General features: G+C 45.9%; 1 protein-coding gene across 4 annotated transcripts; it reads right to left on the reverse strand.

The window, feature by feature from the left end:
* Positions 1 to 685: 685 nt before the first annotated feature.
* On the reverse strand, positions 686 to 136,066 carry nfia (nuclear factor I/A). Of its 4 annotated transcripts, none has more exons than XM_039002147.1 (11): positions 135,113 to 136,066; positions 129,657 to 130,185; positions 53,840 to 53,902; positions 45,509 to 45,583; positions 34,325 to 34,442; positions 32,165 to 32,292; positions 15,405 to 15,583; positions 14,867 to 14,932; positions 13,237 to 13,402; positions 12,889 to 12,980; positions 686 to 816 (listed from the first exon to the last, which is right to left on the reverse strand). In XM_039002147.1, exons 1-11 carry the CDS (start codon positions 135,137 to 135,139, stop codon positions 802 to 804), a joined length of 1,458 nt encoding a protein of 485 aa, XP_038858075.1. In that variant the 5' UTR covers positions 135,140 to 136,066; the 3' UTR covers positions 686 to 801. The 4 variants fall into 4 exon arrangements, with proteins under 4 accessions (XP_038858075.1, XP_038858077.1, XP_038858076.1 ...); XM_039002149.1 differs by lacking the exon at positions 14,867 to 14,932 and adding an exon at positions 30,845 to 30,895 and having other exon boundaries at positions 15,420 to 15,583; XM_039002148.1 differs by lacking the exon at positions 14,867 to 14,932 and adding an exon at positions 30,845 to 30,895.
* Positions 136,067 to 223,721: the final 87,655 nt, after the last annotated feature.

A 223,721-nucleotide genomic window follows, 5' to 3' on the forward strand; every position in this document is an offset into this window, starting at 1 on the left:
GAGTGTGGGATAGGGGGGGGTGAGAGGTGATGGTGGGGGGGGGTGAGAGGTATTAACTGGTTGGTATCTGACCCAGCTAAAACCTCTACATCCGCGAGCCACCCGACCAGGGGCAATAACCCCCAACAAACTCAACAGAGTCCGGAAACAACAAGAGAGAGGGGGAAAGAGGGCAAAGACGGAGAGGAAACAAGAGCTTTGATCTTCCCCTCGTTTCGGCACATACACGTACACAGGACGCATAGCTCTCTGTGCCTTTCTCGCCCGCCGGACCCTCTTCAAAGTTCGGCTACGACGACGAAAGGTATAGGGAAGCTCTTTGATTTAGTCACATGATCATGCCCCCTCCGCGGCAAAGTGGGGTGGACGAGAAGAAAGAAAAGGAACAAGACGACGTGCACTTTCCCAGGATATATAGGCTGCTAGCTCTCTTCCAATAAACAGTTGAGGTGACTGGTACTATATATGAATATAGGCATATAAACCAACCATGTGAATGGGGGATATATATGGGCTATATAGATATATAGTGTATCTAGCGGTGAGTAGCTCTCCTCTTGTTTTCTGGGGGGGGGTGTTGTTGTAGCCATGCTGATGCTCTAGTCTCTCAGGCGCTGGGGGTGAGGAGACGGCGACAGATTGGGGGGGGGGGGGGGGGGGGGGGGGGGGGGGGCGGGCTGTTGGGCTTCTCTCTGTCAAACAGGTGAGCACGTTTGCAGGGTTTCAGGTTAGGTCGCACTCAGGGGAGAAAGTAGGGGGTCCAGCGATCTGTCCAGCGGGCTGCAAGGGGGTCTGGAGTCCCTAGCCCAGGTACCACTGCAGAACAGCGAGAAGGACAGAGGGAGAGAAGAAGAGCATACATTTCAGATGAAGTTCATTTAAGCAGACAGTAAGTCCTATTGTTATGTCCGAGTCTGATACGTCAGCCCGCGCAGTTCCTTTTTCTCAAGAGTCGTTGCTCTCTCTCTACTTAGTACCTAGTTGCCATGGTGTTCCTATACTCTCCAGCCAGCCAGCCAGTCACATTGTGCCTTCTTCTCTGAACAATTTCAGCCATGAAATTCAGCCCTACATGATCAAATAGCAACACCCACTGGATTCTCCAATTACATCAAATGAACTACAGGACAAAATACAAACCCTCCAACCCAAAAATACCTATGGGGTTGATGGTATCCTAAATGAAATGATAAAATATACAGACCACAAATCCCAATTGGCTATACTTAAACTCTTTAACATCATCCTCAACTATGGCATATTCCCCAATATTTGGAACAAAGGACTGATCACCCCAATCCACAAAATTGGAGACAAATTTGACCCAAATAACTACCATGGGGTATGCGTCAACAGCAACCTTGGGAAAATCCTCTGCATCATCATTAACAGTCGACTCGTACATTTCCTCGGTGCAAACAATGTACTGAACAAATGTCAAATTGGCTTTTTACCAAATTACTGTACGCCAGACCACGTATTCACCACGCACACACTAATTGACAAACAAACAAACTAAAACAGAGGCAAAGTCTTCTCATGCTTTGTTGATTTAAAAAAAGCTTTCGACTCAATTTGGCATGAAGGCCTGCTATACAAATTGATGGTGTTGGGGGAAAAACATACAACATTATAAAATCCATGTACACAAACAACAAGTGTGCGGTTAAAATTGGCAAAAACAAACATTTCTTTCCACAGGGCCGGGGGGGTGAGACAGGGATGCAGCTTAAGCCCCACCCTCTTCAATATATATATATATATATATCAACGAATTGGCAAGGGCACTACAACAGTCAGCAGCACCCTACTAGAAACTGAAATCAAATGTCTACTGTTTGCTGATGATCTGGTGCTTCTGTCCCCAACCAAGGAGGGCCTGCACCTAGATCTTCTGCACATATTCTGTCAGACCTGGGCCCTGACAGTAAATCTTAGTAATACAAAAATAATGGGTGTTCCAAAAAAGGTCCACGAATACAAATTCCATCATCTCGACACCGTTGCCCTAGAACACACAAAAAACTATACAGTTGTTGCCAAAAGTTTTGAGAATGACACAAATATAAATTTTCACAAAGTCTGCTGCCTCAGTTTGTATGATGGTAATTGGCATATACTCCAGAATGTTATGAAGAGTGATCAGATGAATTGCAATTAATGAACTGAATCCCCCCAAAACATTTCCACTGCATTTCAGTCCTGCCACAAAAGGACCAGCTGACATCATGTCAGTGATTCTCTCGTTAACACAGGTGTGAAGGAAGGAAACAAAAGGAAACGATTCCCAAACCTTCCATAACAAAGCCATTACCTACAGAGAAATTAACCTGGAGAAGAGCCCCCTAAGCAAGCTGGTCCTGGGGCTCTGTTCAAAAACACAAACAGACCCCACAGAGTCCCAGGACAGCAACACAATTAGACCCAACCAAATCATGAGAAAACAAAAATATAATGACTTAACACATTGTAAAAAATTTACAAAAAAAGAGAAAACTAGAATGCTATTTGGCCCTAAACAGAGAGTACACAGTGGCAGAATACCTGACCACTGCGACTGACCCAAAATTAAGGAAATCTTTGACTATGTACAGACTCAGTGAGCATAACCTTGCTATTGAGAAAGGCAGCCGAAGGCAGACCTGACTCCCAAGAGAAGACAGGCTATGTGCACCCTGCTCATTTTGTGGGCAGTGTGCGCATAACCTCCTGCCAAATGTATGACCATATTAGAGACACATATTTCCCTCAGATTACACAGACCCACAAAGAACACGAAAACAAATCCAATTTTGATAAACTCCCATATCTATTAGGTGAAATACCACAGTGTGCAATCACAACAGCAACATTTGTGACCTGTTGTCACAAGAAAATTGTAACCAGTGAAGAACAAAACACCATTGTAAATACAACCTATATTTATTTATTTTCACTTTTATACTTGAACTATTTGCACATCCTCACAACACTGTATATAGACATAATATGACATTTGAAATGTTTTATTGTTTATTCTACTTTTGTTTATTATCTATTTCACTTGCTTTGGCAATGTAAACATATATTGCCCATGCCAATAAAGCCCCTTACATTGAATCGAGTGTGTGTAGTGGTGGTGTTTACATCCTTCAGTGAAATGCCATATTTATTGCTCTCTCCATTGTTCACGTTTCCAGTGAGCAAGCGCCCTGACACCTCTCCCTCCGTTCCTCTCTCTCTCTCTCTTTCCCTTCTCCCCCTCTTCTCAACTTCCCTCCTCCCTGCCCCAAGTTGAAGCTCATGCTACCATTAGCAAGACCCGGCCCATGGATACCTCCCTGTGTATCCCGCTTTCTCCCTCTCTTCCCTCACTCGGCCTCTTTCTCCCTCTCTTCCCTCACTCGGCCTCTTTCTCCCTCTCTTCCCTGACTCGGCCTCTTTCTCCCTCTCTTCCCTCACTAGGCCTCTTTCTCCCTCTCTTCCCTCACTCGGCCTCTTTCTCCCTCTCTTCCCTGACTCGGCCTCTTTCTCCCTCTCTTCCCTGACTCGGCCTCTTTCTCCCTCTCTTCCCTGACTCGGCCTCTTTCTCCCTCTCTTCCCTCACTCGGCCTATTTCTCCCTCTCTTCCCTCACTCGGCCTCTTTCTCCCTCTCTTCCCTCACTCGGCCTCTTTCTCCCTCTCTTCCCTCACTCGGCCTCTTTCTCCCTCTCTTCCCTGACTCGGCCTCTTTCTCCCTCTCTTCCCTGACTCGGCCTCTTTCTCCCTCTCTTCCCTGACTCGGCCTCTTTCTCCCTCTCTTCCCTCACTCGGCCTCTTTCTCCCTCTCTTCCCTCACTCGGCCTCTTTCTCCCTCTCTTCCCTCACTCGGCCTCTTTCTCCCTCTCTTCCCTCACTCGGCCTCTTTCTCCCTCTCTCTCAGTTCTCCTCACTCCTCCTCCCCTGTCCCGCTGTGTTCTCCCTTGTCACTGTTCCGTGAGTTCGGAGCAGCCAGACGCTGCCGCAGACACTGTGCTACTGATTCAGAGGGAGCTCAGACACACACACACACAACGTGAAAACACACACACACATGCACTCTGATACACATGCACGAAAGCAAACAATATGAGCAAATAACAGACTAGCGTCTCTCCTTTTTGGTTCACTTACACGTGTACTCAAAACACAATGAATGAAATCATCTTGAACATGAAGTATTCCATATAGCGGAAAGAAGCATCAAACTAAGTCATGAGACTAGAGGGGTGAAAGGACCCAAGGCTAAAACGAAAGGCCTGGTGTTTCAAATGAAGGCATTGTTATAGTGTGTGCTTGTGCGTTGTGTATATTATGTGTGTGGTGTCTGTCCTGTGCGTTGTGTATGTTATGTGTGTGGTGTCTGTCCTGTGCGTTGTGTGTATTATGTGTGTGGTGTCTGTCCTGTGCGTTGTGTGTATTATGTGTGTGGTGTCTGTCCTGTGCGTTGTGTATGTTATGTGTGTGGTGTCTGTCCTGTGCGTTGTGTATGTTATGTGTGTGGTGTCTGTCCTGTGCGTTGTGTATATTATGTGTGTGGTGTCTGTCCTGTGCGTTGTGTATGTTATGTGTGTGGTGTCTGTCCTGTGCGTTGTGTATGTTATGTGTGTGGTGTCTGTCCTGTGCGTTGTGTATGTTATGTGTGTGGTGTCTGTCCTGTGCGTTGTGTATGTTATGTGTGTGGTGTCTGTCCTGTGCGTTGTGTATATTATGTGTGTGGTGTCTGTCCTGTGCGTTGTGTATATTATGTGTGTGGTGTCTGTCCTGTGCGTTGTGTATGTTATGTGTGTGGTGTCTGTCCTGTGCGTTGTGTATGTTATGTGTGTGGTGTCTGTCCTGTGCGTTGTGTATGTTATGTGTGTGGTGTCTGTCCTGTGCGTTGTGTATGTTATGTGTGTGGTGTCTGTCCTGTGCGTTGTGTATGTTATGTGTGTGGTGTCTGTCCTGTGCGTTGTGTATATTATGTGTGTGGTGTCTGTCCTGTGCGTTGTGTATGTTATGTGTGTGGTGTCTGTCCTGTGCGTTGTGTATGTTATGTGTGTGGTGTCTGTCCTGTGCGTTGTGTATGTTATGTGTGTGGTGTCTGTCCTGTGCGTTGTGTATGTTATGTGTGTGGTGTCTGTCCTGTGCGTTGTGTATGTTATGTGTGTGGTGTCTGTCCTGTGCGTTGTGTATGTTATGTGTGTGGTGTCTGTCCTGTGCGTTGTGTATGTTATGTGTGTGGTGTCTGTCCTGTGCGTTGTGTATATTATGTGTGTGGTGTCTGTCCTGTGCGTTGTGTGTGTGCTCCTGCACGTTGCTAGCCGCTCTTTTCCTGCCCGCCCAGGCCTGTGAGTGTGCTGGCTCGTGACTCGTTGAAATTCTACTGCCGGGCCCGCGCACGCTGCTGCTCGGCGGCAGAGAAGACTGGAAGGTTAGTTTTTAATCAATACAAGTTGCTGACGCTAGGACTTTCTGCCTCGCTCACTCTCTCTCTCTCTCTCTCTGCAGTGCAGCTCCTTCCCTCCCCCCATCCTTGTCTACTAGTAACTTTGTGTGTGTGTGTGTGTGTGTGTGTGTGTGTGTGTGTGTGTGTGTGTGTGTGTGTGTGTGTGTGGACAGTGGGGTAGTGTTACCACACAGTGGGCTGGTGCTGGTACTTGTGATTTAGAATACAAATACTCAGACACTGTCAGGGCACAGTACTACAAGCACAGAATGATTGAAAAAAATGGGGATGAGAGAGAGGGGGGGGGGGGTGAGAGAGCGAAGGATGACGAAAGAAAGCAAGAAACACACACACAAGTAGCAGACGGACACGTTCAATTGATTACCAGTGTGTGTCTTGTTAGTAGAACCAGAGGAAGATGTTATTGGGGACATGTGTTGCTCTGTTAGGCTAGACTGGGGTGGTTGGAGCTGGAACTGGTGCCCCAGGGCTCCACTATAACTCTAACCATTACACTGTGGTGTGTTCCAGTGCCCATAGGAATGCCCACCAGATGCCCGGCCGGGGATGAGCAATGCCATGTGTTGTGGGGCCCGAGCGGGCACAGGGAGGTGGGGCGAGAAATGGCCCTTTGTGACCCCCCATGTGCCACTAGTGACCGCACACACATGGGCAAACACACACATAGGCATGTACGTACACACACACAGAGATAGAGAAAGAGGGAGGGACTCCTCTGTGCCCGCTGTCCGTCGTGAGGGAGGCGAATAAAAGCAACGTTGTTTTTATTCGGTGGTCTGACGGAACACAAACTGGCGAGGAGCTCCACCGCAGGCAAGACCATACTTCAGTCATTCTCTCGTCCCCTCCATCCTTCGCCCTCTCTCTTTCACTCAATCCATGCCCCTCTCTTTCTCCCTCCCGTCTCTCTCTTTCCGTCCCTCTCTCCCTCCCTTTCTCTCCCTGAATGAGACATTAGACTGTAAAGACACAGACCTGGGTGTTTCTGCCACTCAGACACAGAGAGTGTTTGGAGATCTACAGGTATGTTGTGTGGTTACAGCCTGGGCCCAGATTCACAAAAACGGAAGAAGCTTCTAATGAAAAAATGTGCAATTCGTAAGTGCAATTCCTTAACAATATCTTAAGTTTGAATGATTTTCCTACGAACTTCTGAAATATATTCTTACAAATCTTCTTAAGATGTGTGTTGCTAGGCAACCGTTTTAGCTAGTTGTCTAGCTAGCAATGACAATCATGTTAGCATATTTCATACTGAGATTACTGTTCTAAAACATGTTCTTGGGTTTAAAATAATCAATACTGAAACTTTCAGATTAATTTTGTGAGTGAATTAAACATGTTAAATTGCTTTCATGAGCTTTTTCTCTCACTGCCCTTAGTTTGAATTTTTTGGTTTTATTATTTAACCAGGCAAGTCAGTTAAGAACAAATTCTTATTTACAATGACGGCCTACCCCGGCCAAACCCGGACGACGCTGGGCCAATCGTGCACCGCCCAATGGGACTCCCAATCACGGCCGGATGTGATACAGCCTGGATTCGAACCAGAGACTGAGAGTGACGCCTCTTGAACTGGGATGCAGTGCCTTAGACCGCTGCGCCACTCGAGAGTCCAGTTTAAGACAAAGGTTCAGCTGTCTTGGAATTAAGAACATTTGCAATACCTTTATTTTCAAGAATCTGACTTCTTCTTAACATTTTGCTTAAGGAGAAACATAAGAAAAAGCACGAGAACATTTCCAAGAACCTTTTTGAGGAATAGCAACTTTGCTTAACTTCCTTCTTAAGTCTATAGTTAAGGAAAAAATGGCAGTTAAGAAGAGATTTCTTCTTAAGAAGGTTTTTGTGAATCTGTGCCCTGCTCTTTTTTCAGGACATTCTTTCTACCTCCAATCTGGGGCTAGATAGATAGAAATCACACAACCAGACCAGTAAAAAGTGGTGGTGGTGGTGAGGGCAACTATTTAATAGGAGAGACAGCGAGAAGGGACGACAGAAAGAAAAAGAAAAAAATTAAAAAGAGAGAGAGGGAGACCTAGTCCCAGGGTTGGAACAGTAAATAACACACAGGCCCAGGGAGAGAGAAAGGTGGGGATTCCAACCCTCACACTCTAGCTCTGCAGCTGTTTGCTCCGGGGCTGTCTGTGTGTGCGCGCGCGTATCGGTGTGCGTGAGTGTGTGCACAGTACGACGCTAGCAGCAGGTAACAGACAGCCGCTCTGCGCTCATCTGTCTGGGTGTCCTATCTGAACGCCTTCAAGGTGAAGCTGGTTTTATATGGATGGGTTGGTGCACACACACACGCACAGACTGACAGACACACACACACTTGAGTCATCGAGTCAAGCATGGCGCAGTGTGGAGCGAGAGAGAAGCAGAGGAGAGAGGGGGAGTTAGGAGGAAGGACACACACCCGGGGAAAGAGTGTGGTGTGGGATCTTGGCCTGTTCCTTTAAACTCCCTTTCAATGGAACCAGTAATCTCATCACGTGGAGAAGTGCTGACTCAGGCCGCCGGGTAAAGTGCCTGCAGATGAGTGTCATCTCAGAGGAGTTCAGCCTCATGTAATGCAAACCAGCTCCCAGCACCCAGAGTGGTGCACTGATGAAACCACCTCTCCCTCGCGCCCCACATCCCTTCCCTCTACCCCTCTATTCCACCTCTCCCTCGCGCCCCACATCCCTTCCCTCTACCCCTCTATTCCACCTCTCCCTCGCGCCCCACATCCCTTCCCTCTACCCCTCTATTCCACCTCTCCCTCGCGCCCCACATCCCTTCCCTCTACCCCTCTATTCCACCTCTCCCTCGCGCCCCACATCCCTTCCCTCTACCCCTCTATTCCACCTCTCCCTCGCGCCCCACATCCCTTCCCTCTACCCCTCTATTCCACCTCTCCCTCACACCCCACATCCCTTCCCTCTACCCCTCTATTCCACCTCTCCCTCGCGCCCCACATCCCTTCCCTCTACCCCTCTATTCCACCTCTCCCTCGCGCCCCACATCCCTTCCCTCTACCCCTCTATTCCACCTCTCCCTCGCGCCCCACATCCCTTCCCTCTACCCCTCTATTCCCCCTCTACCCTCTCCGCCACCAGCCTCTTCTCTGCCAGCCCCGCCATTCTTTCCACCACTGTTTCCATCTCACTCATTCTACCTCCGTCTTCCCCTCTCTCCATCTCATCCCTTCTCTCCCCCCCCCCCCCCAGCCTCCACATCTCCCTCTACCCATTCATCTCCCCTCGGTCTCCCCTCCCCACTCGCTCTTCCCGTCTCTGTCCTTTCCTCTCCCTCCATCATTTACAGCTCCCTGAGGGATGAGCAGACACTCACCCTGCTGACTTATTTACACGCACACCTATCAGCATACTACAACACACTACACCTTACACTATGCCCGCGTTCCAAATGGCACCCTGTTCCCTTTATAGGGCACTACTTTTGACCTACTACCAGAGTATCCTGTGGGTCTCGTTCAGTGCACGCTAGAACCAACACCTCAAACTAGCTGACTATCAGTGAAATGACTAGTGTTGCAATGCTTCGTCATTAGCATTATTAGCAGCGTTAGCTATTCCTGGTCTGTGGATGCTGTAATATTAATGCCCCTACAGTTGCATTGATGAGTGATAGGTGGCTGTCTTAGACAACCCTATCAGGTCTGCTTATAAGAATACGCATCATAATTACTGTGGGAGAGTAGACAAGTCAGAGCATCTCCCCCTGCTGGTTCAACCAGGTAATGACCCACCCCCCAAAAAATCTAGATATTTACATAGTGACTCCTAACATGACTTTACACATGACACGCTGATTATGTTTATGGTAGCCCCAAAATAAACAATTTAAAGGGCGCAAACCTGTAACTTTCATACACATTTATCCCCTCAGTTTAAGTGTAGGGGCAGCCCTTAAGACTGGAAAACAGAAAGCTACAGATTGCACCTTTAATTCGTCCCCCCCAAACGTGTACTAATGTCCTATATTCAGAGAGAAGTGGCTGTGAGGCGACTGTCTGTGTGTGTGCCACCACAATGATGCTGGCTGGTGTTTGTGGGCCATCGCAGTAGACAAATTGACACAGAGTACAAGAGCCTATTAAAGGTCTTATCTGTCTGTTCTGTTCTGCTTGCCCTTTATATAGAGGGAATTAAAGGACTGGGCAGCCAGGGATACGGTCTCCGCTGCTCCAATTTACTGACCCCACACACACACACACACACACAAAAGCAGATGCACACACACACACACACACACGGCAAAGACAAAAGGGCTAGGCTTGGCAAACACATACACACCACGGGAAGGGGTCCGCACACAAACGCACACACGTACTTGCATGCATACTCTCTACATCCCGCTACACACTCCTATATCCAAAACTATAAAACTCCTTCTCTGATTGGAAACATTGCTTATGAATCTGAACTTCATCCCAGACCTATTGACACTATACATGAGGCACTTCATCAAGCCACTGCAGTCTATCCAACTGTAGACGACGGATGTGTGTGTGTGTGTGTTTGTGAATTTTAGCCAGCGTGAAACGTACGTGAAGTTTACTTAACCCTTTGTCTCTCCTTTGCAGGGCTGTGTGACTTGTCTGAGGAGTGGCGTTACTATGGGACTGGGGCTGTGTGTGTGTACCAATGTCTTTGTTGGATTAGCCTGGGGGTAAGAGGGTAAGGAGAGGAGGACAAGTCTGTGTGTGTGTGTGTGTATGTATGTTGTATATAGGGGGCGTATATGTCTACCCAGGATGACAAGGGGCGGGCCGTGTGTGTCTGGTGTGTGAGAACTGTATGATAGACGGGCAGAGAGCAGGGCATCACGGGGTCCTCGGTGTGGTGCTAAGCCCCGCGGTCTCAGGGCTCCCATGGTAGCCTCCACCCACCCCCCTACACTGCACTGACCCGCGGGCACTGTGCCCATCAAACACACACACACACACACACACACACACACACACACACACACACACACACACACACACACACACACACACACACACACACACACACACACACACACTCTTTATTAGGCTTTGCTTTAACACCTATCGCTCTTCTTTCATTGGCATTGCCTTCATCACCCCAAACTCACTCTCCCAAAAAGCTGCCAATGAGAGAGGGGGAAAGGGGGGTAGGAGGTATGGAGAGTGGGCACAGGCACACAAACAACGGCCCCTCAATCAACCGTCCCGACTGTACCCCCCTTTCCGTTTCCATGGCGAGCGGACTGGGAATGTTTACTGTTACAGTCACATCTCTCTCTCCCACTCTCCCTCCATCAATCCCTTCTTCCCTCTATCCCTTTCTCTCTCTCTACAATGGCCGCCATGGGTAACTTTTGTCCCCGGAGCCGCGGGGAGGTTTTGAAACTAGGAGCCGAGTGTTGGGTGTGTGTGTGTGTGTGTGTGTGTGTGAGGGTGTGTGAGAGACAAGTTCCCGCTGTGGGGGTCACACACTTTAATATAGCGAAGCCCTCTCTGTCCATCTCGAGCGTTTTTATGTCTGGGGCTTTAATATTGCGGCTCTATCAGACGACCCGCCCCCCACAGACAAAATTGACATTGACGGAACGCACGGCAGAGGGAAAATGGCCGCTTGCACATAGAGCCGCTAGTGGTCCAGTGGCTCGGCCTCTACGGGCATTTCTATGGGCATCTGAAGAACAGAGAGATTGCAACAGAGCTACAGCTGTGGCGAGAGAGCCTAGCTCTGCCCGTTAATGTTGAAGTCAATGAGAATATCCTTTTCTACCTTTTAGCAGGCCCTTTGTCATTCCGCAATAAAACAGGTTATGTATTAGATAAGACACTGTGTCCACTTAAGATTCCATGGCTCTTATGGTAAGAGTGGGGGAGTTAAAACCAATATCCCATACCATCATGACCACCTAATCATCACCAAGTGCGCTGAGCTTTCTGGCGAAAAATGGCGTCCTGAATACATACTCAAACAATGGCTCACAAACACCCAGATGGGGAGTGTGTGTGTGTGTGTGCGTGTGGGTATGCGTTTGTTCGAGAAACAGGCCTCAGAGTCCCAGTCCTCAGCGCCAGGCCAAATTAATAATGCGCAGAGCGCCGGATTGGCAGGCCTGAGCAAACACAGATAGATGTGCAGATTGGGCTGGAGGCTTAGTGGATAACCCCAGTGGGATAAGGAGAGAGCGAGGGAGAGAGAAAGAGAAAAGGGAGAGAGAGAGAGAGAGAGCACGGGAGAGAGGAAAAAAATTACAGAAAGAAAGAGAAAGAGAGGAGGGAGAGAGAGAGAGAGGCCGGGATGAATAAATAGATAAATAAATAAACACAAACAATAAATAACAGCAGCAGCCACTCGGCTAACCTCCCCTCCCTCCCTCCCTTCCTCTCTCCCTCCCTCCCTTCCTCTCTCCCACCCTCCTCTCTGGCGTTTATGACAAACACCTGCCTCCTCTCTTCCAGGGGGAAGTGTGTGTCTTGCGGCCTGTGACAGAGTCAATAAATCGACGGCCCCGCTCGCTGAGGGCCGCAGACGCGCCGCTTTGACACACACACACACACACACACACACACACACACACACACACACACACACACACACACACACACACACACACACACACACACACACACACACACACACACACACACACACACACGTCATCATTCCTTGACTTCTCTCCACCCTCTTCCCATCCCGCTTTTCTTTTCTCTGGCAGTGAGTCTGTCCTCTGTGGGTTGGTTGTCTGGCTGGATGTAACTTGGCTGATGCACGGTCTCTTGTGTATTGTAAGAGCTGGTTTCTCAGTTATGGTGCTGGAGCTGGTTAAGTAACGGTGTATACTGGTCTGTCTGGTTTGTGTGTACTGGTATATGATGGTATGTGAGTGCAGAAACTGGTTTCAGTGTACTTGTGTGTAGTGATGCGAACTACTGTGTAGTGATGTTTAGTAGTGTGTAGTGATGTGAACTAGTGTGTACTAGCGTGTAGTGACATTTAGTAGTGTGTAGTGAGGTGAACTAGTGTGTCGTAATGTGTACTAGTGTGCAGGGATGTGAACTAGTGTGTAGTGCTCTGTGTGTGTGTGTGTGTGTGTGAATATGCGCAGTGGTCAGTGTCTAGAGAGGGGGTCTCAGTCAGGGCCACACCAATTACAATCACCATAAATCACCTCTGGAATAAGTCCCCGTCCAGCCTAGACACTACTACTAGTACACACACACACACACACACACACACACACACACACACACACACACACACACACACACACACACACACACACACACACACACACACACACACACACACACACACACACACACACACACACACACACACTAGTCACCAAGTGTTAGCTTATCACACAGCTCCCTTGGGAACAGAAGCTACAGTATGTAGTGTGTGTGTGTAGCAGACAGCAGCCGTACAACACTGTAGGGTGTGTGGCTCACCTGGGGCTGCTGAGGGATATTTACAAAGCTGGGGTCTCGGGGGCCCACACTGACGAAGCGCTGGGCTGGGGACGTGCTCGGTGTGGAGTAGGCTGCAACGGGTCAGAAAGGTAGAGAAAGTCATGCCTCGGTCATCTATTGAGATAGAGAAGGTGAGTGCTTGCTATTTCCAAAAGGAGGAGGCTAACACAAGTAGCCAGGTGATACGTCTGTCTGCGTGTGTGTGTGTGTGTTTGTGTGTGTGTGTGTGTGTGTTTGTGTGTGTTGGTGTGTGTGTGTTGGTGTGTGTGTGTGTTTGTGTGTGTTGGTATGTGTGTGTAGGTGTGTTTGTGTCCAGTATCCACTCACTTGGCGAGGTGGGGGAGTTGCCCCCTCCCTCGGTGGAGGTGGAAGGTGGTTTGGAGTCTGGCACAGGCAGGGGCACAGGGCGTGCCATGGGGGGCGGAGGTGGAGGGGGCAGCATGGGGGTGGGCAGGAATGGGTTGTGGACCTTCCCCTGACTGCTTCCGTTGGGCTGAAAGAGAGAGAGAGATATAGAGATATATATATATATATATATATATATATATATATATATATATATATATATATATATATATACATACAGAGAGAGAGAGAGAGAGAGAGAGAGAGAGAGAGAGAGAGAGAGAGAGAGAGGGGGGGGGGGGGGGGTAGAGAAAGCGAGACAGAGAATACAAAGTAAAAACCAAGCAACATTGCACCTTCAAAACCTGAACCCACCACAAACGTACTCACACACACACACACACACACACACACACACACACACACACACACACACACACACACACACACACACACACACACACACACATACACACACACACACACACCAAACACGTGCGCGCAAACCTCCCAACAGGTCAGTGCTGTAACCTGTTACGGTATCACTATCAGAGTATCGGTCCTGCTTGTCCTCTAAACAGGCCCTTTGTGTGTGCACGTTCGACGGAGGACACGCGCACATTAAAGCGCTTCTTTGCGAGACACTGCTCAGCAATTTTCCCTGCTCCTGGTCATAAAGAATTCTGCTGCCGTACGCACTTTGCCGTTGATAATCTATTACCAAAACAGTGTGCTGGGGCTAACTCCCTCTCCCTCCCTCTCTCTCTCCATCCCTCTCGCGCTCTCTGAAGCATCAGGGCTAACTCCTCCACTCTCCCTCCTTCTCCTCACAGCCTCTCTATCCCTCTACCCCCCCCCCCTTCTCCATGTCTCTCTTCCCCCTCTCTTTCCTCTCTCTCCCTCCTAATCTATCCATCCCTCTTTCTCTCGCTCTCTCCACCTCCTCCTATCCCACCGTCTCTCGTTGTAGTGTCGGGGCCAGGCTGGAGACAGCAGGCAGTAAGGTCAGCTACCGTGCACTCCAGATTTATGCCTGGAAGGAAGTCACACCGGTGTGTGTGTGGGTCTAAGCGCGTGTGCAAATCAACTCGCCACTTGTATCAGATACGCTAAGTCGTTTGATATAGAATCCCGCGTCATGTTCAGATTTGATCGAGAACAATTCTGTAGCTCTGTTTTTGGTGATTTAATTACTATGAAAAGAGCCAGGTAAGACGGTTAATTGATGGCATTGGATATGTCTGTACCCTTATCCTTTACTGCTATTCAAAGCTAGAAGTTAGTCATGTACTGAGATTGTCGTCACGGCTCACTAAGCCTTTACACACACAGTGCTGTTCTCTGTGTGTGTGTGTGTGTGTGTGTGAGAGTGTGTGTATTGTGGGCAGTAGTACACGGAGAGATGGATTCAGATTAAATGGGCGAATGAAAAGTGTGCATGGGGAAACTGGCTTGGGTATTGATTCAGTGTCTAGACAGAAATATATCAACTATCTAACTGCAGACATCGAGTCAAACCCCCCCAGATACAGACACACACACACACCCACACAAACGCATTCCCACGCAAGTACATATACACACATACAGGCATACGCACGCACACACACACCTCCACTGCAGTGCTCTCTCTTCGACCACTTGTACAGTATTTCCCCCATGGTATTTCTGCATACTTCTAACAGAGAAAAAAATCCCCCATTAGTGTATATATATATATATATGTGTGTGTGTGTGAATGGACCAGCATGAATGTAGAGCACTATAGAGGGAGAAAGAAAACGACAGAAGAATTTAAACAGAAGAATCCAAAAAAAGAAGCAAGAGGCATCGAACAAGTCACGCACCCCAAATGCCACCCTAATCCCTATGGGCCCTGGTCAAAAGTAGTGCACTATCTAGGGCAGAGGTAGGCAACCCTGTTCCTGGAGTGACGCAGGTACTGCAGGATATTGTTCCAACTAGACACCACACCTGACTAACTAAGCTAATTGATCAGTTCAGTGATTTGCCTAAATTCAACAAACGAAGTGCCTGCGGTCCTCCTGGACCAGGGTAGCCTACCCCTGAAATAGTGAATAAAATGCCATTTGGGACACAGCCCAGGTGTTTGTGATATGTATGTACTGTAGAAGGCTCCTTGTTCTTACGTTAAGGAAGCCCACCTGTCCTCCCTGCTGACCAGAGTCGGGGCAGACAAGTTGGACAAACTCCTTGAGGCTCTCCTGGGGATGGTAACGGATGGCCGGGTGGGAGAAGTAGGAGCCGGGCTGCTGGATGATGGGCGACGTGGGGAAGTGGAGGCTCGACGGCGTGGCGTGGGGACTCGCTGTGGACGGGAGAGGTGGGGGGAGACAGCAAGTTTGTCATGTCAGTCAATAAGAGAGCGAAAAAGAGAGAGAGAGAGAGTCTGGTTAGGGAGTAGGCTAGAGAGATGGGAGGATGGAGGAGAGAAGGTGACATCATCTATCACGGTGGGGCTCCATGCACCATAGTTTGTCACACACCATTTAGTATGTCACTTCATACCATACATGTACCGCACATCAACACACGCACATCCAGACACACCCACATAATCACACCCACTAATTCCCAAACAAACAAACGCCAAGACACAAACACAAGCTGGGCTGTGCGTGTGTGTGTGTGTGTGTGTGTGTGTGTGTGTGAGACAGGCCTTTTTGACGTGGTCGTGACAGAGGGCAGGCGGCCCACGGTTCAGATGACAAGACGTCTACGGACCACAATGCCCCTCACTGTCTATCAAAAGGGAGGCGGGCCCTCCATGATTCAACCAAAGGCATACTTTGGGCCGCATTCCTTCACTCGCACAAGGGGAAAATATGGTAACCGTTTACTTGACACTTCTCAACATGATATTTGTCGCAAATTGGTATACAGTCATTGTAATTAGGCAATTTAGGCATTAGTGACATTTGTGATGTCCGCTGATGGCATTTGACTTTGCACTGTCACAACAGAAGTGTCGAGAGCAATTAGTCTGGAGGTGTTGGTGCCAAGTCTTAGTCCATGTATGTTTTGGATGTAGTCACCGATGATACAATTACATATTTCCATCCTCTAAGTTCCAAATCTGTGTGTGTGTGAGCATGAGTGTGTGTGAACACGTGTGTGTGATGTCTGCATGTGAGTGAGAGTCGGTGTGAGAGTGAACGCAAGCATGTGTGTTTGTGTGTGTGTGTGTGTGTGTGAATCATGCGTGTGTCTGTGTGAGTGTGACCGCATGTAGGTTTGTGTGTGTGTTGATCTGCATGTGTGTGTGAGATTCAATGCAAGTGTGCACGCGGGCTCAATGAATCGACTGGCACAGGTCTGCAGCACAGCACTGCACCTGTCCTCTACCCGGATCCCGTGGTATAAACTGACAGTGCTGTAATGGATCGAGGCTTATTAAGTATTTAATTGTAACCAGCACAATCTAATTAGGCTGCTCTTAATAGAGGTAATATTCAGTTATTGGTTATTAGTATAATGCCTGGCTGGGACGTGCAACGACGGGGGAGAGAGAGGGGGTCTTTAAGCCTGTGATGTATTACTGCTGGTTCTCTTAATAAGACTCTCTCTCTCTCTCCGCCACTCTGCCCATTTCCAATATCAGCAACAGAGACAGAGAGAGAGAGAGAGAGGGAGAGAGAGAGAGAGAGAGAGAGAGAGAGAGAGAGAGGGAGAGAAAGATGGTAAACAGAGAGAGAGGGAAAGAGAGAAAACGTACAGCTATTACAGAGACAGAGTAGGATAAAGAGAGATGGTTAACTAAGAAAGAGAGATGGTAAACTTAGTGCGAGAGAGAGAGAAAGAAAGAGAGGGAGAGAGAGGGCAGGGGGAGAAGCAGGGATCGTACAGCTATCGGAGAGAGAGAGAGAGAGATGGTAAGCTGATACTACATAAACATTGTTAAAGCCACAGCTCCCTGCTGCATTAATTCACTTAACTTTGCCGTGATTTATGGCTCTGTCAATAGAGGCTGACTGGAAACTGGGGGGACGCTCCCCCTCCGCCATGCCGCTATGTGGCCATTGTGTTTACAGTAATAATAGAATGGACCACGGCTCTCTCTGGGTGCATCCCAAACGGCACCCTATTCCCTACTTACAGCCTCAATAGAGTCTGACTGGAAACTGGACCCTGGGCAAATATAGTGCACTACATTGTGGATAGGGTGCCATTTGGGAAGCAGACTCCATGCCCTTCCTCGATCACTTTCCAGCCTGAGAGGCTGAGAGACACAGAAGCAGACCCCTCCTTTTCTCTTTTTGGCGTGCCCCGTCTTTTCATATTCCTGCCTTTTGTCTGGGGGGCTGGAATGTTGGACTTTTGAAGTGAGGGGTGGGGTCGGCGGGGGTGTGGGGTGGAGAGACAGGCTACGCGAGGGAGAGACCCTCGCTGTGCACTCCCTGGCTGCGCGAGCACACACACACACACAGACATAATGAGCATGTGAATGGGCACGCACACAGGCGGAAGAGTGGAGTGTCCAGACTCTACAATTGAATTAGCCTTGCTGTGCTGGGTGCTGAGGCAATGCTGCAGAAGCTGCAGGCAGGAGAGAGAACCACACTGACCTCACAGAGGCAGACACACCCATTCACAGGCTGACTCAGTCACTCCCCCTCCTCCCTCTCTCTCTCCCTCTCTCACAGACACACTCTCTCTGTCCCTGTCATCCTCTTGCTCTCTCACTCCATGCCCTCAGGCACCGCTCTCTTTCAGACACCTCTCCCCTGTCCCGTTCCCACCCTCTCTCTACCCCGACTCTCCTCCCTCCTCCTCTTTCCAGCTCACTGGTCTGAGACCTGTTCTCTGGCTCATGGCAATAGGTCATTGCTGAGCCTCCTCACAGACAGGGCAGTACTGGGTACAGTAACCCAGCAGCGCAAAGAGATCCTTTTATCGCCACAGCCTAATTGACAAAACTTAAGTATTGCCAATTTTAATGTTGGCTGCGTTCAAGGAAATGGCACTTACAAATGGAGATCCTTCAAACACCCTCAAACAAGGAAAATGATCCCAATCAAAGGTTTTAACACGTGCTCCACTAAGGCAGTTATTTATCTTCTCATTTTCCCTTGTGGTAAAAAACGATGTGGGTAAAACGAAGCGCAAACTAAAAGTAAGTATCTCGGAGCATCGTAGCACCATTCGGTACAAGGACTCGACGTACCCAGTTGCGGCCCACTAATTTGGAAGCGAATCCCTCTATTTCGTCCCTACGTTATATATCGGCATCAAACATGTCAACCTCCCTAGGAGAGGGGGTAACCTTGACAATTTATTGTTAAAACGAGAGGTTGCCTGGATCTTGAAATGCATTCCAGGTGACTACCTCATGAAGCTGGTAGAGAGAATGCAAAGAGTGTGCGACGCGGTCATTGAGGCAAAGGGTGGCTACTTTGAAGAATCTCAAATATAAAACATATTTTGATTTGTTTTTAAAGACCTTTGCTCCATTCGGTCTCAACCTAGACTTTGATCTGAATCCATTCTTGTGATTATTGTGATTTTGCCTTTCATTGTAAATGTTTGTAGGCCTATGTAGCCAAATTGTATCTATGATCGTATGCTATCCATTCATGCTTTTTATATGTTCTATTTATATACAGTACCAGTCAAAAGTTTTAGAACACCTTAATCATTCCAGGGTTTTTCTTTATTTGACTATTTTCTACATTGTAGAATAATAGTGAAGACATCAAAACTATGAAATAACACATGGAATCCTGTAGTAACCAAAAAAGTGTTAAACAAATCCAAATATACAGTTGAAGTCGGAAGTTTACATACACCTTAGCCAAATACATTTAAACTCAGTTTTTCAATTCCTGACATTTAATCCTAGTAAAAATTCCCTATCTTAGGTCAGTTAGGATCACAACTTTATTTAAGAATGTGAAATGTCAGAATAATAGAAGAGACTTTTTTATTTCAGCTTTTATTTCTTTCATCACATTCCCAGTTTACAAGTTTACATACACTCAATTAGTATTTTGTAGCATTGCCTTTAAATTGTTTAACTTGGGTAAAACGTTTCTGGTAGCCTTCCACAAGCTTCCCACAATAAGTTGGGTGAATTGTGGCCCATTCCTTCTGACAGAGTCAGGTTTGTAGGCCTCCTTTCTATGGGATTGAGGTCAGGGCTTTGTGACGGACACTCCAATACCTTGACTTTGTTGTCCTTAAGCCATTTTGCCACAACTTTGGAAGTATGCTTGGGATCATCGTCCATTTGGAAGACCCATTTGCGACCAAGCTTTAACTTCCTGACTGATGTCTTGAGATGTTGCTTCAATATATCCACATAATTCTCCTGCCTCATGATGCCATCTATTTTGTGAAGTGCACCAGTCCCTCTTGCAGCAAAGCACCCCCACAACATGATGCTGCCACCCCCGTGTTTCACGGTTGGGAGGGTGTTCTTCGGCTTGCAAGCCTCCCCCTTTTTCCTCCAAACATAACGATGGTCATTATGGCCAAACAGTTCTATTTTTGTTTCATCAGACCAGAGGACATTTCTCCAAAAAGTACAATCCTTGCCCCCATGTGCAGTTGCAAACCGTAGTCTGGCATTTTTATGGCGGTTTTGGAGCAGTGGCTTCTTCCTTGCTGAGCGGCCTTGTCGATATAGGACTCGTTTTACTGTGGATATAGATACTTTTGTACCTGTTTCCTCCAGCATCTTCACAAGGTCCTTTGCAGTTGTTCTGGTATTGATTTGCACTATTCGCACCAAAGTACGTTCATCTCTAGGAGACAGAGCGCATCTCCTTCCTGAGCGGTATGACGGCTGCATGGTCCCATGGTGTTTATACTTGCATACTATTGTTCGTACAGATGAACATGGTACCTTCAGGCGTTTGGAAATTGCTCCCAAGGATGAACCAGACTTGTGGAGGTCTACAATTGTTTTGGCTGATTTCTTGTGGAGGTCTTGGCTGATTTCTTTAGATTTTCCCATGATGTCAAGCAATGAGGCACTGAGTTTGAAGGTAGGCCTTGAAATACATCCACAGGTATACCTCCAATTGACTCAAATTATGCCAATTAGCCTATCAGAAGCTTCTAAAGCCATGACATATTTTTCTGGAATTTTTCAAGCTGTTTAAAGGCACAGTCAACTTAGTGTATGTAAACTTCTGACCCACTGGAATTGTGATACAGTGAATTATAAGTGAAAAAATCTGTCTGTAAACAATTGTTGGAAAAATTACTTGTGTCATGCACAAAGTAGATGTGTTACCCGACTTGCCAAAACTATAGTTTGTTAAGAAGAAATTTGTGGAGTGGTTGAAAAACGAGTTTTAATGACTCCAACCTAAGTGTATGTAAACTTCTGACTTCAACTGTATTTTATATTTGAGATTCTTCAAAATAGCCACCGTTTGCCTTGATGACAGCTTTGCACACAGCTTTGCACACTGGCGAGTCGGGCTAGTAAAATGTTGACGAGTCACTCTCTAGTTAGCGCCTGACAAGTGTGCTAATAAAACACCCCGTCACACTTGCAGTCTTACACGCACAGGCACAGACAAACTTGACACGTGCACACGCACACACAACTCAAGGAGGTACTATCTCCCCCATTAGAATCATAATCAATCATTGGTGTTTTTATACCTCCCGCTCGTCACAACGTTAGCTAGCGAGGCAGATTGTCTAAGTAGACTACCATTGACAGGTGTCACTTAGGCTTTGTCCATAATGCCCTAAATGGGATCTGGTCAAAAGTAGTGCACTATGTAGGGAATAGGGTGCAATTTTGGATGCATCCTTAGTTTCTGGATCACCGCCACTTATCATCGCTTACCCCGTCCAGTATATGGCCGTAGAGTCTGAGTGATTGACCGCTGCCTCTCTGGCCACTGACCAGCTCCTGTCCCACTGTGCCGACTGGCTTGGACCGGTCCAATGTCCATTACACAAATGGCCAGCGTCAATTAGGAATCATTATTTATTTTTGGGGAGACCAAACTTAAGTGTTCGAGAACGATTTCCAATTACTTGAATAGCCTTGCTCACATGTTGTGTTCCTCATTTATGTTCTGATTAATATTTTCCAGGGGAGAAATTGTGAGTAAACTAAGTTTCGCGCCCATGTTTCAGCTTGTCAACTAATGAGCCCAAAAAGGCTTTTAGCATGCGGAGGGGGGCTGCTCCTCTACCCCTTAAACCCATCTTTACTGTATTTAGTCCCCTCTTGACATCTAGCGGTCACACTACCGATCCTGGGGGACAGCTAGCCTGGTTAACACCCGACTGAATGCTGTACTCACCATTACCTCGTCAGCGCAACATTCAGTCTGCTTTAAAACAGGTTAGGGGAGCCCTGTCAATACTTCTTGTCATTCCCATCAATCACTTCATATCTGAATTATCCATACTGAACAAAAATGTTTCATGAGCTGAAATAAAAGATCCCAGAAATGTTCCACACGCACAAAAAGCTTATTTCTCTCTAATTTTGTGCACGCGTCTCTACATCCCTGTTAGTGAGCATTCCTCCTTTGCCAAGATAATCCATCCACCTGACAGGTGTGGCATATCAAGAAGCTGATTTAAACAGCAATATCATTACACAGGTGCACCTTGTGCTGGGGACAATGAAAGGCCACTCTAAAATGGGCAGTTTTGTCACAAAACACAATGCCACAGATGTCTCAAGTTTTGACGGAGCGTGCAATAGGCATGCTGACTGCAGGAATGTCCACCAGAGCTGTTGCCAGAGAATTTAATGTTCATTTCTCTACCATAAGCCCCCTCCGTCGTTTTAGAGAATTTGGCAGTACGTCCAACCGGCCTCACAACCGCAGACCACGTGTAACTACGCCGGACCTCCACATCCGGCTTCCTCTGTTATGAGCTGTTATAACACTGCTGATTTGAAAAGACTCCACAGGTGGTAAAGGAGAAATTGGGGTAACAGTGTTTAGGCCTGTTAGAGGGGTGGGTGGAGTAACCTGCCACTGCTACAGAGAAGGATGTATTCCTGACAGCAGACACACCACAGCTCATAACTCCCTGAATAAGCTCCCTCTTCTCTCCCTCTCTGAGGTTTATTTGGGCTTCGCCTCGTGAATGTACTAATGCCACAATGTTGGGACAACGGGGAGGATATCAAATATATCGAAGCAGCTGATATGCTGCTAGCCTGCTAGTACGCTAACTATGGGCTTTGTAGCCCCGTGCCCCCATGCCTCATCCATTCAACTCCAAGGGGACTAACTGTAGCTTGGAGGGGGGGGGGGGGGGGGTTGGGGAGGGCGAGGAGGTAGGGGAGGTTGGGGACAGCATCCCCAGCAGGGTCTCTGAGGGCCTTTCACTGGGGCTCTAAGCGAGGCCTGTTAGCTGTGACTTTAGCGCGTCATTATGGAGGAGAGATGAAAGTGGGGCTGGATGGACAGCAGGTCCTCCCCACACGTGCCCAGTGGGTGGGCCTGTAGCTAATCTGGAGGGGGTTCAGGGGGTTCCCCCCCCCCCCCCGGTCAAATATGTAAATTATCATGACGTGGGAGGGGATGGAACAGGACGGGAAGCTGGCTAAGGCTTCAGACAGCTGGCGGGAGATGGAGGGAGGGAGGGAAAGAAGTAGAGATGGAGGGAGGGAGCAGTGGGCTCCATTGTGGTCTGGGCCTACATGAGGGGCTGTATGGCCAATAGAAAAGTGCTACGGATTAGTTCCACTTTGCAAATCGAATTGGTTCGCTGGCTTTTTCTTCCCCCACCTACCACTTTGTTCTATTTTACCCCCACTGCCAACTTTTACTTGAAAAATATATTATACACTGAGCGCACAAACATTAAGAACACCTGTAAACAGTGACTGGTAGCAGGAATATATAAAATACTAGTAATGTTCTAGTGGTAATACACTGAGTATACCAAACTCTAAGAACACCTTCTTAATATTGAGTTCCAGAACAGCCTCAATTCGTCGGGGCATGGACTCTACAAGGTGTCGAAAGCGTTCCACAGGGATGCTGGCCCATTTTGACTCCAATGTTTCCAACAGTTGTGTCAAGTTGTCTGGATGTTCTTTGGGTGGTGGACCGTTCTTGATACAAACAGGAAACTGTTGAGCGTAAAAAAACAACAACAGCGGTGCAGTTCTTGTTACAAACCGGGGTGCCTGGCACCCACTACCATACCCCGTTCAAAGGCACTTCAATATTTTGTCTTGCCCATTCACCATCTGAATGGCACACATATATGCATGAATGGCACACATGCATATGTCTCAATTGTCTCGAGGCTTAAAAATACTTCTTTAACAAGTCTCCTCCCCTTCACCTACACTGATTGAAGTGGATTCAATAGGTGACATCAATAAGGGATCATAACTTTAACCTGGATTCATCTGGTCAGTCTATGTAATGGAAAGAGCAGGTGTTCATAATGTTTTGTACACTCAGTGTCTATAACCCACAGGTGGATTAATGAAGAAAAAAATATGATACAAAAGAAATCCCTCCCTTATTATGACTGAGGCGGGTGGTTTTCACGTGGAGAGATATTAACAGGTGGCTGTGTGTGTGTGTGTGTGTGTGTGTGTGAACCCGTGGGAGGAGGCTGCTGAAGAGAGTGCAGAGGGAGACAACGAAAGAAGAATGTTTTAATAGCCCTTTTGAAGACGAGAAGTCGAGCCAACGAACCGTGCGGCTCGCGAGTCTTTGTTTGCCAAATTGCGTCGCCCTGTGGCTACACCTACGTCTCGCGGCTCAACGGGTTCGGCTAACGTTTCAAAAGGAACGTGGGGCGTGAAGAAGGCGCTCCAACTATGATAAATCAATTACAGATGAGATTGGTACAACAGGGCGGTTAAAGTCAACCAAACAGACATGACAACCGGTTCGACTTATGAAGATGAATGAACCCCACCATTTTGGCCTTTTATGTGAGCGTAGAACACAACATCCTAAATGTGACAGTTATACTACTTACTGACACAACTTAATCCCCCCCAAGCCTCAACCTTTAAGCCCCAGTGGGTTTTAACGTTTTTTTTTAGGTCAAAAATATTATGGACATCAAGCCTGTAGTAATCATTCAAAAGTGCACTTTTTTGCAGACCCCCCCCGCAGATGGAAGACATCACCGAAACAGTGGTGTGTGTCCTTGTGACGACTACCTTCTCTCAGACAGACAGTGACGACAAGCTGGCTAGCTGCTTGACAACACAGAGAATTCAAAGCGCTCACTTCCCCGTTGATGGATGGTCTAACTAACATGTTCCATATTAACTGACGCACAGTTATCTGCATCTAGCTTAGCAGCGAGTACTAACAAAAGGGGAGACCTGTTGAAAAATAAGAAGAAATAAAATGGTGAATTTAAAAAAAGCCATATGAACGCTATAGGACGACACGTTCCTCAACTCATTTCTCAAGCTGTAACAACACTAGCCTGGACAAAGCAACAAGTGCAAACCAATGTTTGGATGACCCATATTTTCCCCCTCAAACAAAAAGCATTGCCTCGCTAAAGCAAATACTGCTGGTGGCCAGGACGGGAAACAAAGCTCCTGGACAACCACACTATACTGTAACGCTGTCCCCCAAACGGAACCCTATTCCCTTTAAAGGACACTAATTTGACCAGAGCCCTACGGCCCTATGCCATTTAGGACCCATCCTAATACTTGGCTTACTGTCGATATTAGTTCAAAAAGTAGCACTTACAGCTAATGATTTATGATGATTACTAATTTCAATGTTAGTTACTGGTCTCCTGAAACATTCATATTGTATAAACCTGTGGTCTACATTTATGGCTATATGGTAAGAAGTCATAATATATAAACCATATATAAACCAAACCGGGCCAAAGGGAAAGCAGCTTGCCTTGGTGAGGTAATCTGTGGATTACACTCACAGTAAAAATATGAGCTCGTGTTCTGACATGACCATTCCCGGCTAAACCCACAGCCGGCCATACATGCACGCACACACGCGCAAAAACACACGCACAAACACACGCACGGAACTAATCACCAAGTGGGAAAGGGGGGTGGGATCTCGCACTCAAACCCATAAAGCAGAAACTGAACAACAGTGTTTCCCAACTCCGGTCCTCAAGTATCCCCAACAGCACACATTTTTGTTGAAGCACCAGACAAAAACACCTGATTCAACTAGTCAAGGGTTTGATGATTAGTTGACAAGTAGAATCAGGTGGGCTTGTCTGGGGCCACAACAAAAATATGTTCGGTTGGGGGTACTCCAGGACTGGTGATGGGAAACACGGCTGTACAACACGCTTACAGTAGCAACACTACGTATGAGCAGAGCCACACACACAGCACCACCAGCAGCAAGGAGCACTCTGCTTCGTCTCTATCTCTACAGCCCTTATCTGACAGAGGCAGCTATAGGTGGTGAACTAGGGGGAGCCAGGGATGACACGGTTGGGGTGGGGGGGGGACCTCACCTCTAGGTCCTGTAATGACAGGCCGATGATGGTGTGTGAATGCCGTTCGGGGGGAGGAGGTGGTCTGCGAAGGCACGACAGGGCTGCTGAAACCACACTTCTCTGACTTCTTTAATGTGGTGGGCGATGGCATCCCTGGCAAGAATGATTGATAAGTGAAATTTAATAAGGAAAGGGCACGGAGACTCACAGGCTGGGTTCACAGGTGAGGGGGGAGGGGGGTGCAAGGGGGGTTGGCGAGGCGTGGGGGCAGACTAGGGGGTTGGGGGGAGGAAAGGGGAGTGGTCAGGGCCCAACGGAGCGCAGCATAGGCTACTGTACGAGTGGAGGCCAGTCTTTAAAGGGGAATACAGATATTTTTGTTTTGTGCCTTGCGTCGCAATTATTATTTTTTAAAGATATAGCCCAAAATCCTCACCTTTGTTGTTTGCAGGGTCCTCAATGTTAATCCGTCTGACAATGTTAGGGATTTGATGACGATACAGAAGCTAAGTTACTGTATTACTTTTGAGAAGCATAGCTCAGAGGCACATACGTGTGCATTGATTGCCATTTTGTAAGGAACTCTTTGCCTATTCAGTTAGAGTTTTTAGAGGAAAGTTGATGAAATTCCAGGAGACAGCACTAATTAGAAAATGTAGATTTAAAAAAAAATGTATCGAGTTGAGGTTAGTTGTTAATAAATGAATTATATCATTTCCATACCATAAAATGGGCAAAAATATATATAGAACGAATAGACATGCCTTATCCGTGGGCTGATGGGGGTTTAGGGTTAAGAGAGAGATGTGGGAAGAGGAGAGTGGGAATGGTAAAAATAGGGGAAGGAAGAATAGATGCTATAGTAGACAGGTAAGGTCCTAGTGGCAAAGCACACAGCATGGTCACACAGTCCTAATCCAGTGTGTACTGGGGCTTTGCTGGGTTAATGTGAGTAATGGGTTCAGATAGCATTTACCACAAGAGTTTAAGCCAAAGAGAATAGTCAGTAGAGAGACCATGCATGATAACGTTATTTGTATGGTACATATTCAGTCTCTACTGTAATTGGTTGTGCACCACAGCCAATCAAAGCTCTATCTGACCACACCCTAACCACACTGGATGCTTTCGTTTTACCTTGCCAGATGCACCAATGAAATGGTCTAAATTATGCAAACTCTGTACACCATACAAGGTAAAACTAATGCCCCTGATAAACACTAAATGGCTTTTAAAATATTAGTCAAAGAATAAAGATTTCCTAATAATTGTAATGCCTCTCATTTTTGTTATAGAAGAATTAAACATTCCTTCCGACATTCCGAAAAGATCATGCACCAAGCAGAGCTGGATTTGGCCTTTTTCTAGCTCGTCTTGGAAGCATTGGAGGTGGGATTTGAAGTCTCTAGATGAGTCTGTGTCAATGGACTGAGGTCTGAGTGTAAAAAGTGTGTGCCAATCTAGCCCTAAAAGACACAGAAGTCTTGGTTTCTCCAGCCCTGGCAGACTCCTTTCCTCTTTCAGGCAGTGAGAGAGGGAGATAAAGAAAGAGATGGAAGGACTGACTAGTAATTGCCCTCTGTTGGGTAAAGAAGGGTTTTTGAGGAAGGCTGTTTGATCAAACTGAGTTGGAAAGGGAAGGACTTAAGGTAGAAGTTGACCCTAACCATATATACTGTATATATATATATAGGATCAGATTGCACAGCCCCCAATCGTAACCTTAGCCATTTGAGGGGTAAATAATATCTGCTCTTGGACCAGTTAGGGGAAACTTCTCTGGGGTGGGGGCAGGTTGGAGGATGGACACACAGTCACAGTTTAGAGAACATCAAGAGGAGAGGGTTGGCTGCTTTCAACACAAACAGATCAGGTCATACTGACACCATACAAAGTATCCCAGCAATCACGAAACAAAAGGGTACACAGACAAACAAACACAGGTCTACAAACCCACATTCAACATACACATTCACTCAATAAAAAGCTCCACAATGGATGACAAGCACACAGCATTCACCTATCAAATCAATTGAAACGTATGTCTTATTAGACATATTGCTGAATGTCTACTTTGATCTCAAACACCTTCTCTAAAGCCACTGGATGTGCATATATATATTTGAAGCCCCAGCCTCATAAACAACACTAACAACAGTAACTGCAACTTCTAGAGAGAGAGAGCGGCAATCAAGCATGGGAAAATAACATCTGACGTTTGGGTGACCACCAAAGACGAGTTGCCCTTTTAGAATCCTGAGGAGGTTTGTGACCAATTGCCCCACGCATGGGCTGTCAGAACCATATATACCATGATCCCACGGGCTGTGTGGAGCAGAGAGATGAAAGACAGGGGAGGGATGGGGGGGGGTCAGACCAAACGTTGGCCGTGCTCTTTGAGGTGGAGAACTTTCGGAGAAAAATTCTTCTGCCCATTCATTACTATACCTGGCCCTTTGAAGTGGTGTTAGCAGCGGCGGCGGCTAGCCAGCTAGCTTCAGAGGCCCGCTGGGCTGGTCCCTCTCCAATAGGGTAGCATAGACCAAGCAATAGGGGAGGCTGGAGGGTCTGGAAGGGGCAGGAGGCTCAGACTTGGGCTGGAGTCAACAGGTTGATTTGTGGGCTATTGGCCAGGATCATATTCAAAGGTTTTCGGCTGTAACAGTAAGAGCCTATCAGTCCCTGTTCAGTGTGCAGGCAGCTATTGTAGACTAGAGTCTTCTTCATGTGCTAGGGAATGGGGTAGTGTGCTCAGGGAGCTCTGGGTGCACGTGATTCAAGAAGAGATAGAGATTCATGGAGGTATGCGTAAAGTGAGATAGAGGAGAGGGAAAGCGAGGTAGAGAGGGAGAGAGAGAGAATGAAGAGGAGAAAGTGGGTATAGGGGCTGAGACTGGGAGGCAAAACATCTGGACTGAGAGATTGCGTGTGTGTGTGTGTGTGTGTGTGTGTGTGTGTGTGTGTGTGTGTGTGTGTGTGTGTGTGTGTGTGTGTGTGTGTGTGTGTGTGTGTGTGTGTGTGTGTGTGTGTGTGTGTGTGTGTGTGTGTGGGGGAATGCAACTGTGTGTACTTGCTTGTGTGTTTACTTGCTTGTGTGTGTGTGTGAAGGGCCTGAAGTCTGAGAGTGAGTAATGAACACTTAAAAAGATTCTGTCAGGTGGAATCAGAGCTGGGCTGTACTCAGCACTTTCCTCATTCCGAGGCGTTATTACACATAGAGGGCCGCTTCTCTCCCTCCGTCTCTCTCCATCCCCCCTCTCTCCTTTGCTCTCTCCTTCCTCTGACAAATTGACAAGCCTGCTGGCTGGCGGGCAGGCGATTCTGTATCGAGCATCCGCCCCCTCCTCGTCTTTCTCTGCTGTCCATCCGTCTCCCCTTCTACCGAGGCCTCTTCTCCAGTAAGCATCAATCAGGCCCAAGCTATCCCTGCTTTGCCCCAACTCAGGGGTGTGCAAGTGGGCATGCACAGCAGCCAGACAGGCTATATCGGAGAAAGGTCCTTTACCCGAGCAGACAAGCAGGGCAGGTTCAGCCATGAATACAGACGGCCTTATCAATGCCAGGGACAGCAACGTGCAGAGTCATGTCTGCTCCACGTTGCTACAACGCCTTCTCTGATAGGTGGAGACATATCAGGAAGCGGGTGTAGGTAATGTTCAAATACAATGAAAGAAGATTATGCTTCCGAACTTTAACCTATCAAATATGTGGATTGAGTAAGTCTTCTTCTGGACATGTTTCACTGATGAAACAACTTCTTCCTTGAACAGTCAGTTGAGACATACAGCTCAGCGCATTGCTTAACCCCCTTCACACACTCCCAAGCAGACAAATACACACACACACACACACACACACACACACACACACACACACACACACACACACACACACACACACACACACACACACACACACACACACACACACACACACACACACTCCCTCCCTCCCTCCCTCTGACACTTAGCTATTGAAGCCCCGGCGCGACGGCCATGTGAGTGACGTGTTCCTGAGACCTGACGTGGGATACCTGGGAAATGGATGGCATCCCGTTCCGCGGGATGCACTTTCACGAGTTGCGGCTAATTATAACACTGTCCCCACCGTGGTGAAAGGGCCACACACACCAGACAAGACTTCAGCAGCTGTTGACGTGTCACACTTGTTCCAATGTCATCGAGTGTTTCAACACACACACACGCGCACAAAAACACACACACACACACACACACACACACACACACACACACACACACACACACACACACACACACACACACACACACACACACACACACACACACACACACACACACACACACACGTCTCGGTAACCACAAACAAACCAAAAAAACAAACCAACTGGACATCAACAAGAGCCAAATCCACCGTCAACAACATCGCAATGCTCAACAGGATGACAAAGGCAAAAGGAAAATGACACATGGGGGGGGGGGGGGGGGGGGGGGGGGGGGGAGGGGTTGGGGGGGTGGGATGAAGCTGGAAGTTTGGATGACGACGAAAATCGGAACCCCGAGCAATCGGGAGAATGCGAACAGGCAGACATGCGTAACGCGGACACTCATGTGTCGGCTTGTAATGTTCCAACTCGGGGTGTAGATAAACAAGGACACAGGCACCAAGACACATGTTCACGGAAAATGTATGCAAACACACACAGACACCACCCCGGTTTGTGGGGGGGGGGGGGGGGGGGGGGGGTGTAGCTACTTCACAATTCGCTCTGAATACATAGACAATATGTTCTGAAGTTGTTGACAGACACTTAAGATATAAAATGGGTGAAGTTGCTTGAATGTACATATCATGGTGCACGGTCAGGATTCCAATGGACATGAGCCCCATGCTACAGTACAGACACAGTGCAGGTATAAGGCCTAAGGTGTGCCGCAAGGATCTGTTTCAGTCCCATTATTTTTCGTCACAATCACACACAGTGAGGGAGAGGTGGAGGGGGGACGGTAGGTGGGGGGGAAACCTGGACAATACAAAACACCAACCACAAAGCTCGATACCACAACCAACTACAGAACCTCCTGATTTGGAGGGGGGGGGGGGGGGGGGGGGGGTGAGGGTTAGGGGTCTGGGGGGGGGGGGCAACAGAGGACGGGAGGTGAAATTGGAAACAGTAATGCATCTTTACCTTGTCTTGAGATGAACGAACTAGCTAGCGAGCCACGCAGTTTATATCCAGCTTTTGAGAGACAAAAGGAAAGGGGGGAAAGAAACAGGGGGACAAAAAAACAAACAAAAAAAGAGGCAGGGTGAATATAGTGAAGCGTTAGGAGAGAATATGGAGCATTACCTCATCAATTAAGTATGCATGTCAGTCCTGTTCCCATGATGGAATGCGGGCCGGGGGTCACGTTACACATACAAATCACACACACCCATTCACAAAAGCACACACACACACACACACACAAATACAAAAGAACACACTAACACACACAAACGCATACATACACACACACTGTACGCAAACATACTCACACAGCCTGTTTAACTCATACCTAGGACATGCACTCGTTGACGCCGTGTCGAATTTCTATCCTCTTGGAACACGAAACAGAAACACACACCATAGAAAAACGAACACAGACACACACAGACACACACACCATAGAAAAACTAACACAGACACACACACCATAGAAAAACTAACACACACCCCCGCCAGTCCTCTCACTCTAAAGAGGGGCCTCTGGGCAACTCCACCCTAAAATTCCCAAACCACAAACACACCCCGCACCACTCTCTTCATGGATCACAACATGTTAGTAATAGTATTCATGTCATCGTTAATACCATGAATGTGAACCATAAAATGAAGGGGGAAAAGCCCATGGCTCCACGGCGCTATTAGGTGACCCATAAAGTAAAAGCATCCTGAAATGATGAGCTTGCACATAGAGTAGGACACTGAACTTTCGAGAGGAAAGCTGCAAAATGGCAAATTGCCCATCAAGACAGATCGCCTTTGTAAAACAGTATATAAAGTCCAAAAGTGGTTCTGAAAAATGATTATGTGAGCCTTCGTTTTATGTAAGAATGGAAATCTTTGTTACCAACACGTGAGGTCGAGACAGACTCAGACAGACAAGGAAGAGACAGGACACGATTCTCCCCCTCACTGTTTAGACACAATCCGACATTCTCACCCTTCACAAACGCACAATCCTGCATTCTCACTCTTGACACACACACACACACACACACACACACACACACACACACACACACACACACACACACACACACACACACACACACACACACACACACACACACACACACACACCACTTCCTCCCAAAACATACTACATGTCTCTGGCTTGAAAGCAGAGAAGAAGAGCTATGTACAGCCGTAGTAGTAAGAGTAGGGAGGGTATCAGGGTAAAAGTGTGTTACAGGGGTGTTGGCATTAAGGGCAGGTCGGTTGGCAGCTTACAGCAGTACGTACCTGGTTCCACTTCGTGCCAGCTGCTGGCCTGGCTGCCGCTGCCCGGGGAGCGACCCTGGCCCGGGTAGTAGGACTCCTCTCCTGGACTGTCCACCTCATCCTCCATACACTTGATCCTCTTGGCCGAGCTGGTAGGAACACACACACACACACACACACACACACACACACACACACACACACACACACACACACACACACACACACACACACACACACACACACACACACACACACACACACACACACACACACACACAGGGACAAGGGTGAACGCCTGCTAGCCATGTTTCAGTGTTATTCAGAGGCCATTTCTTATGGGTCTCAACAGGAGTTCAATAACAACACGCCTGTTTAAAATCTTCACTCGTAAAATCATACATTCAGTCATGATCTAAATGTGTTGACAAGAAGTATATTGTCACGGGTGTCTTTATAGAAACACGGTGTGTGTGTGTGAGTACGTTTAAAGGCTCATCTCTTTGTGTCTGGTGCCCATGCATGTGGATCAACTTCCATGCTCTGCATCGGCCAGAATATGGTGTGTGTGTGTGTGTGTTTGTACATAGGGGTATCATCTGATGAATGCAGACATCCCCCGGAGAGAGAGGCAGGCCAGATGAATGTAATCCTCTTTAACAGTGGCAACTCTGGCCAAGGATCAAGAGCCTGGAACAGACACACACGGCTGGCCTGAGTCTACCAGGTTAGGTGTGTGTGTGTGTGTGTGTGTGTGTGTGGGGGGGGGGGGGGGGTCTGTATATGTTTGTGTTTGATGTGTATACAGTTAGGATGTAGCCTATGCAATTGGGTTAACGGGTGTGTCTGTGTATTCTGTCTGTATGTAAGCATGCATCCATGTGTCTGCGCACGTGTGTGTGTGTGTGTGTGTGTTGGGCTCCTACTTGCGGCCACACCGGGGCCTCCCATCAAAGCCTGTCCCACACTGCTCTCTGCTTCACACAGTATCACTCCACACATGGACAGTGGTTTGGTGCTGGTGTGTGTGTATATATATCGCTCTCTTTTAGCCAGGTGAGCTACCAGACCACTGTTAGGGGGCGTCTCAAAAGGCTCCCTATTCCCTAATATGATGCACTTCCTTTGACCAGGGCCCATAGGTATCCCATAGGGCTCTGATCAAAAGTACACCATATAGGGAATAGGGTGCGAATTGGGAAGCACCCCTAAACCAGTGAGTTGTTTCCCTTGCTGTTGGTTCTGACATTTCTTTGTGTGATGTCTGTTGGCAGGTTTCCCTCCTAATTGGATAATTATGGGCGGGGCACACACACACACACACACACACACACACACACACACTGCCTCCTTGTTGTTCAGCCGTGTTCGCTTCGGTAGGGAGGAGGCTGGACGGAGAGCGAGGCCGCTGGCTCACATGGGCTTGATGCACACGGGTGTGCGGAGACACACACACACGCGTGCGCACCGACGTGCGCACACATCCTCTCGCACACGCACGTGCATACACGTATGCAAACCCATGTGCATTTAACATGCACAAGTTTAACCAATGCACATGGAGAGAGTGTGTGTGTGTGTGTGTATGCTGGAGCGTACAGTGCAACACTTTACATTAGAAAGGATTGCTATATTGCAGTCGTTATGTGAGTACGGTACAGGAGATGGTAGGTTGGGGGTTGAGCCCAGTTCAGTGAGCAGTGCCTCCAGCCTCTGTGTGTGTAGCTGCTCTTTCAGACCTAACACGGTGCGCGGGCTGTCTCCTGAGTAACGGGCAGAGTCAGAATGGGTGTGTGCGTGCGTTTGAGAGAAACACACATAAATGCGCTCCTAAACACACACATTGGTATGAATGCACAAACGTGCGCATGAGCAAATACACACTGTGAGGTAAGGGTCTTACTCGGAGAATGAGCAAGCCCTGTGTGTGTGTGTGCACACTTGCGTGTGCATGCTTGTGTGTGTGCGTGAGTGTGTGTGCCTGTTTGCGTGTGTCCCTCACATTCTGTGTGTGCGTGAGGGTGTGTGCTTGTTTGCGTGTGTGTCCCTCTCATTCTGTGTGTGCGTGAGGATGTGTGCTTGTTTGCGTGTGTGTCCCTCTCATTCTGTGTGTGTGTGAGGGTGTGTGCTTGTTTGCGTGTGTGTCCCTCTCATTCTGTGTGTGTGTGTGTGTGTGGTTACCTGCTGGAGGAGGTGCTTGGTAAGGGCCGCCTCATGGCCCCGGGGCTCATGCTGTAGTAGGAGGAGCTGTCCAAGTCCGCCAGCGAGAAGTTAGGACCCGTCCCCGCTGCGATGGGGGCTAGAGAGAGAGAGGAGAGATGAGGAGAGAGGGAGAGGGATGGAGACCATAAGTTGTGTTACATTTCAAACGTGTTTTTTTTAACACCACATCTCCATAGTGGTTTCCTCTCCCTGTCTTCTTGTCATCTCCTTCATCTTCACTGAGCCCAAACACTCAGAATAGACCTGAGCAACACGGAGGAGTATTGGGAATGTGCTGATGAGAGGAGACAAGAGGAAAGGAAGCCACTTTTGACTATTGAGACGCGGTCGGTACCTCGTTCGCCTTGTTGCATCAAAGTGTCACACTTAAAAGGTTTCCCTTCCCGCTGCCTGCTCACTCACTCTCGTGTGTGTGTGTGTGTGTGTGTGTGTGTGTGTGTGTGTGTGTGTGTGTGTGTGTAGGTCACCGTGGGACTAGCTGGCATGCTATCGAGCGCCTTTTGTCAGCCAGTCCATAAAGGCAGGCGTTGGTGCCTCTTTATATTCATGGTGACAGGGACCACTATTTTTGATGAGGACAGCGCAAACGTGAGGCGGAGGGGATGAGGGAGGACGAGGGTTGCCGCTGCATACCAAACAGAGGAGAGGAAGAGGAGGAGAGGAAGAGAAGGAGGAGGAGGCTGCTGCTGTGACAGACACGGTAATGGTGTTCCTAATTAACATTGGAAGAGGACACTGGTACAGGGGCAAGAGAGAGAAAGGGAGGGCGGGATGGAGAGGGGGAGGGATGGAGAGAGAGGGAGAGAGGGGGAGAGAGGGAGAGAGAGGGAGAGAGGGAGAGATGGAGAATGGGAGGGGGAGAGAGAGGAAGGGAGAGAGAGAGAGGGAGGGAGGGAGAGAGAGGGAGAGAGAGGGAGAGAGGGAGAGATGGAGAATGGGAGGGGGAGAGAGAGGAAGGGAGGGAGGGAGAGAGAGGGAGGGAGGGAGAGAGAGGGAGAGAGCGTGATAGGGGAGAGAGGGAGGAGAAAGCGCAATAGTGCATGTGTCATCATAACGCAGCATCCAGCAAACATCTCTACCAATAACTACAAAAAACAACGTCCCGCGTAGTCATTCCAAAATTCCATCCCCTCTTCACCCTCCCTCCCTTCCTAATCCAAAGTGGCTTGGCGGGTTTATTTACGAGGCGGGCAGTAAAGCGGCGGGTACATTTGCATGGCTAATAGTGGGGGCCTCAGAAGTCATTTGTGAGAGAGCTAACCTGGGCACCGGGCTGCAGTAACTCAGCCTATAGCTCTGGTCTGGAGAGGAAGAAAGAGAGGGATGGAAGGAGAGCAGGAGAGTAGGGACAGAGGGGGGGTGTAGGGATGGAGGGAGGGAGGGGGAGAGGGGGGGTGTAGGGATGGAGGAAGGGAGGGAGAGAGGGGGGGTGTAGGGATGGAGGGAGGGAGGGGGAGAGGGGGGGTGTAGGGAGGGAGGAAGGGAGGGGGAGAGGGGGGGTGTAGGGATGGAGGAAGGGAGGGGGAGAGGACGGGGGTGTATGGATGGAGGAAGGGAGGGGGAGAGGTGGGGTGTAGGGATGGAGGAAGGGAGGGAGAGAGGGGGGGTGTAGGGATGGAGGAAGGGAGGGGGAGAGGGGGGGTGTAGGGATGGAGGAAGGGAGGGGGAGAGGTGGGGTGTAGGGATGGAGGAAGGGAGGGAGAGAGGGGGGGTGTAGGGATGGAGGAAGGGAGGGGGAGAGGGGGGGTGTAGGGATGGAGGAAGGGAGGGGGAGAGGGGGGGTGTAGGGATGGAGGAAGGGAGGGGGAGAGGACGGGGGTGTATGGATGGAGGAAGGGAGGGGGAGAGGTGGGGTGTAGGGATGGAGGAAGGGAGGGGGAGAGGTGGGGTATAGGGATGGAGGAAGGGAGGGGGAGAGGACGGGGGAGTATGGATGGAGGAAGGGAGGGGGAGAGGGAGGGTGTAGGGATGGAGGAAAGGAAGGGGGTAGAGAGAGGGATAAAGTGAGGGAAGGAGGGATGGAAAGAGAGAAAGGGATAGAGGGAAAGAGAGGGGGATAGAAGGAGAGGAAAGTAGGAGGAGAGTGATAGAGTGGGAAAGAAAGAGGGATATCGAAATAAAGGTATACAGCAAGGGCCCTTCCTTTGGAATCAGTGGGATAGAGGGATGAGAAAGAGAGGGAGGAAGGATAAAGGTGACCAGCGCTACAGTCTGTCTGACTGGAATGGAAATCAATCATAAAGGTAATCCGCAGTCTCTACCTCTTAAGGGCTTTATCAAGTGCTTTTTGCCTCCTGGAGGATTCCAAATGAAACCTGTAGCTATCAGGCCTGCATTGATCTCTCTCTCTCGCTCTCTCTCTCCCTACCTCCCTCGCTCGCTCTCCCTCTCTCTGACGGAGCCTTCCTCTCTCTCTCTCGTCTCTCTTTTCTCTCGTTCTCTGATGGAGCCGTTCTCCCTTCTCTCCCAACCTATCTGTCAGACTACCTTGGTTGTACCTTGCCGGTGCAGAAAGAAAGTTTAGCATTAGCGAACTCAATCAGCTCAATCTACTTATTAGCCACTTTAGTGCAAAGGAATGCGTCTCAGACGGTAGGTGTGTGTGTGGGAGAGAGAGACAAAGGCAAGCACACAAACTAGTGTACACTAGTGCCGCGACAAGGTGGTGCTGCTGTACAATTGGCCCATCTGTTTGCTAGCCCCTCTATTTATCCCTCCCTCTCTCCCTCCCCTCTCGCTCTCCAGTGTGGTCCACTACCAAAGAGGCTGCCATTTCCTCCCCACGCCCCCCTCACCTCACCGGTCTTCCCCCTCCTAACCCCCCCCCCCCAGTCCAGCCAGACACCGGGGATCTAAACCTCCACAAAAGCTGTGAGGGCTGTCTTTAGAAAAAAAGAGAAGAGGGAGAAAGGAGAAGAAGAAAAAAAAACTCTCCTTTGTTCGAGCGGATTTTCAAATTGAAGCATTTGACAACAAAGGCAGCAATCAACTTCAAACCCGGACATCCGCCCAGCAACTAGAGAGCGAGAGAGAGCCCCCGAGCCTCTCCTCCATCCCTCCTCCTCTCCTTTCCATCGCTTTATTGACGGAGAGTGTAATGGCATGATGGGATGAGCGAACGGCTACAGAGGGAGGAGATGCGAGGGAAAAGGAGAGAGAGAGAGAGAGAGAGGCCCTGACAGGACTTGAGTTTTTCTGCTTGGTCAGCGCCGCTGTGTTTTCTCTCTGTTGCTGCCCTGCAGACCTGCTCCTGGACTTAACACACACACACACACACACACACACACACACACACACACACACACACACACACACACACACACACACACACACACACACACACACACACACACCCGGTGGGGCTTCTCACACACACACACACACACACACATACACCCCCGGTGGGGCTTCTCACACACACACACACACACACCCACACACACACACCCCCGGTGGGGCTTCTCACACACACACACCCCCGGTGGGGCTTCTCACACACACACACACACACACACACACACACACACACACACACACACACACACACACACACACACACACACACACACACACACACACACACACACACAGTGAGCTACCGCTGTATTACTGGTACTGGGAACTGCCTTCAGATATTATTCATACCCCCATTACTTACTCCACATTTGTCGTGTCACAGCCTGAATTCAATTTTTTTTAATCTCATCCATCTAAACACAATATCCCATAATGACAAACATGTTTCTAGGATTTTTTTTTATTTATTCAAAATGAAATAAAGAAACATGTCATTTACATAAGTATTGACACCCCATGTCAGAATCCCCTTTGGTAGTGATTACAGCTCTGAGTCTTTCTGGGTAAGTCTCTAAGAGCGTTACATACCTGGATTGTACAATACTAGCACATTATCATGTTTAAAATTCTTCAAGCTCTGTCAAATTGGTTGTTGATCATTGCTCGACAGCCATTTTCAAGTCTTGCCATAGATTTTCAAACCGATTTAAGTCAAAACTGTATGTTCCGCCACTCAGGAACATTCAATGTCGTCTTGGTAAGCGACTCCAGAGTATCTTTGGATTTGTGTTTTAGGTTATTGTCCTGGTGAAAGGTGAATTTATCTCCCAGTGTTTGTTGGAAATCAGACTGAACCAGGTTTTCCTCTAGGATTTTGCCTGTGCTTAGCTCTATTCCGTTTAATTTTATCTTTAAAAACCTCCCTAGTCCTTGCCAAAGACAAGCATACCCATAACATGATGTAGCCACCACCATGCTTGAAAATATGAGTGGTACTGTAATCAGTGATGTGTTGTGTTTGCCCCAAATGTAACGTTTTATGTTTATAACAAAGTTAATTTCTTACAATTTTTTTACAGTTTTACTTTAGTGCCTTATTGCAAACAGGATACATGTTTTGGAATATTTTTTATTCTGTACAGACTTCCTTCTTTTCACTCTGTCATTTAGGTTAGTACATGTATTGTGGAGTAACAACAATGTTGTTGATCCATTCTCAGTTTTCTCCTATCAAAGCCATTAAACTCTGTAACTATTTTAAAGTCACCATTGGCTTCATAGTGAAATCCCTGAGGGGTTTTCTTCCTCTCCGGCAACTGAGTTAGGAAGGACGCCTGCATCTTTGTAGTGACTGGGTTTATTGATACACCATCCAAAGAGTAATTAATAACTTCACCATGCTCAAAGGGATAATCGATGTCTGCTTTTTTAAAACCCATCTGCCAATGGCTGCCTTTATTTGCGAGGCATCGGAAAACCTCCCTGGTCTATGTGGTTAAATCTGTGTTTGAAATTGTATATGTGGGGTACAGAGATGAGGTAGTCATTCCAAAATCATGTTAAACACTATTATTGCACACAGAGAGTCCATGCAACTTATTGTTAAGCACAGTTTTACTCCTGAACTTATCTAGGCTTACCATGACAAAGGGGTTGAACACTTATTGACAGAAGACATTTCACCTTTTCATTTTTTGGATTAATTTGGAAACATTTCCAAAAACATCATTCCACTTTGACATTATGGGGTATTGTTTGTAGGCCAGTGAATACTTTCTGAAGGCACTGTATATTTTAACACCCGTATTGAGTGCTGCTACTGTGGCACAACCACAAGAGCCATACCAGCTGCACTGCTTAACCCCATACACCCCTCTGCAAGTGCCAGTACCGCCAGTGGCTGTGTGTGGCGCCCAGATGGCACTGCCCACTGGCACAGGAGCTGGTTGGGGCATGGTGATGCTGTTGGGGTTGGCAAGGCTGGCACACCGTGTGGTGGACGAAGGGTGTGTGTGTGTGTGTGATGTGTGTGTGCATTAAGTATCCCCAGAGGTGGTGCCAGGGAGTGCCAGGGGGCAGACAGGGTGGCTGAGGGTGAAGGGGGGGGGGTGGATAGAAGGATGGCAGGATGGAGGAAAGGCCTTGCCAGCCCTTCTCTCTTCCATTATTAATTAATTTGCTCACCCTGTTCTTCCCAGTCATCTGGTCTCTGGGGGTCCATGCCAAGGCCCCATTGTGTGTGTGTGTGTGTGTGTGTGTGTTGGAGGGATCCCAGGTGGGCATGCCCCTTGAAATGGGTGCTGTTTGCCACTCTAATACTAGCACGGTGCCAACTAGTTTTTAGATAGAGTGTATGTGAGTGTACTCGTGTGTATTCAAGTGCTTGAGAATACGTGTGTGTGTGTGTGTGTGTGTGTGTGTGTGTGTGTGTGTGTGTGTGTGTGTGTGTGTGTGTGTGTGTGTGTGTGTGTGTGTGTGTGTGTGTGTGTGTGTGTGTGTGTGTGTGTGTGTGTGTGTGTCTATGGCGGCCACTATGAGCAGATGATCTGGAGGTGGACACCATTGGTCGAGGTGTGTGTTGCCCTGGGGCCGGATTCACAAAACATGACTTACGAAAAAAACTTAAGAAGCTGCTTAGGACAAAAAAATAAGAAGTTCATGATAGTTCGTAAATGCAATTCCTCAAAATGTCCTTAGGAATTTGTAGTTTTTTTTCCCCGGAACATTTCTTCGAACACACAAAATATCTTCTTATGTGGCATTGACATTAGTGACATGCTTGAAACTAATAAATAAGCCTATGTGACAGGGATGATAGGATTTGGCCCACTTTAACAAAGTGTTGGTATTTACATTTTATTACATGTATTTTTTTGCTTCATGTCTCGAGAATAAAAATGTTTTAGTTGGCTCGCGAACCCTTTATACACACACACAAAAAAAGTTATCTTACAGACATAGCCAGACTAACGTTAGCTACTGTACATCAAAATAAAAAATGGATAACCAAGGAAAGCGCAATAAAAACTCAAGCAAACAAGAGCTTGAAGTGATGCTGGAGGAAACAGCAGCCAGGAAAAGGTTGCTGTTGGGGAGACTTGATAACTGCGGGGTCACTGCGGACACCAAAAAGAGAGGATGGGCGAGAGTGGCCGAGTCTGTCTCTGCCGTCGGGGGAATGGCAAAAGAAGTGGTCCGACATCAAGGCGGCTGCTAAGAAGAAGGGAGCTGAGAGACCATTCACGTGGACCAGCTGGAGGAGAAGGTGTCGTCCATGATAGGAGAGATGGTGGTAGAGGGACACTGCAACCGGTAAGTTAGGTAGCTACCTTAGCTAGCCAACACGTCCCGACATTATAGCCAACAACATAGCTAACGACGCGTTAAGTAGATTAGCCAAGTTCTTCTTTGCAAATTGACGAGATAACGCTAGCTATTTAACACTTCTAGAATATTGTAATATATTGTTAATTACTAGCTAGCTAATGCACGTTTAATTTGTTTTCTTGCTGTATTTAAATATCTGGTAGCCAACTGTGTCCGTGGTGCAAGAAAACGTTCATGTTTACAAAAGTATCCATTCGTTTAAGACAAGGTTTTAGCTGTCCTAAAGCTAAGTACATTTCCAAGAAGAAATCCTAAAGCATCATTTTCAAGAATCTAATTTCTTCCTAACTTTTTTCTTCGGAAGAAACTTAGGAAAAACCTTAAGAACATTTCCAATAACTTTTTTGAGGAATAGCAACTTTGCTTAACTTTCTTCTTAAGTCTATAGTTAAGGAAAAAATGTCAGTTAAGAAGAAATTTCTTCTTAAGGTTTTGTGAATCCGGCCCCATGTGTCTATGTGGTGCCTCCTGGCACTGTCTCGACAGGGTGTCCTGGTCAAACTGGCACTGTCTCGACAGGGTGTCCTGGTCAAACTGGCACTGTCTCGACAGGGTGCCCTGGTCAAACTGGCACTGTCTCGACAGGGTGCCCTGGTCAAACTGGCACTGTCTCGACAGGGTGCCCTGGTTAAACTGGCACTGTCTCGACAGGGTGCCCTGGTCAAACTGGCACTGGGCTACAGAGATAAAGCCATGACTATGTGGCATGACAAAGTAGTGATACCACATTTGATTGGGAATGTCTAGAAGGACCAGTGAACTAGAATAGAGGAGCACTGTCTCAGAAGAGACAGACAGAATGTACGAGACATAGATAGGTAAGGGAGGAGAGAGAAAAAGGGAGGCATGGAAAGGAAAGGGCGGTACCCAATCTCCCAAATTACCCGGGCCCGGTATTGAACAGGCCAATTACAATTCCGCCCAAGTCACGACTACCAAAATAAATTAAAAAACGATGTAGCTATAACAGCTAACTTTATGAAGACTTTCATTTCGCTCTCTCTCCCCTCCCTCCCTCCCTCTCCCTCCTCCTCGTTTTTTTGTGTGGTGCTTTAATAGGATATTGATCGACAGAAGCAGATTCGATTGGGCCCTGCCACTGAATTGTGTAATGGGTGCACAAAGCCAAGGTCACACTGCCATATAGACGGGAGTGGGGAGGGGGGGGATGTCGCCCCATTCAATACCATGAACGACCTCTCATCTTCTGCACTGTGCACAAGTCAACCCCCCTCCCCCTGCCTGGTTCCACGCATGCACACACACACACACACACACACACACACACACACACACACACACACACACACACACACACACACACACACACACACACACACACACACACACACACACACACACACACACACAGGGAGACACAAACATCCACGCACACACACTAGCTCGGAGAATCGTAATGTCGACCTTACGTGCACCTCCACACTTTCACTGGGATTACGCTAAAGTGCATCAGCTTTTTGATGCCAACTGTTCCACAAAAAAAAAGAGAAAAAACACCAAAGTCATGGCCGTGCATTCTGTCCAGCACTCTATCTGGCCATATAGAGCAATCCCCTCAGAGAGACCCCTCGACCCCCACCCACACAGATACACACAGATACAGCTTTGCTGACTGGGTAGATATGGACACTTTGGGCCAGTGGCTATTTAAGGGAAGACCAGGCACCCTTCGACAAACCACGGGTGCTGTCAATGTTTTTGGGGGGGATCTTAGGACAATGTGTTGCATTCAGAACCTGGAGTGCACTCGTATGGACCTTGTCAGGAGGCAGGAGTCTCCTGTAGCTACAAGTTGTGCAGGGTTTTGTTCCAGCCCAGTAGGCCTGTCTCATGTGCACTGTGTCTGTGTATTAAAGGTTTACAGTATTCTTTGCCTGACCTGTTGATTGGCAAAGGCATTTTATTTGATATATTCAACACAACACTTCATACCATACTTGATTTATTATGTATTGGCATTTAGAAGAAAAAACCTTTCTAGACTGTTAGCTTTAAGGGCCACACACAGTCAGTCAGATGTACAGTAGCTAAGTGAATAAAGCTCCCTTGTGGCTATGTTGTGGCTGGTAGAGAGAGAGAGAGAGAGGGATAGCGAGACACAGCGAAAGAGAGAAAGTTTGTAAGAGAGAGAGAGAAAGAGAAAGAAATCTTCCAGAAAACATACGCCACCCGGTAACTTCCTTTCTTCTACCTACCCCCCCCCACCCCGTGTCACAGATGTTGGGATAAAAGCCCAGCTCTTCATAGAACAAGATCCATTATGCATATTCCTTAATCTTGTTAACCATCACATGCCAGGACTTCTGATGCGGGGGCCGCGCTGTGCCTGCGCTAATCAGACTAATATCACAAGCTAGTGATACACATACACCCCCCCCACACACACACACACACACACACACACACACACACACACACACACACACACACACACACACACACACACACACACACACACACGTCTCAATAGAACACAACCTATTGTACACTCAGGATCAAGAGATCCTTCTGGTTTCGTCCCAAACGGACACACACAACTCCACAATAAACGACTGTCTGATTGCTTGCCTGACACGTCACACACACACACACACACACACACACACACACACACACACACACACACACACACACACACACACACACACACACACACACACACACACACACACACACACACCACACACTCTACTCTCACGATGGGTCTGCCCTACCCTGTTCTCTGCCAACACAATGGAGGCATCTGGAGAGGGCCGAGACCTGGGTGCCAGCTCTGTGAGACTGAGAAGGGGGGGGTTTGTGTGTGTGTGTGCCTATGTGTGTGTGTAGGTTAAAATCCTAGTGGGGGGGGGATCCACACAGTGGGCCGACTGCCCAGGTCCGCCCTGTCTGGATCCCCTTGGCGCCCCTGTCTCCCCACCAACTCCCCCCCCCCCCGTCTCACCTCCCCCTGCATCTCCCTGACCATCCCCACTATGGCTGGTCCTAGGTGTGGTGCGGCCCAGCCCAGTATTGGGTCACGACAGTGTGTGTGTGTGTGTGTGTGTGTGTGTGTGTGTGTGTGTGTGTGTGTGTGTGTGTGTGTGTGTGGTGGGGTGGTCATCAATGCACCTTTGATCAAAAGGGGCTCCAGTCGGAGTGCTGACAGGCACTTTCAATGGGCTATTGTTAGCGGGGGCTATCGACAGGGCCGTATGGATTGTTCTGCACTCTGTCACTCTCCCCCCTCCCCCCCTCCCTCGCTCTCTATCCCCCTCTCTCTACCGCCCCGTGTTGCGCGGAGACGGCACTTTTTAAAGGTCACGTTTTTTCCCCTCCCTCTCTCGCTCTGCCTCTCCTCCCGTCTCTTTCTTTTGTCTTTCCCGTCTCCTCCTCCTTATCCGACGACGGCTTTCTTTTGCTCAGTACTCTGGCTCGCCACGTCCCTCACCTCTTTCTCACCCCTTCACTTTCTCGTGCCCCATTCTTCTTCTCCTAGAGGGCTTTTACATGCAGGTCCTACAGAGTCCCCCAGTCACCCTCCAACACGGCACACCAGTCCATCATTACGTAGGCCTTCTTGTCAGGTCTTGGGGACCAGCTATGATGCCACAATCAGTAGACGGGTGCCGTGTCTTGTTTTAGTTCACTTCCAGCCTTACCTGAAATAAAAGGGACTTCAGGGCGTGTATTGCAGCGGCTCAGGGTAGGAGTGCTGATCTAGGATCAGGTCCCCCCATGTCTTATTCCTTATGATCTGAAAGGCAACTGGTCCTATCAGTCCTTTGGGAATCCGGGCCCAGATCTTAGTTGATCTGGGTCTTTGCTTTTAGCTGACTGTCTGATATGGGAGAGATTTGGGGTTTGCTCTTAGTTCATTAAGAGAGTGGGGGGGGAGACTCTTCGTATTGGTCCTGATAAATTGCATTAGTGGGCCGGACCATATCGATGGCAGATCTGCAATCAAATCACAGCCTGCAGGGCTCTCTTTGTGGAGGGGGGAGAGAGAGGGAGAATGGAAGAGAGAGAGAGAAAGAGGGAGGGAGGGAGGGAGGGAGGGAGGGAGAGAGAGAGGGAAAGAATGAGAGAGAGAGGGGAGAGAGAGAGGGAGGGAAAGAGAGAGAGAGAGGGAGGGAAAGAGAGAGCGAGAGGGAGAAAGAGAGAGAGAGAGAGAGAGAGAGAGAGAGAGAGAGAGAGAGAGAGAGCGAGAGAGAGAGAGAGAGAGAGAGAGAGAGAGAGAGAGAGAGAGAGGGAGGGAGGGAGGGAAAGAGAGGGAGGGAGGGAAAGAGAGAGAGAGAGAGAGAGAGAGGGAGAGAAAGAGAGGGAGGGAGGGAAAGAGAGGGAGGGGGACAGGGAAAGAGAGAGAGAGGGAGGGGGGAGGGAAAGAGAGAGAGAGGGAGGGAGGGTCAGGGAGAGAAAAAGGGATAGAGATTAAAATAAGAAGAAGGAGAAACTTACTCTGTGAGACTCGCACGAGTTCGGCAACACTGAAGACCCCCGATGTGACGAAGCTGTCCTGGAAGCCAAGATGTCCTAAAAGTGAGAGAGAGAGAGAGAGAGAGAAAAGCACAAGGTGATGCTATTGCCAACAGAGGGATCGGAAACATGAAAGAGGAGGCATGGTACAAGGGAAGAGGTACAGGATTCCGCATGTTTCTTTTCAAACACACACCACGACATTCTCTCCTGTTACGCAACACACATGCACAAACACACCCACCCTTCCATGTCCCGGTGGAAAGAGAGGCAGTGTGGGGGAGGAGGGTGTGTTTAGGGTAACCCAGAGGGCAGGGCACATCTGGGGCCTCTGTCCCCATGGGTGTGTGTTTGCCTCCCCCAACACTACAGCAGGGGGCTCCAGGAGGGCCCCTAATCAAACTACTGGAGCATGTCTTGAGTTGGTACTAAACAAATTTGAGTGTTGAACTAAATCACATCTCCGCCCATCTTTCCAAGACTTTTTCCAAAACTTTGGACATGCTTTCCTACACTTTCCCCCTCACAACTCGTCTTCATTGTCCAGAGCTGTGTCCTAGACAGCACCCAATATCATTATAGCGCACTGCGTTGGACCAGGGCCCATAGTACTCTGCTCAAACGTAGTACACTATCAAGGGAATTAGGTACACCCACCACCATACAGGGCAGAGTGTTGGCGGGGAGACTGGTGACACTCTGGTTGGTGGCTGAGGAGACCTGCAGCATGTGGACCACTAGATTCATACATAAAGAAGACAACCGACAGAGAGAGTAGGGGGGGTAGAGGCAGAGAGATAGATAGATATTAAGAGGCAGGGAGAGAGGTAGACGGAAAGAGAGCCTCTTGCGTGAGAGAGCGATAATATATACGGCTCATTGCGAGCCAAACTGCTGACATTAGCTGAACGTCTGTGGAGCCACAGAGCACTCCTGCGCAGACGCCCCTGAGACTGAACGGGGGAAAGAGAAACAGAGAGGGAAAGAGAAACAGAGAGGAATAAACAGGACAAGAGGAAAGAAGAACGAAGGAGAGAAAGAGTGGGAAAAGAGTGGGAAAGAGAGAGAACGTGCAAACAAGAGAAAGAAGGAAAATGAGAATGTGAAAATTCAGAGAGAGAGACAGACAGAGAGAGACGGAAAGTATGTGTAGGAGATTTGAGAGAGAGCAGGAGGGAGGGAGAGAAAGTTTGAAAAAGAGTGTGTGCGCGCGCGCATGCTAGTGTGTGTACAATATATACGTGCGTGTCCCCTTGTGTGTCTATAGGCAAGTCAAATAGTGTGTGTACAGTATATATATACACGTGTGTGTGTCGTAGAGAAGTCAAAGTTTCCATGCAGCTTTGTATACTGTGAAACAACAATTACACAAAGCGTGTGTGTGTTCGAGCATGCACATGTGTCTGTCTGCCTGTCCGTCTGTGCAGAGAGCATAACACAGCCCCACTGTGGGATTGTAGGACACAGCGGCATAGCATAGCATAGCATAGCCGCAGCGCACTAGTTTGAGCTGCCGGTACAGGGAGCAGGAAGGTATATATATGCACTCGGCAGCCCGGGTTCAACAAGGGCATTTCCATGAGTGAGCGCCGGGCTTCTATATCTCAACAAGGATAATCACTCCCAGCTGTGTCCACTGAGACAGAGAGGGGGGGGGGGGGGGGGGGGGGGCTGAGAAAGAGAGTTAGAGAGAGGGCAGAAGAGGGAGAAGGGGGGAAAGAGAGAGAGAAATAAGAGAAAGAGAGGAGGGGAGGACGAGCAAGAGGTTCGGCTTTCATAAGAGCTGGGAGACCTAACCTCCCCTCCGACAGGGTGGGAGGGAGGGAGGGAAAAAGGTTGAGGCCTAAGTTCAACTGAGTTAGGGGAGAGAAAACGTGTCCCTACCAAACAACGACAAGTCAGAGAAAACTTTTGACATATCAACAAGTGCTTTTCTGTTGCTAAAATGTGTGTGTGTGTATTGTTGCTAAAACGTGTGTACATTGTTTCCAAAACGCGTGTGTGTATTGTTGCTAAAACGTGTGTGTGTGTTGTTGTTGCTAAAACGTGTGTGTGTGTTGTTGAAAAACGTGTGTGTGTGTTGTTGCTAAAACGTGTGTGTGTGTTGTTGAAAAACGTGTGTGTGTGTTGTTGCTAAAACGTGTGTGTGTGTTGTTGAAAAACGTGTGTGTGTGTTGTTGAAAAACGTGTGTGTGTGTTGCTGCTAAAACGTGTGTGTGTGTTGTTGCTAAAACGTGTGTGTGTTGTTGCTAAAACGTGTGTGTGTGTTGTTGAAAAACGTGTGTGTGTGTTGTTGTTGAAAAATGTGTGTGTGTGTTGTTGAAAAACGTGTGTGTGTGTTGTTGCTAAAACGTGTGTGTGTGTTGTTGCTAAAACGTGTGCGTTGTTGCTAAAACGTGTGTGTGTGTTGTTGCTAAAACGTGTGTGTGTTGCTGCTAAAACGTGTGTGTGTTGTTGCTAAAACGTGTGTGTGTTGCTGCTAAAACGTGTGTGTGTTGTTGCTAAAACGTGTGTGTGTGTTGTTGCTAAAACGTGTGTGTGTGTTGTTGCTAAAACGTGTGTGTGTGTGTTGCTGCTAAAACGTGTGTGTGTTGTTGCTAAAACGTGTGTGTGTGTTGCTGCTAAAACGTGTGTGTGTGTGTGTTGTTGCTAAAACGTGTGTGTGTTGTTGCTAAAACGTGTGTGTGTTGTTGCTAAAACGTGTGTGTGTGTTGTTGCTAAAACGTGTGTGTGTGTTGTTGCTAAAACGTGTGTGTGTGTGTTGTTGCTAAAACGTGTGTGTGTGTTGTTGCTAAAACGTGTGTGTGTGTTGTTGCTAAAACGTGTGTGTGTGTTGTTGCTAAAACATGTGTGTGTGTTTTGTTGCTAAAACGCGTGTGTGTGTGTGTTGTTGCTAAAACGTGTGTGTGTGTGTTGTTGCTAAAACGTGTGTGTGTGTTGTTGCTAAAACGTGTGTGTATTGTTTCTAAAACATGTGTGTGTGTTGTTGCTAAAACGTGTGTGTGTGTTGTTGCTAAAACATGTGTGTGTGTGTTGTTGCTAAAACGTGTGTGTGTGTGTGTTGTTGCTAAAACGTGTGTGTGTGTGTTGTTGCTAAAACGTGTGTGTGTGTTGTTGCTAAAACGTGTGTGTGTGTTGTTGCTAAAACGTGTGTGTGTGTTGTTGCTAAAACGTGTGTGTGTGTTGTTGCTAAAACGTGTGTGTGTGTTGTTTCTAAAACATGTGTGTGTGTTGTTGAAAAACGTGTGTGTGTGTGTTGTTGAAAAACGTGTGTGTGTGTGTTGTTGCTAAAACGTGTGTGTATTGTTTCTAAAACGTGTGTGTGTGTGTGTGTTGCTGCTAAAACGTGTGTGTGTGTTGTTGAAAAACGTGTGTGTGTGTGTTGTTAAAAAACGTGTGTGTGTGTTGTTGAAAAACGTGTGTGTGTGTGTTGTTGCTAAAACGTGTGTGTATTGTTTCTAAAACGTGTGTGTGTGTGTGTGTGTTGTTGCTAAAACGTGTGTGTGTGTTGTTGCTAAAACGTGTGTGTATTGCTGCTAAAACGTGTGTGTATTGTTTCTAAAACGTGTGTGTGTGTGTTGCTGCTAAAACGTGTGTGTGTGTTGTTGCTAAAACGTGTGTGTGTGTTGCTGCTAAAACGTGTGTGTATTGTTTCTAAAACGTGTGTGTGTGTGTTGCTGCTAAAACGTGTGTGTGTGTTGCTGCTAAAACGTGTGTGTGTGTTGCTGCTAAAACGTGTGTGTTGTTGCTAAAACGTGTGTGTGTGTTGCTGCTAAAACGCGTGTGTGTGTTGTTTCTAAAACGTGTGTGTGTGTTGCTGCTAAAACGTGTGTGTGTGTTGCTGCTAAAACGTGTGTGTGTTGTTGCTAAAACGTGTGTGTGTTGCTGCTAAAACGTGTGTGTGTTGTTGCTAAAACGTGTGTGTGTGTTGTTGCTAAAACGTGTGTGTGTGTTGTTGCTAAAACGTGTGTGTGTGTTGTTGCTAAAACGTGTGTGTGTGTGTGTTGTTGCTAAAACGTGTGTGTGTGTGTGTTGTTGCTAAAACGTGTGTGTGTGTTGCTGCTAAAACGTGTGTGTGTGTTGTTGCTAAAACGTGTGTGTGTGTTGTTGCTAAAACGTGTGTGTGTGTTGTTGCTAAAACGTGTGTGTGTGTTGTTGCTAAAACGTGTGTGTGTGTGTTGTTTCTAAAACGTGTGTGTATTGTTTCTAAAACGTGTGTGTGTGTGTGTTGCTGCTAAAACGTGTGTGTGTGTATTGTTTCTAAAACGTGTGTGTGTGTGTTGCTGCTAAAACGTGTGTGTGTTGTTGCTAAAACGTGTGTGTGTGTTGTTGCTAAAACGTGTGTGTGTTGCTGCTAAAACGTGTGTGTGTGTATTGTTTCTAAAACGTGTGTGTGTGTTGCTGCTAAAACGTGTGTGTGTGTTGCTGCTAAAACGTGTGTGTGTGTGTATTGTTTCTAAAACGTGTGTGTGTGTGTATTGTTTCATATGTGTGCAGCAGTAGAGGGTGTAAAGACGAGGATATCCTCTGGTCTTATCTCATGGCCTGTGGATTGTACAACAAGCCTCTTGTCCTCGAAAGACACCAGTCAAGCTTTGTCAAACAGCACGTAGCACCCGGACCCACGGGTCAAGGTTAACCAGGAAAAACCACACACACACACACACACACAAACACTTTCTCAGTCACACACTCGTGCAGACACACAAACATTTGCAAACACATATTTGAACACACACACACACACTTTCCCCTCACAGTCACACAGCGTGTTTTCCTGTGCTGACGACAGAGGCGGGAGGGGGGGGGGGGGGGGGGGCGTCGTGTCAGAGAGCTGGGTGAGGAGGGGAAGAGGGGAGACGTAAAGTGTGTGTGGAGTCAGCATTGTTGAAACCACAGCCTCTCTATTCTAACCGCCAGGGTCAAGTGCAGGATATGTCTAAGTTAGCGGCCAAAGCTGACGTTATAGTTACTGACGTTATAGCAGGGCCTAGGTGTGTGTGGGGGGGGGGGGGGGGGGGGGAGTACACCGGCTGGAGCGATGCAGAGCAACGTATGGCAGGCCATTCAGCGTTTACTTTTAGGAGGCACCCTGCGGCATTTTCTATGTCACACTGGGGTTGGGTGATCTACACAGTGTAGGTGGTAGGGGCTAGGTGTGTGGGGGGGGGGATCAATTTGGGATTCAGCAGTGGTGTGTTTAGGTCAGACGACTGTGTGACAAGGTAAAGTGTTTATTCTAGATGGGTTGGGCAAGGTGGTTGGCCTCTGGTAGAGAAATAAACTGCGGGGTAGGTTATGTTGAGACATGGTGTGCGCTGTATGTTATGTTGAGACATGGTGTGCGCTGTATGTTAGGTTGAGACATGGTGTGCGCTGTATGTTAGGTTGAGACATGGTGTGCGCTGTATGTTATGTTGAGACATGGTGTGCGCTGTATGTTAGGTTGAGACATGGTGTGCGCTGTATGTTAGGTTGAGACATGGTGTGCGCTGTATGTTATGTTGAGACATGGTGTGCGCTGTATGTTAGGTTGAGACATGGTGTGCGCTGTATGTTAGGTTGAGACATGGTGTGCGCTGTATGTTAGGTTGAGACATGGTGTGCGCTGTATGTTAGGTTGAGACATGGTGTGCGCTGTATGTTAGGTTGAGACATGGTGTGCGCTGTATGTTAGGTTGAGACATGGTGTGCGCTGTATGTTAGGTTGAGACATGGTGTGCGCTGTATGTTAGGTTGAGACATGGTGTGCGCTGTATGTTAGGTTGAGACATGGTGTGCGCTGTATGTTAGGTTGAGACATGGTGTGCGCTGTATGTTATGTTGAGACATGGTGTGCGCTGTATGTTAGGTTGAGACATGGTGTGCGCTGTATGTTAGGTTGAGACATGGTGTGCGCTGTATGTTAGGTTGAGACATGGTGTGCGCTGTATGTTAGGTTGAGACATGGTGTGCGCTGTATGTTAGGTTGAGACATGGTGTGCGCTGTATGTTAGGTTGAGACATGGTGTGCGCTGTATGTTAGGTTGAGACATGGTGTGCGCTGTATGTTATGTTGAGACATGGTGTGCGCTGTATGTTATGTTGAGACATGGTGTGCGCTGTAGGTTATGTTGAGACATGGTGTGCGCTGTATGTTAGGTTGAGACATGGTGTGCGCTGTATGTTAGGTTGAGACATGGTGTGCGCTGTATGTTATGTTGAGACATGGTGTGCGCTGTAGGTTAGGTTGAGACATGGTGTGCGCTGTATGTTATGTTGAGACATGGTGTGCGCTGTATGTTATGTTGAGACATGGTGTGCGCTGTATGTTAGGTTGAGACATGGTGTGCGCTGTATGTTAGGTTGAGACATGGTGTGCGCTGTATGTTATGTTGAGACATGGTGTGCGCTGTATGTTAGGTTGAGACATGGTGTGCGCTGTATGTTATGTTGAGACATGGTGTGCGCTGTATGTTAGGTTGAGACATCAATTATTATCTGGTACATGATTGAGCTATCGGTTGAGATTACCTGTCTGTTAGGTTGAGGTGACTTTTAGGAAGTGTGTGTCTGTGTGTGTGTGTGTGTGTGTGTGTGTGTGTGTGTGTGTGTGTGTGTGTGTGTGTGTGTGTGTGTGTGTGTGTGTGTGTGTGTGTGTGTGTGTGTGTGTGTGTGTGTGTGTTGGAGGGATTATTCCCTCTGCTGAGTACCCACACATGCACAACTCATCTCGACCCAGCGCTACAGCCAGCCAGCAGATGGACTTTGGCTCCCTCCCAAAAAAAGAAAACATTAAATCAAATAAATAAAACTAAAATATCACACGGGCATTATGGGAGGTGATGTTGGATATCCGCAAGAGAGGCACATGCAAGATGGAGCGACCTTCAGTTCATCCACAGGGGAGGGGGGGAAAAAAGAGAGAGAGAGCAGATGACATCAGCTACATATGGGCCAAGGGGTGAGAGGAGGAGGGGAGGCGAGAGGGAGGGGGGAGAGGAGGAGAGAGGGAGGGGGGAGAGGAGGGGGGGGGGGAGAGGAGGAGAGAGGGAGGGTGGAGAGGAGGGGGAGAGGAGGAGGAGAGAGGGAGGGTGGAGAGGAGGGCGGGGGATGAAAGGGAGGGGGGGAGAGGAGAAGAGAGGGAGATGAGGAGTGGAGGAGAGAGGGAGAAGAGGAGCGGAGGAGAGAGGGAGAAGAGGAGCGGAGGAGAGAGGGAGGGGGGGAATAAACAAGCTCCTCATCTGTCTGTCTGTGTTAATTGCTATAAAAAGTCCCAAACACAGGGCGGGGCGGTGTCACGCGCAAATAGGTCCCTCTCCCTATACTAAGTACCACTCCCAGCTATCTGGGGAGTGGGAAAGACATTTGTTATAAGGCAACGGGGTGTTGGCAGGGACAGTCTTAAGATATGGTCATGTTATAAAAGCAACACTAGACACGTATGAGAGAGATGGTCGACCCTCCCGTAGGTCCGAAACACACCCCTCCCTCCCCAAACACACACTCTCCTCATGGCTACGTAATGGCCTCTCGTCTCCCCCTTGGCTTTAAGGTGCTAGATGTTCACACGGGGTGTGAGTGTGTTGTAAATCGCCAGCTCCGAGCAGCCCGGGAGAATAGGGCTGGCTGGGCCACAACCACACTGCTTAGCGAAGGCAAAACATATGTCCGTGTGTGTGTCTGTGTGGTTGCGGCGGGCGGGGGGAAAGGGGGTGAAAAAATAAATAGACTCTTTCTCCCCGACAGCGTCCAGACAATTTTTGGCACGGATAATAAAAAAAATCCAACCGGCAGAAAGTACGGTAGTTTAAAATCGTACAGGAAGGTTAAGTGAACGTGAATAGAAGTGTACTTGTTTGGAACGGACCTGTGACTTTCAAAAAGGCATCCTTCCCATTTGAGACTTAAAATAAGAAAAATGTCCCATTGCCCGTTTGCACCTTTCAGTCAACAGAAAAATATGAAGACTTCCTTCCTCCCTTCAAGTGAACACTGCTCTGACGTGATTGGACACCGTAGGTCAAAGCAAGGACTCTACACGCCACACGGCTTTGCGCAATCCAGTCGTGTTGAGATCAGTGATCACTTCAAGGAAGGAAGTATTTTCAAAGTACTGGCTCGGCGGGCACTGGTTGGTGGTGTAATTTTACAGAAGGGCAGGAGTAGGAATGAAGACAGGTGAACTTATACACACACCTGTGTACTGGTCATTTTAGTAGCACGATTGCAGAAAAAGCACTTAATAAATCAAATGTGCTAGGATAGTACTAGTATACTACAGTAGTACTATAGTAGTTCTATAGTAGTACGATGTTGTCATTAGACTCTTACCGTTCTCAGGCTGGTCCTTGATATCAGACTCACTCTGCTGGTTGGGACTGTCTGACTGGCCATCTAGAGGGAGAGAGAGAGAGAGAGAGATACTGTAAGGGACTGGAGCAAGGGTCTCACTACTTAACTTTCATAAAAGACAAGATGGTACATTTTTAGTCGACAAGGAGATGCCATGGATATATACAAGGTAAGACAAGACTGCGAAACACGCAGAGTCCATAAAAAGACGCGGATGGGGTAAGATTCTTTGGTCACCATACACATAGGTCTCAATGCATTTGTCACCATAGTACTGTAACTGTGCATGTGAGTGCGGTCGGGGGATTGCCTACAGTCAGAGGGGTAACCCAACCCGCCGGGTGTGCTCTGTGTGAGTGAATGCTCAGGTGAAACCCTAGCCCCCGTGTCTCAAGCTCTGCGATCGATGCGGGCGTCTGTCTCCCCCCCCCCCCCTACGCATCGACTGCACACTGGCACAGCCTGAGCCACACTGTAGGAGACTGCAACCGTAGCTATAGACAGACTGACTGACAGACACAGGCCATGGGCTAAAGCTACTGTAGACTACTGGCTAGTCTGGTCTAGTGTGGTGGGTCGATGCCCCTCCTCCGCGGTGACATTGACTCTGCCTTCGTCTCATAGTACTCTACTGTACTATCCAGCGTGTCAGCGTCTTTACTGTACTGACAGTGCACTACGCTGTCTGTGGGTGTTGTGTGGAAAGGTGTGGTGGTGTGGGGTGTCGGAATGTTTTTCTGGGGCTTAGACTGACATGTTTTCAGATGTGGTGTAGGTCAGAGGTGGGGAAGGAGTTGAGGAATTTGTGGTTGGGAAAGGAAAGGGGGGAATAAGGCTTTTGGAGAGAATGCCCAGTGCGAGGATGTCACACTGTTGGCAAACACTCACTTATGGAAATTGGGCTGGCTGGAGACACACTAAGAAGCCGATGCCTGCCGCAACAACTCCATCCACGGCTCATAAAACAGGGAAAACCCATACATTTTATGGGCAATTTTTCTGCCCCGGCGCAAGAACGTCTAACAGCGTCATTAGCGGTGACAGCGACGATGAGGAAAGTGACGTGTAAAAAGCGCTGCTCTTGGTGCCGAAGAAGTTCGCTCCTTATGTTTCGCCTCCCCTTTTAATGTTTTTTTTTTTTACTGCTGCCAAAATGGCAGAGGAACATAACCTCTGGATGATTTAGCTGCTGCTGGGCTGTATCGATCCGACGGGCTGCAGATAAAATTGTTGGGAGTGGGAGAAATATTACCCATCTCCACTCTGGGAGTCGGGACTGAAGAGAGCCAAGCAGAGAGACAGAGAGCTATGACTCAAGGCCTGCTAGGCTGATAGGACGACGTGCCTGGTATTGCTGCTACACAGGCTGGAAGGCTGATTCACTGTAACTAGTTTGCTTGTTTTCTACTGAAATAGGTACAAGAGGTTTGCCAGAGTAGTGAAATAGATGCAAGAGGAGGTACTTGTCTTAACAACGCCGAGATAAAAATCGAACCAGGACCATGTTTTTTTGGCATAGAGTTTTATTTTCTCTCCCCCCCCGAAATGTTTTTCTGCTCTGTTGCTGGAGAGAGAAATCAGGCTGAGTTCGTTTTACACCAAATGTTTATCTCTAAAAACAAAGATTTTTTCAGAGGCAAGTGTTACCAGACAAGCTGATTGACCCCTTTGATCTGTCGGGGAGAGTGCAAAAGGTCCATTTCTCGAGGCAGCCAACGTCGCGGGGGAAACAACAAAAAAAACGTTCCGAACATACGTGACTGGAACGTCAAGAGGGGTAACGGGCAAAGAAAGGCGGCAAAAACGGCGAAGGGAGGACAGAAAGTCAAAAGTGTTGCTTGAAATACTAAAACAAAACAAAAAAGGAGAAAGGTTTTTGGCTGGTGGTTTCCCTCCACTAGCAAGACAAAGTAAACAATTTAGAGGGAACTTGTTTGCATTCTGCTCAGCGTTTGTGGTCTGCATCAACAGCTTAAAACAAAGGCAATCTGGAGGCCCGCGGAACAAAACGTCCCCCCAGCAACCGAACAGAGGCGGCTGAAAGCGGGGTGGGGTGGGGGTGGTTCGCCGGGGGCATAAGGCTAGTGGCTGGGTGCTGCTGGGTGTGGGTGGGGGAGGCACTTTCACACAGTCCACAGCCCCCCCACCCTAGTCTACCCCGACGCTCTCACGCGCCTTTCCCCCTCGCTAATTAAATATGCAAATGAGGCGTGAGACCCAGACTGTGTCTCACATCTGCATTTACCCCCTGTTGAGGGCCCTCAGAGCTGGGAGAAAGGGAGGACGAAAAATCTGGCCGGTTAAAACAAAACAACAAAAAAACACACTAAACAACAAACAACGAACCCCCCCCCCCCCCCCGCCACAAACAAGACCTATTCACGCAGCCTCTATACAAGTCCCTTAACAAGTCGCTCTTTATCTTTCTCTCCCTCCGCCTGAAGGGAAGGAGGAAAGGACTAGAGCCAGGTGTCTGGTATAGGGCTATGACCACCTCCCACCCTTCACTACTACGTCTAAGGGCTCTGAAGGGGTGGGCACTTGATGGGGGGGGACCGGTGGGGTACAGAAAGTAAAGAAAGCCAAAAGAACCCCCCTCCCCTCCCCACGCACCTCCTTCCAGTCCAGACAGAGGATGCACTACAGCCACCATAGATCAACGGTTGGATAAGAGACCGTTCATTATGGTTACACCGTTATGAATATGCACTGTCATGGAATTTATCACCCCTCACTGGAGGCATTAATACATTGCAGGATTAGTGTCACAGCTCCTTCTACGACGGGCCAATAACTTTCATACGACTAATTAACGGTCCGAGCTGTGTGAGGCTGTATTTTCACCATAGCAACCGACGGTTTTTACAACGGAGTCATATGAGAGAGAGAGAGAGAGAGAGAGAGAGAGAGAGAGAGAGAGAGAGAGAGAGAGAGAGAGAGAGAGAGAGAGAGAGAGAGAGAGAGAGAGAGGAAAGCCTGGGTCATGTTCATTAGTGCACACTGTAGCAAAATGTTTTGTAACAGAAAACAAGCATTTCTGATTGGACACTTTCAGGTTGTCCATCCGTGTTTCAGTCCGTTTGCTACCTAATGAATAGGACCTAGGTTCTAACTGTGGGTGCATACCGGTTCTCTATATGGTCTTTAACACGACCTGGCTAGACCAGTAACACTCTTAACCACCGAGCTGGTAAACTTTTACGAGCAGGCCCTCGTCTATTAAACGGACCAATGGGAGAGAGTAGATTACAGTAGAGTACGGTATACTACTACTAGAGTGGGAGTATATAGTGGTGTCTCGGGCCAGAAAGAGAGATGAGGAGAGCTGGGGGAATGTGTGTGTGTGTGTGTGTGTGTGTGTGTGTGTGTGTGTGTGTGTGTGTGTGTGTGTGTGTGTGTGTGTGTGTGTGTGTGTGTGTGTGTGGAATGTCTTGATGGCTGGTAGTTGAATTAGTGAACGAGTTGACACACTAATTAGATCGTTAGGGGACGGCCTCGCGGCTGCATGTGTGCTGACTGGTCTACTGATGCAACTCCTTGCCTCAGACACACACAATCCCAGGTCATCCCTATGTCTCGTCCCTCCCTCTCCACTCTAGCCTCTTTCGGTCCGCGCTCTCCCCGTCTTCTTCCAGATTTGTCTCTTTCCCTCGCTCCTTCGTCCTCTGTTCTACCCTCTCTTTTTCCTCCCTCCATCCCACAGTTCTCTCCCTCTCTTCAGTCTCCCCCTCGTTCGCTCGCAGTCTCCAGTCTCTCTTTCTTACCATCTCCCCCTCTGAGCCCTGGCTGAGAGGGGGACACCGCCTGGCCCGCTCCGCCCGCCCCCAGCGGCCGCTTCATTATGCATGCGCCAAACCCTCTGTACCTCTCCCGGGTCCCTCTCCCTCCCGCCGGTCCGCTTTCCCACCAAGTGCTCGTGCTGTAATCCAATTGTGTGTTAAAACCCTGCTTTCTAAAGGCCCTTTTACACACTGAGCCCAGGAACACGCATGCCAATAAAAGAGGAGGCAGAAACTTCATTTAGAAATACAAACGGCCCTTTCTGTCCGCTATCAATGGAAGGTGAAGCCACAGGGATTGGCTTATTGTTTTCACAAGTATCGTCTCCTCTCGTCTCACTCCCCGAGCTTTTTTCGCTTTTTTTCTCCACCCCCTCTCGCCGAGTTGAGCGTCAAGCCCGGGCTTTGTTGAACGATTGTGGCGGATTCGCCAAAACCTTCGGATTTAATTTGCCATTCCTGTAAACCTCTCGTCCTCCATCCCTCCCTCCTCTCTCCATCTCCCTGACACCCTCCCTTCCTCTGAATGAAATGGTACATGACCGGAGAGCCATTCCAGAACAATCCACCACCGGGACACTTGATGTGGGTTTTGTTATATCAACTGTAACACTGGTCCCAATCAACATGGAGATTAGTCGTGGGAAGTTCCAAGCAGCTACAGTACGTAAAACGTAAGCGGCCATTTTCGATCGTTCCTCTGAAATCGGTCCCTATAGGGTTAAAACTGAAGGCACGCTGAGGTCCTTTCAGTGCACGGTGTCAGCACACAGACGCTACTCATATCTAGCCTGCGCCAGGGCAAAGTAGAAATAGGAGAGAGCATATAGGGAGAGCCTGCCCTAGTGAGTTTGTTTCTGTCTGCGTTCCCTGTGTCCAGTGTTTGGCTAACCTCGACCTTCATCCAGGCTCCCTACGTCACTCCATATTTAATAAGCTCAGTGTTTACATAGAACCCTTCTGCTTCTCATCTACAGCACGGCCTCAATCCCACTCCTGTGCGTGTGTGCGATTGCTAGCGTGTGTTTGATTGTACTGTATGTGTTACGTGTGTATATGTGTGCGTTCTGCTGGTGGGTGAGTGCGCGTTATTCTTTGGGGCTGAGGAAGAGGGACAAAAGAGTATAAAAGAGTACGGTGGCTGTGTTTACAGATCCCGTCTGTCCTTTCAATCTAGACAGCCGGGCGTTTGAGCGCGAGCGTGTGTGTGGAAATAAAAACACTGACCACCTTGGAGGAGGAGACGGAGTGCGGAAGAGGAACAAGGGCATAAAGGGTTCTGTTTTCCTGTCGGCCTGAAAACTGGCCCTGAAAAAAAACCAAAAACGGGTTGTTCAGTAGGGCCCAAAAAATAAAAAAAATAAAAAGGAGCTTTCTAATTGGACAAGTTCCAGGAGAACCTTCCCGTTTCTAAAGGTTTCGAAACGTCTCTTGCCCATTGAACATAGCCCAGGCATCAAGAGCCAATGTTTGGTCTGTCAATACTGTACATACTGTACAAGACATAATAATGCCGTAGTAGTATAGTAGTAGTGCCGTAACGCCCCTTCCAAACCACTAAAGAACACACTCCACTGTGTGTTACTGAGTGTGTGAAGGGCTGGTGAATTCTGTGTGTGTGTGTGTGTGTGCGTGCGTGCGTGTGTGTGTGTGTGTGTGTGTGTGTTTGTGCGCAAGGTTTGGGCATAGGCATTAGGGAACGTCTCCAGTTGTCCTCTGTCTATTCTATTTGTTGCCGTTTCCAAAAGTGAAGGAAGGTGTGTGTAGGTTCAGGTCGTTCACTGTATGGTCCCGGTTGCTGCTGCAGCCCTGGTGAAACCGTAAGCACTCTGCTGCCTCTTCTCCAGTCTGCCTCCATTCCAGCCTGTCTTCACCTCAACATCTCTCCTTCGTCATCATCTATCATCTCCACCTCTCTCTTCACCCATCTCTACCTCTCCACATTCATCTCTACTTCCATCTACCCGATCCATCCCTACATTCATCTATACTTCCATCTACCCGATCCATCTCTACCTCTCTACATTCATCTATACTTCCATCTACCCGATCCATCTCTACCTCACCTCCTCATAGGTGCTTCAGTGTTCTGGGTCTGCCCCCCTGGACACTGGCTTACAAAGGCCCCTGTACAGGGGCTCATTGGGGGAAGAAGGGAACAATGCAGTGAAGGAGGTAAAGAGAAGGGGAGTGAGGGAAGCCTGGAGGAGGGCAGAGAGAGAGAGAGAGCGCTCCCTCCTAGCTGGCTCACTAGACCTCCCTGCTGCTCCAGAGGAAAACTGTGGGAAAAGTCAAACTCTGTGGCCCCGTAGGCTGGGCTATGTGGAATGAAGAAGGGGAGAGAGAGGGAAGATAGAGGGAGAAAGAGAGAGAGGACCTTGCTCACTCACTCCCTCCTTCCTCCTCTCCTCTGCTGTTATTCTGCCGTCGTTTCTAGGAAGAGGGTGGAAAAAGAAGGGGGGAGGCCGAGGAGGAGAGACAAGTTCTTGGCCTTTTCCCAGCAAGGCAAAAAAATAAAAAACAGCAGTCCAATCCCAGCATTCTCTAGGGGTCTGGTGAAACATACAGCCCTGGGGCCGCTTTCAATTTACTCTCTCTCTGTGTCTAATCTTCTCTCTCCCTGTCTCTCTCCCTCTCTCTCTAAATAGCAGGACTGTGAGAGAAAAGTCGAAGCTGTCATGGATCTGATGTGCTCTGCGACCTCCCTTAGCCCTGATGTGGAGAAATAGAAAGATTGAGGAAGGGTCAACTGTGCATGAGAGCCAAGTGTGTGTGTGTGTGTGTGTGTGTGTGTGTGTGTGTGTGTGTGTGTGTGTGTGTGTGTGTGTGTGTGTGTGTGTGTGTGTGTGTGTGTGTGTGTGTGTGTGTGCGTGCGTGCGTGCGTGCGTGCGTGCGTGCGTGCGTGCGTGCGTGCGTGCGTGCGTGCGTGCGTTTTACATGCTAGGAGGACTGGTGGGTGAGAATATAAGATAATAATGAAGCAGACACAAATAAAGCATTCTTAAAAAAGGTAGAGATATCGTTCGCTTTGATCAAACAAGCTAATGGCATGTGGTTAAATAAAGGTGAAATAAAACAAATAAAAAGAATGCACTGTGTACTGCTCTTTTCTTTAAACCCCCCCCCCCCCCCACCGCAAGTTGCCCAGTGATCATAGTGATGGAAAAAGCGTTCAGTAACCCCCCCCTCGCTCAAAAACACTTCCTGTCTTTGTCTGACTCTATACACACACACTCGCTCTCGCTATGGTAACAACTAACCACTGGAGAAAGCTCAGGATAGGTACAATAGAGGCTGCTTACAGCCCTACTTTCTACTGACAAATTGGCTCTGCGCCCTCGACAAAAGTAGTGCACCGCGTTGGGAATAGGGTGCCATTTGGAACGCGGAAAATACTGTACACATTCTCCCTGATAGGTTCCAACGGCGTAGCTATCGTGAGCAGGAGAACGTCGAAAAACACTGGAGATTTCACAGGCTCCTCTTGCTTGTCTGTCTCCCAAATGGCACCCTGTCCCCTAAATAGTGCACTACTTGTGGCCAAGCCCTTGTGTTCCGGGGAAGAGGAGAGGAGGAGAACGCAGACATCTTGAACTTCTCGTCATGTCATCTTTTCTACCCGGCAGCAGCCTGGGACAGCAGGAGTTGTCGTCGGTCAGAGGTTGTACAGTATTGAATCAAAACAAAGTGTTGTCAGTTTGATTGTCATTTGCCAGAGATCTAATCTTGGTGAGTACTGGGGAGGTCTGCCCCTCGGTGACACGGGAAGAAAGCCGGGAGAGAAAGTGTGTGTGTCTGTGAGCTGTAATTCACTGTTGTCCCAGGGCCCAGCTGACAGGCTCCAGCTGCAGTGTCGAGGTACTGTGTGTGTGTGTGTGTGTGTGTGTGTGTGTGTGTGTGTGTGTGTGTGTGTGTGTGTGTGTGTGTGTGTGTGTGTGTGTGTGTGTGTGTGTGTGTGTGTGTGTGTGTGTAAACAGCAGCGAGCCCGTAGTGCCAAGTTAGAGCCCCCCCATTCCACCTCCGCCATTTTACAACTGCAGGGAACGACGTGCTGTCTGAGACCAGGAAGTGTCAGTCACCGCCTCTCTGCTCTCCTACCGAGGAGGTCATGGAAAACATGGTTGAGAGGGAGCAGCAGATCTCTCTCTCGCTCCGAGTCCATACCCACTCTCGTCTCTCGCTCTTGAATTTCGCACCCAAAAATGTCCATTCTCCGCACTGAGAAGAAAAAAAAGATGGAGAGAAATTGAGGAGGGGTGTTGGGGTCTGAGGGGGGTACAAGACGGGAAATGATCACGCCACCTCAGGCCCCGTCCTCCCCCGCGGTGATCTAATCGAATTTACTCCTTGAAACAAACGGGTGACTTTGCACATAAACAAGTCACTCTGGGCCAGATGAGTCAATACATGGGACCTGGGAAAATAAACAGGAACCGGGGTGGTCGGGAGGGGAATGAGGAGCGACTGTACCGCCACCCTGGCAGGAACAACCGACACAAAACCAGAGCTCGCCTTGTGGGAAGGGAAGCCTCGACTTGTCTTCTCTCATCCCCTCTTCTTTCTCGCTCTCTGAAACAGTGGGAATAGAACATCTCCATGCTCATGCAGCACAAGCTAAAAAATACAGAAATGACAGGGTGAACTGCTTTGGCAGCCAACTTTTGCGCTGCCGCCTCCTCTGCCTCCCCTCCCTCTCCATTTTCTCTCTCTCTGTTACGCTAGTGCTCTCTCTCTCATAGAGAGAGTCCCTGGCTAGAGCTCCTGTCTGGAGCAGACTAGGGGAGGGAGGTTGGTGCCAGGGTTGAAGAACTGGGTGAGTGGCGATCTGCACCGCTCCACGGCAAACCCAGCCCAGCCGCTATCCTCTACTCAGCCCGCTAGGCTTCCTTCCCACCATACAGTGGGGCTTTCACACATGGCCCGCAGCGAGGAGGGAAGGGAAACCCCCAGTCACTGCACACAACATGCCCAGCCTGGCCACTCCTGCTGGGTCTTCCCCCTGCCTACACACTGCCCCACTACAGTCACTAGAGCCAGGTTTACCCACCCAAAACTACTGGGCTCTGCCTGACTAACACACACACAGACGCGCGCACTCATACACCTCATTAAACACAGCTCTATGCAACAAATACTACCTGAAAATGCCAATAAATATTATCAGATCGGGGGATATGTTTTGTGATATTATTGTTACAAAATAAAACAATTTCAGTTAGACTGCCTCTTGAGAAGAATTTGTGATAAAACATTTTTTGTTTCATATTTGAAATTTAAATAGCCTACCATGTCACATATCAATGACTTAACTTTATTATGAAATGTGCATTGTAAAACAATATATTCCTTATTGATTTTACAGACACTTTTTAATGAAATGATATGATATATGGTATGATTTCAAAAGGCTGTCAGTCAATATCGAGCCACCATTCATTTTCTTCTGCAGTTCATTTCAGAGAAGTCATAAATTACCAATATTTACATATGGTACCTCGACTCTCCAACTCTATGCATTTCAATACACATATATACACCCTTCTTAGAAAATGTGTGTGTGCATATATATATATATATATATATATATATATATATATATATATATATATATATATATATATATATATATATATATATATATATAAATAATGCAAATATTGCAATACCAATAAATCTACAATACACTATACTGCATTTTACACAGACAAGTACAAAATATTACTTTTGTTCACTATTGACCATAATGCACTATTTAGCATGATTATCGGAACGTAATTAATGCTCGCTAACGGATTCGCTACAACGGAGGAATTTGAGAGAAAACTTGAGGGTGTCAGATAAAGAAAACAGCCCTTAGAAAAAGGCTCAATGGTGGAGAGTATGCCAGTCCAATTGTCTGTCTGGCATATGCCCGCCAGTGCGTAAGGATCAGGGCTTATGCCAGCCAAGGCGCTGGGTTGGCATTTCAACCCTGGCAGACCCCTGTACTCGCAGCCAAATCGACAGCGAAAGAGAGAGGGGGAAAAAGAGATACATGCTTTTGTTCGGTTCTGAATGCTACGTCTGTACAACCAAAAGTGAAAACGCCAGTCTAATGCCTGGATCAGTGGTGTTTGTTTTTTTTTACATAAAAGACAAACAATTCGGCGACTGGTGGCAATAATGCATTTTTTTTGTGTCAGGTAGACAAAACGTGGGGATTTCTTTTTATGTGCCCCCCCCCTTCCTTAAACGTCATAGAAGAGTAGCCTGTTACCGGCGCGCCCAAACTCTCCTCTTCGCCCCTCCCAACCGCCTCCATTTTGTGAACATCTGACTGCCTCCATTTTATGGCAGCCCTTTCCTCTAAGAACGGCGCAAATACAGTGCTATCATCGATTCTCCAATATACAAAAACTGTCGCCCAGACGCTACACTCACAAATAAAATACTTGACGGAGATGAAAAGCATTGGCTTTGAATGAGTGCCATCGCTTGTCGAGCCGCCATTTTAAAGCGAGTCAGTCTCTCTCGCTCGTATTTGTCTTCATTCTCCTCCTTTCCTCTCTGTCGGTGTCTCTCTCTCTCTCTCTCATGCTTATCCTCAACGTAGCTGTTAAACCATCCTGCCAGGCAAAGCTATACTGAGAGAATCACGTTAGCTGCCTCCATTGTTGGATGACACAGAAGCAGTCGCTGCCAAGAAGTTTGCTGCCAAGTTCAACAACATTCAGATAAAAGACAGCGAGAGCTACAAAAAAAGGAAAAGGCACAAACACAGAACTCAGCAGAGCCCAGGACAGAATCTCCAGTGACAATGATGGCCGACATGTCATGGTATTAGCTCTAACGTTTACCATTGATACACCCCTAACCCCCTTTACACCTAATGCCCTGGCAGCCATCTTAAAAGCTTTGGCAACCATTTTGAAAGTGCTCGCTGCCTCCTTTGAACAGTTGCCATTCCTCATGCCACATTTTCACAACAAAAGATGCAGTCGGAATTACCACTTACGCTACCAAATACCGTGCGTTCACAAAAGACTACTTACTGTATGTTCCCAAACAAAAAGGTGAAAGCGTTTGTTTTCATTTGGAACAAAAAGGAATCTTAAGACACCTTTGTGTTACAGAACTCTGACCCTTCCCCAGAACAAACCAGGCAACTGATAAATGTACCATTTCCTGTGCAACGAGATACATTCAGCTCTCGCCACCATAGAATATCGAAATCGATATGAATTTTAACTTACTACAGCATCACTCGTAAGTCCCTTGAACAACAGGCCATTTAGATAAAGCTGTTCATAAAGCCACAAATAAAATAAACTACAGCTTGTATTGCTTCCGTTATGTCCATTGGCACACAGTACCATTCAAATTGGTGTGCCAGCTATCAAGTGGTTAAAGATTCACATTATTTTCTGACAGTAACCAGGTTTCCATCCAACCTTTTCATGCGAGTAAAGTACATGTCTGATTAAAAAAAAAGTCACGACAGGCCTGATGGAAACTTTCCAAATGGCGACAAAACAAAATACGCTAGGCAAGGTGGGATCTGTTAGTGTCTGTAAAATTAACTATGCGAGAAATGGAGGTCGGGAACGCCTCAACGCGCAAATATTGATATAATAAACCGTCATTTCGTAGTAATGGTATATTGTATGGCCCTCCCACTATGACTCAGGAAACCCTGCAGTTTGTTAGGATACAGATGAAATAAGTTATGGTGAACTTCACAGGGTGGTGAAAGTGCAGTGATGAGCTTGATGCTGCTTTCCAATAAACATGTAGTCTTACCCCGGTGACATAATGATCGATGCTTGGCTGTCGTTTGGCAAATACAAATAATCTCACTCTTTTGTCTATAATATTCTCATCATGAAGGCTATACACACATATATATATATATATATATATATATACATAAATATACACATATATATACACACACATATATATATATACATACATACATACACATACATACACATATATATATGCATATATACATACATACATAAACATATATATATGCATACATACATACATACATACATACATACATACATACATACATACATATATATATATATATATATATATATATATATGTAGGCTGTATCTGCGAGCTGTTGGCTAGACCAGACAGGGCAAATTCACAATCTAACCCACAGTATAACCCACAATATAACCCACAGTATAACCCACAATATAACCCACAGTATAACCCACAATATAACCCACAATATAACCCACAGTATAACCCACAGTATAACCCACAATATAACCCACAGTATAACCCACAGTATAACCCACAATATAACCCACTGTGAAATGTTTTGTGGACTACATCATCACGCCCAGGCTTTTATCCAGAACTGGTCAAGTTGATGGAAACACATCTCTGGTGGGAAAATGCCAATCTTGTTTCAATTTCGATTTGAGAATATTTACACGAAAATGTGTCACCAGTTGGCCAGAACAGAAATAGTGCTGCAGGTTGTCACGTCAGCATTAGTCTTGATTGAAAGACCCATATTAGGTTAAATGGCTCCGAGTCATGTACATGCTTCATTTCTTGTTCCCCAACACGCCTGTGACGCTCAAATTACTCAAACGAGCAATTACTTTATGCTATAACACTAAACACAGCATTCAGCAACATCACAGATATCTCAAAGTCATCCGTCTTGCTGTGGGGAAAACATTACCATTGGGTTTAGTGTGTAGACTAGCCAGGTACACAGTCATTTCCAGTATAAATGTATTTTTACTGCTTTGCTGGCAATTCATTCAATTGCCTATATGTCTATAGCACAGCATTAACACAAACAACACAAACTAATTTCCTTTAACTTGCCGGTATCCAACGTTTTAATTAAGCATGCCATAATTGTATTGTAATGCAATGTAACTTACAAATAAAATGCTGATACAATTTGCATACAGTACAAATTATATCAAAACACTATTTTTAGACATACGGCAGCTTGTCCATGGTAGATAGTATAAAAAGTCTGAAAACGGTCCATTAAACACAAATGTGACAGGCTGATTAGTAACCCTGGGAATGAAGTGGGATTAGGAGCTACCCCATGTGAACTAGGCAGCCATGGGTAGGTGATAGGAGGGAGTGTGTGTGTGTGTGTGTGGACCACAATAGGCAGGATCTAGAGAAGATACTCTCATTGTGCCCATCTCTGTTCCCTTTAGCTAGGTATGCTCTGGGGGGGGGGGTTCACCCATGGCCAGTCTTGGCACTCGGACTACTGCGGCAGTGGATCAATTAAGGGGAGCGTCCAGAATAATGGACGTTCAGGGGAAAGTGGATTAGGCCGGGATGGAACCTTGATGTGTGGGCGAGATATTGTGCTGGCGGAGTGAAGGACGCCGTGGGCAGTGGCATGATGACATAAACCAGATTGAAATAGTTTGGAATGCGATTGATGAATTGCCGTATTGATCCGGTTCTGCCTCACTTACCATAATTATAGCACTGTAATGGATGGCGTTACTGATGTCAGACGGGTTCTCTCCTCTCTTTTTGCTGCTTCCTTAGCCTCTCCCTCGCTCCCTCTCTGCCTCAAAAGTAGGTGGAACACCCTCAAAGCTCATTTGAACGTCCCAGTTTGATGGTGGAAGCGTTTGAATTTCGAGAAGAGGGGGTCTTCTCCCCTCAACAACAACTAGTGATAAATGCTACACATGCCTTGTCTGGTCTTCGTCTGGGAAATTAAATAATGCTTTTCATCCGATGCCACAATAGTTCCCTTCCCCCATGTTCCCCCCTGCCTTCCTACCCTCTTCAGTCTGTCTGGAGTGTCTCTTTGCGGGGCCGGCTCTGATCCCTTAAAGAATGCCAGCGAGGGGAGCAGATATCACCTCTGCAGAGACACAAAGTGCCGACTTTCAGCTGGAGAGAAGTGGAGCCCTTGCTACTCCCCCTCCTACTTCCCTCCTGGCCCCCCAGTCATTGATAAGTAGAAAACGGCCTAGAACAAGATTCCTCAGGCCCAGACAATGGGCTTCCTGTGAGGCTACAGTTACCCCGGGAGGGGAGACAGGAGAAGGAGGAGAGGAGGGGAAAGGGCATGAAGACGACAGGGAGGGATAGAGAGAGAACGAGAGGGAACAAAAGAGAAGAGCAGACAGTGCTTGTGTGGTAACTAACTGGGCAAGCTACTACTTGATACTGTTCGAAGGTTCAAAACCTTTGTCTGTGCTCTGTCTGGGGTAGGCCCATGAAAGAGAATCAAACATAAACTCAAAACAAAATAACCGAACAGTGAGACTTATTGTAGGTAACCTACCACTATTCTGTCCCATCGTGTGACCACCTGTAATTAGGAAATGAATTCAGCTGTGTGGCAGACTCAGTCCCACTACCGTTTCTGTCAAGGGATTCCAAAATGATATCTTAACTGTATATGAATATAACACAGACACCAAAGAGAAAAGCTGCAGCTTATAAGACACACTTCCACTGCTATATCACGTAGGCTATAGTCCATCTATACAGACTTATGATATATACCGCAGGGTCTACGTAAACTAACTCAGCTACATTTTCATTCAGCAGGAAAGACTAAGGTGGACTTTTCCTCTGTTGTTGTTGAGGTGGAGTATTCTCAGGTGGGAGGCCAGGTGTGTGGGAGCGCGTCTGTTTTGACATCTCCTCCCATGGAGAGGAGAGCCCTGTGCTGGTGAGGAGAGGAGAGGAGTGCGATCGATAGGGCAGCCAGGGGAGGGTGGGAGGGCCCTGTCTCTGGTTACCCCCCGTGGCCTCCCCCCCAAGGGCCACCCGTCTGAAGAGCTGCCCTGACCACCCACACACACACACACGTCCAGCCCAATGATGACGAGGCTTAACACAACGCAGAGCGATTCCCTACTAAAGCCCCACTAGAGCTTTATCTGGGCAGCAATCACCACATGAAATTCCTTAAAAAAATTGAATTTTCATATGGGTTTGACATGTTTATTTGTTTCGCATATACAGCTTCTTTTTTATGGTAGCAATTTGTATGTTTAACTGTAATTTGTCCGAGAGCAGTCAGCAGTCAGTTAATAACGTGGCGTCGTGGTCACACATCCAAGTGGTGATAAAGTTGAGACCGACAGTGAGGGGGAAAAAACGTAGCCTCATGCTTGAGTTCACACCACAAAACAAACGAAACACACAACAGACACTACGAGAATCGATGTCACAGTGGAAATAGTCATTTAATTGTAAATGTCGGAGAGAGTGGGCCTTGGATGTACTAACAGCAGATATATACATATGTGTGTATTGGCTGGGGCCACGCTTTGTGAGCTGTGGACAATGTCAGGCAGCAGCATCGACCGGCGAATCAATCCCTGCTGGGGGGAAATTGAGAGGGGATCTGCAGTAACGCAGGCTATGTTTTCTAGGCACTATCCTTGCTTTCTCTACCGGACTGCCCTGCAGGGCTGCCAACCGTGCACCCTCACCCTCACGCTCTTTTATTTTCTTACTTTCCGACTCACTCTCATTATGTTGTTACCCTCTCGTTTATTTCTCTCCCCCTTTTATTTTTCTCGTTCACCATCTCTCCTTTTCTCATGTTCACCCACTCTCTCTGTCAGTCAGTCAAGTAGCACAGCATGGGACATGGCATGGAGCGCTCTCCTCTCTCAGTCAGGATTCAGTCAGGATGTCTGCCTCAGATAATACAGGAATGAGCATATAGGCACTCACAGCACTGGAATGGAAGACACACACACACACACACACACACACACACACACACACACACACACACACACACACACACACACACACACACACACACACACACACACACACACACACACACACACACACACACTGTTACGCACACGGAGTTCCGTGTTTTGAAAACCCTTCATGTTTTCTCCTGTTTATCTTATCTGACCTCACTCTAATCGTGTTTATACTTGGTCCTTTGTAGCTCAGTTGGTACAGCATGATGCTTGCACAGGGTAGTGGGTTCGTGGAGATTCAATGGAGATTCTCCATTTATCTTCTTTGTTTGTATATGTGTCCAGGAAACTGGCCCATAATGCAGTGCTTTGGGCACTGGACTTCGAGGGTGTTCCAGGGTGGGCGCACTCTGTCTCCAGGATAGATTACGCACCTGCCATGAAGCCCCTCCCCCCCTCCCTCCTTCCTCCCTGCCACTTTACCAAAAATATCCTCAAATCGGCCTTCCTCTCCCAGCCCGCTTCTCTCCGGAGAGAGGCATTGCATCAGGTCATTTATCACCCGCCATTTCCCGCAGTAATCTATTAGTCTTCCAAGTGGGCGTACCTGAATCCTGTACTCTGGCCCTGGCACTACCTGTTACAGATGACCACCCGCCTGTCGGTTTGTCCGCTCTACCCGTCTGTCTGCCTGCCTTTTCCTGGAAATCCTCTCTCACGCATTTTCCCTTTTTTCCCCCCTCAGGACCCGCTCTCACTCTCACTCTCTCTCTCTTTTGATTTCCCTCTCTCTCTTTCTGGAATAGCTCAGATGAGAGACAGGCACAACAGAGATGCTTGTACAACCTCTTCGGAATCATGTCTAAAAGAGAGTGGCGTTCTATGATAATTCCACCTTAGAACTGGACTCTGCTCACTAACAGTCAAGTTCCATCTGATACATTGTACCCTGCTGCAAATTGTATGAAAATACTGATATTACAGCGTCAATGGGAAAATACATGTCTTTTTTATAATGCAATTTACTTATAAGCCTATCGGTGTCATTGTTTTGTTTGTTGATGAAACAATGGGAAACAAATTTGCATTCAAGCACACACACACACACACACACACACACACACACACACACACACACACACACACACCGAAGACAAAGCCCGGGCAGCAATGCCAATGTTTGTGCCCCTCGAGTGCCACTGGGGTTTGCCTGTTCCCAGGGTTGTCAGGCAGCCCAGTGCCCAGGGCCTGCGGCTGGGAGGAGAGGAGGGGGGCAAGGGGAGGAGGGAGCAGGGCCAGAGGGTGGGCGCGGGGTGGGTAGCGACGAGAAGGGGGGTGGGGGGGTGGAAGAGTTAGCAGAGCTCGCCCTAAAAAACAAAAAATCTCCAAAGTCAGGTGATAGGAAAAAAGGAACGCACAAAATGTCTCTGGAAATGAAGAACCAGGGATGAGTGAGGGACAGAGATGAGAAAGAAAGGAGAGAGACCACCACCCCCACCCAAATGGGCACAAAGAAAAATGTGTACGAGAGTGTGCGTGCGCCAATGTGTATGTCTGCTTGTTTGTGAGAAAGAGTGTGTGTCTGGGAGGGAGTAGAAGGGGACACTGTTTCCCGCTCCGTCTCCCCGGCCCTGCACACAGCCTGTCTCACTTCAAACAAAGCTATTGGCAGGAGAGAGAAAAGGCAGGCCGCTGCCACCGCCGTTTTTCCAGGGCCGCCCGACGTTCAAAGCCCGCGTGAAAGAGGGGCAGCAGCAGTAGTTGTCTGGAGGCTACACACACACAGACAGAGAGACAGAGAGAGAGAGAGAGAGAGAGAGAGAGAGAGAGAGAGAGAGAGAGAGAGAGAGAGAGAGAGAGAGAGAGAGAGAGAGAGAGAGAGAGCCCGGGCTGGCATACTTGGCTGGCGCTGTGGCCAGGTGGTCTGGGCACACTGGCAAAGACACTGGCACGACAACCTACCCAGATGGCTCCCCGGGCCCTTCTTTTTTTGAGGTGCCGTTCTCTCGCTTTCTTTCTCTCCCTCTCGTCTAGTCTTATTCTCCCTCTCTCTTCATCTGGTTTCACTCTCTCCCTTAGTCTCTCTTCCCTCTCACAAAAAATGTGCAGTGCACGCACTGACATATGCCCTCCTGAGGAAAAATAAAAAAATAAATCCCTGTCCTTGTGATTGAATTAATGATTAAGATTTGCTCCTGGGCTAAGGGGTGGCGGGCTCAGCAGGGGCAAGATGAGCCCGGGTCCTCCCAGAGACGTGCATGCGCATGGAGGCGGGCATAGAGGGTTGCCAGCTGCGCCAGGCTGCCTTTGTGGAGCCAGCCATGCCCGCTGCGCCCACTGCTATGACAGTGGGTATGGGAGAGGGAGACACCATCTCTATGCCACTCCCTACCTATACACCCCCCCCACACACACATTTAACCCACAACATACAGATACTGTATTCTAGTGTACTCTAATAAAGAATGGATCTGATTTGTATCATCAAAACACTATTATAATCTACAGTGGAAGAAGGAGCAGAGAAAGAGCAGGGAGACATTGTTGTGAATTCCCTGCCGCTGTGCTCTGGGTAGCTGTGGGCCTGCAGTGGGCTTCTGTGGCTGTGTGTAACGCTCCCCGAACATATGGAGGAGGATCCGCCAAGCCCCGCTTCACAGCTGTCTGCTCTGCGCCCCACCTCCCTCCTCATGCACTGCTGGCTGGCTGTACACACACACACACACACACACACACACACACACACACACACACACACACACACACACACACACACACACACACACACACACACACACACACCTGTGCACTGACACACACACAACTGTGCACTGACACACAGACAAAGATGCAACTGTACACAAAAACAAACCAATAAACACACACACACACACACACACACACACACACGGCTATGCATGGAGAAAAATCACCCTCCAAACTGTACAAGGACATGGCCCCACCCACATTAGTATACGTTAGCTGAAAAAAAATAAAAAATGGGAACGCTATAAAAACGCAAAACCACGTGTGACAGGCATCTATCAGCAGAGCTTCATATTCAACTGAAACACCGTCAAACATGCATCAAAAATCTATTCTTTTCCTGCTTCACGCAACATTTTGACAGACATGTAATGAATCGTGCTTTTGTGCGGTCGCCTTGAAAAAACAGAACAATTTAATTGCCCGTCTGGTTACGCTAACGACGGCTAAGCTAACAGTATTCAGATCTCCCTCTCAATCCGCCCTGTTACGCAGCAAAACGACGTACAGTAAACTGTACACAGTATCACACTCTGAAGAAGACAAAATACAATTGAAACGTGTAAGTGTGACATTGTCTTTTTTATCTTTCTTGTGGACATGCCATTGTGAAGATATTTTCATTCAGATTTATCTGAATTACCTTCGTCATAGAAATGACAAAACATTTTTTTTAAATATTTTCTATGCAAACAGAATAACCAGAATAATAACCAGAATAATAACCAGAATAATAACCAGAATAACCAGAATAATAACCGGAATAACCAGAATAATAACTAGAATAATAACCAGAATAATAACCAGAATAATAAATAGAATAACAACCAGAATAACCAGCTCCAGCCTAAGAGTTAACCAAGGCCCCCCCCCCCACGTCCCCTCCGCAACGTCGGCCCACCTCGGCCCGGTTCCGCTCGGCTCTACCTAGCCCCCCCGTTCGTTGGTCCAGTGGCGAGCACCCCCCCAAGGTACTCTACAATGTGCCATTATTACGCAATCATTATGTTCTTTTACACAGCAGAATCGTGCTACGCTGTGAAAGAGGCCCCTTTCTTATGGTGATCAGCGTGCCCAAAACGTTTCCTCGTGTTAGTTACCCATGCCAGCCCAGAATGCATCACACCACAACCAATTATGGCCCGGGGGGGCGCAATTGGAGGGATTCATCGATTAATGTGAAAGTAGGGAGTGAGTGGAATGTTGGTGTGTGTGTGTTAATGAGGAGAGAAAGTGATGAGAGGGAGAGAGGGGTAAAGAAAGAGGGGGTCAAGCTGCATCCCAAACACTCGGGGGGGGGGGCCTTCACGCCCCCCTCTGCCCGTCTCCCTCCCTGCGAGTGACCCAGAGCCACTCCATGGTGTGAATAGACGGCCGGGGTCTTTCAGCCCTCTCACAATGTTTGGACATTTTTCTTTGTCCATTACACTTATCCCTCTTTCAGCCGGCCTCCATATAATATCCCTTAGAGCGGGCGTCTTGTGAATGGAGATAATCTCCTCCACACTTACACACACAGACACAATTTACAGTAGAGTAGGGGGACTGTGAGACTGGGGACCACTGCCCCCTTGCAAACTCTCTCTCACTCTCTTTCTGTAACCTATGACCATGAACAGATGTCTGGCTTTTCTCTGTGGCCCTAGTTGGTTTGCTGTGGGTAAAGTCTACACTAGACAAACAATTGTAGGAGCTAACTCCTCCCTATAGCAGCCTATAGAAATGTAAATGGTTGTTAGGTATTAGACACAGGTGGTTCATTGAGTGTCATTCAGTGTCCTTCAGATTTGAGAGTCAAGAGGATGGGTTTGGGTTGGAGGTGGGAGGTTAGGAATAGGGGAGGGGGGGGGGGGGGGTGAGAGAGGTGTTGGAGAGAGATGAGGAGTTGTACTTTAGAGAAGGAAAAATGCCTACGGTAGTCATGATTGGCAAGATAATTTCTCCAAAGCAGGAGACAAAGTACACTGTATATTTTCAGATGAAATACCTCTGCTGTGGATTTTCTCTCTTGAGTTGATGCTAACGAGAGATACTGTGAATCATTTCCAACTATCAATGTAGAGAAAAGACTTCCGTAAAATATATATCGATCGGGGTGTTTGCTGAGGAACGTCTGCTTGTTTAGAAAAGGAAACCACTAATGCCCTTTTTGATATCAGATTGGATTTGTTTTGTGTTTTTTTTTCTACGGTTGGCTCCCTGGTGCACCAGAAACACCCCAATTACTCAAATCTTGTCTCCAAAACACTATCTATCTCTCTGATAATTTTCACTTCTGTGAAATCCTCTTGTAACCCCCCCCCCCCCCCCCCCCTTCTGATCCCCCCCAGGCCTAGCTAGCTTGAAGAAAATTATTTAAACCCACCACCCTTCTGAGGTTTCAATTTGGCATTGTCTCTCCCCCCCCCCCCCCCCCCCAAAAAAAAAGCAGAACATCGGCAGTTGGTTCTGAAGTTTCCCGGCTGCGGCAACAAACAGGGTAGAGGGAAATCGCATTCGGTCGGCAAAGTGGAACCACATCAAACAAGAAAGATGTTAATCCTGTCTGAATTGAGAACGCTAGCTGCCGTCCCTCTTTTCTATTAATAGTAGAGTTAGAGAGGAAGGAACATTATGGATTTCATTTATTTATTGTGTCAAACGTATTAAGACGTGCGAGTGTGATCGAGGTCCCTCTTGGAACATTAAAACAAAAAATAAAATCCTTCCCTTTTTTTCTTCTGATAACCTATTTACATATATGGAAATGTTGATTTTCACCCACCATTCCAACCTCCTCATTTTCACGCATGAAAGGTGCATTAACAAGCACTGTGGGAAATAAATGAGTGTATAATGTATATAAGACCTATATTTGCCATTTTGGCCTGTCTGATGTTGTTAATCTATTGGTGTATTAGCTGTAGTATTATATGGAGCAGTAGGAAAAGAATCCTCTGTTTTATTATTAAGAAATAAGGCCCAAGGGAGTGTGGTATATGGCCAATAAACCACGGCTAAGGGCTGTTCTTAGGCACAACGCAACCCTAAGCCGTGGTATATTGGTCATATACAGTATCACACCCGAGGTGACTTATTGCTATTATAAGCAGGTTACCAATGTAATTAGAACAGTAAACAAGTAGTTTTGCATCATACCCGTGGTATATTGTGTCATATACCACGGCTTTCAGCCAATCAGCATCCAGGGCTCGAACAACCTGGTTTATAATATGTTTTAATAATGTATATATCAAAGTATAGTATACTACTGTGGTCAGTAATTAGTGCCAAGATACCAAGCAACTGTACAGGGGCGAATGGGCTAATTAGAACGGTGCTTTCCACTGGCACAAATCTCTGTGTGTGTGTGTGTGTGTGTGTGTGTGTGTGTGTGTGTGTGTGTGTGCGCGCATCCCTGTGTGTGGGGATGGAAAGTGGCTGTGGGATGCAGTGGTGGTTGGAAACACCATTATATTCTCTCTCTCTCTCTGCCAGATACGGGCATGGCATCCCTCCACGCCATGCCACTGTGACTAGCCACAACGGAACCCGATCACAACGACCAGAGACTGGTCCTGGGCCTACATGCACCTAGCTGGCTGAGCCTAAATACAGATGTCCGACAATTGTTTTCAAGATAATCTACTCACGTTTGCATACGCTGATTCATACCCTGTCTATATCCGGGTTGCATCGGGTCTATAGGGACCAACATCACATGAGCACTAGCACTCAGTGCGCACAGGGAACAGCGAAGACGTCATTAAAAAAAAGGCAGACATTTGATGAATATAAAATGTTAATATCTTCAGCTGTGAGTACTGACATTTTTTTTGGGGGGGGGGGGGCTCAGCTACAGTTATTTGAATAATTCAGTGAATGTTTTGTGCACAAAAATGATGGCTAGCGTGTCTTATTAGGAATGATCAAATCTGACTTTTCTATGTGGCCGTGTTTGGAAATAGTCTTTCTGTGGCCGGTGTCAGTTAGACTGCAGTACTGAAACAAAACTGTAGGAGCAGTCGAAACCACGCTCCTCGACCCATTGGGTTCAACGCTCTCCTAAATGGAATGAGACGCCAACCTTGGTGCTAGCAGGAACCCCAACCCACCCTCACACCTCCTCACATGTCCAGTTCTCTTTCTCTGACCACAGGTCCCATGGACCGCAGTGTCACAACGGGTTAGGGGTTAGAGAGTAGAGGGGCGAGCATTTAATCCCACAGCCTTGCATTAATCAGCGGCACGCCACTCTTTACGTTTGCGGCAGAGCGCTAAAAAGAGAGAGACACTTTCCCCCTTTGCCAAAACCAATATAAACACATGCTATTACTGTGATTATCTGAAAACCGCTGCCTCTCCCCCTTTCTCTCCCTCCCTCCCTCCCTCTCTCTCTCTCTCTCTCACGTTTGCTCGCTCAGTGCTGTGGCTTATTGTGATACGGGGGGCTGCTATTACTGACAAGCCTCTACATATGTTTCTCATTTCTGTGAAGGATTTTAATTCCTAACAGCAGTTTACAGATCTCTCATTACCAAACTATGCTGGGAAGGGGAAAACAGCAACAATAAAAAGAAGTAAAAACAAGGGGGAAGAAAAATGCCTCGCAGGCCTCATCAGCCACAAGAGCCTTCTTCTCTCCTCGCGGCTGCCGCGCCCTCGCTGCTAACACGAGCCCCACTCAGAGCTGACTAGGAGGTCAGGGGTCAGCTAAGAGAGCTGGGCTGGGGAGTGGGGAGCCTAGCCAGGGGTTTAGCATTGTGTGGGATTGTGTTGAAACATTGGTGCAAGTGTGGGAGAGGGGCGATGGTCACGGAGATAGTGAGGCTGCTCAGTGTATGTGAATGCATGCTTGTGTGTGTGTCAGTCTTTGACTGTATGTGTGTATACACAAAGTTGTGGTGAGTGCCGTTGTGCGCTGAGTAGCCACAGACCCCCCCCCCCGCCGCCAACCCCTCCACACCATTAGCAGCAGTGGTCAAAACCTCGCTTTAGCCAGGCTGCTACAGTCATTACCCTGTCTGTCCCTGACCAGATAAATCACACGACACTCAGATCCTCCTCTCTGCTTAATTGGAGCCACTCCCTCCCACTCATTTGCACCCTGTGCTAATAGCCTGAGCGCTAAGTTATGAATCAGGTTTTAGGGGCGGCTAAGCTAAGCTGAACAACCCCCAGACATCAGCTAGCTGGGCCCGTGGTGTATTGCATTTTTCGGGAAACTGGCCAGTAGCCGCCATGTAATGGCCGCCCCCACGCCATATCGGCAACCGCCATTTTGTCTCTTCGGCTCTTGTTTTTCCCGCCCGACGCGGGAGCCGTTTGTTCCCTTTTGTCTTGCTTTGAGCGTGTGTGTGTGTGTGTGTGTGTGTGTGAGCGCTGTGTAGTTGCAGAGAGCGAGAGAGCGAGAGAGCTTCCTTTTGTTCGTCTGGCTCAGAGTAGAGGAGGGAGAGAGGCTTGCCAAGAGCTGTGGTTGAGCTCGCCGCCGTATTGCTATTAGACATGGTTAAGGGATGGAGCGAGCGTTGCAAGGACGACGCCAACACAAGCCATCCCCGCAGCAGCAGTTTGTGTGTGTGTGCTCTCCGCCCTGGGGTCTGCTGGCTTCTGTTAGGGCTCCACACAGCAGCTCCCTGATACTCACTGTACATGAACAGTTCATCTCTCAGCTCAAAGCGTACTGATGCGCCTTGATAAAGTCTACTGTAGTATCTCATTTTCCAGATTTAGAGTCCTCACCCATGACAGGGCTGTGAGAGGAGTAACTTATTGTGTTAAATCAAAGCACATTTTATTTGTCACATGCTTGGTAAACAGCAGGTGTAGACTAACAGTGAAATGCTTACTTCTCAACAATGCAGAGAGAAAAATATAGAGAGAAATTATAACACAAGGAATAAATGCACAATGAGTAACGATAACTTGGCTATACACACGGGGTACCAGTACCGAGTCGCTGTGCAGGGGTACAAGGTAATTGAGGTAGATATGTACATATAGGTAGGGGTAAAGTGACTCGGCAACAGGATAGATAATAAATATTAGCAGCAGCGTATGTGGTCAAAATAGTTTGTGCAAAGAAGGTCCATTAAGAATGTCCGGGTAGCTATTTGGTTAACTATTTAGTAGTTAGTATTAAATGTAGTATTGAATATCCTAAAGAAAGCATTGTTTATTATACCATGTGAACCTATCAATGACTGAACAGGCATGCCATAATATGCCTTGATGTGGTGAATCAGGTGTGTTAGTGCTGGTCTAGAACAAAAACATGTAATGTTTTTGTTCCCACTGGGAATGGATTGAGAAACATGCACAGAACGTTTAGAGAGTTGACCACAGAAGCCGACCACTTGGCCGTTTGTTTACAGCCACAACACAAGCACAAGGAGGAGAGGAGTGACATGGAAAGTTCCAGCCCAGAGGCCTTTAGAAACCTGGGCCGCCGCATTCACTAGACACCAAACGGAAGAAAACAGACAGCTCCACTTAGACTTCGAACCACTTCTGGAGAGAGCTGGGGGTTTGGAGGGGGGTCCTACTATGCAACTCCAATTCCATTTTGAACCGGGGTTAAAAAAATCTATCCTAACGACATTTCACTACACATGACTTCATCTGGAATTAGAGGGAGGGAAAAGCTAATTGGACTGGAGATAAAAATGGATCTGATATTGAAATGCACCAAAATAAAATATTGCCTCCCTGATGCATTGTTTAGTTAACAAGTATTGCACTGTCTGGCTTCCCGGCAAGAAATGTTCGGAACATTTCTAATAAATACACAAAGGACGGCAAAGTTGAGCACGAGCAAGTCTGAAACAGTCTGGGTGAAGAGTTAGTGGGATCGCTGGAAATTAGACATGAGGCAAGAGGGAGATATTCATTGATTAGGAAACCGCTAGCAACTGGTGGTGCAGGGATAGGCAAGGGGCAGTGTGTGTATCCACAGGACCCCAGGTGAACGTGCACACACACACACACACACACACACACACACACACACACACACACACACACACACACACACACACACACACACACACACACACACACACACACACACACACACACACACACACACACACACACACAGGAAAACACCTCATTAGGTTTTGGCTTGGTGGCTCTCCCGGAGCATTGAGGCATTTGTTACGCAGGCGACCCATTACATCATCATTTGTTATTTTGTTGAAATTTGGCACTAATCTCTTCATGCTTGGTTACAGGCCAGGGGAGGAAAAGGAGAGGAAGTAACAGAAAAAAGAAAGAAAGAAATTGGGGTGTCAGACCACTAAGAGAGTCTCTCTGCCCCCCCCCCCCTCACTCTCTTCACCCCAGCCCTATCCCTAGCTCTTGGACTCAGGCCAGGAAGGGAAATCCATGAAACATGAAGAATGTGAGCAGCGCTAGAGCTGTATGACCGCTCACAAAACTTTTCCTCCCGAACGAAGCTTCTACGCTGGAAAGCCAGCCTGTCCTGAAGCGAGAGGAGTTTGTTATACCCCATTCGGACCGGACCCAAAATATGCTTTCTAACTGTCATTGGAAACAAGATTCAGACTGAGGACATTTGAGCAGTCTTTCCAGAAAGGGGAGGAAAGAGAGGGAGAGAAAGAGGGGAAAAGAGAAGGATTGTCTGCTGCAGGAGACTGTGCTATCGTGGCATGATCACATGATCCTATGGCCACCTACGATTGGTCAGGAAGCGGAGCAAATCTATCCGCCATGTAAGGAGGGCTGAGAGCGACATTCTCTTTCTCCCTCTCTCCCTCCTCTCTCTCCCACTCTCTTGCTCCAATCTTAAAATGGCTGCCGTCGAAAGTGTGCCAAAAAGCAGGAAAACCTGCAGCTCTTTTCTTTTAAAGACTTATTTTCTTCTTTTTTTTTGACAAATTTTTTTTTTAGCGAAAAACTGTGAAAGTGAGAGTGGGGAAAGGTTTGAGTAGAAACAGATGAAGCAAGCTTGTTTTTTTTTTGTTCAGCGCTGGGCTGGCTGGTACGGGAGGTTGAGGGGAAGTTTGAAAGTGGGCCAGGAAAAAACATTAACTGTGCAGTGTCCGGGAGCCGGAGCCCAGAGAACCCCTGGACTTTTGGCTGGCAGAGGGACACGTGAACACACACACACACACACACACACACACACACACACACACACACACACACACACACACACACACACACACACACACACACACACACACACACACACAGGAGTTAACAGGCTCAGATCCCTTCAGGGGGGCTGACATCACAACCCTGGCTGGCCCAGGGGCAGCAGACCAGGGCAACAAGACACACCTACACACGCACACTCAAAGTGTACACACACACACACACACACTCGTAATAAATCCCCAACCGGCACTGGCTCAGTGCAGTTCAACGCCGCATGCATGAATAACGCAAATATTTGCCTGGAGGCTAAAGTTTGAGCAGAGCTGCCACCCCAGTAACTACAGTCACTGCCAGGCAGGTCACTACACTGGGTAGAATGTACTGGGACTGGGAGAGAGTAGCAAACCAACCCTCCGCTCACCGTATAAACACACTGCATATACAGACAAACGTCTGGTTAACAGAAAGCACCCAGTTAGCGACAGACCTCCAATGTGACTCTTTCCAAACGGAGGCAGTTGCACGAGGCAAGATGTCGACGCTCTGAGAGAAAGGGACAATGTAAAACACGAGACATAATGCCTTCACGTGTTCTGCTGTCGATAAGTACCGTATGAACATTTACAAGAAATTCGAGCCACTGAAATACACACCATAGAAGAAATAAAACGACACAACGCTCCAGAACCACTGAACGGTTCGTTTTCTAAAATTGACATTCAAATATAGCATATATGCCCTACCATTAAAATAACTCCACCGCAAATGGTGTTCTTATAGCATAAATCAGTGTGGCTGTACGTCTGTAGGGTGATAAAGGACGACAAGTGCCGTATGGGCAACACTCCTCATGATAATATGAGACGGCATGGGAGGGAGCGGGGAAACCACAATGTAAACATTAGGGCTGACCTAACATTACTTTTAGTTGGATTTTAAGCCCTACTGTACACTGTGCTGCCACCACTACTTACCAGATGGTTGCTACCTAGAGCTACCTTTAGCAAAATTCCGGTAGGTTCCCCCAAATCCCCTGGAATTTGGAGAAAGTGAGCAGAATTCTGCAACATGAGTTATTACTACTGCAGTAAGCAGAGACAGAAGGGGGATCCTTCTCCACTGAGCTCAAAACATCAGATCTCCAGTATGTTGACCCCGGCCAGCTGCTCTGTGCTACCAATGGAGGTATGGAAAGGAACCCAATGACTTTCCACTGATTAGAAGTCGTACTAGCTGGGAAACGTCAGATCTCCAGTTGACGTGTGGTAGACACAGACACTGGGCTTAAGTGTCCTAGGTCCACTGTCACCTCCAATGAGGATTTAAATGGGGCTTTGCTGACATAGCTCCCCGGTCCTCGGGGGGGGGGGACAAGATGGCCCGCGGGGAACCTAATCGTATCAGGGCCCGCTGGCTTCTGCTGGCTCGGCCAGGCAGCATCAGTGAATCATATGAAAGAGGATCACGGTGGAATGTTCTGTGGAAAGGATCACGGTGGATCCCTTTCGCCCAGCTGACCCTAGGGCCACAGGGGCCCAGGTCAAACTGATTGTCTAACCCAGCGAGCAGCCTAAGGACAGTGGAGAGAGGACCACTGCTGGGAGCTGGGGATGGTGGGGCTGGAGCTATTAAAAGAGGCAATTAGGAAACCAGTGCGGACGCTGGTTGACTCCCACTGGGCTCTTGGCTCTTTCACTTTTGGCTGTTTGGGGTGGAGGCGGAACAAAGGAGTATCTCTCTCTCGCTCTCTGGCCAGAGTGGGCAGTGCGGTGTGCACCCAGTGGACTAGTATGGAGAAACATGGTCAAACTCTGGTGGTTCTATCGTAAACTCCCCATGGCATCCAATTTCGGAAGAAAGCGGGTTGAGTAAAGAAACGGACATTTCAACCTTTCTGACGAAGTGGTGAAAGTGGGAGAAAAGGGAGAACAACAAAGACGGATGGTTTTGTGGAAAGGGGCGTGGCTCCCTGGATTGCTCTGGTCAGCAAGCCGCCCACTCGCACTTAAACACAGACAGAGGAGGGTGTCATCTCTCCCAGGGCAAACAGACCGAGCAGCAGCAGCCACTGATAGCCACTCTGAGAACCGTCTAGTCTCTTCAGTCTCTCTCCGCAGTAGATATGGAATCCCCCTCCGCATGACTGACAGCCTCCAAAGCCTGGTCGAGGCAGCCTCGGCTCCATCCTTCTCCATCTCTCAAACTAATACTATTGTTCTCGTTATTTTTGCGTTTCCCGAGCGCTCCGCTCCTGATGTGCGGTGGCACGCTGTTTATGACCCAAAACAATTGCTGTCTCTCACATCCATATTTAATGGTGACAGCTGAACAAATTACATATTTATGGTTTATAAGGGGGGAAATACCATCCGGATTCATTAGCTATGCAGGCAGGTATGGGGGTCCCATCTGTACTGGCATCTGTAAGGCGGGGGGCTGGCGCATACAGGCCAGGGCTGTGCCGGAGACCCCCTCCTTTCAGTGCTTGTCCGTCCCTTACACACACACACACAACACAAGTCACACGATACAGCCAAGCAGCTTTGTGGGACATCACAGTCTCGTGTCAGCGGCATGCTAAAAAAACGAGCGAGTGTGCGAGCAGGGCAGGCCAAGGGGTACGAGCTGGAGTGCCTGTTGATATGGCAAAGCCAGCTGAGAGGCTAGAGGTGCCACTCTGGTTGGAACAAGTAAGACGTTTGCTGCTCTCACAATGATCTTACATTCAGCTTAGCGATACAAAGACGTCGACACAGTACGTTATTTTTAACACCACCAGCTGGGGAGATTCCAGGTCTTGTACTCTGGATTGGGGAAAGCTACAGTAAGCTACCGAGCCTGTGGGGAACAAGTAATAGGGGGTAATTCTGATCAACCTAAACCTGGGATGATGGGGGCGGGGGGGGTGAGAGAGGGGGAGAGAGAATGAGAGAGAAAAATCAGGGAGGTCTACTCAGTATTCTGCGGATTAGTTGCTCCCCCAGCCACCCATCCCATTAAATCATGTACTCTGTGGAGTTTTCCTCTCACTTTCACCTTAATTAAGATTTATATTAAGGCAGTGTGGGCCCTAAAAACCTAATAATCAGGCGTCGTAAATCATAAGGGGAAATATCCACCATAGAAACAGGTTGACACAATTCTCTGTATGATTTTGGATCGTGGCCGTCTCATATTTGTCTTGACCATCTCCTTCTATGGACTCTGTTTGGTCTCCAATCCAGGGCCAGAATACCAAACGGGTACGTAGGGCACGTGCCCCGGGGCCCCCAACTCCATATGCTATCTGGGCCCAGGAAATTAGCCTGTTTGCACATTTCTCTCAGCCTCATGGCAAAATGTGAACAAAAGCATGAGATGCTATAAAAAACCCAAACAAATTCTCAGCCCCATGGCAAAAAGTGTAGAATTGTAGGAAATTAGCTTAAAAACTGCAAAATGTTCTCAGCCTCATAACAAAATGTGTAGAAGAGCATTATACAACAGATCAGTGCCCGGGACCCAAATGTGGTAGTCCGGCCCTGCTCCTGTCTTCAGCTGATTCAGTTGTTTTCCTTTAAGCTTAAGTTTAATGGGCGTCACACCAATCCCTCACTGCGATGATGTGACGACCTTGTGCCTCACTATTATCGTAAGCGTACCCCATTTAGCTGCTCGGTCCACACAAGAACTCCCAACCCATGTACTGTAGGCTGATAGTTCTGCTGGACAATAATGCCTTGATTCAGTTCTGTACCCAGAGACAACTGAGCAAAGCATCCAAATGTTTATGTACAACTGATGAACTCGATGACACCTTGTACAGAGTGGGAGTCAAGTTCAAAGCCTCCGCCGAGGACGTGACTCTCAGCCATGTCAATGCACGGTGTTGGTGAGGAATCTTGCCCGTACTTTACATTGTTTAACCGATGCAGTTCAGAGTCACCCCCGTGGCAACGAACCGCTGTAATTAGATATTGAGGCTATCGCCGATGTCTCTCCTAAGCCATCGTGATTTTGAATACCTGGAACTGAAATAATTTGGACGATTCGCGGGTTGGTGGGAGGAACAGCTGCTCTCCCTTGTAAAGTACTTACAGTGCAAGAGGAACGACTTGTTCCGGCACGCTAACAACCTTAGCAAGGATAAGGCGGCTGATCTGCCAGCGTTAGGCTCATTATTGTTGGAGAGGATTTGAGAGCTGCTTTTTCCTGTCTGGGGGCGAACCAAACGCAGCGGTTAGGCTCCTCGGGCTCCCCCACAGAGGGGGTTTTGTGGCTTACCTACCGACCTACAGATTCCCCTGGAATTCACTGGGGATGTTTTTTTTGAGTTGCCACCAGGTATGAAAGACGACAAGAGAGCACACAATGAGAGCTAAGGCAAATGGGATCGGGGAGTTTTTTGGGGGAGGGGGGGGAGAACAGCTTGGCTGTGTCTGGGTCGAGAAAGAGGCAGGAGGTCTAGTGAGAGTTTTCCAGCAGGCAAGGAAGGAATAAGGGAGGGAGTGAGGAGGTTTGGAACTGCCATGGCTGTGGTGACAGGAGGGGAGGTGTGTGGTTAGAAGATACTTCATCCTCCAAACCAGCTGCACAAGGGGAAGGCAAAACAAGGAGAGGGGGGAAAACCACAGCTCGTTTTCGACAAGTTGCTACTGCCTTTGTCTACTGTATGTCCCTGCCTCTCTCTCTCTCTCTCTCTCTGCCTCACATACAAAAAGCATACACTCGAACAGCCTAATTCAAACCATATAAGATTGCCACGTTTCCTCAGCTTCCCGTCCAATTTGAAGAGGAGCCATGTGAAATCGCACCTCGGTCCAAACTCTCTTTTCATATTGGAATGCAAATCTATTTAAGAGGGGCCACTTCACTGTTCTACTTTCATGAAAATATTCATATGTAAATAAATACATAATGATGCATGCTAAACATGTCAATCAATACATGAGTATACAAAAGTATAAAACAAAAGATTCATGAACAGTGCCAAAACGTGGCCATGTCTCCAATAAATCAATGGGTTAATCTGGTGCATAATCGGTTGCATCATAAAACTAGAGAGCAAAGAGAGGGAGTGATGAGAACGAGAGAGAGAGAGAGAGACTGTGCTCTCTCTGGGCTCGGGCCTGGGTGCTCTGCTCATTAAGATTCCCGCGGTACGGTGACTCAGCCCATTTTGATAATGGAGAGCCCCGGCCACCTAAAGATGGAAATGGCCATTTTTCAACCCCCCACCCCCCCAACCCCCTCCCTTTTATATATAAATTATCCTGAGCACTCACAAAGTAGGCCAGGAACACCGCAAGGTCATTCTCAAATCTTTTGGATGCCTTGGATTGGAAGAGGGGTTTTAATGGGAGTGCTGAGGACAGCGGGGTGAGCTGCAGCCATACATAAGAGACGGGACAGCTAGCAGGCCAGCCAGGCAGGCAGCAGAAATCTACAGCTAATTTCTAATGGGGCTCCAGTCATTTTCACTCCCATCAACTTGATGGTTATCGACTTATTTTTGGGAGGGGAGGTGGTATAATGCTTTCCTCAGGGAGGCAGGAGTTGGCAAACTTGGAAGAGGGCTTGAGTCTGGACTCCCTTCTGAAGTTGTGTTACCTGACATGCCGTGAGACCAAAATGAAAGCTGGATAATCTCGTCAAGATATATCAACCATGTTTACACACCTGCACGTGCATCTACATTGCTAGTTTGTGCAGGTTAGGATAGGGGACAGTGGGTGAAGTTGGGACATCAATAGGTAAAGACTGCCGGGAGGGGAACAGCAGGTGACGTCCAATCCCAAGTCCAAGCTCAGCTCCTGGAGGTTAAACCCAACCTTCATCCCACAGCCCTTCAGCTGGCCCTGTAAGCCTTGCTGTCCTGCCACCACCCCCCTGTAACCCTGCTCTGTTCTTCCCTGCTTCACTTTATCCTGAGGAAAGGTCACACAAACCCAGTGGCTCCTCTCCCGCCCCGCCACCCCGAGCCAGCTGACCCTCTATTAATCACATGACCGCCAGACCATATGAACTAATAGGGTGGCCAGGGCCAATCAGCGGCGAGGGGGAGGTAAAGAGGGATGGTGGGTAGGGCTGAGTGATGGCTAATCCAAGTGTGCGGAAGGTCCCAGTGCAACCGGATGTGGTCAGATGCCGCCACACCACCGGCCCTCACCGCCACCACCTTTCCCCCTCAGCCACTCCTTCTCTTCTTCTCTCATTCGCTAACAGTGACCTTGTGTGCACTGGAGGGAGGGAATGGGCGAGTGTGACAAGTTTGAGTGGCAGGAGGTTGGGTAGGCGGTGACAATGACGTCACCCTAACAAGATGAGGAATCCCCCGTCACTCTTTTGGGTGAAGTGGAGCGTCCACCTCCACCCTTTCGTTCTTCCTTCTGTCATGCTGAGGCTAATAGCTATAAATCAGACAGGATTGCAAGATTAGTGCTAGATTTCCTCCTTAATCGCACCTGTGTGCTTTAGGCAAGAGGGGAAACTAGAGTTGGGAGAGCAGCTTGTCTGCCAAACAATGAGCGACCTAAGGATCTCTCTTTGAGGACGACCTGAGGCGTCCCAAGGCCTTGTACAGTACCTTGTCAAACAGTTGTTTCCCTCCACCCCACTAGGTTACAGTCAACTCAAAATCCCTACCCCAAAACATTAGTTTTTTTTTTTTATACAACCGCCAAGAGTTAGACTTCAACCTATCAAAGTAATAGCTTAACGAACTGCAATGTCACACTTTGATGTCGAAGTATCTGCTAATGGTTGACAAGCATGTGCATTTAGGTTAAGTACCGTAAGCAGCATCCCTAACATCAAAATGATGGCCGGCCAAAGACTTAGCTGCTATTTACTGCATATGGAGTAATCCATTCCATCTGTCCTGACAGTGCCATGCAGCCGAAGGCTGTCAGAAGACCCGGGTCTGGGTGACGGTGAGATGTTTCAAAGCTCCTGTGGGGTAATGCTAAGCTTCACTTCTCTGTTTTAGACAAAATATCTTGACCTAACCGACATCTTTCTCCAGGGATACCTTTTCCTGGTTCCTGGGTCACTCAGTTTGCCAAGTGATTGGGTGGAATGCATCAAGAGTTTATTAATGTATCAATTGACATGTTCACAGTACCTTTTCCACAGGTAGTATTACTTAGGGTAATAAAGACAACCTCATACAATACTCTAACTGACGATGCTATTAGGATAGCTGAGCCTGGTACTGATGAGTGGAGAAGTGGTTAGGTCATGCGGCCAGGACCACGCTGACTTGGTGGAGTACAGTAGAGTAAGTGGCTGGTCAGATCCGTGACCGTCAAAGGGGGGCCCATGCTGTGGGCTAAAGACTGGGTGTGGTGAGTGAACGGCGCCTTAGATGACCGCTTTCTGTTGGGGGGAAATCAGATCAGAATCAAGAGCAGAAACCGAGTCTGTAAAGAGCAGCTCGCAGCTGTAGCCACAGCAGCTCTCCTCTCCCCCTTCCTCCCTCCTATCGCGGGTTCCATCTATCTCCAAGCAGCAAAAGCCACCAGTTGGATTACATCTCACACTCCTATGTGTGATCCCTACCGTAGGGTGTGTGCGTTGACCACGTCGCCTCCACTCGAGAGGGGGACGTTGGTGTTACTTTTGTAGGTCAGCCCACGGTGCCTTGCTGACAATTGGGACTCCTCTATGACAGTAATGGCATCCCTCTCCCTCTTCTCTCGCTCGCTCCCTCAAGCTCTTCTCCCATACGTATTGACCGATGGGTGAGGACGGCTGGATGTTGCTCCTCTCCCCCACGTTTTACCGTCCTGCGTCTGTGAGCGAATGCCTGGGATATTCACAAGACATTATTGATTCCTCTATCAGTGCTACATGGAGGTCAGGGATATTTCTCGCCCTTCTCCTGCTTTGGGCCAACCCCTCCTCATCCCTCCCTCCATCCCCATTGCCATGCATCCTGGCAGCTTCCTTTAATATCTATCTTAAGAGTTGACAATCTTTCGGGGCAATTAAAGCAATCGATACAGGCCTGAGAGGAGCCTCTTATCCACAGTAATAGCTTTCACTGAATAATAAATAACACTCTGGCCCAAACGACAGCAGAAACAGACTCACAGCTGCAGTTCACAGGGCTTTGCGCTAAAAGCCAAGTGCCTGGAGATTCCAGCTCTTATGAATCATCCAATGAGAGTTATCTGATAGGGGAAAATGATTTTTAAAACGAACAGAAGCTAGAAAAGGTTTATTATCATATTTTATTTCAGTTTCAATGAGGATTTGGAACCGGTTGAGGGAACATAACAGAAAACTGTGAGGGAAAAAAATATTTATTTTAAAAGCATGGTAACCAGTTAATAACGGTATTTTACGTTACAGGCTTTTTTTTCAGTCCCACAAAGAATCCAACAAAGCGCCAAAACAAAGCCCTCACTCTGTCACTCAGGAACGTATTCCAGTGTCTGCCTACCAGCTGGAAATCTTTGACAGTGTGTGTGCAGGCTACCTGCCCCTCCCCGAAGCATAGTCTACTGTAGCCGACTGGTGTTACAAGCGTGATTCAGAGATGAGGGAGAGACATTTTTACTTAGAGATGAATGGATTCACTTTTCCAACGCAATTTAAGGATCCTACAGTTATCACGATTAACATCGGATTTATAAACTACAAAAAGGCAAGATGTGTTTTTATTTGAATTCTGTTGCCGCTTTGCACACATAAGCTTATTAGCTAGCTAGCTCTGGTCCAACGTTAAGCCAACGCTCAGAAGTTCAAAGACATTTAAAGTTCCTTCATAGGAACTTTGGCATTAAGCCCACAGGTATAATTCTGTGGGCCTAATTCAGATAATGCATGTCATAAGATGCCCAGCACTTCAAGCCAAGCCTCCTCCTTCACCCCCTCTCGCTCGCTCCCCACTTGCAAAATGTCAAGGCCTACACTTTTCTGTCCAATGCATGTAAACAACTATAGCATGCCGGCTTTGCTGCTCCATAGCAAGCTGCTCTATCTGCAGTGATTGGTTAAATAATATCATGTCGAGCTAAATGTAAAAAATATATATATACAGTACCTACTCATTCAAGGGTTTTTCTATATTTTTACTATTTTCTACATTTTAGAATAATAGTGAAGACATCAAAACTATGAAATAACAAATATGGAATCATGTAGTAACCAAAAAAGTGTTAAACAAATCAAAATATATTTTATTTTTGAGATTCTTCAAAGTAGCCACCCTTTGCCTTGATGGCAGGTTTGCACACTCTTGGCATTCTCTCAACCAGCTTCACCTGGAATACTTTTCAACAGTCTGGAAGGAGTTCCCACATATGGTGAGCACTTGTTGGCTGATTTTCCAGCCTGGAGGTGTGTTGGGTTATTGCTCTGTTGAAAAACAAATGATAGTCCTACTAAGAGCAAACCAGATGGGATGGCGTATCGCTGCAGAATGCTGTGGTAGCCATGCTGGTTAAGTGTGCCTTACATTCTAAATAAATCACAGACAGTGTCACCAGCAAAACATTATCACATCTCCTCCTCCATGCTTCACGGTGGGAGCCACACATGCTGAGATCATCCGTTCCCCTACTCACAAAGACACAGCGGATGGAACCAAAAATCTCAAATTTGGACTCATCAGACCAAAAGGACAGATTTCCACCGGTCTAATGTCCATTGCTTGTGTTTCTTGGCCCAAGCAAGTCTCTTTTTGTTAATGGTGTCCTTTAGTAGTGGGTTCTTTGCAGCAATTTGACCATGAAGGCCTGATTCACGCAGTCTCCTCTGAACAGTTGATGTCTTTTACTTGAACTCTGGAAAGCATTTATTTGGGCTGCAATTTCTGAGGCGAAGTTAATGCTAATGAACTTATCCTCTGCAGCAGAGGCAACTCTGGGTCTTCCTTTCCTGTGGCGGTCCTCATGAGAGACAGTTTCATCATAGCATTTGATGGTTTTTGCGACTGCACTTGAAGAATCTTTTAAAGTTCTTGAAATTTTCCGGATTGACTGACCTTCATGTCTTAAAGTAAAGATGGACTGTCATTTCTCTATGCTTATTTTATTTTTTAAATTTTACCCCCTTTTCTCCCCAATTTTCGTGGTATCCAATCGCTAGTAATTACTTTCTTGTCTCATCGCTACAACTCCCGTACGGGCTCGGGAGAGACGAAGGTCGAAATGCGTCCACCGAAGCACAACCCAACTGCTTCTTAACACAGAGCGCCTCCAACCCGGAAGCCAGCCGCACCAATGTGTCGGAGGAAACACCGTGCACCCGCCCCCCTTGGTTAGCGCGCACTGCGCCCGGCCCGCCACAGGAGTCGCTGGAGCGAGGATATCCCTACCGGCCAAACCCTCCCTAACCCGGACGACGCTAGGCCAATTGTGCGTCGCCCCACGGACCTCCCGGTCGCGGCCGGCTGCGACAGAGCCTGGGCGCGAACCCAGAGACTCTGGTGGCACAGCTAGCGCTGCTCTCTATGCTTATTTGAGCTGTTCTTGCCATAATATGGCCTTTTACCAAATAGAGCTATCTTCTGTATACCACCCCTACCTTGTCACAGCACAACTGATTGGCTCCACAAATTAACTTTTAACGAGGCACACCTGTTAATTGAAATGCATTCCAGGTGACTACCTCATGAAGCTGGTTGAGAGAATGCCAACATTGAGCAAAGCTATCATCAAGGCAAAGGGTGGCTACTTTGAAGAATCTCAAATATAAAATATATTTTGATTTGTTAAACACTTTTTTTCATAGTTTTGTGTCTTCACTATTACTCAACAATGTAGAAAATAGTAAAAATAAAGAAAAACCCTGGAATAAGTAGGTGTGTCCAAACTTTTGACTGGTACTGTATATTTCAGAGGTTTAAAAATTAACCGAAAGGAACGATATAAACCAATAGTTTTTTGGGGTTCGAACTTTCTTTTGCTGTTTGGAACAGTGGAACGGAACAAAAAAATGAAAATTCTGTTCAAAACGAAATTATTTAGTTTCAAATGACTCAGTGTTGAAGTGTATCAGAAACAGAGAATAGAAAATCTACGTCTGATCGTTGGTGATTGCACACAAATGAATGACGCATCCGTGGATACAAGAAAGGGGGGGTGGGGCAAAGATGATCTCTCCGTGACTCCTTGCTGAATGAAGGAGGCATTGTCTGTGTCCCCCCCCCCATAACATGTAGAGGGACCGGGACAAAAATAAATCCCAGTCTGTGTTGCTGGGGAGGAATAGGTGGGTAAGGCGAGAGGCTCTGATTTCAGACTGCACAACAGTCATCTTATTATCCAGCCAGAGTGCATGTGAAGTTAATGAGAGTCTATTGACTGATCGTCCTAGGTAAGCGCCTTGACACACAAATGAACACACATACACACAGCTTGGTCTGGACCATCTCCACAAAAGGTTAAGCCACATAGGAATACACTAACGGGACATGGGATGGACGGTACCGTACTTAATGTCTATTGCAAGCATTCAAGCATTGGGGCAAAGGGGTCAACAGTTGGCAGGCTACATTTAAAAAAAAATTGTCATGTTATTTAACCTTTATTTAACTAGGCAAGTCAGTTAAGAACAAATGCTTATTTACAATGACCACCTATCAGGGAACAGTGGGTTAACTGCCTTGTTCAGGAGCAGAACGACAGATTTTTACCTTGTCAGCTCTAACCACTAGGCTACCTGCCGCCCCAGAAAGTTGATCACAATGGTCAAGCAAGCCGTTGCTACTGTATGTGACACACTGACCACAAAGCAGTACATGCAACAGAAGAAGAACACATCCACTGGTGAGTGTGGACCCTGGATCTACCACTGTCAAGGGGGACCCCCTCCCCCTCGTGTTGCTGCCCAGGGAAATGTCCCGACTGTCGCTCTCCTCTCAGCTGTTTCCCTCTCACACAACACAAGCCCCTGCTCTGCTCAAGCCCAGTCGGTATGGCTGCCGGCCCAGGGCTCGCTATCAAATCTACCACGGGTGCAGCGCGAGTAGGAGCCAACTAGAACTCCACTCAAATGTGGACAGTGTACCTTTCCAAGACTTGGGTTTGTTGCTGTTCGTCAAGCCAAGCCTGACTCAGGCTCGGCGTTCATGACAACCCCCCTCCTCCTACTTCCGGCCAATTATTTGGCTCTCTAAACTGCCCGGGAACAGCATTGTACTAATAGTAATTAAAAAATGATCATTTAAACAGTGACCAAGGCGTTTTTGCTGCACTGGAGAAAGATGAGGTGGCAGTGTGTAGTCTCCACATAGGCAATGTTCTCTGGTTGGCAGCGACTGCATCAATCTGACAAATCCTGGTTGGCCAGTGTCAGAGTGAGCCACCTGTTACACACCTCGTTCCCTCAGACGAACGTTGACCTGGATTGCCGCCACAGCAGGTTGCCCTAAACCCTGGGCTGACCCCGCCGACCCCTCCGGTGACCTTTGCCTTTTAAGCATGACTGGAGCCGTAAAACACATCTCCTTTGAGGCCCCCTGCCTATTAGTAGCAGCTCTCACAGGCGGTGTGGGCGCTGCGTTAACCTTGGGTTCTGGTTCAACCCCCCGGGAGATTATTTACTATGCCCCACTGCCTTTATGCAACCATTTCCAACTGGAGCAGGAACCCAAACAACCACAAACAACAGCTGACATTCCCCAGCACATGTTTCAGCCTAATTACTCTGACTAGGGGGACTGAGACGGTTGACAGGGGCCAGACTAGAGCTCCTCCACCAGACGAAGGGAGTAGGGAACACACAGGCCCAGCCCAGAGGTGATAAGAGTCTAGGGAGGGAGGGATGGTTAGAGGAGGGGAGGTTAAGGTGGTCGATGGCGCATTATGGGATTTTGAACTCTTAGAAGGACAGGCAGGGCTCTATCAACAGCCAGCAGCTATTTTTACCGCTCCCGATCCTGTCGGCCAAAATATACTCCCCTAGTGTCAGCCAACAGTGAGGACTGCCTTCATCAGTGGCAGCAGAACCCTGGCTCTCTGTTGCCGGGCAAACCACAGGGAAGGACAGGGAGAAAACCACCCTAAATGTATTAAATAACAACTGAGTGGTTTCCAACGACTCCTACTCAAAATCGCATTACAGTGGGAGCTAGAGGAGTCGGGCCGCAGTGAGAGCAACAAGCTGTTGTTTCTTTGAATGGGAAATAATCTCTCCAAGAGCCTTTGCACGATAAAAAATGTATACAATTTAAACCTGCCTGGAGCAGTGAACTGGCTCTGACACCTAGATAAATAAAGGTTAAATTAAAAGTGAAAAATAAACGCTACGGGTTCATGCAATACACCATACCACTCAGGTTCATTTCTGGAACAGACTGACTAAAACAACTCGTCTGCACACGAGGAGCAAATGGTCATGAAAGTGACAGGTTTGTTGGATTCCCAACGATAGAACAGCTTCCATTACAAAAAAAAAGAATGTCCAACTTCAGGCTCATTTGGTTGATTTGCTGCAGTGCCAGGTTGTTGTCCGTGGCGTGTGTGGAGGGAGGTGGAGGAGGAAGAGGCTTGCCTGACACGAGGGCCCGCCGCGTTATCTGCTCTGGAGACAAACCAGGCACGGGCTGTGGATGCCAGCAAATCTCCTGTTTACTTTTAAGCAACTTGCAGATTATGGCTGAACAAAGGCCAGTCCCAGACCCAGAGCCAACAATCGGAAAGAGGGGAGAGCGAGCGCCCTGGTCCCAGGATAACAGCTCAGTCTGGGGCTCTCTCTTACTCGCCATCCATCCATCCCTCCCTCCATTCCTATTTCTGGATTATCCCGTCAACGAGGAACAAACCAAAAATACAGCTAATAAAAACAACACCATAGGCGGATTCCCAAGTCGAAACTGGGAAAGGGGTTAGAGGTTACGTTTAAGATGTCGATTTCAAGACGTTCCCGGTGTCTGAATAGGAGACAATGGGAGTCGAAATAAGGCTCTGCTGCCTTTTCTCCCCTCCATATATTTATTTTTTACCCCCCCCCCCTTTGATTCAGAGGGGAGAGCACAGTGCACAGGCCTCCCAGGAAGAGGGGTCCAACAGGGGGCCGGGGGCTGTGGAGCCAGGGGAGGCGGCGGAGGGGGGGATGGATGTTGAACCGGGGGTGGTTCGGCTGTGATCTCCTTCCTGTGTGGCTGTACTGTCAGCCTGTGGCGGATCCTTACATCTTCCCCCAGCTCTGCCCTTGTGCCCCCAACTCTCCCCCTCCCTCCTTAAAGCCCACCCCCACAAAATTGTGTTCCTCCCGTCTGCTCCTGTCCGACCTCAGAATCCCCCCCCCCCCCCCCATCCCAGGCCCAGAGGAGCCCTCCTCCGTTAGGAGGAATCAGAGAGGAGGAGACGAGGCCCGACGGCTAGACGGTTATAAGTGGTGCTCCAGCAGAGTTGGACAACTGCACCGTTCCCACCACATTCCCACAAAGCTGGCATTATGTTACACAGTGACCCCCCCCCCCTCTCTCTTCCTACAGAATATGAGATTAGCGAGAGATTAAAGCATAATGCTACAGATTTGCTCCTGATGTGCGAGCAGCACTGAGCACTGATAATGGCTTGACTACTCAGTGCTAATCAGAGTTTGTTCCATTCAGAGCTCAAGTTCAGTCTGTGGCGGATGGGTGGAAGGAGAGAGGGCATTGAGTGGAGAGAGAGTGTCAGTTGAGGTCAGTAATGTGACTGGGCATGAGGGAGTATTTAGGGCACTGAGATGGGCTGGACAGGCTGGGGCAGGCAGGCAGCAGGCGTGTGACATACTGACCTGGTCAGTCACTTCATGTGCTGCTGGCTGCTCCCATTAGATTACTGTACCCCCACGGGCTCTCTCACAGCAAACAAACAAACTGCACAAGCCCCCCCCCCCCCTTCCAAATCGAATCAAGAGGACAAGCCAGGGCATTACGGCAGAATCTAACTAAAGCAGATGACCAAAAATAATAAAATCCTGTTATCTCTGCACTCCAATGCCCCCATCCATCCTGCCCCCAACTCTGAACTCTTTCAATAGGATGAAGTTCTTTTTTGAACCTTTCCATGCGGGGGGAGCCAAACAGTGAAAACAAACGGGGAGGGAGATGAGCTTAAACTATAAAGGGCCATTTATTTCTACAGGATCAAATCTTCAGAGCAGTTTGTGGAAACTGTGGTAGTCGGAAGAACCTGAGAGTATGTTAGGAGGACTAATTGTAAGTTTCTCTGGATAAGAGTGTCTGCTAGATGACTCAAATGTAAATGTTACTCCTGTTGTATTTGGAGGGGAGTGGGAGTATTTTAGAGGGGGGGGGGGGGGGGTGTCTGTCTGAGAAGAGGTGTGCTGAATGAGTGCTCTGGTAATTGCGGGCCTAAGATGGGGGGGGGGCATTGGAGTTGGAACGGGGGACAAGAGAGTGAGAGAGAGCGAAGGGGGGCTGCTGCGCGCCACTTGTGCTGCTGACTCTGGGCCGATTGTGCTGCTGGGAAACGGGCACAAAGGAACAGGAGGAGTCCACTTAATCCTGGTGGGGGGCAGTCACTCTGAGCAGGAGCACACCACCACTCTCATTTATCTATTTTACCATTTCATTAGGAACGCCACTCCTCAGCCACAACTCGCCACCGCGCTTTGTCTTATTAATCCCTGCAATCAAACGTGCGTGCAGGCAGGGTCCGCCAGAAGCAAAGGGGCACTTTGGCTAGAAAATCTTTGGGCAAATAAAATACCTCCCTGCCGCCACCATCCACGCCTCACCCCCCCAACATAAAAGACATATATTTTTTGAGGGAGGGGGAGAAACACTTAAACAAATGCCAGAATTCTGGATGGGCTTTCCAGAATGTATTTTTTTTTTATATAAGTGAAAGAAAAATAATAAAAACGAGAGGAGAGGCATTCTTTCTGTCGGAGGGAAAAAGCAGAGTGAAAAGGGCCCAGCAGGACTTATGACTGCTGGAAGCTTAAGAGTTGTTATCCTAGCAACTGGAGATAAAACAGTCTCCTGCTAGTCCGTGGGAGACTAGGGGCTGTGCTGGGCTGCGCTGTGCGAGAGAGCAGATCCCTAAAGCATTTCCTGGTGCAGAGGTTCCCCAGCTCCCTGCCGCTGTGGCTCGGGGCGCTGCTCAGATAAAGGCTCCTTATTGCATCTGTTGAGGGGGTGAAACCGACCGCAGCGATGCAAAGAGGTCAGCAGGGGCACTCCTCTGAGGAGCCCGGGCTTTTTTTCCCCTTCCTAAGCGCTTTAACTATTTATTTATTCTTTGTGGTGGTTTTTTGTTTGTTGCTCGATTCTTATTCTGACATATTTTCTTTTTACTGAAATAATATGTTGAGGAACCACTTGAAATTGAGGATTTGACAAGTGTTAAATGCTATTATTCACCACAGCTTTGGTGGTAATGTAAATACTCAGATACTGTATGCAGAGAGAGTGAATAATGAGGAAGCGTATGTGCGGCAGCTTGTGCTCGGTGCACAGATAGTGGGTTTTTGGATATTGCAGAGTTCTGCTGAAAAACATGCCCTGACCCTGCTCCTCTTCCTCCCACCTTATCCTCTCCCAAACACGTTTCTGTTTTCTCACAGTGTACACGTCTACTGTAATCCCTCCACCACACTGGAAAAACCTCATCTCAATCTCCACTAGCTACATACACATGCGCGGGGGGGGGGGGGGGGGGTTGGGGGGGGGGTGTAATCTAACCATGTTACGGCCCTATAACCCCACCAGGACAGTCCCACTTCGCCACACTCCCCTCTCTCCGACTCAGTTTCCAAAGGCCTTGGTGTGCTGTGTATATTCTCCTTGGTCAGGAACAGCGTCTCAGGAGGCCTATGGGAAGGCAGAGCTCTGCCACTGCAGCCTGCAGCGTCTGTGAGGGGGAGATTTATACCTCTGGTCCCTGTGGGGAGACTGCTAGCGTTACTGTTACTGGGGAATGCATGTCCCTGTGGCTGGCCCTTGATTTATGCCGTCCGGCTGACCGGAGCTGGCACACTATTTGTGAATGCTAGGCAATGCAGCTAGCCGTTGTGGCTGCAGCCCTGCTCCTTGCCTCCTTAATAATGGATGATGTGTATAAGCCCTGACATTAGCATTTATGGGCGAAACACCGGGACGGTTGCTGGGGATGCTATTGTTTGAAAGCAAGATGGAGCGGAATCATTTCTGCGGCCCAGACGCAAACCCCCTCGACCGCCACAATGCCGCACCGTGAAGGGCAGCGACGGGCTCCGTGAGTTCAACACGGGGAGACGCCTGTGTGTGTGTGTGTGTGTGTGAGACAATGTGTTAATAGATATCCCACACCTACACACACAAACGTCTCAAATTTACGCAGTATAAAGAGACCGGGTACAGAGAAATTGGATAACATTATGACATATGATTTCGATGAGCACAAGTGGCATAAGCCACTTCTAAGAGAGCACTATTTGAGCTGTGTGTGTTGTATGCTGCCATGGAGCCACAAACAGAGCCGGTGACGGACCATCTCAACACACTAAAGTGGCTCCTCTTCTCCTTTCCTTTATTACCACAAGCAGGTGAAAAGATTGGATCGGCTTCACCATTTCTTTAACCTGATAAGCCATGTCCCAGAAGAGATCATTGAGTTTAGAACATAGAAGGTAGTCACTTCACACTATTGAGACGCAGCCTTTGTCTCTCTACGCTCACTCTAGTTCTACCAGAGTCTGCCTCACTTTCCAATTCCTCTCAAAGCCACACCTCTCGCTCCCGCTCTTTAACTTCCCTGCTCTCTCGCTCCCAACCCTAGTGCTGTTCCCTGACATTAAGAAAGACGGCGGAATAAGACATCACATTTATCGCTCTGAGGTCTTCTGCAAGGGGATCCGGGCGGTGGAGGGGAGGCAGGCTGGTAGGGAGTTGCCACTGGAATCTAAATAAACACGTTGCTTTCTAACAACCAGCAAGCTGGCGGGCTTGAGACACTTTCTTACCATGGTGTGTGTGTGTGTGTGTGTGTGTGTGTGTGTGTGTGTGTGTGTGTGTGTGTGTGTGTGTGTGTGTATGGTTCAGGGAGTTGAGGGGGGGTTGGTTCAGGGAGTTGAGGGGGGCTGGATCAGGGAGTTGAGGGGGGGCTGGTTCAGGGAGTTGAGGGGGGGTTGGTTCAGGGAGTTGAGGGGGGGTTGGTTCAGGGAGTTGAGGGGGGTTGGTTCAGGGAGTTGAGGGGGGGTTGGTTCAGGGAGTTGAGGGGGGCTGAATCAGGGAGTTGAGGGGGGGCTGGTTCAGGGAGTTGAGGGGGGGTTGGTTCAGGGAGTTGAGGGGGGGTTGGTTCAGGGTGTTGAGGGGGGGTTGGTTCAGGGAGTTGAGGGGGGGTTGGTTCAGGGAGTTGAGGGGGGCTGGTTCAGGGAGTTGAGGGGGGCTGGTTCAGGGAGTTGAGGGGGGGTTGGTTCAGGGAGTTGAGGGGGGGTTGGTTCAGGGAGTTGACGGGGGGTTGGTTCAGGGAGTTGAGTGGGGTTGGTTCAGGGAGTTGAGGGGGCCTGGTTCAGGGAGTTGAGGGGGGTTGGTTCAGGGATTTGACGGGGGGCTGGTTCAGGGAGTTGAGGGGGGCTGGTTCAGGGAGTTGACGGGGGGGTTGGTTCAGGGAGTTGGGGGGGGTTGGTTCAGGGAGTTGAGGGGGGTTGGTTCAGGGAGTTGACGGGGGGTTGGTTCAGGGAGTTGACGGGGGGCTGGTTCAGGGAGTTGAGGGTGGTTGGTTCAGGGAGTTGATGGGGGGTTGGTTCAGGGAGTTGACGGGGGGTTGGTTCAGGGAGTTGGGGGGGGGTTGGTTCAGGGAGTTGAGGGGGGTTGGTTCAGGGAGTTGAGGGGGGCTGGTTCAGGGAGTTGAGGGGGGCTGGTTCAGGGAGTTGAGGGGGGCTGGTTCAGGGAGTTGACGGGGGAGTTGGTTCAGGGAGTTGAGGGGGGGTTGGTTCAGGGAGTTGAGTGGGGTTGGTTCAGGGAGTTGAGGGGGGCTGGTTCAGAGAGTTGAGGGGGGCTGGTTCAGGGAGTTGACGGGGGTTGGTTCAGGGAGTTGAGGGGGGTTGGTTCAGGGAGTTGAGGGGGGTTGGTTCAGGGAGTTGAGGGGGGCTGGTTCAGGGAGTTGACGGGGGGCTGGTTCAGGGAGTTGAGGGGGGCTGGTTCAGGGAGTTGAGGGGGGCTGGTTCAGGGAGTTGACGGGGGGTTGGTTCAGGGAGTTGGGGGGGGTTGGTTCAGGGAGTTGAGGGGGGCTGGTTCAGGGAGTTGAGGGGGGCTGGTTCAGGGAGTTGAGGGGGGCTGGTTCAGGGAGTTGACAGGGGGCTGGTTCAGGGAGTTGACGGGGGGTTGGTTCAGGGAGTTGACGGGGGGTTGGTTCAGGGAGTTGACGGGGGGCTGGTTCAGGGAGTTGACGGGGGGTTGGTTCAGGGAGTTGAGGGGGGTTGGTTCAGGGAGTTGAGGGGGGGTTGGTTCAGGGAGTTGACGGGGGGTTGGTTCAGGGAGTTGACGGGGGGTTGGTTCAGGGAGTTGGGGGGGGTTGGTTCAGGGAGTTGAGGGGGGTTGGTTCAGGGAGTTGAGGGGGGCTGGTTCAGGGAGTTGAGGGGGGCTGGTTCAGGGATTTGACGGGGGAGTTGGTTCAGGGAGTTGGGGGGGTTGGTTCAGGGAGTTGAGGGGGGTTGGTTCAGGGAGTTGACGGGGGGTTGGTTCGGTTTGGGTTCGACTCTCCTTTTTTCCTTTTTGTTTTATTGTTTTAGCATTTCAAAAACGGCTTCTGTGAGAGGGGGGCGACCATCTCACCCGCAATATGTGTGCGGCATCTGTTGATGGTTAATGTCAATCGGGCGGCAGACTCGGCATGCTGTTCGTGCCCCCTCCCAACACCACCCTACCCACCTCTGCTCCCCTGCTTATCCAAGCTCCTTATGAGGTGTGCGTGTATTAATTGGGGAGGGGGTGACACTTATCCTAACATACGTCAGCTATGCCTTAGACTTAAGAGTGTTAGGGCTTACAGTCGAGCCCATTTTAGGCTACAGCTCATTGCAAGGTATGTTTAAGGTGTCCTTAATACGGATTTATCTTTGGTCTGATCTGAATGGGAACAGGGGGATTCCGTTTCGGATGGGGGGACGGTCTGACTGAAAGTGGAGCTGCAGCTTCAAAGTCACACAGAGTGGCGATATTGCACGCCAGATGTGGAGTACCGCCTCTGCCTCCTAACACCTTCGGGAAGGAAGGCCTCCCACCTACATCGGCAGGACATGACAACTTTACAGATAATAGAAAGGTCAATGGCAAAATCAACTGGAGATTTTCTACAGGTTTTTCATTCATGAATGAAGGGGATGGGCGATTGTCAAATGAAAGATGCATACGTGAAGCACAAACTAACAGTGATCAATGAGGAAAGTGATGGCTAGGACTGTCTGGCCAGTTTGCTACTGCCTTTGGGCTGTCCTCACTTCTCCCTTGTCCCCTTTCTCTGTACTTCACTCTTCCTCTCCACTCATCTGGGCTTCTACTAGGGCTTCAGACCTTGTTTTCTCCCCCTGCTTCCTCCGCACCGCCGTTTGCCAGAGAAACAATGACCAACTGACTGATCTAGGAGCAGTTTGGACTTTTAGATCATAATTCATAAAATTATATGGACAGGGGGGGACGTGATCCTAGACCAGCACTCCTATTCTGAAACACTTTTAGAATACACAGCCTGGTCTCCACTAACTGTGCAGGGAGACTGCTTGGGATACAACAGCAAAAGCTGTTGGTAAAATCAAATGTATTTTATTGGTCATATACACATATTTAGCAAATGTTATTGCAGGTGTATCGAAATTCTTGTGTTCCTTGCTCCAACAGTGCAGTAGTATCTCACAATTTACAACTTATACACACAAATCTAAAAGTAAAAGAATGGAATTAAGAAATATATAAATATTAGATTGAGCAATGTCGGAGTGGCATTGACTAGAATACAGTAGAATACAGTATATACATATGAGATGAGTAAGGCAATACGTAAACATTATTTAAACATGATTAAAGTGGCCAGTGATTCCAAGTCTATGTATATAGGGCAGCAGACTAAGGTGCAGGGTAGCGTAACCGGGTGGAAGCCGGCTAGTGATGGCTATTTAACAATCTAATGGCCTTGAGATAGAAGCTGTTTTTCAGTCTCACAGTCCCAGCTCTGATGCACCTGTACTGACCTCACCTTCTGGATGATAGCGGGGTAAACAGGCCGTGGCTCGGGTGCTTGATGTCCTTGATGATCTTGTTGGCCTTCCTGTGACATCAGGTGCTGTAGGTGTCCTGGAGGGCAGGTAGTTTGCCCCCAGTGATGCGTTGGGCAGACCGCACCACCCTCTGGAGAGCCCTGCAGTTGCCTTACCAGGTGGTGATACAGCCCGACAGTGTGTTCTCAATAGTGCATCTGTAAAAGTTTGTGAGGGTTTTAGGGACCAAGCCAAATTTCTTTAGCCTCCTGTGGTTGAAGAGGCACTGTTGCACCTTCTTCACCACACTGTCTGTGTTGGTGGACCATTTCAGATCGTCAATGATGTGTACACCGAGTAACTTTTCATTTTCTCCACTGCGGTCCTGTCGATGTGGATAGGGGCGTGCTCCCTCTGCTGTTTCCTAAAGTTCACGATCAGCTCCTTTGTTTTGTTGACGTTGAGGGAGCGGTTATTTTCCTGGCACCACCCCGCCAGGGCCCTCACCTCCTCCCTGTAGGCTGTCTCGTCATTGTTGGTAATTAGGCCTACTACTGTTGCGTCGTCTGCAAACTTGATGATTGAGTTGGAGGCATGTGTGGTCACGCAGTCATGGGTGAACAGGGAGTACAGGAGGGGGCTGAGCACACACCCTTGTGGGGCCCCTGTCTTGAGGATCAGCAAAGTGGAGGTGTTGCTTCCTACCTTCACCACCTGGGGCGGCCCGTCAGGAAGTCCAGGACCAGTTGCACAGGGCGGGCTTCAGACCCAGGCCCCAAGCTTAATGATGAGCTTGGAGGGTACTATGGTGTTGAATGCTGAGCTACATAGGTATTCCTCTTGTTCAGATGGGATAGGGCAGTGTGCAGTGCAATGGTGATTGCATCGTCTGTTCATCTATTTGGGCGGTTAGCAAATTGAAGTGGGTCTAGGGTGTCAGGTAGGGTGGAGGTGATTTGATCCTTAACTAGCCTCTCAAAGCACTTCATGATGACAGAAGTGAGTGCTACGGGGCGATAGTCATTTAGTTCAGTTACCTTAGCTTACTTGGGTACAGGAACAATGGTGGACATCTTGAAGCAAGTGGGGACAGCAGCCTGGGATAGGGAGAGATTGAATATGTCCGTAAACACACCAGCCAGCTGGTCTGCACATGCTCTGAGGACGCGGCTAGGGATGCCGTCTGGGCCGGCAGTCTTGCGAGGGTTAACACGCTGAAATGTCTTACTTACGTCGGCCATGGAGAAGGAGAGCCCACAGTCCAAAGAAGGTGTTTAGCTTGTCCGGAAGCAAGACGGTGTCTACGACGTGGCTGGGTTTCCCTTTGTAGTCCGTGATTGTCTGTAGACCCTGTCACATACCTCTTGTTTCTGAGCCGTTGAATTGTGACTCCACTTTGTCTCTGTACTGATGTTTTGCCTGTTTGATTGTCTTACGGAGGGAATAACTACACTGTCTGTATTCGGCCATATTCCCAGTCACCTTGCCATGGTTAAATGTGGTGGTTCGCGCAATCTTGAAGCATGGATTCCGATTGGTCAGACCAGCGTTGAATAGACCTTATCATGGATACTTCCTGTTTGAGTTTCTGCCTATAGGAAGGGAGGGGCAAAATGGAGTCGTGATCAGATTTGCCGAAGGGAGGGCAGTGGAGGGCTGTGCAGGCATTTTGAAAAGTGGAGTAGCACTGGTCCAATGTTTCACCAGCGCGAGTACTACAGTCAATGTGTTGGTCGAACTTTGGTAGCGTTTTCCTCAAATTTGCTTTGTTAAAATCCCCAGCTACAATAAATGCAGCCCCAGGATATGTGGTTTCCAGTTTGCATAAATTCCAGTATAGTTCTTTGAAGGCCGTTGTGGTATCGGCTGTGACTATAACCGAAGAAAATTATCTTGGGAGGTAATACGGTCGGCATTTGATTGTGAGGTATTTGAGGTCGGGTGAACAAAAGGACTTGAGTTTCTGTATGTTATCACAATCACACCATGAGTAGTTAATCATGAAATACACCTCCACCTTTCTTCTTTCCGGAGAGTTCTTTATTCCTGTCTGCGCGATGTACTGAGAACCCAGAAGCGGTGGATGGTGTGCACGCCTCCTGAGTCGGACTAGATGTCCACTCAGAATACCTCTACTCCGCCAGCGGTGTATTTGAGCAGACTCTGGAATAAGTTAAATTGCCCTGGGGGGGGGTACGAACAAAGGATCCAATTTGGGAAAGTCGTATTCCTGGTCGTAATGCTGGTAAGTTACCACCGCTCTGATATCTAAAAGTTCTTTCAGGCTGTATTGTATACACAAAAATAATTCTGGGCTAATAATGTAAGAAATAACACAAAAAAACGAAAAACTGCAAAGTTGCTTAGGAGCTAGAAGCAGAGCTGTCATATCTGTCGGCGCCATCAGACATAGGAGTGGGATGAAAACTGTTGGGGTGAAAACTTATAAAAGACATATCCACGCACAACGTGTGACAGACAAAGACAGACAGGCCTCAAGTCCCAGGCCGCCTTAGCTGTTGGTGGAAAGGGAAAAACTGTTGAGCTTATTCCAGCAGAGTGCATATGCTTTGGACAGAGAGAGAAAGAGGGAGGGTGAGGGGCGGGCTATGGGAGTGAGAGAGAGGGGGGAGAGAGGGGCGGGCTATGGAGAGAGAGAAAGAGAGAGGGAGAGACATACACACACAAGTGCAGGCCCTGTGCTCCCTGGCCATGGCCTGGCAGACACTTTCCCAGGCTGGAGGGGATGAGAAACATCTTGTCTTCCACGGTGGGACAGACAGACTGCACTGGTCCGCTGCTGCTGCACACGCTAATCTCCAACTCCGAGGAGGAGGAGCGGGGCAGTGAAGCTGGGATAGTGTGTGTGTGTGTGTGTGTGTGTGTACAAGTGAGAGAGAGACGGTTAGGGGAGTTGTCACGTATGCCTCTTAAGTTTCACAGCCCAGCAGGGTTCTCTGCACAGTAAGGTCTAATCCTGCTCTAGCCCTGGGGCCCTGGTCTCTGTCACTTCACACTGCAGCCACGGCTAGGCTCCAGACACAGGTTTCACAGCCACTCAAGGGGGGGGGGACGACGACATGGCCTTAGATGCAGAACACCAGAAAACACAAACCATACACTAGCCATGAACTGGAATCCTATACGACAGCAAACCTACACAAAAGTCACGTTAACCACAACTCTCTTGTGGCTTTGAATCCAATATGAACCAATGTCCCTAGAACATCATAATGTGAAGACTGGTGTTTACGTTCAACATTTTAATCATATAAAGTATGGGGTGGCAGGTAGCCTGGCTGGTAGGAGCGTTGGGCCAGTAACCGAAAGGTTGCTGGATCGAATTGCGGAGCTGACAAGGTAAAAATCAGTCGTTCTGCTCCTGAGCAAAGCAGTTAACCCACTGTTCCCTGGGCGCCGAAGACGTGGGATGCCGATGACGGGTAATGTCCCAAATAGCACCCTATTACCTACAATACATAGTGCACTGCTTTCCACCAGAGCCCAAAGGAGTGCACTAAATAGGGAAGAGGGTGCCATTTGGGACGCACTCGGGATGTAGGTGGGTTTCTCAGGTGTTGGTAGCCTGGTAATAAATACCTGTGGAAGTCTGGTACATCCAGAGGCATCTGCATGCCGACATGAGCGGTGCGGTGATTAGGACTGATGAATTAAGGCGTCGCTATCTAAACATTTCACAAAGAACCCGGAGAGTTTTTTAATGAAGCTGTGTGTGTGTGTGTGTGTGTGTGCCACTCAGCTGAAAGGCGTCTATAATGACCCGGCTCAGCCAGTGGGCCCGGAGCAAACACACACACACACACACACACACACACACACACACACACACACACACACACACACACACACACACACACACACACACACACACACACACACACACACACACACACACACACACACACACAAGGGAATAATGCAGCTGGTTGGACTTGGCACTGGTATACACTGGTGAGACAAAAGCAGCTTGGCCTGGGGGTTAGCAACAGAAAGAAATTGCTTTAAACACATTATGGCTTTTCATTTGTACTTCGTCCAACAAATATAGCTCACAATTTGATTTTTTTTATGTCAACTTATTAAATAATTATCTTATTATGGCTTATTGGGACATGTTCAATTGTGCAGTGGAGTTATTCAATTAGCTGGAGCCCCTTTTGTGTGCCATAGGCTCTTACGCCTAACCCAAACAGCTGATTGGTTTACAGCTCAGAGAGGAGCATTGTAGGGCCACTGTGAGGCTACAGTACAGTAAGAGAAAACATAGGGAAACGGGCACGAGACAATTAAAGCCCCATTGCAGACAGATGTTCAAATCAAATACTTGAATCCCCCTTCTCCGACTGATTAGGGCACTTATGGTGTGAACCGGGGCCCTTGTGGCTTTATTTGAACTCAGTGGGGCTTCGGAGCTCGCAATCAGTTTTGTTTCATTTCCAATCAATTTTAACAAATCCAAACGTAATCATTTTTAATCAACTAAACCCCGGGTCCGTTAAATGCTGCCACCATCAGTTGGTAGGATGGCATTAACGACAGCCGTTAGCGTGTCATGTTAATTACAGGTGAGAGGGCAGAGAGCGGGCAGAGAGAGAACGAGAGCGAGAGAGAGAGAAGGCAGAGAGAGAGAGGGCAGAGAGAGAGAAGGCAGAGAGAGAGAGGGCAGAGAGAGAGAGGGCAGAGAGAGAGAAGGCAGAGAGAGAGAGAGAGAGAGAGAGAGAGAGAGGGCAGAGAGAGAGGGCAGAGAGAGAGAGAGAGGAGGTAGAGACAGACACGGAAACCCAATCCCCTCTGATCAATCCCACAGCAGGCTGGGTTTCCCCTGTTCCACACACACACACACACACACACACACACACACACACACACACACACACACACACACACACACACACACACACACACACACACACACACACACACACACACACACACACACACACACCTCATATCCTCCCACTTGCAGTGTAAGGCCTTAAAATTGAAGAGAGATCACAGTGGGTCTCTGACCGCATAAAGCTGCCATTGAGTGTTTGTGATGTGTGTGATGTGTGTGTGTGTGATGCAGCTGTAGAGTCCCTGTGGCTCTTCTCTGAGCCATTCAAAGAGATGACCCAGAGAGCGGTAAGTGAAGGAGAAGGATGAAGAGAGGGAGGTGGGGGACTCCTGCACTATCCCCGCTTTCATCAGAATACCCCCCCCCCCCCCCCACAAAAAAACTGCAAGTCCGCCATGTCCACAAACCCCACCGCCTTGTGTAACGTCTAATGCCGGAACATAAATTATGCATCGGCAGATTAGGGGGAAGAGCAGAGCAGCCGCGTTAGGCAGCGAATGCAAACAGGACATGGGGCTGGCAGGGGCCGTTATCAGTCCATGCTCTCCCTCTTCTCTCCCTGGGCAAGGCAAACACCTACTTAAATCCCCCCCTCTAATTCCCTCACACACAGTTTGGTTTCCAGATGGGCCCTGAGCCCCATGGTCCTGCCAGCAACAGCTTTCGCCGTGTTCGTTGAAAACAAAGATGACAGATTAAATATCATGTGCCACGCCACGCATGGAGAACGGACGGAGAGAGAGAACGAGAAGATCATTCGCAGTTTCCACAGCAAATAGCATGGACTAGGATGGTAATGGGATGGGAAAAGACATGGCTTTTTTTTTTATCCCTCCCTCTCTCTTTCCATGTAGACGCCATTGACATTGTGCCAGCTTGATGCCCTGTGCTGGAAAAGTCTGGCGGTGGGTCGAAGCCATGGAGGCAAGGTTCTGCTCACTCCCCTCTCACTCCTGTCTCTTTCCATCTCTCGCTTTCCCCCCGTTTCTTTCCCCCTCGCTGTCTCTTCCTTTGCTTCTTTTTCCACTCCCTTTTCTTCCCCCATCGCTCTGCATCCTCCTTCCTTCCCCACTTTCTCTTCCCTCCTTTCTCTTGATTCCCTCTCCTCCTCGCTGTACCATTGTTTCCTCTCGCCGTGCCTCCCCTCTCTACCTCCAACATGGCCCCGGCCCACTCCCTCCATCTCACCACTCACTGTAATTACCCCACTGGACATGTCAGACATCGCCGAGATGCGCCAGAGCCCAATATTGTGACGGGATGACCGAATCCAATCCGTCTCTTTTTATTGCGTTTAGTTGTTTCCATGTTAATGACAGTGTTTGTCTCGCGCGTGGCTGTGAAATTGAGCGTCACTCCCCCGGAGAATGCTTAATAGGGTCAATTAAGTTATTTACAATGAAGTAATCTGTAAAATGGCACAACTGCTTCCGGGCGCTCGGGAAACAGAATTGCAGGAACGTCACGTATTAATCAGAGCGCCAGCTCCACGAGCTTTGAATGAGGACACTGTGCATTCGCTAATGTAGACACGGTGCCGCATTCTTTGCATACCGACCAACGCGCATCCGTTTAACCTACATGCAGTGACAGCAGCCTCGGAAGTTGGAGAGTAGTCCATTCAAAAGGACTTCCATCTGTCTATGCAATCAACAAAAAAAAACGAACAATATTTTCTTTGTCAAATCTCACTGTGTGTAATGACATTCCTCAACTTTGACCTCTCCCATGGATTCTCTCATTCGCCATCCTCACTAATATTCACTCGCTGGAACAACAAAGCACACAGTATTTCCCTGTGGTGAAAGACATGACATGTTCCCTGTAATGTTGGGACATCCCTCTCCCTTGCCCTTCCCCATGGATGTGTGTGTGTGTGTGTACGCGCATGTATGTATGTGTGTGTGTGTGTACTCGAGTCTTTAGCCGAGTGTGTATTCACCCAATAGGGATAGCCATAAACAGATCAATGCCCCATGCTGTTCTGATGAATTCCCATTACCCGTATGCTCCATCATACCATTGATTTCTCTGTAAGGACCCGCAGCCATTTGGAGAGGGAAGGACAAGTCACTAGAATGTTGCACTTCAACCCTAGCAGCCATGTTTTAAAGGGGAATTCCACCACTTTTTAACCTTAAGTGGGAGAATTCCCCTTGAAAGTCTATGCGCTTCAACCTAAAGTACTTATTTAATTGCAGCAAGTTGCGAACCTCGACAGCGTACAGACAAACAAGTCATTTCGACAGATGTCTTACAGATTCCACCACACAACTGAAAATGACTGAACTGAATTAGCTTAACGCTTGTTAGTGCAAAGCAAGAAAAAAAGAAAAATGCCAGGCCTCTTCTTGGGTTTGACTACAGTGCAATGGTACTGAGCAAGCTGGAGAGCGGGTGGGCAGGCAGGCAGGCAGGGGCTGCCACTTTAAAGAAGCTGTCTATGCTGTGATTTAAGTGCTGGTCGGGGAGGAGGGCTGGCTATTTAATAGAGCCCGCGGCTAATTGCTCCGGTGGCACCTAAACCGTCTCCCTCAAAAGCCCTTGGAACCTGGAGGATGACGCTGCTAGCTACTGCTGACACAGGGCCTAAGTGCTGATCACACCTTCACAAAACACCAGAGAGGAGAGAACTTGGTTTAGCCAGGAGAAAAATAAAAAAGGGTGTCTCTCTCGCTCCAACGCAGAGAAACAAACCAAAAAAGACACTCACTGCTACGAGTTATGCTTGGGGTGAGGCGAGAGCAGGTTTTGGCCGCGGCCACACAAAGGATCCTCCTCTCCCTCGGCAGAGAGCATTCGGGTCTGATCGGGGAGGGAGGCGTGCTACAGGGGTAATAATACACCCCATAGCCTGTCATTTCAGAGCCGGCGCAGCGCAGGGCAGGCACACAAAATAGAAATATCACTTTCCCTCTCCAGCCTTCCCCCGCCCCGAAAAAAACCTGACTCTCACTGCTGCATGCTGAATCATCCTGGGAAATGAGGGAGAGGAGAGGAAGAGGGAGGAGAAAGGGAGAAAGACGGAGGGAGTGAGAGAGGGATCGAGAACGAGGAAGAGAGAATGAGGAGGCGGCGTGGGAGGGAGGGAGAGAACGTGAGCGTGAGACAGAGGAAAGCAAGGAGAAATGGAGAGTGCCTGGTCACAACACTTGTGCGTAGTTTGTTTGTGGTGGCAGCAGCGAGGCACATGGTGGTGGCTGGCATCTGCAGGGCAGGCCCCGCTACACAAACCAATGCAACCCAGAGCTAAACCTCGCCAGTCATCTCCCGTTCAGTTCCAAAACCTCAAGCATCTGGAGCTTTTTGGACAGCATTCTCCAATAAAAAAATAAATTAAAACCCAGGAACGAGTGTATTTGGGTTTTAAAGCAGATAGTCTGGGCATCGACTGCATAAAATAAGATCAAGTGCAAGCTCAGCACAGTGCTGGCTTAGCAAGAATGTTATCTGTGTCCTGTAATCAACCCTAGCACCAAAGGCTGATCTCGAGCACCCGATTTACGATGTTCAGTCTTTGTCCTGATAAGTGAGAGAGAGAGGTGGCTATGAAGGTCGACCTCAGGCATTCAGACAGCCATTTTGTGCACAGGAAGTGAGCGAGAGTAAAGACGCGTGAATTGGGCTGTGACCTTGGGGCCGGGGCGAGCGGGCCACCCTGTCACCGTGGTCCTGACGCGTCGGCGCGGGATATGACAACACGCCAACAAGCCCAGCGCTCGACATCTGGTTTACATCTCCAGGCGAGGAGAGCAAGAGAACCACTTCTCTCTCTCTCTCTCTCTCCGCCTCTGCATACTTTTCGCACAGTTCGAGCGGAGCACTTCAGATTCAGTGTCTGCAGGAAAAGAGCTTTGTATATTCTGTCGGGGTATATGCTGTGATTCTTATCAGCCATGCTCTAACATAAGAGTGGGCTTATATGTGATTTATATTGTGAGTTAGATTCATTGGAGAAACAAAAATTCCCTAAATTCCTTAACCGTGTTGCTTCACACGACCTCATAACCCCAAAGCATCCAGAGGACAAAGTATTTTAGGATAAAGTATTTTAAAGTATTGCTAGCATGACCCATACATCCTAGAAAATATTTGTCAAGCTCACAAAGGATTTAGGTTTTCCCAACTAGAATTGTAGACCTTTTGGAATTCAACTCACAATCAATACCGTGACCTCAAAATACATACGGCAGCCTATGTGGTGCATCTTGAAAGCCCCGGGTTCCACATAAAACCGTGGGCGCCAAAGCCGAAAGGCGTTGTAATTGCTGACGAGAAAGGCAAGAGTCGTTAGAGTGCAGATCGCTTTGATCTTAACCAGAGACGCTTTAGGATTAAGTCTCTTCAGTGGGCCGGCATTGTTTCGGCAGAGGGGGGGAGCGGGGAGGAGTGGGGGGACGCAACAAGCTATGCAGATGAGATGTTAATCAGGCAAATGGTGAATTAAGACTAGACCAGTACAAACCAGCCCATTGGAATGGGGAGTGTGGGAATAGGGTGTCTGTATGAGCCAGCTGCACCCCTTGCCACCGTGTTGACCCCCCTCCCACCCTCCACTCGTCTATGCATCACTTCCTTCTCTCGCAGTTTCTATCCGCTACACCTGACTGGGACACACCAACACATACCATTCAGTGTCTGACTATTTTGTATGGACAGTCATTGGTAGGGGTAGATAAGGCCCTGCTCTTTGCAGTTTCTCTTTGCAGGCTTTGGCTGTGAGGAACCCATGGAAACTGGGTGCTTATGAGGTTCTGATGGACCCTAAATGGATGAATAGCGATTCACATGCTAATGAGTAAAGAAGAGGCAACTGGAGAGTTTAGTTTTTTCTAATTTCTTGTTGGTTCTTCGTCTGCTTGGTCTGTTGGTCTGGTGTGGGGGGGGGGGGGGGGGGGGTGACTGAGGGTATCGCCGGGGGACTGAGGGGATTCGAGGAGCTCCCTCTTGTTCCCACTCTGTGCGTGTATACATAGTGGGAGGCTGTAAAAATGCCACCGAGGACTCATGAGATGCCGTTTCTCTTTCAGAGGAGGTGGGGAACAACGATGGGAACCTTTCAGACCGTAACGACTTGAGACGACAGAGCATGTGAAAAAAGATCATTGATGGTGCATGCAATTCAAAGTCAATTATCAACACCTATTCACATATCTTTAGTGCTATTAGATCCATTAGGGTTCAAAGTGATGCCTGAACATCTTCTCCGTTGACATGGCAGTTGGATTATCAATATGGTTAGGGTTTCTAACCAAGACACAGGAGACAGTGTCACTGTAGATAGCTGTCAAAGTATTTTTCACAGCTATATATTTCCTCAAAGAACGCTGACCGTATGCTTACCACGGTCAATAAGGATTTAGGAACACTTCAATCTCGTACACGCGGTGTTCAAGGGCTGTGGGCGGAGGTGTAAATTCTTCATTGTTTATTGGCTGTCAGATCCCCAATAATGTGTGCCGTGACTTGCATACTGTCGCATCCCTCTGGGAGGAAGGTAGGTGTGACACCACAAGCTGAAGTGGAACAAAGAACGAAAACTTGACAAATGCTTTGCAAAGAGACAACTTCGTCGACCTGTCCAACCTATCGGCGGCAGCCCCGTGCTAGCGTTGACAGTTTAACCTGCCACTAGTTCAGGAGAGAATTCTGCTGACATCTCAACGTCGAGGTTAAGTCGTCTTTGTGGCATGAAAGGGAAATACCCCAAACCTTTTTGAAAAGGAGTCGCCCTGTCTAGATTTGAACACAGCAATTACAAGATGATTTCAGTTACATGACACTAATGAAGCCTAGTGAAGTAGTTCAAAAGAACGACAAGCCAATACAACACTGGACTACTTGTTACTTTGCTCCAGGTGGCAAAAGCGAGGTGCTCGTGTAAGCGCACGTCAATACATTTTAGAGGACGCAGCCTTGTGGAGTGTCCGTTTTAGAATGAAAGCATTTTGAAGGTATTAGCTTATCCCTCCCTCGCTCCTCTCTCTCCTCCTCTGCACCCTTGAAAGCATGTGGTGACCCAGGGATGTTTAAAATGGGGGCCAAATGAATTGCTTGGGCACTTGAGCTCTCCCAGCCATTAGAGCGGGCCGCCCTACCTGTGTTGAGTCAGCAGTCCGCTCACTCGATCCGTCTAATGGACAGCGCAGGAATTTAATTAGCAGGAAGCCGCAGAGTGGGGGGCTGAAGATTCCCCAGGACTAAGAGAAAGGGAGCAGTGTGTGTGTGCGTGTGCGCGTGCGGGTGAGAGCGAGAGGAAGAAAGAATGTGTACGACTTCACAGTACCATAGAGGTGATACTCCCCAGCCACCGTCCTCTGTCTCGTCACTCCACCGGCATTTCTTAACCCCAGCTGATTCTATCCCTGCTGCTATAGGCGCATATTTGTTTTTCCCCCATGCAAACATTTCAATTCTGGCATTGGCCTCTACACACTGTCGTTTGTGGTGAGGTGGAGACGAAATGGAGTGACACGGGTACGGCTAGTAGACTAGTATAGACCCTCAGGGCCTCCTTGCTCCAACAGAGTTCAGCCACGGGACATCAACAGAAAATAGCTCTCACTAACCAGACAACTATTCCACCTGCACCATGCAGAGAGAGAGAGAGAGAGGGGAGAGCGAAAAGGGAGGGGGGAATTATATGCTTGGGAGAGAGAGAGGGAGAATGGGAGGAGAGAGAAGTACTGACTTTTGCCTGCCTGGTCACAGGCAGCGCCGTTTCCGCTGGTCACATGGCACAGAGTTGCTATGATTGATTGTTGCCTTATCTCAGTATATCTGACTTTGAACCGTACCCTCCACCCTCTCACTCAGCTCCCAGCCGAGGGCTACCGCCACTTGTTATCCGCAGCCACCGGATGGGGGGGGGGGGGGGGGGGGGGGGGGGGGGGGGGTATTTGGCTTGACTCACAGCAGGTCCTGACTTTCTAGGAAGACTACCCACCTGTAACGTTTCAGGGAATATTGACTCAGTGCCCTTTGGCTTGACGACGGCGCGATACGCTTTCTGGGCGTGTGTGTTAATTAGCCATTAGATAAGCACTCAAATGAGAACTCAAAACAAAAATCAGAGGAAGTAGACCGCAGACACCTTGGCTTAGGACAACCTACTGAGGTTAGCCCTAATGATGGTGGCCGTATGGTCTGGAAGGAGACTCGGAACTTAGTGACTTCTTTGCCTTTTGTTCTTTCGACTGCGTTGCATGGCTCCGGCCTGCAGGGGGAGCCCAGCCTTGGCAGCCTCCGACCCAAATTCTGTTGGCGCCTCTCGACAGCCGTCATCCCCCACTCCCAAACCCGAACAAAAGGAATCTCGAAACAATATTCAATATTTCATGACAGAACGCCGAGTTCTCCGGGGCCAGAGGCCTTCTCCGTCGGTGTGAAGTAATATGAGCCGTCCATTAGGAGGAGGAGGCCCCCCTCAGTTCCCATACTATACATTTGGGTTCAGGGGTTGAGGCTGGCGATGGAGACTAAATAACACACACAGATGCACACACGGCGGGGAGAGAACCGGCAGAGAGAAAAAGGCCTTAATTTAATTGTGTGTATACAGGATGAGTGTTTCCTTTCTAGTTTGGAAATTTGGACCAATTAGCTTGGTCGCCCAGCGCCTCGTTCCCAGACGGTTTCGCGACTAATCAAGTGCCACTTTTGTCTCCAGTCTGAAAACAGTTTTATGCTTGAAGTGCACAAATAAACGAGGGCCGTAATGCCTGGCCGTTGAGAATGCACTTGTGTCAAGACATACCGGTCCAACAAAACTAACAAGCAGCAAGCATATCTGGGAGAGTACATACAGTTGCAAGGTACCTCATAAAAGGTGTCATATCAATTACCCCCCCACAAACGCACCATGTGGATCCATGGGGGGAGGGGGGGGGGGTTGTCTGTCGCTCATTCATGGCAGAGTTGGAAGCTTCTCGGTGAAATCACTGTGTCGGAGGAGTTTCCTCATTAGCCCACACAAAGGACACAGAATACAGACCCAAATAATCTGCATCTTTCTCGCTCCTCTTATCATCTAATTTGCCTTGGGATGCCTTGGCTAGGAAGCACTTCAGGAACGGAAAAAATATCCAAACTTCCCCATGCCTGGTTTTCTTTTCTGATTCATTTTCTTTCAAAAAAAATGAAGGTCGCTTGAGCAGGGTGGAGCGTTTCCCATCCCGAGCTGGTGGTTTTGACCTGGCATGCCAGGAGAAACGATGTGTATTTTGCTCCCGACGCAAGCCAGGGGAACGTAATTACTAATGTGTTGGGTGGTTGCTCAATGTTTTCTTGAAGGAGCACCCATCCTCGCAGCTGAAATAAATAAGGGGATTCAGTGTGAGCTGTGCCAGGGCCTTGTGGCTTGGCACGCTGTAGCGCCACAGCCCTGTTATCCTCATTGATTTATTTATTTATATTGCCCTGCTCCGCATACACAGATGGAGGGACCGAGGGCAGTGCTGGTGGAGAAATGGTTCGATAATAAAAAATGTAAAAAACACTCCACACTCATGCACACCCCCCCTCCCCAAACGTGCCCTCCCCAACACCCCCGCACTCTTCACTTCTCATTCATTTAAAAACTAACATCTGACAATATGAACGCAAACCAAACAAGAGAATAAAACGACAACAAAGAGATGAAATGCATGCGTACCCACGACGACAAATTGGGCGCATCGTATGGCTTCACCCCCAGGATGGTGTCCAAAGTGGAAGGCCCTTTATCCAGCTAAGACTGGAGGTCTATGGGTATCTGCTCGTAGCCACAAGTTCATCTGACTCTAGGGAAGTAGATAAATCCCGGAGTATCCCTTTAACTCACCGACCAAACACAGTAGTCTCGTCAACATAACGATTACGGTCCTCATCAATCACGGTTAGAGTGACTTCGGAGTTTGCCTGGCTCTTCTTTACATAATAACCGCATGCCCAGCCGTCTCCACATCTCTGGCCCTGTAGCCCAACTGCAGTTGTTTTGGGGGGAAGCTGGGGGAGATTGAAACAGTAGACACAGTGATCCAGATTGATACTTCCAAGGCTGGAAGAAGGCGAGAGATGGATTTGCCCCCTCTACCCAGTGCGTCACGAGCAGGAGCAGGTCATTCACTCGCCGTTTATTCAATACAGGGTGAGCAGAGCAGAGGCAGAGCGGGGACCCACTGGCAGACGGCTGGCCTGACTTAACTACAGAGACAGGACCTGCACTAGTCTACACGCACACGCACACACACACACACACACACACAATTTGCATACCGACCCAACAGATCCACGGATAACACAATCATCACTGCTCTGCACATTGCCCTATCCCACCTGGACAAGAGGAAAACCTATGTGAGAATGTTTGACTACAGCTCAGCTTTCAACACCCTAGTCCCCTCCAAGCCCTGGGTATGAACATCTCCCTCTGCAACTAGATCCTGGACTTCCCAACAGGCAGACCCCAGGTGGTGAGGGTATGCAACAACACCTCCGCCACCCCCCCCCATGGGTGTGTGTTCAGCCCCCTCCTGTACTCCTAGTACACCCACGCCTGCGTGGCCACGCACTACTCCAACACCATCATTTAGTTTTCCGACTACACAATGGTGGTGGGCATGATTGCCGACGAGACGGCATAATAGGGAGGAGGTTAGAGGCCTGGCAGAGTGGTGCCCCGAAAACAGCCTCGTCCTTAATGTCAGCAAAACCAAGGAGATGATCGTGGACTACAGGAAACAGGAGGGAGCACGCCCCATCCACATTCAGGGCTGTAGTGGAGGGTCAAAAGCTTCCGAGTTCCTCGGCGTTCACATCACAGAGGACCTAACATGAACCAATCACACTGACACTATGGTGAAGAAGGTACAACAGCGCCTCTTCAACCTCAGGCGACTGAAGAAATTCGGCATGGGCCCTCAGATCCTCAAGAAGTTCTACAGCTGCACCACCGAGAGCATCTTGACCGGCCGCAGAAACGACTGGTAAGGCAACTGCATCTGGCTCAACCGCAAGGCTCTACAGAGGGTGGTGCGGACAGCCCAATACATCACTGGGGGCAAGCTCCCTGCACTCCAGGACATCTACACCAGGCGGGTCTTTGAGGAAGGCCCAGAAGATCATCAAGGACTCCAGTCACCCGAGCCACGGACTGTTCACTTTATTATAATCTGGCAAGTGGTACCGGAATCCCTGCACAGACCTGCACCTTCGAGACTATTTGCACCTTAGAGACTATTTGCACTAGCTCTTGACACGTCAAACCTTTACACAAAAGCACACACACATCAATAAACACACAACTGTCCTATTATACAGTATTTATTCAACTGACTATTTGCACTGACTCTCAACACATCCAACCCTTACACAAGCACACAGACACACCCAAGACACTACCCAATACTGTAATACTTGACATAGCACATGTATTATCTATACTGCACCTTCAAAGGCCAGTTTATTAGGTACACCCATCTAGTACCGGGACAGACCCGCCCTTTACCTTCAGAACTGCCTGCCAGGAAAACATTTGCCACACCATTACACCATCAGCCTGTACCATTGTCACCAAGCAGGATGGGTCCATGGACTCATGCTGCTTACGCCAAATCCTGACTCTGCCATCAGCATGAAGCAACAGGAACCGGGATTCATCGGACCAGGCAATGTTTTTCCATTTTCCATTTACATTTAAGTCATTTAGCAGACGCTCTTATCCAGAGCGACTTACAAATTTACCTTTTTTTATATTTAACTAGGCAAGTCAGTTAAGAACAAATTCTTATTTTTCAAAGATGGCCTAGGAACAGTGGGTTAACTGCCTGTTCAGGGGCAGAACGACAGATTTGTACCTTGTCAGCTCTGGGATTTGAACTTGCAACCTTTCGGTTACTAGTCCAACGCTCTAACCACTAGGCCACCCTGCCGATAGTTCTTCCCACTCCTCAGTTGTCCAGTGTTGGTGATACCGGGCCCACTAGAGCCGCTTCTTCTTGTTTTTAGCTGATAGGAGTGGAACCCGGTGTGGTCGTCTGCTGCAATAGCCTATCCGTGACAAGGACCAACGAGTTGTGTCACGCCCTGGCCTTAGTTATCTTTGTTTTCTTTATTATTTTAGTTAGGCCAGGGTGTGACATGGGGGATGTATGTGTTTTGTATTGTCTAGGGGTTTTGTATGTTTATGGGGCAGTGTTTAGTCTAGGTGTATGTATGTCTATGGTTGCCTAGATTGGTTCTCAATTAGAGACAGCTGTCTATCGTTGTCTCTGATTGGGAGCCATATTTAGGCAGCCATAGTCATTAGGTAGTTGGTGGGTGATTGTCTATGTCTATTTGTAAGTTGCCAGTTGCCAGTGTCTGCACTTAATGTTTGTATAGCTTCACGGTCGTCGGTTTGTTGTTTTGATTAGTGTGTAAAGTGTTCATTTCGTTTCGTCTTCTAATAAAAAGAAGATGTATTGCTATCACGCTGCGCCTTGGTCCTCCTCTCTTCCACAATGTTACGACGATCGTGACAAGTTGTGCATTCCGAGATGCCGTTCTGCACACCGTTGCCCTGCGCCGGTATTAACACGTTTGTGGCCCACCAGGTAGTTTGCACGATTCTCGCCATTCTCGTTCGACCTCTCATCAACAAGCTGTTTGTCGCTCCCTTCTCGGTAAACCCTAGATACTGTCATGCGTGAAATGCCCAAGAGGCCGGCCGTTTCTGAGATACTGGAACCGGCGCGCCTGGCAATGACGATCATAGCACGCTCAAAGTCGCTTAGGTCACTTGGTTTGCCCATTCTTCAATCGAACAGTCACGGAATGCCTCGATGCCCGTCTGCCTGCTTCATATAGCAAGCCACGGCCTCAGAACTCATGGTCACGGGGTGGTGTACCTAATAAACTGGTCACTGAGTGTATATCCTATTGTGTACATATCAGGCTCTTACTATGCACAATCTCTATTATATTACTAAATATTTGACTAATATTATTATTACACATAGTAAACTGTGTACGTGACAAAACATTTTAGATTTTGATTTGACTACACAGACTACACACACTAATCAAATGTTATTTGTCACATGCTTCGTAAACACGGGTGTGGACTAACAGTGAAATTCTTCCCAACAATGCAGAGAAAGAAAATAGAGAAATAATAGAAAAGTAAAACACGTAATAATAAAAGTAATATACACTGAGTGTACACAACATTAGGAGCACCTTCCTAATATTGAGTTGCACCCCTTTTTGCCCTCAGAACAGCCTCCATTCATCGGGGCATAGACTCTACAAGGTGTCGGAAGCATTCCACAGGGATGCTGGCCCATGTTGACTCCAATGCTTCCCACAGCTGTATCAAGTTGGCTGGATGTCCTTTTGGTGGTGGACCGTTCTTGATACACACTGGCAACTGTTGTGTGTGAAAAACCCAGCAGCGTTGCAATTCTTGAAACACTCAAACTGGTGCACCTGGCACCTACTACCATACCCTGTTCAAAGGCACTTAAATATTTTGTCTTGCCCATTCACCCTCTGAATGGCACACAATCCATGTCTTAATTGGCTTAAAAAGAATTGAACCTGTCTCCTCCCCTTCATCTACACTGACTGAAGTGGATTTAACAGGTAACATCAATAAGGGATCACAGCTTTCACCTAGATTCACCTGGTCAGTCTATGTCATGGAGAGACCAGGTGTTCTTAATGTTTTGTACACTCCGTGTAGATACACAACAAGTAACGATAACTTGGCTATATACAAGGGAGTCGATGTGCAGGGGTATGAGGTAATGGAGATATGTACATATAACTAGGAATAAAGTGACAGATAATAAACAGTAGCAGCAGCGTATGTGATGAGTCAAAATAGAGTAGTTAGTCCAAAGAGGGTAAAAGCAGATAGTTAAATACCCGGAATAACTATTTAGCAGTCCTATGGCTTGGGGGTTCCAGACTTGGTGCATCGGTATCGCTTGCTGCGCAGCACCAGAGAGAACAGTCTATGACTTGGATGGCTGGAGTCTTTGACAATTTTTAGGGCCTCCCTCTGACACCGCCTGGTATAGAGGTCCTGGATGGCTGGGAGCTCGGCCCCAGAGACGTACTGGGCCATCCACACTACCCTCTGTAGCGTCTTGCAGCAAGTTGCCAAGCAGTTGCCATACCAAGTGGTGATGCAGCCAATCAAGATGCTCTCAATGGTGCAGCTATAGAATTTTAAGGATCTGAGTGCCCATGCCAAATTCTGAGCTCAAAGGAAAAAATATGTTGGCATTTGTTTAATTAGTCCACTGTTGGTATAGTCCCAAAATGTTTTGCATCTCAGCAATCAAGTTTTCAAGATGTATAATTTTCTAAATACAGAAATAATGCCGGTATGAAGCATTTTACATCATATGATGCACGATGGACTAATAAAACGAATACCAAAATATAGTTTTTGCTTGAGTTCTCCTTTAAAACACAATACACACACCTCGTCCGTCCCCCCCCCCCCCCAAAAGGTCCACCGCCACATTTTAATCAACAATTCTTATAATGAATAGAAATTATACTTTGACCATTCAAGTGAATATAATGGGGGTAACATTTTGAAAAGGAGTAAACGTGTCAGCTGGAGCACAGAGGAAATAAATCTTCCTGGCACTGTACAACAGATGGGCAGAAAGGGTATAAGGACAGAGCAGTGATTCAGGAAACATACTATCTGCTATAACGCAAGAGCTAAAACAACACGTGATCACACTCACTAAGACATGCAAACACGTATACACAGAGGATGCGAGAGGAACCAGTTCAGCAAACCCCTAGTCTTTCTTCTATATTTTACCAGCCATACGGTAGTTTATTTTTCACTTCTTCACCATCTGTAGCAACATTCCCCTACAGACGGCCACAGCTGTCCTGTTTCATGTCTGCGGGCCCTTTTTATATGCCATCCCAAATGGGTTCATCACACAATAGTGAATCGTTGGTGGATCACAGCGTCTCAACGAGCACAGTCCTTTTCAAGATAATGGACAGTAGTGACCCCACCGTAACAGACAGTAAGAAAAACATACAATTCTGGGAATGCATTTGTAATGCTGGAAATCGCTTTCCCTCCTCATCCTCCGGTGTCCACTCTGCCAATTCTCTGACTGTACTTCGGACCCCAATGCTCACCCACTGAGCATGTAGCCAGCCATGTGGCTATGCTACTCTCCCCCTGAGACAGTCTTCTTCAGAAGAATAATACATCTTATCCACGTAAGTGTTGGAGAAACGAAGCTCAGCTGTCGATTCCGTTGCCGGGCGTGTTGTGGGGTCAGGCAAGACTTCCTTTTAGAGTCAGCACTGGACCGGCTGTAAACCCCTAACTACATGTACAAATTACCTCGACTAACCTGTACCCCTCGTTATAGCTTCGTTATTGTTATTTTATTGTTACTTTTTACTTTATATTTTTTACTTTATTTATTTAGTAAATATTTTCTTAACTCTATTTCTTGAACTGCATTAATGGCTAAGGGTTTGGAAGTAAGCATTTCACGGAATGTTGTATTCGGCGCATGTGACAAATAAAATTTGATTTGAAGTGAGAGAGCTAGGGCACTGAGTGGCGGGAGAGGAGCCTCTCTCAGTTGCTAAGATCCCCCATAAAGACAGTTACTCTCTTTTACTACTGACTGGCACAACTCACCAGCTGCACCACATTCCTGTAGCTCCCTCCACAAAGACGGGAGAGGAGCTGACATTTAAACGCAGTGAATCCTGAGATCCTAGGCCTGAGCACATCGCCGGCCCCGGACCCTTTTGTCTCTCCCCCCCTTTCCTACCCTCTCCCTCGCTGCCACAATCGTCGGCTGTGTGTGTTTCTATCTGTGTGGTTCGAAACATCCTGTAGTCCGCGCCACCGACACACAGTCATGTGGCATGGCAAATCAATGTGCAGGACAACAAGTGGAATGTTCCGAGACAGGCAGCAAGAAGAATGACTTGTTTCTACCTCATTGCTGGGTGTGCGCTTCGACCATGTGCAGCTAGTGCTCGCTCCCCGTCCTCCAAAAAAAGTTGTCCCTCTGTAATAAGATGATTAGCACAGTTTCCCCCCCGCTCGGGCCCGAACAGCACATGAGCTGTCTGCCCACCATTCAAATGAAGTCCTCATCAAGTCCTAATACAATCAAAGTACACACAATAAACACTGAGCAATGACTAGCGCAGAGGCTAGCGGGGAGCTAAAGACAATGGGACTCTTGTTGAATGGCGTGTGGGTACAAAGAAGGCATTCTCAGAAGTTAGCCAAAGCTAGTGCCTGTGTAAGTGCTGAATGGTCTGAGCCGTTAGGGAGAGCTATGGTTCAACTCATGCAGTTCCTAGGCTTTAACTCCTTTGGAACCAGACAGGCCCTAAGAAACTGACAAAGGACAGAAAATATCTAACATGGAGGAGAGGAGAAAATACCACTCTTGTAGACTGAGGCCCACAGCTTCCTGTCAGCCTAGGTCTCATACACATACACAGCCGCCGTATCTCATGGACAGCCCTCCGGATTGAAGAAAGAAAGAAACGGCGAGCTTCAGAAAGCTTGGCACATGCCTCGGTCTCCCCCTCTCTGCTAGCGGTTTGCTGCTGGGGACGTCCTGGGCGGACCTGGGCATTAATGCAGAATTAATTAGCCCAACTTCCCCAGTGCCAATCTCCCCATCCGTCTGTCTGTCCGCCCCACTGGGATAAAGCAGTTAGTCCCCCACCACATCCAGGTGCCCGACTCTATACACATGCCAGACCACTGCTCACTATGCCACGCTAACGCTACGTAGCCTAGCCCCCGCCGCTAAAACATGGCATTGTCTCGTTTAAAAAGGTTCGGTCCAAAATACGAGATTTAGAAATGAACTAATCTCTTTTATGTTTTGCCTATTGAAAAGGGTATTAAGATTTCAAATATTGTGGCATTGCCCATTCTGAAACCACTCTCAAATGCTTTGAGAGAGAGTGTGTTTTTAGTCATCAAATGAAGGACAAAGAAATAGACAAAGGCGGAGGGATAGAAGATCCTTAAAACGGTCAAGACGACAAAGAGAGCCACCGCAATTGTTTTTGTTTGCTTTGTGATCGTTCATGCCTCAAAATCCTCAACTTAAACCAGACAATATGTTCCAAATCTGTACATTAGTAAGGATTTCGGGAGAGCTCAGCGTTGACAATGCACTTTAAAACGGATTACCTGAATTTGCTGTGCAATCAGGTTTATGAGATATTTGCCCACGGAGGGGGGACGCTGTTTGACAGAAATCTTACAACGTTTCTCCATCTGAGAACCTTATCTGCTTTGTTTAATCCAATAAAACGCCAGCGAAAATGGTTCAAAGTAAGGTCAAATCCAGTGATATTAAAAAGACAGTACATTGTATCAGATCATCTGATCCCGGCCTGGGCTACTCCTTTGGCACAGTGGACCATGCCAGCTGTGGGATGTTTCTAGTAGGGCATCTGCATAGCAGCCACATTATTACTCGCCGATATCAAATGCTATGACAATGAAGCATTTTTATGAATGGGCCCCAACCTCAATTACAATGAATGGTACAGTGTGTGCTTGTGTGTATGCGTTTCTGTACCGCTGTACTTGTGAGAGCGTGGTGACAAAGTCATTGTTGTAGTCATAGCTATGGCAGTCGTGTGGTTACAGGGATTTAGGTGGGGGGGGCAAAACCGCGGTGAGTGGGTGGGTGGGTGGTGGTGGACCTAACCCACCATGTGTACTGCAGTAACCACAAGAAAAGGCTGTGGTTTATCCCACAACCACCTTAAATAGCTCAAAATTATTGTCATTCCTCAGCCTGTGGAAGGGAAATGAAATGTAAAACGGCTGTAACATGACAAGCCAAAAGTCAGCTGGTAGATATTGACAGATTTTGTTACTCTCAGAGAAACCCCCCCGGGCAAGACAGCAAACCGCCATCTTTGTGTGAGCACTGATACAAAGGAACGGCTGGTGTATTTTACCTTTCTCTGCACCTTGGTTAACAGCAGGCTGATGATCTAAACTGGCAGCAAACTAGTCTGGTGTGCTGTGTAAGGTCAAGTCCTTTCAAAATCCCTATTCACACAACCTGTAGACTAGGGTAGCGCAAAACCTCCATGGACACTTGGAGTTCCAGGCCAGTAAAACAAATGGGTTTACTCTTTACTTTTGTGCAGAACCTAAAAGTAACAGTGCCTCGAGGATGCATCGTCAAAGCTAACTAGTTTAGAGAGACGCAGCGCAAATCTCTTTAAGAGCTTAGCGGGAAATAGGTCAGACGTCCTTACAGACATTCGACACACAAAAACAATTTGTTCATCTCTACCACCGGGGTCATAGAAGGCAAAGCGGCAATAAAAAATATCAGAGGCCCTGGACATATTCACATAGGTCCACTCAGTGGCATGTTATCTCTTCCAGCCAGTGATATCCTTCAATTGTGTTGCGCACAGCGAAAACAGAGAAGGTGAGATGAAAATGGGGTTTAATAAGCATGGCCGAGTTTATTTTCTATTTGAACCACATTCCTCTCCGCCAATCTACGGGCTGCTTTCTTTACTGCCACATTGCTAGCGATATTACCGCCGGCATTTAGGCTAACCAGTTGCTGTAGCCATAAAAGGACTCGACTCCAAACAAAAAAAAGTTCCAGTACTATAGACGAATACTCTGCATTGCGTCACTGACGCCTGGATTTCCATGTCTTGTCACTTTTCTGACATCACAACCCAACCATCGATGTCTTTCTCCTTTTTCCCCCCTGCTTTCCTAGCCAGGGTCTTCCCTGCCAGTAAGTAGGTGTTGCCAGGTTAACCGACCCCGAGGAGATAAAGATCCCCCAAACCATCCACAGTAAGGCCTTCACTGTCCCTCACCCTCACTAGAGAAAACACATTCTGTTTGCATCAAAGGCCCAGAGTCTTATCAAGAGTTTCTATCCTATTTACATTATCAGACAGTTGTCCACCAGACAGGTTTCCAATACCCTTCAGTCTACTTAAACTTGTCCAGAAGTGGCATGAAGTCGTGGTTAGCAGACTTTATATAGCATTCAGTCTGACCACATATAACGTTAAGTGGAAGCAAAGACATTAAAAAGTCTGCAAGCTAGCCAAGAGACAACTATTGATTTTCAATTATTTTGGGACTACTAGTCTCACTCAACACTTGTCTTTCATCCAGTTTTGTACATTTTCTGTTCCAAAAATACCATAGCATATCATTTTTACGACATTAACCATCAATGAAATGGTTAATTACCCAACAACTTCCAAACTATTATGGCCTATGCCTTAAATAGCTACTAAACCAACCTATACTCCAGGGCTATCCAAACCTGTTCTTGGAGAGCTACCGTCCGGGAGGTTTTCACTCCAACCTTAATCTACCACACCTGATTCTAATAATTAGCTGGTTGAAAAGCTGAACCAGGTAAGTTACGACTGGGGTTGGAGTGAAAACCTACAGGAGGGTATCTCTCCAGGCACAGGGTTTGGAGAACCCTGCTATTTGGCTTGCAGAATTACTGATACTGTTTAGTTTCCATTCAAAAAAATGGCCTGAAACAGTTTCTTCAGTCTATGCCGGCTAATTTTAACCGACTGGCCAAGCTGTCCCAAACAAAGTAAAAGTGGGCTGCTTTAACAAGAGGTCACGGATTCCTCCAAAGCCAGAGCAATCCATCCGCTTGACTGGCTGCTAACGAGGGGGGTCAAACGCCTAGAAGATAGGGTCAAAACTCTAACATCTTAAGCCATGACCTCTCTCACGTGTTGAGTGCTCCTGTGATAGTGACACCCGTTGCCGGGGTGAGAGCGAGCCCTAAATTAGCCCTGGCCACGCTGCCTGCTCTGGAGTCAAAAGGGGGGCCCGCCCTCTGACACCACATTGTTCCTAAAGATGACAAACGATGCTAGCTTGTGACTGTTGAACAACGCTGGGAAAGCCCTGGTTAAAGACTGATATGCCAGCCCCCCCCCCCACACACACACACACACACTCACAACTAAGTAGGGTTAGGCATGTGGCACTACATCATAAAACTCTCCCAAGAATTTAACAGATTGCAAAATAATTCACCAACAAGTAAGCCTAAAGATAGATAATTAAAGGCAAATTAAATTGTAAACTTTGCAAGTACATACAGTCGGCAAGAAGTTTCACAAGAGTTGTTTTTGAGAATTGTGACACCCAGATAATAAAAGTGCTCTACTATGTTTGCTGTTAAATAGGTTGGTGGCAGGATAGTGTTAGCACGGGGGGACAAGTCTCTTCTACCACCCCTTGCCCTTGCAGCAGTGGGGGATACATTTAATTACGGACTTCAGCTGTCCTCAAAAACCTCAACTTCGGCATCCGTGCATGAGGTCAGCCTCTCTTCAGATGGCTTTTAATCAACGACGCTTTAGAAATGCTCCACTGCTTTAAATGAGACCGAGGAAGAAACCCGATCCTGTGGGACGAGGAGACGAAGGAGCAAGCGAGCACACTGCGGACTTAACTCCACTATAGGCAGACCTCTATGCTCTGTGGGCACTCTGTCTCTTTCTTCTCCCTCTTGTTCACTCGCTGACACCTCATTCACAATCAAGCCCGGTGAAGAAAAAAAAATCTAACTTCAGCTATAAGAATGCTGGCGGGAGCAAAGCGCCCATGAATAGGCTTACAAAACATCAAAACTCAGGATTTGGCAGCGGGGGGGATAACATTTTAGCCACAATGGGCATCAGCAACTTTTATTTGAGACTAGCATATAGTAAGTATACTGTCCCCAAAACATTGAAATGAGGGTCAGTGTCTCGTCTAAAAATAGTTTCCTTTTTTATGTACTTAGCATATTGCTAATCAGGGATTTATTTCTGTCCAATTATAACATCGTTGACTAAGCTGGTTGTGGAATTCATAATGAGGCCCATCATGCCTTATTTTGACAAAAACCCTCTAAAGGCTGATACTTTTGTGACTGGCCTAAGTTAAAATGAGCTCCCATTCCAGCCAGACTAAATCGTAGTACTGCACAGCTCTCAAGGTAACCAACCCTATAGGCTCATTTTAATCACACACGTTTTTATTCAGATTGGCCAAAATCACTACACAACCTTCCTCAACATTTTGAACTGAGATTGCAGTACTGTTAACGTAAAAATCTACAACAAAAAAACGTACAAAAGCTATGAAAACAGTCTACAAAATATGTCGCTATAAGAATGTCAATGTGGGCACATATCATGCCTAGCTCACTTAGGCTTCAGCAAAACCATTTGTTGTACAGAGGAAATGATTGTAATTAAGGTGCTCGGTTTGCCTGGTGAAACAGAGCTCTCTCCAAACCGTGATAGCTGGTGTTTGTGTTGCTGCCAGTGGAGGAACGAGCCCCTGCTGCCTCTTGCCAATTAACAATTTCTCTATTGGTTATTTGCACTGGACTTCACTCTCAGGGTGAGTTTTCATCGAACAAGCACTACTAATATCATGGTGAAAACGTACACAACATTTTCCAAACTGTGGAAAGGCATCAAGAATATTTTGTTAAATTGCAAAATTTGTTTTTCTAGATTAGGATTCAGCTCAAGGGGAAAAAACATAAAACCATGTCAAATTCATTAGTTAATTAATTATTATGTATTTTCCACGGTTTAATCAAAGCTTTCAAATACAGGAGAGAAATAAAATATAGAGCCCTAAATTTGATATCATGTGGAGGTTTTTATATTTACCAAATAGTTAATTTTCTTGTGTATTTATAAGACTGCTTCCGAATTTCTAAGAGGTTCAGAAGCTCAAAAAACTAAAAAAATTGCTCCATGCCAAGTTTTTCATTCAACTGCCAAACACCTATATGAATATACTACTACACTGTTGTGCACAGAAAACAGGAAAATAATTCAAGTGATATCTCACCCCAACAGCAGCCCATGTTGAATTAGTCTGAAATAGAAAACGTGCTGAGCAATCGTGATGGAGATAATTGTTTTTTTAGGCAACTGACTCTGTCGTCTCGCAGTGCGAGCTTCCCCAAAATCTGGCCCATCTTAAAACAGCGAAGGGACGGGCCAGTGCGAGAAATTTGGCAGAGTTGTCCCGGTTTTCCCAGACTACTGCTTTATTGACCACTGATGAAATTATGGGTGTCTGCTACAGATAACATTTGTGTCTGCATACAGAGACGGGAAGGTGCTGTGCGGTGGAGTGTTGCGTTTACTGGGGGCAAGTCCTAAAAAAAAAGAAATTGAACTTTATTTTGGTTGGGTGATTACTTGGTGAGTGGCCTGTGATTGTTCGTTGAAAGAGTGATTCTTGATGCCAACTACAGTACGAGTCAAAAGTTTGGACACACCTACCCATTGCTGGGTTTTTCTTTATTTGTACTATTTTCTACATGGTAGAATAATATCGAAGACGTCAAAACTATGAAACAACATATGGAATCATGTAGTAACCAAAAAAGTGTTATACAAATTAAAATATATTTTATATTTGAGATTCTTCAAAGTAGCCACCCTTTGCCTTGATGACAGCTTTGCACACTCTTGGCATTCTCTCAACCAGCTTCATGAGGTAGTCACTTGGAATGCATTTCAATTAACAGGTGTGCCTTGTTAATCTGTGGAATTTCTTTGCTTCTTTATGTGTTTGAGCCAATTAGTTGTGTTGTAACAAGGTAGGGGTGTTATACAGAAGATAGCCCTATTTGGTAAAAGACCAAGTCCATATTATGGCAAGAACAGCTCAAATAAGCAAAGAGAAATGACAGTCCATCATTACTTTAAGACATGAAGGTCAGTCAATACAGAAAATGTCAAGAACTTTTAAAGTTTCTTCAAGTGCAGTTTTAAAAACCAAGCGCTATGATGAAACTGAGTCTCACGAGGACCGCCACAGGAATGGAAGACCCAGAGTTACCTTCTGCTACAGAGGATAAGGTCATTCGAGTTATCAGCTTCAAAAATTGCAGCCCAAATAAATGCTTCAGAGTTCAAGTAACAGACATCTCAACATCAACTGTTCAGAGGAAACTACGTGAATCAGGCCTTTATCGTCGAATTGCTGCAAAGAAACCATTACTTGTAACGCTCTAGGTGTCGGGGGGGTGTGAAATCAGACGCAGGAACAGCAGAGCTTCAATACGGTGATTTTAATTCCCAACCGGCAAACCAAAATGTCCAACACGGACTTACTGGGTGTCATAAACACCTGTCTACAAACACGGAGACAAAACCAGTACATAATACACGAACCACTCCCGAAATCCAAAGTAACAGACGAACAATCCCGCACAAAGAAGCAGACAGGCTGGCTGACTAATAAAGCCCCACTAATTACCAATTCCCTCAAACCAGGTGATACAAATAAACACATAAGGAGGGGGAGGAAAAAGAGTCAGTGGCAGCTAGTAGGCCGGTGACGACGACCGCCGAGCGCCACCCGAACGGGAAGGAGAGCCTGCCTCGGTTGAAGTCGTGACATTACTAAAGGACACCAATGAGAAGAAGAGATTTGCTTGGGCCAAGAAACACGAGCAATGGACATTAGACCGGTGGAAATCTGTCCTTTGGTCTGATGAGTCCAAATTTGAGATTTTTGGTTCCAACCGCCGTGTCTTTCTGAGATGCAGAGTAAGTGAACGGATGATTTCTGCATGTGCGTTTCCCACTGTGAAGCATGGAGGAGGAGGTGTGATGGTGCTTTGCTGGTGACACGGTCTGTGATATATTTCAAATTCAAGGCAAACTTAACCAGCATGGCAACCGCAGCTTTCTGCAGCAATACGCCATCCCATCTGGTTTGCACTTAGTGGGACTATAATTTGTTTTTCAACAGGACAATGACCCAACACATCTCCAGGCTGTGTAAGGGCTATTTAACCACAAATGAGATTGATGGAGTGTTGCATCAGATGACCTGGCCTCCACAATCACCCGATCTCAACCCAATTGAGATGGTTGGGGATGAGTTGGACCACAGAGTGAAGGAAATGCAGCCAACAAGTGCTCTGCATATGTGGGAACTCCTTCAAGACTGTTGGAAAAGCATTCCAGGTGAAGCTGGTTGAGAGAATGCAAAGAGTGTGCGAAGCTGTCATCAAGGCAAAGGGTGGCTACTTTGAAGAATCTAAAATCTAAAACATATTTTGATTTGTTTAACACTTTTTTGGTTACTACATGATTCCATATGTGTTATTTCATAGTTTTAATGTCTTCACTATTGTTCTACAATGTAGAAAATAGTAAAAAATAAAGAGAAACCCTTGAATGAGTAGGTGTGTCCAAACATTTGACTGGTACTGTATGTACAGTACATTGGCATGCGCTCAGTGACAAGATTGACTCGACCCTCGAAACCCATCCGAGTGTTTTTGTCTTCGATTCACTGGACAACATTATCCCACATTCTATGTTCTATCACTAAGCAGAGTGAGGTCAACATTCATGTAACTCCAATTTCAAACAAACGTTGACGTGTTTATAGAGAGTTGAGATACAAAAAGAGGGACTTTACCTGCGTGCACAAAGTAGGCCAAGTAGAGGTCGAGCTCCTTCACAGAAACTCCAATGTGATGAGGCTGCACACACAGCCCTGGGTTCGAGCACTGTGGGGACTTTACCAGCCTTTCGCCATCAGTACTTTCGAGGGGAATACCTTTGAATAAAATCACCATGACCAGGTCCAACCTCCAGACTTTGTCTGCTTGACGCAGGCAGTCGATCCTCCTCATCTTACCCTTCTGGTCGGGGTTGGACAGCACGCAGCACGGGGGCTTCTTCCCGGTGACGGTGAGCACAAAATCCTCCCGGAACTCGGGCCGGATGTCCTTGCGGAGCTTGGCCAGAAGGCGCGATGCCCACTTCTGCTTGACCTCGGGCTTCTCGCTGAGCAGCTCGTCCTTCACCGCGCGCTCCTCTTCCTTAGACATGCGCTTCTCGTGCTTCTTGAAGTACTTTCTCTTGCGGGCCTGCAGGTTGAACCATGTGTAGGCAAACGCTCGCACGTGGGGCAGCAGTGCTTCGATGAAAGGATGGAATTCATCCTGTGGTAGAGAGGAACACAGGGGGGGGGGGGGAATGATGAATGATTTGGTGGCAACACATTCATAGTACAACACTTTTTGTGGAAACAAAGTACAGAATCCATTAAATAAAAAGACCAAAAGCGGTCATTACAATTAATCTTGTGAAATCAGATGTGCCTTCAGTAAACACTAATCGACTCATTTGAAATACTCGGCAATCAAGGAATTGCACAGAATAACATACAGTACGACTATTAGATAAAATATAATTCCAGGCGGGACTTTTCAGAGAACAAACATTGTCCATTTCAGAATAATATGCACTGTCTGCCACATTTATATTTATGAGTATTTATGTCATTTTTATTTGCAGCACTTGGGCCCGTGCCATTAGCATTAGCAGAGCGGGCTAATGGAGGAGTTTCTCTAGGCCGTACGGAGGGAGCAGTGTGAAATAAGGCCTGTCTAGGCCGTGTCTTGGCTCTTTGGCAAGAATGTGGGTCTGTGGGGGTCTGCCAGAGAGGACAGAGAAAAAGCAACAGCCGAGCGGGAAAGCAGAAAGTCTATTTATAACTGTTCGCCATGCAAACATATATATACTTGCGCACATACACACACAAAGAGACACACACACAGGCATGCAATATGTACAGGCACAAACATTTCACTCTGAAACGGTTCAAAGACTGGTATATTGTGTGGGTTTTTACCAGGGACAGCTCCCTGTACAGCTATTACAGCAAGAATGTGGATAGATGGCATGTTGTGGATCAGTCCCAATTTTGGTTGGTTACACCTGCTACTAGCAGTCACACACTGGGGCTTTCGCTGAGAATCTGCTCCCTCTCATAATCTGGCCTAAAACAGGCAGTGGAAATGTTACAGCACGACATTACAGCTAAACGAAGCAACACAACGCAACGAGGCAAACAACCTCAGAACAACTCTTTCATATTTAAACTAGTCTCGCATCTGAAAACTCACAAGAATACTTTTGAAGGACAAAGACATTTCCATGGATTAATGACTACTACCATTAAATCTATTGAACCGACGATCATAGTTACTGTTAGTCTGTTCCCATTTGACGGACATTTTAAACAATTACAGTATTTAAAAAAAGAAAAAGAACAGAGTTACCAAAGAGATGAAAGGTGCCTACTCCTTTAAAATAACTGGTTCTAAAAAAATCAGGAATATGTACTAAAAGGAGTTTATAACCGAATGAGATAATAAAATCTTTGCCTTTATATAAAACAAATACCTCAGGGCATACGGATACAACATTTGAACTAAAACTAGTAAGTGTGCCAAATCCAAATACTCAGCTTCAATTTTGTACAAGTATGCCACGCTAGATCATGCTATAAAACGGTATGCTACATGAAGCACCAGAGCAGATATGCAGCTCTTCTAGGTCGAGTGTTTACATGCATATATACAGTGAGTAGAGTACATAGCTTGTCTGGACTGTGTCCTACAGAGGGCAAGCTAGGCTAGGCACAGAACTAACAGTTATATTTTAAAAAGCACCAATCAAATCCAATCAAATTAAATAAACAATGACAAACCACCACTCCAATTTGCAATTTACAATAGGGACATATTTTCATTTCCCAAACACTCTCAGTAGAGGTTGGCAGTGATGTAGTGAGTGGTCGGAGTACAAGGAGACATGCTTCTGATATGAGGCCCGTTTGGAAACCCAGGGTGGGTCTTGGCTTCACCTCAGGCCATCTTACCACCCCGGCCACGCAAAATGTACTCAACTATTCAAAGATAAAAGAACTTTGAACAAATCTTGACACGTGCGGAAACCTCTGACTGGGATGGCATGTGGTCACTAATACATGTTCTAACACAAGTTCGCGAGCACAAACGCAAGAATAATCATCAAGAATACAGCTGAATTCAAATATAATACAACCATATACAATGACGCCACACTATTCCTCAAATTTCAAAAATACTTTCACGCCCTTGCCTCATAGGCATGAAAATTGTATTGTTTGAGCTTGGGTAAAATCCAGTAAATGCCTTCAGCGACACTCGGAGTAACTTCAGCCAATGTGCTATGAAATATCACTCCTCAATGGCTGATATTATGCATTGTTATTTGTGGTTTCTGTATATAATATAGTTCTCCCCTGTCTCCGGGCCATTTGAACAATACCTGCATAGTCTATATTTGTTTTTTTGCTTCTTCACAACATTAATGACACACACACACACACACAAAACGTACACGTGACACAACTATTTTATGTAGGCCACATTTCAATATATATCATCCACTGCAATTCCATTAACAAAACCCTAGAAAATAGTATATTCACTACTAAAAGCGTGTCAGGAGAATTGTTAAGTACGAAACCTCCAGCTGTGAAGTTTTTTTTCTTTTTGTACACCTTGGTGACAAATCTAATGTTTGCAAAGAACAGGCCTGTAGCAACAACTCATGAATAACTGTAATTTAGAAAAGCAATGTTGGTAATCTCCTCCTATTGACACCCACGCTACCCACACCACAACACAGAGGCAATTATGACAGTGTGTCGCCGAGCTTACTCTCGCCTCTTCCTGCCCACAACAGTAAATGTACTTAAACAGAGCAGACGCCTCACCATTGTTAATCAAATTGGAGCAATTACACAAAGGCAAATCTTCCTGCTTTTACAAAGTTGCGGCGGACTCAAACAGCCTCACGTAGGCCGTAAGGGGCATGTATACTTGTAAGTGTTTCCCCAAACCCATGCAATGTACACAACTGTTTCTATCCCTGCATCTCCTCCACGACTACACAAAACGGTACCATGGGCCTCAAAGACAGGATGCAAAGGCAAATTCTGGGAATTATCAATATTTTTTCTATAAATGCACAAAGAATGCAAATGTTACATTTTCAATTCTAGGTTAAATATTCTATCCTTTGCAGTGAACAAAACATATGGAAGTTATTTAGGCATGCCTGTCTTGTACAGGATCCCCCTCCTCCGCCCAAAAAAGCCAAATATAATTGAATCAATCGAAAGCCTTTGATTATGGAGTGATCCTGACTTAAAAGATTTTAGACTTGATGAAACACTTTTTGCCCTAACTGAATGGATAAGAGGATAACACACACACACACACACAAAGTATCTTTGTATATCATTCAACTCTGAATACTTATACTTAATTAGCCAATTATTGCAGATTCTGCTTTATACAGTTGAGATTAATTGTATTGCATGTGAATTCAGTCTCATTTTAAGAAATTAAAAAACATATCCAGGCAAAATTTGTATGAATTAATATTTTACATACTCAAGCGAGCCATTTCTGTAAATGTCCCTTCTCAAGTTTGTGTCCAACTAATATCAGGTTTCAGTTCTCCTTTAGGCCTATTTCGGTCTTGCCTCAAAGATGCACTGTACATTCTTATCACATAATTATAGATAAATATTCAGGACTTATTAGTTATGCTTGGCACTAGAGGTATTGGAGCAGTATTGGTTTCCATTGTAAAGGTTGGCAAGTCCAGGACGAGAACCCATCATTGATATCAAGTCAGGTGTTTGTCATTTACATACATTTACAACCAATAACGTGATCATAGTGACAAAATGTTTGGGGGAAAAAAGTATATCCCAAAAATAAAAATAAAAATATATGAGAACATGAAATCAACTTAGGGAAAAATCATAATCGTATTTTAAGATAATTTCAAACTTAAATTATGTTGATAGTTAAATATAACTGACATGAGACGAGGCCAATATGCCTGTTGGTGGTCAATAATAAATCAATTTCAAAAACAAATACATCTTGTCAAATCTTAAACAAACCCAAAACTGTATCATGATACATTTGATACATTATTTTTATTTTATTTATTTTTACACATTTTAGGTAAGCCGATAATGGTTTTAAACACCAACCACATGGATATGCAACTGACCATTTAGCAAGCTATTCAACCTATGTAACGTTCCCACCTCGACCACCTTTTGATTAGGCCTACAAACCACCATATTTCGGGTAATCAAACTCGAACAAGAATCAAGTTCAAGAAAACGCAACTATCTTCGGGAACAGAAAGTTGTTAGTAAGTCTAAAAGATCATCTTAGTTATTGAGCATGCTACATAGTGTCAGTCATAGCCGTAGTGCGCAAAAAAATAAATAAAAAATAAAAAAACATTATCCAGCGAATAGAACAGTAGCCTTGAAACGTGTAATGTCCTAACTTGTGCTTTCCCAGTGCACATTGATCATGACAAAGTTCAATGCCCGAGAGTGGCGGCGAGTCGATTCAGTGGAAGAGGTGTAAAGAAACACAGCAACATTTTAAATTCATAAAAGTTACTGCTGCCAAAGAACAAGCTAAAATCGAACGCTTACAACACTGATTCTAAGTTTGAAACTTTTGGGATACAAGTTAGACCCAGCAAAATGCTACCTTTTAAATATCGCGTTTTAGCAGTAATCAATACAAAGTGACAATTGCATGCATGTTAATGACTCCAAGTGCAGAGACCTATAGGACGCCGTCCAGGGGAGCATTGGAAAATGATGTTGCCACCTTTTGTAAAAAAAAAAAAAACATTGTGTGCATTCATTCATATCAAATATGTGGGAAGATGATAGCGTGCACATGTAACTTATAGGAAAGGCCATCTTCATTTTAGGACTGGAACTCAAAAAGAAGTCCACGTGAAAGCGCGCTCGACATCGATATAGGTCTAATATGAACTAAAATAGACATGCATATATATGTGTACATATGTTGGAGATAGGCGCCATCCGCCATGTGTTACTTAGTTCAGATGGCTCTGACAAACCAGGAATGCTACTGCACACAAAGTTACTTGTCTTGAGCAACGTCAGTCCATTTCGCCCTGTCCCTGAGGAAGAAAGCATAAATGCAACAAAAATGGTTAAACACAGACGAAAGGCTCACTTACCTGTGTTAGGCATAGCGGAGAATACATATCTGTTGTATCTAATCTTGGATGTGGAGGGTGTATGTATGTGTGTGTGTTTGGGTTACACGAACGGGTCTGCGTGTTTATGTGTGTGATGGTGTGTGAGTGAGTGTGTGTGTATGTGTGAATTATGTGTGGGTGTGTGTCCGTGTTTGCCCGTGTATGCGTGATGGCTGTGTCCGTGATGGCTGTGTCCGTGTTTTGAAAAGAAAAAAAAGGAGAGACAGAAGGGAGAGAGAGGGAAAAACTAAAGCCTGCTTCTTGCTTTCACATTTCCAACTCTGCGAACTGCAACCAACGCTTCACCACCCCATAGAGCTGAACTTTAACCCCGCCTCGAGTTACACTGCTTCCACTTTCCGCACTCATCTATTGTACAGTGCAGTAAAAGCCGTAGAGCAGTCCCTTCGTTTGATAACTCACAACTTTCACCAGAGGCATATTCAACAATAAAAGAAAAGTCCAAAGGCAGACTAGCTGCAGCGGAGAGGTTAAAAATCACGGGAAATAGGAAGAAAATAAGTCATCTTCGGACAGTGCTAATCTTGTTCTCATACTAATACCATTACAAAAAAAATGCTGATTGTCATACGTTCGTTCTTCTGAACTCGATATGAGTTCTCCCATTCACTCCGGTTTCTCGAAGAGACAAAACAAAGCTCGCAACAACCGAAAGCATTGAAGGCATGTGGTGCGGCTGGCTTCACGGTGGAGCGAACTCCGAAATGAGTCTGTCGGATTTACGAACAAGGAGGGTGCGGTAGTTAATGAAGGTGATAATATCCCTGAACACCCAAACAATTGCTTGTTGCTGAAGCCCGACAGCTGGTTTCCGTTTAGAAAATGATCTCTAACAGCAGACGATAAAGTGAATCCGTGTTGCGTCTGTTCTGTCTACGGCGACAGGAGCACAACCGCCTGCACCGAGTTCCATACAGATACATACAGTTCACTTTTGTCCACAGTGCCTGAAGGACAAACTCTTGTACTCCCCTCTCAGCATAGCTCCCAAAGTATACACGGTTTATGGGAAGTAATGAGACCAACATAAATACAATGAACATGTAGGACAGAAATATATGATATATATATATGATATATATATATATATATATTTAAATGTTCAAATTATAGGCTGCCTTATCCTGTCTACTTGAGCCCATTAGCCCCGGAATGAAATGGCTTTTCAAACAACGCAAACCTATCAATTTCAATCAAGAGCAGGACTCGTGCAAAACTGCCACACCACCACTGCTAAATAAATGTTCTTATATGATGTTTAACGCAAATTAGACCGTGTATGGCCGTGAAGAGTGGGCTCAAGAGATCACCACACACTATATAAGGGATATACCGCCCCTTTTGAACAACTGCTTAACTTTCAAATTCGTCGGACAAAGTAACAGGCTTTTCGGTATTCCATATTATTTTTCGACCCCTATCCATATTTACAACAAGTTATAATTATACTTATTTGTATTATTGTTCATTGTTATTATTAAGCTATTGCTAGGCTTTTAGCCTATTGGTATTGGCCTATTATTATTGCGGATGATAATTGACATACATTACATGCAAATCAATGCATGACCTATCTATCTGTTCATGGCATACTAGCCAATTTATGTCAATTTGCACAACACATTTCCTATGAGGGGTGGAACAACGAGAGCAGAATCTAACAATTCAATGAAGTGCATTAAACTTTACATAACCCAAAACCAAGTATCTCCCCTGATAATTATATAATATAAACGAGCGAGGGCCATTCGAGAGACAAGATTACCAATCATTTTCCTAACTCACATGTCATTATGTAAGCATGGTCACGGTGCCCTCCTAACACCGACAGGCCTATTATCCAAAACCAAAGCATCGTGCAACTCCAGAATTTACGCACGCTCTACCGATCACTGCATACTTGAAACTTAATGCATTGAGTTTCAATCATTACCGTCTAGAAAAAGAATGAATTATAATGAAATATCACGTGGACAAAACCTCCCCAAAAAGCCTCAAACAAACGGTATACTTGGCAATAGTGAAAACTACATGCGTAAAGCATGCGTAATAACTTTGGTATAGCGCCTATATCAAAAGACTGAGCAACATTTTACAATATGTCATACTCCTAAATTAGGCTAATATTGTTGTATAGCCTATACATCCCAAACGCCCAAGGTTAGCATTGGTAGCCTTTTGGGTGCTTCACCTGCCCTTGCAGACAAGTAATGGTTAATATTAATCGAAATAATGGCAATAAAGAAACACCCATTTAGTGGTTTAAACAAAAGTAAAACCAATACACTTAAATACATTTAAACAGGACTTGCCTATAGCATAATTAGCCTACAGTACGCCTGGAGGCGTTCAACATTGGTGTGACTTAGTATTTTGACGGATTTCTGTTCAAATATCAGATTGGCCCGACATGAGTCACCCACACACTCTTGGTCCACTGATTCTGTATGGGCTGCTCGAATTTGTTTTCAGTGAACAACTTCTGGCCAGAGGGAGAAGTCAGTTGTGCGCCCTCTAGGAAATGGCCAGGGAAGCGACCACAAGTGGAGTGTGTAGTTCTGCTACGTAGCTACCTCTGACCACTATATACACACACACCTGCACCGAGACAGCGAGATCCAGCAACACCAGATGCATGCTTATTCACAGTCTAAAGTTTCATTGACATACCGTCAAGGCTAAAGGTGGACTTGCAACTGCTATTGCTACTAGGTTATTGTTGTTACAGCATAGCCTAATAATATAATATTGTAGCATAGGCTGCTTGAATTCCCGAAAGCACTCACAACGAATGGGATTTGACACAATCGTTAGCCTATACCCAACTGAAGTGATTATTCACTATGTGGACTATAGATCATGTGTTGCTCAACATTGTAAATAAAATGTTGCTCAAGTAATTAATTTGAATAATTGTCTAGGAGCAAATAAATACAAGCCACACACCATTGCGCCACTCAATATGAGGGCGGAATAGGGAAAATGGTCTACCCATATAGTTCATGTGCTTGGCCGGACAATAAATTCAGGAGACGTACACTGTATTTTCTCATGTTGCAGCGCATAGAACCTCTATTGAGATTAGGGTAATAGGCTAACATGCTATCGCTATTTGGCCAGCCTTCCGGTATCCATATCGTCCGTGCAATGCTAGAGCTCCGTCCTTTGATTGGACTAAACTCCAGGATTTGAAGCCCAGCATCCACCTTATTGGACAAAACTCATGTCACAAGGATTTTGTCGAGAAAGCGTTTTTCTGCAATCGCTCGTTTACTCTGCAGAACAACTAGTTACCACATAACGAAACAATGCTTTTCTCAATCTGGTCACTACGATGCCCTTTTGTCAGAAGGCAACACGGAGAGTGCAGGCTCTGTTCTGTTTTGTTCCAATACCAAAGTTATTTGGCGATAAAGATATCCGCATTGGCATACCTCGCTGGCACACAGATCCAATTGATACGGACTGTTCTCAAATCCCTGTACAAAAGCAAAGACCGACATTTTAGGCTACATTTTAACCTGTGTACAGGTCATACACACCACATGCACATGTCTATAACTTCTCAGGGTAAAAGAGATGGTAAGAGGTGTTTGCACGTACCATTGCAATGTAACGTGTACGTGAGAAACTTTACACTGGTGAGACGAAGTGCTTCATTTTCAGCCACCTTTTGTTGTAGTCTATGTTTAATTCAAAAAGTATTAACTTGCTGCCGTTGTGTGCATTTTACACCGAAGAAATACAGTATGATAAAGCACAAGGGGAAACGGTTCTTGTATTAATCCCAAAAAGAAAAATATATAGCAGTGAGCCTTCTTTACTCCTTGATATTTGACTGCGGTCCAAGCTTGGCAAAGCTAACTGGCTCGCGACAAACACTCTGCCTATCTCTGCTTGGTTTGTTAGACTTTGTGCAGAAGTTGCAATCGATTGAGCGAGTCCCACTTTTTTATTTCCGCAATCGCTTTGCATAGTAACCACGCAGAACCCGGGCGGCAACGGAACGCCACTTCTCACTCACCATGTCCTCCCCTCGAGGAGTCACATACTGGCAAACGAGCCGGAGTCGCGTGCCAGTCAGACCACACAGTCTGCGTTTTGCTCCCGCATGGAAAACCTACATTTTTTCACCTATATATTGCTGCATACCGCACTCTCTCAGCCCTTCCTATACGTTTACGGCGCGCATGGGACAGAGGGAGGAACGCCGCGGCGCCTATTGCGATCGAAAAACCGTAGCCTTTTGGTACAAGTCTAGTGCATTATTGCTGCTTAAACCTTTAACACCAGAGCATTGTTGCAATGCTGGACATCTAAGCAATGTTATACTATTACAATGAGGATCTGCGAACTCCACTGAAGGTGCACGTTTATGGCTGGTCGACCAAAAAATTAACACCAAATCTTTTCAGCGGATTTTCTACTGCGTCCCCATGGAGATATCGTAAAAGGTCACCCATAGTGTACGGAGGGGTCGTATTGATTTAGAAGGCATGCATCATCATGTCATAAAATATTCGTATTGAACGCTTCTACATTCTATTTGTGCATAAAGTGGGAGTGTATTGTTAGGCTATATTCGATTTATACGTGTTCATACAGGATTGAACCGTTGGTGGGCTGTATTTATTCCGGTGTTGATTTTGCCCTTGCGGTTGACTGCAGTTAGATATATTGTGTGAAAGAGTATTCAGCTATACATTTTACAATGGACATGACACGAAATGGTGGTGTTGATTATTTCCTCATATAGCCAAATAAACTCAATTTCTTAACGACAATGTGGTGTTTGCTTGTTGTAGGTTATATGAAGTAGCCTGTTTGCGCGACCAGAGGTGACATTCCATGCAAATCCAACGAGTGTCCCTCTGAGGTCAAACGCCTACTATTGAAGAACATTATTTTGAGAAATGAGGGGCGATTGTTCCCACGGATGCTGAATCATGTATGTCAAAACGCATGTTGTGTATTGGGACGTGCTGAACATAGTCCTGCCTACACTATAACCTTCTGTAACGCTCATTTCAATGAGGCAGGCTCGAACAGCGCGTACCCTCCGTTTTCACATTCGGTATCCTACTATTGAAGTCGCCTATAGCTCATATTAAAATGCATGTTTGATATTTTCGCAATAAAAATCATGACCACATCTTCATGCCCAATTATGTTCCATAAATCGGCATAAGCCAATTGCCTATTTTTCCAAATGACTTCTTAATGGTCAATTGCAGACCTACAAGCAATGTTTGGTATGTGTCAATTCCCTATCGTGCTTGATCAAGTTCCATTTCAGGACCAACTAATGAATGCAGTTATGTAGGTGGGAACCACCTGCCTCTTCACTCTTGAATTCAAAGTGTAAAAAAAAAGAAGTGGTCCCACGAAAAACAAAACAAAATATAAAAAAGAAAAGCAGCCTTACATAGGCCTACGATGTGAACTCAGATATTGAGCATCTAATAAATCCAGACAAGTTTTATTTAATACTATCATAAAAAAAAGAAGTAATTTAAACATGTTTGTCGCTGATTGACAGTATGTGACGTCATCGTTAAGCGTTTTCTCCTGGCTCAGAGGGTATATATATCCTGTTATGGTGCAAGTTGTGCGCCTGCACCCAACAATCATACAGGTTCGCACGAAGGAGTGTCAAAACGGCCACTACTTCTTTTAGTGTCGCTATTCGCCACAGAGGAACGTTCACTGGTTACACTGTACTTTTGCCACTTCTCTTTACAGTTCACATCTTACAACAGCCATGTCATATCTGTCATAATAACACTAGAATCGTTCAATCAAAGTGACTATCAAGTTAAATATAACTGATTCAGTAAATTATTATTTTTTGGCTAATAAGCATACGTTACATATTAGACTACAAACGAGATCTCCTGTTAAATCAAAGTCAGGCTGACTGTTAAGGTGCCCTGAAAAAAATCATCCATCAACTGAATGCCAATATTAATTGGGTTTTTACTCAAGTTTGATATTTTGTGTTCGAATCTGTCTCATTTAAATCACATCATTGATTTCAGACACAAATGAGAAATGACCAACTTGGCAACGTTGTCAAACGTTCCGCAAAGAGTTCACAATAAATCTGAGATGTATGCACGGACTGGACAAGGTTTGGGTGGCTCACAAACAGCGTTGAAGGGTGCGCGGGTATGCTTTAGGCCTATCCACAATTCTCAATACTTACAGTCACATATATTTTGAAATCACATATAACGTGGTTTATGTAGACTATTAATTAACCTCCCGAAAAAATCAAGGGTCGGTGCTGTAAAGGCAAAGTTATGCGTAAATGTATAATTCATATACATGTATTCTAGTTCCAAATGAAACCAATGCAATGAGCATATCATGCTTTTTATTGCTACTTGTTTTATCTGGTAAGATCGATCCAGTTCTTAACAAAAACCCGTTGACATGGTGGCTCGAGACGCCTTTATAGTATTTTCTGCCAAGTTCTGCACACAAAAATGCCCAAAGCCCCAGCAACCATGCCAGGGCTGCCAATATACTGTACTATGCCCAAGCAAGAAGCGGCAGGGGGCTGTGCGCAGTTACAACATCTTATGAATAGCAAATACTGGAACGATCAAGTCGAATATGTAAATAGGTTTTCAAGCTTATTAGACATCGGAACTTTAAGGATGAGTTGGAACGCCACAAAACTACATGATGGTCTATGGAGTCTGTACTGCCCCTCCGAAAGCTTCTGCGAGTGCAAGGTAAAGCAAGTTTGGAGGATCATAAACTAAGACATATCAAAGGTGATTACAGGGCTATTCTTGAAGTGAAATATTGCAAGTCATTTGACTGTCATGTGCGCGTTTGCGAATACAAATTAAAGAGGAAGAAGTGCCTACACACATGTAGCCTACCCATTGTCACCAACATTGTCGGCAACTGTCCGATGTGGGTTACCAGAACAGTTATTTTCGGAGATCCGAAATGTTTTCGGAGCTCCGAACATTTGATCTGAAATCTATCTGCTCTGAAAAGGATATCAAAAGAGAGTGGGTGCAAACTTGAATAGATACAGTATATAAAGAGTCGTTGGCCATTTCAAAACTGGCAGATCAATCCAACCAAGCATGTGACTTAACTTGATCCAGAATTGATTCAAATAGTTAATGATCTTCGTAATAAGCATGTTTCTTTTTTTGTAGTTTGCGTTAGTTTGTTGGAACAGTGCAGTAAAAGTTACGCGGTCGTAGGCGATTCTCCAGGACACTATTTCTTGAAGAATAACTCATGACTAAAACACATTGACACTGGCCAAAAATCACGACATTAGAAGGTTATGGTCACAGACTCAAATATATTTGGAAAAACTTGTCTTCGTTCAATGCTGGAAAAGTATTGATGTAGGCTATGTACCACCTTCTTCGGTACGTAAAAGAAACCACAGTTTCTCTAAGTTTGTAAACGATAGGGATGCGAATGAACAATAGATGTATACAAACGAGGTGTGAAAATCTAAACTTGACGGTTTCAACACAAACATTTTAAAGACGTTTGACCACCTGCTGCAAACGCGTCACTGAAAGATCAACTTTACGCTAAATGGTGATTAGACTGTTTGTTGTTGTTGTGTGATGTAGAACATCTCCTTCCTATTCCAGGTTAGTTTTATAAGATACAGTGAGGACATTATAGGCAAATCTAACCTTAAATCACACATGGCGGGCAAGACAAACACCGTATCCATCTTGACAACTTTTAGGCTAAATTAGTAAATATAAATTCTGCTTTGAGGTAAAGGTATACCACTCATACTGCTTACACACACACAGCTATCTATGGAAATAATTCATTTGGATGGGTTATGTGCAAAAATGAAACCCTTAATCTTAAAATATCCTACTATAAGGCTACCATATATTGTAAGTGATTTCAGCATTATATTTTGTTCAAATATAGGTCTACCTGTGAATGAACTGTGAATAAAGGTGGCTAGAATTGAAAAATAGGCCTACGGAAAACATGGAAACAAAACACCAAAGTAATGTTAGGTCTATAACACAACAATAAATGTTGCTAAAGCCTATTTTCTTAGAATAAAACATGATACTAAGGTAATCATCTCATGAAAGTTCAGAATCCAACATGAGAAAATCATAATAATTTCCCAGATATAGAAATAAAAAACTTCAAGAAATTAACAAAACATTTAAAAAATGCTGAACCAAGTGTCTGGGCAACTAGTAGGCTATAATACATGCAGTTTACTATGCTAGATTGTTCATCCCGAGGTATGCTGTCATTAAGAAGTCATCATTGTTTTTTCATTCGGTTTATAGTTTTCCATCAATTGTGAAGCTGCCTAAATTACAGGCGGTGACGGCATAAATAGTGGTGTATTGGTCGTTCAGCATGACAGTAGAAAGGATGATTGTAGAAGTCTTGTAATATCATTGACAGTAACTTAAATTATAGCAATATAAGAAAAAAAGGATACAGCTGACAGGATAATCTAGTAATGAAATTAAGGTGTTTGGATGATTTATGGAGCTATTGATTTAATTTCTATTAGTCAGAATTGATTACGTATTAATTAAACATGCCTATATTCAACAAATATTTTGTAACCATTAAGTCAAATAACTATTTATTTGTCAATACAAATATAATTTGTAAACTACTAATATCAAGAAAAGCATGTTACTGTTAAGGTTTTTAATGACAGCGGGATTTTTCCCCGCTTATTTGAATGCCAAAATGAGTCGTTCACAAATGTAAATATATTTCGGTGCCTACTTCAAATGAATTCCCTCCGCACATTAAAGCAGGTCGACACTCCATCTAGAGGTTCCTGATCGAAACTACATGATCTGAAGTCCTATCAGTTAGACACAACTGATAGTACTGTAGTTTCAAACCGGTATGGGTTATGTATGCACGTTTCATCTACGAACAGATTTGGCCCCAAAACAGTGTCGATAGATGTACTCATGATATAAGTACTCAACAACCCATATGGTTGACGCTGTAGGGCACGCTATGACATAAAATAATATATCTAAAATAGGACCTCATGAAAGTAGGATACATGTGGGAAACTAACACTATACTCCTAATGCCTCGATCAATTCAACTGTCTGAATATTCACTGCATTAATTAAGCATCAACGGGTGAGGGAGGGGGGGCTGATATTATTTGAGAAAAATGTGCTTTACAAAGATCAGAGGTCTTCCTCGTAATGGATTTAATTCTTAAAACATAGTGATATCATTTTTAACCAAATACATTTATATTTGAAGCTACCTCTGTCTGGATGAAGTCAAATAAATAATACATTCACACAAATATAATTATAAAAATAGACAAATAGAGTCCATAGACAAAAAAAAACAATTCACTACTTTCGGGATGTGAACTTCTTTTCCTGTTATTCTCTCAAATAGATTAGTTACATTAAAAAAACGTTTAACAATAACCCTATAATACCGTTTTTGATAGTAAGGATTATTAATAGTTTACTATTAGTCAATGCATACATTACATTATAGTCTGAAAATAAACTAAAAATATGAAATAAAATAGCTTTGAAAATATATGCCTTAAATTCTAAAGAGGCCTTCATATGAATGAATTCGATTAGTCGATTTTCGATACCATCTATTATTCACAAGCAACGTTCTATTTTCAAGACCTTTGGTTGATATAAGATGGTCTGGCTGTAAATATGATCTTGACGAGAATAACATACCCGCTAAACTGCAACCCACGTAATGGTGCACTGAATGCCTGATAAACGCGCGGTTCCACTCCTCTTGACAATTCACACTTTTACCACAAGGGGGAGGTATTCCAATGTTCAATCTCCAACATTACAATTCGGAGGCAAGGAGGACTTTCCTTGCGACACCAGAAAGCTATCTCTACCACTCAACAGTGAACTGACAGACTATTTATTCATGAGATCATGCAAATTCTAGGAAAACATATTTTACTCAACTATTACATTGAAAACATTAGAAGTGTTTTCTCTTCCAGCGCCCAGCGCTATTGAATAAACTTTCTGTGTGTCTGTGTGTGACAAACAAACAAAAAACATGAAAGTAAAAAGCTTATATGAACATTGCACAATGAGAGAGCGATGCTCTGTAGTCATAATTAGTTTCTGGCGCACATACAAGGCGTACTCCACACACAAAAGACCACTGCCTCAGTAAATAGAACATTCCCCCCAATATGTCCACCTGGTTCACGATGGCTGTGAAATGGCACTTTGGGGGAGTGGAGGAGTGTGTGTGTGTGTGTGTGTTAACGCTCTGAGCCCCAGGGTAATTACACTATCCAGTTCTGAAGCAGCTTGCCTCCGAGGCCCTTCCATAGCGGGGCCTTATTAATAAACAAGGAGCACGTCTGTGGATCCCCTTACTCTACTGTAACCCTACTGTGCCCTCCAGAGAAGCCGTGGCACCAGCGTACATTACCCAACGATTCAACTCAACAACCGGCACCAACACTAGATTCAAATGACCCAAATGGATGGGAGGGCAATATGGACATTTTCAACCCATAACAGCACAACGAGAGAGAGAGAGAGAAAGAGAGAAAGAAAGAAAGAAAGAGAGGGAAAGGGAAGGGGGTTACTGGGCGGTTTGGACCCTGTTGGCTCCACCTGCTGCCATTGAGCTGCCAACACTGGAGGTTGGCCAAGACCAGTCCACAGCTCAGCCTCCTCCTCCTCAGCCCACACATTCACACAGAGCGAGAGAAGAGGGGGGGGGGGGGGGGCTGTGTGATCTGGGGCTTACTCCCAGATCACTCACTCATTCACCAACATCCTGTCCCAGTGCCAAAAATCTAACCATTACAAACCAATAAAAGTCCTCTCTCTATCAATTAGGTATGATAAGAAAAGATGGACGCCACAAAAAAAAAAGAACACAAGAGTGCTATGTTTACAGCCTGCACATACATCTCTAAATGGCCCAGAATGAATGAATTAAATGCTCTAAACATTCTCAATACAGGTAAAGTTGGTTGGAAGTGCCCTTAAAAGGATTGTGTGGATTTGGACCACGTTCCACTTGGCATTTGAAAACAAAGCCCATTTGTCCCTCGGCATTGGCCCATTAAAAAGAAGACCTTGTATCATCTCGGCCCGAACAAGCTGCTCCACTATTTGCTGAACGGCTGAGCAGCAGCAGAGCCTGGGCTGGGCCTGTAGCCTGAAAGCCTAGCGCGGACCAGAGGGGTACGGTGCGGCATGCTAACAGAAGCCCTGATAAAAAGGGGAAGCCAGTTGTGCTATGAAAGGAGAGGCTGGGCGAACAGATGGGCTCTGGGAAGACCCGAAACCTGCACCACTGTGTGTGTGTCTGTGTGTGTGTGTGTGTGCAAAACACAGATAAGAGTGCCTCTGCAATGGCTTTAATGAGCTGGTCCTCTTTAAACAGAACTCCACACACTCTGGCCATTTCACTCTCCAGCTGCAGCTGTGACAGAGTGAGGTAATGACAGCCAGCCGGTGCCACCTGCCTGCCACTGGCTGGCTCCTCGCTCAACACAGCGAACAACCAGCAGTGACCACAACTACATCCGTTACGACGAAGGCTGAAACACTCCAAAACCACTACCTCATCTACTTCAATGAGGCCTCTCTCTGCTAAACACCAACACCACGACCTCATTTACATTTACCAGGCTTCTCTGATACACTGCAGAAGCCCCGGCACCTTCACGTTCCAGACAGTGATTGCCGTCATAATGGAGGTTATAGGATGTGTCAAGGCGGCGTGACCTGCAGCGGTGCTGGGCGTGACTGTAGTGGAGTCGCCAAGTCAGCAGCGGAGCAGAATCCAACTGATACATCATGCACAGGGAGTGACGTGTCAAAAAGGTATGCCTCCGCCATGTGGAAATATACAATAGCTCAGGATTCACCCTCAGCATCCCTTCCTGGAAGAATACAAGCAGCTAGAGCTTGTATGGGGAGGGGTCAGAAAATAGTGGTATGTGCAGGACAGTTGGAGATCAAGAAGTACATTTCTTCCCTTCTTTACCTCAGAAAAACACTGACACACGAATACACACACACACGAATACACACACACACACACACACACACACACACACACACACACACACACACACACACACACACACACACACACACACACACACACACACACACACACACACACACACACACACGCTTCACATATCCTTTAATGCTTCCCTCCAACAGATTGCAGACGCATGCCAGGTTTGGTGTGGCCCAGCCTGACAAGGAGCCCAACATTTACTCTTTAAAGCCCCCATGCAGTCTTTTTCATGTTATTTTTAAATCATGACTATACTGAATGTCTAATAAATCACTATTTATTTCATGAAAATAACTCTGAATATATGTTTCATTTATTTCCCTCAGCCTCCGTTTGCCATTGAAACGGTCAGTCTGATTGTGTGGTGACACAAATTTAAATAGATTTACATTCACAGCCCTGATTGGCGGACAGGATCGTCTAGACTAGAGCCGACCCGATCACCCCTTCATAGTAGGCGGATACATATGTAAATAAAATATGATTGGTCATTGGTCAGAATAATCAGATCAGATTGTGATGATATGGGCCAAAAACTCCATCCCATTCCTACCTGAACAGGTTGATATTCCAGGCATTATTTCTCCTAACAGCTCTTACACAAAAATGACATCATTTTCACAATTTCTGAGTGTTATTTCAACCTCAGTGTGGAAATATCATGGACAATCTCATTTTTAACAACACTGCCCCCTTTAAAAGAGGCCTGCAGGCAAGTTTTTAACATACGCAAGCTGTTGGCATTGCCAGACATATGCTGGGTCTCGCTCACACAACTCCCCTTCCCCTCACTCCTTCTGTCTACTAGGCAGGCAGGGCCTGGGAGTAGCTGCCTGCAGCAAACTAGCATGGATGTGCCCTGCTCTTTTCACGACACTAGGGCTGGATTCAAAATAAATCCACCACAATTCAAACCATTATCACAATGACTACAAAGGATACAGGGTGTCCTGTAAGAAAAAAGAAGTGTTGTGGCACAACGTCTGAAAATGTTTGCTGTCATTTGCCTCACGTGAGTTCGGCCGTGTACAGAAGTACTGTAGTGCCAATATTGTGGATGGCTGATGTCCAACCACGTGTCTTGATATTTGATAAGTACACCCAGCTCTTTACAAGACATATAGAGGCGGGTTTCAGCACACAGATTAAATCTAGACCTGGACTAAAAAGTGTCCATTGAGCTTGCTTTATAGTTCAGGACTATGCTTTATCTGTGCCTGGAAAACTGCCCCATAAGTTGCGACTCACTGCATAGCGGAGTACAGACCTGTATGGCCTTATTGGCCTATGACATTATATAAGATGTCTCAGCTTGCAGAGACGACTGTAGTTGAGGGCCTTTGTGTGTGTGGCTGTGCAGTGGCTTTCGCTCCACAGAGAGCTCCACTGATAGACTAGACACACAGAGGCACACATACACACACACACACACACACACACACACACACACAAACAGATGTACAGACTCACACCCCCCCCCCCCACACACACACAGCCCCCCAACTCAATATAAAAACATCATAAGACATCTGCCAGCTGTTCTCCCCCCCCCAAAAAAACAGGAGATCTGCACACACAGCTGGATGTGGAGACCATACCCTCCCTCCCACCCCCCCCACCCCTCCCTCACACACACACTCCCTCCCTTCCCTCCATGCACATCTCCCCCACAGCATGGCGGTGTAATTGTCAGGTGAGTGGGATAAAATTAACTAAAAAGGGAGGATTCAGAGGCAATCCGCTAATTACAGCCGTTCATTATGGAGGAGAGGGAGAGAGTGAGAGAGAGAGCCTTTAGCAACTAACATACCCAGGCTTTTTGAACGCAGATGGGAGAGATGAGAGCGAGGAGACAGAGAAATGGTTGGCTCGCACTGCGCTAACCCTAGTGACAGACACACCGGTTCAAAGATGGGCCCCAACGGCTCGCAAGTCGATGGTAGTAATTAAAAGGTAAAAAAATTATGTAGTTCCCACTCATTCCCGACAACTACACTATACTAAGCTTCTCCTACATACTTTACTTATGAATAGTCACTATAGCGTAATCATTTAATGCTTTTTTAATTGAAATACCACCATCCTATACTTTCAGTATGTGGGGGTAGACTGTAGACTGGGGCCTACTGTCTTTTGTATATTCATTCATTCATATCCCGTGTACAGGCGAGGTGTCTGCTGTGAGCTATATAGCGGCACTGTAGACGGTGGCAGTAGCAGTGGTGGGACTTTCTGGCTTCTCTTCGTGGAGCGGCTTGGAGAACCCGGCTCGGGCCCCTCTCCTGGGGTGTGACTAACGTGGGGCGACAGTGCCAAGGCAGGAGAGGACAGCAGCCCTGCCAGCGAGCTCGCGCCACTCGGCTCGGTTCAAGGCCGCTTTTGTTGTGGGCCCACTATCTTCCCACAACATGTGCTTCTGTCAGGCCGGGGCTGCCCAAATCCCTTATTGAGAACCTAAATCCTCTTGATGCGCTCCCGCGCTCCCCTTTAATGTCTTCATTTTCCATACATATTTCTCTTGAGACGAGGGGAGGTGGGATTCAGAACAGATGAGTAATTCATCACTACATTATGGCTCTACCTTAAATGTATAGCTGCTGCTGGGAAAGCTTTGATCTTTGCAAATTCATATTAATTTTTGCTGTGCTGTGAGACGAACTGTTTCACCATAAATAAGTAGCACATTGAATGGATTCTATTGATGAATTCATAAAAATAATGTATGCTACATCCCCTTTTCTCCCATGAAAGGGGACTCAAAAGGATTCCTGTTCAAATAAAATAATAATCATAACAAATTAAATAATCATAAAAAAAGGTCACATAAAATAAATGCTTTCAAGGAAATATCTGAAAAATAAAACAGCAAAAACTGAAGCAAACAAAGAAAATCGGAAAATAAAATCCTTAACCGAAAGGAAATTTCAAGCATGTCTGAGGGGCACCTGCTCTCAAAGCAGCTCCAGTCTTGGAGTAATGTCTCCCCCTGGTGGCTATTGACTGCCAGTGCACAGCTTTGAGTTAATTAGTGACTCAATGAAACCCAGTGCATCCCTGCATCAAACAACACGGGGTTGACAACACAAGTACACACTGTTTGGGGCATAGGCCTACTTTTTACGTCATATGCCATATATTACACAACAATCCCATAGCGACTAGAAGAGAAAATGACATTGGAATTGTCCAGTCCCCTGGACAGGCAAACCTCTCTCTCTCAGAACCTGGGCAGGGGTTTCCACCACAAGGTCAGAGAAAAGTTATCCCCCTCAGTCCCGGTGTAAAACCCCCCCAGCTTACACTCTCCCCAGAAATTGGTTTTGAAAAGGGCAAGAAGCGGCTGGCTCAGAGAACCAGATGTGGTTGTGGCTACGTGGAATTCTAATAAGATAGCAGACTACCAAGCTTAATCTGCCCTCCTTTCCTCTTCCTATTGTTCTCCCTTTCTCAGTATCCCGTGGCCTGCTTGGAGAGGCAGAATGAACTGAACCAGCTCCCAGAGAAAGCAAGGCAAGTCCCTATGTTTCTATAGGCCCCGGTGCTAGAAACAGTACACTCTCTGTCACACAGAGATATGCATGTCAGCATGCATCCCAAAGGACACCGTATTACCTACAGGCCCTGGTGAAAAGTAGTGCACTATAAAGGGAATAGGGTGCCATTTGGGACAAAGCCTCAGTAATATACACACTAGGACCAGATACAGCATCACTATGACTGAACCCTGAATATAAGAGTCTACATGGATCACTTTCATTACAATTACAGACCCTTGAGAAGTAGGTACCGGTATACCACAGCAAAGTTATCCAAAAAGGGAAATTAAGTCGTGATTTTTTAATTGGCACTTCATTTGTTGTGGATAGAAGAGCCAATATTAATTTCTAATGCTGAACCCGAGAGAAACACGCCACCTTGTGTTAAAAACAGTACATTGTGAAAAAAGTATAGAGCCCAGTTTCCCAAAAGCATATTCAGGCTAAATGAATCATTATAACCTTCTAGGAGCCTCGTTCAATTTTGAGCTGTTTCCCAAAACCATCGTTATTAACGTTGCACTTGAAAACGCTCGTAATCTAACGCCTGCCGCAGACCACTCGTAGAAAACCTAAGTGCGTTGTTAGGTTCTTTTTTGCTCTCCCGCATCACGTTAAACATAGAATATATACGCTAAACATAGAATCACATGGTTCATCAGCCTCCCTGTGACCGCAGGTAACTTCAGAACAAAGTTGACTACAAAAAGGCCACAAAGTTGTCAATGTCTTTACATTGATAAACCAGCATCGTATAAAGAGATGCTTCAAATTAAAACGAAATGACTGCATCAAAACATAGATACAGTAGGCTATAGGCCTATTTCAATCATATTGAAATACATTTCATATTCAAATCAATTGAGTTCTATTTTGCTACTTGTCAGCTAATGTCTGTAATTTGTCTCAATATAGTTCATGATGTGTAGCCTAACGTGCCAAATCTTGGTTTAGTGCATTACCATAAGGGTAAGTATCAGAATAAGCTGCCTCAATATGTAGCCATAGGTGATCATGTATTTCTAAGAGCTGTTCCGTCGTTAGTAATGCGGAACAATTCTAATGTTAAGGTAGGATTTGAAAGGGATTATGTTGACCGGAGAGCAGTGCTGTTTTTCTTTTGATTCTATCAGCTTGGGCAGATGCCTCAAAGACGTACTTAGCAAACGTTCTCTCTGCGTGGCGTTTAGGGAAAGGCGTGTTCGGCCTACATCTTGAGATGTTTTAGGAAACGCGCATCGTGAAAAACACTCGTAAGACTGATCCTCGGACCACCTGAACTTGTCCAATAAACGTTTGTTTTGATTGCAAAATGTTTCGTTACAGCCTGCACTAATGAACAAGACCCTAGCCTGCCAGGTGGGGTGAGTGATGAGCATGGCAGGGGTAAAGGGCCGTAGGGGATGAAGTGGGGATGAGAGTCGGGATGAAGGATGCTGCAGGTAGAAGACGGACACACACCATCACTCACTGGCCCTGCCCTCACTCCCACCCAGTGAGGGGTAGGGGAGATGCAACAGTGGAGGGCAAGATCCTCTCCTGGTCTCAGGTGTGTTTTTATTAGTCTTTGTCCAGTACTATCCCCCTGGTGTTTTTTTGGGTGGGGGGGGGTTCTGATTCTTCTACCTTCACATCGTTGCCTCCCTCCCGGGGGGCGTGATAGCTCAGGCTGGCTCATCTGGAGACCAGGGGATGGTGGGGGAGGGCTTCAGGACCACACAGAGACGAGACAAACTAGAGAAGGGGGCCAGGCCAAGTGTTTAGATTTCTGACTCACTTTCAATACACCTCTGTCTGCCTGCCTGTCTATCTCCAAATATGTATCTTCCTATTGTTTCCTGTCTCCCTCTGGCTCTCTGTGTCAGTCTCTCCCCCCCCTAATTCTTGGCACCACAGCATTAAATAGATGTGCCCTGGTGAGCGAGAGGGTCAGCCCTTATTTCCGCACGGCTTAATGAGAAGCACACGGCCACGGTCTGCTCAGTAACCCCCCCTACTTTCACATGCTGTCCACCACGCCGTGGGGCCGCGGGGGTTACCCCCCAAACCTGACTGACCTAGATGATCAGCCCCGTGGGAGGGAGGCAGCGAGGTTAAGGTAGACGAATCAGATACCCACCCAAAGCACCAGTGGGATATGGTAAAGGAACTAGGCGATCTGTCTTGTTCCTTTACAGCACAAAGCTGGCTTCTCTTGCTGAGACGGTCATCGCTAATGGCAAAGAAACTAGCTGTACGCAGTTTTGTACAGACCCACCCACACATTCTGGCTGCGTCAGTTACATTTTATGTTTACATTTTAGTCATTTAGCAGGCGGTCTTATCCAGAGCAACTTACAGGAGCAATTAGGGTTAAGTTTGAACCGGCGGCCTTTCAGTTACTGGCCCAATGCTCTTAACTATTAGGCTACCAGCCGCGTTCCTGTGGCATGCTATGTTCAATGAGTGGAATTGTATCTGGTCACGATTGTTGTTCACCTGCTGTAAATATGTGTTTGTGTGTGTGGCAGGGCCAAGGGGGCAGTGTGTTTGTGTGTGTGTGAGGGATGCACCGTGTCTGACTAGAGCTCCATGCCCATCTGTCAGGGCCATGGTTCCATCAGTCATGCGATGGCTCCAGCCCATGGCCTCCTGCTAAAACTTCCCCGCCTCTTATTTCTCCACTCAGTGTACCTGGCAGAGCCAGAGAGTTGCACTGAAGGACATGGCCACCGCCTTAAAGGTGCACTGTATGATTTATTTGAGACTGGCCTCTAGGGGCGCACATGAGCCAAAAAATAGTCTCCAAAATGGACCTTACAGCACAGAAACACGCTTCTGTGTCCACCTTTTCAACAGGCTGCCTTTTAAAACTCCAAGGTGGGTCACCATCACAGAAATACTCACGCAAGACAGAGAACACATACAAGACAGTCACGTTGCCAAAGCAAACGACCGCGGACACGTGGACATCGGCGATAGACCAGTCCTGACATGTACCGTAGACCTAACTTTATTGCATTTTTCCCCCTCACTTCTCCATGTGTGTGAGAGACTGGGTGGATCTCTCTTTCCTCGTCTGTGTATGTTGGTCATTGCGTGTGTGTGTGTGTGTGCACGCGAGCGTGTGCGTACACGTGGGACAGCTGCAGACTGGTGTCCCTGGGAATAGGTGCATCATGAATATTCAGGTGGAGCCTCTGGATGAAACAGCTGCCAGAAAGAGAGAAATGGAGAGCGAGACAGAGACCGAGAGGCAGAGAGAGAAAGACCGAGAAAGGAGTGAAAGAGAGAGAACGAAGGAGTGAGAGGGAGAGAAGTGAGAAAGAGGGAGAAGGGCGAGAGAGAAAAGGAGAAAAGGGGATTGAGAGAAAGAAAAAAAAGCACGAGATAGCGAGTCACATGGCCCCAGACAGTTGTTTAAGGCCACATCCTGGTCCTGCTGTAGGGACCGGATTATTAGGAGGAACAGCTTTGAGACAACAGAGGAGAGCCCCTACTACACAGACAATCTGGGTTCTGTTCTTTTGTTTAATTACAGCACAGGCAATGCTAACTGCAGACTCGGCAGCAGCAGGTGGAGGGACGCCTGATTGTTCACCGAGTCTCTAACAACCTTGGTAGAGACCACAGACCACAATATTTTACTGTACTACAATTAGGTACTGGGCTGTATGTAGAACAGAATCTTAGACTACGACTGCACCACCACTTCAGTCTCTGCTCAGACACCTGAAGTGTGGACATAGAGAACATTAGCTCACCCTAGCAGTAATGAGAGAACTATTGAGGTTTTCACAGCATTGCAAAACACCGGACTATCACAACCTATATTTCAGCCTTAGTTGATGTTATATACACTGAACAAAAATGTAAGTTACAGTTCATGTAAGGAAATCGATCAATTGAAATAAATTCATTAGGCCCTAATCTATGGATTTCACGACTGGGAATACAGATATGCTTGTTGGTCACAGATACCTTTAAAAAAAGGTAGGGGTGTGAATCCAAAAATGAGTCAGTATCTGGTGTAACCGTCATTTGTCTCGTGCAGCGCGACACATCTCCTTCACATAGAGTTGATCAGGCTGTTGATTGTGGCCTGTGGGCTGTGTGAAGTTGCTGGATATTGGCGGGAACTGGAACGCGCTGTCGTACACATCAACAGTGTGATCAGTTTCCATACCATAACCCCACTGCCAGCATGGGGAACTCTGTTCACAACGTTGACATCAGCAAACAGCTCGCCCACATGACGCTATCTGCCATCTGCCCGGTACAGTTGAAACCAGGATTCATCCATGAAAAGCACACTTCTCCAGCGTGCCAGTGGCCATCGAAGGTGAACATTTGCCCACTGAAGTCAGTTACGATGCCAAATTGTAGTCAGGTCAAGACCCTGGTGAGGATGACGAGCATGCAGATGAGCTTCCCTGAGACAGTTTCTGACAGTTTGTGCAGAAATGATTTGGTTGTGTAAATCCACAGTTTCAACCGATGTCCGGGTGGCTGGTCTCAGACGATCCCGCAGGTGAAGAAGCCGGATGTGGAGGTCATGGGCTGGCTTGGTTACATGGTTTGAGATTGTGAAGCCGGTTGGATGTACTGCCAAATTCTCTAAAACGACATTGGAGGTGGCTTATGGTACAGAAATTAACATTAAATTCTCTGGCAACAGCTCTGGTGGACATTCCTGCAGTCAGCATGCCAACTGCATGTTTCCTCAAAACATGAGACATCTGTGGCATTGCGTGTCTGACAAAACTGCACATTTTAGTGGCCTTTTATTATCCTCAGCACAAGGTGCACCTGTGTAATGATCATGCTGTGTAATCAGATTCTTGATATGCCACACCTGTCAGGTGGATGGATTATCTTGGCAACGGAGGAATGCTCACTAACAAGGATGTAAGCAAATTTGTGCACAGAATGAGAGAAATAATTTTTTGTGCGTATGTAACATTTCTGGGATCTTTTATTTCAGCTCATGAAACATGGGACCAACACTTTACATGTTGTGTTTTATATTTTGGTTCAGTATAACAAATGATCATATAATCCAATGGATAGTGCATGGGGAGTAGTTCCATGGATAAAGGGCCATTAAATATAGGTGAGAACCACAAGTGAGTACATTACCATTTTCCTTTAGTTCCCTGGTTGAACTATCTGTAGCCCCATGTAGTCTCCCATCTAGATCAGATGTTAAAGTGAATCAGATGTCATTTCCTTACAGCAACAACTGCTTCCTTTCTTCAGACTATTCTTTTGTCATGTTCTGGGAATTCTGCTTGCCCTGGGGGCAGTTTCCAAACCGTGTGTTTCGGGGTTAAATCAAGTTCCCTCCCAAACTTTTCCCCTAAATATTACAATTATAACGTTGGCTCCTCCGCCCGGGGAATAAAGACAAATTCTCATTTGGGTTGTCCAGATGTTTGAGCAACAAGCAACAACTGTCTGTTAAAGCTGCTGCTTCTCAGGAGAGCCACCCTGATCACATGTGATTCATCTGTTCGCAACAACAGAAAAACAATGCCACCACGATAAGACAGGCAGAGATACTGATATACATGAAATAAAGTCCACTTCAAATTGGATCAAAAATCTATGACAGGCTTACAGATCCAGGTGAAGCTTCGACCTGCACCAGCTATTTTGCATTAAGTCAGTTCTAGACTTTTCCATTTGCAAAAATACTTAGTTTAAAAAAAATGAAATGTACATTGACAACAAGCTCCTATGATTGAAATGCTAATCTATTTCTAGACTGGCCTTGTGTATCTGCCAAGAAATTTGACCCAAAACTCCACTGAAGTTACTCTACCACCCCCTCCCCTTTCAAAAGTGTGAAATGGAGGACTACATTATTTAATTTATAGTTTTTGTTTATTTCAATTATGTTGAACATCCTTGTTTTTTTCTCGGTGTCTCAGTTATCAATGCAATACGAGCCAAATCTGTTTCGGAAACTTGTGTCATGGAAGTGATGCGTAGAGGAGAACAGATGGGATAAATTAATTAGCCCATGTATGTTTAAGTAGAAAGGTATTTATTTGCGTGAGTGGCCAAGGGCCGGAATTAAAGAAAGAAAGGGGAAAAAGAGGGACAGGGGAGTACTTATTTTTACAGAATCTCAATGAAACCGGCGTTTTCACAAGCTCACAGCGATCGGGTTACAACACAGAGTGGTTTCAGGGAATTATAAATAAATAAGAGTAAAATAGGCAATCTGGAGTGGAGGAAAGCTCTTTGTTTACGGGCGGCTCTGGAGACCTGAAACGGACCCTCTACAGGAAGTTCAGCTGCTTCCCCTCAGGTCCAGTTTAGTTTTATTAGCTACAGTCCTGTAGAGATACCAAACAATGAGTCGCTCTCCCCCCTCACTCTGCCCCTGCACGTGTGATGCTCCCACAGTGGGTCTCTGGCCTCCACAGCATATCCAAACAGTCTCAGACATCTCTACCATACATTTAGACGGACACAGTCAGAATTCTTCCAGGCGAAATGAACAAGAACCAAACTGGCTTGACTTAATGCAAAGCATCTTTGAGAGTTGGAACGTCGCCGCTAAAATAAATTGCCACCCTCTTCTGCATGCATTCTTTAAGCCTCATCAATAATTGACAATCAGCATGCACCTGAAAATGGCAAAAGGCACGGGAGGACAGGTGTGCAGGGCTGAGCTTGGCTGTGGAAGCCAGTGAAACAACAGCTTGCTCTCAGTGGGGGACCCATAGGAGCAGGTGAAAAGATATCCATTGCACCTCTTTTACAGTGTCTACCTGACACCACTTTAGAAAGGGAGGGAGTGGTGGAGGGAGGGAGAAGGGAGCTTTGGTAGTACAGGAAGCCGGACGAAGTAGATGAGAGTGCAGGGTGCAGACGGCCAGGTTTGGGTAGCAGGGAGCCAGTGCTGCAAAGTTGCAAAGTCAGAGGAAAGGCCGGGCCACGCGAGGGTCAGCCGTGGTGACGTCACTGTCTCTTATGAGCTCAACCCTAGCGTAGTGCATGCGAAACACAGAGGTCAAAGTCACAGAGTTCCGGGGTTTTGAAGAAGCTCCATCGTGGATTCCATCATCTGTTATTCACCTACTGTATATAATCAGCCTGAGAGCTTATTTAAAGTGAATAGGTCTTTCATTTATCAAATCAAAGTGTAGGTTTTTCTCTGTTTAAAGAAAAGTTACTTTTTTAAACCAAATCTGTATTTTGGATGTAAAATGGCATGTTAAAGTTGTGTCCAGACAGTTTTTTTTTTTGTGCAAATTGTTGTTTTTGAGAAACTTACGGCAACCAGTGATACGCTACCTCATCATCGTTGCGCAGAATGGGGGAGCCCGAAAACATTGAATGGCTCCAAAAACACCCAAATACTCCTTTTAGAAATGAAAACGCTCTCAGTATAGTGATGCAAGTCTTTAGACGTTGTACACATGAAAATGTCATTCCGAACTTTAGCCGCAAAGTTATATACCATTTTGTGTGACTCAAACAGTTTCCCCTATGCAGCTGTTCCATTCTCATTGTAGCCTGCTGCTACACTGAACAAAAACATAAACATGTAGTGTTGCTCCCATGTTTCATGAGCTGAAATAAAAGATCCCAGAAATGTTCTATACACACAAAAAGCTTATTTCTCTAAAATGTTGTGCACAAATTTGTTTACATCCCTATTAGTGAGCATTTCACCTTTGCCAAGATAATCCATCCACCTGACAGGTGTGGCATATCAACAATCTGATTAAACAGCATGATCATTACACAGGTGCACCTTGTGCCGGGAACAATAAAAGGCCATTAAAATGTGCAGTTTTGTCACACAACACAATGCCACAGATGTCTCTCAAGTTTTGAGGGAACGTGTAATTTGCATGCTGACTGCAGGAATGTCCACCAGAGCTGTTGCCAGAGAATTGAATGTCAATTTCTCTACCATAAGCCGCCTCCAACGTCATTTTAGAGAACTTGGCAGTACGGCCAACCAGCCTCACAACCGCAGACCATTTGCATGGCGTCGTGTGGGCGAGCAGTTTGCTGATGTCAACATTGTTAACAGAGTGCCCCATGATGGCAGTGGGGTTATGGTATGGGCAGGCATAAGCTTCGGGCAACGAACACAATTGCATTTTATTGATGGCAACTTGATGCACAAAACATACGGTGAGGAGATCCTGAGGCCCATTGTAAGGCCCCTTTGTTTAAGCTATCTGTGACCAACAGATGCATATCTGTATTTGCAGTCATGTTAAATCCATAGATTAGGACGTAGTGAATTTATTTCAATTGACCGATTTCCTGATATGAACGGTAACTCAGTAAAATCAATGAAATAGTTGAATGTTGCGTTTATATTTTTGTTCATTATAGAATGGACAGAGGCATCGGTCACGTCACAACAATAGAATATAATGTTGAGGAATTACATTTTAATGCGTACAACATCTTAAGACCTACATCAATATACTGAGAGCTTTGTCGTTTTTAAAAAGGTAGTGTTCGGTGTTTTTGGAGCCTTTGCTCATGTTTATCTGCGGCCCCATACTGCAGAACAAGCAATGAGGAAGTGTATCGTGAGTGGGGTAAGTTTCTCAAAACCAAGCAAAATCGCCCAAAAAGTGTCTGGAACCTTCTATAACAGAGAATTTACTTAAAATTGAGATTTGGTTGTAAAAAAGTGAACTTCTCCTTGAAGATAAATAATCCTCTGCCACCACAACCCCACCAGCAGGGGGTATCCTGGGCTATGAGGTCTGGCTGACCAGTGGTTCCCACAGCGAGGTGTGTAAACTGAGCCAGAGGGCCATCCCCACAGCTCCAGTGATATTAATACTGACCACATAGAGCCAGGAATAACATAGATCTTCAGCTGGGCTGTACTCCATCTACAGTCATTTACAGGCTTAATTAAGGCCTCTGCACCCGTCTTTCTCCCATTTCATTGTTCCACTTTTTTAATGAGCCTTTTCATTCACCCCAAATGAGCCCTTTTATTCGCTCGACGAGAAAGAGGAGTGTGGGGTCTAAAACAAACTCCAACCGGGACTGTCTGGGACGGGTGGCTCGTTTAGGACAAGGATGTGGGTTCCCCCCACTCTTTTTCTCCCCCTCCCTGCAGCTTGTGGCTGGCCTGGGACACCTAATCTGGTTCATTAATTCTCCTAGTCAACCATCAGTCCTGGGCTCCCACAGCCTTGTCTGGTTTCAAACTCTCTACAGCCCAGGCACCTGGGCCAATACCTGGCTGGCCCACTAACTCCAAATAGGATAGAGTACACTCAGAAAGATTCATCCAATTTAACAGGTACTGTACTTTACACTGGCTCTGAAAAATAACCCTAATGTTTTAAAAAAGCTCATTGGCAGTTTTTTGGAAAACCTTCAGCCACTGATCACAGGTATGGCCACCGCTTACCTAAGCAAAACAGCCTGCTTTTAATAGCAATACACGGCTGATAAGTTGGATTCAGGTAGCTAAATATAACAGCTATGCAACAAATATCTAAAAATAGTCTGTGACAAGGGCCAAGAGGAGAGGAGGTGGCCGGAGCAGGCAGGCTGTGGCCACAGTACCACAACTCATTCAGCGGGAAGATGGAAACAATTAGAGTTAAGGAGGACCTGCTCTGCGTTCACCGGCGGATGGCTTGGATTTGGGGCGAGGAGGATCGCGGCCGGGCCCACTGATTGCAGGAGGATGTATCCACTTTAGGAGGCAGGCCGCCTCTCTCACTTTCTCCAGGCCACAGTGGAGGTTGAGGGGCTGGGAGGAAGGGCCCGTCGTGCCATAACTACACTGACTGTACCGGTGTGGATTCAGCTTAGCTGACCACCATTTCCTCCCCAGTGTGCTCAAAGAAAACATAGAGCATATTGTTGTTGTACATACTGTAGACCCTGTAAAGGGAGCCCATGTGGCTGTAATGTGTGGACACCTGCCTGCCTTGTCTGCCAGCCCAGTGGGTCACCTTGCTCCTCTGAACAGATGGCTGCCTTCGCTGGCTCCCCCACCACCATCATCACTACCACCCAATGGTAAACAGATATGTTGCTGTGGTTTTCCTTTCATCATCCAAAAACAACACTAATATGTACTCACACGCTCACAGTGAGATCTAAATGTAGAAAGAGAGAAAGCATCAGTATTACTCTCGGCTGTAAGGTCTTTCCTTGACCTCTGTGTTGGTCTGTCTGCATCCGTCCATCTAGGATCTGATATTTGGAAATAATGGACTGTCAGGTTTTACTTCTTTTTTTTTTTTGCATCTACCCCAGTTCTCCACCATCTCCTTGCTGTCCTAACTCCCCGACTTCCCAATATGTGCTCCGTACCCTAACCACATTCTGTGTCCTACCCTCTACCCCCATGCCAGGCAGCAGGAGGACAGCCGGCCCCCTGCTAAGACTCCCTGCCAGCCGGCCCGGACAGCCAGTGTGGGGGCCTGGAGCTCCTGGATGTGCCAGGCAGGGCTACAGATGTGCTGCCAGCTTTGCCAGGGGTCACCTTGGAGTGGCCAGTGGCAGCCTGTCCCCCGGCTGCAGCTAGCTGCCAGCTTAATCCGCCACGGGGGGAGGAGAGGGGCCAGCCAGCCAGTCCTCTGGATCCCTTACAGTCAACCTCCACTTTTACGGCCACCACTTCACCATCTCCCTCTCACTCTACCTACCACTGCGCTGAGATCAGAGTGAGGAGCAACTACAGAGCTGTTCTACATGGCTCTGCTCACTATGAGTAGAGAGTAAACAAGGACAGTCCCCCCTGTGAGAACTTCCTGTCTTTTTGTGAGGAGAGGGGCGGGTGGGTTGAGAGTTGAGGGGAGGACAGCGGCCTCTGGAGATGCCCCCACCAGCTGCTCGCCCTCCCCTGGGTTGAGGGGGTCGGCGGCTCCCCGTCGGAGGCGTGTGGAACATGGGCGACAGGCTCGGTGGGGTCAGCGGGTGCCCCTGGCTGGACAGCCATAAGTAATGGGGCCCTGCGCCTAAACAGGCACCGCTCTGAATCAACTTAATTAGATAGGAGGAAGGGGGGTGACAGGCTTGCCACGGGACAAAACGGAGTAGGAGTTTTACACACGCAGATAAAAAGGATGATCATTCTACATTAGCGCTGATGGGGAATTAGCTGACCCTGCATGATTTGGGATGCTGAGAAACTCCTCCAAGCATCTTTTTCCTCCCATCAGATGACCAGGCACAGTTTAGACTTCAGAGTAGAAGCTGAACCTGCAGGGTTTTAGCTAAGTGAAATAGGCAATAGACAGATGCTTCCACAACAAATGAGAAGTCATTCTGTGATCCCCTGCTAGTTAAACTCCAGATGTAAAAACACTTTGTTTAGATACTTCACCAATGTGTCAGGGTGAGTAGAGCCCGACCGATATATCGGTTCACCGATATTGTCGGCAGATAGGGGCCTTTTAACACTATCGGCGTCGGCCGATAATTCCATCGATAAGCAATATTCCAAAAATAGGATTTTTTTAAATTCTCATGCTGATCTGAACGCTTGCGGCCATTCCCATGATGTGTCAAGCACAATGGTGATGATGTGTCAAGCACAATGGTGATGATGTGTCAAGCACAATGTAAGAAATGATGTGTCAAGCGCAATGGTGATGATGTGTCAAGCACAATGGTGATGATGTGTCAAGCACAATGTAAGAAATGATGTGTCAAGCACAATGGTGATGATGTGTCAAGCACAATGTAAGAAATCAACATTTGAAGCGTGTTTTTGGGACAATCGCTGCTTTGGATGTCAATTTATGAGATTTCAGTATGGAACAATTCAACTACAATTCAACTTTTTCATTTTCCCAGCGTAAAACAGTATATCGGCAGAAATAAAATCGTTACGTTTTGTCAACCCCCCCCCAAAGAATTGGGAATCGGACCTAAAAAAAAAACATATCGGCCGGGTTCTAGGGGGGAGCGAGGCCCATCCGCTACATTTAAGGCAGAGAGGGTTGCATGAGAGTGGCACTTCCGTGACCTCTGGTAATTAGGCCAACTCTGATACCGTGCGACGCGTTGGGCAGTGTGTCACAGTAATCATTAGGGAGGGGCTCTTCTCGTTTTAAATCAGATTTCCGACACGGTGACATCTGTCCGCTTCCGCCGCTGTCCTCTGTGTGTCCCCGCAGCATTGCCACCCAGCCACCGAACAGTCAAAGCCCCAAATCACCGCCCGCATTAGCTCACCTAATCTAGCCCCGCCACTTTTAATGAACTAAGTAGCAATCTTGATTTTATTTGCTGGAATGGCCAGCTCATTTGTTAAATTGTTAGTGGGCTTTTCTGGTAATCAGCGTGATTGGTTTTAAAGTCTTAATGGGTCAGCAATAGCTACAGCCACACAGTGGATGCATTAGCAATCATTGAAAAGAAGATGCTAATGGCTTGGTACTGGTGTGTGAAGAGAAAAATCTGAAATATATAACTGAGGCTTTGATAAAAAAATGATCAACAATTATTGAGATGAAACCATTATGCCGTATCATGTTTAGACGAGAGATCTCTCCTTCACACACACACACACACAAACACACACACATTACCCTGAGCTTAACCAGCTGTGCACCCCACAGTTCATATTTCATGCCTTTCGGAATGAATTGGGTCTGGGGGCCAAACAGAGAGGATTACCCCTTTCACATGTCAGTTAGTGAGACAGGCTTGAAGCAGGGCAACACTGGGACTTCACAGAGCCTACAATCAGATGGAATTACTCATGTCACTATGCCAAAGTCACAGGGACCATTATACACAGGGGTGTAAGGCCAAAACAGTGAAATACGAGGTCTAATATTTCAACCGCGGGGAGGTTTCTGCAGCCAATTCCTCATTTACAACTACTGACACAGGGAGATGTCACATCTCTGATTGTAATGAAAAGAAAGAGATGGGAGTTAGGGGTAGACATCTCCGCGTTAATGCACCACCTGCATAACATTTACAGTCCTCCTAATGGCTCATGACTGTGATTCCACATTATGAAGCGTGGACATTGACAATATTCCCAACTGTATCACGCCTTCAGTTCAAACTTGGGAAATGACATGTTAGAGGAAGATGGAGAGAGTGGCAAGAGCAGAGTTAATAAATACTGGCAACGATCCAGATATGCCAATAAACCATCTCTCCCTCACGCACACCAAACACCCCCCTACCTCCCTTTTACTGGAGAGACTGACACCTTTTTTTTGGCAGCAAAGTGGCGGGTGGCTAGAGACCAAGAGGAGAGGTATGGAGAGAAAATGATCACTTTTCGACACGTACACACACTATATATATTTATATATATACACACACACACACACACACACACACACACACACACAGACACAGACACAGACACACACACACACACACACACACACACACACACACACACACACACACACACACACACACACACACACACACACACACACACACACACACACACACACACACACACACACACACACACCTCTTCCATACACACACACACCTCTTCCAAATACCAGATGGCATTTCTGGAATCCTTTTCCTTTTTTCTGGGACCATTACAAAAGAAAAACTCCCAAAAGAACACACTTTTTCAAGTCAATACCAGTCATACACGAGTATATATACAGTAACAGAGACGTTAAAAGCTTATTGGCTTATAGGTTTTATTACGGCTAGAGGTTCAGTAAACTCTGTAAACAAACAAAGGAGCATTGCTGGTTGGAGGCAGGGAATCAGCCAGGGCTGGAAAACAGAGCGTAACCAAACTGTGGGAGAGAGCATACGCAGGAGCCAGTGTCCATGATTGTTTGATATTGTGCCTTGAGTGGCACAGAGCCATGGCAGAGGGAAAAACAATCCTCACTTTGTTTAGCACCCCCTCCCCTCAGGTTTACCGCTCTCCTCCTAGGGAGGGGAGGGGGGGGGGGGGGGGGCAGAAAAAGAGAGTGAGGGAGAAAGACAGAGGCAGTCTGGATCCCTGGTGAGTGACACCACTCACATACGCCATCCCACTCTACCAAAGTGAGCTACTAAGCACAGTGTGGTAGAGAGCTACAGAGGCTGTGTTTCCACTCATACACCTGCCACTAAGCTAAACACTAATGCACTGGGGGATAATGAAAGAAGCCAGCCCATCGACAGTAAGAATGTGAAGATGAACAATTCGACACGTTACGAGTGTAGTGTAATTTGATCACCCTTAATTTTATCACCTTGTTGCAGGAGAATGCATGATATTTAAAACTAGTTGTTTATTTGAGGTTGAAAAAGGCTTCCGAAGTTTGTAATTGCCACAGCAATTTCAGACTTGATTTTCCGTAACGAAAAATGTATCAACTCCAACCCTTTCCTGCTGTAGCAAACTGGCTCAAATTAAGATCCAACATGTGTAACACGTAACTAACCGACTAACAGAAATCCTTCCCTTGGCTTTGAGTTAAATCAACGATCTGCCAGAGCGGAAATTGCAGTGGGTCAGTCACTGATATATACTGAACAAAAATATAAACACAACATGCAACAATTGCAAAGATTTTACTGAGTTAAAGTTCATATTAAGGAAATCAGTCAATTGAAATAAATAAATGAAGCCCTAATCTATGAATTTCACATGACTGGGAATACAGATATGCATATTTTGGTCACAGATACCTTTAAAAAAAGTAGGGGCGTGGATCAGAAAACCAGTCAGTCCATTTCCCTCATTCAGCGCGACACATCTCTTTCGCATAGAGTTGATCAGGCTGTTGATTGTGACCTGTGGAATGCTTTTCTGTGGAATGGCTGTGCGAAGTTGCTGGATATTGGCGGGAACTGGAACAAGCTGTCATACACGTCGATCCAGGGCATCCCAAACATGCTCAATGGGTGACATGTCTGGTGAGTGTGCAGGCCGTGGAAAAACTGTGATATTTTCAACTTCCAGGAATTGTGTTCAGATCCTTGCGACATGAGGCTGTGCGTTATCATGCTGAAACTGAGGTGATGGCGGCGGATGAATGGCATGATAATGGGCCTCAAGATCTCGTCACGGTATCTCTGTGCATTCAAATTGCCATCGATAAAATGCAATTGGGTTCATTGTGCGTAGCTTATGCCTACCAATACTACAACCCCACCGCCACCATGGGGCACTCTGCTTACAACGTTGACATCAGCAAACCGCTCGCCCACACGACGCCACACACGTGGTCTGCGGTAGTGAGGCTAGTTGGACGTACTGCCAAATTCCCTAAATGGTATGAACATGTAATTATCTGGCAACAGCTCTGGTGGACATTCCTGCCATCAGCATGCCAACTCCATGCCCACTCAAAACTTGAGACATATGTAGCATTGTGTTGTGTGACAAAACTGCACCTATTAGAGTGGCATTTTATTGTCCCCAGCACAAGGAGCACCTGTGTAATGGTCATGCTGTTTAATCAGCTTCTTGATATGCCAAGATATCTTGATATGCCAGATATCCACCTGTCAGGTGGATGGATTATCTTGGCAAAGGTGAAATAGCTCACTAACAGGGATGTAAACAAATTAGTGCATAAAATTGTACAGAAATATATATTTTTGTGCATATGGGTCTTTTATTTCAGCTCATGAAACATAGGACCAACACTTTACGGTGTTTCTATTTTTGTTCAGTGTAGTTGCGGCAGGAGAGGTTGGTTTCTGTGAGTCTCAGGCCCATCATGGGCACACGGAGTGGGAGTGGGAGTGGGAGTGGGAGCATCTTCTTCAACTCCCATTGTCCCGTCCCCCCCAGCAAGACAAGCCCCCAACAATCCAAGCCTTGGAAAACGGCACCAGACTGGCCCAAAGAACCAGCTGTCTTGGCCAGTAGCCATCGTTCTCTGGGGAGGGACATAGAGACGGGTATAGCGAGAGAGAGAGGGGTAGGGGAACGGGGTGGGCTGGAAGTGGAGGGTGGGATGAACATATAGAGGGAAGGAGGGGGGTGGGTGGCGTTCCTTGCAGAGCCATGCCAAGAATAGAAAGGGGGCCTTTTTCTCACACAGTGACCCATGACCCACACCCCCCTCCCTCAACCAACCACCCCCATCCCAGGCCCAGACATGAGGGATTTCACACGCATCTCTTCCACACAATTGATCCCTTCATTCTACAGCAGAGAGGAGTGTGGCTTAGACAGAGCAAGAGAGAGGGAGACAGGTTGAAAAAGAAAGAGAGGGGAGGGGGGGGGCGACATAATTTTGACACCAGTGAAGCTTTCGAAACACTTCAACTAATTTAAAATCAGATGTACCTTAAGTCTTCCATTTGAATGACAAAATATATGAATTAGTGATGCAGCACGTTACAGTATGGGCAGTCTAAGGTGGAGTCTTGTTTCCCTCCCGCCTACATTTGGAAGCTGATCGTAGCGAAGGTCACGAGGTGAGGGTTTAATTGATACATCTTAAGACTCTTTAGGAGCTGGTACTGCTCCACTGACCAATTAAAAAACACCAGATCAATATCAACATTAAATAAAGGGGCAAAACAATTATGGATTAGAGACAAAAGTATATATGTGTGAGATGATTCAAGGTCTCTCAAGTCCTCATGTCATAACAACAAGATGCCCAGCACTTCAAGCTAATTCTCCTCCACCCTCTCTCGCTCTCTCCCCACCCGCAAAATATTTGTCGTATCTCATGCCCTACACTTGTCTGTCCAATGCATGTAAAAAGCTTGCCCACTCCATAGCAAGCTGCTCTATCTGCACTGATTGTGCAGATAGTAATTTAATATTGCGCTAAATGTATAAAAAAAACATTATTTCAGAGATTTAAAATAGAGGTTGACCGATTAATCGGCATGGTCGATTAATTAGGGCCGATTTCAAGTTTTCATAATCGGTAATCGCCATTTTTGGATGCCGATTATGGCAGATTATATTGCATTCCACGAGAAGACTGCGTGGCAGGCTGACCACCTGCTACGCGAGTGCAGCAAGGAGCCAAGTTAAGTTGCTAGCTAACATTAAACTTATAAAAAAAACAATCAATCTTCACAAAATCACTAGTTAACTACACATGGTTGATGATATTACTAGTTTAACTAGCTTGTCCTGCGTTGCAAATAATCAATGTGGTGCCTGTTAATTTATCACTGAGTAACAGCCTACTTCGCCAAACGGGTGATGATTTAACAAGCGCATTCGCGAAAAAAGCACTGTCGTTGCACCAATGTACCTAACCATAAACATCAATGCCTTTCTTAAAATCAATACACAAGTATATATTTTTAAACCTGCATATTTAGTTAAAATAAATTAATGTTAGCAGACAATATTAACTAGGGAAATTATGTCACTTCTCTTGCGTTCTGTGCAAGCAGAGTCAGGGTATATGCAGTAGTTTGGGCCGCCTGGCTCGTTGCGAACTGTGTGAAGACTATTTCTTTCTAACAAAGACCATAATTAATTTGCCAGAATTTTACAAAATTATGACATATCATTGAAGGTTGTGCAGTGTAACAGCAATATTTAGACTTATGGATGCCACCTGTTCGATAAAATATGGAACGGTTCCGTATTTCACTGAAAGAATAAACCTTTTTGTTTTCGAAATTATAGTTTCCGGATTTGACCATATTAATGACCTACGGCTCGTATTTCTGTGTGTTTATTATATTATAATTAAGTCTATGATTTGATATTTGATAGAGCAGTCTGACTGAGCGGTGGTAGGTAGCAGCAGGCTCATAAGCATTCATTCAAACAGCACTTTCCTGCGTTTGCCAGCAGCTCTTCACAATGCTTGAAGCACAGCGCTGTTTATGACTTCAAGCCTATCAACTCCCGAGATTAGGCTGGCAATACTATAGTGCCTATAAGAACATCCAATAGTCAAATGTATATGAAGTACAAATGGTATAGAGAGGAAAAATCCTATAATTCCGATAATAACTGCAACCTAAAACTTCTTAACTGGCAATATTGAAGACTCATGTTAAAAGGACCCACCAGCTTTCATATGTTCTCATGTTCTGAGCAAGGAACTTAAGTGCTTTTAATGGCACATATTCCACTTTTACTTTCTTCTCCAACACTGTGTTTTTGCATTATTTAAACCAAATTGAACATGTTTGATTATTTATTTGAGACTAAATAGATTTTTATTTATGTATTATATTAAGTTAAAATAAAAGTGTTCTTTTTAGTATTGTTTTAATTGTCATTATTACAAATATATATATAAAAATCGGCCGATTAATCGGTATCGGCTTTTTTTGGTCCTCCAATAAATCGGTATCAGTGTTGAAAAATCATAAATCAGTCGACCTCTAATTGAAAAAGGAACAATATAAACCATTCAGAACTTTATCTTGCTGGTCAGAACAGTGGAACAGAGCGGGGAAAAATGACGGTTCTGTTCAGAACTTAACGATCGTAAAATAATTCTGTTTCCAAACTGGTTTTCCAGCAGGCTACAAAGAGAAGCACATTCAATGTCAAAAGCGGTCTTATTGCCGTTATCCAGATTAAAACCAACCATTTCCGGGGGATTGACAATTGATCCCTGTTTAAAGTATCCTCCTTTTTAAATGAAGCCATACAGAGTTGGTTACAACTCCAATTTCAAATATTACAGCAAATAATATGGCTAAACTCCAATGTACTGACATAGGAAAGAGACATTTTCTTGGAAAAGATATAAGGAAGGTATCATGTTGATGAATGACATTGTAAATAAGGACAGTCAAAATGTCATGCAAGCAATTAACAAAGGCGTATGGAGATATTTGCTCAATACAAAAGTATTGCTTTGCCACAAAACTGGAAGATGGCAATTACTCAAAAGAGAAAATAATTAATTGATTTGTCTGTCTCCAATGGAAAACCATGCATAGCTTATTAAAATGACTAGTATAAATCGTAAAATGGATCAGTTTGATAACTACACCGTATAAAATTGAAGATAGTTGCTTACAGATTTTTTCATGTCCAAATACCATGGCATCGGATTTATGAATTGATGTACAAAACAATTGATGCATCACTCCGTTTTCAATTGAATCTATTTCAATTGAATACAATTGAATACCGTTTTCAATTGAATACAATTCTTGCCACAAAAAGAACGCTCAATATATGGGGCACTGAACAGTCAGCCCTGTGCAGACTGCCACGAGGAAAGCGAATCAATAGATCCATCTCTTTGGGTACTGTCCATGGGTGGCTCGCTTTTGGAGTCAGGTCCAGGAGTGGTTGTTAAATAATCATGTGTTCAGATGGACCTACAAACAGTCCTTTTACGAGATCTGAAAAACCACGATCAATCAAAGAGAAATATGATTATACTCTTAGGTCAAGTATTTATTTTTAGGGCAATCTCGGTTGAAATTGTACAGAGAGGTTCAAGACCCTTGTAAGACATAGAAATCGTAAAATGGTAGTGTACGGGGAAAGATTGGTTAGTCTGTGGACACCTGAGGGTTGCAATTAAGGTTGGAGTGATTGGCTGATACACTCGATTCCAAGTGCGATTAGCAAAGAAATGACAGACAGATATACAGCATTAGTGAGGTGGGGCACTGATGTTGCGCGATTAGGCCTGGCTTGCAGTCGGCGTTCCAATTCAGCCCAAAGGTGTACGATGGGGTTGAGGTCAGGGCTCTGTGAAGGCCAGTCAAGTTCTTCCACACCGATCTCGACAAACCATTTCTGTATGGCCCTCGCTTTGTGCACAGGGGCATTGTCATGCTGAAACAGGAAAGGACCTTCCCCAAACAGTTGCCACAAAGTTGGAAGCACAGAATCACTGGAACTAAGGGGCCTAGCCCGAATCATGAAAAACAGCCCCAGACCATTATTCCTCCTCCACCAAACTTTACAGTTGGCACTATGCTTTCGGGCAGGTAGCGTTCTCCTGGCATCTGCCAAACCCAGATTTGTCTGTCGGACTCCAGAGAACACCTTTCCACTGCTCCAGAGTCAGATGGCGGTGAGCTTTACGCCACTCCAGCCGACACTTGGCACTGCGCATGGTGATCTTAGGCTTATTTGCGGCTGCTCGGCCATGGAAACCCATTTCATGAAGCTCCTGAATAATAGTTATTATGCTGACGTTGCTTCCAGAGGCAGTTTGGAACTCAGTAGTGAGTGTTGCAACCGAAGACAGAGGATTTTTATGCGTTACGCGCTTCAGCACTCCCGTTCTGTGAGCTTGTGTGGCCTACCACTTTGCGGCTGAGCCATTGTTGCTCCTAGACTTTTCCACTTCACAATAACAGCACTTAGTTGACCGGGGCAGCTCTAGCAGGGCAGACATTTGACGAGCTGACTTGTTGGAAAGGTGGCACCCTATGACGGTGCCATGTTGAAAGTCACTGAGCTCTTCAGTAAGGCCATTCTACTGCCAACGTTTGTCTATGGAGATTACATGGCTGTGCGCTCGATTTTATGCACCTGTCAGCAACGGGTGTGGCTGAAATAGCCGAATCCACTATTTGGAAGGGGTGTCCACGTACTTTTGTGTGTGTGTAGAGAGACAGACAGCGAGAGAGAGAGAGAAAAAAGAGAGAATTTTAACATTTTCCACCTAGTCCTCCAACCAGGGGAGTTGGGGCATAATAAGTGGATTAGAAATTATGTATGAAGTAATGTTATTTGATAGACTTCAAGTCTCTCTGCTAATTTCATAGCTGATCTATCCCCTAAAAAAAATATTTAAAAACTGTACTCATGTGCTTTGTGGATAAGACCGTGATAATCTATAAGAAATGATGATATAAACAATAAGATCAAATAAGGTATGAATGCTTTGTCAAATAGCCTGGGCTGAATCCCAAACGTCTCAACCTCAGTTCGTGTCTATTTTAACATGCACGCTCGACCCAAAGCCGATTTTCTCCTTCCTGCTCTTCCCCTGTTCACAAGCCAACAACATCACCAGGTGCCAAATGAGAGCAGCCCTCCACTCAGCCTCATCAAGATCCGCCTGTATCCAAGAACAGCGTCAGATTGTCACTAGGGGTGAGAATTCTCCGATACCAAATTTGTCATATTACCAGAAATAAGCATATTCGAAATGTACTGTAACAAAAGGCCAAGTACATGAAGTGGCAACATGAGCACTCGATTCTAAATGTTACTTGTCCCCTATGGTCTTTCGCTTCAGATATACGTCGCAACACAAAGAAAGCCAAGACACCCTGAGGCATGGGTTTCTGCCTGAGACACTCAACATATGAACGGATATTACGGCCTTCTGCTAGCCATTCAGAATGTTCCAATACTATATTGCAAAAAGAAGCCGAAGAGCCTAAAATCCCATCCAGACTAGAAATTCATATAGTAACTCAAAATAAACACTATTCCTCAACTTGCACAGACCACTATAGCGGTAGATCAACAAAGATGAGCTAATTTACCAAGATTTGAAATTATAGCACCAAACACAACTATACAGAATACGATCATTTGCAACAATATATAAACGGCAACATTTTTACTTCCTAGTTCAGTGTGAATGTAGAAAAACGAGTACACATTTTCATTAAAACCTCCTTGACATAACCTATTCTAGAGGACAAACTACTAGCATTCCTAATCTTATTGTGGCCATACATACTGTACCTGCCCGCTAGCGTCTAGCAGCGTCACACAATGACCAATTCCCACCATTACCCTGGGAGAGAAGTGACTCATATCAGGCCGTTGATACAGACCCAGCTGACAGCCTGACGCACACTGGGAGCTATCTTACACTGTGCACCACCCGGTGAACGCACACACACACCTAGTCTGGAAGTCTATGTGAACCGGTAGATAATTTCCCAGGCTGTAGGGCCTATGGCTGCTCAGGCAGCGAGAGAGCGGGAGTGAAGGAGCATGCAGTGTTCAGGAAGTTCAAGCAGACAATTTTAATCCTCCAATTTCCTCTCCTCTAATCATCTCTCTCCAGTCCATAGAAGAGACCAAATTGGAAACATCTTGTGCACAATATGCCGCGAACACTGTAACTGCACCACATGGGCAACGCACAGGTAGCACGAACACGGCCCAAACACTGACAGTTTCATGTCTTTTGTGACGGTAACATGGTGGAACGGTAGATAAATTGAGTTTCTAAATTGCGCCAAACTGCTCATCGCCATCTCCGGTCGGGTGGAGTAATACAATATGGACGTTTAAGCATTTTAAATTAGCATAAAGCCGAACATTAAAACTCCAAACTGCTCACTTCTGCAATAATGAGTTTTTTTCAAATATGGGACGCTGTCATAAGCAATCTGGAAACATCATCTTCTTTCTTACTGTGCTAACTCGATTTATCATACAGCCACATGGACTTCTGGTGGTTTTACACTATCTAGACTTGTTTTGGGCACCCGTAGATTCAGCCTTAAAGGGATACTTCGGGATTTTGGCATTGAGGCCCTTTATCTACACTGAACACAAATATAAATCGCAACATGCAACAATTTCAAAAATTTGATTGAGTTACAATTCATGAGGAAATCAGTCAATTGAAATAAGTTCATTAGGCCCTAATCTATGGATTTCACATGACTGGGAATACAGATATGCATCTGTTGGTCGGACAAAAAAGGTAGGGGCGTGGATCAGAAAACCAGTCAGTATCTGGAGTGACCACCATTCGCCTCCTGCAGCACGACACATCTCCTTCTCATGAGTTGATCAGTCTGTCGATTGTGGCCTGTGGAACATTGTCCCACTCCTCCTCAACGGCTGTGCAAAGTTTCTAGATATTGGCGGGAACTGGAACACGCCGTCGTCGTACACGTCAATCCAGAGCATCACAAACATGCTCAATGGTTGGTGACATGTCTGGTGAGTATGCAGGCCATGGAAGAACTACTGTAGGATGTCTTCAGCCTCCATACACTCTGTCTGCCATCTGCCCGGTACAGTTGAAACCGGGATTCATCCGTGAAGAGCACACTTCTCCAGCGTATTTCAGCTCACGAAAAATGGGACCAACACTTTACATGTTGCGTTTAATTTTTTGGTTCAGTATACTTCCCCAGAGTCCGATGAATTTGTAGACACAAAAATTGTATCTATATGTCCAGTATGAAGGAAGTTACAGGTAGATTCACGAGTTAATGCTAACTAGCGTTGGCGGAATGACTGGAAGTTTATGGATACTAGCAGATACCCATAGACTTCCAGTCATTGCGCTAACGCTAGTTAGCAATTGCACGAGAGTTAGTTAGCAACATCCTTCAAACAGCACACAGAGACTTAAAAATTCTATCCACGAGTTCATCTGATAAAGGGCCTCAATTCTGAAGTATCCCTTTAACCTGTGACTCTGGATGCAATGGTCGCATGTTATCAGAATAGATGTGAGGGCTGGCTAATGAACACGACTTCACACAGAACAAAGACAATGCCGCTGCATCTTTACGGACACAAAGCCTGATTCATCAAGTTGGCAAATCAGAGTTTGATCTCCGGTGCCCCAGGAGAGCAATTCAATTGAATCATTTGATTCCTGAATAAACAATTGCAGTTAGACGACAAAATAATGAACACCAATTATGAAGAACATCTGCTGAAACAAGTAGGTGACAGTTTGTTCTTTTTTCCAGGGCAGGGATCTCAGGCTCATTTTCTCCCTTTTTAGCTTTGAGCTTCATTTAGAAGCAACACATAATAAAGGTGATGAGACACTAATTCCCAGTTATTTGAAAGTGACAGATCAGGTGCAGGGCATGATTTCCCCCCCACTCCAAATAAATAGGATAGCTATAGTTGCAGGGTTAGGGGGGCAGTTGGGGGTGGTGGTAAATGACTATGGTCATTATTTTATTCCCTCATGCCATACCCCCGCCCGCTCTCTGCCACTGGCTCTCACACACTCATATGCCCACTACTTACAGTAGGAGTGAATACTGTAGACACACTGTGCACATTTGCCTGGTGGGGGTGGGGGGGTGGGGGGGTCTGCTCACTGACAAGTGGATTATAGGAGCGGCACTTGTAGTGCAGCTAAAATCCCATTAGCCCCTCCGGTGGTGAAATATGACATTAGTGCAGCGTTAACACACTGGCGGGTCAGCCCGCAGCCCCCATGGCTCAGGCACAAACAGGGTTAATTAGAGTGGCCGACTTCAAAAAAAGCCTTTATCACATAGAGCTGCTCGGCACAGCCACGGCACACAGAGAGCCCCGGCCCCCGCCACCTCTCAAAAGGCTCAATGATGAGTAACACGTGAAATGTACAGTGCACATGGAAAATAGAATAATATCAATGTCAGAAAAAGGTCCTATTTCTTTGATGCCTGCTACTGGACAATATTTCCAAATAATGGAGAATATAACCACATTTTAAAAGACAGGAACGGTTACTTTAAACAGACCATAGCGTGAAGTATGAAGAGAGACAAACCAAGCAAGTTCAGTAGAAAAGTAGACACACAGGAGGTGAGGTGTGCAGACTGAAAGGGCAACACTTATGACTAGTATCATTTGGATGTACTTAGAGTATGTTACAAGAGCGTAGCTCGACCAGAACTGACTGAGCCGGGGAGGCACGCACTTCTGATGTGCATTTGAACTGCTCATCATGAAAGCCCCTTTATGAACAAACCTTACAATGACGAAACTCATGAAATATAAATTCATTTACAAGATGGCCCACTAAAAGAGCCCATGTCATACCTCTTAATTCTGAAATGCATTTCAAATAAGCAAGCTGTACGAGATTACTTAAGTGTAAAGTCTGTCCATTTTGCCAGTGTAGTCAGTGAAAAAAAGTAGAGGATGGAGTCTACATCCCCTATATTTAACGAGATAGCGGCAAATGTGTGGAAACCACGGCCGAGGTGAAATGCTCACTAAAATGAACATGAAATAATACAAATGTAGGTATACAACAGATCACATAGAACATTCAGCAGTTGATGTAGCAAGTCCGATAACTGACAAAGCTAGAAAGCAAAGCTCAATGAATTACTAATTGGAAAATGTGGACTTATATTTACAATGTGGGCGATGAGGGTTTTGCCCTATCAATTACAAGACGGCTAACTTGCAATGGTAATAATGTGGCAAACCTTGAAGCAAATTATATCCATTTTGAATTATTATAAAGAGAGCAGAGACTGGCAAAATGGTCAGACCTACTTCCATTAAATAGGATGAATGCCAAATAACAGTTGAAACATTTGAACTCAAATAAAACTGATGAATTCCACACAGTCTGTGCTAATCATCTGAAATAATTACTAGAGCTGTGGCTCTGAAATTAAGCATATAATCCTCTTTCCGCTGTAACCTAATTTAACCTCCAGCGCCATTCAAAAATCTGATATAACATTTCAGAGGGATTAAATTAGTCGAAGCAACTGTTGACTAATTCAAGTGAATGGGAGCGCATGGATGGTAATTAATAAAAACTGCTTCCACTCCTCCTCTTCTAAACTGGAAACCATCTCGCAGCATTCCCATAATAACCATGTCATTGTGAACCTTTTGACTCTTTATTAATACAGCGAGGACACGATCCATTTGAAGAAACGTCATCTCAGTTTCCTTGGTCAACCACCTTAATACATTTAACATTCCACAGTTTTTAAGTAGATTTTTAGTGTTGCCACAAGATAGGACATTTTCCAAGTGAGCTACTGATTTAGAAACAAATATGGTGTTGTGTATACATTTTTCCCAATACAATAAACAGTGGTTGTAGAAACCTATGAATCACATTTTCAGAGTAAATCAATAATGAATTGCAACACTCATGCAACATTACTTCACTACATTTACCAACATATTAATATAAACATTCACAGAAAAGACATTGTGTTTTATAGAATTTAAATGTCAAAACTCTCAATTATTTATTTTATATTAGATAAATGCAAAGTAGCATCTTTGAAATTCAACCCCAGATTATGTATTGACAAATGTCTAATGACTGATAACTAAATTAATTCAAAGCTCTTCAGGTCTTATACTGCTTTAAACACAATACTGATTCATTAGTGTGCAATTACAGCTCACAAAATCACCTGTACAATCCACCATGCAACGCAGGAATACACATATATATATATATATATCCCTGCGTTGCATGGTGGATTGTACAGGTGATTTTACATACTCACACATACATTCACATAACTACCATATCTCATGAAGCGACTTTTTGACAAGTAAATCAATTACATTTTTGTAAGAACACGTGCAAGAGACCAACTGAAAGCTTCATTTTCTTTTAGAGGATAAAAGTTTTTTAAAAAGCAGCAAGAGATTACTCAAAATGAGCAAGTCCACGAACTGGGGAACATTCCCGCACATCCAGTCTTCAGCCCCATGGCCCCAGAGAGAGGGGGAGAAAGTGACAGTGAGGAATGCCCACACATCTCTACCCCTTTCCGTACAAAAACTAAACCACCACTACCTACCACCTCTTTCCCCTCTGTGACATGTCCCCCTCTGTAGTGAAGGTCTAAAACCAATTTCACTGGGACTCCGAATGAAAGTGACAGGCAGAGAAAGGCTCCTGTTTCTCTCCTTCTGCCCCTCATCAGTTCCCTACACACAGGCATGGAGCGCTGCTTGCTGACTGCCGCTGTGGACGAGGTGGCATGGGCGAGGAGAGGAGGGCGGGGGAGGCAGAGAGAAGGGGACAGCGGAGTGGAATTCTAAAGTTCATGGTCTTCTTACAGAGGAATAACACAGCCATTGTCTCTTGGCAATACAACTACCTTATTTTATACAATCTGGCAAGGGACCTGCAGTGGAGAAAAGGACCAGTGCTCGCCACCACACTCCCCCTTCCAAAAATAATGATTCTAATTACACTGGCAATAATAAAGATAATAGTAATATAACGATGCCGGGGATAACGAGTCATCCCCTAATGAACACAGGGCACTGGGAGTTTCAAAGCCCTTTTATCCAGCCCGACTGGGCTCATTTGTATCTACTGGCCACAATAGACTATTGTGAATCCCCCTACCCCTCCTTGTCTCTCAGCAAAGTCTACAAATTCCACTCGTCTTTTTTTCTCCTTCGCTCTCCCTCCTTCCACTTTAACCTCTCCCCATCGCTGCTGGAGCGACAGGGCTGTCAAAGGTTGTCTGGCCTCGCTGACCACAACAAGCAAGTTAATCTGCCCCGGCGCTGGGTCCGACTCGTCCCAGGGCATGTTTTTTTTTTTTTCTTCTTCTGTGCGCTTTAATTGCCGGCGCTGCGTGTCAGAGCTCAGGAGCGGAGTGCGATGCTCCGCACACTCGGTAAACTAGAATGAACTAGAGGTCTGACAGAAACGGTGCAACACTTTTTGGTCCTTTTTTCAACGCCTTCACTCAACCTTCCGTAACTAGATGAGACGAGCCGACGCTGGCAAAATATTGGTTTACTTATGGCAAGGGCTGACTCATCTGTGCACTGCAGAAAAGTTGAATTACAGTCAGCAGATGAATAGTTTTTTGTGAACAAAATATTTATTCCACAAATGGGTATTTATTTTCCTGAAGCCAAACTAAAGTTAAACACTGAACCAGAATAAATAAGTACAGCGCCGGCAGAACAATACTTCAGAACTGACATACTGAACTGAGACGACAAGAGACTTGGGAAAAAACAAAAACAAGGGGACATGAGTGACAAGGCTCCTACAGAGAGGACTGACATTGACAACAGACACAAAAACAAACCATCCACTATTTTAAAATCCACTCAGTGTGAAGTTGAAGAATGGAGTAAAAAAAAAGAAGATGCTTTTGTGTCTTTTTTAAAGGATCTAAAGAACAGGGAGGTTTTTTTTAAAGAACAAATGGGGAAAGAACGCAGAAGAAAAAAACAGCTTCGGTTGCTGCCAACTTACCATCCACCAAGTCCTGGCTGAGATGTCGTAGCAGAGCTGCCATTTGATGGAGCCTTCCGTGGTTTTGCCTGCCATTACGCTGTCAGCAAGCTTCATCTGATGCTGGTGCACTCACCGGAGATAAGATAACTAATTGAGAAAACATTTGCACTGGCATGTTGGGCAACATGTAGCCCGCTCCATACCATATGGAATCATGGGTAAAAAAAAAAAAAAAAAAAAATCCTTGACAATGAACCAATCTCAAGCAGACCCCGTGGCAAGGTGAGCGGCAGTCATCTGCTCACAGAGCGCGCAGTCTTTCAAAAAAAACACACACCAGAATGATGAGCTTTTTTTCCACATCACCGAGTTCTTGGGGTCATTTATTTCTCCCTCTGTAATTAGGGCTTGTTCTTCATTATCACCACCCCACCACTAGCCCTGTTGACTTGGGTCTGCACAAGTTCTTCTTTTTTTCCTGACTTTCTGATCTTTTTTTTTTTTTTTTGAGGAGTGGAGAGATTTAATAGGACAGAGTCAGGTAGAGAGAGAGAGTGAGGGCAGTGGGCTGAAGCGCTACAGGCTATTAGCCTGAAATTTCTGCCGGACAGATGGAACTGCTTAAAGACTATCATGCGATGTTTGGTTTTGGGCTCCCCCCCCCCCCCTCTTTTCCCTCTCCTGGCAAATGTCTATCTTTTGGCATAAATACCTCCAGACAATAGGATCCACTAAAGCCCATAAAAAATGGACATGGGGGTGCTACATTTTACAGGCTGCCTTACTTTACACTGCTAATATTAATTGATCTAGACAGAGTCCGGACATTATGTGGAGGAATTCAAGGCTGCGTGTAGCAATGCTGTCCAGAAGACACTTCACACCTTTAAAAATGGATACGTAAGTAACCAAACCACTTTACTTTGAGTGTAAAGTGCTGAACATAAAAAATGTTGAGTACTATTACAGAAGATATTCTATATACATCTTTAGAAATGTTAAATGTTCATCTTGATTTGAGTACATAACCACGTTCTCCATTGCATGTAGTACAATCAACACTATCTAAAATTTGATTACATAAAAAAAAGATTTCATCCCACTTTTGTATGCCGTAAACAAATATAATGTACAGTAATACTCTGCTTTCTCTTTTCGGAGTCGTTGCGTGCATTGAGCAGGGCTGGAGGGCCATGAGAGGTGGTGCCCGGCCGGTGCTCTCTGAAGCTCAGGTTCCTCATCAGGGGGAATACCTGAACCGGGGGAGGGAGAAGGAGACAGAGCGTCCATCAAACAGTTCTCCCATTGTAGCATAGCAGCTATGGAATTCGATTCCGCCAGAGATATGGAGAGCGCTTTGGGGAGGGGAGCAGAAGTGCACAGGTACACTGAAGACCAAAGACCGCACTGAGTGGTTTTGGAGGGAGGTAATCCTCATTTCACCTTTTGACAAAATGACAACTTTTTTTTACTTTCTAGTACACTATGTTCACCAATAAGTTAAGAAATTAAATGTTCCCGACCTTTCTCAGAATGGCTGAGATGTACGGCTAGAATGGTGACGCAAAAACTATAAGTATGGGGATTCTGATATAACCTTACAAATATGGATTCTTCATTAAAATTATCTTATTAAAAGAAATGTATCATCTCCGATGAAGATATCACGACAATAAAGTGAGGCAATATATTACAATGCATCTCAATATTAAATGCGCAACATGCTATTTCATTGAACTTTTGATTTCAGGGACCATTTTCTCTAAATGACTACTTTTCACCATAAATTAGATTTTTTAAATTTTGTTCTGTAATGATCAGTCTAGTTTATTTCTGGATATCAATGCAAGCTGTATTATAGAATTAAAAGTCAAGAGGTTAAGATTTTCTTGAATATAATCACAAGTAAAATAATACCTCCTATTTTCGTTTTGCATAGCTGACCACGGTTGGCATTGTAAGTCATTTTGCTGTTACATTTAGTGGTGATGATTGTTTGCAAAGACCAGAGCTGTGTGAAGTTCCAATTGGTTACTTGTTGTGTATGTGTGTGTGTGTGTGAGAGTGAAAGAGGGGATGGAAGCCGCGTGACGCGGCCAGCGAGGGGCTGTTCACTTTACACACCAGGTCAGCAGCGGCCAGACAGCCTCTACAGTCTACACCATGATCACTTGCAACGCAAATTGTAAAGCTTCATTACAACCCTTTGCACCTTGGGTTACAGTTTGACAGACAAATTAGTTAAGGACACATACCCGCACAGACAAGGCTCTGAGGTCTGCATCATATACGATAATTAATTCAGCAAAAATGTTGACATTTCCGCCTCAAAAACACATTTGAAAAATAAAAAGATGAAATATGTAGATTTGATAAAAGTTGAATAATAAGAAAACGATCACATTAGGTTGCTACTGACTATTGTCACTGAGGTGAATAGATGTGAACTGTTATCCCCTTGTATGATATGGTACTGTATTATTTGTCACGTGTTTAGCTGATGTTATTGCGGGTGTAGCGAAATGCTTGTGTTTCTAGCTCCAACAGTGCAGTAATATATAACAAGTAATATCTAACAATACACACAATCTAAAGTAAAGGAATGGAATTAAGAATATATATATTTGGGATGAGCAATGTCAGAGCGGCATAGACTAAGATACAGTAGAATAAGATAGAATACAGTATATATATATATATATATATATATACTGTATATAAAATATATATATATATATATTTATAATATGAGATGAGTAATGTAAAATATGTAAACATTATTAAAGTGATTAGTGTTCTATTATTAAAGTGGCCAGTGATTTCAAGTTGATGTATATAGGGCAGCAGCCTCTAATGTGCTAGTGATGGCTATTTAACAGCCTGTTGGCCTTGAGATAGAAGCCGTTTTTCAGTCTCTCGGTCCCAGCTTTGATGCACCTGTACTGACCTCGCCTTCCGGATGATAGCGGGGTGAACAGGCAGTGGCTCGGGTGGTTGTTGTCCTTGATGATCTTTTAGGCCGTCCTGTGACATTGGGTGCTGTAGGTGTCTTGGAGGGCAGGTAGCTTGCCCCCGATGATGCGTTGGGAGAGCCTTGCAAGGAAAACACTTAAAACATTTGAGGATACGAAAACAGAGCAAAAGAGTGAAAGCAGGAAGTCAATTCTGTCAGCTGACCAGTAGAAGGCAGTGTTGCACTGATGGGCTTTACTGTCAGAGTACTTCACAGTTCGATTAAGTTTTTACAAGTTAAGATTGACAATCACATTCTCTGTGCCATTTACATGCTATAAAAAAATACTTTTAATTCTCTCTTGCTTACCGTTTTAATCGGAGTATGTAATGTCATCAACAGCGCAATTTACTGTCAGAAGTCCTCCACACATTCATTTCTGCAATAAAAAAATGAGAGAGCATCAATGCCAATTCCCATATTATTTTTTACACGGACACCTTTATTTTAACCAACCGTTTACTAAATCATGTAAATTAGGCCGCACATAAAATATATTCATTATACAAATATAATGGAGCTGCCCGATTGGTGGTCTCTTACAAAACGTCCCTTGAATCATACAACACCATAGCAAAACAAAAAGAAATTGCAAATAAGACAAATGGTATAAAAAAAATCGACTTAGTTCTGTGTCACCACACACTTGGGAGGCAGACGTGCTGAATTGATTTACATATGATGTGCATTATGAAATTTCAGTATATAAAACTGAACGCACTACTAATGCCTGGCAGATATGTTGTTTGAGAATAAAAGTTGGAGAAAAAAATGTGTGTTCATTCTGAGAGGATGAAGGCATCATTCATTTTGGCGGCTCAGCGATTTTAATCTTTTCAGTTTACCCAATATGGTCACTGTTAAGTGACACATTGGTGCCTAACTACCACCTAACTTTTGAAAATGTATGTTTTTTTTTTTTTAAATGATAAGCAAGCTAAGTCATAGTACGCAATGGTACTTTTTAACAGTTCTAAACTGAAACCTGGAAAAGGGAGAACGCTCGTGCACATTTTTCCAATGTATCACCAAATCCAATCACGTTAAGTTACTTCCTCTTGCTAACCATAATTCAAAATGCTGGGGGAAAAAAACATGATTGTCAACATGTGTTTTGCTTTCCCTCTTTGTGGAACATGGCTGTACCCCTAGGCAGGCCAGCGTCCTGCCACCCAGCGCTGTCCCGGCACTCTGCTCAGTGAAGCTCGCTGAAACCAGAGGAACAGTCAGCGCCAGTGTTCTGTATGATGTGTCCATACGAGGACTTGAGGTGGAGGGAATTAAGCTGTCCCGGAGTATCCTTATTGCTTCCGGGGGGGGGGGGGGGGGATTAATCAAGTAGACTGATTAACCCAACTCCGAAACAAGTATCCTGCAGTACAAACACATTCTAACAGCTAAGTTGAACAGTCTTGGAAACTTCTTCCTGGGCACCTTTTCCCCTGTTTTTATCTGCCTTATTGGCACTTGCAGAACATAAGAAGCACTCAGTGAAGCATTTCACAAAACCCAGGAAGCTTTACTCCAAACAAGGGTGTTTATTTTCATGCATTTTTCCTCTCTGATTGTTGTCAGATGCCTTTGTGTTCCAGGTTGTTAAAACTGCAGAGGGGAAAGCATGCAGCAAAATAAACCATATTTATTATAGAATTGTCTATGTATATATTATATACGGTATGATCCATAAACGTCTTTTAACTTCAACTGCAGGAAATGATTAACCTAATGGCTCTATCAGGGCTGTCGGCCGTGACATCACACATCAGCAGTGCCGTGCCAGTGAAGATTCCTCGCATTCATTTCCCAAACATTGTGGCATTTAGGAGCGAGTGAAAAAGCAGCTGCCTGGACCCAAGCTCTTCAGTGCGACAGGCCTGATGCGTTTGGGACTTGGCTGGAGTCTCTTCTGAGCGAGGATGCGGAGTGAGGACAGTAATGGGGACCTGCTGCACGTGTGCTCCAGCGATTAGTAACACACCACACACACACACACACACACACACACACACACACACACACACACACACACACACACACACACACACACACACACACACACACACACACACACACACACACACACACACACACACACACACACACACGGGCCTCACTTCCTTGTCCAGGCATCTGCTTCAGTGCACTACAAAATGGGTCAATTTGCCAGAGGACGCCAGAGGAAAACCATTCCATAATGAATCCATTGTGTTCCCAGAGCAACACATTTTTAAATCCCCCTGGAATCAACGGAGTTGAATCCAGCACACCATCTACAGTATATGTCTCTATTTAAAACGCAGAAGAGAATATACGTAAAACAACACTCACACAAAACATCGCCAACTCACATGTTATACCACCTACGCTCCAAGGGCAGAATTCTTACTCGGGATACACACAGAACTTCAACTATAGTGCAAAACAACAATGCATCTCAATTCCCCCAAACAGTCAGGCGAACCGTGTTGTCCCCGTCTCACAAATATGAATCTGTGTAAATCAAATCAAGCCAATTATTCCGATCAAACCCACTGAAAGACAAGGACAAGAGAATCAGAATATGAATAATGGATGTCACAAAAGAGTATGTGAGACAGCAAAACGCATAAGGTTAATAAATGCAGGTAGTGTGTCCAGTACACACCCTCCAGACCTGACACCTTACATTACAACCACCTGGTCCTATATACATGTGTGTGTGTGTGTGTGTGTCCAAACACACAGAATACTGAGTCTACAACCGGCCACAGAGCCCAGAGGGCTGGCAGATACGGGCTACAATAGAGGGAGGGGGAAGTATAGGAAAGGAAGGGCCATGAGTACCATCTGCCTCTCCAATGCTGACAGAGCCAAGACGTGCGGTCAATGGCTCTCCTAAACGGGAGATTTAAAATGTGCTTGCTTACTGCCATGTGCTTTCAGAGTTTAACTATGTCCAATGATATTGTGGGATCTGCTGTTTTACATGTCGACTTGGAATGAATCTATTTGTGCCTTTGACGCCAAGGGAAATTATTAGTGTCAAGGCCAATGATTGTACACAAATACTTTAATTTAAGTTGTGGCCTTTCAATCTTTCCAGCATTTGCAGTATGCTACTTTTTAATGGAATGGTTAATTAGTAAAAAAAAAAAATGACAACACGGACAAGGAATCTTTCAAATGTCACAAAAACATCCAAGAAAGTAGAAGCTTAGCAAGCAAACCCCCCCCCCCCCCCCTCCAACTACAGATTAATGACTGGCTAGCGTGCACGACCTCTCCCTGGTTTTATTTTCCTCAGAAAACAATTGCCTGGTGCCCTTGAAGGCTATTTATACCCTGGGACATTTAGCCATGTCTTAATGGATCATCAGGTTGGACTCATCAATTTTGGAGGGTGAGAGTTGATGGTCAAGTTGGCAGAAATATACAACTTTGGAGGAATTCTGTTTATGTCTCTATATTTTTTTGCCTTAGTGACAAATATAAACAGGAGCCCTGTTCTCTCCTGAGGGCCCTGCAGACACTTGGAATTGTAGCCAAATGATGTCGAGGCATGACAAATGCCAAAGCGCTACATCTTCCCCAGAACAAGATATTGTGCAGTTGTGCCATTTAAAGTCGACAGGCACTACATGCTAGGCGGGGCTGTTACCCTGAGACGTGCCCGCTGCGTTGATGTCCATCTTGGCACATCATTCTGAATCAGAAAGAGTGGCGATGCGTGGCGGCCAAAGCTGTCATCCTGATGTCCTATGTCAGCCAGCAGCAACCCACGCTCTGCTCCTCTGACCTTCACTCATCCCATGGCTTGCTGGCGGCCCATGCCACCTTGTCCCCGCCCGGCTGCCCGGCAGTGAGCCCACAATCCAATCAAAACCTACTTTTAGAACATTCCATGCCATCGCCTACACACAGATGATTATGCACTGTTAAAGAGTACACATTTGATTAATAGTTTTCTAAATGATTTATAGATTTTACAATCTAACCAATTTGAGCTTACAGTGGTGGGACTTTTGCACTGGTACAAACCCTGGGAAGCGTAGGCCTATCCACAAGAGAAGGAAGATTGCTACACAATTGCAAACTCTTCATTAATTTGCATCCCAATATAAACTGGCGCACTCAGGAAGTGAAGAGGTATGACCGTCTAAGTCAGCCTAGAATTGAGATTTTCACACAAACCTTAGGCTATACTACCATAAAGGCCCGCACAGGCTGTACAATTTCGTCAGTCTTATGCCACGACTTCGCAGTCCCAGACGAAATGTCCATGTTGTGGGCTAATTATTATGTCTAGGTCTGCCGACTAAGAACCACTACGTGTGGTCATATTTTTTGAAACGGCCAATTATAGTTCCAGAACAGGCAGAACAGTGGTACTCAACTGGTTTTGCCTTGGGACCTGAACCAGGTCGTCTCAAAGAAGAATCGCCAAAATACAATCTGGAAAACTATTTTTGATGCTATATTGATAGTAAATGTAGAAATTATATGACAAGAGAACAACATTCTCACCTCTCATTGTCAATAATTAAATGTCACCTATATTCTTGATGAAGGTTAATAAACTCACTGGTTTGAGACTACACTATCAATCAAAATAGTGCTGCTAATTGCTTTATATTGAAAATACTGTGATTGAAGAAAACATTTACAAGGATGAAATACTTTTTTTAAAGGTAGTTCATTATCATTTCAACACACTTTCTACCTGGTTGAAGCAGTTTAAGTTCAGACTGGAGTATCTTCATTCTTTTCCCACAATATGTTTGTTGTTGTTGTAATTTTACTCAGACACCCGCTGTGTTAGGACACAGACACGAAGCCAACAACGTTTCACTACCTTGTTTGTGGTAATATGCCAACCATAATGCAAAATATTGCTGATTACAATGCTGATTGTCACCAAAAACGATATTAATTCACTTAGTCTCCCCCACCTGATGTTTCTCCCAGTTAAGATAATCTTTGTTCGAGACTGGAAAGTACTTTGTGCGTGAATGACGGGACGGCACACACACTTTAAGAAAATATTCCTTCTTCCATGCAAATGTTGCTGATTAGTATTCAGTTCGATAAAATAAGTCCCAAATGGAGGGTAAACAGATTGTTTTTCATCTGTAGCCTCCTGAAATCAGCCAAAACGAGCTGATTAATAACTCAATGCATGCACACACTCCGACTGAATATGCATTCACCTGTACTGTGAATAGGCGTAGGCGACATCTTGATTTACCCAGTATATCAATAGAGATGTACCATTCAAATAAATAATTCCCATTATGTTGCTATGTAGTTAGATTGGCAAATAAACGAATTGAATGTATGGTTGTATAATTTATTCATTCATGCATACATTCAAAAAGCAAACATTTCTAATGGAAATGTGGTCCCGTGTGGTCCCGTGTGGCTCAGTTGGTAGAGCATGGCGCTTGCAACGCCAGGGTTGTGGGTTCATTCCCCACGGGGGGACCAGTACAAAAAAAAGTATGAATGTATGTACTTGTAAGTCGCTCTGGATAAGAGCGTCTGCTAAATGACTTAAATGTAAATGTAATGTAATGGAAAGATATTGAACTCAAAAGATCTGTCTGGATTAAGTGCCATTCTGTGACTTTAGCTAATATGCAATTTTTTGCTGTGGTACCTTTTTGGTATCAAGTATCATGATGGTATCGTGATACTAAACCTGGCATCGAAGTCAAAATTCTGGTATTGTGACAACACTAGCAGCACCAGCAGTGAACAGAACTCCTTTCTAATCTTTGGGATTTTAACAGAATCACACCCAAAGATACAGCATTGTGGAACATTCTATAGGCTTCTGACAGCGTTCACATGCTCGTTGGATGTGGAGACTACCAATAAGGAGGTCGTAAGTCTGATATGATTGTGTTAAAGTGATTTGAAGTCAGAACAATTCTTGAACCGTTAAGATTTTAGCTAGCTAGCTAATGTTGCTAATATTAAAGTTAGCTAGCATGCTTAACATTGACAACATGGTCTAACTAGCTACATTATCCATTTTGATAAGTTTGTACATGTCAAAAAACAGATTTGTCGTCATCTTTTGTTTGAAAAGGGGTGATTCCTCACGAAACAAGAACAAAAACATTTTGGGAGATTTTCATGAAAAACATCCATAGAAGGGTCATTTGGAGGAAGGATTGTTGACATACACTACCGGTCAAACGTTTTAGAACACCTACTCATTCAAGGTTTTTATTTTTTTACTATTTTCTACATTGTAGAATAACAGTGAAGACATCAAAACTATGAAATAACACATATGGAATCATGTAGTACACAAAAAAAGTGTTAAACAAATCAAAATATATTTTCTATTTGAGATTCTTCAAATAGCCACCCTTTGCCTTGATAGCTTTGCACACTCTTGGCATTCTCTAAACCAGCTTCACCTGGAATGCTTTTCCAGCAGTCTTGAAGGAGTTCCACATATGCTGAGCACTTGTTGGCCGGCTTTTTCTTCACTCTGCGGTCCAACATCCCAACCCATCTCAATTTGGTTGAGGTCGGGGGATTGTGGAGGCCAGGTCATCTGATGCAGCACTCCATCACTCTCCTTCTTGGTCAAATAGCCCTTACACAGCCTGGAGGTGTGTTGGGTCATTGTCCTGTTGAAGAACAAATGATAGTCCCACTAAGAGCAAACCAGATGGGATGGCGTATCACTGCAGAATGTTGTGGTAGCCATGCAGGTTAAGTGTGCCTTGAATTCTAAATAAATCACGACAGCGTCACCAGCAAAGCACACTCACACCGTCACACCTCCTCCTCCATGCTTTACAGTGGGAAATACACATGCGGAGATCATCCGTTCACCCACACCACGTCTCACAAAGACACAGCGGTTGGACACCTCAGACCAAAGGACAAATTTCCAACGGTCTAATGTCCATTGCTTGTGTTTCTTGGCCCAAGCAAGTCTCTTCTTTTTAGTGTCCTTTAGTAGTGGTTTATTTGAAGCAATTCGATTATGAAGGCCTGATTCACACAGTCTACTCTGAACAGTTGATGTTGAGATGTATCTGTTACTTGAACTCTGTGAAGCATTTATTTGGGCTGCAATTTCTGAGGCTGGTAACTCTAATGAACTTATCCTCTGCAGAAGAGGTAACTCAGGGTCTTCCATTCCTGTGTCGGTCCTCATGAGAGCCAGTTTCATCATAACGCTTGATGGTTTTTGTGACTGCACTTGAAGAAACTTTCAAAGTTCTTGACATGCTCCGTATTGACTGACCTTCATGTCTTAAAGTAATGGACTGTCTTTTCTCTTTGCTTATTTGAGCGGTTCTTGCCATAATATGGACTTGGTCTTTTACCAAATAGGTCTTCTGTATAACACCCCTAACTTGTCACAACACAACTGATTGGCTCAAACACATTAAATTCCACAAATGAACTTTAAAGAAGGCACACCTGTTAATTGAAATGCATTCCAGGTGACTACCTCATGAAGCTGACTGAGAGAATGCCAAGAGTGTGCAAAGCTGTCAAGGCAAAGTGTGGCTATTTGAAGAACCTCAAATATAAAATATATATTGATTTGCTTAACACTGTTTTGGTTACTACATGATTCCATGTGTGTTATTTCATAGTTTATGTATTCACTATTATTTTACAATGTAGAAAATAGTAAAAACAAAGAAAAACCCTTGAATGAGTAGGTGTTCTAAAACTTTTTTTAAAGCAAAACTGAGAAATAATTAATTAAAATTCCCACTCTGGAACTTTGATATGCCGTGGTCACCAACAAATCGTCAATCTCCAAGGCATTCCTAGTCGATCGCCAAATATTTCTGTAAAAACCCCAAAGATAAAGCCTTGCATTCCTACTATTTTTTTATTTGTCTCGCGCTGTTGGTGGTAGGTGCACTTGATTCAGCTGCCCTGTGCACCGGGTAGGGGAAATGTTCCCATTTTGAACGATTTCTTAAGTCTGAAGATTCAAACGCTGCCTTCCCGGCGGGCCCGGAGAGCAAATCAAGTGCACTATAGGTCTACCGCTGGCCAATCAGATGGCTCAGATTACCGTGTCTGCAGTAAAGTAGCAGGCATAAAAGAAAGCTACAGCAAAGTTGATACTGTGAGATTTCAAAACGTTTAAAACCATGACTAGAGAGAGACTGTCAACGAATACAGCAAAGAGCTGCTGTTTTTATGAGTGAGTTCATGTTTAAGTTCTTACTCAGCGCCGTCAACACTTTTTATTCAACACTTTTATAGGTTATAAAAAACATGTTCTTCCTACTTCCACTCACGCTACAACCAACACTGCAGCTGTAATGAATGATTAGGAAAGTGTATTGATAGGCTTGCGTTATTATTAGCGGTTTGGGTCTTTTTTAATACCAATAAATATTTCACTTTTTCTGTTCATAGGAATAATAACATGAATTTGTGCATGAGGTGGAAATAATGTGGTGTGACTCAAGTTATGCCATCAGCTGGATGACGGTGTCCCTTTTTGGTCAGTGTCAGCAGAGGGACATTGAGAGGCGGACCCTATTTTCCTCCTGATCTCTGCCTCCACTGAGACTGACCATCAGATGCAGGCACCAGTAAAATATGTAAATGTAGCTCACCTCAGCTGTGCCTGACAAGTAATACAACTGATCTATTACTGGTGTGATCATACAGCCTACCTCAAATAGTGAAATAATTTAAAAACATGGTCCGAAAAACAATGCATTGGCAGGGCAAATTCAAGCAAAGCCAATATGTGGTGATAATATATTGGGCCTATATCCTACTGCACAAACCTCATTGCTACAGTACTGTTATTAATAGGTTAATGTTGCATAGGCTTATGTTTTTTTAAGTCACGTTAAAAAAAAATCTCAGCTTGCATTTTGACTCAAAGTGATCTTGACTCAGAAAAGGTTGGTTGGTGACCACTGCCCTAGAGTATATTATCTTTAACAATATATTGAAGATTAGCCAAATCAAAAATGTTATATTTAAAATATTCATGTTTATATTTTTCTATATTCATAAATGAATGTGAGACAATTGTTATTGAAATCAAAATACTCATATTACAGAACAAGTGTTGAAGCTTCATATTACACCAATATTTGCTTTGTAATTCATTATTTAATTATTTCTTAATTATGCGTTAGATACATGTCAAATCTATATCCACATTCCTTCCTTCAAAAAGACCTGTGGATAAAATGGGAAACAAATACAAATTGTTGTTGGTTTGTGAGGAATCACCCAAAGGAGAAAAACCTGCGGTGAAACGTCACAAGTCAACAATTCATTAGTCAGATTCCGTTTCTTCTGTTGCAGTCAGTGGTGGTCCGTCATTCATAGGATGTTTAGAGCCCCATGTAACGAAACTCTAGTTCCTCCTCCTCCTCGGACGAGGAGAGGAGAGAGGGATCGGAAGACCAATTTGCAGCGAGGTATGATGACATAATGAACTTTATTTACAAGACGAAACTAAACACACGAAGAACACTTGATAATATTACAAAACAACAAAAACGACGTAGACAGACCTGAACGAGAGAACTTACATAAAACATGAAGAACGCACGAACAGGAACAGACTACATATACTAACGACAACGAAACAGTCCCGTGTGGTGCGAACATACACTGACACGGAAGACAACCACCCACGACAAACAATGTGAAACAACCTCCCTATGTATGTCTCTCAATCAGAGGAAAACGAAAAAACCTGCCTCTGATTGAGAGCCATACAAGGTCAATTAAACCTGACACTTAACATAGAACAAACACAGACTGCCCACCCAGCTCACGTCCTGACCCACTAAACACAACTATACAAAAGGAAAACAAGGTCAGGAACGTGACATTACCCCCCCCCAAGATGCGGACTCCGGCCGCAAAACTCAACCTCAAGGGGAGGGTTTGGGTGGGCATCTGTCCACGGTGGCAGCTCCGGCTCTGGACGCTGTCCCCACACCACCATAGTCACTCCCCGCTTCCGTATCCCCCTCCCAATGACCACCCTCCAACTAAACCCACCTAAATGAAGGGGCAGCATCGGGATAAGGGGCAGCACCGGGATAAGGGGCAGCTCCGGGCTGAGGGACGGCAGCTCCGGGCTGAGGGACGGCAGCTCCGGGCTGAGGGACGGCAGGTCCTGGCTGGACGGCTCTGGCAGGTCCTGGCTGGACGGCTCTGGCAGGTCCTGGCTGGACGGCTCTGGCAGGTCCTAGCTGGACGGCTCTGGCAGGTCCTGGCTGGACGGCTCTGGCAGGTCCTGGCTGGACGGCTCTGGCAGGTCCTGGCTGGACGGCTCTGGCAGGTCCTGTCTGGCGGAAGGCTTTGGCTGATCCTGTCTGGCGGAAGGCTTTGGCTGCTCCTGTCTGGCGGAAGGCTCTGGCGGCTCCTGTCTGGCGGACGGCTCTGAAGGCTCCATCTGAGCCATCCGTCTCCTCAGCGCCGTCTGAGCCATCCGTCTCCCCAGCGCCGTCTGAGCCATCCGTCTGTCCCGAGCCATTAGAGCCGCCCGTCTGTCCCGAGCCGTCAGAGCCGTTAGTCAGTCAGGAGCCGCTAGAGCCATTCGTCAGTCAGGATCTGCCAGAGCCGCCAACCAGACAGGATCTGCCAGAGCCGCCAACCAGACAGGATCTGCCAGAGCCGCCAACCAGACAGGATCTGCCAGAGCCGTCAGCGAGCCATGAGCGTCCAGAGCCGTCAGCCAGCCATGAGCGTCCAGAGCCGTCAGCCAGCCATGAGCGTCCAGAGCCGTCAGCCAGCCATGAGCGTCCAGAGCCGTCAGCCAGCCATGAGCGTCCAGAGCCGTCAGCCAGCCATGAGCGTCCAGAGCCGTCAGCCAGCCATGAGCGTCCAGAGCCGTCAGCGAGCCATGAGCGTCAAGAGCCGTCAGCCAGCCATGAGCGTCCAGAGCCGTCAGCCAACCATGAGCTGTCCCTCAGTCCGGAGCTGCCATGTATCCAGAACTGCCCCTCAGTCCAGAGCTGTCTCTCTGTCCGGAGCTGCCCTTCAGTCCGGAGTTGCCCCTCTATCCTGAGCTACCTCTCTATCCTAAGCTACCTCTCTATCCTGAGCTACCTCTCTATCCTGAACTACCTATCTGTCCTGAGCTACCTTGTCCCGGAGCTGTCCCTTATTTTGATGTTACCCGGTATATTAGGTGGGTGGAGTAAGAGGGTGGTCATTCTGAGGGAGAGACGTAAGCTGGGATTGACTATGGTGGGGTGGGGACCTCGCCCAGAGCCTGAGCCACCACCGTGGTCAGATGCCCACCCAGACCCTCCCCTAAACTTTGTGCTGGTGCGCCCGGAGTTCGCACCTTAAGGGGGGGGGTTATGTCACGTTCCTGACCTGTTTTCTGTTAGTTTTGTATGTGTTAGTTGGTCAGGACGTGAGTTTGGGTGGGCAGTCTATGTTTTCTGTTTCTATGTTGGTTTAAAGGGTGACCTAATATGGCTCTCAATTAGAGGCAGGTGTTTTTCATTTCCTCTGATTGAGAGTCATATTAAGGTAGGTGTTTTCACACTGTTTGTTTGTGGGTGGTTGTCTCCTGTGTCAGTGTCTGTATGTTACGCCACACGGGACTGTTCTCGGTATGTTTGTTCGTTCGGTTTTTGTGTAGTCAGTTTTCCTGTTATTGCGTTCTTCGTGTTTCATGTAAGTTCGTCGTCCAGGTCTGTCTACATTCGTTTTGTTATTTTGTTAGTTATTTCAAGTATAGTTCGTTTTTTGTCTTCGTTGTTTTGTCGTGTCTTAAATAAATCATGTCATTTCACAACGCTGCGCCTTGGTTCAATCCATGCTCCTCCTCTTCGGATGAAGAGGAGGAGGACTACCGTTACACCCCACATCTTTTTGCAACAATTTTTTTGTGTGTGTGCTTTTTTTGGCATTAATACCTATCACATATCCCTTTGTAAACAATGTAAAAAATATATATATAATTGAGTTAATAAAGCCGTATACAAACATGGTCTCTGTTTTGTTTTCTTGAGTAAGGCAGCTCCAAAATGCAGGCGTTTCAGCCTAGCTCAGTGCTTTCTGTGGTGGTGGGGCAAGCCAGCAGAAAATATGGAGCGTTGCGCCGTGATTGGCTCAGTGTTCTGTTACTCATGGGGACACCACGTCACCACCAAGTCTAAAGGTACAGCTCGAAAATTCAAGTCCCTTGGGTGCCGGCATAGAGTTACATTAGAAGTACCCATACAAGAATGCTCAAGGTCATTGGCCACAGATAAAATTACGTCAAATCACGTTATATCTACAGTAGCTTTTACTTTCAAAATCTTAGCTAGCAGTCATCATCATGAATGAAGTCGACAATCTACTGGCAAATCATTTTTAATCCTGTCATATGAAGAGAAATAATGAAGAGAAAATATAGATAAAACGTATCGGTGCTCATCGGCCATTGGACATAAACATTACACAACAAGTTGGAAATCGCAAATTCAACAATGAGTGGTTTGGAAGAAATTAGTGGCTAACTGCAAGCATTGCAAAGCAATCATTAGCCTGCTATTCAGTGGAGTGGCTGTGTGGTCCCAAGTCTAAGATTAAGGGTCTCTTTTCCTAGTTTAAAATGATAACCATTCAACATTGGCCATGCTGTCAATGAAGAAACTCGGAAATGTAAAATCTGACTTTAGTGAGTTCAAGACAACTGGGAACTCTGGGAAAAATGAACTACGACTGGGAAAATACGTGTTGAACTTTTATCCAACTCGAACTTTGGCCTCTTTCTAGAGCTACGACCTGAAGACCACTGAAGTCATCATGATTCAACCAGTTCCCAGTTGTCTTGAAAGCACCATAAATCCAAAGAATGCCAGACTTTGATGACAAAATTTGCCCACGAAAGACCACCGTGCCACCTTCCTGTTCAAGTGAGCACAGCACAACAAGGTGAGTCCAAAAATGTCTTGTATGCTGCTGCATAAATGATGTATATGCCAGGGAGATGTGTATACTGTAGCTAACATAGTAATACTAAGTGTTTGTTGTGTAGTAAGCTGTTAGTGGCCCATGTGCCTCACCCTAATAATTCGGTCTATTTTCTCCACTTAATTTTGCCTACTGTTCTGACTTGGTGGTGCACATGTAGCCTATAACCCGTTTTTGATAAATGTAATCATCGAATATTTTAAGAGCTTTCATTGTCTGCTTATATGCCCCCTTTATTTATCTTACGGTTCTGACTTGGTATACAGGGAGAACACTAAGAACGGCCCATGTTCTGAATTATGTCGCTGTACATTTCGAAAGTGCTGAACATATAGGCCAATCTAAATCGTTTAAAATTGGTGTGTTATTTCAATGAAAATATTGGCAAAATAACTATACAGTCGAATGTTTTAGGCCTCGTACAACTACGGCGAGAAACAGAAACTACACAGGTGGGGGGGGGGGGGGGGGGGGAATCAGACGAACATCTAAAAGTAATTAACATGATAAAATACAATTATTATAAAAAATATTAGGCTATGTCTTATTTACCTTGGTAATACTGATTGAATTTAAATTGCATGTATTTCTAAAAAAATATTGTATAAAAATCCCTTTAATCTGAAATACATCATTATCATTCAGTATGCTGGCATCTTCTTGCGTCCATCATAATATAACTGAATAGAGCACAGGAAAGGGAAGTACGGTAAGGCATAGGTTACTATTGGTCATAATGAAAATAATAGGACAACTTTATATCTCCTTTAATGAAGAAGCCAATAATTATTACATCTATGCCTTTTTTTGGAGGGGGGGGGGGGGGGGGGGGTTGAGGGTTGCTTATTAAACTTCCCCCTTCTCACATAATGGCCCCATTGTTGTGACTGCAGATTAGTGACTGAAACTGAACTTCACAAAATACCTGCACTCCCTTGAGTCAGTTACATGAAAGCTTGCATTTATTCCTCCTACCTTTGAAATCCTCTCTCAAGGCTGCTTCAATGGTTAGTCTGACCAGGTGGCTTTCATTTACATTTAGAGGTATGGCTTATGTTCAGCAGACCAAATTAGCCTGTCCGTCTCTGTGACAATACAGAGAAATCGTCTTTTGTTATCGGACCAGTCATTGATTGTTGAAGTAACTTTATTACAAGTTTTGTTGATATACATTAGAGATTGCATTGCTTTACTAAGGTGGGTTTGTGTATTTGGTATTCAGACAATGCATAGGTGTTGAAAGGTAAGCAAGAAAACAACGTGGTGACCATAAATCACTACTTGAGAATGATTCCCCCCTTAGAACAGGGACATCCAGAATTACACCATACTGACTTGATGAATGGGGACATTAACTGAAAATCCCCACTATAGGAGCACAACGTGATATAAGGTTTTGGCTGTGGGGATTGCCAGCGAGATTAAGTGCTGAAAGAAAAATGGGCTGTAAGTGAGGAAAAAGAGAGACTTTTGAGGGAGGGAGTAGTAGGACAGGGACACAAAGGACAATGTGGGGGATTGAAGGTGATCTCTCTATTTCTCTCTTCTCGCTCATGCAAGCCCAAAATGAAGCCAAGAACTAAGCTACATAAACAGGTAATACCGCTTACTGTAAGTAATAAAATAGTGGAGATAGGTCCTTACTTTGAAGGCCCCTCCACATAATCACATGACATGAGAAATGCGTATTGGAGGAAGTTTGTGGCTCTACCTTGACATTTTTACATCGTTTGCATGTTTTTCAAGCGTCCCATCCCAGTGTCTCATCTTTGGCCATGACACTGACATCTCAGTAACCCTTAGGTTGGTCTATGAGAGTGAAGTGGCAGTGCAGGTCCCTTTCCTAGGCGCAGACTCTGCATTGTTGGGAAGGGCCCGTAATTAAGCATTTCACTGAGAGTCTACACCTGTTATTTACAAGGCATGTGACAAATAAAATGTTATTTGATGATTTTGATTTGACACACACTCTAAATTATCCAGCGCCCCATGGTCCGCCTGAGCAGCTCCCCTGGCCCGACCCCCAGCGCCTAGCTATCAGAAGGAAACAATGCTGCTGTGCCCATCTCCCGTTACTGCTGTTTAGCATAATTAATTTGATCTGCCTATAGTAAGGCTCAGCGCTCCCATGCCTTCTGCCATTGCGAATCACATCGGCGTGCTAACCACTTTAGCGAGGGACTTCACGCTGCACTGGCTGGACACTGTGGCCAACCACTGTGTGCTGGAGGTAAACATAACCCAAAGATGCACTCTGATAGAAACAGGTTCTGTGCTCTGAATTGGGGTTAATGTCATTATCCAGGCTGGTATCATTGTAATTTAGATGATCACAGAATATTCTAAGCATTGCTTTGATAACATTCTAAAGTAATTAGAATTCTGATCATGTGTTTATCATTATATTATTTTTAGCTTCAGGATTAGTAATTAATGAACTACAATTGCATTTTGACTAGTACTGAACAAAATGTTGAGGTGATTCCAGATGATTGTGGGAGATAATTGTGCGAGAAACCAGTACATGTGTATCCCCAGCCAAGCCTCATCCTCCTAACAGTATGTTCTCCCCTTCTGAGAAGTTCCGTTTTTGGAAGGGCTTGGTTATCATATCAAAATATGAAACACAAAACAGGAAAAGTATTTTTATGCCGTGTCTTTTCTATGCGTACAATTGGAGGGACATCACTTTTTTTCATTTAGGAAACACAGAACCATGGAAACATATGTTCACCAAACCCAGCAGATGTCCTTCTCCAGGCTCCGACTTACGCCCAGTAGAGGCATGCAAGCTTCAGCAACTTCTTTGTGTTGGCCGACCATCGGCGTGGTCTCTCTTGGGCTAACATCTCTTTTTAGCTCTACCTTTTTATTGATGTCCATATTCTTTTCTTAGTTTGGAGTGGTGATTTTCGCACACACAGACTCATATATATATATATATATAAACACTAGTGTGCGCGAACACACACGTAAACACTCAGGCACAACTCCCTCAATAGCATAAATATTCTCTGTGGAGAGTGTAGCGTGATATGGAAACGGCACAGCATTGTAGCTCTCAATGTAAATAACCAAGACAGTGTGAGTTTGGAGAAGAGCGGGCCAAAAAGAAGAAACAGAAGATGTCTCGTGGAAGTGTTGCCATCTGCAGCCTGCCTTGTGTGTTGGCAGCGTGGTCCATACCATTCCCTTTCCAGTGAGCGGAGATTAACAGACAAGCCGAGCAGTCTGGCAGTCACGCTGGCCTTGCCGGAGCCGGGGAAAGCGACGTCCCTCGAGAGGGAATTACAGAGCCCTCTGCATGCCCTGATACTGCGACTGTTACACAAAACACCTTTTCACATCCAAAACCCAGAGGATGAAGTAGTCCTAATATCGCCTGGTAAGGGCCACCATTGTCCCATTTTTAGAAATGTTCATAAAGCTTGTTCTGGCAACTCTTTCTCCTCTTTCTGCCTGATTCCGCTTTTTAATCCGATCCGCCAACATATTGTACCTCTGCATTTCATTTTTCCATTCGGTGCCGTTCATTGTCATTTTTGTCATTCACATATTTCGTCAATGTCACTGTTTTTACCCCAATGTGAATGCCAATAAGACAAATAGGAAGAGTATATGGATGAGTCAATGAGAAGAGATGAAGCCCAGACACAACAGGGTAAGGCGAAACTAGTGTGCACTGTGAATGTTCTCGTGCTGGTTGTTGGCTACATACTGTACAGTTCAGGGTCAGTGGCCTGAAAGAACCCATGGCTCGGTCCAGGAGGCCTGGAGAGTTTCCCTAGAGCCTGGCTGACTTCTCCTGGAGGCCCTCGAGGTCTGAGGGCAGGAGGCTGGGTGGGAGGGTCGAGGGTGGTGGGTGCTGGACCAGGCCAGGGTGGGAGGACCAGAGCCAGGGTCTAATGAGGGCCAGTGCCAGCCCAAGTCCTGAAATCTGATCCTTAAGATCCTCTCTCGCCAGCCATGTTTCTGTTTACCCCATATAAACAGTGCCAGAATGCCAAATGTTAATGTGAGGCGTTGATGTCATGCCAGTGTTACAGTGGTCAGGGCAGTGCAGTGAGGATGTGTTTTCTTGGTGTGGTTGACATACAACATTATTTGTCTATTCCAGAAGGACACACAAGGGACTGAATTGGAGTCCAGTTGCAACACTGGTCTACAGCTCCTTCTCATATCAAAAGAAAGAACATAGTCCAAAATGTGCAGTTGTATAATATCTTTGGCCAATGTACTTTGTTTCTTTAATACACATAATACAGCAAGTACATACAGAAATACACATTCTCTACATCAAAGGTGCAAGTTAAAGTCATTGTACATGATCATATTAAGATGTAGCTATGTTAAAAACACCGTCACAGAGGATAGTTCACCCATTGACCATGTACAGTACAGCCATTGTGGCCCAAGGCTGTTCGTTGGTATGCTGTATAGACACGGCTGTTTTCATGAGACCTGGAACCGAGCCACGAGCAGTTGTATTCAAAATGGTCCGAGCCCCTGCCTGCCCTCCAGACCGTGCTCTGTAGCTCTACGGTTAACACCCCGTCCACGTCCATTCCAGGTCATGCATGTTTAAAATGTAAATGAATACAGTTGGGAGTAAAACCAGGAAGGGCCTATTCAGCAGGGCACAACGTTGTGGAACATTCAGATAGAAATATATAATGTAGAACAAACATGCCTCTGACATGTAGAATAAGGGCCCTGTGCTTTGGTTTGCACCTCCTGTTTGGTGGGGACTCCAATATGGCCTCCTCCATGCTTAGCTGTGCTAGCTAACTGCTGCGAGAATAGGCTGCACAGGGGCTGTCCTGGCCTCTGCGACGGCAGCGCTGATTACCAGAGATTAATAGTCATTAATGGACCTGGGGACTTCCGCTGTGTCACCGGAGGACACACAGTCATTAGTATGTCCTTTTAATTACACTCATTAGCCCAAGCTTGTCCTCTCTAAGCAGTCCATCTCATATCCACGCCTCTCCTTCTGTGACAACGCCTTCAAAATGAGTGGCACGTTGAAAACAATTCAAATCGCACAATCAGTGTTACACATCAGATATCGAACCAAAAAACATAACTCCTGATTGTTCTCGTATCCAAACCATGTAATGTGGCGTTGCAGTGCTATAAAGGCATACATGAGAATGGGCTTTACCGAAGGAGGAACTCTTTTTGTTCTCGGTGCCCCCCTGTTGCTGGGAGGGTGTGCGCGTATGTAGACAGACAGATGCTGGGTAATAAGTGTTTAAACAAGATAATTAACGAGCGCTGTCAAGTGGAACTGCAGTAGTTTGCTCTATTAGCCTCAGCTTTGGACTGTAGCTGTCCCTCTGGTTCTACCATAGGGTTCTACAGGCCTTGGCGCTCACATTAGCATGGATCAGCACTATCAGAACTACACTCCTCATAGCTCTCTTTATACGGGATACATTACTGTGTTAGTGGGGTCAGCCGTTTAGCTGCCTTGAACAGTTACAGTACATTGATTGGGCACAGATATCTTCATGCCACTTGTCCAGATATATCATTGTATACCATCAATCATACTTTTTTTTTGAGGTAACTTTAAAAAGTCCCCTTGGCTCTGAACATTTTTTAAGCTACCTCAACACAAAACATTTGTATAATTTATATGATACAATGATATATCTGGACAAGTGACTTGAAGATATCTGTGCGCAATCAATGTACTGTAACTGTTCAGGCCAGCTAAAAGGCTGACCCCACTAAATCTTAGAAATTGTTGCACGGTGCGTTTATATTTTTGTTCAGTGTGTGTGTGTGTGTGTGTGTGTGTGTGTCTGTGTGTGTGTGTGTGTGTATATACTGAACAAAATAAATGCATCATGCAACAATTTCTAAGATTTTACTGAGTTAGAGTTCATATAAGGAAATCAGTCAATTGAAATAAATGCATTAGGCTCTAATCTATGGAATTCACATGACTGGGAATACAGATATGCATCTGTTGGTCACAGATACCTTTAAAAACCAAAGGTAGGGGCCATGGATCAGAAAACCAGGCAGTATTTGGTGTGACCACCATTTGCCTCATTCAGCAAGACACATCTCCTTCGCATAGAGTTCACCAGGCTGTTGATTGTGGCCTGTGAAAAGTTGTCCTACTCCTCTTCAATGGCTGTGAGAAGTTGCGAGACACAGGCGGGAACTGGAACTAGCTGTCAAGTTCCCGCCATGCTCAATGGGGAACATGTCTGGTGAGTATACAGGCCATGGAAGAACTGGGACATTTTCAGCTTCCAGGAATTGTGTACAGATCCTTGCGACATGGGACTGTGCATTATCATGCTGAAACATGAGGTGATGGCTAAGGATGAATGGCACAACAATGGGCCTCAGGATCTCGTCACGGTATCTCGATAAAATGCAATTGTGTTCATTGTCCGTAGCATATGCCTGCCCATACCATAACCCCACCGCCACCATGGGGCACTCTGTTCACAATGTTGACATCAGTAAACTGCTCGCCCACACAACGCCATACATGTGGTCCGCAATTGTGAGGCCGGGTTGGACGTACTGCTAAATTCTCAAAAACAACGCTTGAGGTGGCTTATGGTAGAGAAATTAACATTAAATTATCTGGCACCATCTCTGGTGGACATTCCTGCAGTCAGCATGCCAATTCCACACTCCCTCAACTTGAGACATCTGTGGCATTGTGTTGTGTGACAAAACTGCACATTTTAGAGTGGACATTTATTGTCCCCAGCACCCTCCTCTGTAATGATCATGATGTTTAATCAGTTTCTTGATATGCCACACCTGTCAGGTGGATGGATTATCTTGGCAAAGGATAAATGCTCACTAACAGGGATGTAAACACATTTATGCACAAACTTTGAGAGAAATAAGCTTTTCGTGTGAATGGAAAATATCTCGGATCTTTTATTTCAGCTCATGAAACATGGGACCAACACTTGAAATGTTGTGTTTTATATTTTTCTTCAGTGTGTGTGTGTGTGTGTGTGTATGTGTGTGTGTGTGTGTGTGTGTGTGTGTGTGTGTGTGTGTGTGTGTGTGTGTGTGTGTGTGTGTGTGTGTGTGTGTGTGTGTGTGTGTGTGTGTGTGTGTGTGTGTGTGTGTACAGTGCATTCGGAAAGTATTCAGACCACTTGACTTTATCCACATTTTGTTACGTTGCAGCCTTATGCTACACACAATACCCCATAATGACAAAGCGAAAACTTTGATTGGATATGATTTGGAAAGGCACACACCTGTCTATGTAAGGTTCCACAGTTGACAGTGCACGTCAGAGCAAAACCAAACCTTGAGGTTGAAGGAATTGTCCGTAGAGCTCCGAGACAGGATTATGTCAAGGCACAGATCTGGGGAAGGGTACCAAAAAAATTCTGCAGCATTGAAGGTCCCCAAGAACACAGTGGCCTCCATCATTCTTAAATGGAAGACGTTTGGAACCACCAAGACTCTTCCTAGAGCTGGCCGCCCGGCCAAACTGAGCAATCGGGGAAGAAGGGCTTTGGTCAGGGAGGTGGCCAAGAACCCGATGGTCACTCTGACAGAGCTCTAGAGTTCCTCTGTGGAGATGGCAGAACCTTCCAGAAGGACAACCATCTCTGCAGCACTCCACCAATCAGCCCTTTATGGTAGAGTGGCCAGACGGAAGACACTCCTTAGTAAAAGGCACATGACAGCCCGCATCGAGTTTGCCAAAAGGCACCTAAAGACTCTCAGACCATGGGAAACAAGATTCTCTGGTCTGATGATACCAAGATTGAACTCTTTGGCCTGAATGCCAAGCGTCACATCTGGAGGAAACCTGGCACTATCCCTACAATGAAGCATGGTGGTCGCAGCATCATGCTGTGGGGATGTTTTTCAGTGGCAGGGACTGGGAGACTAGTCAGGATCGAGGGAACGATGAAAGGAGCAAAGTACAGAGATATCCTTGATGAAAACCTGCTCCAGAGCGCTCAGGATCTCAGACTGGGGAGAATGTTCACCTTCCAACAGGACAACGACCCTAAGCACACAGCCAAGACAACGTAGGAGTGGCTTTGGGACAAGTCTCTGAATGTCCTTGAGTGGCCCAGCCAGAGCCTGGACTTGAACCCGATCGATCATCTCTGGAGAGACCTGAAAATAGTTGTGCAGAGACCTTCCCCATCCAACCTGCCAAAGCTTGAAAGGATCTGCAGAGAAGAATGTGGAAACTCCCCAAATATAGGTGTGCCAAGCTTGTAGCGTCATACCCATACCCATACCCATACCGTCATACCCACTTGAGACTGTAATCGCTGCCAAAGGTGCTTCAACAAATTACTGAGTAAAGGGTCTGAATACTTATGCAAATGTCATATTTTTGCTCAAATAAATTTGCAAAAAATTCTAAAAACGTGTTTTTGCTTTGTTATTATGGGTATTGTGTGCAGATTGATGAGAAAAACAAAACCATTTCATCCATTTGAGAATAACTCTGTAACGTAACAACATTTTGAAAAAGTCAAGGGGTCTGAATACTTTCCGAATGCACTGTAGAGATGTATATGTATGTACAGTATATACACTGCTCACAAAAATAAAGGGAACACTAAAATAACACATCCTAGATCTGAATGAATGAAATATTCCTATTAAATACTTTTTTCTTTACATAGTTGAATGTGCTGACAACAAAATCACACAAAAATTATCAATGGAAATCAAATTTATCAACCCATGGAGGTCTGGATTTGGAGTCACACTCAAAATTAAAGTGGAAAACCCTACTAAAGGCTGATCCAACTTTGATGTAATGTCCTTAAAACAAGTCAAAATGAGGCTCAGTACCTCAGTGCCTGTATGACCTCCCTACAACGCCTGGGCATGCTCCTGATGAGGTGGCGGATGGTCTCCTGAGGGATCTCCTCCCAGACCTGGACTAAAGCATCCGCCAACTCCTGGACAGTCTGTGGTGCAACGTGGCGTTGGTGGATGGAGCGAGACATGATGTCTCAGATGTGCTCAATTGGATTCAGGTCTGGGGAACGGGCGGGCCAGTCCATAGCATCAATGCCTTCCTCTTGCAGGAACTGCTGACACACTCCAGCCACATGAGGTCTAGCATTGTCTTGCATTAGGAGGAACCCAGGGCCAACCGCACCAGCATATGGTCTCACAAGGGGTCTGAGGATCTCATCTCGGTACCTAATGGCAGTCAGGCTACCTCTGGCGAGCACATGGAGGGCTGTGCGGCCCCCCAAAGAAATGCCACCCCACACCATGACTGACCCACTGCCAACCGGTCATGCTGGAGGATGTTGCAGGCAGCAGAACGTTCTCCACGGCGTCTCCAGACTCTGTCACGTCTGTCACATGTGCTCAGTGTGAACCTGCTTTCATCTGTGAAGAGCACAGGGCGCCAGTGGCGAATTTGCCAATCTTGGTGTTCTCTGGCAAATGCCAAACGTCCTGCACGGTGTTGGGCTGTAAGCACAACCCCCACCTGTGGACGTCGGGCCCTCATACCACCCTCATGGAGTCTGTTTCTGACCATTTGAGCAGACACATGCACATTTGTGGCCTGCTGGAGGTCATTTTGCAGGGCTCTGGCAGTGCTCCTCCTGCTCCTCCTTGCACAAAGGCGGAGGTAGCGGTCCTGCTGCTGGGTTGTTGCCCTCCTACGGCCTCCTCCACGTCTCCTGATGTACTGGCCTGTCTCCTGGTAGCGCCTCCATGCTCTGGACACTACGCTGACAGACACAGCAAACCTTCTTGCCACAGCTCGCATTGATGTGCCATCCTGGATGAGCTGCACTACCTGAGCCACTTGTGTGGGTTGTAGACTCCGTCTCATGCTACCACTAGAGTGAAAGCACCGCCAGCATTCAAAAGTGACCAAAACATCAGCCAGGAAGCATAGGAACTGAGAAGTGGTCTGTGGTCACCACCTGCAGAACCACTCCTTTATTGGGGGTGTCTTGCTAATTGCCTATAATTTCCACCTTTTGTCTATTCCATTTGCACAACAGCATGTGAAATTTATTGTCAATCAGTGTTGCTTCCTAAGTGGACAGTTTGATTTCACAGAAGTGTGATTGACTTGGAGTTACATTGTGTTGTTTAAGTGTTCCCTTTTTTTTTTTTGCAGTGTATAATATACACATCTCCTGTTAGGGCCTATAAATATTTCAGAATATATTGTCAATTTGTTTTGTATTACGTTTTCCCATCATATCTCAAATAGAGTAATTTGGTTTCTTATTCTATGAGTTATTACTATATACACTGCTCAAAAACAGCATGTGAAATTTATTGTCAATCAGTGTTGCTTCCTAAGTGGACAGTTTGATTTCACAGAAGTGTGATTGACTTGGAGTTACATTGTGTTGTTTAAGTGTTCCCTTTATTGTTTTGAGCAGTGTAGATTAATTGCTTGTTCCAATTGCTTATTTGTGGTTTTAAGCCACTCCCTGTTCAAGTGCTGTTATTCTCAGAATTCTGAAGAGGTACTTATCAGAGCGGAGGACCAGTGGTCAAAAGTTTAAGAATACCTACTCATTCCAGGGTTTTTCTTTATTTTTACTATTTTCTACCTTGTAGAATAATAGTGAAGACATACAAATTATGAAATAACACATGGAATCATTTAGTAACCAAAAAAGTGTTAAACAAATGAAAATATATTTTATATTTGAGATTCTTCAAATAGCCACCCTTTGCCTTGATGACAGCTTTGCGCACTCTTGGCATTCTCTCAACCAGTTTCACCTGGAATTATTTTCCAACAGTCTTGAAGAAGTTCCCCCATATGAAGAGCACTTGTTGGCTGCTTCTCCTTCACTCTGTGGTCCGACTCATCCCAAACCATCTCAATTTGGTTGAGGTTGGGGGATTGTGGAGGCCAGGTCATCTGATGCAGTACTCCATCACTCTCCTTCTTGGTCAAATAGCCTTTACACAGCCTGGAGATGTGTTGGATCATTATCCTGTTGCAAAACAAATGATAGTCCCCAAAAGTCCAAACCAGATGGGATGGTGTATCGTTGCAGAATGCTGTGGTAGCCATGCTGGTTAAGTGTGCCTTAAATCACAGACAGTGTTACTAGCAATTGTCTGTCATTTCAGGGAGTTTTATTTTTTTCGAAGTATGTTTGTATTTTCTCTGTTAGCTTCTTGTACCTCTGGAGTATAGAGTTTTTGGTGGTATTTGACATTCGTTAGCTATTTCGATTCTTTTGGTGAGGATTTCTGAATTATCTTTTAGAGCTGGAATATGTAACCTTTTGGGCAACCCGACCAAATTCACAAAGAAATGTCAGTTATAGAGCTGTCATTCTCATTGAAAGCAAGTCTAAGAAAACAGTATATTTTTTCTATGTACTCTATTTCTATGCTTCCCATTCTTAAGTTTTGTTTTTGCGTCTTTTACTTTCAGTTTTTACACCAGCGTCAAACAGCTGAACATACATTATTTTGGGTTTTGAAAATGTATTTCACAGCGGTTTAGATGATAGAATGTCACATAAACTGAAATTAGGCGAACTATATGAATTTGAGGAAATGGCAGAGTGATTTCTGCATATTGCACCTTTAATTCCTGGTATGTTGGCCCTTAAGAGACTTACACACTTAGTGGGGTGTTTTACGATTGACTTTAGTAAGGATGTAGTGGCTATGTTCTTTTGCCTCACTTCCATACACTAAGCACTGAATATTTTTTATATTATTTATTTATACCTTTATTTAACTAGGCAAGTCAGTGCAGAACAAATTCTTATTTACAATTTACAAACCCTCCCCTAACCCGGACGATGCTGGGCCAATTGTGTGCCGCCCTATGGGACTCCCGATCACGGCCGGTTGTGATACAGCCCGGGATCGAACCAGGGTCTTTAGTGATGCCTCTAGCACTGAGATGCAGTGCCGTTGATCGCTGCACCACTCGTGATCCCCAAAATAGAATAGAACCAGAGAGGTCTGAGTTCTCCTTATTTGGTAGTGTGTGGCTGGTCATATTCTTATGTGTGCACATAAACACAAACCCAGGACTGCTGCACACAGTGAGCAACGGTGCACCTGGACAGGAGAGAATTTCGCTTCCGATTTGCTCAGCAAGGTTGTCTTTTCAGCAAATTCTGGAAGAGAATGACTCAAGTTGTAACTTCCTAAAACCCTGTCAAGTCCCTGTCAAAGACGGATACATATTTTACCTCCACTTTTGGATTTTTCCACAGAAACGTTCAGAGACGGACGGCTTGAGGATTAGTGATGCAGAAGTATTTAAGCTGGTACAGTGAAGAGGCACGGGCCCCGATTTTGTGTCCTTGACCACTCTTCCCTGCTGGGCTAGACTTGGACCACAACCCTTGCTTTGGTCATGCTTCCAGAGGGGCTTCATTTGATTGACAGATCCACGTTGGACACCAGCTCTAAACAGGACCCACCCCTAACAGAGCTTGAGCCATAATTCTGTCTCGGACACACACACTGCGAGTGAGTGGGTAATATTGGCAGCAGTATACCTCACGCCCCGAAATTGATTCAGTGGCAGCAATATAGTATGAATTATTAAAAGAATAATAATATGAGGGTGAATTTTCATTCCTTCCTCCCGGCAATTCATAGAACAAGGCTCTCATAAGGAAAGATAACTCTCACTTGCCTGTCTCCTAGTTTAAAAAGGACACAAGAATTGCGTTAGCGTTTATTTTCCTTCCATCACCCTATAGGACCAGTGGGTTACTTTGTCCCAGTAAAATACTTAAAACACCCCGTGGGACTTAAAATACTTTAACTGTTAGAACTAACTTGGGTCAGCTACTTTTAAGTAACAAGCATGCCTTCACTCTTAACTTCAACCCACTTAATGGGTGCCTTATTACACCATAATGTGTCCCATTAGTCAATGAGGAGATGGGATCATTGACTGCTGCGCATGGATGAGTCTTCACCACATGCCCTGTTTATTCTTCCCCTTTCTCTTTTCTCTGGTTGGTTTCACCTCTTTCACCCAAATGCATGCAGGTCAGGTCAGACTGCCCGTAATTCCAACATGACAACAAAATATAAAGCAACACCAACCATATGGACGGAACACTGGGGGCTTCAGGCAACGAAGAGGAAGAACCTTGAGCCAGTTGAGCTGAAAAAGGAGGTGAGGGGATGGGGGGGCTGGGGGTCTCTCCCGTGTCCCATCTCCCTCCCTCGGTGGCTCACCCTGGAGCTGTGTGGCTCACAGACAGTGCAAGGGGGGCTGGGATGGGGTGCAAGTGGGGTTCGGGGAAGGGGGGGAGGTAGTGTCTGCCAACAGCAGGTGTTGGTCCATCCTTGGGGGAGCAGGCAGCAGGCTGGGTACTGATGTGTGGCAGAGAGAGGGGACCTGGCAATCTGGTGCACAGGGGAAGCATGGTGGAGCGTCTGGACAGAGAGAAAGAAAGACAGATTGACAGAAAAGATAGACAGGTAGACAGATTAGGGGACTGAATATAATGTGTCTACTTAAGGCTCTGATTAATGGCTCTTGGTGTGTGCGTGAGCGTCTGTCTTATCAGACATTTATCAGACCTTTTAAATTATTGATGTCCTTGGCTCAAGTAATTAAAAATGGCTGATATTTCATATTACAAAAATTAACACTTACATATGATGTCTGGGGGTCAATACCAGTACAGTATACTATTATTGCATATATCTAATATGTGCACATTATATCTACAACCTAATATACTTTCTCATTGGTTTATGCAATGATTGATATGTCTGTAATGAAAGGATGCCAATTTTGACATATAGTAGATTACAAGTAGATTATCCATAACAATCATAGTGGGCATCATATTATACGGGCGCTGGTGTGAATGGGAGCACGGGTGAGATGGGTGACCCCAACTTTAGTGGGGGGGTGTAGGGAGGGGGTTGCGGTGAAAGGGGACACCTCTGCGCATCATGTCAAACCCCGATGACATGGCAGGAGCTCTGAACGCCACTCAAGACGTGCGCCCTGTCTTTGGCTGTGGAGTTGTTGTGACTGTTGGTCTCTCAGAAGAACATGTGCTTTGTGTGGAAGTGCCATATGACAGGGGGGAACCTGCCCAGCTTGTGTCAGCTAAGCTCCTTGCCCGTGTGTGTGTGTGTGTGGGGGCATATGCCCCCATAAAACCTCCTTCCTGTTCCATTTTTTAAATGGTGACGTGACAACAACAAACAAAATGGCTTTGAGTGAGTGTGGCCAGACAGGCTGGCAGTGGCGAGCGGTTGGCAGGGAGCTCCCTCTGTGTGTGTGCGTGTGCATGTGTGAGTGCCCATTCACGCTCATGCGCATGAGTGTGCGTGTGAGTGCATGTGTGTGTGCATCTCTAGCTGAGAGGGGCTGTGTTTGTGCAGTGAGATCTAGTCTCTGTCCTTCCCTGCTCACAGCCAGGTCTTCAACTGCAGCCAACAGCTCTGGATCCTCCTCAGCCTCCAATCCCCCATCCAGGCCTCGTCCGGCTCCCGCTGCATCTCAGACCCTCCTAGGCTCCCTCTGCATCTCACTGCCAGATACTGGACACTGCTTTGTGTGTGTGTGTTTGCTGTGCGTGAATGTATGCGCTTGTGTGATTTCAATATCCATATGCAGCTGCCACAAAAATACGCCCAATTAAGAAATAAATAAATAAAGGTGTTTGGTCCTTTTAAGATAACCTGCCTATTCAACTGACAAACTAACCTGCATCTTTGGCAACATCTGTGCCCAATCTCCCTGTTAAGTTCCATGTATGTATAATAGATGTGTTAGTCTTGCTAAACGCTCAGTATGTCGAGTAGTGACTCGAGCCTCAGGTGAGCACAGCAGCAGTCAGGAACAATTACCTTCGCTCTCTTCACTTCCTCCTCCCAACCTCGCAGCCACACCAGAGAGAAGAAGAAGAATAGCGAAGGCTGATGGGTAATGGTTCTGATGTTATGGATCTATTGTGGTACGTATACAGTAGAATGGCATTAGGGCTATATTTGTGGAAATAGTTTTTGTGTTTTGAATAACAGCATACTGTTGTGAATCTAAAGAATGGTTAGATTTAACAAATATTACAAAAAAATATGTTTTAACTGTAAATATATATTTTTTGATGTTTAATATTAAATTACAAAATCCATCCCATGTTTAAATAAAAAATAACGTGATTTGTTAATTTAAACCTTTTTTATATTAGTATAAATAAGCAGAAAAGCTGAACAACAGTTTCACAGTTCTGTAACCTCATCAATGGGGTACGTATCAAATACATAGAGTGTAGGTCAGGCTACTATAGTCTACTATATCCTATAATGTCATAATATATGATAAAATATCATGGTTGAATCTAATGAACCCTTTTGGCATCTCATTAAATAAGATGATATGCTGGTGGGCCAAATGATTGTGTCGGATGGCAGTTTAACATTATTAAACTATTTGGAGCGTTCAAATTCTATGTCCTCGGGTATGTCGTGACCTAAATTAACTTTGGTGATGTGAGGTGGGGCAAAAAGCACAATCAAATAAATGTAATAATTGTGATGATAAATTCTCTGCCTCTGAGTTGGAGGGTTAAAATGTATGTGGACTTATTTAATCAAATCTAAATTACAAATGCTGTGGCTACATCTCTTCTCATACATTTTAAAGTACTTACTTGGGAACAAATAATATTTTCTGTTAAATTAAGTAAGGGTCAGGGGCTTGGAATGTATACATCCATATATCAAAGTTTTCTCATACTGCAGATTTCTCCACAGGAATCTGCAATTGCTATTTTCATTTGTTCACGTTTGTTGAAGCTGGGAAAATGTGCTGCTGCTGCCTTCTATATCCTCACCAGCAGGGGGAAACCTACAGTTCATTGCTGGTCTTGAAGGAAGTATCTGAACAGAATTTAGAAGCTGTGTCAATCATATCACATTTTCTAACCGGTTTATTTTTGCATATGATTATAATTGTGTCGATTATTCATACAGCTACTGCATCGCTTACCTGTATACTTGGATACTTAAATGTAAATTAAAATGTATACTTTTCAAATCAAACTCCCATTTAGTATGCTCACTATATATATATATAATATTTTACCTATTATTAGTCACTGTTTTGGTCTCAACCATTTCAGTTGCTCTATACTTGCACTATTTACATGTCATGACACAGTACATGGTACATTGTCTGTCACTCTCTGTCTAAAATATTAGCTTGACAATATTTTTTTAGCCCTCACTGTCAACAATGCATGAGTTCAACCTCTCATCAGAAGTCAGACAAGACAAACATATGACAAAGAAGACAATCTCACGCAAAAACAACCACAGCTCCAGGCCACACCCATACAGTATTATTTTGATAAACAGTCAACAACTAATTGATTAAATTAATGAATAAGTTAGCATAAATCAAATGTTTTGTATTGTGTAGTTCAGCTAAGCCCTGAGCATATCCCCTCTCCTCTGCTTCTCTTCCTCTCCTTCCTTCCCTCTCTCTCCCTGCGTGGTCAGTCAGTCAGTCAGTCAGTCATTCGGGGCTGTCTCCGCTGTCACTTCACATCAGGCTCTGTTTCCGTGACGACAGGCGCTGATGGGCGGCGTGGGTAACCCGCGGTGATGGGAGGCCACTATGATATGTAAAGCAGGGCGTCTGGACAATGGCCGAGCTGTCATCGGTGCAGCCAGCCTTCGCTGGGAGGGAGACTGCAACGGGGGTCAACGAAAATGTATGCAAATTTGACATTTCCAAACTCATTTGCATATGTACGTACACATGAATGTTTTTTTTTTCTTTAATTATTCTCCTCTTCTTTTTTTTATCCTCCCGGTTTAGTAGAGTTAAAGGGCTCTTGGGTTGTTCAGATCGTCCCTCGTCTTTCCCCACCCGTCTGTTTTGGAGCTTATGAGAGGTGGTTTGATGTGAGGCTGTCCGGCCTTAGATCAATCTTCCCGTGTTGACAGGGCGATAACGTCTCTCGGCCAGGGCCCTCCTTCTGCCTACCCAGAATCCCTTGCTCTGGGTTCCTGCCTGCCCCCAGAGCATGGAGAGTAAGGCACAGCTGTGGACTATATCACTATGACATGACACGAGGGTTCTTCATCACGATGGCCTTTGCCACATCACCTTGTGTTACAAACAGTAGCTCCACTATTTTAAATCCCAGGCAAACTCAATCAGAAGAGGACCAATATTTCAAAGTAGACCTCATTCCCTAATGTTTTGTCTTGAACGGCATTGTGATACAATGAGATCTAATCGACACAACCGTGCAGTATGAAAAATAAGTGCAGTAAACATGCACATGGTCATGACCGCTGTGCTGCTCATGTTGGTGATAGACGTATAATGTCCTTACGCCTGGTTCAGTTGTCTCTGTGAAAGTTTGAGACTACAATCTGCAAAAAAATAAAAAAAAATATTCATACCCAAATGGTTAGTTTGGAGCTATATCATTTTCTGTTTGAATTCAAATAAATGTACATTGTGTTTTTATATTCTTTGTTGCTCTAAGTATTGATTGATAATGCTTGGCTATATGTACTGTAGCATTTTGACATGAATTGTTCTCGGACTTGTTCTTTGACCAAATTACCAAATGGCATTAAAATGACACAAATGAATGAATGTTTACAGCTGATTAATACAAACTAATCTAAGTATATGAACTAATCATTCAGTGACAAACCATTTAGAAAGTGTAACTCAGTGGTCTCCAAGGCATTCCTAGTCGATCACCAAACATTTCTGTAAAAAACCCAAAGATAAAGCCTTGCGTTCCTATATATTTTTTTCCGTTCCACTTGATTTAAAAGCAGCCCTAGCGCCGGAAAGGCAAAGTGTTCCCATTTTGAACCATTTCATGTGTTTGAAGTTAGAACTCGGCTTACCTGGCAGGCCCAGAAGGCTCAGATCACTGTGCCGTTTCCTCTGCCCTGTTTGCATATTCTCTGTAGACCCCTATAGACTGTAAAAAGAAGCCTCGGATGCACAGCAAAGTTGATACTGTGAGAAAAAAAAGACGAAACGAACACAAGCAAAGAGCTGCTGTTTCTATGAGTAAATTAATGTTTAAGTTGTTATTCAGCACTGTCAACACTTTGTTCAACACTTTCATAAGTCATAAAACGCACGCTACAACCAGCACTTCAGCTGGAATGAAGGAGTAGCAAAGTGTTCCGATAAGCTTGCGTTGTTATTAATACCGGTGTGTATTTTTTTATTATCGAGGTGTGTGTGTATATATAGGAGTAACAGCATGAATTGGTGCATGAGGCAGAAATAATCCAGTGCGACTTGAGTTTTGCCATCAGCTGGAAGACTGTGTCCCCTTTCCTCAGCGGAGGAAGGGAGTGACTCACCCGTCGGTGAGTCGGGAGAGAGGCAGCCCCACCTCTGCTCCGTCCCTCCCCTCAGACTGACCATCAGATGCAAGCCATCAGTCCAGTAAAAATACAATACAATCAAATGATGATGCTCACTCAGCTGTGTCTCACAAGTAATACAACAAATGATCTATTGCCAGTGGGATCATATACTGTACCTAGCTTTAGAAGAATATAGAATTTCAAAATGGTCTGAGAATAACAAAGTTGGCAGAGCAATTCAAGCATAGCCAGTATGTAGTGGTGATGTACTGGGCCTATAGTCTACTGCACAAACCTCATTGCTACAGAACTGTTTTTAACTGGTTCAAGATGAATAGGCTTACGTTTTTTTAAGTCATGTTTCAAAACAAATCTGAGGGGTAGATCTCGGCTTGCATTTTGACTCAAAGTGATCTTAAGTCAGGAAAGGTTGGAGATCACTGGTGTCCCTTAATCTAAGGCGTTATCTGCCAGGCTCTACAACCTACTTGATTTGTTTCTATTGTGTCCCATTGGTGCCCCATTTTTATTCGTGCACTTTCAGCAGTAGTCTCGTCCCAAAATTTTTTAATACATAGGCTATAGACATTTAGTGTTGTCTTACTTGTCTAATGTTGTGTGTGTCACAGTGTAGCCCAAGCTATTAGTACAATAGTTGAGGCGATCACATTTCTGTCAGCCAAGATGGTTGTTATGTTATAGCTACTTTCCCAGCCAAGTTGTCATGTGCTTGCTGAGGCACTTTACAAGGTTCTGTCCCAATTTCTGTTTATACCTACATCAACATGATACACACACACACACACACACACACACACACACACACACACACACACACACACACACACACACACACACACACACACACACACACACACACACACACACACACACACACACACACACACACACACAACCCACAGTGGCACATTGGTGACAGAGATGCGGCGGGTCTGGAGAGCGACTTGGTCACCCAGCTTTTGGCAGGCTCCAGCCTTGCCTCTCCAACACGATCTGTGCTCATGGTCTTGGCAGGTCCCCCTGACCCACCACCACCTCCTCCCCTCTCCTGCCCCTCATCCACCAGTCCCTTTCCCTTCACATTCAAACCCCCTCCCCTCCCCACAATTTGGGGCCACCAGCCGCCGCTGTCCCTGGCTCAAGATTACACACCTGCACGGTTGGTGTGGATCATGCTGAAAGAGAGAGGAGGGAGGGAGGATAGAAGGAGTGAGCCAGCACCACTCCCCTGACTCTCCCCCTGTATTTGTGATGTCAGCTGGCTGTGAAAGGCGAAGGAGGGCCGCACAGGCAGGCTGACCGCTCACTGTGATTAAGCACCAACTGGGCCCCGGCCAGAGCACTGGAGCCCCGCCATGCTGCCCCTGTCTGGGCACACCGGCCAGCCAAGATTGTCTCTGCTGAGACCAGACCCAGCCTGCTGCTGCAGCTGAGGTGGAGCCGCTGCCCAAGTACACATGAAAACCACTGGGATGGTGGGTTGTTTGTGTGTATGGAGGGTGGGTGGGGGAGGGGTTAGAGGAGGGAGAGAGAAAGACAGAGTGTGTGTGTGCATATGAGTGTCTGTGTTTCAGTGCTTCAAATAGTATACCCTCTTTTTTTTACTTTGAATCATTACACCAACTCACTGCAAAACTAGAACAGAAACTAAGATCCAAAGAGGGACAAGATGTGTGACCTTCCTCCATCATGTCAACATTTTCTAAATGTTTTTTATCGTGCAAATACTGGAAAGAGAAGGATGCGTCTCCACTGCATTCAAACTTCCTTTTTATTCTCCAGAGTTCAAACATTAAATATTCAGTTACTTGCTTAATCAATTGCTGAGTCCCAAACAGTAGCAGTGGGCTGACATTGGCTGCTATACAGGTGTACTATCTTAATTTGACCAGTTTCTCACAGCAGGAAAATAATCCTGTAGCTAGAGGAAATGTGGATTATTATGTGGATTATAATTCATGGACATTATTGTAGGGGTTGATAGGTTTTTTTGTTAGGATAAATCAAGTCTGACATTTTTAAGTGGAAATTACCAACTTTAGAAACCTTGAATACACTATAATTTGCATTTCCTGCTGCACAGGAAAATTATCTGTGACAACAGAGTGATCGAATTAAGATAGCATATCTGTACAGTGAACCTCTATCACGATTCTCATGTATAATGTCCCTTCAGCCAGTCAGGCTATGCCCATTAAAAAATGGATTTAAAATCCACATCAGAGAGAGAATCCAAACTGCAACACAGTAGAGCACCCAAGATAGAAGCTTTCCACCCTGTGGACAGTATGTGATGAAGCATGAAGCCAGGACGGTGGCCAAGTCCACTCCAGCCTGTGCTCCTAATGCAAAGCTACTGCTGCTACCGCTGCTGCTTGACTGAGCTTCGGAGGAGACACGCTAACGTGGCCTAGCAGTAGCCATCGGTCAGTCCTCCTGCCTGCCTGCTGCACAGCCATGTCACACCAGGTCAAAGCCCAGCGCAGAGGCCGCCGCTAAACAGCCTACACCACCCAAAGCAAATTGGCATCTCCTCAGCAGGCCCGCCAGGACAACCGGAGTATAAGGAGATGTCATGTGTCTGGTTGTCACAAGCTGAAGAACTTGGCTTGACTGTGTGGGTAAATGTGTTACTGTGAAGCATTGGTTCCTAATAGCATTGATTGATCTTACCGCTCGTTAGTCCTGTTGACAGATGAACAGCTGAAACTATGTAGTCTATTTCTGTATTTCTTTATTTAACCTTTATTTCACCTTCATTTAACCTTTATTTAACTTGGCCAGTCAGTTAAGAACAAATTCTTATTTACAATGACAGCCTACCAAAAGGCCTCCTGCGGGGACCGGGGCTGGGATTAAAAATAAAAAATAGAATAACCATGTAAGGACAAAACACACATCATGATGAGTAACACCACAACACTACGTAAAGAGAGACTTATGGCAGCAACACATAACAACACAGCATGGTAGCAACACAACATGACAACAACATGGTAGCATCACAACATGGCAGCAGAACAACATGGTAGCAGCACAAAACAGGGTACAAACATTTTTGGGCACAGACAACAATACATCACGTAAAGCAGCCACAACTGTCAGTAAGAGTGTCCATGATTGAGTCTTTGAATGAAGAGATTGAGATAAAAATGTCCAGTTTGAGTGTTTGTTTTTTTCAGCTCGTTCCAGTCACTAGCTGCAGCAAACTGAGAAGAGGAGCGACCCAGGGATGTGTGTGCTTTGTGGACCTTTAACAGAATGTGACTGGCAGAACGGGTGTTGTATGTGGAGGATGAGGGCTGCAGAAGATATCTCAGATAGGGGGGAGTGAATAAGTATCAACCAGTGGGTCTTACGACGAGTATACAGAGATGACCAGTTTACAGAGGAGTATAGAGTGCAGTGATGTGTCCTATAAGGAGCATTAGTGGCAAATCTGATGTCAGAATGATACAGAACATCTAGCTGCTTGAGAGCACCCTTACCTGCCGATCTATAAATGATGTCTCCGTAATCTAGCATGGGTAGGATGGTCATCTGAATCAGGGTTAGTTTGGCAGCTGGGGTGAAAGAGGAGCGATTACGATAGAGGAAACAAAGTCTAGATTAAACCTTAGCCTGCAGCTTTGATATGTGCTGAGAGAAGGACAGTGCACTGTCTAGCCATACTTCCAAGTATTTGTATGAGGTGACTACCTCAAGCTCTAAACCCTCAGGGGTAGTAAACACACTAGTGGAGGTGTTCAGAACAAGGTTAAGGGCAGAGAAAGCTTGTTGGACACTAAGAAAGCTTTGTTGTAGAGCGTTTAACACAAAATCCGGGGAGGGGCCAGCTGAGTATAAGACTGTATCATCTGCATATAAATGTATGAGGGAGCTTCCTACTGCCTAAGCTATGTTGTTGATGTAAATTGAGTAGAGCGTGGGGCCTAGGTTTGAGCCTTGGGGTACTCCCTTGGTCATAGGCAGTAGCTGAGACAGCAGATGTTCTGACTTTATACAATGCACTCTTTGAGAGAGGTAGTTAGAAAACCAGGCCAAAGACCCCTCAGAGACACCAATACTCCATAGAATGGAATGTTCTACTGTATCAAAAGCTTTGGCCCACAAGAATGGAATGGTCCATCGTATCAAAAGTTTTGGCCAAGTCAATCAAAATAGCAGCACAACATTGCTTAGAATCAAGGGCAATGGTGACATCATTGAGGACCTTTAAGGTTGCAGTGACACATCCATAACCTGAGCAGAAACCAGATTACATACCAGAGAGAATACTATAGACATCAAGAAAGCCAGTCAGTTGATTATTGACAAGTTTTTCCAACACTTTTGATAAACAGGACAAAATAGAAATAGTTAGGATCAGCTTGATCTCCCCCTTTAAATAAAGGACACACCGTGGCTGCCATCCAAGCAATGGGAACCTCCCCAGAGAGGAGAGACAGGCTTGGCAATGATAGAGGCAGCAACCTTAAAGAAGAAAGGGTCTTTAAGGAGCTCCTTTAGCACCTCGGAATCAGTGACCGCCTGCAGGGAGAAACTTTATAGAGGGGCAGGGGAAAAAGAGGGAGGGGCATCAGGGCTAGTCGCATTAGAAGGGGTGGGAGATCAGGAAATGTTGGACGGGCAAGGAGGCATGACTGAGTCAAATAGTAATCCTGACTTAATGAAGTGGTGATTAAAGAGCTCAGCCATGTGCTCCTTGTCAGTAACAACCACATTATCAACATTAACTTCTCTGCGCTACGGATCCCTTTTATGGCATAATTTTCCTAAACAACCGCTGAATTGCAGGGCGCAAAATATTACTAAAAATATTTATAATCATGCAATCACAAGTGAAATATACCAAAACACAGCATAGCTTGTTGTTAATCCACCTATCGTGTCAGATTTTGAAAATATGCTTTACAGAGAAAGAAATCCAAGCTTTTGTGAGTGTATCAATCAATGCTAGAACAGCTAGCCCCAAATTAGCATGGTCACGAAAAGTCAGAAAAGCAATAAAATGAATCGCTTACCTTTGATAATCTTCGGATGTTTGCACTCACGAGACTCCCAGTTACACAATAAATGTTCTTTTTGTTCGATAAATATTACTTTTATAACAAAAAAACGCCATTTGGGTTGCGCGTTATGTTCAGAAAACTACAGCCTCGTTCCGTTCGACGAAAATTCCAAAAAGTATCCGTAATGGTCGTAGAAACATGTCAAATGTTTTTTATAATCAATCCTCAGGTTGTTTTTAACAAACATAATCGATAATATTTCAACCGGACCCTAACCTATTCAATAAGAGAGAAAAGGAAAATGGAGAGCTCCCCTCTCGCGCGCAGGTACTATTCAGAGGACACCTGACTACTTTTGAAAAATCTCGTTCATTTTTCAAAATAAAAGCCTGAAACTATGTCTAAAGCCTGGTCACAGCCTGAGGAAGCCTTTGGAAAAGGAATCTGGTTGATACCCCTTTAAATGGAAGAAAGACTGGCCAGGAAACACAGATTAAAAAAATATATATATCACTTCCGGGTTAGATTTTCTCAGGTTTTCGCCTGCAGAATCAGTTTTGTTATACTCACAGACAATATTTTGACAGTTTTGGAAACTTTGGAGTGTTTTCTATCCTAATCTGTAAATTATATGCATATTCTACGATCTGGACCTGAGAAATAGTCCGTTTACCTTGGGAACGTTACTAAAAAAAAAAAACTGACCCCTAGCGTCAAGAGGTTAGGGACATGGTCAGCTGTGAGGAGGAGGGTTTATTCTCCAGGTCTTTAACCGTTTTCCAGAACTTCTTGGGGTTAGACCCACAGAGAGAGAACTGCTCCATAAAAGTAACTAACTTTGGCCTTCCGGATAGCCTGAGTGTCTAGTGAGGCATTGGTAGAGGAACTAGTTATAGTATTAGTCATGCCATATGATTATCTAAACACTTTTTAGATCAAATCTCATGTTTGAGTGGAGCATCTCCACCTTCGTATTTCTATTACATGTTTTTTTAAATTCACACAATTTGAAAGAACCAAGAGGTTCGCCCTCGAGTTGCCCGCACCATAGAGCCCAAGTACTTTGGCCTTACAGTTGGTAACATCCTGTACAGTATCATAGGGCACTGCCCTGCAGCAATAAGCAGACATATTGAAACCGTTCCTTGAAGAATGTGTTGATAATTGATAGTAGTGGTCTGTCACCCAGGAGCCCAGTGCGGTGGCAGTGTGGGCCCCTGAGGCTCCCCAGGTCCCTGACAGAGAGCCACAGTGCCACCAGTCATCTGCTCGTGTCTCTCCGCCACAGATCCTCTCACCTTACCAAAACACTTCCAACGTCGGCCCCCCCCCCCATATACATACATACACTATTCATGAGATCTATAGCCAGGACCCCCTCTCTCATCTCCCACAGCGAAGTGAGAATAGCTCAGGATATGATGGGTGGATATGAGGGGTTTACTATAAGGAGAATGGGGAGAAGGAGTGGTCATGCGAGAGGGGGGTTAGGAGTCATCGTGGAGAGGGAGATGGGATAGGCCAGCCCCCCCCCCCCCCCCCCCGCGGTACTGAATGCACCGCCAACCCGCTCACTCATTTCAAGTGGAAAAACAAACTAATTACGTGGAAATATGATAATGTATTGTGCTGGAGGAGTCGCCGGTCCAGCTCATTAGGACCTCAAGCTTATACCCCTCTCTCCTCCCTTCTTACTTTCTCCTCCCTCTCTTCTTCCTCTGCTCTCACTCATCTCCCTCTCCCCGGCACCCATGTTCATCTCCCCATTCAGCTAATGTGCCTTATTTCTCCCAGGGAGCCTTGCCCTTTCACGACTCGTGAAACATTGGTGACCAGTCTGGGGCGCTTTGCGTCAAAGCCCGCCTCATTTGCATAATCGGAGGATCAACTCCTCCTCCTCCCTCCATCCCGCCGCCACTGCCGCTAGTGAAGGTCAACCATTCTGTCCCATGATTCCCTGGGAGAAGATGATCATCCCTCCTTTAATCCTCCTTTATCCCTACATATACCCCTACCTGATGCCTGGGGCCATGGGTTGCCATGGGGTGGGTGCCAGACAGGGCCACTTGTCCCTCAGATCTATTTCTCTACTCGTCTCACGATCCCTCCCTCCTTCATCCATCTATCTTCTCATGACCAGAAAGAAGGGATGTAGGGGATCACGCGTCAGTGATGGTAGTTTAGTTGCAGTGACAGGTTGTAACTGTGTGATGATGCCGATTAACCTCCACAGGTGACCAACAGAGTGACTACTGATATAGAAATGACGATTGACCGCCATGGCCTTTGTCACTTGACAAATGTTCTCAAGGCTCTAAACAAACCCGAAGACCATCCGATACGTCGAGTTTATGGTCCATTCATTCTCTTCCAATTCATTTTCGTGTCTACAACTCATTCACTGAATATCCTGGACTTGACAAGAACTTCAGTTCTAGAAGATAAGTCAGGTCTGTATGTTTGTAGTATACAAAGTTTTCAAACTATCTGAGCAACTTTGATGATGAATGCATGTACGAACCAATGTATTCAGGAATACTCGCCTATGTCACAACAAGCGAACGCTATCCCGGATATCCCAATAAAGGCACTTTGAATTCACCGTGCTACAGTGGAGGGAGATTGGGAAGGAAGAAAGACGGCACCCATGGTCCTGTGCCATGCATCTCAATCTCTGCCATCAGCCTCCCAGGCTTCATCGGCTGCCAACCTCACCCACCGGTAGCAGGATTCTCTGAAGAATTGAGCCGGATTTTGCTTTAATTTAGTGACTTTATTCACGGCCGTGGAGCAGAACCACATTGTAAAACTGATCTTTTTCGTTGGAGGGTGTCAGTTTTATACCTGATAATTACGGAACTCGGGTGTCTTTTTTTAATGGTGCTGATAGTTATGCAGCTTCCCAGCCAATGGAACTGTGAGAATGGATCTCTCGTCAAGAGCGAGCGCCTCAAGTCTCATTTTCTCAGTGCAGCTGCTCGGTCGATTTCCACACCCAGGCAAACGTACGATTCTGTGAACATTTGTTTCGAGTTTAGAGCGTTTAAAAATATATATATATATATATATGTTTTTCAACTTTGTGCCCTGATAACTAACAGCTAACTCAATCGAAAATAATATTATTTCAGTCTGAGGAGAGCGTTCCAGAATTTAATCATGGGTCAATAGTGGAGAGAAATTAACTTCAAGTGGAGAAGTGGTGGCCGAGCTTTGACAGGCCCCTGCAGGGTCAGGTGGGCATAGGGCCAGTGTTGTGCCACCACGCTCCTAAAGTCACAACGCAAAGGGTACGAGTCAGAATTCATCAACATTCACTGGACACTTGATTCAATTGCAATCAAAACGAGCTACAGCATCGTTTCTGGCAGTGCCTCTACTCTGCACAATGTCAAATGTAGATATTAAATATAACAATGTCAAATGTAGATATAACAACAAATTAGATTACAAACTTTCACTTTCTCCCATTGACTTTCTCCCATTGATCTAAAGTGGGATTTACTGAGGAAAATGATGGTCAATATTTAGATTCACTTCACGCTGTCCCAGAGTTGAGCTATCCTCAAGCAAATGCTTCTAAATAAGTTGATATTAAACACCACAAAACAGAACATTATTTGTAAAAAAAATACCAAACTTTCAATAGAATATTATTTCACATAATCGTCCTCTCGTGTTAATTCATAATTCTTCTTAAGAGCGCAGTGAAGATCATGGCCAACTATGTGAAACTGCAAAACACTATAGGGAGAGGTTCTCATCTGAATCTGAGAGGCTTTTATCTGAGGGGACCAGATTGAGAGGCTTATTTGAGCCAGCGGCTCGATCAAGGCAGAGAACAAGTGGCCGTGTTTTGTGTCAGCCCCTCATTAAACACGCCTGAACACACCCCTGATTGGACGCAGTGGCGACTTAACGACGACTGACAGGTCTGTGCCTTCAGCTCAGCCTGCGTGCAGCCTCCGAATCTGCTCGAGTAATCACTGAGCACTTAAACTGCTCATCCAGTGTGTGTATGTTTGTGTGGGGTGTGTGTGCTTTTGAAGTCCTCACAAGGATAGTAAAACAAAGAGAAAATTTGGACAGGTGGACATTTCACCGGTCCCCACAAGGAAAAAGCCTTTTTTTTAGGCTTGAGGGTTAGGGTTGTGTGTTGGTTCATGTGTATGTGCGTACATGCATTTGTATCTAAGCAGGTTAGGAGAAAACAGTGCGTATGCAGCTCGTGGTATTCAGTCAATGGGCCTACGCCAGTTATCAAGTTGAATTATCCACAGCCTACTCCATAACTTTGTACGGTTACCGTTTTAAGGACTTCTGGAATCGGACGTTTCCGGAGCGGTCCACAAATGGAGTTGTCATCAGTGAACCTATAGTTGAAGTAGCCCAGGTCAGGAAGCCTCTGTTTTCTCCTCACAACATGTGTTTTATCACTCAGGGAAACCCAGGGAGTTATCTGGGATATGAATGGGTGGATGCCGTTTTACTTTAGCTGCTGGTGTTCCATACAGAGCCCATCAAAGACCACAGGAATGACTGTACGTATAGGTTAGTCAGGGACTGTTTTAGACCGGGCACATCAGCTGGGTGTAATTTAATGATCAGGCAGAAGAGAAAACCAGCAGGCTCCGGACCTCGTAGGGCAAGAGTTGAATACCCCTGCTGTAGACTATTCTTTTTGCTGCATTAGTTTGTGGTACAAGAGCACCCCCCCCCCCCGTTGATAACCTGTCGAGATAGTGTAGATGAGGAGAGACTATCTAAGTCAATCTAAATGGTACTTTCTAGTGTTTTTTTTGTCTGAAGATATATCCCTTACTTTACAGCCCTATTCTGACAAGAATGTTTCCCTGAGGAAATCACATCATTTCCCCTCTGCCTGTAAGCTATGGACGAATGGGAATGCCTATGTCAACAATGGCAGGTTGGATGTCTGCACACCCTGTCAACCTTCAGCCATCAGAGGAAGCTTGCATCACTGTCATAACAGGGCTAAACCTTTAGCCAACGAGCTAAGTAACGGTTTCTGTCGTCGCAGAGGAGAAATGGCGATTGCCATGAGCTGTCATATTTGTTCATTAAATATTGTATGTTATGACAGTGTTACGTAGCGTTATGAAGTGATGTGTTTATGTACTTAGCCATATGTTAAGTGCTCGTTAGTTACGCTCCCTAAGTGTCCTCAATGCTATGCACGCTTGCAGAATCCATCTATAGGATAATGACCTGTTGAGTTGTGGGGTGAGTGAACTGCTGGTGCTGCTGATCTCTGGGCTCGGTCTGAGGGGTGTAGGGGTGTGTGCTTGCGTGTGCGTGTGTGAACGAGAGAGAGAGCGGGAGAGAGAGCGAGAGAGAGAGCAAGAGAGAGAGAGAGAGAGGTTGGGAGGGTGCAGACTTGGGTGAAGAGGGCAACTCTTCTCCCCTCATTCGACTGAGAAAGGCAGCCCAGCGGGGGAGTGGTATGTCTTTGTCCCACAGGTCAGCCTGGGGCGTGTGTGTGTGTGTGTGTGTGTGTGTGTGTGTGTGTGTGTGTGTGTGTGTGTGTGTGTGTGTGTGTGTGTGTGTGTGTGTGTGTGTGTGTGTTTGTGTGTGTGCATGCGCGAGCGCGCATTTAAGAGTGAAAGAGAAAGATGTGAACAAGAACGAGGCAGAGTATTGGTGTGAGTGTAAACTGGAGAGGGAGAGAAAGTGTGTGGTTCCTGAAAACCCTTTGTGTTTCTGTTCCTTTCTTTTCCTTTTCTGTGCAGCACCAGTCTCCTTCCAGGATGCCTGTGATGCCATAAAACATCAAAGCTACTGCTTCACAGCAAACAGGTTGGCTCAACAAAAACCTTTTCACTTCTAAGCTATTGGCTCTTCCCTCTTTCAGAAGAACTACAGTTTCTT

The sequence above is a fragment of the Salvelinus namaycush genome, chromosome 10 (assembly GCF_016432855.1).
Source record: "Salvelinus namaycush isolate Seneca chromosome 10, SaNama_1.0, whole genome shotgun sequence".
Taxonomy (NCBI): Eukaryota; Metazoa; Chordata; class Actinopteri; order Salmoniformes; family Salmonidae; genus Salvelinus; species Salvelinus namaycush.

Bases quoted from the DNA above. Each gene is read 5' to 3' on its own strand.
- nfia (XM_039002147.1), bottom strand. From the start codon at position 135,139: ATGTATTCTCCGCTATGCCTAACACAG. The intron at 15,584-32,164 runs GTACGTACTGCT...TCCCGTCCACAG, and splicing joins CTGGCACGAAGTGGAACCAG to CGAGTCCCCACGCCACGCCG. The intron at 14,933-15,404 runs GTAAGAACAAGG...TTTCTCTGTTAG, and splicing joins GACAGGTGGGCTTCCTTAAC to AAGTATGCAGAAATACCATG.